General features: G+C 43.1%; 3 protein-coding genes and 1 long non-coding RNA gene across 10 annotated transcripts; 3 read left to right on the top strand and 1 right to left on the bottom strand.

Moving 5' to 3' along the window:
- Positions 1 to 18490: 18490 nt before the first annotated feature.
- Positions 18491 to 38919, top strand: PPP2CA (protein phosphatase 2 catalytic subunit alpha). The gene is made up of 7 exons (XM_084838912.1): positions 18491 to 18904; positions 32727 to 32936; positions 33524 to 33697; positions 33874 to 33963; positions 35553 to 35714; positions 36897 to 37015; positions 38173 to 38919. Exons 1-7 carry the CDS (start codon positions 18803 to 18805, stop codon positions 38243 to 38245), a joined length of 930 nt encoding a protein of 309 aa, XP_084695038.1. The 5' UTR covers positions 18491 to 18802; the 3' UTR covers positions 38246 to 38919.
- Positions 38920 to 52514: 13595 nt separating this feature from the next.
- On the top strand, positions 52515 to 73265 carry SKP1 (S-phase kinase associated protein 1). The gene is made up of 6 exons (XM_084838910.1): positions 52515 to 52598; positions 56530 to 56626; positions 64074 to 64147; positions 65958 to 66101; positions 68564 to 68704; positions 72155 to 73265. The coding sequence occupies exons 2-6, from the start codon at positions 56530 to 56532 to the stop codon at positions 72188 to 72190; spliced, it is 492 nt and encodes a 163-aa protein (XP_084695036.1). The 5' UTR covers positions 52515 to 52598; the 3' UTR covers positions 72191 to 73265.
- A 6290-nt stretch (positions 73266 to 79555) lies between these two features.
- TCF7 (transcription factor 7) lies at positions 79556 to 244182 on the bottom strand. 7 transcript variants are annotated; one of them, XM_084838903.1, is made up of 13 exons: positions 240847 to 244182; positions 240607 to 240673; positions 239578 to 239684; positions 133768 to 133900; positions 127687 to 127777; positions 111864 to 111950; positions 108874 to 108984; positions 107773 to 107935; positions 105438 to 105545; positions 96852 to 96944; positions 92075 to 92123; positions 86212 to 86284; positions 79863 to 80394 (listed from the first exon to the last, which is right to left on the bottom strand). In XM_084838903.1, the coding sequence occupies exons 1-13, from the start codon at positions 241588 to 241590 to the stop codon at positions 80076 to 80078; spliced, it is 2145 nt and encodes a 714-aa protein (XP_084695029.1). In that variant the 5' UTR covers positions 241591 to 244182; the 3' UTR covers positions 79863 to 80075. The 7 variants fall into 7 exon arrangements, with proteins under 7 accessions (XP_084695035.1, XP_084695031.1, XP_084695033.1 ...); XM_084838909.1 differs by lacking the exon at positions 86212 to 86284 and having other exon boundaries at positions 79556 to 80417; positions 240847 to 241601; XM_084838905.1 differs by lacking the exon at positions 86212 to 86284 and having other exon boundaries at positions 79857 to 80394.
- On the top strand, positions 240799 to 247972 carry LOC146354445 (uncharacterized). Its single transcript, XR_014788392.1, has 3 exons — positions 240799 to 241436; positions 244503 to 244650; positions 246490 to 247972. It is a non-coding gene; the product is annotated as an uncharacterized LOC146354445 (long non-coding RNA).
- Positions 247973 to 280946: the final 32974 nt, after the last annotated feature.

Below are 280946 nucleotides of genomic sequence, written 5' to 3'. Positions count from 1 at the left end.
TGACAACCCACCCACCGGAATAAGCCACACATCATGGGTTGTCGTCAAAGCAACCCACCGTGAGCCCGACAGACTATTGGGCTTATTCTATCGTGGCTTGTTCTCCCTCTCCTTCCCCCTCGGTCCTCCAGTCAACTCTGCCCGGTATCCCAAGACACTTTGCAGCAGAATCCATCTTTGCTGCCGCCAAGTCTCCTGTCCCCGCTCCGATCACAAATCCGGTCATGGTTGGAACTTTTAAAAAATGTGTCCTTTCTTTTATTTGTGCAAAATGGGGTTGAAATAATTTTTATTAAAAGTTTTAATTAATTTACTATGGTTACTGTGGCTGGGAGATAAAAAAGGGGTGGTGATGTAGATCTCCCTCAAAAACATTTGCTGGGGACTCAGGCAAATGGAGATTCGGAGCAGGGCACCCCCAAGGTTCAGGGAAACCCTTTCAACCCTGGGGATAATGTTGCTAAGGGGGTGATCCACACCCTGTTTCCCCATCTGTCAACGGCTGTCAAACCAGCCTATTTACAGTTTAGTCTTGCCAGTTACCTTGCATGTTTGACAGCTCAAACATACAAGGCTCCAGACAAGACAAGGCAAGGCTGCATATTTCTGACAGTTGGAGTTGTGGATGTGTGCAACTCCAATAACACAGTAGAAAAACACATTTTTTTAAAGGGGACATTTGTGCACATTCTCCAGAGCTGGGAAAATATTGTTTTAAAAATAATTTTGGCCCCATTTTGTGCAAATAAAATAAAGAACAAATAATATTAAGAAGATCTGACCATGACTGTGGTCATGATCGAAGCGTGGACTGGGGACTTGGTGGGAGCCAGGGGGAGCCAGTGACAGCCTTTCCAAAGTGCCCTGAGGACTTCCAAGGTGAAGTCCTCATTAGTGAGCACACTAGCATGTGTTGAACAGTCACTTGGTATTGATTTTATTTATTATTATATTCATATCCTCCTTTTCTTCCATCATGGAACTCAAGGATTCCCAGGTGGTCTCCCCTCCAAACACTAACCAGTCCCAGACCTGTTTAGCTTCAGCAAGGTGGCTGCCTCATGTACCTTCAGATTATGTCCTGGGACCACAGAACCTGTTTTATTAGAAGTCGTTCCTGCCCCAGGATTACAGTAGTCTATACACTTAAAAAAAAAAAGAAATGCTGGCATAGTAATTGTTCAATATGACATGTGCATACTTAATCTCTCCTAATTGTATCTCCTTGTCTTTTTTTGTTTTTCTGTGGTTGTCATTTTTCAAAGTACTATGCTATTTAAAATCCATACCCCAAAACTTTATTTAACATGGAAGAGTACCTGGAGGACTGGTTTGCTTTTCTCTTCTCCCTGCCTGATCTGGATGCTCACAGTGAAATTCTCATGCCACACTTCATACAATTTATCGTACATGGAAATGGTCTCTGTGTAGGAAAACATAAAATAGTTCTCAGGGGTATCAAACTACTAGGTTGGATCTAGGCACACAGTGCATAAACTATGGAATTTGCTACCACAAGATGTAGTGATGGCTACCATTTTGGATGGCTTTAAAAGAGGGTTAGACAAATTCATGGAGGAGGAGGCTATCAATGGGTACTAGTCCTGATGGTTATACACTACCTCCATTATTTGGGGCAGTTCGCCTATGACAGCTGCTGGGGAACATGGGCAGGAGGGTGCTGTTGCACTCATGTCCTGCTTGTGGGTTCCCTGTAGGCAGCTGGTTGACCACTGTACGAACAGAATGCTGGACTAGATGGACCTTTGGTCTGATCCAGCAAGGCTCTTCTTATGTTCTTAGTCATACTTAGAGTAGACCACTAAAATAAGTCCCATTGATTTCAATAGGTCTAATTTAAGTATGACTAAGTCTGGATCCAACCCCCAAAATACTAGATTTAGGGCCCAAACAGGTGTGATGATTTCCATGATGTTCCATGATGGGATCTCCTTTAAAAAAAAAAAGCTTTTTTAGAACTTGAGAGCAGCTGTGTGGGACCACAAATTGAACTGGAACAGTGGTGTGGGGGGAAGGAGGTGTTTAATCCATTCTCCCCCATCATTTTCTTGATTGAAATGGCTCCCCCACTTGCATTTAGCCCCAGTCATAATAGGGCCCCTGTATCTGTTAATCCACGTTTTATGAAACTTGCTTGCTCCTACTAAAGCAGGAAAGGTATATTCACAATCTATTCTATGGTAACCAAACAGTGATGTATAAATAATTTCAGGTTGCCACAGCACAACATTCCATTCCTCCCTTTTAATAGAGGCTCTGAGTTGGAACAGTTTGTTATGTAAGGATGCAAACTATATTCAGACCCACAGTAATTAGCCTAATTGTATCACCACCTATTTATAACACTGAAGGCATCAGGCGATGAAGTTTGATATCGCAATGTCCAAAGAACAAAGACAAGGGGTGGGGGGGAATCTTCATCCAAATTGAAATATGATTTAACAATGGCTTTGAACAGAGTTTCTTCATTATAATTACAAGTGCAGATAAAAAATGTCTTGTTGGTACTCAGTAGACTCTACTGTATCAACATTGAGCTCTAACAATACTTTTCTAGTGTTACACTTACTCAAATGATAAAAGGTCGGAAGCATACAGATTCTTTAGTCAGAATATCAGCATAAGTAGTCTAGCTTTCTGCCCAAAATATCATAACTGATATTGTCAAGGACTAATGTTAGGCTTTACATAGAGTGTTTATGATGACGGAGAAGCCCAAGTCCTCCTCTCTCCAGTCACGTCACATGGCAGTGGTAAAAGCATGTGCTCACAGTTTTTCAGCAGGAAGCCTGTGATCTGATAATCAGTTGGGCTGAAAGGCAATGTTTAGCATTATTTTTGGAGCATTTAGTCACACGGGAAGACAGTGTAAATTTGTCACTCTCTTGAAGGGCAACATTCCATGTGGTCCTGCCCCAGAGCCTGGGTGAAATCTCTCCAAAGCAATATATATCATGTCTGCACAATAATAAAGTCGCTGGAATGAAAACTAAGAGCAACTGAATCTGTTACTTTGTATTTTATTTTTTCCTTTTTTGGGGGATGGGGGTGGGATTCAGGACCTTGTTTCTTGAGCTGCATGGTGCTAGATGTTTTTCAGAAACACCATACAATTCTCCCATTGGGGAATCCTTTGCCATTTCCCTCAAGGAATCTCGCGTTTGTCATGCATCTCTCTTTTTGAAGAACATCCCAGATTTAGCAAAGCTCCACCTGAGGTAATATAATCAAGGGAGACTTGGGAGAGCCAATATGAACAAACAAGGGCATTTAAAAAACAGAATCCAAAGAGGGATTGTCCCTCATCGTAAAGGATGTATTTTGTCCCCATGTCATATACAGAAAAAGGCTGTGCTTGTCTCTTCCCAGATTTTCTGTTTGCGCAGAAGCAAGTGGCTGCTGACTGACATGTTAATGAGATATTTATTTATATTATATATGTTGCATTTGTATTCTGCATTTTCTCCTGGGTTCTATGGAAACAGGCAAGCTGGCAACTTACACAGAATCCTCAGGAGAGAGGGGAAATCCCAGATGAAAGTTGCGCAATTCTAAATGCATTCTTTGGGACAAAATGCATTCTGGGGAAATGCAAAGAAGATTAGCAAATGAGAGATTACTCATTTCCTAGAGGAAACCTTTTTTACATCAAAAAGTGCAGTGAGCAACAGTGAGGAACTTAAGTGCATCCCTTGCGGCTGTTGGTTTTGAAATCGACTTTGATCCACTTTAACCTCAACATATGCCTAGACCAGTCCATGCAGCAGGTGCATTTACTGAACGCTACTGTGGAACGACATTATGGACATCATGTCAGAACACTACTGGCCATCTATAGCTCCCAGCTAATGCCACCCCAACATATAAATTATCTGCAGCCCATCCTGACCAGGGATACTTCCCCCTCACAGGCCTTGGGTCGTAGTTCTGTCCTTGAAGTCTCCTAACATAAAACAGCTACTCCTCAGCAACAACAGACCACATATTAAACATACAAATACAGAGAGCTAAATTTGCAACAAACCCAGATGCCAGCTCTGTCCGCATATCTACTCAGACAACACAATTACCTTAATAAATGTCAACTACAACATCAAGGGTTTATTTACCTGCTCCTTTTCCAGTGAGATGTATGCTACCAGCTGCCAGCAATGCTCTTCTGCATTCTACATTGTGAAACTACAATTTACTAGGAAATTCAATTCTACCACCTGTGGTTTGAATCGAGACAACACAGTGTGGAGAAAGTGGATAGGGAGACATTTTCTCCCCTCTCTCATAATACTAGAACCCGGGACCATCCTGTGAAGTTGACTGGTGGGAGATTCAGGACAGATAAAAGGAAGGACTTCTTCACACAGCACACAGTTAAACTATGGAATTCGCTTCCACAAGATGTAGTGATGGCCATTAATTTGGATGGCTTTCAAAGGGGGTGGACAAATCCCTGGAGGAGAAGGCTATCAATGGCTACTAGTCCTGATGGCTATATGTTGCCTCCAGTATCAGAGGCAGTGAGCCCATGTACACAGTTGCTGGGGAACATGTCGTACTTGTGGGCTTCCCAGTGAGGCGCTGGTTGGCCACTGTGTGAACGGAATGCTGGACTGGATGGGCCCTTGGCCTGATCCAGCAGGGCTCCTCTTAGGTTTTCATCCCAGTAGCAATGGTGTCGTGGAGCCAGGACTCCCAGAGACGCAGTGCCAACACTGTTTTTTAAGCAGAGGTGCTGATGTCATCTGCCACCCACACTTCCCTGTGCCCCGTAAGCTTAGCTGCATTTGTCACAGAAGTGGGATTGGGGAAGAATGAATATCTTAGCATCAACATATTGTCCCCTGTTGTGATGCAAAGTATTTTGGCGTGGCTTGATCTTGAATGGATAATTAAGACCCATTAGCTTTACAAAAGACCTTCTCCTGGTGGAGATGAAAACTGCTGGAACAGCTTTGTTGACATGGGCCAAGACAGCTGCCTGCATTTTTGGCCTCTCCTTGGGGGTGTGGCTAAGGGGACTGTCATGATGACCCCACACTTCCTTGGGGGTGTGGCTAAGGGGACTGTCATGATGAGTGCCTGCACTTCAAATTTTTTTGCTATACCACTGCCCACAACAGGTATTCATTAGCTTACCAATGCAAGCAAGTTTATCATCAACACTGCTTTGTGACCCATCACTCATTATTTTTACATTTGAGCTTTGACCCAGTTAGCACAGTCTGTTTTTTGAATTTCTCTCTCTGCACCAGGGATGGGCAAGACAATGCTTGCATGTGCTGCCCTCCCATGCCCTGAATTTTTTAAAAATAATAAACATAAATATAATCTACACCCATGTGTACCTGTCAACTCCGGATAATATTCAATGTATCTGCTGAAGTGTACTCTGATCCATGAAAAGCTTATGCCATAATAAATGTGTTACTCTTTCTGGTGCCACAATATTATTTGTTGTTCCTGAATAGACTCTGCTTTGCAAAAACCTTGCTAGCTACAGGTGTCCAGTGTCACATCTCCAATTTTCTTGTTTCCCAGCAGTTGTTTTCAATGGCTGAAATTGCTTTACTGTGTTAGACTGCAAGCAAAGCACCACTCTGCCTGGCCTACTGCCTCAACTAAGCCTCAGAGCATAGTATATTTTATTTCACATCCTGAAAGCCTGACTAATTATTCCATACTTTAAAAAGAACATAATTAATCATCATTTTAATACGCGGCATGGGGCATCTCCCATATTTAACAACCCAGATGCTAAGGTCATAATTTGAGGCCCTCCTCCAAGTTTATTTATATGGGTAAGGGCCCCATCAGAGTTGTTTTTTTTTCCTGGGGTCTTGATTTCCTTCCCAGGTACTTGCATCCCTCAAAGCCAGAACAAGCGATCAGCCCCTCCTGTGTAGGTAGAAAGAGCAGGGATAGATTCCCTGTGTCACACAGGAGGGGAAAAACACTGTAGGATTTTATGTCTGCTTGAGCCATGTATGGTATGCAAGATACATGCAATTTCAATTTGGAACACAAAGCGCCAGCATATTATCTCTATGGCAACTCCTTGTTTATCCCCCACAATCCGTTCCAAGAGCTCCTGTAAATGAACGATCAGAGACCAAGAAAATATGCCTCAGGTTATGCGGTATGTCAATCAGGGAGGGTTGGAGCCAGGAGACTTTTGACACAGATTAGCAATGCACTTGAACAGAGTCTCTCCACATTTAAGCAGTGCGGGCTTACACTTAGAATCATAGAATCATAGAATAGTAGGGTTGGAAGGGGCCTACAAGGCCATCGAGTCCAACCCCCTGCTCAATGCAGGAATCCAAGTCAGAGCATCCCTGACAAATGGCTGTCCAGCCTCGTCTTGAAGGCCTCCAGTGTGGGAGAGCCCACCACCTCCCCACGTAATTGGTTCCATTGTTGTATTGCTCTTATAGTCAGGAAGTTTTTCCTGATGTTCAGCCGGAATCTGGTTTCCTGTAACTTGAGCCCATTATTCCGTGTCCTGCACTCTGGGATGATCAAGAAGAGATCCTGGCCTTCTTCTCTGTGACAACCTTTCAAGTACTTGAAGAGTGCTATCATCTCTCCCCTCAGTCTTCTCTTCTCAAGGCTAAACATGCCCAGTTCTTTCAGTCTCTCTTCATAGGGCTTTGTTTCCAGTCCCCTGATCATCTTTGTTGCCCTCCTCTGAACCCTCTCCAGTGTGTCTGCATCCTTCTTAAAGTGTGGTGCCCAGAACTGGACACAGTACTCCAGATGAGGCCTAACCAGTGCTGAGTAGAGGGGAACTAGTACTTCCCGGGATTTGGAAGCGATGCTTCTATGAATGCAGACCAAAAGAGCATTGGCCTTTTTTGCAGCCATATCACATTGTTGGCTCATATTCAGCTTGTGATCGACAACAATTCCAAGATCCTTCTCGCTTGTAGTGTGGTTGAGCCACGTATCCCCCATCTTGTAACTGTGCATTTGGTTTCTTTTTCCTAGATGCAGAACTTGGCATTTGTCCCTATGAAATGTCATTCTGTTGTTTTCTGCCCAGAGCTCCAGTCTATCCAGATCACTTTGAATTTTGTTTCTGTCTTCCAAAGTATTAGCTATCCCTCCCAATTTTGTGTCATCTGCAAATTTGATCAGCGTTCCCTGCACCTCCTCCTCCAAGTCATTAATAAAAATGTGGAAGAGCACTGGGCCCAGGACTGAGCCCTGTGGTACCCCGCTCGTTACCTCTCCCCAGTTTGAGAAGGTCCCATTGATAAGCACTCTTTGAGTCCGATTCTGTAGCCAACTGTGGATCCACTGGATTGTTGTTTCATCTAGCCCACTTTGAGCTAGTTTGCTCATCAGGATATCATGGGGCACTTTGTCGAAAGCTTTGCTGAAGTTGAGGTATATGATGTCTACAGCATTGTAGCAGGACTCATTAGGGGTCCACCCTGGCATTTGTTTTTTCTTTTATTAATTTTCCAGATACAAAGACAGACAAACATACAAACACAAATGCATCTGGTTTAAGTCTAGTTATTGACAGAGGGTAGTACATTTACTTTTCTTTTCGTTTACATGCCAAAGTATGGGCAGGATTCCAAATCAGAAGATCTCATTACCAGCAGAGCCAGGGCTCCCAGGGTCAAAGTGCCAAGATGTTTTGATTAGCAGGGACAAGGACACCATCTGCCCCCTGCCTCCCCTGTTCCTTCTGAGCTTAGCTGCTGCCCTCAAAGTAGATGCATTGGAGGTGCACTCCCAGGAGCAATATGTTGTTGGAGCTATTCCTGTTGTAGTTTGAGGGTGGCTTTGTCTTAAATAGGTAATGAAGACCCATTAATTTTATGAACGAGCTGCTCCTGGTAGAGATGAAAATTGCTACAACTGGGCCCCATCTATATGGCACTGCTTTCACCGCCCCACCCTGTCGCAACTGCACAGCAACGCAGCTTTGAATCAGCATGCCCTGCGATACACTCACAACGTACTGCGCGCTTCCCTAACAGACTCGCCGTGCACTTTCTTTTTTTGCCATTATACTGCAATGTGCAGCTGTGCAGTCCCGTGAGTGTGGGGGCACAACACTTCAGTGGCTGTTTTGTATTTGAGGGGCTCTGCTGTGTCTTCCCATCCCTTTTTAGGTAAAAAGTGGGTGTTTTGTGCTCCTTCATTTCCATGCCATCTATTTGTTAGTTCCCCAGCCTGAGACTCTCACGACGGTTCGTACTCACAAGCATGAGCAGTATGTGCCTACCCATTGCTCCAAAATGGTGGCTGGAGCGATGTTGGTCCTCCCCCAAGACTGCCTCCCCGGCCCTTGGGCACTGAGTCCAAAAGCAACCATTGTGAAGATATGAAGCTGCAAAAAAGTGTGAAAGTGTGATTAAATAGATGAAAACACCCCTCTGAGCCTCTGTAACTGCACAGCTGCAAAGGAATGGGGGAAGTAAAGGGGCGTCACAGAGTGACGCAGGCACTATGCACGCCTACGACATGCCCACTGCAAAATGCGAAGTCAGTTTGGGGAAGGGACAGAAGGCTCACAAGTATGGGGAATCCCGTAGCAAACGAAAAACATCGCAGCAAAACAACTCCTTGGAACTCTGCATTTTCCGGGCAAAAACCACAGATGGCTGTGAAGTTGCGACTGCGTCATCTATCACAAGGGACCTCGACTCACACCCGCCCTGGAGTAAGAGCCAGGTGTAGAAGGGCGCCTGGGTGGTTGATATGGGTCAACAAATTTTTGGACTCTCCTTGGCTCTGAGGACTATCATGATGAGCACCTGCACTTCAAAATTTACCACAACACAACTGATTTCCAGATTTGACCACTGGCATTTGTTGAAATTAAGCACTGGTGATTTGCTAGCAGCACATGAGACCAGCTTTGAGTGCTTGTATGATGCAATACTTATCCAGGTGCTCCAGTTGATATGCATCACCACCATTCACAAGTTATACTTTCTCCACTGTAAATGCCACACACACACATACACACAAACTCCAGCTGGTGTGGGAGAAGACACTTAGCTGCCCGCCTAACCTAGATGCTGGTCCAAATGTGAACCACTATGCAAAAAGTGTTGCTGGATGACTTCAAGATGTGCTCCAGACAGAAAGCATCTGTTCACTGATCACAGGAGAGAAAACATGCAGGATGGTTAAAATGCAATTCCTTCTTGCTTGACCATCAACTGATTTCAAAAACTGATGCAAGCACATTTAAAACTGACATTCTGTCTTACATTCATGCACACCAGCAGCAGGGAACTCAATAGCACTGTAATGTGCAATCTGCCTAAATTTGTGGAAATTGGTTGCAGTTGCTCAGTGAAAGGCACTTTGTACATGTGCCTTTGCTCAAGTGTTTGTTTATTCAGAGATGTATAAATTGCCTTTGTGGGCACATTGCCCTGCCAAAGTGCTGTACAAAATAATGACACATATTATTTAGCATTCTTTAAACTGAAATTAAATAAAACGATACAAATGAATTGCTCTTTAAAGAAGGGGCATGGCCATGGACAACGGATGAAAGGGGATTTTCTAAGTGGGCGTAGGGGTGGGGGGGCTACATGACCCAGACCAACACTACTTGCAAGAATGTCTTTTTCTTATGTACATAATGGCCAATTCTCTTCTCTCATTCAAAATGATTTGACACTGTGGAATCTGCTCCTGGAGAGAGTCTGGCTGCGTGGCCTCACCAAACCTTCCCAGCCCAGTGCCCTCCAGATCTGTTGGAGTGCAACTCCTGACTTTCCCTGCCACCACGGTCAATGCTGGCTGGGAATTATGAGGAAAGGAATGGTTAGGACTAGACCTTGATACCATCACAGGAGAGGAAGTTCCCGCCATGTGTGGAGGCTGGTAGCTCTGATTTCGGTGGGGCTGTGAATCCACTCTGGGTTTCCGTCAGAACTGTAAATGAGCTAGCCAAGGTGCTGAACCTATTTTGGGGGGTTGTGTTCAGCACTTTGGATAGCTCCTTTCGAGTTCTGGCTGAAACCCAGAATGGATTCAAAGCCCCACCAAAATCAGAGCCGCCAGCCTCCACTGCACGTGGTTTAATTCTTCCCCAGTTAAAACGAAGGAACTGAAAAGCATGTCTGCCACTGAATGGAGGCAGGAACCTGTGGCACTGGATGCAGGATTCACGTTCATGAATGCATGCAATGGTCACTATGAAAGGTCACAGACAGTTCTAGCGTGCATGTATTATTAATAGGCAGGATATTTCAGTCCTATCCAAGGCCAGCTTCAGCTCATTCATTGGCAAGAGATTGTCTGTTCCTACACAGTATCACTCTAGCCCTGCTTTTACACAAGGACACCATGTCCATTTTAATATATAGGTACCATACCTTTGAGTCAGCAGTACAGTGCTATGATGTGTTACACTTTCTGTGCTGTAATGCTGCTGGGAGAGCCACTTTCAGCTGGTGGATCAAGCAGAGACATGCATGATGGCATCCCACAGATGAAGGCACGTGTTCTGAATGTGCATACACTTCAGCCTGTCTATGGAGAGCGAGGGAGAGAAAGGGAGGGAGTGCGCATGAGAGAGAGAGAGATGGATGGAACAGGGATGGAAAGATTAACACGGGAGGTGGAGCTCATTAGATGATATCCTGCCTTTGAATGATATCACCTGTCTTTTTATTTTTATAAAACTCCTTAGATCACCCAGAGATTCTCAGGCAAGTTACTGAAGGCTACCAGATAGTTTTCGATGCCTGATGAGACTCAAGATTGTGTAGGAATTGGTTTTAGTCATGTCATTGGGGCCACGATCAGAGACACTTAACATATACAGGCCCTGCTTGAGATGAGCCCTACAAATGCCACCCCGCGGGCAAATCCTGGTCCATGCTTAGCCACCTGTTCTAAGGATCGAACTCAGCCACTGAACCAAACACACACTCACTACTTGTTGCATTTTATAATTTTTACTAACAGAAAGCACTGCAAGCGCTACAAATCAATACATGAATTAAGGCACCATGGTACTAATTGATAGAATATATAAAGCAAACAAAACTTATTAACAAAGTTTAGAACATGACATGAGACCATGACATACAAGTTTACAAGAACACAGCTTACACATTACCAATTACAGTGCTGAGCTTCTTTCAGCCCGGGGTTGAACTTCTTTCAGTCCGAGGACCAAATTCAATTTCAGAGAAGCTCTCGGGGGCTGCATTCCAGTGGTGGGTGCAGCTGAAAGCAAAAGGGGTCAGACTGGGACCCCAGGTGAGCCAGGCTTGGCCACAGGCCTGAAGTTCAATATCCCTCCATTACAACGGTTGAGTAGCATTCTACACTCCCAGGCGGAAGTGGCCCACTCTTCCCCTTTCATGCCTTATTATCCTCCTGCCCCAAATGCCATTTGGTTATGTTGTCCATTTCAGTCACTGATTGGTCCCTAACCCTGTTATGTCCCTGCCTGTCCTCAACTGTTTGTACCACCTCTCCCACGTCACTTGCTCATCCCTGTCTCTTAGGAACAGTTGCACGTTCTACCCAAAACCCCAACTTCCTCATTTGTTATATTCTTGTACTTTTGTCCCAAAACATCCTGTGTACCCTCCTGAGTTCCTCTTTTATAACTTTCCAGACCATTCTGCATGCATGATAACCTAAGCTTCACTATTGCGTTGTAGGTCTTTATTTGCAGGCCGTTATCTCCTCTGACCTATGTCTACGCCAATTCCATGCCACCACCTCATGATCAGTAAACATGTATGTGTAACATATGCATAGGTTCTACATCTCTTTTAATTCCTACAGTTCAGTTGGGTGAAACGTAATATGATGATGACACCTAACACCAAAGAAGCAATTGAAACCCTTGAACGTAATGGGCTGGATGAGGGTGAACAAGCTGAGGTTAAACCCAGACAAGATTGTGTTGTTGTTCAGTAGAAACCCTGACTCAGGGATTGGGATTCAACCCATTCTGGAATGGGTTGTGCTCCCCCTGAAGAATCCAGTTCATAGCTTGGGAGTGCTCCTTGACCCTATGCTGTCCCTGGCGGCAGTGGCAAGGAGTACATTTGCACAATTATCCTTCCTGAATCGGGTTGACTTGGCAACAGTTATCCATGCCTTGGTCACATCATATTTAGACTACTGCAATGCGCTCTACATAGGGCTACCCTGAAGAGTGATTGGAAGCTTCAATTGGTACAAGATGCAGCAGCTAGGCTGCTAACTGGTACACAGTGTTGGGACCATATTGCACCCATCCTTAAAGACCTGCACCGGTTGCCAATTCAAGGTGTTGGTTTTAGCTTTTAAATCTCTAACAGCTTGGGACCTAGCTATGTAAGGGACCACCTGTCTTACTCTAAACCTTCCCAAATATTAAGAATTGCAGGAGAGGCCCTTCTAAGGGAGTCATTACCTGTAGAGGCCCATTTGTCAGGCATGCAAGAAAGGGCTTTCTCCTGTGTTGCCCCCAAACTATAGAATGCACTTCTTCAAGAACTACGATTAGCCCCAGTCTCTTGGCTTTTAGAAAGGGTATAAAGACTCATCTTTTCAATATGACTTTTCAAAATGTGTCATTTTAATATTTTTACTGTTCTTGCTTTTATTGTTTTAAGGTTTTATTGTTTTAAATAGTTGTATACTGCCTAGATGGCTATTTAGCAGATAAGGTGGTATATAAATGTTGAAAATAAATAAATATAATATAATATGGATGTAAAATATATATAGGTTTAAGACTTAAATTGCAAGTGAAAAAGGAACAGAGAATAGTTGCTAGACTATAGAAAACTAATCCAGTCTGATCTGACCTAGCAGTGGAACAGAACAGATATATCTGAGAAACTACTATTACCTTGCTCCAGCAAAAAGCCTAATGTGAAACATGTGTTCCCTGTGAAACACAGAACAACCCGTCCATCTGGAAGTTTTCTATGTGTACTCCAGCCATTGGGTGTATATTTTTGCTCTGCTCAAAGTATGAGAAACGTCTGTATTATAGGCATGCATATTTGGATCTGACTTTGAATGGCATTACGAACTATTATAATTTTAAAACAGGATGAAAGTTGGCATAAACTTTGACATCCAGGCAGCATCAACCATTGCTTCAGCTTTAGAAGGACAGGGCACAATAGGAGTGCATGAAGAGAAATGCAGGGACATGTAGCAGCTCCTATGTATGTTTATATTTAGAAGTAAGTTCTGTTGAGTTCCATGGAGCTTTCTTTCAAGTAACTGCATATAGCATTATGAATGTGCAGCCTGATCCTATGCAGAATTAGGTGCAAGAAAGTCCAATTGTACTCAGCATGCCTAAATCTGTACAGAAACAAGCTATTAGGGCTACCCCAATTCTCACAAAGAACAGATGAGTCTTGATGGAGTGTTCCCTCACAAAATATTGTTGTTGTTGTTGTTCAGTCGTTCAGTCGTGTCCGACTCTTCGTGACCCCATGGACCATAGCACGCCAGGCCTTCCTGTCCTGCGCTCTCTCCCGGAGCGTGCTCAAGTTCATATTCATTGCATCCGTGATGCTATCTAGCCATCTCATCCTCTGCCGTCCCCTTCTCCTTTTGCCTTCAGTCTTTCCCAGCATCAGGGTCTTTTCCAGGGAGTTTTCTCTTCGCATTAGGTGGCCAAAATATTGGAGCTTCAGCTTCATTATCTGTCCTTCCAATGAGCACTCAGGGTTGATTTCCTTTAGGATGGACTGATTTGACCTCCTTGCAGTCCAGGGGACTCGTAAGAGTCTTCTCCAGCACCACAGTTCGAAAGCATCAATTCTTCGGCGCTCAGCCTTCCTTATAGTCCAGCTCTCACAGCCATACATTACTACTGGGAAAACCATAGCTTTGATTAGACGGACCTTTGTCGGCAAGGTGATGTCTCTGCTTCTTACTATGCTGTCTAGGTTGGCCATTATTTTCCTCCCAAGGAGCAAGCGTCTTTTAATTTCATGGCTACAGTCACCGTCTGCAGTGATCTTGGAGCCCAAGAAAGTAAAATCTGTCACTGCTTCCATTTCTTCCCCTTCTATATGCCAGGAAGTGATGGGGCCAGATGCCATGATCTTAGTTTTTTTAATGTTGAGTTTCAAACCAGCTTTTGCACTCTCCTCTTTCACCCTCAACAAGAGGCTCTTGAGATCCTCTTCGCTTTCTGCCATTAGGGTGGTACTTAGCCTAGAAACCAGCATGTCAGGGAGAACACTAGTTTAGAACACTTCTCCCTGACATGCTAGTTTTCCATGGGTACAAATCTGTTTTTGAAGAGGGACATGCCATCATATGAGCGCTCATCTGCAGTTTGAGGGCCAAACTGCATATTATGCACGGATATCTGTGGTTGATCTTCTTGAAGCGGTATAGTCCTGACACAGGTTTGCCACTTCATTTGCTGTTTGTGAGAACTAGATCTTAAGACAGCTAACTTGATCCCATTTATTTCAGTGGGGCTTGGCAGTAAATAACTTTTCCTGTATTGTATTCACAGTATTTAAGTAGCTACGGAGTGCATGCTCTGAAGATAAAGCAGTAAGCAACTGAAATTCATAGGTAAGATGTTAAGAATCTGAAAGGGCAAGTAAGTTGTATGCTTTTCCCACACAGTTTTAATTTATATTGATTCAAGTATAATGTGCTACAGAGTTTAACAGGTAAATTATATTGTGAATCACATCTTTAGTACATCTACAGATATCAGTACATCTCTATTGACAATCATTATGGCTTCAATGCTCCACCCAGTTACTCACATATGTCTCACTGAAAGCAGTGGAACCTAAATATGTAACTTATGGCAAGATTGCACACTATATATATTCTAAACGAGCAGTTTTGAGATTATCTGTTTGTTTATGCCTTTTCTTTTTCTGGCTTATGTCTCACTGTCACCAAGAGTGTTTTCTGAACATGCCATCGTTTTAAAATGTTGCTTTGGCCATTTTGTGCAATTTCTCATTTATCTATAGTTTCTGATTAATATAGAGAGTTAAAAATAACTTCCATAACTAGACCAAGCCTTCTCCCACAGCAGATACAAGAATGTACTAGAATCTGCATCAATTCTAGGATCAGTCATTCTGCTCTGATCCTCCTCCTCAACCATGATTCATTTTGTATAATCTCATTCTTCAGTGTATGCACCTGCATTAATTTGAATGAACTGTAATTAACTTTAAACTACCACTTGCCATTTGTAAGAAAAAGAGAAATATGTAGAATAAGACTGTGATCAGTTGACATCAATGGCACAAAACCCATTGACTTTCATAAAGACAAATTTCATTTCATTTCAGGCTTCACCTGATTCTTTCCTAGAGGCCAATTCCATGAGATGCTGCATTGGCACATCCACTCATAATTTATTATTTAAACAGTTGTATAAAATAGTCTTAGCTAAAATATACTTGTCCAAAATATAATCTTGCCTGAATGCAACCCCCTACAGCAAGTAATATAGGTAGGCTGTGTACATTGCAGATTCCTAATGCCTTTTGGAAGAAGCTTCTGCCAGTTCAAAATCCAACTTGTCCCAAAATTTGTGACCCTTAAATAGTGCTCCATATCTGCTACCTATGGAAGGATTTTCAGATGACTATCCTAGGAGAAGAGATTAAGAGTGATGCCTGTACAAAAGCATGATCAAGTTAGGACTCCAATTCAGTTGAAGTACTTTTCCCTCTCTAAAAATCACTGCAAAGTACACCGTTATCTTCCAATAACCAAACTGAAAATGATTCCTCAATGAAAAAGTGAGGAATAGTCTCTTTAGATACAGTCTCTATGAACAGCACACAAGAGGCATCCTCTTGAATTACCTCAAGTGCTGTAGCACCCATCACTGCTATCCTTTCTTATAAGCACTATGAAGCTCACTCACATAGTTTGTAAAGACTCCTGCCAAAGAAAAGCCTTCCTTCTCACCTCTGCACTAATTTCATTTCTAATTCAAGTCAAAATGACAAAGAATTTTATGGCACTCAGGAGCCACAAGGCACATGGGGTTCTTTTCCATAAAAGGTTACTTTACAACTACCCGTTTGTAATTCAAGTCACAAGCCCTTCATAAACACAGTACTGAAAATACTCGTATTACCTAAAACCTGTTATGTGGTACTCTAAAACTACCAGACACACACACAGCCACAAACACACACACTTTACAAACAGTTGTTCATATCAAGATTCTTAATACAATTATGCTGAAATACTATACATACTTACCAAGTAATAACTCCCATTGAAGTCAGAGGGACTTACTTCTGAGTAGACATGCATAGGGGTTTATGGTGCCATCGCCCTGCCTTATCCACAGAATTTTATGGGGACTCCAGTTGTCCTTGTCTTTCCTGTGTTTTCCCGCCACTTCTTCTGTCTTTTCTCTTACTACAGAAGAATCATTTAAGAAAGAAAAGACAGAATAGCTGCATAATGCCTTCTCACTGGTAGTGCTAAGAGTGCAACATCTGGAAGTACTGTTTTTGAACTGATTTTTCTTTTCCAGAAAAAGCCCCCCTCTCCCCAGTTTGGATACTGTATTGTGCCCTTTTGAGGAATCCCAGTTAGACTAGGTATCTTTTTCTAAACTGTCACACCAACTTTTATTTATTACATTTCTATACCGCCCATTAGCCAAAGCTCTCTCAGCGGTTTATAAGACAAAGCTTAAAACCGTCAAATACAATAACATAGTAAAACATGATATAAAATCATAGGTTTAAATGGAATAAAACCAAAGTAGTAACCAGAATAAAAGCCAATAGCCGTGCAAAGATCTAAAAACGTGCTAACACAATTTTTAATACTGAAGACTAAAAAGCCTGGGAAAATAAAAAGATGTTCACCTGGCTCCCAAAACACCACAGTGCAGGTGCCAGGCACGCCTCTCTGGGGAGGTCATTCCACAGCCACGGTGCTACCACTGAAAAGGCCATCTTCTTAGTAGCTGCCCACCTACATATTGGCCAGTCCCCATTATCAATCTCGCTGCTCTATTTTGGACCAGCTGAAGTTTCCGGATCATTTTCGAAGGTAACCCCACAAAGGTAACCCCACTGCGGTAATCTAAACAGGAGGTTACCAGAGTGTGGATAACTGTAGCTAGGCTATCTCTGTCCAGATAGGCTTGCAGCTGGTATATCAGCGTAAGCCTAAGTGCTCCATGCCACCCAGGCCACCTGTGCCTCCAATGACAGTACTGGATTTAAGAGCACCCCCAAACTACAAACCTTATCTTTTAGGGAGAATACAACCACCTCCTGAACATCCAGGCAGAAGAACCACCCACTAACAGTACCTCCATCTTATCCGGATTGAGTCTCAGTTTACTGGCCCTCATCCAGTACATTACCACACCTTGGCACTAGTTCAGAACACCCAATGCCTCTCCTGGATTTGATGAAAAGGAGAGAGCGAGCTGGGTGTTATCACACATTTCTTGCAGCCTCTATCTCAGGAGATAAAACACAGGGCTTCTTTTTAAAAGTTGAGGCCAGAGTCAGTAATTCTTTCAGTGTAGTTACTACCAATTAAGTAAATCCAGTTTGGCAAATTAGTTTAGGGCGCAATCCTATGCATGTTTAGACAGAAAATAGTCTTACAACTGCCAGCATTCCCCAGCCAGCATGGCTGACTGGGGAATGCTGGGAGTTGTAGGACTTTTTTTCCTGGCATAAACCTTCACAAACTGCACCCTTAGAAAATTACAACAATTTTCTCCAGATTCTCTCATCTATCCAGCCTACGAGGCAGGCTTCCCTGATCTGGTGACCTCCAGATGTTTTGGACTTCAACTCCCATCAGCCCCAATCAGGATAGCCAATGGCCAGGAATGCTGTGAGTTGTAGTTCAAAGCACTGGAAGACACCAGGATGAGAAAGGCGGAAAGAGGAAATTGCTGTGAGGCAGGGGTACATGGCGGTAGCGGGAAAGAGAAGCATCAGATGGCATCTTGCCAAGGGCCTCCCAAAACAAGTCAAAATAATAATTCTGAGTTTCCGTTTCTAAGTTCCAGAATCCATATTGTGCAATAACTGAAAGTTATTATGCCAACTGAAAGTTCTCAAAAAAGCTGCAAACTTTTTGTGACCTTCTGAGCTGGCTTAATAAAGGTATCACTACACTATATTGATTTCGGGATTTTTCTTATGGGCAACACGGCTGCTTCTGATGTTTCTAGGCTGTGATTCCCATAGATTTTATCTTTTAGCCATGATCTCTCTTCCCTTATGGGCGCAGCCTTCCTCACACATACGCTTTCGCAGAATCTCGTGAGTTTCTCCGAGGAAGGCGCAAGACGCTGCTTCAGAACGGTGGCTATGTAGCCGCGTCCGCAGCTTCTGCGCATGCGCCGACTTTCTCGCCGCGGTGCCCCCCTCTCGCTAGTCTGACCTGTAAGGGCCCCCCTGGCGCATGCGTAACATTCCTTTTGGGAAATGGGTCTGAGCAGGCGCGAAACTCCCTTCGCTGGGCCGAGGGGGGTGGACACCGAGTGGGTGACGTCAAGGCGCGGCAGCCATTACACGGAGCGGGCAGAACTGGCGAGCGCAGGAGCCGTCGCCGCTTACCGCGACCGAGCGACGCGTCCCGCCGGTTCTGCCTCTCCTCCCCTTCCGCACATCGCTTTTTTTCTGGCGAGCGGCAGTTCCCCAATTCAGTCTCTGTAAGGGGAAGGGCGAAGGTGGACGGGGGTTGGGACGGGGCGGTGGGTGCCGGCGAGGGAGGGAAGAAGGAAGGAAGGAAAGAAAGAAAGAAAGAAAGAGCGGCGGCGGCGGCGGCGGGGTGAGCTGCAAGGATGGAGGAGAAGGTCTTCACTAAGGAGCTCGACCAGTGGGTGGAGCAGCTGAACGAGTGCAAGCAGCTTTCTGAGGGGCAGGTGAAGAGCCTCTGTGAGAAGGTGGGTAATGAATGTGGGAGGCTGGGAGAGGACGGGGGAGGCGGCGGCGGCGGCTGGCGGCGCGGGGAAGAAGACCCTCTGCGGGCAGCCGGGGGTAGGACCTGAGGGAGGCTGCTCGGGAACGTTTCCCGGGGGAAGGCGCTCAGATGAAGGCGGAGGGAGGGAGCGGTGGGCGATGAAAGCGGGCTTGGGAGCGACGGGGAGGCGGACCCCGGTTCGGAAAGGCGGCGGCGGCGGCCCAGGGCGAGGAGGGTGAGGTTTTGCTTAGGCGGCCTTGCCAGGTGAGACTGAGAGGAGGGAGGGAGGGAGGGAGGGCAGGGGAGCTCGCTGGGGGGGGCGCCGGGGGACCCTTGGGAGAGCGGAGTTCAGGGTGTGCACCAAAGCGACCATCACAGCGGCGGCCCATTAGGACGAGAGGGCTGGCAAGGCCCAAGATGGAAGCGGCTGGCGGCGGCGGCAAAGGAAGGATAGCGGCTTTTGCCTTGAGCCGGTCCTGGAGACCGGATTCTGTGGAAGGGGATAGGAAGGGCGCTTCGATAGCGGGGTGTGTCCCATTGGCAGGTGCACGTTTCCGCGGTGGGGGGATTCTCACCTGCCAGGCTACCCTAATCCCCCCCCTCCTCCCCGGACCTTGAGGTGTTTTTTTACCCTATCGAGTAGCCGGTCTTGGCTAAGGGAATCTCTTTCCCCCGGCTACCCTGCGCCCCCTATCGCATCGCCCGCTTCTCCTGTTCCTGCGCTCCTCCTTTTCTCACTGCCTCCTAAAATGGCGTCTTTTGCTGAAAATACACTGGTAGAAAAATCCCTTGTGCTCGGCGGGCGGGTTTTCTCTTCATATGTGGGGGGTGGTGTGGGTAGGATCCTGGTGAGAAGGAAATCTGAGAAGACTTCAGTGTACTTAAAATATACACATCACACATGCATGCACACATGTCCCGCCCAAACCTTCGTCCGCTGCTTTGCATCAGGGAAGGGAAGATATGGTTACTTCAGTGCACAATTTAGTGGTTAAGCATTAATGAGTAGCGGTTGAGAATATTGTGGCTTGAGTTAAGGTAATGTCATGATGGTTTCTGGCCTTGGTTGGAGAAGGGGCAAAGCAGTTCACCGTTGTGTGTGAACCTGTTGTACTGCAGTTGCGTGTAGTGATGCGGTAAATCTACTAGACTAGGCTGTAAGAATTATTCTCGAATTCTTTCTTCTCAGAATATAATTTACAAAAAAAGTTTAATTTGTGTTTGAACTCAATTCATGAAATGGCTTTATATTTAAATGATTGTTATGGGGAAAGGAATTGGCAACCTTTTCTTAACATCAAATGTGCCAAATTCTAAATAATGTATTCCAGGTACTTGGCATGTGAAAGTTATGGAGGTTGAGTTTTCTAATGCTCATTTCTGGCAATTTTTATTTTGCTGATGTGATGGCCTGGTAAGTTTTCATTAGACTACTTAGAATCTGTTTCTCATCCTATTCTGTGGTGCCGCAGCTAGGGCTTTTAGGAAGACACTTAACTGCTTGCAAGTTTTGCTGGAATCCATAGAGAGCATTTTAAATGCATCTCCTCAGAACTGAGGTATAAATCTAGAAAGTGGCTGTGTAGATCTGCCCTGTGTATGTGGGGTGGGGTGGGGAGTATGGAACATTGTTGGACTAATTAGCAACCTGTCATGCATGTGCAATGTGTGGCTCTAACCAGTTGGGACTGTAATGCATGTATTATTTCTCCACTATTTTGCTACAGTGGTAGCATACCATGGGCCAGTGTAAAGTTGACATCAATTATACAGAACTCTAGCACTATCTGGAACACTAAATGGAAATTGTGGTAAGAATTTAGTAGCTTTTTGAACTATATTTGTTTGGGGCGGGGGAGATCTCCTTTTGGTTTGGCATGGTACTAAGGCATGAGAGGAAAAATCCTCTCTGGATCTGTAACTTGGTGCCTGTTGACTGAATGAATTCATCCTTGTGCCCTCTGTTGCTGTTTACTGTGTGTGTCTATTCATCCTGTGCAAAATATCCAATGGAGCCTAATGTGTGTCTGGGCTATTATGGTGTGTGTGTGTATGCTAGTTTCTAGAGTCATATTATTTCAGTAGTGTGGGAAAATATAAATATATCCAGTCTTGTTAAAAGGCTGGTCCTCAGTATGGCAGGCAAACTCTGCTTTTGTGTTACCATTGCAATCCTGGAAGGCAGTGTAGGTACTGGAGCAGGAGAGGAAGGTCAAAAGAATATAAGCAATAAGGCAAAACTGCCAGAATGAAGTGTTGTAACTTATGGAGTAGCTAACATGGTTATAACTTGTGGATTGTAAATTCCTTCACTTTAGTTGCAACTTCTTCCTGCTGTTGACGGTCTTATGTGATGGATCTAAAACTAGGAAGCTTTTCCAACTGGGCAGTAGCACACAGATGTATGTTTATAATGTATGTATGGGAGTCCCACAGGTAGATTTTAATTCATCAAATGGCTTTATTGCCAGTATAACATATGAGTATAAATTGGAAGAGTTGAATTGACATTGTGCATCCAGTGCAGCCTTCTCCAATCTCATATCCTCCAGATGTTTTGGTCTACAACTCCCAGCATTCCTAACCATTGGCTGGCCTGGCTGGGGCTGATGGCCACTGAAATCCAAAACATCTGGAGGGTACCATGTTGGGGAAGGCAGATCTAGCATTGGCTATTTGGAGTGCCTTTAAATTAAAGTTGAGAAGTTTGTTAAAGAAGGTACTAGGAAAATGCCTACAACTTCTTGATGCTAACATATTTCACCGTCCAGGTGACAAGTCTATGGGGACAGAAGTAGCTGCCAACTTTTTATCTTTACAGAAGTTCAGAAATGATATCTTTTACTCATGAAATATGTTTTCGTAGGTATAAAAATGGGTTGCTTACCCTGTTTTTCCCAATCACGTAGGAATGCAAAGTGATAAATACAAGTGGGACCTGCAACAAAATGTCAGCATCTTCACCTCCTAATAGAAGGTGTTCAGAATAGTGTTCAGAGTTTCAGCCAGCCATTTCACCCCCCCCTTTTTTTCTTTTCCAACTTTACATACTGTGGCTACTGTGCATGGTTAGTCCTCATGTACTTTTGCAAAACTTGCTGTTTCTCCAAGTATCCTCTTGTTTCTTAGTGGCCTTTTTGATTCCAGGCCTGTTGGTGCTTGCCACTTGAGTTCACTTTTAGTGGGGATGATTCCTACTTTGTAGTGAAATGTGTATAATCACAACTCTTAAGAAATGTGGTTTGGTGATGACAAATTGTGAAAGGAGGAAACAATGCCATTGGTCAGGAAGGGAGGCTTCTCAAGAAAAACAGGTTGGTTGGGACAGTAGGAGGAAAACTAACATACAGAGAGTGTTTAATGCCTTATTTGTTATGGCGCTGATCGTTATAGAAATACTTTTTCTACTATTAGTAGATGAGAGTGTACTCAGAACATTTTTCATTCTGCAGAGAGAAGAGAAGGGATCGCTTTCAGTATAAGCAGCATATCTTGTTCAGTCAAGGCAAGGACTAACAGATGGGTGTAGGAGGAATCACCTTTAGTATAAAGAAAAGTCAGACATTTAAGGCAACATATTTAAGAGGTGAGTCTAGATAAATAACAGGAATCGTTTGAGGTAAGGAGATTAAACTTGCCTTTGAATCTGATCGTCTTGTTGGAATCTCACAGAAGTGACAGTGGGAAATATGGCAGCACTCTTCACTGGATCATAGACTGCTGCTTTCTTAATGCTATGATTTTATTTAGATATGAAGACAACAAGTAGCTGCTGTCTTAGCTAGACTACCTCAATCAGGAACTAGACCTGAAATTCAAAATTAGATTAGATGCTAATGGAAACCTGCTGGAAATAGAGTTCATAATAGTCCAAGCTTCTCATAAAAATTAATGAAGCTTTTCGATGCTGTTCATGAGGAAAGCATTTTAAGCTAGTGATTAAAACCTGGCCACATCAGTTCTACATACCATACAAAAGCCAAAGGATCTAAGAGCTTTGGCTATGGGGCGGTATAGAAATGTAATAAATAAAGAAGATACTTTTGTGCCTAGTACTAAGGAGTGTGGACTTCAGTCTAACACTAGATGTGTTTCGATGGTGGTGCTTTCGGTGACAGTACTGCATATCCCCTAGGATAACATCTTAAGGTAAAAGTTCGATTTGAAGAATCAAGCTGTATTCCATTCAATTTATCTTTTATATACTGACCTTCAATGGATTGGTTCCTAGGGTAGTTCACATACAATACAAAATCAGAATAAAAACAGCCAATAAAAACCAATAAGGCTAGCAATTAAAAGCAGCAGACTGCCTAAAGCTTAGAAGGCCTGGGAGAACAAAAACATCTTTCCTTCAGGTACCCAGGTCTCAAGCCTTAATGGTCAACACCAGAATTTCCAGTTGTATTCAGACAGAGTGAAAACCAATAAAGCAGTGGTGTAATGTCATCTCAATGCCTGGTCCCAGTTAACAGTCGGTTCAGGATGTCATACTGTTTCTGGACAGTCTTCAAAGCTGGCCCTGTGTATTGTGCATTACAAAAATCAATATTGGGTGTTACCAGAGCATAGGTAACCATAGCCAGCCTAATTCTGTCTAACACAGGCTGCAGTATGCACATCAGCCTTGGCTGGTGAATGGCAGTCTGTGCTACAGAAGCTACTTAGGCCTCTAGTGACAAAGTTGGATCTAGGAGCACCCCAAGACACCAGACCTGATATTTAGGGGAAGAATAATCCTATCTAAACTTACTGAATATCCTTTCCTGATCATACAGATGAATCCTCAACCCATAGCACCTTTATCTTGTTAGGAGTAAGTTTCAGTTTATTTGCATCAACCCCATCACCAACTCCAGACACTGGTTCTGTACTTACATTGCTTCACCTGATTTAAATGAAAATGATGAGTTGGCTTTCATCCTCTACTGGTGACACTCTGCTCTAAATCCTCAGATGACCTCTACCAGCAATTTCCTATAGATGTTGGAGGCAAGATGGAACTTTGCAGGACGCTATAGCATAAATGCCACATGGCTAGGCAGTAGTTGCCCAAAAAGAAAACAGTTGTAGGAAGAACACTACAGGCAAAAAAGACAGCTGAACAGATGGATGTGGTTCCCAAATTGTTTTTGGAAACGTGAGAGTTTTTGCAAAGACAAATACAGAATTCTACGTTCAAAGAGGTAATTTTACTTTGATAAAGAGTTTCCTGTAAATATGTTGGGAATACTATCTGTCTATGCAATTGTCTCCTTTTGGTCTGAGCAGTAGCCCCCGCCATCACCTTTTGGAATTAGTCTTCCAAGTACAGCAGAACTGCCATCATTATGCTTCCACCTTTGAGAGGCTAACCAGAAGGGTACCATTGTCAATGGTATCTCAAGCTGCTGAGAGATCAAGGAGAATTAGCAGGATCACACTCCACCTGTCCGTCTCTTGTCATAAGTTATCCTTTAGGGCAACCAGGGCAGTTTCTCTGACAAAACCAGGCCCTGAAGCCAGGCCCTGAGAGAGATCTAGATAATTGGTTGGTAGTACCCATAAATGCCTGGAGTTGCCCAGCGACTACCAACTCAAGTACCTAGCCAAAAAGGGAGTGTTCATAATTGGCCAATTGTTAAGATCTTCATAGTTGAGGGAAGACTTTAGGTGCAGTCTCACAAACTCCTCTTGAGGGATGGCCTGGACTGCCCCCAGTACAAGGGTTCAGTGGACATGTGGTAGGTCTGTCCGTGTCCTCAGACTGCAACAGCTGAAAGCTGTCCTGAAACACCGGATCTTACAGTGCTCTGGGCTCACTTACTTGAACTGGAGAACTCTTGGAATCCAGGTTGAGGTAGATGTGAGCAATCTTCCCCGCAAAGCGTTGGAACCAACTTACAGCAAGCATTTGAGTGCTCTACCACATCTCTCCATGAACTGAACTGTAGCAAGCCCTGAATGACATGGAAAAGCTCACTTGGAGACCTCTCTGGGGGTGCAGTGGAAGTGAAGTAATGTTGTTTGCTGCCGTCACTACCAGAGTAGGCACAATAGTGTGCTTTTATTTGCGTTTTGTCATTTGCGCATCGGGTTTTCTGCTACCTATGTTCAGGCAATTTCCCAGCTTACTCTAGAAGTCTTGTTCAAGTACAGTTGAAAACTGCGCAGCTGTTCTAGGACTACTCTGCAATTAGCAGGTTGTAGTGTGCAGTGAGAATAAAGGGATCAGATGATGTATAATGACCAGTAATCATAAATGGCGGTTTACTACTGTGCATAAGGCACATTTCAAGCCTTAACCTGACATTTGAGAAATAGTTGGATCCACCCAGTGATGTGGGGTGGAGATTTTTCCAGTGCTTTATTTTTCTGCTGAAAATGTTTCGCAAGTTCACTACTAACAGTAAATAGATGCCAAATGCAAGTACAACCTAAGGTGAGCGTGGCAGTTTCAAAGTTGTAATTAATGTTTTTCAGATTATTATCCCTAGCAAGTATGTGAAAGAATATGTATATGTAATTGTAATAGTATATGTCTCTGTGTGAAATTGAATAAGTAGTGACAATGAAATTGAAGGTGCCCCAACAATCTCAGTGGAAGAGAGCTGAACTCTGTTGAAATAGATGAGTGGTTATCAGCATATCATGCATAGTTGTTTGAGTTGCTAAAAGTAATTAGTGTGTCAACAGTTTTCAATATTTCTGTTTTTTATTAAATTTAAACAGTGTAAGGGAAGTACGTGCTAGTGACTTCAAGTTTGTACAAATATTCAGGTAAAAATGTCGAAATCATATTAAGTTTGTTTTAGTTTTTTTCCCTCTCAAATACTTGTGGTATATTGGAACAAAAATTCAATGGAATACTTTTAAAGTTTTGTTTACTAAATACAAATAAAATAAACATGCAAAATTAGATCATTTTCTAGGGCATCAGAAAATTTTCCAATGCAAACTGATATTTTTCTGATGGAAATGAACATATGTAAATTAGTCTAATTTGCATAGAAAATTGTTCCAATTGAAAAATTTCTGGAAAACCCACTTCACTTTCTACTCACTCATTCTTATTCTGGCATCCAACTTCTCTATATTCCTGAATATGTGTGCTCTGATCAGAATAAATTATGTAGTGAAATAGTTGTCTAAATTGTGTAATGTTGCTCCCAAGAGTCAGATTTTCAAAAGATCTTGCATATTTGGCAAAGGGTGGAGAAATGGAAGGAAGTATAGGGCAATTGAGAATATTTGACTGGCAGTTGTTTTAGACACTAGGCCCAGTATAGTGGTAGTTAAGTGACAGGTAGCAGTGTAGGATTCTATGACTCCACTTCACTGCCAACTGGAAGCGGTTAGTAGCCCTTCCCCTCCCTTTAAAAAAAAAAAACCCCACCAGTGTCTAGGTAGCTTGAAACCCTTTTAACAAAATGAGGCTCTTGGGTTGGGTACAAAATCCCATCCTGAGCAAAATGGCATCTGTAGCACTGGTTACAGCCTAAGTACATTATAAACTTGACCTTTTTTTTGCGTAAGGTTTCAAATGTGAAACATGTTCATAGTAGCTGGTAAAGATTGTGGCTGCATTTGGATGCCATGATAGCCCATGATGGGTTAACAAGCTACTCACAGTAGCTTATTTGTGAATTAGTCCACAATCCCTCACCACATGAACTGACTAATAAATTAGTGTGAGTAGCTTTTTAAGCTACTGTGCGTAATCTGACTCCCCCCCCCCCCCCAGCAGTGTTGCTGTTTCTCATCTACAGTCCCTAATGTTTGCAGGCCAGAGGCATGGATCCAACAGCCAAACCCAGCGCAATCACTCACCCACCAGCAAAGTTCCCAAGTGCTCAAAAAAAGGGGTTTGTGGCAATAAAAGCTAGGGTGGAGATTGCGGGATTGGGAGAAAACTTCATACACAGCCTCCCCCACTGAGGAGGCACCTGATCCACCAGCCAGATCCTGCTTAATCACTCACCCAGAAGTGGAGATCCCAAGTGCACAAAAAAGGGGGTGGTGGCTGTAAAACCTTGGGTGTTTGAAAGATTGCTCATTCGGTAAAGCGATGTAGTGCTTTCCCACAAAAGTGGAAAAGATAAAAGGGGGGGGGAGGAACAGAGGCAACTGTGGGAAATGGGGGGGTCGGGGCAAAACATGCTCACTTTTTGCCCCATCACAGCAAACTATCAGGGAGTTTCCATTAAACAGAACTCCCATGAAAAACAGAGCGAGGGCAGCGAGCTGAGCCGCTCTTGCCATGAGACTCTTTGGGTGAGCAAAATAACTCACGGTGCCTGACAAACAACACGATAACCCATGGCCTGCAGTAGAGGTTATTTAATCCACTGAAGGTTATCAGCATGGGTTATTTTGGGAAAATAAGCCATCATGGGTCAAAAAAATTCCCGATGGATGACACAATAACCCACAATGGGTTAAATAATCCATCATGGGGTAATTAACCTATTGTGGGTTATTGTGTTGTTCGAACCCAGTCTGTGTCTGTATTACTTACTGTTTAAGGCTATGGATTCCTAACCATGTAGTTAATATTGCTCTTGAATTACTGCTGCTTGATAGTGGCAGAATTCGTGTTGGTGGAACAAAATGCTTATTCTCTATAGAAGAAAATACTTTGCTGTTTTAAAACATAACTTTAAAATGGGAAATGTCTCTGAACTATAAAAAGAGATAAAGTAGTTCTTGTATAAGAATTCAGGAGAACACAGCGCTATAGTTATGGTTCAGTAGCTACCAAGCACAGTGAATAGTGAGAGTGCACTTGATCCTGTATTAGTTTTTTTTAACCTAAGATGTAGATCTGATCAGTGCTTAGAATTGGACCCCCATATAAGCTGACTTAATCTTTCCAAGGGATATAAGCATGAGATATGAGCATAATATGTATATTTTTCCAATACAGCATATTGCTGATTCCGGGATGAGTTACCAGTTTTGTGACTGGTTGCATATATATTCCACATGCATGCTCATACCCTGAATAAGCAGAACTACCTTGCCACAGGCCATAAACATTTTTGTGGAAACTGTATCTGTACCCTATCCTGCTGTGAACAAGAATCTGTTATCTGCAGACATTGAGCAAGGTATTTTCTATTCCGATAGCTTACTTGCTTTCTCCTACTAGTGTTATTCTTTGTCAAAGCCTTCTATACTTAAATCTTTCCTTTTAAACACATAGATGTCTACATGGGGTTGTTGGTAATTCCCATTCAGATATGGTTCAGACCCTCATCTGCTTAGCTTCAATAATGGCGGAGCATTGGGTGCAGTCAAATCATTTATCGGGCCCATGACATGCTTTTTTGACTATCTATGCCAATATTGCTAAATGGTCAAGACATCTAGTGCTGGCAGCGATGTAGGGTGGATAATTTTCCACTGGTATATTTTTCTGCATTTTTAAAAACGTTTCATTTTTAGAATGCATTAATAAAACTAATAACCTTATGAATAAATACATTAACCAAATTGGGCACATGGATAACACCAGTCAAATCTAAAATTGAAGTTGTAATTGATTTTTTTCATGTGACTGTCCAGGGAAGTACACATAACTTGGGTATACAACTGTTTAGGCATGCTAACATTAGTCTGTTAGCAGTTTTAAGTGCCTTAATGTTTTCTTAAAATTGAAATACTATAACAAGTATATGTTATTGAGTTATCATGTGTTACAAAATGGAAAAGCATTCCAATAAAACTGATTTCCAAGTAAAACGAATTGTTTGAAATATAATGTTTAAACCATTGTTCATGTGCGCTCTCCTCCCCCTGCCCCATCAAATACCTCAGTTCATCTGCTCTTGGGATATTCATACAGCACGTAAAATCAACCTATACTTTATTATATTTACTAAATATAAGTAAAGTAAACATGTTAAATTAGATCTCAGTTGGTTTAGGGAAGCGGATTTTGGGGGTGGGGGGGATTTCCAACTCAAAACCTTCCAGAAAGCTCACATCATCCAAATGTTGGATAACACAGTAAACACTGCATGAAGCTTGGAAGTCAATTAATTAGGTCTGTAAGAATTCCAAGTCCCAGTTCATTGTAGTAATTGAATATCTGCTGCTAATGCTTAAGAATATTTGCTTCCTTTTTCTGCTCCAGCTTCATTCTTTTGGTCCTGGCCTAACACATATACTTAAGAGTAGCTGCACTTTCATATTTTCATGGCTCTATCACCTGCAGTGGTATGGAAGAAATGGAATATTCCCTTCAAATAAAGTGCAACTTTATTTACCCAGCACAAGTAGGAGAAAAGCAGTAATAGGGTTCCCTACGATGGGTGGGCTTAATATCCATAAAGCTCTTGATGATCCAGCACCTCTGCAGCTCCCAAAATCACTTGGAAAAACTGTATTGCAGTACTAGACAAAAAATGGAAAGAGAGAACAGCTGGCACTCATGCCAGCCATGTTGTGAGAGGGTAATTATGTAATAGTTACATTCATACGTTAAAACAAACCTTGATTTGTAACAAACCACAGCATTCCATTTCATCTAAAGATGGGAAACTATTGTTTGTACAAATGGTTATTAATAGACCAGAATATCAAACCAGGTTCTGATATTCTGGTTTGTTAATTAAATAACTATGGCTTGTACAAGCTAATGTTTCCTATATTCAAATAAAATGAGGATCTATCACTTGTCTCCAACTATGAATGAAAGCTTTTAATTTTGCCTGAACGAGGGGGCGTGTGTGAGCCCAAGGCTTGCTGTGGTATATTCTCATATTGGCATACCATGGTTTTTATACCTGAATGTATCAGTAGGACTGAGCATGTGTAAATGGGATGGCTAACTTTTTGTAACCCCCTGCAACCCTTTCCCAGTAATCCATAACAGAGTATAGGAAGTGATAGCATGGCAACTGAATTGCCTTGGCTGTTGCTTCTAAAGCTTATCAGCAGTACCTTTACATAGCATTTTCTGCACTTTAGATTTATGGTTTAATGTAAAAGCAATACAATGTCTGTCTCTCTCCCCTTGTTCAGAGTAAGTGGGAGTAAAGCATAAGATAACCAGGATGACTTTCATCTGCAGAAACTGCTGGGTTGCTTGTGTGAAGGAGAGAAGGAACAGTAGAGAGGAGTAGTGCTGGCTTTAGTGGCAGTACTCAACCCAAGGTTTGTTTTGTGGTGGGTCCTACTAAGTATTGATACAAAAAACATAGTAGAACCATTGTGTATGTGGGGAAGGTTAGCCTGCAGACCTTAGTATTTGTGGACGTGAAAAGAGAGAAGACTGGTGTTAAATATTTTCTACTTGGTAGTCTCATTGAGTCTGCTTATTTCCCCCTTCAGCTCCCTTTCTGAAGAATAGGGTGTGAACTAAAGTAGGAGTCCCCAACCTTTTTGGATTAGTGAGCACATGTATACATTTTGAGAGTGTTGTGGGCACTCTAACAAAATGGCAGCCATGGAGGGGGCTTACCCATTGATAAAATGGCTACTATTTGGGCGGCCACAAAACACTCATTTCCCAGAAGGCAAACTGGTGAGATTAAAATAAAAGTAAAAAGAACCCAAATATAAGGCAGAAGTGGTCTCTGAGCTCCAAAACACAAAGCCACTCTTTGGAGCCCAAATAAAGGAGGTACTGAAGAACAGCACTTGGCTTTGCAGCGTGCCAGCCTCCTAGGTTTTTTTTAATTTAAAAAATCTTTAAAAATAAATGAGAGGGAGCCTAGTGGGCCTCAAGAGAGTTGGCCTTGGGTACACTGAAATCCCCAGGACTAAACAAACATGTGTAAGTCATTTCTGTAACATAATTTTGATGATGTTAAGCTGCCTTAAACTTTTAGGAAAGGTGAGGTAAAAATATTTTAATAGGGAATTGTGTAACTGAAAGGCTGTGTATTTTAACTTCTCCGGTTATACAAGACAGCCTTATCTTTTTAGCAGTAGGACTTGCATATCTGCTTTTCCTGGGTGGTATATACTTCACATGGAGACTATACTATTTCAGTCTTACAAAGGCATTGTCTGAAATAGTAACTTGCGTGATTGAGCATGCTAGAGAAAATGTTATAGTAAAGAATCTAAATTGAGGTAATTAAGGGAACAATCCTATGTGGATCGACGGTTGCCTCCGAGCCCAGGGGTGACCACTTATCTAGTGCAGGGCGGGAGGAGTGGTGAGGAGCGGATCTCCTCCTCGCTCCCCCTGCTCTGCTTTCGCAACTAGACAGCCAGTTTCGGCTGTCTAGCCGTGGGACCATGGGGCATGGGAAACGGCAGCTGGACGACACATAGGATGTGTTGTACCAGCATTTCTGACCTCCCTGTCCCTGGGAGCTCCCCGTTTTCGCTGCTCTGCATTGCTCTTATGAGGATGGAGTGCAGGCCAATCCGCGCTGCCTATGGGGCGGCGCGGGAGGGGGAGGGGGTGGTTCTCCAGGAACCGACCTTGGAGCACGGGCTCTGAGGTCAGTTCCCAGGAACTGACCTATCCTATGGCCATCTAGCTGCTGACTAGCAGCTTTAGGATTGTGCCCTAAGTTAAAATATAAGTTAATATGTGCTGAAGTATAAAAAAGAACATCAGTAGGTTGCTTCAGTTTAGGAATCTGGTAAGGTGTTAAACATATATTCTACCATAGGGCATAAGGGCACAATCCTATGGATATGAGACAAAAAGGTCCTACAGCTCCTAGCATTCCGTAGATGGTATGGCTTGCTGGAGAATGCTGGGAGTTGTAGGACCTTTTTTCTGTCTAAGCATGCATAGGATTGTGCCCTACGGTAGTCTCTTAGAGCCCCCGTTTCTACAGAAGTGAAGGTAACCAATGAAGGTATTGAAACCTTTCACTGTTGGATTGAGACTTTTCTTCAACTTAACGACTGGAAGTTAAATTGTTCTGAAATGAAAATTTGGGATTCCAACAAGTTTGCTCACTGCTGAGTTAGGGCGAAGCAGCAATTTGTTCTGGGCACAGTGTATGCGTGGAGCTCCCCCATCTGGGACAGTTTCCTCATTCATTTCAAAAGAGATTGCTGACCTGGATACAATTCTGTTAAACTTGATATGCATGGCTTTTAGAATTGGGTAAACCGTTGTTAATGGAGTCCCCGTCTTGAAGTCTTTGTCTGTTTACAGAAAACAAAAAAGCATTTTAGCTGTAAAAATAATTGTTTGTTAGACCCGCTTATTTTCATGGTGCAGATCTTGAAATAGCTCTGAGAAATATGTAAACTAAATCTTAATTTGTCAAGCTGCTAATTTTACAGTGTTATGTCTAAACTTGGGAATTGTGGCATGACACTAGAAACAAGTATTATCTGCAAAAGGTGCTCTTTCTAGTATGATAGGCATATTGTTAAATAATAAAGTTGAACAGTATTGAGGTGTGTGTGTGTGTACACACACACACACACACACACACACCCCCCGCACACAAATAAAAATGTTAAACTGCACTAGTGTGCATGAGAATGGTTTCCATTTTGGTGAACCTTGACACTAGATAGAAATGACCACCCAGATGAAGCAACTACAAGTAGAACTCCCTCCCCCACTTCCCCTGGAGTTTTCTTTGTGGATTTGGATGAGAGACTCATTGCATTGCATGTTTACACATTGATGAAAATCTAAGCATTTCATTCCTAAAGTCAAGTCATTTGAATTTACTGGAAATTAATAAACATATTTACTTGGAAGCATTTCAGATGTGTTCTCTGGCATTTATTGTTGAAACTGAAGATGGAAGAATGTGGAGATGGAATTCATTGAAAGGGATGACTGATAAAAACTGAGCTGCTTCATGTAAAACTAACACTTTGTTCTCTTGCAGGCTAAAGAAATCTTGACAAAAGAATCCAATGTGCAAGAAGTGCGATGTCCAGTAACAGTTTGTGGAGATGTCCACGGACAATTTCATGATCTTATGGAACTTTTCAGAATTGGAGGCAAATCACCAGACACAAATTACTTGTTTATGGGAGATTATGTTGACAGAGGATATTACTCTGTTGAAACAGTAACACTTCTGGTAGCTCTTAAGGTAATAATGATACTTTAAAATGAATTTTGGTATTGAAAAGAATGTGACAGCTGTATAATCTGAATTACTGCAAAATTATTGTACTAATGAACATCATAATGGCTTGGTGTCTCTTGTACAAGACTCTGATTCACTGAGGTTGGACATCTTACGCTAATACAAAAACTATACTGGAAGCAGCATAATTGTGTATTTCAAAAAGACATCTATATACTAAATGAGGTGCTTTAAAAATAAAACTTCCTGGGGTTTGTATCTCCATCTGTAGGGGATAGAGAAAGTAGTTCCAGGTCTAAAGGAACACTTACACCTGAATTTAACTTTGTGATTTCTCAAACATATGCTACAGCTGTACCACATAATTAAACATGTTTGAGAGATTCTAAAGTAGTATACTGTTTCACCCAATTTTCCAGAGGCTAGTAAATGACACACACACACACCCTGCCCCCCAAACCACTTGTGGGTATAGGTATGGTTATGCTGAAGGAAGGCATATGTTAATAGAAGTGACAGGCCACCTCAGTGAACATAGTAGTGACATAATATGTACTTGGTTAAGTCACACTAGCCATCTTGTTTTGTAGGTCCGTTATCGTGAACGTATCACTATTCTCAGAGGGAACCATGAAAGCAGACAGATCACACAAGTATATGGCTTCTATGATGAATGTTTAAGGAAATATGGAAATGCAAATGTCTGGAAATACTTCACAGACCTTTTTGACTATCTTCCTCTAACTGCATTGGTGGATGGACAGGTATGTTGAAAACTGCTTGCTTAGCAATTGCTTAGCAATGGTAGCAGAGATGCAGGTGCAGTGGATGTTCTGATAGCTTTTTAATCAGATTTTATTCCTATAAAAACTACCTATAACTTATGGTACTTGAAGCAAATTTAAGACATGGTGTTCTAACAGTTGCATAACTCCTGCAGATTTTCTGTCTACATGGAGGTCTCTCTCCATCTATAGATACACTGGATCATATCAGAGCACTTGATCGTCTGCAAGAAGTTCCACATGAGGTAACAATGTCATTTGTGCACAATTTTTGTGTTGTGATTGTGTGTGGAACCATACTAATATCTGATGGTCCTTTTGCAAACTGTTATTGAGCTGGAGTTGCAATTATTCCCTTAATTTTTCCACATTACCTCTAACTCTTGGCTATTACCTTAAAAGATTTGTGCTGCTTGTCCAGTTCCTTATTAAACAGTAAAACCAAATAGAAACAGCATTTGATCGCATTTTCAGTCAAAAGCAGTAGCTAATTCTTCAACCTTACAATAGGTAAATTTGGTGTCCACATAGTTTCCAATACTATGAGAACAAACAGTCTTTGGTACTGAAGCACCTGTCTGGATGGCCAATTCTGTGCTCAGAAAACATCTGTGTAGCATAATCTTGTCTCCATAATTTAGAATTCAAAGATGAACACAGTTCGAAGTCTTCTATACTAGTGGATCTTCTGAAGTGGCAGTGTCCTGGCTCTGGTCCAAAGTTCACCATACTTCATCAGTTCTGTGTGTAGGTTGTTAGCATGTTAAAGGGAAAACAGAAATTTCTGATTAAGCTTTCTGCTTTTGCCAATATTGGTAGCTACCAGTATTGCTTAATAAGGATTTTATGACCCTGAGCCCTAAGATGACTTGGTTCACATGTACCGACAACCCAGAATATGGGTTGAATCCTGGGTGTTATGTGTGAAGCCGGAACTGTGGGTTAACTGTGGGTTGTTAACCACGAACAACCCAGGAAGAGAAACCATTTGTTGTTGGTTTGTGAACTGTGGATTGTTTTACTTATGGGTTGTCATTACACATACAAACCCAGAACCAAAGGTTGTTTCAGGCTACAGCAGCAGCTGAAAAGAGCAGTAAATAACCTCCCGGCCACTCTGCATGCCAGTACTACAGTGCTGTAAAGGCATTTAGGTTATAGGGAATGAGCGGGTGAAGGAGGAAGAAATCAAAACAACCCAGGAATTGCGTTTTGTGCAATGGTTTGGCAGACAAATCATAGCTAAACTCTGGGTTATTGTTACATGTGAACCAGGTCAGTCTTTGCTATCTGATCCCTAGCAACACATGTGCTGACTTAGGGCACAATCCTATGCATGTTTAGACAGGAAAAACGTCTTACAACTCGCAGCTTTCCCCAGCCAGCCATGTTGGCTGGGGAATGCTGAGAGTTGTAGGACTTTTTCCTTGGGAGGTGTATTGAAATTGTGTCCCTTTGCTGATGGATCTTTTGATCCAAAGGAGGTATCTATCAGCTGAATGGGAAGGAAGATGATTTTGGGTGATTCCCACTCCCACCCTCCAAATCTGTTCTGGGAAATGGTGCTGGGCAATGGGAAAGTCACAAAAAAAATTTTTTTTGCTTCATGTTTTGCTGATGCATCCTCCAGTGCACCAAAGAACCTTCAATCAGCTGAGGTTCACCACTTAGATAGCACTCGTATCCATAGTGTCTTAATGCTGAAGACTGAGGAGCTTCCATAAGAGCAGAACAAAATGGATTCTGAATCCTATTGTGCTAATTCTCGTGAGTGTGTGTGTATGAAATCTTCAATTTCATAAGGCTAAATAGTGGTGCTGAAATGTTTTCCTAGGGTCCAATGTGTGATTTGCTATGGTCAGACCCTGATGATCGTGGTGGTTGGGGCATTTCTCCTCGAGGAGCTGGTTACACTTTTGGGCAAGATATTTCAGAAACTTTCAACCATGCTAATGGACTTACACTGGTTTCAAGAGCTCATCAATTGGTAATGGAGGTAAGTATGTGTTCAGTTGCTGGGCTACTACTGTTGTTCCCTTCTACAAACCGTGTCCAGATGTCTTTTTGTATACTAATACACCCATGTTAAATCTGCAGTGGTACAGTACGTTATGCTTAGTCTTTCAAACATGAGCTTCTTAGACAGGCTTAAAGGTATAATTGATTGCTGTAGGAATGGCTTGTGATTCTTACCGTCAATTGTAGTCACTCCTGCCAGATAGGCCTATATAGAGAACCAGTGTGGTGTAGTGGCTAGAGTGTTGGGACTGCGAGCCGGGAGATCCGGGTTCTAGTCCCCACTCAACCATGGAAGCTCACTGGGTGACTTTGGGCCAGTCATAGACTCTCAGCCCAACCTACCTCACAGGGTTGTTGTTGTGCGGCTAAAATGGAAGGAGGATTATGTACGCCGCCTTGGGTTCCTTAAAAGAGGGGAAAAGGCAGGATATAAATGTAATAAATAATAAATATTGTGTTCTTCCATGGTCAGTTATTGCACTATAATTATATTGATCTTATTGTCACATGAAATAGAAAATATTAAATATTTTGTGGGGGTGGGATAACTAGTTCCACAGTCTAGAGATCAGTTGACTGTTTGCAGAAAACGGTATATGGAAGTCTTAATTCTGATTTCTCCCAATACTATTAAAGGGAATAAAATGCAATAATGTATCGATTACTCATTTTTCAGATTTCTCATTTGCAAAGAAAAATTAACACAATGGCCTTTTTTACTTCCAGTGCTTTTAGTGCTGTACAGTCTTCATCTTCATGACCCTGTATATTAGGACTCTGTAACTCTACTTTACAAATGGACAGCTAAGGCTGATAGTGATCAATCTGTTAGGAAGAAGCCATAGCTCATTAGTAGAGCCATTGCATGCAGATAGTCTTAGGTTCTATCCTTGCTAAAAGGGTCTTGGGCTAGAATGGTTGGGAAAGCATCTGCTTGAGAACCTGCAGAGAAGCTACCTCTCAAAGTAGATAGGTCTGGGTCTGATGAGCCTGTGATGTGATCTGGTATAAAGTAGTTCCATATGTTGCCACGTGTCATGTGAGTGGCTAAAATAGTGTCAGAATAATTGATTGTTCTATCAAACTGATGTTTGCTATACTGTGTTACCTTTCCTGCAGAGATTCTTGTATTAGACTGACATGTGTGATCATTTTTCAGGGATACAATTGGTGCCATGATCGGAATGTAGTAACAATTTTCAGTGCTCCAAATTATTGTTACCGTTGTGGTAACCAAGCTGCAATCATGGAACTTGACGATACTCTAAAGTATTCATTGTAAGTGTTTAAAGATTTTCCTATGAAAACTGACAAAGCACGTTATAAGTAGTTAGAATGCGCTGCACAAAAAATATCTTGTGCTGCTGGTAAGAGATTAATAAAGTCAAATCTGGTTCTGGTCTTATCAGATATTTCAAAAGGGGTGGTGTTCACAGAATATCAGTTTCATGAACTTACCCTTTAAAATGATAAGTGCACTTGAATGAATTCTGTGACTTAAAGTAATCCTATGCACCCTTATCTGGGAATAAGCACAATTGATAACAGTGGAACAGACTTAAGGCACAATCCCATGCATGTTTAGACAGAAAAAAACAGTGCTGTTTAATTTAGCATGCTGGCCAGGGAATGCTGGGAGTTGTAGGACTTTTTTTGTCTAAACTTGCATAGGATCATGCCTTTAGTCTTGCAGCACAAACCTATCCATGATTACTCAGAAGTAAGTCCTATCTTAGGTGATAAAACGTGTATTGGGCAGTTGATGGCATTTATTAATGATGCAGGAAATTACTTCAGGAGTTTATTAGTAGCCTTTATTGAAACTGCTCTTGTTGGTTTTCAGTTGTTGAGGATCTAAAGTGAAATTCCCCAATCAAAGATAGTATTTAAAGAAATGTTTGCTTCTGTTCTTTCCAACAGTATGGATTAAGAAATATTTTAGTCTCTAAGGTACCACAAAATTCTTTGTTTCTGGAGAAAAAGGACATTATTGTCATCTACCCTCAGCCATAGGCCAGGGTGGGCTATAGATCTATTTTTTTTTTACTTCAAATGGAACTCCTAAAAGAAAAACAGGCTCTTTCTACATAATCTGGTCTTTCTGCAACCTTTTTACCAGGGCTTGGTTCTGGGAATTGCACTCTTCCTTAATTAAAGAATACATCTTAGTACTACATGAGAGTTTTACTCTGATCCTTCGTTAATTTGAACTGATCTAAAAGCAGGAGCTTAGTAGAACATAAACTACAAGTGAACGCTGACAGATATTAAACACATTCTAGAAATGACTGATCTCTAGCTCTAGGACAGGTGTAAAGTGTGTAAAATAACCACAATCTTGAGATCTCCAAGGGTATGGGAGTAAAGGAGAATATTTAAAAGCATTGTCACAGATCAGAGACACCTCGATTTAAAAATGTACTCTTGTCTTCCAGTTTGCAGTTTGATCCAGCACCACGCAGAGGTGAACCACATGTTACTCGTCGTACCCCAGACTACTTCCTGTAATGAGATTTTACACTTGTACAGTATTGCCATGAACCATGTGTTGACCTAAAGGATATGGGAAGAGCAACAGTAACTCCAAAGTGTCAGAAAACATTTAACATTGAAACCTGTTTTCACATGGACCAAAAGATGTGCCATATTGAAATACAAAGCCTCTTGTCTGTCAGCGACTGTGACCACTTTAGAATGAACCAGTTCATTGCATGCTGAAGCAACATTGTTGGTCAAGAAACCAGTTTCTGGCATAGCTCTACTTGTAGTTACTTTTGCTTTCTCTGAGAGACTGCAAATATTAAGATGTAGACATTTAACACTTCGTGAATACAATTAACTTTCCATTTAGCTATAGCTTTCCAGCATGACTGTAGATAAGAATAGCAAACTATCATTGAAGCTTAACGAACATTTTAAATAAGTACCAAGACAGACTTTTCTTATTTGTGTTCTGAAACTGTTTTTGTTTTTTTAGGGAAAACTGTTTAATTTAATTGTATTATTGTTTTGTCTGAACTCTATTTCCCCACATTCCTCCCTCACACTTTCCCTCTACACAGTGTCCCATGTACTTGTTCATCATAGTGAGTTATTTTGAACAGAACAGTTTTTTTTTCTGTAAGACGTTGCTGCAGGAGAGTGTTGCAGCATTTTTTCATAATAAACTTGTGAACTAAGTATGGAAGATTGTCGACTTTTAAATGTATTGCAAACCCATATCATGTTGTGCTGAATAAAAACTACCTTCTTTGTCTTTTAAGCCTATGAAGAATCCAGATTATACTGAATGCAGTTATTTGCAGTGTATTGAGAGCTACTTTCCAGCTCATGAGTCCACATGTTTGTTTAGAAAACAAATGTTTGTGAAAGAAGAGTATTGTATGTGTTTTTAGAGCCCCATTTTGAGACAATATGGTAGTTGGTAGCTATTCACCTTTTAGCATCTCCCCCCCCACAAATTATGGGTTGGTTCCAGATTTAGTCATGATTGTCTCATTGATTGTAATGGGTCTACTCTATGATTCAATCTGGAGCCAACCCAATATAACTAGGAAGGTAGTAATTTTGAGAAAACAACAGTCTAACATTTCATTGTAGCCCTTCAAAGGGGGTTGGGCTCAATGGCCTTGTGGGCCCCTTCCAACCCTACTATTCTATGATTCAAAGTGGGAGAGGCTTCTGCAATTACCTAATCACATTTAAGCCTAGCTTCAATGTGTACAGTGTCATACATTCCTAATATTCTTGTTGAAATCTACCATTTACTACTGTTGGAAGCAGAACTGTTTCTCTGTCAATGAGAGAGGAAGACGGAAAATGAAGCTTAGGTAGAGTTCGTAGCTCAGTCTTAGTGTAATGTGATGAACTCTCAGTAGTTGGAGGAGATACAGCACAGGTGCCTCATTCAGTATAGCTCCCAGATGCTCTTGTCTGTACATAGCTACACACTGACACTATGCATTGTTATATTGCTTTGAGGTAGAGGTGAGGAGAAAGCAAAACAAGTTAATTAACTGAATAAGAATCCAAATACTGTGAGATGCCAATGTATTAAGCTGTATCCTAGTCACAGAACCTGGGATCTTTTATAGTAGTGTTCCATATAGTACAGTGGAAAAATGTGTCCATTCTTTATGATGGAAGTTTAATTCTTGTACATTGTTGTTAGTGCATATTTGTTGAGAATGATGGTAAAACTTCTTGAGAGACTGTCTTCCGGTATAACACAATGGGGAGTGAGCAATCCCAATGTTGCATTTACAAAGCATTTCTAATTGGCTTCTTTCTATAGCACTTTCTTGGTACCTTTGGCATCTCTCAAATGTGAACACCAAAGCATATTTAACAGTGCTTTCTTTCCCAGTTGTGTAACCTCTGCATTTCTATTTATCAGTCAATAAAATTGCAACAGAATAACTGAAGACTTGCAAAAAAAGAAAAGAAAAAAGAGGCTGGTATGCAACAGGCAAGTCAAAGGCATTGGGCATTCTCTGTGGGTTTTAAAACATTTTCATTAAACAGAGTCCTATATCCTTTCACAAACTGCTTTTAAATGTCCTGTCAGTTTCAAGTGGTTGACTTCAAGATGGGGAGTTGTTATTCAAGATTAAGGCAAGGGAGACTACATTCTATTGTGGATTTTGGCCAATGCATTTTTAAGTATACATTGTGCTGTTGAACCATTAAATGGCTAAAATCCCCAGTGTTGTGTATTGGGAGGGGGTTCTGCTCCCAGCAGAACTTAACCCCTGAACAGTCTCCTTGTTTAGTGGTTCCTTTGAGCAACACCCTGTGAGGCAAGAGGGCTTTTCACTCGAAAGAAAGACCCCCTCCCCCCTGGTGTGAGAGTGGAAGTGCTTTTCCTGCTTATGCTCAGGACAGGATGGAATCCTAGCCATGGCATTCCATAGGAGGGGAAAGCAAATTCAGCAACAATCCTTGGAGGCAGGTAACAAGGTAACAATGGCTGGCTTCCAGTATATTTGACAGGAGAGATTTGGGGAGCTTACTGCTTTTAAACAAAATATAGGTGTCTTAACTTCAAATGTCTATTCTTGCACTTCTCATTTTTAGGGCTTTTACGATAGTGAGGTTAGTAGATAGTTAAGGAAGGATTAGAGACCCTTGACTTCAGTGCATGGTTTGTGCGAATAGACTTTCTCATGAATGCCTGTTAAGAGTGTCTTCCTTAATGCATTTCTAAGTGATTCATGAATGCTGTGTTTGTGGTTTCTGAAACACTTCTTTGATTTCCTTGTCCAGCTGGCCGCTTTTAAGACACTCCTGAGCAAGACAAGTTGTTCAGTCCCAGGCTAAGCAGTGTCTCTGCTTGGCATATAAAAAGGAGGAAAAGCTGAGTTTTTTTGTTTTCCTTTTGAAAGGAAGCAGCCTGAGCTACAAGTGCAGGGAGTCTTGAAGTAAGCATGATGTAGAAGTGCTGTTATTTAAAATGCATTTAACTCCTGAACTGGTGTGTTCTATACAGCATCTAGATGGGAAATGTTTATGGCTGTTTTATACACATGCCAAGACCCCACTCCGTGATGTACATATAAAATCTATAACATGTATATAGGCGGCTATGTTGAAATAATTCTGTGAAGGAACACTTGAGTTCATAATACTATGAAAATAGCATGTTAATTTTTGCCTTGATGCTTTCCATCACAAAAGACTAGCTACTTTCCTAGATAAAGCAAATGTGGTTGGATTCATCATTTTTTTTTCTAGTTTAATAGAGTTGCAACCAAATTTGTACCTCACCTGGGAAACCATATTTTCAGGGTTCTTGTGGAGATTCTTCTGCATCTCAGAGCAATGTGGCTGCGCTCCTATCACACTGCTGAAGAGTAATGGACACATGTCTAGCTGTAGGGCAATGCGGTGTTAGTCAAAAATTTCCATATTTGTCAGGAGAGAAAGTCTTCCAACATGGTAGAGAGGAGCTGTCATAGTTCTGTGGCAGGACATGTTTTGCATGTTGGAGGGTCTAACTTCAGTGCCTAGCGTTAAAGCATTTTTGGGCACCGGGATTAGGGATATGAATGGCCAGAGAGCAGTTGCCATTTAGAATAGGCAATACTGAGCTAGATGGACCAATGATGTGACAATGGAAGGAAGCATAATTCAGCACATATAAACCTACTTGTACTAGTCTAGGTTCATACCACATTGAGGCTGTGGTGCATAATTGTGCAAATCCACTGTTCTTCCATGATAGGAAAATGGAGACAGCTGGCTGCATATAACCTGCATTTCTAAGATTTAAGTCAAATGTGTGCTTTTAATTTATATGGCTTTAACCATATTTGTATTGGTCTCCTTAAACCTTACCAAATTAAAACACCTTAGGCGTTTCCACACATTACACTAAAATTTAGTGACAGAAATCTACCTTTTGAGTCTCTTTCATGTATGCGAATGTTATTAATGGGGAGAGCAATCCTATGAGGGGAGACGGCCGCCTCCGAACTCGGAGGTGACCACCTATCCACTGCAGGGTGGGAGGAGCGGTGAAGAGTGCATCTCCACGCTCTACCTGCCCTGCAGTTGCAGGACCTTGGCGAAGCCAGACGACACATAGGAAGTGTTGTACTGCACTGCCCCCTGCTCCCCCGCCCCCAGGAACGCCCCGTTTCCCCCGCTCTGTGCCGCTGCCTACGAGGTGGTGCAGGAGCGGGTGGAGGGTGGTTCTCCAGGAACTGACCAGTCCTATGGCCATCTAGCTGGTGCCTAGCAGCCATAGGACTGCGTCCTAAATTTATATACCACCCAGCTGGCAGGTGTCCTCCGGGACGTGTACAATAATGAAAAAGCACCCCAAACGATAAAATAATTGAAACAAATACAACAATGAAAATATTAAAATGTTATATGAAAAAGCCAATTTAATCAGAGCATCAGATTAGAAATTGGATGTCTGCTGGAAGAGGAAAGTCTTAACGTGGCATATGCTGTCTAGATGCCAGGTGGATCTCCCTGGGAAGGGTATTCCATGGATGGGGGCCCACTACAGAGAAGGCTCTTATCCTAAAGAGTTTGTATTCCTGAGGAGGACCTGAGCTTGGCTTGCAGGGGTTAGGACCAGACTCTCAGACAACATTCCATATTGCTTCAGCAGTCTCCTAGAGACATGGCACGGTATTGCGTTTTCCTAGATATTTCTACAATTCAGACTGCAAACTTATTCTACACTTAGATATAGAATTCCTGCAATCTCAGATGAAACTTTGGTCAAAGAAGAGGGGAGGAAAGTATTGCAAGCTGATTTGGGCTATTTCTTCCTCTAAGGAACTCAGGGTAGTGCACAGCATCTTCTTTCATTTTATCCTTACAGCAACCCTGTGAGGTGGGCTCTTAAGCTGAGAGATAGTGGCTGATCCAAGGTTTTCCTAGTGACCTTTATGATGGAGCAAGATTTAAACCTGGACATCCATAGTGTTAATCTTACATGTTATAGTGAAGATGAAAATGGTATATATGGTATTTAAATAATGTCAATTTTCTTCTAAGGTTGTGTTCAAAATTTTGGTCGCATTCCAACACAAAATGTAGGTATGTTAAATTCACTGGGTTATGTCCACTTTGTGTTGGATTAACCATAGTCTTAGTTCAACGCTGTAACAGCACTTACTTTAAAATGTCATTCCCTAGGAGCACATCTTCAGGGAAATTTCCGATATACCTTCAGGACTAGATCTAAAGTGTAGCAACCAACCACATTTTTATTTTATTTATCACTGTGAATTCTGTTCTACAGACTGAAATAGCCTACAGTGGTTGGATGGGCTCCCAGCTGAAGGCCTAGTATGTGTGGATTATGGACTCAGGTGCATCACATGGGTGTGTCTGAATCCCACAGAAAAGGCTGCTGCATGCACACTGTAGCTGTAGCCATGTTTTTTTTCTACCATTCATTTGTGACTTCTATGAGTCTCCAGCTTGTAGATTCTCATAAAATCATGCAAGAGATGTCTTGTTTGGAGGCAAGGGGGACACTTATTTGTAACTTTTAAAACTACTTCATCATTGCATACTAATAGTCACAGAAAACACCAACTGCAAAATGATAATGGGAATTAATAAGTCATATATCTTTGCTATGATACTTTTGGCTGGATAGATTAAAAAGCAACATAGGTTACAGCAGCAGTAGCACATTTAGTAATTCTGGCTTCTTACCACTGACTACTCTGCTTCTGTAAATTGTGTAGCATGTAGAATTGGTGAGCACTACAACATGATGTCCAAGTGGTATTGTAGGTGAGATGTGACTGAGCTTTCTTCAGGACAATTTGAATTCATCGACTTGCCATCTAGTTCCTCTCAAAGTTGCTGTATGTTTATGTAAACCGTACATATTTGTACATGTCTATCATTACTCTGGCTCTATTTTCTGTAGGATTGATCAGTGGATTCAGATTGTTTCAATGTGAAAATTATCATAGCTGTTTTAAGGATCTCTGTATGCATGTGGATGCATGCAAACATATGAAAGACAGTGTTAATTGTTTTACAGAAATGAAGCCTAAGAGTACCTTGAATTGCTCTAAAGGCATACACAATAAGCGGAGTAATATTTTTTCTACCTTCTGTAAAACTATTCACAAAACAGCCTAGGGAAACATTACTTAAGTGGGCTTAGAAGCAAATCAACTGAACTTCCACATTGGCATACTGAAAATTAGGCTCTCATAAAGCTCAGCATACTTGGATTGCTATAACAGCATAACAACAGCTGTGGTTCCTTTAGCACATCTTAAGAAAATAGTTTGTATATTTTAAAACTTGTCATATTTAAGACTTTATTAAAACTAGACCTAGGACGCAATCCTATGCATGTTTAGACAGAGAAAAGGCCTACAACTCCTAGCTGGCTGGGGAATGCTGGAAGTTGTAGGCCTTTTCTCTGTCTAAATATGCATAGGATTGTGCCCTAATTTACTGTTAATCTTACCCCAGAGCTCTGAGCTGAATTATTAACGAGTGTTGACTTCATTTTCTGAACCACGAGCAATGAAATTCCATGAAAAATCCATCTGTTCATTCATTTCAGGCACTTCCATCTGTGCTGTCATCCTTCACTATTGTCTAAGGCCTCAAGACATTTTGCAATGAGCTATGCTTATGTATTATGGGGTTTGAATGCAAAGGGGTCCCAGCCAATGTTTTCAAGGTGACCAGGTGGCCTAGTTTAGAGAGGACAGTCCTCTATTTGGAGGTGTCCTCTATTTGATGGGCTGCCCAGCCTAAGTCTGGTTTAGAGTCAAAAGACCCACAAGAAGGTAGAGCAGTGGCCTTGCACATCAGGGGTTAGCACCTGGACAGCGAACTGAGCAGGTACACAAGACACCTACCTGGTAGTCTAACTATGGTAAGATTATTGTATTTCTATTTAAAATGTAGTGATTATTTCTAAGTGTGCAGTTATATATAATTAGCATGTGCAAATCATAGAATCATAGAATAGTAGGGTTGGAAGGGGCCTACAAGGCCAATGAGTCCAACCCCCTGCTCAGTGCAGGAATCCAAGTCAGAGCATCCCTGACAGATGGCTGTCCAGCCTCGTCTTGAACGCCTCCAGTGTGGGAGAGCCCACTACCTCCCTAGGTCATAGGTTCCATTGTCGTATTGCTCTAAGAGTCAGGAAGTTTTTCCTGATGTTCAGCCAGAATCTGGCTTTCTGTAACTAGAGCCCATGATTCCGTGTCCTGCACTCTGGGATGATCAAGAAGAGATCCTGTCCTTCCTCCCTGTGACAACCTTTCAAGTACTTGAAGAGTGCTATCATATCTCCCCTCAGTCTTCTCTTCTCAAGGCTAAACAGGCCCAGTTCTTTCAGTCTCTCTTCATAGGGCTTTGTTTCCAGTCCCCTGATCATCTTTGTTGCCCTCCTCTGAACCCTCTCCAGTTTGTCTGCATCCTTCTTAAAGTGTGGTGCCCAGAACTGGACACAGTACTCCAGATGAGGCCTAACCAGTGCTGAGTAAAGGGGAACTAGTACTTCCTGGGATTTGGAAGCTATGCTTCTATTAATGCAGCTGAAAAGAGCATTGGCCTTTTTTGCAGCCACATCACATTGTTGGCTCATATTCAGCTTGTGATCGAGAACAATTCCAAGATCCTTCTCGCTTGTAGTGTGGTTGAGCCACGTATCCCCCATCTTGTAACTGCATTTGGTTTCTTTTTCCTAGGTGCGGAACTTGGCATTTATCCCTATGAAATGTCATTCTGTTGTTTTCTGCCCAGTGCTCCAGTCTGTCCAGATCACTTTGAATTTTGTTTCTGTCTTCCAAAGTATTAGCTATCCCGCCCAATTTTGTGTCATCTGCAGATTTGATCACCCTTCCCTGCACCTCCTCCTCCAAGTCATTAATCAAAATGTGGAAGAGCACTGGGCCCAGGACTGAGCCCTGCGGTACCCCACTCGTTACCTCTCCCCTGTTTGAGAAGGTCCCACTGATAAGCACTCTTTGTGTTTGATTCTGTAGCCAACTGTGGATCCACCAGATCGTTGTTTCATCTAGCCCACTTTGTGCTAGTTTGCTCATCAGGATATCATGGGGCACTTTGTCGAAAGCTTTACTGAAGTTGAGGTATATTATGTCTACAGCATTCCCACGGTCCACAAGGGAGGTGACTTGATAAAAAAATGAGATCAGAATCGTCTGGCAGGACTTGTTCTTGACAAATCCATGTTGGCTTCGAGTCATCACTGCATTGTTTTCAAGGTGCTTCCAGATGGATTGCTTTATCATCTGCTTCAGAATTTTCCCAGGGATTGATGTCAGACTGACTGGTCTGTAGTTCTCAGGTTCCTCCTTTTTACCCTTTTTGAAGATAGGGACAACATTAGCCCTCCTCCAGTCATCTGGCAGTTCACCCGTCCTCCATGATTTCTCAAAGAGAATAGACAGTGGCTCTGAGAGTTCTTCTGCCAGTTCCTTTATTACTCTAGGATGCAGTTCATCTGGCCCTGGAGATTTGAACTCATTCAAAGTAATTAGGTGTTCCTTGACCATATGCCTATCGATCTCAAGCTGCAATCCTTCCCCTTCAGCCTGTACTTCACCTTTGCCAGGGGGGTCATAGACCTTCTTTTGGGAGAAGACTGAGCCAAAGTAGGAATTGAGCACCTCTGCCTTTTCTTTGTCATCTGTTATCGTTTTGCCATCCTTATTTAATAGCTGAACAACCATTTCTTTCCTCTGCCTTTTACTATGATTGTAGCTGAAGAAAGCCTTTTTGTTGTTTTTAGCATCCCTCGCTAACCTCAGCTCGTTCTCAGCTTTAGCTTTCCTGACGCCATCCCTGCAATTCTGTGCTACCTGCCTGTACTCTTCCTTTGTTACTACTTTCCACTTCCTATATGTGTCCTTTTTTGTTTTCAGGTCATCTCTAAGCTTTTTGTGAAGCCACATTCGCTTCTTCTGTTGTCTTCCACCTTTTCTTCTTGTTGGAATTGTTTGTAATTGTGCCGTGAGAATTTCCTTTTTTAAAAGCTCCCACCCATCTTGGACTCCTTTTCTCGTTAGCGTCGCTTGCCATGGGACCTTACTGATCATTGTTCTGAGTTTATTAAAATAAGCTTTCCTAAAATCCAGGGTACGTGTTTGACTACACTCGGCTTTTGCTTCCCTTAGAACCAAGAACTCAAGTACAACATGGTCGCATTCCCCCAGAGTTCCTGTAACTGCTACTTTATCCACTAAGTCATCTCTGTTGGTTAGGAGCAAGTCAAGGATAACAGATCCTCTAGTTCCTTCCTCTACTTTCTGTAGGAGGAAGTTATCCGCCACACAAGTCAGGAATTTCCTGGAGGGGCCATGTTTTGCAGAATTTGTCTCCCAACAAATATCGGGGAAATTGAAGTCCCCCATTACTACTACTACCCTTCATGGATCACTGCCTTGTTGTGGCGAAGGGGCTTGCGTAACTCAGTGAAGCCATAAGCTATGCCGTGCAGGGCCACCTAAGACGGACAGGTCATGGCAGAGAGTTCTGACAAAATGTGGTCCACTGGAGAAGGAAATGGCAACCCACTCCAGTATTCTTGCCAAGAAAACCCCATGGAACGTATCACAAGGCTAAAAGAGATGACGCCGGAAGATGAGCCCCTCAGGTCGGAAGGTGTCCAATATGCTACTGGGGAAGAGCAGAGGGTATTTCCAAGTAGCGCCAGAAAGAGTGAAGCGGCTGAGCCAAAGCCGAAAGGACACTCAGCTGTGGATGTGTCTGGTGGTGAAAAGAAAATCCGATGCTGTAAAGAACAATATTGTTTAGGAACCTGGAATGTCAGATCAATGAATCAAGGTAAGCTGGAGGTGGTCAAACATGAGATGGCAAGATTGAACATCGACATCTTGGGAATCAGCGAACTCAAATGGACAGGCATGGGCGAATTTAATTCAGGTGACCATCATATCTACTATTGTGGCCAAGAATCCCTTAGAAGAAATGGAGTAGCACTCATAGTCAACAAAAGGGTGGGAAAAGCAGTACTGGGGTACAATCTTAAAAATGATAGAATGATCTCAGTACGAATCCAAGGCAAACCATTCAACATCACAGTAATTCAAGTCTATGCCCCAACCACTGAGGCCGAAGAAGCTGAGGTTGATCGGTTCTATGAAGACCTACAACACCTTCTAGAACTAACACCAAAAAAAGATGTCCTCTTCATTATAGGGGATTGGAATGCTAAAGCAGGAAGTCAAGAAATCACCGGGATAACAGGCAGGCATGGCCTTGGTGTACAAAATGAAGCAGGACAAAAGCTAATAGAGTTTTGCCAAGAGAACATGCTGATCATAGCAAACACTCTTTTCCAACAGCACAAGAGGCGACTCTACACATGGACGTCACCAGATGGTCAATATCGAAATCAGATTGATTATGTCCTTTGCAGCCAAAGATGGAGAAGCTCCATACAGTCAGTAAAAACAAGACCTGGAGCTGACTGTGGCTCAGATCATGAGCTGCTTCTTGCAAAATTTCGGCTGAAATTGAAGAACGTCGGGAAAACCACTAAACCGTTCAGGTATGACCTAAATCATATCCCTGATGAATATACAGTGGAGGTGAGGAATAGATTTCAGGGATTAGACCTGATGGACAGAGTGCCTGAGGAACTATGGACGGAGGTCCGTAACATTGTTCAGGAAGCAGCAACGAAATCCATCCCAAAGAAAAAGAAATGCAAGAAAGCAAAGTGGCTGTCTGATGAGGCTTTACAAGTAGCTCACGAAAGAAGGGAAGCGAAAAGCAAGGGAGAAAGGGGAAGATATACCCAACTGAATGCAGAGTTCCAGAGAATAGCAAGGAGAGACAAGAAGGCCTTCTTAAATGAACAATGCAAAGAAATTGAGGAAAACAACAATGGGAAAGACTAGAGATCTCTTCAAGAAAATTGGAGATCTCAAGGGAACGTTTTGTGCAAAGACGGGCATGATCAAGGACAAAGAAGGCAGGGACCTAACAGAAGCAGATGAGATTAAGAAGAGGTGGCAAGAATACACAGAAGAACTATACAGGAAAGATCTAAATGTCCCTGATAGCCATAATAGTGCGGTCACTGAACTTGAGCCGGACATCCTCGAGAGTGAAGTCAAGTGGGCCTTAGGAAGCATTAGTAACAACAAAGCTAGCGGAGATGACGGTATTCCAGCCGAGCTATTTAAAATCCTAAAAGATGATGCTGTTAAAGTGCTGCATTCAATATGCCAACAAATCTGGAACACTCAACAGTGGCCACAAGACTGGAAAAGGTCAGTTTACATTCCAATTCCAAAGAAGGGCAACGCCAAAGAGTGTTCAAACTACCGCACAATTGCGCTCATTTCACATGCCAGCAAGGTGATGCTCAAAATCCTACAAGCTAGGCTTCAGCAGTATGCGAACCGAGAACTACCGGAAGTACAAGCTGGGTTTCGAAGAGGCAGAGGAACTAGAGATCAAATCGCCAACATTCGCTGCATCATGGAGAAAGCAAGAGAATTCCAGAAAAACGTCTATTTCTGCTTCATTGACTATGCTAAAGCCTTTGATTGTGTGGATCACAACAAACTGTGGCAAATTCTTAAAGTGATGGGAGTACCAGACCACCTTACCTGTCTCCTGAGAAACCTGTACGAGGATCAAGAAGCAACAGTAAGAACCAGACATGGAACAACCGATTGGTTCAAAATTGGGAAAGGAGTACGACAAGGCTGCATATTGTCACCCTGCTTATTTAACGTATATGCGGAGTACATCATGAGAAATGCCGGGTTGGATGAATCAGAGGTCGGAATTAAGATTGCTGGGAGAATTATCAACAACCTCCGATATGCAGACGATACCACCCTAATGGCAGAAAGCGAAGAGGATCTCAAGAGCCTCTTGTTGAGGGTGAAAGAGGAGAGTGCAAAAGCTGGTTTGAAACTCAACATTAAAAAAACGAAGATCATGGCATCTGGCCCCATCACTTCCTGGCATATAGAAGGGGAAGAAATGGAAGCAGTGACAGATTTTACTTTCTTGGGCTCCAAGATCACCGCAGACGGTGACTGTAGCCATGAAATTAAAAGACGCTTGCTCCTTGGGAGGAAAGCTATGGCAAACCTAGACAGCATAGTAAGAAGCAGAGACATCACCTTGCCGACAAAGGTCCGTCTAATCAAAGCTATGGTTTTCCCAGTAGTAATGTATGGCTGTGAGAGCTGGACTGTAAGGAAGGCTGAGCGCCGAAGAATTGATGCTTTCGAACTGTGGTGCTGGAGAAGACTCTTACGAGTCCCCTGGACTGCAAGGAGGTCAAATCAGTCCATCCTAAAGGAAATCAACCCTGAGTGCTCATTGGAAGGACAGATAATGAAGCTGAAGCTGAAATATTTTGGCCACCTAATGCGAAGAGAAAACTCCCTGGAAAAGACCCTGATGCTGGGAAAGACTGAAGGCAAAAGGAGAAGGGGACGGCAGAGGATGAGATGGCTAGATAGCATCACGGATGCAATGAATATGAACTTGAGCACGCTCCGGGAGAGAGCGCAGGACAGGAAGGCCTGGCGTGCTATGGTCCATGGGGTCACGAAGAGTCGGACACGACTGAACGACTGAACAACAACAACAACAAAGGGTACAAGCAATAAAACATACTAAAATAATACAGCATTGGCTCCAAGCAGCTGATATTTTCATTTCAAGAGAAGCTTCCCTTGAAATACAGATGGCTTCAAAGAGGGTTTTTTTCTGCACTGTGGCAAGGAAAGTGTAACCTCTCCCTTTTCACCCATCATGGCCCAGAGGCTGATTTTTTCGTAAGAAAAATTGTGTGTGTAAATTGCATTCATGCAATTTATGCTGTGTCTAGTTTGCAGCTTTTTAAAGTGTGTTTAAACTGGGCACTTTTATTCTAAAGAAAAAGCAGCCGCAATTCAAAGTGAATGTTTGGAACAAAAGTAGCACAGGTCCCAGTATAGAGCACATTCTGGATTGGACCCCTACAGCTGACTTCATAATAAAAGTAGCCAGTTGAAGCACATTTTTTTAAACAGCATGAATAAGGTAAAATGTGGTTTGGCCCTCATTTGTAGGTACCAGTGCTATTCAAGTTGGAGACTGAGAAAATAATGATAAAGGAATACAATCCTAAACCTAGTGGCTGTAGTAGAGTAGTATTTTGGAACTTTAATATAATTCAGTGCCCTGGTCCAAATTAATTTAGGCTGCCCAGAAAGGAAAAGGGATTACTCTTGTATGTTATTTTTATTGCTATATCTTATGCATACTTACTTGGGGGTAAGTCCTATTGATTTCAGCAGATTTGTAGTAAACTTCCAAGTAAAACATACTGCCTATGCAGAACAATCCTAAGCATGTTTACACAGACATCCTATTTTAGTGGATTTGTGTAGGGTCGATTTGTGTAGGGTTTGTGTGGTCGATTTGTGTAGGGTTACAGATTTACAGGGGCAATTTTATACATGTCTACTCAGAAGTCTGAGTTCAAGGAAACCCCTCGACGTGCGGCTCACTGAGAAGTGCATTTACAGCATAGCAGCACAATCCTATACATGGCTACTGCTCAGAAGCAAGTCCCTTTGAGTCCACTGGGATTTACTCCCAGGTAAGTGCGTATAGGATTGGAGGCGTAACGTATACAGCACCTGTAATGGGTCAACGGCTGTAAAATTCTTGCTGCTTCTGCTCTCAGGACAATGTTTGCGCACGCGCATTGCGATCGGGTTCATATTTTTAAAATGAGCTGTCTCTTTGTTTTTGCGGTCGGAGGGTCCAAGACCAGATTTCTGAGAATGCCGGGAGCGCAATCCCGAGCATAAGAATGACAAAGGGGAAATGTATATGAGGCGCCAGCAGAGCGCATGAGCGTCGGCAACAGCAGTCTGCGTGTAGGTGCCGGCGTTACGTTCCTTACGTACGCCGTTGTCGCCACCATTGTGAGGCAGCTGTTGCCATGAGAGTGGTGTTCCTACGGAGGCGGTCTTAGATTCTGCCTGAAGGACCCCGGGGCGGTTAGGTACATGAGTTAACTATATCCCTCCCTCCTATACACACATTTCAGTTTGCTCCTTCCTTTCTTTCCCCCACTCAATAGACTATACGCGCAGGTCGTAAGGAAGGGGCGTGCACCCCCTCCGCACCACTCCTTTACCCCAGGCGCTAGGAAGACACCCGCGTTTCGTGAGAAGAAGGAGGCGGAGTCAGCTGCTGGCCCTCGCCTCGATTACGCTCCTCCCCGCAACTCTATAAGAAGCGGCGGCTGCGCTCCGGCCTCAGCGCTCTCTGCTGAATTTACTGTGGTGGTCGTGGTGCTGCTGCGTAGGGAGGGGCCGCGAGCCGCCGCCGTTGCTGCCTCACGGTGAGCGTGGTCGAGGCCTGGTCTGGGTCGAGGCCTCCTGCCTTAGTTTGGGCGGGAGGGGTTGGGGGTGGGGAGAAGAAGCTGGGGGAAGAGAGAAAAGTTAGCAGGAGGAATTGAAAGGCCGCAGCGGAGTGGAAAGACGAGGGCTGAGAGGCCATTTGCGGGTGGTTGCTAAGGGAGCGGCCTCCTCCTCCTCCTCCTCGTCGTCAAAGAGTGCAGATGGACGCAAGTCAAGTGCCTCCTCCGCCACCTCTTCTGGCTCCGGGGCTAGTCCTGTGGAGGAAGGGAAAGATGGAAGGAAGGAAGGGAAGGTGACTAATTTCTCCGGGGAGTTTCCCGTCCTCCGTCGCTGCTTATGCACCTCTTACGTTCTACCGAGCCAAGGAATCGGCCTCTTCTTTCCTACCTTTTTCTCTCCCCCATCCCCCCGTTTTATATTAAGGAAAATAGCGTTGTAAGATGGCTAAAGCGGGTGGTTTCGTTTTTTGATGTGCACTGTATTTCCTCGATAGGGTAATGTTTTTGGTTTGCCCTGGAGGGTACAGACCTCTAAGCAGATCCTCTTCACTGTATGTGGCCACGGAGATGCAAGGGCAATTGAGGGAAGAGTAGGAATGTATTGTCGATGACAGTGCGCTTTCCTTGGTTCTCTTTAAAAGTAGAGGTTAAGCCTATTAGCCATTTAATCTAAAACCTTTTACAATTCTTTTTTTTATTGTGGTCATGAGCTTAAATGCACAGTTTAAAACTAATGAATAAAAAAGACAAGGGGTTGGATCCAGATTTAGTAGCATTTGGAGTAGACCCCTTGAAATGGGATTTGAGCTAGTCATGACTAAGCCTGGATCCAACCTTCTGTTAAAGCAGACTGCTCCATTGACTAGCATTATCTGAGCACTGCACAATTAAATGTTTACGACTTCTTAAATCCGAGTTTTTAAAAAGTGTATTGAATTTATTAAGTCCAGAACCAAAACACTAGTGTATAAGGAGAGGCTTGTAACGTTTTATTTGTCAAAGTTAGTTTGTGAAAAAGACTATGGGAAGCATTTACTGTTGTTGCTTTAGTAACTCAGCAGAAACTACTACCGTAGGGGCTAAAAGTAGGTATGCTCCAACATTTTGTGCATAAACTCCATTGTGCTACTCTCAATGGAGCTTTCAGTAAGCTTCAAAAGTTCTAGGTATCACATAAGATATGTAAACAACAGACATGCAATTACTAGATGTGCAAATCTGTAAAAACTGTGTAAAGGAATGGTTCTCAGTGGGAAGCTGGTTGTGGTGTATTTTGAATAGCTCTGAAGGGAGATAATTAATTCTAAATATGACTGTATAGTTTCAGGCACCGTACTCTGCTGCCATAACTCTTTGTAATTTTTTGTATGTGTTTGCATGTGGTGTGAAATGGGGATGGGGGAGAAACTATTCAAAAGTATGGTAGCTTTTGTCTCTCATTAAAGCTCACCCATCATTCTAAAATACATCATAACAATTCTCAAAACTGTTAAATTGGAATAGTTAATGACATAATGCTTATTTGCCCCAAACTATTCACTGTTATGTGGTATCTTTTAAGGATAAAAGTTTTTGTGTATTGCATTTAGAATACAATTTCTAGCTAAAGAGCTATGCAAAATACTATCAGAGCAAAAAACTTCTATTTCCAATAAACTGGAACTCCTAAAAGAACACTTCAGAAAATTGAGTTGGTGATAGTAGCAGAACCTGTTCACAATACAGCTTCCTGTAGAATTACTCAGTTTAGAGCTTGTTACAACCCCTCTGTACATATGCATACATAATGAAACTCATAAACCTAGGGTACAGTCCTATGACAGAAAAAGTCCTACAGCTTCCAGCATGTCTAAACTTGCATAGGATTGTGCCCTGAGTGTGTTCTTAGAACATATTGCTAGGGTTCATCTTTTAAAATATCTATTTGCTAGTTTTCTTCAGACTGTTAAGTATTTCAGATGGGTGTACCTCAGTTTTGTCTTACTATATTACATACTGGTTTTGCATGTAGTGCAGTTGCTTTTAAAAATACTTATTCTGATGTGTGCTAGTCTTGGAACTTGAAACATCTTCTGTTGAAGGTATGTTAATCTGTTAATTTCAGTAAGGTAAGTATATGTACATTGAGAAGGTTGTGCTCCTTCGAGATTTGAGCTTATGATGCACTCAGCTTGAACTTGATGTTATGCAGTGGCTGAGCTGATTGTTGCCAAGATCAGTGATACAGAAAATGGGTCATTGGTGTTGGAGGGAGGAGATCTTAGGCCTATGAGCTGCTAGTCCTTGTCAAGGAAACTACATAGCACTAAAATGTATAAGATAATGGCATTTTTCAAAGCTCATATCTAAAACTGGACAGACTTGATATATCAGTATGCTTGAGTTAGCTTTGTGTGAGAGCTTTTACAAGAATCAGCTAGGAAAAAGGCCGTTGCACCTGAGAGGTCTTGTAAGAAAAAAGTGCTTAACTAAGGGTGCAAGCCTATTGAGATAGATGGTCCCCTCTGACTTTCTCTGAATGTAGGACGGCTAAAGCACGGAAGAGAAGATTCCTTTCTGCTCTGCCTACCCTGCAGTTTTCCTTAGATGCCTGATTTTGGGCATCTATATGCGGCTTCAGGGAGGGGTGGGAACAGGGCTGGAGACTGCATAGGAAGCTGTCAAAAACAGCTTCTGTGGTCTCCTCCCCACCCCTGGGAATGCCACACTTTTTGCTGTGTCCGTGCTCTGTATTATGAGCATGGACAGGCACTGAGGGGCAGCCGCTGTGATTCTTTCTGCCCTGGCCACGAGGGGGAGGGGGCAGGGAGCATGGTTTCCTGGCTATGAGCTCATAGCACTGTCTATGAGCTTGGAGCTGGGAAACTGAAAAATCCTATCACCCCCAGATACTGTCCAGGGGATATAGGATTGCTCTCTAAATCACTTTCGTAGCTGGTAAGCTATAATATCTTTCAGGTCTGCACTGCTATAATTTGGGAATATAACATATTTGCAGTTACTTGCCAGCATAATCCTGTTGGAATATTTCTGCCTCTGTACTATAGTTTAGGGGGTTTGTATTTCAGAATCTAATTTGAAAATCAAGTAAGGCAACAAGATATTTTAACAAGTACTAGTGTTCAAGAATTTCATCTATCTTTCAACTTGCCTAGTTGCTTCCTTAATACACAAATTACCCTTTTCCACTGGTACTAAGAAGAAAGACGCATTAGGTAGTTTGAAAGTGCAGTATCATATGTTGGAAGCTTGCCTGTTCAAATGACTGGAGTCAGGGCATTGCCAAGAATCAAGACTGAAATATCCAAGTATTTCTCTTCATTTTGTGACATGAATGTGTATTTATTTGAAGGAAGATAATACTGTGGGTAAGTAATAGGCTGTTTAAAGTGGTGCACAAACAGATCAGGTTCAAGGAAAGCAGTCTCATACTTCTTTCATATTGACCTTTTATTCAAACTTAAAAGGAGATCCTGGAATAAGCTGTATATATGTGTATATTTGATCAATATACCTGCTTTACCCTTGAACAATCTGGCAACTGATAGTAAACAGCAATTTTTTAAAAGGTCCATGTAGAGCTAGTGCATGGGCACAAAGTGAGCTGTAATGTCTCTTCAGATCACTTCTTAATTAACTTAGGTATTTTAGGCAAGGCATTCTGTCAGCTCTCAACTTGCAATTTGGGGACAGTATTGACCTGCCTTCAGTGGCATAAGGATTACTATACATGAAGTATTTTGAACACTCTGAAGTGCTATGTAAATACAAAATAGTAACTTTATTGGGAAATCTCCATAACTGCTATTCCATAAATGTATGTGACATATAATCTTCTTTACTAGGAGATGCACCGTGTAACAGAGCTGTACTATAAATGTAACTAAGAACATTAACTATTTTCCTATTATAGATGCCTTCAATTAAACTGCAGAGTTCTGATGGAGAAATATTTGAGGTTGATGTTGAAATTGCAAAGCAGTCTGTAACAATCAAGACAATGTTGGAAGGTAAGAACAGCATGAAAATACTAGATAAAGTACATTGCAGTGAATGGATCTGAAGAAGAGTGCTTCACAAATGGAAGAGATTACATTCTTGGGCTAATATGAAGTAACTATGGGAATCATACCAGGAAAGCTTGGGATATATGTGGTCTGTAGGTAATCTATTTAGGGTACAATCCTATGCACGTTTCTGCAAAAGATTTTGCAACTCCTAGCATGTCCTAGCCAGCCATACTGGCTGGGGAATACTGGGAGTTGTAAGACTTTCTGTGTAAACATGCATAGGATTGTGCCCTTAGTCTACGTAAGTAGCTATTTTAACTACACATTTGAGTGTTGCATAGAAATATCAGACTGTACAGCTTGCCATTCATGGCCTTTTGGTCCTATTAACAGTTTTCACTGTGTAAGTAAAAAAAAAAAAAGTCCATGAAAGCTGACATCACAGAGTGTTGTAATCTTTCTGGTGCTACATCTCCTTTTTATGCTTAGTGTAAGTATGTAGCTCCCAAGTAAATGAGTGGCTATGAATATAATCTGCTTCTGGAGTTAAGTTTTCTGCTTCTGTATGACTTGCTAATGTAAACAACAATCATTTAAGGTATAAACAAGAAATTAGAAAACTGAGAAGTACACTTTAGTTTATGGTACATTCCTCTTGCCCTTTGTGTGTGCAACCTACCCAACTATGCATTATTTATATTCAAAACTGGATTTTGTATACCCAAATGGGGTCTGCAGGGGCCATGACCATCCAGGAAAGAGCTTGAGTTTTGAAGAATAGTTCATTGAAAACCTCAGTTATATGTGCAGTGGCACTTAATGTTAGAATTTATTAAAGCAATTGAAAATAAAATGGTAAGTATTATAAATCTATGGCACAGCCGTATTTCAAACACAGTGTTCAAATCTGTACATAGCATGTAGGCTTTCACATTTCTGCTTGCCAGGGTGAGCATGTTGCTGCACGCTGTATGTGACAAGGCCAGGCTTCCTCATGACGTCGTAGCTGCAGAAGTGGGTGGGGATCATCCAGGCGGTTGGCGATTCCTGCTCTTTCCTCAGCTTTGAGGTTGGGAGGAAGGCTGCGTGTTGTTTGACAGTGGTGTGGCCAAGCTGCCCATGCAGGGCCAATCCATCAAGCTTCTGCCAAACTTTCCCACTTTAGATCAGAAAAGGCAGGTGAAGGACTTCCTTTGCTGTTGTGTGGCTGAGATGCCTGGGGCACCGGTGTGTCTGGAGCACCATCTTCTGCAGGAAAGGGAGATGGGAGGCAGTGAAGTAGGTTTTCCGTAACGTTTTGTATTGGAAAATTTCCAGTTTGTTTTGGAAATTTTTTTGATGCCCTAAAGAGATTGAATTTAGCATATTTATTTTACTTGTATTTAGTAAATAAAGCTAAAGTACCCCAAGATTGTTTATTATTAATACATTTATATCATGCCTTTTTCCCTCTTGCAAGGAACCCCTGGTGGCTCACATAGTCTTCTTCCTCTCCTTTTTATCTTCACAACAACCCTGTGAGGTAGGTTAGGCTGAGAGTCAGTGACTGGCTGAGAGTCACCCAATGAGCTTCATGGCTGAGTGCGGACTAGAACCCGCATCTCCTGAATCCTAGTCCAGCACTTTACTACACTGGCTCTCCCACACTGGAGGCGTTCAAGACGAGGCTGGACAGCCCTCTGTCAGGGATGCTCTGACTTGGATTCCTGCATTGAGCAGGGGGTTGGACTCGATGGCCTTCTAGGCCCCTTCCAACCCTACTGTTCTATGATCTATGATTCTATGTACTTCCCTTACACTTTTTAATTAAAGAAAAAAAAAAGCCAAAGGTCCTGAAAACTGTTGAACTTAGTTTTATCAGCCCAAAGAATTGCATGATATGCTGACAACCACTCCTCTCTTTTAACAGAGTTCAACATTTTTTCCACTGAGGTTGTTGGGCACCTTCAGTTTCACTGTCTCCTTATTAGATCTGTTTCACTTTGAGACACATATCCATTTCAGTGACATTCATGTATTCTCTCTCATACTTACTAGGGATAATTAATTGAAAAACAGTAATTACAGCCTTGAATTTATTTATTTATTTATTTCATTTCTATACCGCCCAATAGTCGAAGCTCTCTTTGGCTATTGGGCGGTATAGAAACTGCCATGGTTGCTTAATATTGTATTTGCTATTGGCATATATTCATTTTTACTAATGAACCTATGCAATGGAGAATCTTCCGTTGAAAGATAAAGTACTGGGGAAAAGATTCTGTGGAAAATTTTCCACCCCACAGCACTGATAGGAGGCTTCCTTGGTCAATGCGTGGTTGATAGACCTTCTGTGTATTGGAGGGGCAGAGGTCTGGCTGCAATTTTTGCTTTGACTACGAAGGCAAGCCAAACATTCCAGATCCCTGACCTATCTCAAAGTATATTGGATCTGGAAAGGATTCAGAAAAGGAAAACTAAAATGATAAAGGAGTTGGAATGTTTTTTTTCCTGAAGCAAAAAGCCCTAAAATTTTTAGCCTTTTCTTTGAGGGTGTGTGATATGATAGAAGTTTATAGAATTAAGAATGGTATCAGAAAATGTACAGTTATCTATACTAGAATTTGGGGTCATCACCCAATGAAATTTATTGGCAGAAGTACTAATTCACACAACACAACTTGTGAAACACATTGCCACAGGATGTGGTGATAGCCATTAGCGTAGATGCTTTAAAAAAGGATTGAACAAATTAATGGAAGGTATTGTGCCTGCAAACAGCTGTATTAGTACAACTGCTTTTGTCACGGTTATCATTATGCAGTCACTTTACTGCATCACCTTTAGAATGATGGGAACAAATACAGCCGTTCAGTTTAGACTCTACATCTAATGAATGGAGTGCAATGCAATGTAAAATGAAGCATAAAGGAATTCATTTGAATGATCAGTATGTCTAATTAGACTGGTTAAACTAAAGACCAGTTGCATGAAGATGGAATAGAAGAATATTCATAGACAATGCAGGCTTCTAAAACTGGATGCCATGTATCACAGAACTAGAGGAGGATAATGAAAACATTCTGGATTTAGCTGGAACTGGAAAAGTACATACATGTTTTTGGGAGTATATTGTGGAGGTATTTCACAGTTAAAGCAAGGCAGAGTTTTCAACACTTGAGCTTTTATTTAGGATATAATAGTGGGTGCTCACCAAACGTGCTCCAGTTATGGTTGAGCCTTTGTATAGTAATAGCATGTAGGAGAATTTGAGTGGATTGCTAGAATTGCAAGTCCCTGGAAGCAATGAAATTTTGCAGAATAAAAACTTAATTCTGATTGCCAGCAAATTAAAAAAAGGCTGTGGAACCTAACCAGATGGTCTGCATTGAAAACGAATTGTTTATAATCCTTGGAAACATAAGGATTTCTCAAGGAAATGTAAATAATGCCTTTATGGATGGCTTCCCAGTGTTTTCTGTTGGCTCTGTATTTTAGCTCTGGGTTTGCATTGTGAAATGTTAGATATGGAATTGTATTTTTATATTTTGTGTTAATGGTTGTAAGCTGGCTTGGGGCTCATTTAAGTGAAAGGTAGGGCATAAAGGACAATACATAAATGAAAGAAATAATTAAGGTGAGGTTAATGTGTTTTTTGCTAGAATTGGATTATTTGAATTCACTGCTTTGTTAATTTTGTACGTGCAACACATGCTCTCGTTAAAGTTTACAAATGTACACTTTCAGTCAAGCATAATGAAGTTTGCTTGCCCTAGTGATGCTAAGTGTGAGTAGCCTGTAGCAGGGATTTACAACCTTATTGGGCCCATGGGCACATTAAGAAAACTGAGATATTGTGATGGGGCCCTATCACAAACATGGCTGCCATAGGAGTCATAGAAAGATAACTTCCTTAAGAAATTGAGTACAAAGCAGAGGTTGGGTTTGATCACCAAACACCACATATTTGACCCCACATAGGACAACAAAATACTTATTTCACACAACAAAACCTGAGAATGCCAATTGCTGAGGTTCAGAGATGAATCAGTCACCCAAAAAACTTGAGTTCAAGGTAGAGAATGGTTCTGAGCCCAAAATGCTAAACCACATATTTGTACAGCAAAATACCAATTTCACAGAAGAGAACCTGCCACTGCTATGAGAACTCTTCCCCACCAACAAACCCCAGAGAAGCAAAACTGCCCCCCTAACCTATGTAAACCCACAAAACACCTAACTACTTCCACTCCCCAAACATGCACTTTCATGTGCATAAACACACACTGCTCCACTTGTCCCCAAAACATGCATGCATAAGAACCCAGGCCAAACACAACCCCAGTCATTGGTCCCTGAAGGTTACCATGTAATAGTGTTATTTTTTCTTTAAAGCTCCGTTTAGCCTAGCTGGCTAGGCATGCTGGAAAGCAGAGCTCCAGCTGTCATGACTGCCTCCTTTTCTCTCTGATGAATGCTTCTGGGCTCACCTGGGGCTTAGAGGCATGTGGGGGAAGGAAGGAGACAGAAGAGGGTGGGGCAGATGAAAGTTGGAGATCTGGTTTCCAGCCACTCGAGGTAAATAATGTTTAAAGATTTAAGAATAACTTTTTTTTTTTAAATTGGAAGGGGAAGAGGAGTATCTAGGGGTGTTTGTGGGTGGTCCCTGGGGTGCTAACCCCAGGCCTGTGATAAAGGTACACATCAACAACTCCAGATGCTGGTAAGACCTTATGGCTGTAGGCTTCAAGAAAAGCATGACATGGTTTGATTAACATTAAGGGGGAAAGGGCTACCTAAAGGAACCTCCTGAATTGGTGTTGCTCTTCTGCTTCTCCTGGGGTGTGGCTGTGTTGACACTACTCAGTGAACCTTTTGTTCTGGGCAAAACATCTTGTTTCTTTCCTGCTATTTTAGGGCAGTGGACAGTTGCTGCAAAACAAATCCATCGAGTAATGGTGTAACTTACTGTAAATACCTTTCAGTAATCAGCATTCTACATAGATCTATTACTACTTAAGCTTTTAATCTAGCCAAATGCACATGATTTCTATCTGAAGTCACCACAAAATAGAACAGTCTCTGTACAAAGTCATCTTAATAGGATTACCTTCTAGAATAAATAAATAATAAATAGACCAGTCTGTGTTTAGATTGCATTACTCATAATTGGGAGGTTGTGGCAGCACTTTCTGCATGAGCTCAGAAATGTTTGGTTTAATAGGTCTTTTTTAATAATGCAACATATAGCCATGTTCGGGTGAGCTCTGAGGCCTGTTTCGATAATTGCAAACAGCTTGGCAAGCTTTAAAGAAATGATTTTTATTTACCTCCTGGCAGTATCTGTTCAGTATCTGTTGGGATCTGATATGGCTATTAAACTTTGGTAAAAGTACTTAATGAATTGAATAGTAGCTCTGAAGTTGCAGGAGGGCACATAGTATTTCTTGTAGTTGGCACTTTTTAACAGAGGTCATATTTTGAATTTAGTTATTCTGAATGAAATACTGACTTCACTCAGACTAAAAGCTTAAGAGGCACTCCTACATTAGGTGATGCATTCTTCCTTTGTTAGAAGCTTTTAAGCAGAGGCTGGATGGCCACTTGTCAGGGATGCTGTAGTAGTAGATTCATGCATCACCAGGAGGTTGGGTTAGATGACTTTTGAGGTCACTTCTAACTCTTTGATTCTGTGAAATGGCACTTGAACACTCTGTTATCAGCAACAGAGGCTTGGTTAAAGTGCTCCCCTTGTGCATATCATCTTATGTTTCTCTGAGGTATGAAAGGGGAGTCTTTCGATGAAGCCTCTGTTACTGTTTGTGTGAAGGAAGGACTTAAAGAGACTTTTGCATGTGTTTTGGCTTGCCTGGAAAAAAATTACTTGTTTCGGTGATGGTGGTTTGGAGTGCTTAGGATCAAAGACTTGTGATGTGAGTCAGAGTGACTATATATCGTGGGTTGTATTACCCTTGTAGTGAATTCTTGCATACACACCGTATATGTCAGCTCATGGTTTGGTTGTGGAAGGAGAGACAGATAAGTGGAGAGAAATGGAGGCTTGTTTGCAGTCTGATCCTGTACGTGTTTTTTTTGTAAGTAAGTTCTAGTGGAGTTTACTTCTATGTACAGGATGGTGACTTTGTGTATAGGATAGTGACATACATATACACACAGGTGCTTTCTGAGAGGGAAATAAGCAGAAGCTGAGATTGTTCCCCAGTCAGTCTGTCACTCTTGATTGCTGAGGACTATAGTTAAAAAGAAAAGGTTTGTGGAGGCAGCAACATCTCTCAGTTTGGCTGCTGCTGGAGCTGCAGATAAATGGCTTATCTACAAAGATAGCCACATCGGTTGAGGACTAGACAGATGGATGTGTGAGGGGTGAGGTATTATTTATTTATTTAATTTATTGCATTTATATCCCGCCTTTTTTCCTCTTGCAAAGAACCCAAGGCGGCTTACATTATCCTCCTCCTCCACTCCATTTTATCCTCACAACAACAACCCTGTGAGGTAGGTTAGGCTGAGAGTCTGTGACTGGCCCAAAGTCACCCAGTGACCTTCCATGGCCGAGTGGGGACAGCAACAGGTTCCCCTTTCTCTCCCAGATAAAACAAATAGCACGGTTTGCACAATCACTGCGGCTTAAACAAGCCGCAGTGTGTGCTGGGCGCCATTTGCCTAATTACCCACCCATGCACAGCTTATCGTGTTGTCTGAACCCAAGTGGCAAGCCGCACCATTTCACAAGCTGTGCCTGGGTGGGTAATTAGGCAAATGGCTTAAACAAACCACTGTGGCTTGTTTAAGCTGTGGTGATTGTGAGAACCAGATCAGTGAGGTGGTAAAGGTAAACAGACTGTGATCCTATGCGCATCTGCATGAGAATAAGTCCAATTGAACTCCAATACTTCGAAGTAAATATGCATATGGTCAAGCTGATTAGGTATGCATAGGGGAATTTACTGGCTAGACTTTGGTTGCAGGTTTCTCATGTTAGTCAAGCAATTCACTACTTGTATAAGCTGTCTAGGGAGATTGTGCAAATTCTTGAAGAAAAGATGGGATGGGCATCTGTTTGATAAATAAGCTCAACAGCATGCTGAACCTTGGGCAGGTGGAAGACAAATTATTGCATCCCTTCTAACACCATCAGTCTTAGATAAATGGCTGGAACAAACATGCTAGTACTTCTCATTGTGTACTTGTAGTATTTTGCATAAACCTTTATACTGAAAGAGTAAATGTCTTTGGAAAAATGGCACTTAGCAGACTTATTTCACTACTACTAAAATATGAAGCAGTATAAATTCTGGCTGGGGAATGCTGGGAGTTGTAGGACTTTTTTTCTGTCTAAACATGCATAGGATTGCGCCTTAAGTGTAGTAGAACATGACTGTTGTTAAATATAATTAAATAAAGTGCTGATTTTATATATATATATTGCTTGTTCTTCGGTTCTCAGATTTGGGGATGGATGATGAAGGGGACGACGATCCTGTCCCTCTTCCAAATGTTAATGCAGCTATATTAAAAAAGGTAATATGTTGAACAGTTATTCTGTTTTGGTGACATATACAGTATGAACATCTACTGGCCATGTTTAGCCTTGAGAGGAGAAGACTGAGGGGAGATACGATAGCGCTCTTCAAGTACTTGAAAGGTTGTCACAGAGAAGAAGGCCAGCATCTCTTCTTGATCATCCCAGAATGCAGGACACGGAATCATGGGCTCAAGTTACAGGAAGCCAGATTCCGGCTGAACATCAGGAAAAACTTCCTGTTAGAGCAAAACAACAATGGAACCAGTGACCTAGGGAGATGGTTGGTGCGCTCTCCCACACTGGAGGCATTCAAGACGAGGCTGGACAGCCATCTGTCAGGGATGCTTTGACTTGGATTCCTGCATTGAGCAGGGGGTTGGACTTGATGGTCTTATAGGCCCCTTCCAACCCTATGATTCTGTGAACATTCGAACTGTTAATTTGGTAGTACAGCACAGACATGTCCCAACATGTTTCTTTTATTGAGAGGAAGTATATCTGGTGCTTGGAAAATGCCGTTATGTTGTATCTAAGAACCTATTCGTTATTTATGTGGCATTGTTAGAGGAAAATAAGCAAATCTACTACTACTACTGCATTTCTATGATGTTGTGGAGGTGGCTGTGCACTTCCCTACCCCATGCAGTCCAGCGCTGGCATGGTAATCTAGCCATTATTATTATTATTATTATTATTATTATTATTATTAGCGGTAGAGCTATCTCTGCTATATTTGATTTCCTTACTGACTGTGCCTTCCCTGTATTGACTGTGCCTTCCCTGTTAGTGCTTTGTACACATTGAGCCTGCTTAGTTGTGGTTCTACTCACATTTTGTTTATTTTCCCAAAGCAGAATATTATATGCATGCACGCACGCACAGACGAACTAGAGAGTGAAAAGTTCAATGCAATGGGAATACAAAATTGTGTTAATTGTGCTGGAAGGAGCAATTGCAAAATGTAACTGGCAGATGGCTTCATAATTGTACAAAAAGGTTTAAAGAGAAGTGGTCCAGGCATCCCTAGCAGCACAAGACTCCTAATTTAAGGTGGCAAGAATTGGCGAAAATAGATGGTCACACAAGTCACCTATTCATTCATATTTTCGTAGCATTCTAGTCACTAAGCCTGGTTATTAGGGCCATATCCATGTTTCCTATTGAAATGGTTAAAAACTCTATACTTCCAACTCAGCTAGCATTCTGCTGGGAAAACGAACATGTTATTCATAAACAAATATTCCTTCATTGGCAAGTATTTGGTTTTGTGCTACTCTACACAGCATAGAACATCTGCGTTATTTCTAGTCTCCCTCCCATATCTAGGAATGTATTAATGTTCTAGCATTTAGTTTTATCGAAGTCCACATTTCTATCAACTATTCTTCCTGTCATTTTTTTCAGTACCAATTGATCTTTTATGTTACAATACATGATCCTTTATGTTCGGGTCTATCAATTAAAAGTACTCAAAGGCATCACAAGATTGGAATTGAGAAAACAGTTGAATAGTAAGAGCATAAAATCTGGTTCACAGGATCTGCAAGTTAGGTGCTTTCAGATTATGCTGTTGTTAGCTTCCCCTCTGAGAGGTTAGTACTGAAAGAATTATGAGAATTTTTTAAAAGAGTAAAATGTGCTTAAGAGATTGAGAAGAATGATTAATAACTGTGCAGTATCATGCTAAGTAGTGATTGTGCAAAAAGGTCTCTGAATACTGGAATACTAACCAAAATGAATCTGCTTGCAGTTGTAGGAACAAATTTAGGCTAAATACGAAACCCATTTTACTCTTAATTTGTCAAGGTGATTCAGTGGTGCACCCATCATAAAGATGACCCACCTCCCCCTGAAGATGATGAGAACAAAGAAAAACGAACAGATGATATCCCTGTGTGGGACCAGGAATTTCTTAAAGTAGATCAAGGAACTCTCTTTGAACTTATCCTGGTAAGTTGGTTTTGTATATCTTGCTTAGACGCCACATATACCAGATATTAAACTTTATTATTATTCATTATATTTTTATTTGCAGAACAGTGTAGAACTTGGTAGAATAATGTAATATTATGTGATGTAAAACAGGTTGCAGAATTTCCAGTGTATATATTTAATGTAGTAATTTTATTGCAGTAGCGTTTCATTCTAGGTTCTGTTAAGCAAAATATCCATATAGATGTAAAATGTCAATTTTCAGAGACTAGCTTCAGTACTCTAAAAGATGCAGAAATTGCGCATATAATGCAAGCAATTTATTTCACTAAGCAACCATTGTTTTCACATGCATAATTGACCTAGGAAAAAAAGCAAATGCACAGTTACACGATGGGGGATACGTGGCTCAACAACACTACAAGCGAGAAGGATCTTGGAATTGTAGATCACAAGCTGAATATGAGCCAACAATGTGATGGGGCTGCAAAAAAGGTTAATGCTCTTTTGGGCTGCATTAATAGAAGCATAGCTTCCAAATCCCAGGAAGTACTAGTTCCCCTCTACTCAGCACTGGTTAGGCCTCATCGGGAGTACTGTGTCCAGTTCTGGGCACCACACTTTAAGAAGGATGCAGACAAGCTGGAGAGGGTTGAGAGGAGGGCAACAAAGATGATCAGGGGACTGGAAACAAAGCCCTATGAAGAGAGACTGAAAGAACTGGGCATGTTTACCCTTGAGAAGAGAAGACTGAGAAGAGATAGGATAGCGCTCTTCAAGTACTTGAAAGGTTGTCACAGAGAGGAAGGCCAGGATCTCTTCTTGATCATCCCAGAGTGCAGGACACGGAATAATGGGCTCAAGTTACAGGAAGCCAGATTCTGGCTGAACATCAGGAAAAATGTCCTGACTGTTAGAGCAATGCGACAATGGAACCAATTACCTAGGGACGTGGTGGGCTCTCCCACACTGGAAGCATTCAAGATGAAGCTGGACAGCCATCTGTCAGGGATGCTCTGACTTGGATTCCTGCATTGAGCAGGGGGTTGGACTCGATGGTCTGGTAGGCCCCGTCCAACCCTACTATTCTATGAATACTGCAAGTCTGCAACTTGAGGACAAAAGGTCAGATTTTGCCACCTGAATCCAAGAGTGAAATGTAGTGGCATCTGTGACAAGAGATGTACTGGCAGGCTTCTTTGATTTGTGCCTTTTTTGTGACACTGTTTAGGTTCTGGAGGGAGCAATCCTATGGCCACTAAGCAGCTAGACGGCCATAACATATATCAGTTTCCGGGAACCGACCTTGGAGCCTGCGCTCTGAGGTCAGTTCCCTGAGAACCGACCGTTCCCCCCCTCCTGCGCTGCCTCGTAGGCAGAGCAGAATGGCCCCATGCTCTGCACTCGGAAGAGCAGCGCAGAGCGATGTAAAAGGGGCGTTCCCGGGGATGGGGCGGGGAAGGTGGAAATGCCAGTACGACACATCCTATGTGTTGTCTGGCCACCCCCGCTCCAACTTACCGCGGCTAGACAGCCAAAATTGGCTGTCTAACTGCAAATGTGGAGCAGGAGAAGTGCGGAAGAGGCGATCCCCTTCGTGCTTCTCCTGCCCTTCATAGGCGGTCGCCTCCGAGTTTGGAGGAGGCCACCTATCCCCATAGGATTGCGTCCTTAGGGAACCACCTCCTATAGAAATAGATGGGCTCCTCTGACCTCCCCTGAAGTTGGAGGCAACCACCTATCCAATGCAGGGCAGAAGCAGCATGGAGGAGAGGATTCCCTCCATGCTGCAGCCGCCCTGCACTTTGTGCACGTGTAAATGCGGCTTCAGAGAGGGGGCAGGAACAGGGCTGGAGACTACATAGGAAGCTGTCTAAAACAGCTTCCGTGGTCTCCTTCCACCCTGCCCCCAGGAACGCCCCATTTACACCCTTCCGTGCTCCGTGTTACAAGCATGGAGGCAGCAGTGGTGTGGTTCTTTCCCCAAGGGGATTGGGGAGGGGGTGGGGAGCGCGGATTCCTGGCTACGAGCTCGTAGCACTGTCTACAAGCTTGGTGCTGGGAAACTGAGCTAGGAAACCGAGAAATCCTGTCTCCCCCAGATGCTGTGTAGGGGACATAGGATTGCTCTCTTAAAGTGGTGACACTATGACATAAACTTTCAGGTTTTATATATTGTAGATTACATATTCCATAATTGAATAATGCTAACTTCTTCAAAGAAAAAGCCCTTAATACATGGTTCTTATAAACTCTCTACACTAAAGAAAAGCTGTGGTATTTGGTATTTAATGGTATTTAGATTTTTATTAGTTTTATTTAGACATTTTATTCCAAGAGCCTGCAAGTAAGTCATTGAAATGAAAAATGGATATATATGTTATTGGCTGCTGTTGTATATAATAATAATAATCTACTCAATAATAATGAATACTGAGAGCAAGACTTCAGATCTGTCTTCTCTTCCCCCCTCCACAAAGGCTGCAAACTACTTAGACATCAAAGGCTTACTTGATGTGACATGCAAGACTGTTGCAAACATGATTAAGGGAAAAACACCAGAAGAAATTCGCAAGACTTTCAATATCAAGAATGACTTTACTGAAGAAGAAGAAGCCCAGGTATGCCAAGTTGCTTTGCTTCAGACCCAATCTGTAGTACCCACGTTGGTTAGTCCTCCCATATACGTAGTCTAATCCGCTGAGTAACAAATCAGTTGCTTTACATAACATTCCAGCCACAATTATTTTATGCTCTGTAGGTGTTCTTGAACTTGTTTAAAATCTTCCCCAAGATAAAATAACTGCTCAAAGCTTGGGACTGTGTAACTAAGACATGCCATGTATGCCACTATGGGGTGTGTGTATATCAGCCTTACTGAATCTGGTGCCCTCTAGATGTTTTAGACATCAACTCCCATCACCCCAGCCAGCATGTCCAGTAGTTGGGAATGCTGGGAGTTGTCCAAAACATCTGCAGGACACTGGGTTGGGGAAGGCTGGTGTTACAGATTATTTAGTATAATATATATTTGTTAAATAATAAAATACCAAACCAAAATGTTATATGGACATTTGGTAGATAAAAGTATTTATTTATTACATTTATATCCCACCTTTTTTCCTCTTGCAAGGAACCCAAGGTGGCTTACGTGGTCCTCCTCCTCTCCATTTTATCCTCACAACAACCCTGTGAGGTGGGGTAGGCTGAGAGTCAGTAACTGGCCCAAAGTCACTCAGTGGGCTTCATGGCCAAGTGGGGACTAGAACTCGGATCTCTTGAGTCCCAGTCCACGAGTCTAACCACTACACCTCACTGGCTCTCTATTAAACATTACCCCTGAATTTACTCATTTCATAATTAAATCTATTGCCTTTGATGATTGCAACTTGTAACTAAAATGCTGTTCACTATTCTGCTATAAGCTAGCAAATACAGTTTTGGAGCGCAGTCATATGCATGTTTAGACAGCAAAAAGTCCTACAACTCTCAGCATTCTCCATCCAGCCAGCAAGACGTCCTGCAACTCTCAGCATTCTGCTGAGAGTTTTAGGACTTCTTGCTGTCAAAACGTGTATAGGATTGCACCCTTAAGCTGGGACAACTGACTTTTCCTAGGGTAGAGTAAAAACTGCCTTTGGACCAATTCCGCAGCTTCTCTTGGACGAAGACCACGTAGCCGTGGGGACCTTAGAGCAGTGATACAGTTAAGAAGCAGAGGTCTTCCTATTGTCAGTCCAGTGCTCTGGTATCACAGCATGTAGAGCACACAGCTTGTTGTACAGCAACAACAGAACGCGTTAAGGATTCCTGTCTTTAATCAAGACAATATGAGTAAACAAGAGTTTATGCCACCTCTGCCAGTTCATTGTTTTATGTTGACAAAGCATAAATTAGTTTGTTTGTAGAGGTGGCCTTAAGATGACCCACTGGAATGATAATTTGGAATGGTCATATGATTGGACTAGCATGAAGAGGAGAACGGGGCTGTGTTCATTGGCCCTTCCCCATCCCGCGTGTACCCATCACATAGCCCTACTGTCTTTCACACACTGGAGGAGGGGGTCTGAAGCAGGAAGCCTGCTGTATGTATGTAGGATCATGACACAGTTTAGGATCTGCATGGTGAGGGTTCTGAATTGTATTGGGAACCTCTGTGCCTTCAGCAACACTCCCCTCCCCACACACACTTCAGACCTTCTCTAACACATGCAGAGCAATGGGGTTGTCACTGATGGGGTAGGGCTAACCAGTGTGGCCCTGTTCTCCTCCTCACACAATTCTAACTGCATGAAGATTGAACACCTGATGAATAAGGCTTTAGTTATGCCTAAATACATGGACAGATCCCTTCCCTTCCCCTGAGTACAATGACTTGCCAAAATATAGCTGCTATAGTTCTGTCATGGGCTGTGGTAACTTGTCTGACATAGGATAGTAGTTTAAGTCCAATTAGACGCCAAGTGAGAAGGCTTGGGTTCAAATGTCTGTTTTAGCTGTGGAGCCATGTGCAAATAATTCTTTAGAATAATCGTTACCTTCCGTATGAAGATAAACTGTTTTTCCTGATTTTATATATAAGGTGGGGTTGGGGGTTGACACTGGCAGAATGATTTGCCTAATGCTACCTAGAATGTCCATCACTGTGTTTGAGTTCAAAGTGAAGGCTTTCAGGCCAAGCTGTACCATCTGTCCATTTGATCCCAGTGGCTCACTTAGTTTATTAAAACTGCTAGTGGCCTGCAGCTAGCATTCTAGCTGCTACATAATCTCCCCCCACCCCCAAATGCCTACTTGCATGTATACTTGGAAGTCAACATTCCCTCTATTTCTGCCATTCAAGCATGAATGCTGTTGCTTACATAGCCGAAATGGCATTACATATGCACAAAAGGGAGGTGTCAACAGGTTCAGCGGATCCCCAAAGTATGGAGAAGTACAAAAAATGTTTAGGAAAAGAACCCTAATGGGGGTAACCTCCAAACATCCCAGTGAGTACTACATGTTACTAGCTGTTGTGGGGGTGGGGAATGGAGTATCCTGGAAGAAGATATGGCTGGCTGACTAGAGCACTATACAGGAGTACTCCACACTGCAATATTTTGTTGCAAGTTCCACTTGTGTGAGTTCCTTAGGGCTTAATTCCATATAAGTGTGTATAGAATTGCATCTTAAATGTACTCTCACTGCTGCCTTGTGCAATGTCTGCTAGGAAAAGGAGAAAGCGCTGCTGCTGCTTCTGTCACCAGTCAGTCATGCCTATTCAATAACTGTGACTGTCTGTGCAAAGAAGCCAGTTGCTTGACCTGGCAGCCATCACCTGAGGGAAGTTGCTGCAGGGCAATCCTAAGATGGCCCAAACTGCTGAGGGATAGACAGATGGGAGTGCATAAATAGGACACCAGGGGTAGTCCCTGTTCTTTTTCCATCCTGGAGCATGGACGTGGTAAATGAAGATCACAGTCCTATGCCACATGGAAGTGTATCGCACCAAACCCAATGGTACTCATTTCTGTGGCTCTCCGCTCTCAGGGTGACTTTTGCTGTTCATGACAAGACTTCATTGCCACAAGTACAATTCAGTGTGAGAGTAAACTATTCTGAGGACAACTGATTGGCAGAGGACATTTTCTTGGGGTGTTGTGCAATTCTGTGTAGATATGATATTGTGGGTAGCCTACAGCTGAAAGTTTCAGACATCTTTTCTGGAGCTTGAGTCTCCTTAGGTTTATCTTTCTGGGAGCATCAGTTAATGGTAACAAAGTAGAGCTCACTCATCTCTTGGGTAATTATAGCAGCCTCTCAATGCCAATATTAGAACGGGATGTGATGCTATTTCACACACTGTTCTTAAGCATTACTAGAACTCATTTATAAGAAATCTGTAGTGGGAAGTAGCTTACAGTATAAACTGTTTAAATCACAAGTGTCTTCACAGTGATTTCCCCCTTTACCTCAGAAAGATAATGTTATAGGAGAGGAGTTTATTTTGGGCGACTTTGCTTTTTGCTCTAGGTTTCAGAAATACTGAGCACAGTAAATGTAATCACCGAAGTTGTTTTGATTTTTAGGTACGCAAAGAGAACCAGTGGTGCGAAGAGAAGTGAAGTCTTGTGCCTGACACATTAACAACACTGTAAGGATCGTTCCAAATGCCAGTTGCACTGCTCTGTTTATAATTGTTAATATTAGACAAATGCAGCAGCAAATGAAGTTGTACTAGTAGGGTGTTGTTCTCTTTGCATGTGTAATGTTTGAATATAGATTTAAATCCTATGGTTGAGTTTTTATCAGTGTAATCTGATGTCCTTCCTCTTCCTCTGCTCTGAATAAAAGAAAACTTAAGTGTGGACTCTGTATGGCAATTAGCACTTCAAGCTAGCCTTTCCATGCTTTTAAATGTGTCACTGTAACATTAAAATACATAGGATGTCAGAAATTCAGAAACCTCTGGCATTGTAAATAAAACCACTTGCAAAAATTTTCTGAAACAGAATGAAGCCTATTTTCATTTACAGACTAATGGCTTCTTACAGGATGTCTTGGAAAGCCAGTTGGAAGAATTGTTTGGGTTTCTTCCATTCCGCATCTTTCGTGTTGGTGACAACTGCCAACAAACCCTGTCAGCTTTGCTTGTTAATGGCCAATTCTGGTGGCATAATGTAGGTTTTACACAGGCAATGAGAGCCGGGCAGTTAAACCCCTCTTATGGCCAGGTAACAAAGATTATGCTCCTTGATGGAAATTGCAGTTACATGCTTATTCCCCCAACCCAACAAATTAAACCCTGCTATGTGATAAAAAACAAACAACCAAAGTTGACATTTTTTAGACAGTGAAAGTTAGTGCCTGCCATTAGGCAAGCTACAGTATTTTCCTATAGCTTTTTGATATGTTTTATAGTTCTGTGAGTCTTAGCCTACAATGCTGAACATAAAGTCAGGTTGCAGTGATTTGTCTAGTGTGTGATACTAATGTGCCATCTGATGGTTGTCTAGGAAAAAAAAACACTTGCAAATAGCTGATTTAACTTTTTTCAGTTTTTAGAATTCCCTTGTAGGAATTACATATCATTAGGGGGATGATATGCAGTAAGTAGTGAAATGTTCCCTTAGCTTATAATACATTCCATTTTCTGTATGCACAAAGTAGAATAAAACCTTAATAAATATTCACTTCAAAGATCAGTGGTGACCTTTGAGCATTTAATATGGAATTCGATACCTTGAGTCAATCAAATATGGCAATTACCTTAGAATTGAAATATACATAGCAACTGATGTGCGTATTGCTGGGCAACTTCACAAGCTGTTAACCTGCAAGACTATTTGTGTATATAATTACTGTCAGCTATCTTCAGAAGTAATAAGCACAGTCTTTTTTTAAAACGCTGCCAAAAAAGATGAGCTTCAGACACCAGTAAATGAATATTTGAATATTCTTCAAAATCAGTCTAGGCTTATTTAAACCCTACCCCAGTGGTTTAAAATGTTTCCATTTCCACCCTTCCACTAGTCCTATACCTCAATGCCCTAAAATGTTTGAGTTGCATGTTGGTACTTCTAATTTTCTAGGATCCTGTTTTCAATAACACCTGCTCACGCACTGAGCCTCGCATGGGATTGCATGAAAATGTTCCCTATTCCTCTGGTTCTAGTAATTGGGATTTGCCTTTCGTTGGTGGCAGATGTTTCCTGTGGAAGTCTCTGTGAAAGAAGGAAGGAGCTTAGATAGCCCCATAAGTTATAGGTGATTGGTGATCGCTGGAGTCTTGACTGAGGTTAACCAGGCTATTATGAGCATGGCAAGGGAGAAAACGAGGTGGAGAGTGATGTAGGGAAGGGTACATAGGAAGCCACTTTATACTGAGTCAGACCATTGGTCCATCAAACCCAGTATTGTCAGCACTGACTGGCAGTGGCTCTCCAGGGTTTCGGGCCTGAACCTTTCCAGCCCTACCTGGAGATGCTGGGGATAGCATGCAGAAGGTCCCGGGTTCAAAGCATGTGCTCTGTTACTCAGCAATGGCCCTTCACAAGGGTGTAGCACTTCCCCTTGTTTGGAGGTTCTGGTGAAGTCAGTGCTCTGTCAGACAGATAGTTTGGGATAGGGAGGAGATCTTAGAGCTTGGACGTGTAGGAACTGAGCAGCTCTCTAGTCAGAATTCCCTTTGAAGGTTTCAAGGACACACCCTTCATCACACACCCTTTACCTTGTCTTGGCAGCAGGAAATCGCTTCCACAATTCCCACACTTATGCAGTCACCCTTTGCAATCAGAGGCTGTTGCTACGCAGGTAGTGTGTCCTTGAAGTTCTGCCATAGTATGCACTGCAGCAAGTATTTCCTATCCCTTCCCTGTTTCATTGTATGTAAAGTACTGAGTTGCTTATCTGCATTGCAGTGGGTTTGGGATTATCTAAGAGCCTAGCCATCCGACATTCTTTAGGATGTTTATGAAGCAAACTGAGGAAGGCTCTTTGTGCTCTTTTAAGCAGAAAAACATTGGTTGCTATAGGCTAAGTAGGATCTAATCAGTATGCTGGCTGCTGAAAACACTGAGGCTCGGTAGGGCACAATTCTCAGTATGAAGGATAGTATGGGCTTTGGTATAAGTTTGTGTGAGAGAACGAGTGCTTCAAAAAAAATAATGTCAAAGTTGCATTAAAATAGTTGCAGCAACAGCTTCCAGCCACCCCGTTCTGCAGGCAGATACCTGGATCCAAACCCATTGATGCATGGACATGCGTGCCTATGTAGCTTTTAACATACACTGCTTTTAAAGAGTTTAACCTTACATGTTTTAAATAACGTTCTCTATTACTACCATTCCCCCTTCCCCCAAAATGGTAGTGGACTTTGGGTTTGCCTCATTTAATAAACTCAAATTGTTATTTCTGGTCCAGAAGTAGGTTTTCTTTACTCATAGCCTGCATCCTGTATCTAGATGATGGTGGTACATCTGTAATGGGGTGCAAAAGGTATGCAAATAAGGGAGCATATAACAGTTCATTTTATAGGATTATAGTCCCCAGTTGCCCATTTTTGAATGAACAATCTGGTAGATTACTTTATTTATAAAGCCATAAACAAAATTTGAACATAAAAGCCCAAAAATACAAGCTCAAAGTAAAAAAAAAAAAATACAACAGATGATAGTTGTTATAGTTGTTGAACAAATAAAAGACACTTCCCTGCTACATACATACATACATACAGAGGTTTTATGTGACTTATTAAAGTGGTATTTCCATGACTTGTACATTCAAACAGGCTTCAGGAAATCAAATACGTAATTAAAGAACTGCAATGTATGAATTAAACTCTTGAGTAAAACATGAAGGGCAAAGCTTTCATTTTACAAAAAAACACACACAACAGATAATGTATTGATACAAAAGACTTCATATAGCATTTCTAAAGATCTACTTTTTGGCATTTAAGTGATATTTGTGTTTTTCGATCTGTTAATTGTTCTATAGAATATCAAAGTTTCTTGCTGTAATTCATAATTTCTTGTAAATGGGTGCCAAAGTCTAACTTTAAAAAGTTATAGTTTCTCTTCCTAGATACAAAAATGTTTATCAGTCACACCTATTAATAGGGAGGTTGCCTAATCCAGCTCCATTTTTGCACAACTAGCTATGTACACTAATGGGCCCTGGGTGTGAATGTATATCCAGATGCAAATCTGCACCTTTGTGGGCTATACTTGGGCTGGCTTCAGGCAAAAGGATTTTACAGAATTTTTCTAGAAGGCAGAAGTTCAGTGGCACTTGAAAGCAGAGTTTCAAGATAGTGTTACTCTAGTGCAGGTTCTTTTGCACAGGCATTAAATTACTGAGTTCTGAAGTTCTGAGGTCCAGTTTTGCTTTTATCCTTTCAGTTCTCAAGTTACCTGAATGAAAGCAGTCCAAGAGAACAGGAAATCCAATCTCCCCATTCTCACCTCAGTATAGTTTTTAGGCCATTATTGTTCTACCTGCTATTTCTACCCAACTTGGGACCTGATAACTTGCATTAAACCAATTTATAGACACATAACATTTGCATGCTGTCATCACAATGCATGTGAGCTTTCCCTTGCACATATGCTGAAAACCTGAAATAGGCATGCGGGTGGTTAATTGCCATCAATGTGTAAACACTGAGGTGATCAGTCTATTTCCACATGTGTACACCCCTTTAATCCATGCCGAACCAGGCCTAAAACTGAAGTATGTTACTTTGTTGAAGGATTTCTTTATATTGTGTCAAATTCTTGGCTGGCCTTTCACATATTTCTTCTCTACCTCGTTCCTGTCATTTCTTATTGGGCAAATTTGTAAACAACTGCAGAGAGCTTACCCCAGGGTGGAATTGAAATGGGTTAGTTGTCTCAGAAAAGAATTGCATTGACTCTAAATGTAAACTTTCCTGCTCAATGCTTCCTATAATTTTTCTCTGTTTTGTATTGGTAGAAGACCATCTATCCATGCACCTCAACATTTGTTTGCAAAGCTAAATTTGGACACATATTTCCCCAAGATGGAGAAGCTAGAATTAGCATGATACCATTGGAAGGATCCCATTGGGTGATTTGCAATGTCTGCCCTAATAAGAGATCTTAAGTTTCCAGTAGGTACTTGTTCGACATTGTCTTGCAAATCTTGAAGGAAAGCCTGTTCAGCTTTTTCACTGATGAAATGCTGTAGTAACACAGATGCCTGATTCCACAGATTTTCCCCTTACCAGATAAATGGGAGAATGGGACACTGTTTCCTCCCCTTACTAGGTGGGAAGAGGGGCAGGGGGCCAATGCCTGGGTTGTGGATTCTTCTACACTGTAAGCTGTGTTGGCAGGGATTTTGTGCCTCTGCTGCAGCACCTTGGACATTTTATAGGAGCAGGGTATCTTTTTTCCTATTTAAACTCAACTCTGTCTTTCTCTAGATATAGCCTGTCCTAATTTTCATTTCTTTAGGCTTAAAACTGCACAGTTCTCCTGTGAAGAAGATAGAGAAATGAGCCCACTGGTCCAGAATGTTAGTTGCACATTACATTCCTTATCTAAAATTTCTTCCTAAACCTCATGTTTTCAAGTATTTTTTGTTCAAGTAAGAAACTGGATGTAAATGCAGCTGTTACCTAGACTTTGGCTTACAGTTTCCCCCTTGGTAATTAAGTTGAAATATATTTCAGCTTTTAACTGGTGATAGCGTTAGCCTATACTGTACATGTCCACATGTATGTGTATAGGAGGGAAGGCACTGTCAGTGTAGAGAAGAGAGCAAAGGTGTTCTAGCTTTCACAGGTTTGTGTTCTGTTTTGATTTTTTTTAAAGTAACAGAGGAAAGCCTTTAAAGGCTATTTTTAAATAAGAAAAAAAAGCATGGGTATATAAATATTTAACCAGAAAATATACAGACTCAAAAATATACATGCTCCATTCATCTCTGAAAAACAGATTGAAATTACTTAGGGTGGGGGCAAATCTAGACTATTTCAGTTGTATGTGGTAGTCAGGATATGCTCATTCTATAGTCTTAATCAGAGGCTCACATTGGCTTTTTAGTGCTATTGTGCTTGCATGGTAACAATCAACTATGCAACTTTTATAGATTATCTAGGAATATATTTTAGAATACTGCTTGAAATAAAGAGGGGGATATACTAGTGCAAACAAGCTTTAAGTTGAAAGAGCTTTTATTCCAAATAGCTTAGGCCTTTGTGCATGTGCCTTAAACTACAAAAATAGTTCAGATTTTAAAGAAGGTGCTTTCAGATTCCTTTTACAACCCTGCATTAATTATGATACAGTGCTTGGCATGTATTTTGTGTTCAAAATGATATGTGTACAGTGGAAGGTAATCCTAAAATTTCCTACTTTGTTGGCTGCTTTGCATTCAGCACATAACATACGTTTTTTCCTAAACAGGGAAAAGACACAATTTCTAAAATCTGGAACAACTGAGTATTTTCATGAAATTAACATTTAAGTATGACCAATCTGGCCTTCTTAGGGTTTTTAAGGCTGATATCCTATCTATCTGGGAGCAAGTATTTGAACTCAGTGGGACTTACTGTTGAGTAGACATGCATAGGACTGCACTGTTAATTGATTTTCAATTCAAAATAAAATCTGAAATAGATGGAATTAGATTTGATAGTTGGAAAGATTGGGGAAGGACCTTATCTATAAATATGCTCATAATTTCTGGAAATGGTGTATTATCACTAGTAATCTGCCATGTTTGGCTTCAGTTCTGGCAAATGGAAACATTGAGGAGTTTTACTACTGTCAGTGTGTCAAGCTATTAAAGGAGGAATGTCACAGAAGGAAGGAAAGGTGAAATTAAGCAGTATATTAGTATGCTAGCCAATTGCACACAACCCCTCACACATTTTCAGCTTCATTTAGTGCTTATGGAATGGAGGGGTTGTTCTGTGATTTAGCTTTATGTTCACACACTGGAGTCTGTGCTTGTAAGCTCAGGTTCATATTCTTTGACTTCTGTGACAGAGTCCTTGGTTCTCACTGAGGTCTACTGAGAACCACGGTGAAGGAAGCAGAACTCTGCTTTTGATCACTGAAAAATTACAGTTTGGCTGTTCTACGGTATGCATTCCCCCACTCTTTCTCCCATAGCTCAGTGTTCCCATCTATACTATTCCAGTACATGGGTAGGGAGCAGGGGCATCCTCTGGGAAAAACAGTGCCAGCTCTAATAAACACAACAGAAAAGCAACTTCTATGGTGCTTATGGGCATTAGGGTTCAAAAGCAATCAACTTCAGGGTGAACTGAGGCGGCGTTGCGGGAGCGTGTGGCCTTCAAATAACTTTTTTTTAAATGTACAAAGGGCATGAGGAGACTGAACCATTAATGGAATGTGGCTAGGCTTGGGTGTCAGAAATTGTGTCACATACTCTTTCTAACGGGCAGAGCTGTGCACATTCTATCATTCTACATCACACAGCCTACTGAGTTTGTTCTTAGCAACGTCAGGATCTGAGCTTGGTTTTTTTAGTCCTTAGGGCTGCCACAATAGGCTTGAAAAAGTGTGTGGTGTATAAGTCCAGGTAAACTTTCAGAAATCAGAAAGGGTGCTATTTAAGATTCCTAGTGATTCTTAATGTTTTGTATATAACTCGCTTCACACATACCCCTGACTAGCACAAACATAATAAATCATGCAAAATAAGCACTTGTGGATTTTGCATACTTAAGACAGATTGCAGCATCCAGCTTTTCTTAGCAGAAAATTTGGATTTTTGTGTGTATGTGGAATGCACACAATTCTCCCAGTGAGTGTCTGTGATGTTTTTGTATAACCCAAATTAATACTTGGCAGAAATTCAAGGAGCCAAAGCATGCTTCCTTTATCATCTGATAAGTTCCTATTTTCAGATTGCTGGTATCTCCAGTTCCTGTTACATATGTAAAGAAACCTGTTACCTCAAATCAAACCTGTTACAACAAATCAACCAAAGATGAGGTGTAATAATGTATTCCAGATTTCTTATAAACCATTTTTGCATTTTCTCCCTTAGGCATTTCGGCTTGTAAAAAACATAGTGCTCTTTCAGCTGTTTGGGCATCCTTGTGTAATATCTACTGTGACTGAAACTCAAATCTCTGGATGTAAGAAACAAATGTTTGTCTTAACATTTATAGCACCTCTCAGCTATTAAAAATTTGTGTGCTGTATTTTGCTTTTAGCTGGTTTGGTAGATGAAGCGATATAATTCAGCTACTGACAAGAATTAAGTTTTATTTTTTCATTTCTGCTTTTTAAAGAGAGACTTTTGCTGTGCTTACCTAGAGAAAAAGCACTTTCAGTGCTCCAGTGTTTTCCGATTACTGGCTCAGTTTTCACCTGACTTTTGAGACTGCCATTTGATGGCATGGTGGAAAGGCTGGGGTTGTCTTTGGGCAGCTTCCATAGGCAGCGAAACCACTCATCAAAGCGCCTGATGAATTTGTGAGCCTTGCTGATCGTTGCTGCTTTAGTACTATGTTCCTATTGATACCACGCTGTACCCTGAGGATTCACTGGGTGCTACAGGTATGTGAGGCACCACTAAACATTTAGAAGTGAGTTCTGCTGTGCTTGTAGCAGTTTTGTTATGCGCAGATACAGGGAAAAGATTGGCTTGGTTTTGGTGTGTGAAATCAGCAGGGGCAGCAAGCTTGTCTGAAGTGGAAGCAGAGGATGTGCACTGGAGCACATCCAAAGGGGAGGGAGGGGAATCTATAGCACTTCCATCGGAAGAAACTGGGCTGGCACAGCGTCCTTCTCCTTGTAGGTACCGAATGCACTTCTTTTTCCTCCTAAGAACAGTGAAGAGAGTTATCTGTAAATAAAGGGTGAATTTACAGGGTCATATTCTTAAAATGAAAACATTACAGCATTCATTACAGTTATATCTGTGGAGCACAACAGGCACTTAGCAGGAAAAAAATCCCCATGTGTTCACTCTCATCATCTCTTCTGCACACTACTTGTCTGAAGAAGCATTTCTTTAAAATCACTTGACAACTTGCATTTTTTTAACCACTGGGTGGCAGTATAACAACAGCATTGCAGCCCAAGGTAAATATAGAATCAGGTGGATTTTTATGTGGCATTAAAGCACCTGTAAAGGGAGATCTGCAGGTTGTAAGCATTTTTATTTACTAGTTGTAAAGAAATGGAAAATCTACAGGTAAAGATAGCTAGGCTTGATGCTTCCCCTTTGTAGTGATAATCTAATTGTGTATGCATGAGGCTTGTGAAGTGTGGTGTATTTTCATTGTCTCACAGGTAAATAAGTGGGGAAGTGCTATGTTCATCAGCTTCTTAAGGCGCAATCCTATGCATGTTTTAGACAGAAAAAGTCCTAAAACTCCCAGCATTGTAGGATATTTTTATCTCTAAACATGCATAGGATTGCGTCTTTGTAGCAAAATAAAATCCTGTACTGCACTCTTAGAAATGATTGTGTAAATAGTTATATGAGGATCATTCCTGTGTAGCAAAAAAGATACATGTGATGTGTGATCTGTAAACTGCCTAGAGAGCTTTGGCTATGGGGCAGTATAGAAATAAAATAATAATGTGTAGCACTCAAAGGTATAGTTAGAACTGAATTGGGGAGGCAGAAAGTTAAGAAAATAACAGTCAGCAACCTATGCTATTGAAAATAAACATGATTATTCTCTTCCATAAGCAAGAGGTGGCCTACATATTTGTTCTTACCATTCCCAGAAATGGTTAATAAAGATCCTGTAGCAGTAATTGAAATAATTTCTCCTTAAGATATTTTGCACATGTGAGTTTTTTGTTTTGGTGTACTCATTTATCACAGCTGAGACCTATTGGCCGCTTAGTATCAGTATGCGTTGCTGTTTTTGTGCAGTAACCCAGTTCTACAGATGCAGCGAATTGCAGCCTCTGCATATGCACAGCTAGGAATCACGCGTTTCAAGGTAGATGTGTATTTTGCAAAAGCAAGGTTGAGGAGAAGGTTGAGGGGCATTTTTGAAAGTAACCAGAAGAACCTTGTGACAAGCTGTAGCCTTCATTTTTGAGAGAACTTGGCACAGAAGGGCTTGTGATTCTCAATGGAGTGGACATGTATATTACACGGCACATTTTAAAGTGTGGCTGATAAATATTTTGAAGGAATGCACCTTTTTGGGTGGGGGGGCGGAGAGATGCTCCACAACACTGTTGGCAGTCTGTTGGAGAATTTGATGGAAGAGCCAGAAACCCTCAGACTCGTGGCCTGGAGCACCTTGTATGTCCCCATATAGTGATATCACTTTATTGTTGAGTGACTCAATAACTTATTCTCTGTGATAATAAAAAGGGTTTGCCTGGTGCTGAAAAGGTATTAACGTTGGTGCCAGGCAGGTCTCTCTGGGGAGGGCATTCAGCAAACAAGAGCCCACTTGCTGAGAAGACCCTTCCTTGTGTGGCCACCCAGCATACTTGTGCTGATGGGGGCACTCAAAAGAAGGGCCTCTGTTGATGACGTCATGGTATGCAGAGATCGGAAGAGGCAATCCTTCAGATACTGTGCCCCCCAAGCCCATGAAGGGCTTTAAAATCAGAACCTGAGCTGGGCCCAGAAATGGATTGGGTGCCATTGAAGATCTTCAATTGTAGCACCTACTGTTCCTGCGGCCTTGAAGGAGTGTGTAGAATGTGCATGGAGCTGAATGCAGGGACTGAAAATGTGAACTGCCACGAAAGGATCCAGCAGGGTGGGGATGGGTTTCCTCTTTGTTCAGGGTATAAAAAAGTTTTAAGTCACTTCTGTTACACCTCCTAAGTAACCCATTATTTCAAATTACAAATGTACGCAATCACAACCCCCATAAGCTCATTCTGCATTGACTCGGCTGCAGTCCCCTTGTCCCCGTTACCATCTTGAGAGAGAACTTTTTTCACTCTCTCTTTAGCCACAGCAGACATGAGCTTGATCTGGTTAAGTTTCATTTGTTTAGTGACTTAACACCACAGTGTGTTTTGCCTGTATGTTAATTGACTCAAAAGATATTAAAGATTTTGAAGTTTGATAGCTATGCCAATACAGCATTACAGCCTGTGCTATTGCACTGGTGCACCACTGCGGGAGTTGCAGTGTTACAATGGCAATGAGCATTGGCATTGCACAACACAACTGCAGGGCATGCAACTGTCTGGTGATCAGACCTGGCAGGGATGAGGCTAGGGCTGGTTTGCTCATATGGCAAGCTGAAAGATGTAGTGCAGCGAGAGCCTCTCCAGATGTTATGAACTACAACTTCCACAATCCTTGGTCATGCTGGCTGGGGTTAATGTGAGTTGAAGGCCAAAACATCTGGAAGGTACCAGACTGCCTACCCTTGCTGGTGTATTGGATACTATTCTATGTGCCTCATATTGGGAGGTAACTTGGTAATGGGGTAGCAACTGACAAGCAGCATAGTGGGATGGACTTGCCCCACTTGACTTACATAGGCGACCACTGTAGCTACACAGCCATGAACTACTCTGTTCACTGTTGTAGTTGTGCATATCTCTAGGGTGGGATCTCCAGTTACACAATGGAGCAATGTATTTACAAAAACTGAAATATGCTCATTTTGGCACAATACAAGTGAAAAAGGCGATGGTGATGTGGTAAAAGGAGTGTGTCTTATCTTTTTTTTAAAGAAGAGCATACCAATTATTCTATACATTGTTTGTGCAACACTTTTAAAATAACAAGTGGGATTGGAGCTAGTCTGTTGCAAGTGCAGTAACTGTGCACACAGCCATTTCCCTGCTCCCTCTGCCTACAGGCCCTCAAGTGCAGTTCCATTTGAGGGAATGGGATAGGGGTGTCAACGTATGCATCCCATATTCCCATCCTGCCCACCTTCTCATCTACCTTCAAGTTGCTCCTATACTGATGCATGAGTAAAAGAGAAACTTACACTGAGAAAAAGAGGGCGGGTGGCTAGGAATATGAGAAGGGCACATATATATCCCATTCACCCTGATGGGTCTCTCCTGCTGCCTATGCATGCATAGACAGGTGCAGGGGAAGGAACAGGGCTCTGTTGAACTCATAGGAACCCATATGGATATGGACAGTGCACCTACAATAGACTGGTATGATAGCTGTAGTCTAGGTGGCTGAAGTTTGTAAGACACCTATATAGACATTTATGAACTGTGGGTTCTAGTCTCCTGAATAATACGGGGAGGTAAAGACTTGGTTCTCTTACAAAGTTTCATTTTTTTAATTGGGCCTGAGAATGGCGAATGTGCCAAAGATTGGATACAGCATGTGGCATCTGTTCATTTTTCAGAATGGAAAGATTTGGGGCAGATATTCTTGGCAAGGGCAGAGCCCACTCAAACCAAACCAGTGTATGACTCTAAAGCTGGCATGCTAGTAGCAGGACTAGTAGAGCACCTACTATTATGCAGGATTTGTGGAGGAAAGCTAGCAAGCAATCAGGCATCCACCTTAAGTTCTAAGGAGCACCCCAGCTACTTTGGTTAGTCCAAGAGCAATGCTGGCCAAAAGCAACGTGTGTGCTAGTTCTTTAGTCAGTGTAAATTGGACATCTGGAAAACAAAGCTGCTGAAACTACCAGTGCTTACACATCTTGCTGGGTGGGGGTCAGTCTTGCATTTTGGCCTCACATTGCTTTGCCCAAGTCTACCTGTTCAGCCTATTCCCTCATAAAAGAAGACAAGCCATTAAATAGCCAATGAAGATAACCAGACTCCCACTTTTTCTTTCATCACAATGAATCCACACAACCAGTTTCCCCACGAGTGTTATGCCCTGCAGGGTGGTGGGAAATACGTCACACTAAGCAGTCTGAAGAAGTCAGGTGCACAAGTCCACTGTACATCGAACCTTTTCAGACAACTGAGTTCCTCTTTATTCCCAGAATATTCCCAGACTATAGAATTTCACACATAATGGGAGAAAATAGATAGTTTGAATCCACCTTGATTAGGGTAGAGTCATGATGGGGCACAAAAGCAAATGGCAAGAGGTAGACAGCAGGTCTACATGTCTACGATCCTCAAACTTAAGAGACAATGGCTTGGATCTTAACTTCTGTGAGTGGAGTTCTCCTCACACACATACCCAAACTATTCCTGAGGGCTGGGAGACTTCAAATTGGCATCTGATGGGTGGGTGAGTGGATGAGTCACAATTGGAAAAAGAAACTGAAGGTCAGGAACGCACACCCCTTGTGCATGAGCAGAAGTGCCTTTCTTGCACAATGGCCCTTTGAATGCAAGCCAAAGTAATATCAAAGTGGGAACTTCCCCCTCAATGAAAGTAGATCCCCCCCATGCACTTACACAGCCACAGATGTGTGCATCTTATCCTTTGTGGGATACTCTTGCAATTCCTGATACAGGGACAATATCTAGTCCCACACAACAAATGGGAAGGTAACATCTCAACAGGAAACAGTCCTAGGCTAGCCTGGGCCCCACGTTCCACCATCACCCTCCATCTTTGCAGGTTGCTTGCTTTTCCTTTTCTGTTCTAGAGTGAAGCCATAACAGCAGCACTTCCTTCCACAGGCCATCTCATTGCTTATCACCATTTACATCACAAACACGAGTCAATAGGTGTGTACAGTACTTGTACACATCTATTGTATACACTTGTACACATTCTGCTCACCAATCCTAATAATATCTGAGAAACCTGCAATGTCCATAGCATGTTAGTGCAGTTTTGAGTGCTGAAAATCAATGTGATTCTCCCATAAGGAAGTACAAGCTTGAGGGAAGACATATGGACCCTGTGCTGCAAAGGAGAAATGAATGCCCCCCCTTTTTTTGGCACCCCCTCCCCATTATTGTGTACAAACACTCTGAGAAATCAGTTTGTGCTAAAAGAGAAAATGAGGACACTTCCACTATATTCAACCACAGGCTGATTCAGTTGTGAGCACAGTAAGAAATTAAGAAGACTCGTTGCAAAGGGTGCTCAAACCATTTTGGGTCTAAACCAGCTCCCAGGATTAAAAATAAGCTTCATAGCTTACATAGGTAATACCTTGAGAGGTCAAGCAAATCATTTTTCTGAAAAGCCACTGAGAAGGGAAGCAGCCTTTTGAGAACACCATTCCCAAAGTCCTACTTCCAAAGAAGTCACAGTCAACACCCCTCTCTTGCCTCCCTGGATTCTCAATTGGGAAGGGTGTATAGCACCTTTTAGAAGGCCAGATTTGTTTGTCCCAGGGCCCCATGAACGCTGATCCATTGGAAAAGGGGTCGGATAGTTTGCATTTTGAGACTTTGAATTGCAACTGGTAGATATTACAGTGTTTTTATCATTGCCAGTGTTCTACAGGTTTGGCTAGAAAGTAAGAATCTTAAGAACTTTTCTCTCACTGTCTGTACATTTAGAACATGGTATTTTATAAAGAGTACCCCTTTCACTTTTCCATCTCAGACATAGCATCTAGAGGCAACTCAGGTGAAACCCGTGGAAAACCTAGGCAGGTCATAAAGAGCAAGCCTAAGGCGTGCCATTAGTAGTGTTAAGCGCAAGGGCAGCTGTAGAAATGGTGCACGAAAAATAAAACCACACAGAGAAGAACAACCCGTATGCTGAAGAACAAGCCTGGAAAGCAACGGTTTCTGATACACACCTGCATGGGCCGCACCAGTCCATTTGTTGGTTGAGGCCAAAGCGAGCTCTGCATTTCTTAGGAGAGGCAGGATCTGAACAAGGAGCATGCGTGGCGGAGAATGGGCAAGGCAGAGGCATAAACAGCAAGAGCAGGAGGAAGAAGAAAAGATGCAACATCAATTTAGCTGCTGGAGACAAAACTAAACAGGCCACATAGACTCAGTTCTTCAACAAGTTTCTGCTGCCAGCATCTCCTAGAACAAAGTGTGTATTAGGCAAATACCAAAATGTTCTCATGCAACAGGCCAGGAATGCAGTAATTGGGATGCAGATCTCAGGCAGCTACTAGTACTTTAGATTTTTAATATTTCCTTCTAATTACTTTTCCCTCGTAGACTTCTGAGAAAATGCTCAACAAGCCACTGGCAATGTTAATTGCATTTTAAAGACATGCCCTGGCTCTGGTTGTGTTTGAAATGCTGCTGAACCAAAGAATGTCATTGCTTTGTGTGTTTTTATCCTGCTGTGATCTCTGCCTGCACAGAAGTGGCTTGAGGGCCCCCACAAGAGCCAGTCTCCTTATTACTAAAACAAGTAAAACTAAAATAATAATAATAATACATGTTCTTCATGGTCTCTGTGCATGATATGTATGGGCTCTGTGCAGAGCTCCGTTCGAGAAATGTCTGTAGCTGAGGAATTTTGGCGGGAGTCCTCCACCGTCCCAGCACATGCGTCCCTAGTGGGTTCCCACCTATTCCCTCAGTTCTCTTTTGACTGCCACTGCAGTAGCCTCGTTGGGAACTTCTCTCATTGTTTGCTGTTCACAGTACGACTGCTGAGGTGTTTCCTTCTTAAAACATTGTCTTTCTGTCCTCGGGAGTTTTTCCCGTTCTCTTACTGCTTTGGATTTTATTTGTTTCTTTTGTGTTCGCGATCTTCATGATCACCTGTGGGTGTATGGCTGTGAGGGCCCCATTTCAGGAGCGTATTTATTGTGGCAGTCAACTGCCTCCTACCGACGGGCACTCCCTGTGTCTGGGAGAAGGGCACAAAGTGGAAGCCTGTGATCATGATCAAGCCTTTACAAAACAGGTGAGACAGTACTGCTCTGATAGGCTGTGGGCTGTTTTGTGGAGGAAAGCCCCTGAAACAGTGGAACTGTCGGTGGATCAGCCTGCTATGGCACAGGTGTCAAAGGACCCCCCCCCCCCTTTGGGGTGTCAGAGACCCTTTCATGAGCCTTTGGAGGCTTCAGAGACTGCTTCCTCCCCTGCTCAAGCCCTGACCCACTGACACCTGGCAGGATTCTGTACAGATCGCATCTACACTGGAAAGCAAGATTAGGGAGACATAGCTGGTTCTGGCACCAATTCGCAGGCCAACTGATAACCAGGGCAGATCTCCCTGTCACCACGGTCATCGATATCCCAATCAGAGAGGATCCCTGGATTCCATGTTCTTGGGCTACTGCTCAAGTCAGAGAGATCATACCTCTAGATTATATGAGCATCCCAGATACAGACCCCAGTCACTGCTTTCACATTGGGATAGGTGTTCAAGCTGGCATCTACCCCCTCAAAGCAGCTACTACTGGAACGAGCTGCAATCTGGGTATGGAGGGCAGACACTGGATGAATGTTACCAAAATCATCCTCACTATCCAAGTCCCATCTCCCCTGATTGGTACCAACAGGCTTCTGGTCCTGATTCTGTGGCTGATACATACTATGGCATCACCAACATCAGTCTCATGGGCGATAACGTCTGTCATGCAATTAGCCCATGCTGTCATTACAGCAGATGCAGACTTGTGGTGTCGTCCATTCCATCGCTATCCATGTTACTCCAGAGCTCGTGCTTGGCCACTACTCTGACCACCTCCTCAGTTCAGATGCCTAAGGCGTCGATACAATCTACCAACATACATTCCAGGTCGCATACAGGGGTGTCCCCACAGTCAGGGAAAGATGATTATCAATCAGACTCGATGCCCTTGTCTTCCCTGGAGCCTTCCGCTTCATCACCAGATGTGGAACTGGGCAATCTGGACCCGGCTTCCCTTTCAGAGGGTATGAGTGCTCCAGAATTGGTTCATCTGGGTGTTCAGCCCCCTCTGGGACACCTGTCGCACCCTTCCTGGGGTAGCCTGGGAAGTGGTGAACACTCTGGTATGGTGGACGGGTGCTTCCAACCTGGGTTTGGGACTCCCGTTTCTCCAGTCTTTCCTATCTTGGATCCTTACCACAAATGCATCCCTGTTGGAGTGGGGAGCTCACTGTGGTCCCCTGGAGATGCAAGGGGTGTGGACCAAGGCAGAATCCACATGTCACATCAGTTTCTTGGAGTTGCTGGCAGTCAAGAAGGCCCTGCAGGCTTTCAAGACTGATCTCAGAGGTAGCTTGGATCAGGTAGTCTTGGACAATTGGGGGTTGGACTCGATGGTCTTATAGGCCTCTTCCAACCCTACTATTCTATGATTCTACTATTCTATGAATGCCACCACCATTTACTTCTTCAACAGGCAAGGGGGTACGAAATCTCTCCTTCTGGGCAACCTAACCCTTGGGATCTTCGACTGGTGCATCTCTTGTCTGATTGGTCTGGCTGCAGTCCACAACGCTGTTTGCCCAACATTCTTCAGTAGTGCGAGAGTGGACAAGAAGTCCATGGGGGATGCCTTTGGCTTCCAGCGGACGGGAATGCTCTTTTGTCTTTTCCTACCCTCCCTGCTCATAACAAAAGTGCTAGCAGAGGTAAGGGCAGAAGGGATGGACTGTATCCTGATCACACCATGGTGGCCAAGGCATCCTTGGTTTGCCTCTTTATTTCAACTCTCCTACAGCAAGTGTTGCCAGCTTCCATCGATACCCAACCTGTTAATACAGGATGGAGGCAAGATATGGCACCAGACCTCAACATGCTATGACCGACAGCATAGAGAATCTGTTGCCCTCTTCTGCCCCGCTGGTCCCTGACATGGTACAATGAATTCTGGACGCTGCTCATAAGCCATCTATGAGACATTCCTGTGCCTATGAGTGGGCACCCTTTTGCTCCTTTGCTGCCATTCATGACTTTGACCCCATTTGGTGCCACCTGCACAGATCGTTGCAGTTTATCTTTTCTCTTTACAATAAAGGTTTAACACTTTCTTCCCTGAGAGTATATTTGTCAGCTGTCTCTGCCTCTCATGCTCTGGTGAATGGTTTCTCTGTTTTTTTGCACCCACGTACTAGACAGTTTCTTTGGGGTGTACGGAACCCCATTCCTCCAATCCTGCTCTCAGTATTGACTTGGAGTCTGTCGGCTGCCTTAAAGGCCTTGACTTCCAAGCCATCTGAACCGCTTGCAATGGCAGATTTCCATCTTCAGTCTTGGAAAACTGCCTTTCTAGGGGCTTACACCAGCCTGCTGATCCAGTGAACGGTGAGCACTGTGCATAGACCCATCTTATAGAACTTTCCATCGTGATGCGTTTGCGCTCCTTCCTGACGTCATGTTCCTGCCCAATGTGGTGTCTGCGTTCCACTTAAACCAGGTCATTATACTCCCATCTTTCTTTTGGTTTCCTTCTACTCTGATTGAATTTACTTGTGGACATTTGAAGGGTGTTGGCTGTCCATAATTTGAGGACTGAGTCCTTTCATCAGTCCCTTTGCTTATTTGTGTGCTATGGTGACAAGCGGCAAGGACTACCGGTGTCATTGCAGGGGCAACTGTCCTGGGTAGTCCACGCTATCAAGCTGGTGTAGGAATTGACTGGCCTCGGCCTTTCCGGTCCAATTCGAACTCACTTGACTCATGCCGTGGCTACGTCAGTGGCATTTGGGAAAGGAGTGTCCATTCCTGAGCTCCGCAGAGCAGCCACCTGGTCGAAACTGTCAAACTCCATCAGCCATTATGGACTTGATGCGTGAACCAAGTGGTCTGCTCCTTTGGATGCAGAGTTTTGTCTGCCTTCTTACAGTAGGACAGTTACCCGCCACCGTTAAGTCAGCTTGCCACTCTGTGATACACGGAGACCATGAAGAAGAAAGACGGGCTGCTTATCTGTAATTGGTTCTTCAAGTGGTCATCTGTGCATTCACACAACCCACTCACCATTCCCCACTTCGGTGCTGATGGCAATATCGATATTGGTACTGAAGCTCTGCTTGGTTCCGAGGCTGCAATGGGCGGTCTCAAGGAACTGAGGTAATAGGTGGGAAGCTACTAGGGACATGCGCACTGGGACAGCGGGAGAGGGTTCCCACCAAAAATTCCTTAGCTACAGAGGATTCCTGCACAGGCACAGATCCCATCTGTATGAATGCACAGATGACCACTGGAAGAACTACAGTTAAAGGCAAGCAACTTGTCTTTTTTAAACAAATGGCTTACAAGTTAACAATGAGCATCTGCAGCTCAGTAGGTAGCCCGTAGCCAAGATCCTGTCCACTGAGCTTTTCCTAAGGTAGCGGTAGGGAAAGTGTGGCCCTCTAGATATTGCTGGACTGCAACTCCCATCAGCCCTAGCCAGCAGAGTCAATGGTGAGGGATTATGGGAGTTGCAGTCCGGCAACATCTGGAGGGTCACACGTTTCCTATCCCTGTTCTAAGGGTTGGTAACGCCCCTGCTGCTGCTGCTGCTCTCTCTACGTTCTCTCTTGACAACCCACCTGTGCCTACTGGTGGCCACTGTGTTTCCAATCACCACTGGCTTCCCAGTTCTGACCACCACCTTTCTCAAATTATCCTTCTCAAATGCATGCATGCGTAGTTTTAAAAAAATTGCTGCTACATATAGGGAAAGATGAAGTATCATAAAGAAGCAGAGTGCCAGGAGGAGGCAAACCTCTGGCCAGCAACAGCAACAAGTGCAGCAGGGTGCTGATGGCACCAAGGACGGCAGTGGATCAGGAGTGGGTCCCCAGAGTGCAAACAGTGCAAAGGGCAAAACGATGAGACTGGGCCTGCGATCCTACATGCACTTGCTTGGGAACAAGCCCCACTGATTCCTGCAAGGCTGCAGTCCTATGCAAATTTCCTTGGAACGGAGTGGGACTTAACTGCTGAGTCAAGCTGCATGTGGCTTGAGGACTGCAGCTGAAAGGGGAAATTTCTAGGTACATCTGCCACTTGAATTTCATTGAAGGTTCCAAGTGTTTTTGCTACTTTGATGATGAAAAATAAATCCCAGAGTTCTAACTAATGTAACATCTGAGTCCTGCACAATACTTTGACAAAAATACGATTTAAGTATGAATTGGTGGGTTAGTATTCTGGCTGTTTTAGAAGTCTAGCTTATGGCAAAACATAAATAAAAATGAAAACAGTCCCTATTGGGACGATAGGCAGTAGTCAATAAGTGAAGTGTGTCTGTACTTGCTGGGGTAGGGGGGATGTTGGACGAGAAGTATTCTAGAGGCCTTTAAACCTTTGCATTCTGCTTAAATAACTAGGTGATCAGGAAACTGAAACAGCTGTAAAGGCAAGAAAAGTTTAAGACTAGAAGAAGGAACTTGGTTGATATGTCAAAATGCGACAAGGTATGAACTGAATAGTACTCTTTGCCTCTTAACGGATCAGTTGATAACGTCACAAAAGAGCAGACAGAAGATACAATGGCAGATAGTGGCAAAGCTGGAGGAAAGAGCTGTTACGTCTCATGTGACATGAAACACAGATTAGAGTTCATAGCACAGATAGTGACCCATCAATAGAGGAAACAGAGGTAGTATTAGCATAGATATGGATTACCCCAGTCATATTAAGCCATGGATGCAAATCCTGGAGAAAGATTATAGCTATGGTTTGGCTGCCTCAAGTAATCCCCACCCAATATAAACAAAGTGACAGTTACCAGATAATGTGCTGGATTTTTGCACCAGTGGATTTACCTGAATTGGAATCTTGCTGCTTTTCTCTCGTTCGTCTTTTCTTTTTTCCCTAGGATTAAAAGGAGAGTGGGGGGCGGGGGGGGGGAGGAGAGAGAACAAAAATCATAAGATGAATAAAAGCAACTCATTTTGCCAGAGGACTGCTTCAAGGAGGGAATAAGAAGTGAGGGGCCAAATCTCCCACTCTCCACCTCCCAAATGGCCTGCTCCAAGCCTAATCGCAATGGATTCTGGTAATCCAGACTCTCTGTTTGCCTTGCTATTGAAAACTGGAGGGTCAGATGGCATCTTTCCCCTAAGGGTCCAAACTGGGCCCACAGGCTGTCAGTCACTGACCCCTAGCCTAAAGATACATCAGTTTACAGCAGTGATTCTCAACACATTACTAAAAGGAACCAAGTGGGTGGACCCACCTGTTGCTTCCAAGTCTTGATCTAGAAATAACCCCTCCTTTAGCCCTTACTGCAGCATTCTTTCCAGCTCTCAGTACCACCAGCCTGGTGTCCAGCCCACAAGACCTCGTGACCAACTGGTGGGCTAAGACCTAATACTGGGAAGCAATGGTTTGGGTACTCTCAGAGTCAAGACCCTGGAATCTCGATGTAAACGGAGGAGCAGCTACCATTTCAGCAGAAGGCAAGAAACAACTGTGAGTTGTGAGGACTGTATCTGCCCACCTTGCCACCTCTGTTATGGGCACAGGGGGATTTTTTTTTTTACAAGAGATATAGGAGACCTGTTAGCTATTAATTGATGTTCCCCTGCCACATCACCAATTCATGTGCTTTATGCTATGGTTGAAATTAAACAAGTACAGACTGCAACTATCAACAGAGAATAAGAGGTCTCTGCAGCGTAGATGGAAAAACAGGCAGCTACTGACCTCTGCATCTACGCCAGACCAATCAGGTCTGCCCCTGTCTGCGTTCATCTCCCTGGTTGTGTTCGACAGGGCAGGCCTGTGAACATGGCTGTTCTACCACAGTGGTGGTTGAGAGTAGCACTGCGCAGCACTGCATGTGCAGCTGCTGTGCCTCTGTCTGCTACTCTAAAAAGTCCTTTATTATCCGAAATATCCACCCTACATATTCACTCACAGCCTCTAAGAAAAGACACATTCAGTATTAGGGTCCTTGCCCAGGCGAGGATCAGTTGCACATAGATTGACTTGTTCTTTGCGATACAGGACAGACTTCTGCCCTTTTTCACCCCGTCTAAAGCCACACAAACACTCACCCTGGAGAGGGCGGTGGTGCCCACCGGCCTTGCTGGTTCTGGCCTCCACACATGTGGTCAAAGGTCTGAAATCAGCTCACAGCTGTGACTTGGAAGGTGTGGAAAGGGGCTGAGGACTTTCCAGTACCGCAAAAATGGTCAGAGAAAGACCCATGGCTTTGTCACATGGTCATCGTTTTGTGCAGTAAGTATCCCAGAGCGGCCCATGGGGAGAGGTGCATGGTGTGCGGTGAGCTGGGTTGAGGAAAGAACCCAGCTTGCTCCGTATATACACTCTTCACATGCAGAAAGGCGAGTTGCCATTTGTGCATGCATGAAGTTTTTCTTTCTAGCTAAAGTGCGGAAGTTCTTGAGCTGCTGCAGAATGCAAAAGGCGGTTGTGTGTAGATGAAGTCAATTATGTCTCCTTCCAGGTCATGCTGAAGCACTGGGGGTCTGCAGCCTGCACACAACCCCTCGCAGAACTGAACTGAATGTTAGATTTATTAAAAATGTACCTTAAAAAAAAATTCAGGGAGGAGGGGGAGATAATGGGACGGAGAGAAAGTTGGCCAAATTTCAGGAACAGGACATGGAACAGAATATCATGATTAAAAACAACTTTTGGCAAGATGTAAGCTTAAAAAAAATATGCCCCTTGAATAAAGTATAATGCCAAATCAGCTGTTACAAATAGGCACATGCACCAAATCTAAGGCCTGTTTTGCTTTGTTTTTACCATGCACATCTCTCACACCAGCATTTGCAATGTCTTCATTATATTAACTTCATAATTATATTGGATATAAAAATTATGATCACTGGTAGCTTGAAAAATGCATACTATTTGCAGGTTTGGGCAGCCCACTCTGCATATTTTACTCACAAGTAAGTCTCATTGAGTTCAACTTACTCAACAGTAAATGTGTTTAGGATGGCAGCCTTTGTTTAACTTCCAGAGATGTGACTGTAAACTTGGAAGAAAACAAAGGCTGTTCCATTTTAAGTTCAAACAATATTTAAATATGTTTATCATTAGCAAGGCAGTAAAACCGCTTCCCTGATGAAAGCAGGCAAAATCAAACCAGATTGTCTTCCCCTATACTCCTCTCCATATAGTACTGATTTTGCTTGCATTGGGAGGCCTAGTACTACACAGCTGCCCACTACCACAATTAAAACACAATGGGTTGGATGCAGGATCTGCTTTCAATTGACAGAAGGACTCCACTCAAAGAAGGTGCCTCCACCAGATTTTTGAGGATTTCCCCCTCCCCTCCCCCTCACAGCTCACCCCATTCAGCAGGGTCCCCTGACCCTCTATGTAGCAATTTCAGGGGGCTGGAGGGGTTGTTGCAGGCAGGACACAGTGGGGAAGTCTTCCGCCAGCCTGCTTGTACATGCCGAAATCTGGATCCAACCCAAAGTTGGTGGTTATTGTTCACTTACAAGCACTGTGCCTGCATTGTGACATGAAGTTACATCTCAGTTGTAAGACGGAAGTATGTTCTACATGCACATTGGAACATTCCTACTGCAAATGAGTCTGCAACATGTTTTGGTTTTGGAAAATAGTTCCATGGTGGTCCATCGCTGTGAGTGTGAGACAAGTCACTGCCTACAGCTTTTGGGATGCCTCTCACTCCAAGACTGAAAAACCAGTTCAGACATTCAGAAAGAGCATATGTGTTAGTATTCTGCACATGCCACATCAGAATGGTAGTGGGCGTTTGCTTGTTTGGATGCTTCCCTACATCAAAAATTCTGGCATGTGGAAAGATAGCACATCAAGGACTGAGGTTCTAGCTATGCCTTCTAATGTGAGGTGTTCACTTTCCACACACACGGAGTTTCTGATATGCTTCCCACTTGCCTCTGGTTCTAAGGATAGCACAACGCATTCCGCTTCAACCATCTGTCATTAAAACCCAGCTGCTGCTTCTCCTGTACACATCGGGGACAAGAAGGCACAATTTGCAGCAGAGAAGCTTTGGGCAGGAGGAAGGCACAAATCTTTCCCTCCTTGCTAATTTCTCTCTCCAACTCCCCCTTACCAACTGCTTTTTCTCAATCTCAGGTAGATTGGTGCAGTGGAAACACTAGTCTGGAAACTGGGCTGAGGGCAAAACAGCTGATCATGGGCATTGAAGTGGGAACCTGGAAGATGATGCAAAAGCTCAGTTAAGCTTTCTTCTCAAAACTGTTGCAAATCATGCCATTTCAGCCATGCTTTGCACAGGAGGCACAGTGGCCAGTTTGAATGATGGAAAACGGAGGTGGAGCTTGCTGTCAGAGGCTTAAGGGGGCCTTGACTGTCAGCATCAGTCAAAGGAGAAGACACCCCAAGCCTCCTATTTCCTACCCACCACTGCTTTCCTAAGGAACATTCAGGTCCGCCTGCCACCAGTCAGTCCACCAGCCCAGGAAGAGTTGTAATCACAGTCGCTTCCACAAACGGGCATCAACTGTTGGTAAATGAGAAAGCTGGCCAACACCAGCCTCCCCTGTTGGATTAGTGTAACAACTGTCATCAGATCCTTATGTTTGCTGCTGTTGTTCTCTCTGGGGACAGGATGGGCTACAAATATGTGAAAGCGTGAATGGATAAATAACTGTTGGGAAGCAGGGGTGGGAGGACAACGGAACCATGCATGTGCTTCTAATGCCAGGCGTTTTGAAGAGCCTCTTGTGGCTTTCCCCCTTTCTGTCTGTTGGAGGCAAAAAGCCATGGAGGCTTTGGCCATCACATACCTGAAATGTGGGACTGGGGGAGGTGGAATTCAGTAAGAAGGACAGGTGCCTAAAACGCACCAGCTGCCGCTGTAGATCACGACACACCAAAGCAGTTGAGCCTACAGTTTCTTGCATTAGGAAAACATGCTTTCTGTCAGCAGCTTACTAGCAAAAGCCATGTGCAGACAAAAAATCTGGCATATATCATAGTAGCAATTTTAAAAGACTAAAAGAGAGGGGGAGAGGTAGTGAGAGAGAGAGAGAGAGAGAGAGAGAGAGATACACATACACACACACACACACACACACACACAAACATTCATATCCCATGATCATTACCAGATGCTGGGGACAAGCAATAGGGGATGGCCATCAGCTTCCTGCTCTGCTTGTGGGCTTCCTGGAAGCATTTGTCTAGCCACTGTTGAAAACAGGGTGCTCAGCTAGATGGACCCCCTGGTCTGATCCAGCAGAGCAATGCTTATGTTATTAAAAATCTTAGTGCAATGACACACCAAATCAGAAGAACCTATAGTTCCTTGTGCATCTTCTTGACCTATTTGACTACAAAGGAAAGTGCTGGCAGGGAGCACCCACCCTCTTCCACTGACGCACGAGCTAGCCACTGAAAAAACCACACATAGCCTATTGATTGTCCCCTCCAAATCGACAAATTCCATAGCCAATGAGCAATTCTACGGCCATGGAAAAGCTCAGGGCTCCTGGAATTCTGCAGCCAACGCTGGGTTAGGTGGATGCATGAGTGGCAGATGGTTACAGACTCTCACTGCCGTAATGCAGAATGACATTCGCTGCAGAATTCTCTTACCCTTGCTGCAGAAACCGGCCCCGAAGTGCTGCTGAATTCCAGGGGCCCTGAGTTAAACTTTGTGTGATCACGGGACGAAGAGCCTGAAGAAGACTGAAGAGCAAGGGGTAAAGCGTTAAAATAGCAGCTGCGATCAGCACTGAAAAAATGCACCAAATAACTACACGAGCACATCAAGATGTATGCAGAAAAACCCTAGCAGAGAGTGAATTAATTGCATTTCACAGTTAACTGAGTCATTAAAACAAGTCACTCATGCAGCTGAAAAGAAACCTTGGCAGCGTAACTCACTCGAGTCACAAAATGATAGATGAAGGGTTGGATCCAAGATGTGCCTTCTGTGGATGGAAGGGTTCTGCTCATGGAAAGTGCCCTTGCCTGATTTTAGGAGTTCCCCCCCCTTTCGCACATCTCACTGCATTCAGCAGGGTCCCCCAACTATGTGTGCAGCATTTTCAGGGGGTTGGAAGGCCTCCTGTGGGGAGGAGGGGGCAGGGAAGTTTGCTTCTGCCTAAATCTGGATCCAACCTGAACTTTGAAAAAGTGGGCTCTGGAGAAGGGAAGCAAACTTAACAGTTTTCCTTTTTACCATTGGGCATTCTCCTCTGGCCTGGAAGAAAGCCATGTCTAGCATGTGAATGCTGCACGTGAGAAAGGCAGTGTACGGGTTAAAAAACCTTTAAATTCCTGCACTGAGCAGGGGGTTGGACTTGATGGTCTGGCAGGCCCCTTCCAACCCTGCTATTCTATGATTCTGTGAGGACTGGACTGTGTGTAAAATCAGGCATGGGTAAGTTCTTTTTGTGAGCCCTGCATCTTATCTAAATTGATCCTTGACTTGGAGCAGAAATGTGGCTTGGTGGCTATGAACTTCAGTATTTTCTGAAGATTTAATATTAAACAAAACAAAAAATAAAGATATAGGCGAAAATTCTTAAGGATCAAACAAATGTCTTGGCCACCTAAATCAAAAGTTCAATTGCATCTGGATCTCTGCATATCTGCTGTAGGCTGACAGCACTTTACCTATATGTTAAGGTAACATATGTTTAATGGAGTAGGCTACCGAAATGAAAAGACATTCAAAAACTGAATTGCTTTTGACTTCAAAGAATTCACAATTTGACTTTTGGCTAAAAATCGAAGTCATGTCTTCACAGGGCCAATCAACTTGTTTCATCTATGTGGACACAGAAATAAATGCATGTAAATATTCTGCATTTGGGAACAGAGGCCACTAGTTATCAGACAGCACTTTTCACTTTCTAAAATCCATCTTCCTAGGATAAACTTTTTTTTTTTTAAAGGTAGAACACGCTGAAACTGTAGCACGTATTGCACAGTTTTTCCACTTCCGAAGAAAAACCATTCTTTAAAAACAAGGCAGCTTCTACAGAATAACTATTGCATCTACAAGAATGTAGAAAATGAGCCACTAAATTCCATATTCACTGGCTACAAAATGGTATTGCACTGCTCCTTAAAGTTTTTTTTTTTTTTAAATCACAATGGCTTGGCTCCTAATATAAATTAACTTAAAGAAGTTCATGGAAGGAAAGCTTCGCATCTGCTCTTCCCCCCACCATCACCTGTGACGCTCTAAAATCCTGTCTGGAATAATTGTGAACAATGCACAATCCAGATTAGCACAGCTGGGATAAACACATGTTCTGTCGGGTTGTTTTATCTTCAAAGAATGCCACTAAAATTCCTCTATTGCCCAACCCTTCTGTTGAGCATCGCCTTTTAGTATCCTAAAATAAATGTGTAAAAAAAGTACTTGGCACTTATACCTTTGCATGTGTTCCTGAAAAAACTCCACTTATTTGGGGACTTTAATAACGTTTTACTTTAAAAAAAACCTTTATGGCAGCAATCTATCAACCCTGAAAGGTCATCAGAAAGATGCCCAGCGAGATGTAACTGGCCATGGAGAGCTGTTAGAAAAGTATCTAAGAAAAGTGGCCATGGCAACATGAGAGCAAAGGACTATGCATTAATGAATGACGGCTTTCTGCAAATTCTGTTAAAACATCTAAACTGGCATTTCAGCATTTCTCTCCCCCACCCACCCCTTTTTCTGGATACTGCTCTCATTCTGCTGTGTTCCTCAGCCCTTAATAAACATATTTCAGTCCTTTCATTGCTTAAACTCACAGAATATCTAATAACTTCCTTTGTCCTCTAATGAGCTCCAATGAGCTCCAACAAGCTTCTTCAGCAAAACTGGCCCGGGCTGTCAGGGCTGCATTCATGGTGTTTCTGACCTGCAAGCTCTTAAATGTAACTCCTTGTAGTACGAGCAAAGGTAGAAAGCGCCTGACTGTGGGAGTGGATTTCATGCCCTGCCTGACAAGTCATGTGACAGCAAGCTGACCTAAATTCCTCCTCGCCCCTCCTTTCAGTGACAGAGCTCAGCATTCACCATGGGCGGGGTGGCTGCTTCCTGGCTTTCAGTACATCGCAATAAAAGTGTCTGGGCCTGGGCGCAGGTACAGCCTGCTTCTGAGCATTTCCATGGCCTGTCTTTCTACCAGAGAAAGGAACGCGCAGTGGACATAGATCAGGCGGTCTGGGCTGTGCCGAGATGTTCAGAATCTGACTGGACCAGCAGCTGAACCTTACTTCAAAACTGGTGATGGGACAACATCTCCACTGTACCTGATTAGAGAGTGCAACACAGGCTAACTTAGGGGACTCAGGGGGAGTGGTTGGAGGCTGCTGCCATCTTGGCATCTGCTGCCTGAGGCAGCCCCCTCACTCTGCCTCATAGGAGGGCCGGCCCTGCAAGCAGCCACTACAATGACCTATCTTATACTGTGCCAGTCCATACCATCGGCCTAGTTGCTCTGAGACAGGGGTCCGTCTTTCCCAGCCCGACCACCTGAAATACTTTAACCGGAAATTGTGAGGACTGAACCCAGGCCCTTCTACATCCAGAGCATATCCTCTACCGTTGAACTGTGTGCCATCACCTGTACTAGGAGTTAACATTTATGTATGGGCAACGATGTAGCAGGGCTCTACACAAAACTTGTCACCGTATAAAGCTGTTCTTACAGTGGGCCGGACCACTGCTCTGTCTAGTCCCATATGCCTACCCTGGCTAGCAGCAGCTCTCCGAGGTCTCAGTCAGAGCCAACCCTGATAGCTGAACCCTTTCACTGGACATGCTAGGGATTGAACCCGCAACCCCTTGCATGCAAAATGTGAGGCCAGCTATTGAGCTATGGCCCCTCCCCTCTTATTACTCCTGGAATCAGAACGCAAGGCCCAAGCACGAGACCATTACTTCACAGATTATGGACTGGATCCAGGATTGGCTTTCTGTGAGAGGAAGAGCTCCACCCACGGAAGGTCCCTCTGCCCAAATTCTGGGGATCCCCCTCCCCCCAGCCCACGGCATGGTCAGTATTATTTTCAGGGGGCTGGAGGGGAATTCCACTTCCACCAGTGCAGCGTATATCCGGATCCAACCCTACATTTTTAAAGTGTACACCTACGATACTGTACATGTGTATCTAAAGACGTAACTTGTGGGCCAAACTATACGTTACATAGCAAATGTGTTAACAGTCTCCACAAAGGTTTTTAAAAATAAAGGCAGCCGGCTGAGTCTGAGAGTCTGAGCAGCGGGCCATGTGCTAGTGCAGGTGTGCTGCTCTTCCAGTCAAAACTGTCCTCCAGCTGCTTTCTGTCTAAGTGGGAGAAAAGATATGGGTGGAAAAGCAGCTGGAGGAGCAATTTGGAATGAAAAAATGACTGCAGAGGAATGGGTTTAGCAGCCTCCACCCACCTGCTCTACCCCTGCCCACACTACCTCTTTCTACTGCTTTTCATTTTAAAAAGTTATCTAGGCATGCATCTGTTGAACAAAGCCTGGTTTGACACTTAGGGCCAAAACAGACATTATGTGTGCAGCAGCTACATCTTTTTTTCATTTTCCCTCTAAAGTAGGTGCAGGGCCCCCAGTCCAGATCTCAAAAGCAGTCCTACACAGCCTCCCCCCAACCCCATGCTAGGCTCCTGACCTGATTGGGGGCCTTGTGCCTGCTCTAGAGTAAAAATGGGGGAGGGGGGCAGAGCTGCTAGACATGGATTTAAAGTAATGTCGTGTTTGGACAAACACATGTTTACAAACACAGGTATCATACAGGTATACTTGTCCGCAAGCTGGAATTGGCTGCATCTCCTTGCTGAGCATACACTCTCTGGCTAATTTCAGTTTGCTATCTGTATTCTGTGTGAAACAGCAGCCCCTGTCAAAGTGGGCCACTTGAGCTCAACCTCTGCCCAAGGGGCGTGACAGCTGGAGTGTGGAGGACAAAATCCACTCTACTCTGCTTTCTTCTGGCACTTCAGGTACCTGACAGCAGGCTCCCACTGATGGCAGAAAGTAGTGGTGGCAGATAAAAGAACAGAACAGAATGCTGCTGGCTCTGCCCAAGGAATCCTGAGAGAAGGGCCAGCCCTGCCATTTGGTAGAGGGAAGCAGCTACCTCAGGCAGCTTATTTGGGGTGTCATAAAAAGCCAGTAAATTGTTAGTTATTCAATTTATTGTTTGTGTCTTTTTATGACCAAGGAGAAGTATTTGGGGGATTATCTGCCTCAGGTACCAAAATAATTTGGCCAGCCTTGAGTACTATGCATTTTGACTTTGAGTGAGGGCAGCAGGGAAGGAAGATGCCATGTGCTACTCCATATCAGGCAGCAAAATGTCTTGGGCCAGCCCTGCCTGGGAAGCCAAGTTGCCCAGATACTCACTTCCTCTCTGAAGCGAGAGTGGACCTTGTAAATCAGGGCTGGGGAATATGGGACCCTCCAAATGCTCTTGGATCGCAACTCCCATCAGTCCTAGCAAGCATAGTGAGGGATGATGGGAGTTGCAGTCCAACAGAATCTGGAGGGCCACACATTTCCCATCCCTGTTGTGAATGAATGAATACATAAAGACCAATGAAGAAGTTAAAGGAAAGATCCCAGAATAAATGCTTATCATTAAACAGCCTGGAGAGATAATGGGCAGAACCCTCCTTTCACACTGAGCCAGAGGATCCACACTGAAGCTAGCGGCACATCTTTAAGGATGCCAACAAGGAGAACAAATAAACTATCAAGTTTAAAGAGGCTAGTGCAGTCCAACTACCAGTCTGTGGCCAGGTCTGAAAAGCTCCATTAAATTTGTGGGCCTTTGTTGTTCCTTCTGAGCGTACGGCAGGAGTGGAGAGGAAGGGCTCCCTTGCAGATTCAATGGGCTGGCTGGTACTGCTTCGTTCAGGCAGCCTCCTAAATGCCCACGGTCCAAGATCTTTTGCAAAAATTCGAGAAGGGATGAGGAAAGGCACCATCGAATGTAAGAAGGCCGGGTGCAGCTTGGCTATCAGTGGATGTTTGGGCTGTATCTGATTTGTTAATTTTTTGTCTTTGCCACCTTCCATGGACAAGGTCAAGAGCGGCAAGCTGAGTCATGTAATGTGACCCTGGCCACAAGCAAATGCAAGATGTAGAATCAGCACAAATGAAAGGCAAATATGACACAGTACAACATTCTGAGCTGGGAATAAGCTAGATCTAATAATATCAATCTGGCTGGGCAAGGATAGGATCATCAGAAATAAGTGAGATATGACAAATCATATGATCCAGTCAGAATGCTTCTAACATGTTAATTTACATAATTAAGAGTTCTAACACAAATACAGGCGTGGTAGTTGTTATTATTATTGTTAGCCGTGAGGATAACAATAATGACCCATCAGCAAAGCTTCCACCCGCTCCACATTTTAATTCCTCTTGAGGGCCTTATTTCTGATGACCATAAATCTAGTTCAAGCTCATATAAATTAAAAAGAAACCAGTCCACCTATTATCTGTCTGTTTTTCTTTCTATTTTACATTGTGAGCACCTGGAGGGAGAAACTGTTTCTTAATGATAGGAAAGGGGATATTACCCTAAGCAAATAAATAGGGAGTTCAAACCCTTAAACTATAATGCCTCTACAGTGTAAACAGGTAAATTAATAGTCACAACTCTGATCTGTAATACATTAAATTGTGAGCCAACGAGATGTTGTGTATTGTGAAGCAGCCCTCATAGCAGTTGTCGCATTTTTATTCCTAAAGCCAACTCCAGAGAGCGGCATGATCGGGCATTTGCCAGCGATCTAAGTCCAGCAGCAGGCCAGAACTTGAACAGCACTATCATTCGCATTTTGCAGGGTACCCAAGAAGATAATGCAGCTTCCAGGTTAAGGGGCGCCTATGGGGGTGGCATGCCCAAGCACCTTCAAAATCCTGGTACAATGCTAATCATGCTGCTGCTAATAATAATACTAATAACACTAATAATACTAATAATTCTTTATGTATTGTTACTACTACTATTTATAAAGCACCCCAAAGACTAGGCACTCCACAATAATTCTGTTCCAAAGAACAAACCCTGCCTACAGGCTTACTAAAGAAGGGCAAGATGAATATTAAAAGGGAAGGAACACAGAAGGATGGGGAATGAAAAGGAATGGCAAAGATCAGAGGTTAAAGGCTGAGCAGAAGGAATAAATTTTCAGATACCGTGTAAAAATGTACACATGCAAGGAGGGAGAGGTACAGATTTTGAGAGGCTCTGAAGGCCGAACTGAACATTTGTCTGATCACACATAGCTCTGATTATTTACTTTAGTTTTTTCGACCCCCCCTCATGGGCGGGGGATGCAATTTTGGGATGAAAATGGGAGGGGGGAAAGCTTACATCCGAATTGGGGCTCCACATGCTTACACTAAATTAAATAATCCCATCATGCATAGCTCTGCTATGTGTGATTGGATGAACATTTAGTTTGTACCCGAGTTCCAGAGAAAGGGGACAGCAAGAGAGAAAGGACAGAAGCATGAAATAGAAGCGGTAACTGAAGGCTGACACAAGAAAAGAGTAGGCAGAGTGGAATCAACAAGAAGGCAAATAAAGAGACTTAAGGAGAAGCCAAAGAATGAAGAGATTTACAAAACAAAAATGAGTAATATAAAATTGGATCTGTTCAGGAATAGGAGGCCATGAGACATAGAGGTAAAATGGACAACAGCATTAAAAGCAGGAAAGAGAGGATGAAGCTGAGAAAGAGTCAAACCAGAAAGAAGCGAATGACAGCAATCAATCTGGGAAAAAACGAGACAATAAGCTAATACCTTTACAGTGAAGTAAGATGGAAAATAATTGATTTTATCAATATTTAGAAGCTGGAAATGGCAAGTTGTTGGAATAGCTTGTATGAAAGAAGAACAAAACAGAAAAGAGTCAAAGAGGACGCCAAAGTTTTGCACTTGGAGAAAAGGATGAATAAAAAATTACCCAGAGTGCAAGAAAATGAAGAAAGTACAGATGCAGAAGGGGAACAGATGAACAGCTCAGTCTTAGATAAGTTAAGGTAGCCAGTTAGAAATGGCAACAAGCCATGCCAAAATATTAAAAAGATAAAACTGAGATAGGTAAGAGAAGAAAAAGTAGAACTGTAGGTCATCTGTACAGAAGTGATAATGAATATTGAAAGACTAAAAAAAAGGACCAAGAGCAATTGGATAAAGAGAAGGCCTAAGACAGATCTTTGAGGAACTGTAGCTGGAACTGGAAAAGAAGATGAGAAGAATAAAAATCAGTCTGAAAGGGACTGAACAGGGCATTAGAAGAAAATTGAGATACTTATTAATGACAAGGCATTCAAGCACTTTCAAAGTGAAATTTGAGAGACAAGGAGGACAACAATTAGTAAAGGAAAGAAGGGTCAAGACAAGGTTTCTTCAGGATGGGATAAATAATGCCAGAATCAAAGCAACAATCAAACAAACAAGGGCAAGTATCAGACGAGAGGTATGCAACAGGAAAGATCAGTAGGAGCAAGAGATTTTAATAAAGAGGGTGGAAGAGGATTAAGGAGAAAAAACAAAGAGCAAGAAGTAGTAGCAAAGAAACAGAAGTGAAGAAAATGGGGGAGGAAGAGGATTGACCTGGAAAGTGACAAGAAGTCACAAAGGAAAGAGAAGAAAAAGAAGCATGAATTTATCCACATAAAATGAAAATTAGTTCTCAAAACTTTTTGTTTAGTGAATCAGAACACCACATTGAACCACTGTCTTCTTAAAATTTCCCTCTTCTAATATTTCATCCTGTGGCTCACCCAAAACAGCCATGATCAAACACAGACACCGACTATCCCTGTAAACATAGATATTAATATCAGCTATGCCTAACTTTCTCGGGATTGTACCCAATATAATTTTACAATACTTGGGACTCCTGCTATCACTGTGCTAAAATGAGCTGTTGAATGGCAGCCTCAGCAATGCAATGTTGAATGGCTGTCTGACATTCTGCACATAATATTCTTGTGACTTGCCTCACCTAGCCCTTTGGAAAGCACTCCTCTATAGTCTCCCACTGAATTTGCATTGTCTGCAAACTATGGGTGTAACAAGTCATTGAAAACCATTATTGTCAAAAGATGAAGAATTAGACTTGAGATCGTTTCAAAGGCAAACATTAAAAAAAATCCCTAGACATGTTATCCAAATTCTGCCACCAGAATACTCACATAGTTGTCTCTCGCAGACCAGCCTGGGTAAAGTTGCATGTGAAGCTGCCTTTCCTTGCGGGCCAGTTCATAATACTTGGCTTGCTCCTCCCGTGACAGTGCATGCCACTGCAATGGCAACCAGAGAAAACTGTGAGGCAACAAGGCATATTTCAGTGCTATCACTCTGATCAGAAAAGAGCAAGGCCCAGATTGGATCACCTATCTTGGGGTGGGGAACCTGTGGCCCTCCAGGTGTTGCTGCACTATAACTGCCATCAGCCACAACCAGCATGGCCAATGGTTTGGGCCTATATGGAATCACTGCTGATACAACTCCAACCATTTTGACGGAAGCAGAAAAAATCGAGATTGCATATTTCCAGAAATGTTTGAAGGCATGGAAATAATACCTTGCCACCCTGCTTTTTTGTGTGGTTGGGGTGGGGTGGGGAGGAGGAGGAGGAACAGACAATTGGGAGGAAATTTTAAAATAATTGATTATCTGCTTGACTTGCAAATACCAAAATTAACCATACTCTTAATGCTTACAAATAATGTGTCAAATACATCTGATCTGCAGAAAGAAACAAAACAAATTCATGTTTATATAGGAAAAGTTGGAAAAATAGTTATCGGGGTTTTAGAAGAAACATTTCATGTAATAGGGTATCTCTCCCCTTCACCCCCTTTACCTAGAGTTTTTCTTTTTTAATCTAAGGAATAAAAAGATACAGAAATAGCCATTTTCTTTTAGAGTTTCTGGATTTCCCACATTCCTAAACTTATATACTACTCTTCAGTCACTGCCATCTATTTGCACATAGTTTTCCCCCCAATATAAATTGTCATGGGTAGGGAGCAGCAGCCCTTTTACTTTTTAAACAAAATGCAATTGTTGCTTATTCTAGACATGAACCTGGAAGCATATACATCTCTCAAGTAAAACGAAACTGTCTTGGCATAAGGAAGAAGCCATCACTGAACTAAACCAACATTTGTTTTGGTGTGTGTGTTTTTGGCTTTTACAGAAGAAACACAAGTACATACAAACTAGGTCTTTACTGTCTAAATCTAAAATCAGAGTCATAATGCAGAGTTCTTGGGATTAAATTTAAATCTGTGTGGCTAAGTGGCTTGTGCCCACAAGAGGAAGAGAACACTGTATGCCTAAAAGAGTCCTGTGAGCCCATCAATCTTGGACCTGAGAAATCCAGGGTCAAATCCTTGTGCAAACAGAATAAATTCATGGAGCAGCCCTTAACCTTCCCACCTATATAGTGGAAATTATCGGTACCCGCCTCACTTAATTGTGGGGACAGGGGATTCGTGAAACATAAAGCTATTTACACGTTAAAAGAGATCTGGAAACGATTGCTGGGTGTTTGCAAAAAAAAATCCCTGCTCTCATTTGAATTTCCTGGCAATGTACCATCTTTTGAAAATCCCAGATAATAAAAGTTATTATTGGATGACATGAGGGATGACATGCAATCCACCACAGGTGGAAGGCTAGAAAAGGGAGGGTGGAGGAAAAGGTTTAAAAAAGATCTTCTTGGCTGTTCCTCCTGCAGCAAGAAAAAAATTCTCAAGATGACTTATGAAATTGATTATAGTAGACCTCAGAAGCCCAAAGCAATACACTGAGACAGACCCAGAGAATATTTAGTCTAAATAGGCAGAACGTGGTGCAAAAGCACAGAGGCCCTGGTTCTGTATGGGTCTGTTGAAGCATTTAGATTCCACTGCAAGATCTATGACTAAAACAGTGGTTTCAAAACCTTTTCTTCAGGAGATCCACTAATGTAATATTCTGTGTGGCCACAGCTGCCAGTCCCAGCTTCACTGGCATAGTCTCTCTCTCTCTCTCTCTCCCTCCTTCCCTCTCTCTCCCTCTCTCTCTCCCTCCCTCTCTCTCTCACACACACCCTTGTTAAGCATGATTTCCCTAACAGCAGTATATTAACCCACCACCCATTAAACTTCTATGTGAACCTCTAGAACAGGGGTGGGGAACTTGTGGCCCTCCAGATGTTTTGGCCTACAGCTCCCATCAGCCTAGTCAGCATAGCCACTGGTAAGGGATTTGGGGACTTGTGGGCCAGAGCATCTGGAGGGCCATAAGTCACCCTAAAGTCTAGAGTACAACAAATTCAACTCCAAACTGATTGTTTGGGAATCTACACCATCCAACATACAAGGCCAGCCATGTTCCTTCCCAACCCAATGGAGCTTGATGAAGCCATTTGATTCTAAAAGTCCACTGTCTCTGGAAGTGTTGAAGAACTTATTCATCAGAGAGCAGCCATAACCCCTACCCTGTGATCAGAATATCACCCTCTTTTTGTGCTCTTACCCGCCTTCCTAAAATCTGGTTGATGGCAGCACTTTCTTTCAAGGTGCACTCGGCAATGACTTTTGCCCGCATTTCTTTCATATATAACATAAAAGCATTCAAGGGCTTTTTGATAGTGGGCTTCTTGGCTTCTTTCTCTCTCTTTGGTTCTGGTTGTGATTTCCTTGCGGGAAACAGAAAAGAAACGGTTGATAAAATAAGGCACTCACAATCAGAAATGTTGATTGCTGGGAAAAAGACTAAAATCTATCAGTCAAAGCTGAGATTTAAAAGTTTTTTTAAAACTTAAACTGTGGAATACAGTCTCCAATAATGGCCACCTCCAATGGCTACTGTTAGAGAACACAATGTGGACCCTCCCTTGATCTGATTCAGCACAGGCACACCTCACTTGTGATTTATTAAATGTCGAGGCAAGAACCCATCCCATCGACTGCTCTAATTTGCACCAATGTAGATGGTCCCTGGGCCAAACTAAGCATTCGTTAAACCTTTCCCTTCTCTCTAAGTGCATGCAGGCATGATTTGGAGCAGGACCGTGGCACTCCTTGAGAGAAGGATTTAAGCTTCCCACCCACTTTTGCGGGGAGGGGTTTGTGAAATTTCACCTCACAGCCCTGTGTGTATTGGCGGCGGCGGCGGGGGCGGGGTTAAAAAAAGAAGAAAAAAAGCCTCAATTGACTCCAATGGAGACAATTTTCTTTTTTTAACCCACCCAAGGGGATGGTGAAATTTCATTAAAAATGCTGCGAGGGAAGCATAAATCCTCCTCTCCCAGAGCACCATAGTCCTGGCCCAAATCAAGGTCACATGCTCTTATAGAAGAGTAGAGAAATCTAGCATGCATAGCTCCACTATGCATGCTTTAAGAAGCGTTTAGTTTGGCCCTATGTTAATTCTCAAAACAGGTATTGGGGGTGTGGGAAATTATAGGTGGTGAATAGTGAAGTGCCAACCTCCTACCCACCATTTTCCAGCTGGAAATGCCCCTCCCCACCTCTGCTTTGCAAATGAGAAGCAGTGACCACTCTTTGAAGACATAAACTGGGAGCGGAGCACGCTGACCCACCCTTTACTTTATCCCAATCCCTGGCCACTTACATGCTTCGGTCATAATGATCAATTTCTTGTTTCCCAGAGGGAGATGTGATCCCCGGGTGTGGGATTCCTGCTGTATGCATTCCAGAGCCAAGCACCAAGGGGTGTGTGATCCTATAACATAAAGCATGTTTGTGACTGTCAGGATTTGAAACATATTACATTTACACAACAGCAGAAATACGGGGGCTGAATTTCTAAAGGCTAATGGAACAGAAAAAGTCTGTAACATGGCTCCTCAGATATATTCTGTAGCACTGCCACATTCTGGAAAAGGTTGTTTTATTAAGAGAGACCATATTGGGACATTTGCCAATGGCAACCCTTGCAGATCTGCTCTGCCTAAAGAGTTGCTCTTTGAACATTTGAGAGACAAGCGTTGGCCCACTAGGTGGCACTCTTGGAGTTGTTTTCCCCGCCGTCTTCATAGTTGTAACAAGCAAGTGTGAATCCTTAATTCAACATACATTACATGCAAAATGACCCTCTCACATCCACTTGCATTATCTTAGGTCATTCTGACATTCTAAAAGCAAAGCATTCCTCCTGAACTAATAACACCCAAGAAGCTTATGGCAATGCTGAGTCAGGCAACACAAACCTGACTTGGGATTTTCTCCTTACCAGTGGCCCTAGTTAAATAAAGGCTACAAGACTTAATCTGGTGTTTGATTAAAATTAAAGAGCTTAATGTACTTAACAATTCTCTGCATGCACATCAGTTTTCAGTTCCAATGAAAACAAACGGGGCGGGGGACGTTTTGTACTGGCTTTCTGGCACATGCTCTTTAAAAATTGGGGGGTTGGAGGGTGGACTCTGCATATTGCTCTTATCAAGTAACCTATGCCCCTAATGACATTGTTAAGGGTGGCTAAACTCATTTCAGATTTAGGCCTGGACAATTTTTTTTTATACCAATGGCACTGCAGAACAAGCTAACTTCAATTTGAGCTAGCACCCCATGTCAGATGGTCAGATCTCATATGCTGACACTGTATTGTTAGTGCTGTAACAAAAACAGAATGGCCTTCACCCTCTCTCGAGTGATTCTGAGCACAATGGGACCTCAGAGGGCAGAGCCACCACTGTCATCGCAATCATAAATCAGATCCTGAAGAGTAATCATTTATACACCCTTCATCTGCTCTGAAAAAAAATATACTTCCAGCACTGAGAAACGATGCTGTCAATTTAACAAGCTTGATGACTGAGTTTGAAACAGCAGATTTACCCATGGGAGACAGCCAACTGTTCATTAGCTTTGTTGGCACAGAAAGAAGTGATGCTTGATTTTAATCTACTGGCATGGCTTGAAACTTGATCATTATCTGCTGAGGTGTGCGTTCTTGTCTGCAAAACCTGCCTCGTTCTCCTCTGGAAGTGGGAATGCCGGTATGGTGAAGCATGAAACCATCAGGCAACCAAGGAGGTATGTAGAATCGTTTATCTTAAATATTTAGATGCTTAGATGGGAGTTGGTGCCTCAGGCAGACCGAACATTAAGGTACCAACAATAATAATATAATACTAATAATAACAACCGCAATAATTATGATGATGTGTTTTTTTCCTACTACTGTTCCAAGACCAAATCCCACAATACCTTCATCAAGAGACTTGTTCAGCACTCTTATTAGGACAACACATAGCCAAAGCCAGAGATGCAACAAGTGGCGCATATAGATAGCTAGATAGATATATTACATTAAACACCAACCCAGTTGGACAGGAGAAATGGGAAAAAGGAAGTTGGGGTCAGATCACTCTAATGAACTCTTCACAGTTTACAACCAGCATTTGGACTGGTGGGATAAGTCCATGCTAACTGGCCAAATTCTGTTGTGCAGAAGAGAAAAAGCCAAGGAGGAATGTGTGATCACCTGTGAAGGCAGGTTGAAGTTTTAATTTTATTTTTTTTTTGCATTAGGTACTGAAGCATGCAGTCCTCCAGGAGTGGCCTAGAGAATATAAATATTGTAGGTATTTGGCTTGTATCATGGGGTAGTATCCAATGTTAGTCCTACTTAAGAGAAGACCCATTGAAAAGAATGGCCTTAAGTTAGCCTATCCCACTGGATACAATCCATGATGCACTTAAACTTGCACTACAATCCTCAGCTGTTGCAAACTGCTGTCCACTTCCGCAGAGGACAAGCCAGCGATTTTATGCTAGCTGATCTACTCCTACTAGGTGCCATCAAGGAATTAATTGAGCAAGGAGAACATTGTAAGGCATCTTCCTCAGACTTGAATATAGCACGGTGCACTGAGAGAAGATGACAGTGGGATCAAGCAATCCCGTGGGCAAGGACAAGAACCGAATCATTTGAATTTACCAGAAATTTTAAATACAAGATTTCTACTCTTGTTAGTTGAAGATCACCATTATAGCAGTCCTCAGTACTGTGAAGGGACATTTTATTCTGGAAGCACACAAGAGTGTTCTTCTAGAGAGCTGAAAGCAGTATGAAAGAGGGATCATTGCTCATGGTATGTATGCTCATCCTTTCTTATGGCCTTGGTCAAAAGCTTTTGCAAGCTTTTGCATTGTTTCAAAAACCTGGAGAGAAGAAAAAGTTTAACCAGAGGCAAAAATGGGACAAAAGAAATGTGAAACCTCTCATCAAAGCACTTTTAGTTCTCTTAAAAACTATTTTCCGGTTTCAGCTGTACGAAAATAAGAGACATATGGAGGTTTTAGGCTGCAGTTGTGGTGCTCACAAGAAGACTGACTTTATGGCATCTTCGTGAGGGTTCTCTCTCTCCACCCCACTACTATGGTTGACCAAAGCCAAAATTGTGTTTCTCCTCTCTGGGAGTTCATTAAGTTTGCGATTTTTTTAAAAGCCATCTGTCTAAAAAAGCAGAATTCTTTCCCAATTGCTGCCACCCGGAAGCCTGAGAACCTCTCCCTGGATGTTGCAAGCTTGTACAGCATGAACTGCGGAAGAAGCAGAGCAATTATGTCCTGGCTTAGGCAGCTCATACTTACCTAGAGAAAGTAGCCCCAGCAGAGAGCGCCGACGTATAGGGCTGTCTAAATCCACATGACTGGAAAGGACAGACAGGCTGGCTCTGCCTGGGATCAGGAAGAAAGAGTCCATCAAGAATCTACATCCATGTGACTTTCCCTGCATACCTTTTCCCAATTGGACTCATTGCTGGCAAAAGCCATGGACTTGTATTTTGGGGAAAGGAGAAGCTTCTATTATACCTTGGCTTCTGTCCCAAAATAGGATGTGAGCTTTAATTAGAGATGGGTCTGAATTTTTTTTCAAAATTCCACTAACCACACTTAAAACCCTACCTGTGTTCATTATGCTGTTACCTCTAAAACATGGCTGGAGGACTAGGCTTTCAGTTGAGGTTGAGCTGCACACAAGTCAGAGACCCTTGATGCAACCCTCCCACCATCTACATCAAAAGAAGCAACCAGTCAATGAATTGGGGCACAAACGAGCAACCTAATGTAGGTACATCTGCAAATCCAGATGAACATCTGCATCATCTATGCGCACATCTCCATTGCTGTATTAGGATGTTGGCCAATTGACCTAAAGGGTAAAATCTCAAATCCCATTTGATAAAATTCCAAAGGTTTTGTCTGAGCTGTAACTGCACCATGACCGTCTTGGTTCATGGTGGTCAGTCAGAATGATGCTGGTCACATCACTTGCTCTCTTATGTACCTTAGCATCTAGATTATGGTTGTAAAGTAATGGAAGTTGTTTAGTTTTGCACATGCTGACTTTAAAACAAAAAAGGTATTTCTGATCTCTTGAGCATTATTGTATGGCAAAAAAAGAAGATATTATTCAAAAGCACTCACATCCCTACAGTGCCATTATAAAAATTATTAACAAATATATCTATATCTATAGTTATTATGAAAGACTTGTGTGGGATGGCATTATGTCAGCAGTGATGACAAAAATAGCTTGGTGTTACATCACATGGAAACCTAAAGTGGCAAATGATGAGATGATTAGACTGGGAATATTTCTTCGAAATTCAACTGATTCTGGAGTTGTAGTCGATCACAAGCTGAATATGCGTCAGCAGTGTGATGTGGCTGCAAAAAAGGCAAGTGCGATGTTATGTTGCATCAACAGAAATATAGTTTCAAAATCACAGGAAGTGATAGTTCCACTCTACTCTGCGCTGGTCAGACCTCACCTGGAATACTGTGTCCAGTTCTGGACACCATACTTTAAGAAGGAATCAGATAAATTGGAATGACTTCAAAAAAGGAAAACAAAAAGACCAAGGGATTAGAAACTAAGTCCTATGAGGGAAGGTTGAAGAAATGGAGTATGTTTAGCCTTGAGAAGACAAAACCAAGGGGGGATATGATAGCACTTTTCAAGTACTTAAAGGGTAGTCACACAGAAGAGGGCCACAACCTGTTCTCTATCATCCAAGACTGTAGGACATGAAATAACAGGCTTAAATTACAGGAAGACAGATCTCGGTGGAAAATCAGGAAAAACTTCCTGACAGTCAGAGCAGTAGACAATGGAACCAACTGCCTAGGTAGGTGGTGGGCTCTCTGTCGCTGGAGGCATTCAAGCAAAGACTGGACAGCTATCCCTCAGGGATGCTTAAACTAGATTCCTGCACTGAGCATGGGGTTGGACTCAATGACCTAAAGGGCCCCTTCCAACTCTATGATTCTAGCACAGTGCAAGATATTCTCATTTATCTAAGCCTCTGGTATCAAAATGTAAGTGGATGAGGTTAATTGTCCCTTCCTTCTAGCTTTACAGGTAGGGTCATGTAATAATCCACAGTGAGTAGAGATGAGTGGTTATTCCAATGGCTGGTCATAGGAGTCTGCTTTATACTGAGTCAGACAATTGATCCATCTAGCCCAGTATTGTTGACACTGACTGGCAGTGACTCTCCAAGGGTTTCAGGCAGGATTTTATGCCTAGCCCTACCTGGAGATGCCAGGGATCGAACCTGGGACCTTCTGCATGCAAAGCAGGGGCTCTGCCACTGAGCTACACCCCTCCCTCAACTACAGCCCCTCCCTCAGATGGTCAGATGGCCAAGTCCTGAGTAATACTCAGTGGTCATCCCACTGCAAGGCTGGTTGACCTTGAGGGATCCTGGAACTGACCAGCACTGCAGCAGCTCCTGTGGCAGGTTGCTTTGTCTCCCTCCTCTATGGAGATGGCAGTCACAGGAACCAAGGAGGCTTTTTGGCTACCCACTTAGTCTTAGTCTAACATGCCCTAGGTCCAAAACACAGTCTATGAAACTTGCACTGCGCAGCTCATGGTGATGACGATGATGCTTCGGGAGCATGTGGTACCTGTCCTGCTAAGAATCAAGGCTCCAGCTGTAGAAGATACCAATCAATTGGCCTTAATCCTGAATAACAGCCCAATGTGATTTTAGGGCTGCTTGGCTGGGAAGATAAACTCTACATACGTGTCCCTGTATGCCTTTCTTTATTTGCTATGTCTGAGATATAATGAAAACAAGGGCACTTTGGAGAAAAATCAGGGAGGTAGTCAAAAGGAGGAAAAGTATTATGCTAATAGATGACTTCAACTACCGTCACAATTACTGGGCAACTGTAAATTCAGGTCAAGACAAAGGGACAAAATGTCTAGATCCAACAAATGATTGCGCCTTGGAACAATTAGTAATGGAGTTGACTAGAGGAGTGGTGATGCCTTATTTAATACAAAGCAGTACTCAAAGTCTAGTGTGACAGCCAAACTAGATCCTCCTTTGTAACATTGTTTGCCCTTGCATAGCTGATTTTTAAAGCTGGTGTGTGGAGGAGAAAGCCACTCCAGGACTGTGACATAGGGGAAGGGTGCCTTTGCCCTTGTTGCAGTCCTGGAGTCTCTCCCTTGCCCCCTTTTATTTGCAACGGGAGGAAAACACAGAAATAATTAAAACCACTGTTAAAGAAATTCAAATAAAATGTATATCCCAGGTTAGGGAGGGTACAGATGATGCCAGTGTGGTTACATTCCAGAGCCAATGAAGCTATAAAACTGAAGAAGGCTTCCTTTAAAATGTAGAAGTCTTGCCAACATGAAGAAAATTTTAAAAGAGCACAAGCTCTGCAAAACAAATGTAAGTTGATAAGGCAAGCAAAGAAGGAATGAGAAGAGATAATTTGATGGAAAGCATGACGGAAGCTAAAATTCTTAAACATATCAAAGAACAAGCTTTGGTTATGAAGAACTGGCATGGATTCTGCAAAGGAAAATCCTTGGCTACCTTGAGAATTATTTGAAAGTGTCAACAAATTTGCAGATGGGGTGATCTGGTCAACATTATATGGTTGGGTTTCCAAAGATCTTTTGACCAAGTCCCTCACCAAAGGCTCTTGATTAAACTTGGTAGTCATGGAACAAGATTAGTAACAAATTAAAGAACAGGAAACAGGACAAGAAGAAATTGACAGTTGTAACAATGGAAGAAAGTAAGCAATTGAGGTCCTTAAGGATGTATATTAAGAGGGTGTTTAACTAGAGCTGTTTAAACTTACTCACAATGGTCTAGAAGCAGAGGTGGGGTTGACATCAGATGCTTCAGGATTGGGAAAACCAAAGCAGACTGCAAAGAGCTCCAAAAGGATCTCTCCAAAATGAGAGAGTGGGCAACATTAACTGAAAATGAGGTTCAACGTAACCAACTCTAAAATGATGTACACTGGGGCAAAAAATCCACACCTATATATTGATGGAGTTTGAACTGAAAAGAAATCTTGGGGCTGCAATGGACAACCACTAAAAATGCTAACTCAGTGGGCAGTGACAATGAAAAGGGAAAACTCAATTGTACGATTTTTCAAGAAATGATTGAAAAGAAAATGGACAATAATATAATGCATTTGTAAAATATAAATTTATGGTGCAGCCACATTTGGAATACTGTAGATCATAGCACTAAAAACTATATGGCTAAATGGCTAAAGTGTTTTATTTGGGGTTTTTAGTTTAGAAACAAATATAACAAGAGAAGCCTATCATAAGACATGTATACAATATGAGTCTCAGGGAAGGTGCACAGGGATTTTTTCTTCCACTCTCATATTATTAGAGCTCAGGCTCATCCAATGAAATTGATCAACAGCAGAGTCAGAATGGATACAAAGTTATTTTTCACACAATACACTGATGGAATCAGGGGTGCATAAACGTTTCGGCCCTGAGGGCTACATCAAGTGTCAGGGGGATGCACCTGTGCACATACACACATGCTCGTTCACATGCAATTCACGCACTCACTCACACGGTGCTTGTCTTGTATACATTCTAATATTTTTAAAACTTCAGTTTAAATCAGGGTGGGCAACTTGTACTGCATTCGCTTGTGGGTAATCTCAGGGGCTGGGGTCCCCCTATGCCTTCCTCACGCACAAACTATCCCGGCTCACATCCATATCCACTCACTTCTCCCCTCATTCATTCATTTGCTTGCTATCCCGGCTCACATCCATATCCACTCACTTCTCCCCTCATTCATTCATTCATTCATTCGCTCGCTCGCTCGCTCGCTCACTCACTCACTCACAGTCACTTCCACTCACTCACTCACTCACTCACTCACTCACACATCTACTCGCTCATAGCTTTAACCCTTCCCTTCCCTCCACTACTGATGAAAAAAGAAAAAAATATCTAGGAACAGGCTGTATGGTTCCTGTCATAGAAACCTCATTCCTCAAGTATCCCAAGAGCATCTTAGGAAGTAGGCAGGAAGCTTCAAGTATGGCTTTTAAGGATGCTCTAGGAATGAGGCTTCTATGCCAGGAACCACAGAACCTGTTCCTAGAGCATTTCCTCTACCCCCCTCTATTTTTTTTGTTAGTGGCAGCAGATACTGACTTGGGGGGCAGTGGGGGCAGGCCCCAGACAATGCTGGGAGCAGCCCACCTGTGGCATGCACATTATGCATCTCTTCTTATATAATTTAGATGGTTTAGATAGCTTTAAAATCTACAAGAAGGCTATGGGTTAGACAAATTAAACAGAGGACAAGTCTATCAGTGGCAATTAGCCCTGGTAATAAGCTGAACATCCCAATCCAGGCCAGGGGCAGTATATCTCTGAATACGAGATGGTGGGGGACAAAAAGAGCAGAAGTCTATGGCTTTTGTGCCCTGCTTGGAAGTTTCTGAAAGAAATCTGACTGGCCAGAGTGGGAAACAGGAGGCAGGAGTAGATGGACCCTTGATCTGATCTAGCATGACACATCTTACATTCTTATAGGTGTCAGATATGTGGATATGCAGAAATTATATGAGCACTATATGACCATTATGTCCCCATGCTGATTGCTGATAGGCAAGATGGCAGACTGCAGATGAGCAAGAGCAGCTGTGAGTGGCACGGATGGAAGACCAGCTGTAGTGCTCCCACATTCCTTGGTACCTCCTCCTTGAGCGACTCCCCACCTCCACTGTTTCTGCATCAACATTAATAGACTTATTACATGGGTGTAGTGCAGTGGTTAAGACCATGAGTTCTGAGTCAGAAAAGCACTGGGTCAAATCATACCTCAGCCATGAACTCACTGGGAGACCTTAGGCAACCCTGTTCTTTTAATCCCAGATTTTCATCTAGAAAGACAGGTTGCTACCTGTAATGTAGTTCTTCGAGTGGTGATCTGTCCATTCATACATATGGACAGATCACTCAATTTGGGAAACTTCTATAGCTGAGGAATTATGGTGGGAACCCTTCCCCCACCATCCCAATGTGCATGTCCCTAGAGGGTTCCTGCTTATTCCCTCAATTCTCTTTCAGCTGCCATTGCCTGCACCTCATTAGGGAGACTTCTCTTTCTTACAGACATCTGAAAGTGGTTTTCTTTTCCACGATTGCTGAGGTTTTATTCTATCTTTTTCTTCTACGGTTTTTCTTCACTCTTGTTAATAATATTATCTTTTTTGTTTTGTTTATTTTTGCGACTACTGCGATTGCCCTCATGGGCATATGACCCTCCAGGTGCAGGGCCCATATGTGTGATGTACAGAGACCATGAGGAAGAACAGCCCCAATCTGGCACCCTCTAGATTTGTTGGACTACAACTCCCATAATCTGGCTGGTGGGTTATGGGAATTGCAGTCCAACACATCTGCAGGGTGCTGGGTTGGGAAAGGCTGATATGGAATATAGTAATTAGGCCTACCTTACGGGGTTGTTGTAAGGATGACTGAAATATTGTATTGGAAACATTTTGACCCCCCTAAAACACTAGGAAAGCATGATTATTGCCTGCAAGACAGACAACATTGCTGAGAACTTGAGTGCATATACACATGCCAAGTGCTACAATTTATCAAGAAACCTAGACAGGCTTAGAAATTTAGTATTCAGGCCTGAGGGGTGAGAAAACAGTCAAAACTAATCCCAAAGTGACATTCATTACTCCATAGGCCAAGATACCCCAATAATAAAAAAGAGGCTCATAGTAATCAAGTTTTTCACCAAAATGAATCTGGCATGAAAATTAAATCAATTGCAAAATCAATCCCCGATTGCCTAGTATTCAGAATGAAACTGTGTGTGTGTGTGTGTGTGTGTGTGTGTGAGAGAGAGAGAGAGAGAGTATTTTATTACCCCACGAAGGCAGATTTTTTTTTAAACCCGACATAGTTACAGGAAGAAAAGAAAAGGGGGAAAAAGGATGAGACACCACCTAAGCTGTTGCCTAGTTCCTATTGTGCAAATGACACTATTTACAAGGCTTTTCGGGGAAGGTGTGTTTGTTGCTAAGCTTCAGTGATCAAGCTCACTGGACTGGACTGGAAGTCATTTTTTATATATTTCTCAACTGTCATTCCACCTAATTAAAGGGAGACTCATTGGAGTGCCTCTTCTCCAAAATACTTGGCCGATCCAGAGGCCTTTCCTGCTGAACTCTTTCTTGCCGAGGAAAAGCTGCTTCCTGTATTAAGATTGCTTTGTGTTTGAAGTCAGCCTCATTCCAGAACAGTGAACCTTAAGAGCTAGTCACATACCACAGTGCTTGTTATTGGCAGATGGGGGCTCTGAAGTCCTCCTCCTACATAATTAATTTCGATGCTGTTAAAGCTGCCAAACTTCTGCAAAGCAGGACACGGTGAGACAAAAAAAAAAAAAATCTCTTTGGGTTTATTATTTGAGGGCATCAGTTATATTTGCTTGTGGACAACCCTAGTGTGTATGAAAGGCAGACTATTGAATATAGGCTGGGGAATGCTTTTCAACACAAATGCAGGCAACCCAGATAGGGGGAAATCCTCCTGAGAACAATGGAACAAAGGTTTAACTGCAAGCCAGAGATCCACTTGCATGCATCTTTGTAGAGTTAAGATTAGAAATCTCATGGAGGATTAGGCTATCAATGGCTACTAGCCATGATGGCTATATATTACCTCCAGTATCAGAGGCAGTGAGCCTCTGTATACTTGTTGCTGGGGAACACGGGCAGGAGGGTTCTATTGCACTCATGCCCTTCTTGTGGCCTTGCCACTCGGACAGCTGGCGGGCCACCGTGTGAACAGAATGCTGCACTAGGTGGAGCCTTGGTCTGATCCAGCACAGCATTTCTTATGTTCTTATGTTAAAATGCACTTATGTACAAGAATTTGAAGCAAACCCACATGCAGATCGCACTGTGCAATCATTATACCTGTAGGGTTTTCACTGCATGTTGATGCGCTGGAAAGTTATGGCCAAGTACGGTGTTCCAGCATGCCCTGAATGTGCTATCATCACATTATCTTATGATCTCCGTATGGGTTTCCTGAAGATTCTTACAAGTATCTGAATTGTTGATAGGAACTTCCTTTTGCATAGGAATGTCAGAAGGATTAAGCAGCACAGAGTCACAGCCGAATCAGAGCTTCCCAATGTGCATTTAAGGATGCAGTTGCTTCTCATTTTACTGGTCTGCTGTGAGAAACACAGCTTTAACTCTGGTGGTGTAACACTAGCCAACACAATGACTATTGGGGGTTGGACTTGATGGCCTTGTAGGCCCCTTCCAACCCTACTATTCTATGATTCTATGACTACAGAAAGTGTGAAATTGCTCTGACTAGAATGTGCAATAGGGACATCTTATGTAAGTGTTTCTAAGGAATCTAGTTAAGCACAGCCAACAGACATTTTAGTTATTATTTGCTTCTATGTCTATGTCTATATTATAATGTAATTCGGTCAGAGGCTGGCTTGCCTATTAATTCTCTCTTGGAGACCAGTTGTTATTATTATACTTAATCTGTCCATCTCTGTTCACAGGGCACATATACCTCTGCCATCTCTGTGCATCTGTTATGATAGATTGTGCTAAATAGGTGTCAATCTAAGGGGTCAGTCTATATAGTATGTCTTCATTTCTGTCTCTCTTTTCTTTTAAACCCAACATCCCTAGGGGGCCCAATCAGGATAGGGACTGTATCTCGTAGAGGAGGGAGGGATAGCCCTTGCTGCTTATGCCACAGGCCTGAAAAAAAACCAGCCCTCTGAAGGTGCTATTTGCCCAGAGAGGAATGCTGATCTTGCTGCCAATAGCAGCTTTCCTCTTGACTCAAGCAGCAGATGGGGAGGGGTCAGCATTGATTTTTGTTGGGGCTGCAACAGGGGGAAAGGGTTAACCCCCCTTCCTATGTGCTACGATCCCAAGTCTTATCAGGCCCTGTCTACTATTTTTTAAAGCAAGCAAGAAAGATGAAAACGAAGACATCCATTTAATGCAGTCTGTAGCTTCAGCCTCTGTTTAACAGATTGGAAGTCATTTTATAAACACTTAGGGTTAGATTGAGATTTAGTCATACTTACAGCAGACCTATTAAAATCAGTGTCATTTGAGTTAGTGATGACTAACTTAAATCCTAATGATTTTAATGGGTCTTATCTCTGATTTCCATGGGTCTAGTCAGGCTTGCATCCTGATCCTGGTCCTAGCCTTGCTGAAATAAAAATGGGGCTCACCTAGGTGCAATTGTCTGAGGGCAACAACCACGGAATTAAAAATGGAGAAATACTGTGTTGGCTATTGGGAGGTGTCTATCCTCTGATCCATGATCTAAGGCAGCCTCCCCCAAACTGGTACCTTCCAAAGGTGTTGGACTACAACTCCCACCATCCCTCTGCCAGCCAATGGGCATGCTGGCTGGTGATAGTGAGAGTTGTAGTCCAAGAGGACACCAGGTTGGGGAAGGCTGCTCTAAGACTTCCATTTGGTTTGGTATTTGATTTTATCTCTTTCATTATTGCCTAATCAAGCAACAAATCAAAAGTGTCTGAAAACAGATTGCTCCCCCACCGCCCCTTATTTGCATTTGGCAACTACCTATATTTCCCCAGCTATTTCTAGCCGCAGTGCCTCCTCTCTTTTCTAAATGACTATCTTCCATGGTATGAGTAGTTCATAATCATACAAAACGTAGCAAATCTAGGACAGGCACACTTTTTTTTTAAAGAGAGAAAAAAAAAATCTAAACAATCTTACCAGCCATAAAACCTGAAACCTCAGGCACCTCTTCTTTGTGAATAAATATATGTAACATCTTTTGGTAATCATCCTTTGGTGAGATATGCAATGTCCTTTGGTATCTCACTGCTTTGCTTTGTGGTGTGTTCTATGGCATCGCCCTTAGGAGACGCACTTAATAAGTCTGTGGTTGCTCCCAGACAGAGGGCCCCTAGTGCTAACAATCAAAAGGCACTGTGCAGCTATTCTATCTTTTCTTCCTTAACAGAGGTTTTTTTTTTTTTTTTTGGTAAGAAAAAAAGAGGGAAGAAGCACAGGAGGGCTATAAATGGAAGACAACCATGTGTGAACCCCCTGTAAAATTCTGTGAGTGAGGCAGTGCGACTGTACAATAAAAGCATCATTTGGAAGCACCCTGAGTCATAGTTTTGCCAGTTATGAAAGAAATTCCTACTTGCACACTACAATCAGTTGATATGAGGGGTCATTACTCTCTGATCTTAAGTGCATTGTTTTAAGATGTGCTTGCACAACTTGCGGCTTGAGAAGTGGGACACAGCTCACTGGCCACATACGGCAGCCCATCACGGACTCTATACACATTTCCTGCTCTTTCTCCTTGCCTCAGACTGCAAAAACAAGAGAGTGGTCAAGTATCTGGCAGGCCAAAAAATATGACCAGTGGGCTGCAGATTGGCTTGGTGAGACGCAAGATGTGCAGGCCAGTTTTAAGACCTGCAAAGACTGACCAGCTGAGCAGAGCAGAGCAGAGCAAGCTGCTCCAGCTGGTCCAGGGACTACAGAAGCAGGCAAGCTCCCAGAGAGCGAGCGAACAGAGCGAGCGGACAGGGGGAGCAAACAGGAGTTGGCCAGGGGAGTTCGGCAGGGGAGGTCAAGGGGGAGGCCCCTAACATTTTTTTTTAACTAACTTTTTCCCATTTATTTGTCTTGTAACACACACTTCCACACCAGTGGGACTCTGCTTTTAACCTCTACTGAGTAGAGGAGCAGGCACAGGCTAGTCTAGAACAATCACAAAGCTAGACACAAAAAGGGAAAAGGGGCTATGGAAGGACAAGACTCTCCAGTGGTGGTGACCTGCAAGGTGTGTGCAATGTTTGTTTTCTTGCCTGAGAACAACATGGCCTACACCTGCAACAAGTGCAAGTTGATCACGCTGCTGGAGGAAAAAGTAAGTGGGCTGGAGCGGCGACTGTCAACCCTCCGGGGAATAAGAGAACACAAAGAGTTCTTGGACAGAATGGGGGAACTACAGCAGCAAAGGGCAGACCAGAAGCTTGAAGAGCAACAGCAAGATGAGGCAGAAGTGGGAAATGCTGAGGAGAAGAAAAATGGAGTAGAGGATACTCCTTGGAAAACGGTGACAGTTAGGAGAAGAAGAACTAGACGCCACTCTGCACCAGTGGAAGCGGTGGAGCTGTGGAACCGATTCCAGGTACTTGCAGATGAGACTGGAGGACAGCCTGCAGAGGAAGAATCACAGGGGAACCTGCATGAGAGTGAGCAAGAGGCTAAAGGTCAGTCAAACAGAGGCGATGAAACCCAGGCCTACAAGAAGAAGAAGAGAAGAGTGGTAGTAGTGGGAGACTCCTTGCTGTGTGGGATCGAGACCCAAGTATGTCGCGAAGACCCGTGGACTCGCCAGGTATGTTGTCTCCCGGGAGGACAGATTAGAGACGTGACTGAAAGGTTGCCTGCACTCATAAAGCCCACTGACAGGTATCCCTTTCTTCTCATCCATGTGGGAACAAATGATACCGCCAAGCGGAGCTACGAAGAGATCACGTCAGACTTTGAAGCTTTGGGAAGGAAACTCAAGAACTTTGGGGCCCAGATAGTTTTCTCATCCATACTTCCAGTAGTTAGAAGAGGGATAGAAAGGGAACGAAAAATACTCCGGGTGAATGACTGGCTACGAAGGTGGTGCCGACGAGAGAGATTTGGATTCTGGGACCACGGGCTATACTTCCTGGAAGATGGGCTGTTGGCTAGGGATGGGTTGCACCTCACAAAGGCTGGGAAGAATGTGTTTGGCCACAGCATGAAGAACTTCATCAGGAGGGCTTTAAACTGAATCCTACGGGGAAGGGAGATGTAATGTTGGGGGTAACAATGGACGTAGGCGCATGCACTGCAATGGAGAGAACAGCGCTGATAGCGCCCAATAATAGTCTTCAGACACATGTAGGAAGAAAGCCAGACTATGAAGCACATGGTCTTCGATGTCTATATACTAATGCCCAGAGTATGGGAAACAAACAGAATGAACTTGAACTCTTAATACAGGAGGGAAATTATGACTTGATAGGTATAACTGAGACTTGGTGGGATGACTCTCATGACTGGAATACAGCAGTTGAAGGATATAACTTGTTCAAAAAGAACAGGAGGAACAGAAAGGGAGGCGGGGTTGCACTGTATGTGAAAAATACATATCTCTGCACAGAAATACAGGAGGAGGAGCTTGGTAGCCCCATCGAGAGCATCTGGGTTGAAATAAATGGAGCAAAGAAGAAAAGGAACCTGGTGGTCGGAGTCTACTACCGGCCACCCAATCAAGGAGAAGCCAAGGATGAAACTTTTGAAAAGCAAATAGCCAATGTTTTAAGGAAGCATGATGTAGTAGTAATGGGGGACTTCAATTTCCCCGATATTTGTTGGGAGACAAATTCTGCAAAACATGGCCCCTCCAGGAAATTCCTGACTTGTGTGGCGGATAACTTCCTCCTACAGAAAGTAGAGGAAGGAACTAGAGGATCGGCTATCCTTGACTTGATCCTAACCAACAGAGATGACTTAGTGGATAAAGTAGCAGTTACAGGAACTCTGGGGGAAAGCGACCATGTTGTACTTGAGTTCTTGGTTCTAAGGGAAGCAAAAGCCGAGTGTACTCAAACGCGTACCCTGGATTTTAGGAAAGCTGATTTTAATAAACTCAGAACAATGATCAGTAAGGTCCCATGGCAAACAATGCTAGCGAGAAAAGGAGTCCAAGATGGGTGGGAACTTTTAAAAAAGGAAATTCTCAAGGCACAATCACAAACAATTCCAACAAGAAGAAAAGGTGGAAGACAACAGAAGAAGCCAATGTGGCTTCACAAAAAGCTTAGGGATGACCTGAAAACAAAAAAGGACACATATAAGAAGTGGAAAGAAGGCCAAGTAACAAAGGAAGAGTACAGGCAGGTAGCACAGAATTGCAGGGATGGCGTCAGGAAGGCTAAAGCGGAGAACGAGGTGAGGTTAGCGAGGGATGCTAAAAACAACAAAAAGGCTTTCTTCAGCTACGTGCATAGTAAAAGGCAGAGGAAAGAAATGGTTGTTCAGCTATTAAATAAGGATGGCAAAATGATAACAGATGACAAAGAAAAGGCAGAAGTGCTCAATTCCTACTTTGGCTCAGTCTTCTCCCAAAAGAGGGTCTATGACCCCCCTGGCAAAGGCGAAGTACAGGCTGAAGGGGCAGGATTGCAGCTTGAGATCGACAGGCATATGGTCAAGGAACACCTCATTACTTTGAATGAGTTCAAATCTCCAGGGCCAGATGAACTGCATCCTAGAGTAATAAAGGAACTGGCAGAAGAACTCTCAGAACCGCTGTCTATTCTCTTTGAGAAATCATGGAGGACCGGGGAAGTGCCAGATGACTGGAGGAGGGCTAACGTTGTCCCTATCTTCAAAAAGGGTAAAAAGGAGGAACCTGGGAACTACAGACCAGTCAGTCTGACATCAATCCCTGGGAAAATTCTGGAGCAGATCATAAAGCAATCCATCTGGAAGCACCTTGACAACAATGCCGTGATTACTCGAAGCCAACATGGATTTGTCAAAAACAAGTCCTGCCAGACAAATCTGATCTCATTTTTTGATCAAGTCACCTCCCTTGTAGACCGTGGGAATGCTGTAGACATCATATACCTCGACTTCAGCAAAGCTTTCGACAAAGTGCCCCATGATATCCTGATGAGCAAACTTGCTCGAAGTGGGCTAGATGAAACAACGATCATGTAGATCCACAGTTGGCTACAGAATCAGACTCAAAGAGTGCTTATCAATGGGACCTTCTCAAGCTGGGGAGAGGTAACGAGTGGGGTACCGCAGGGCTCAGTCCTGGGCCCAGTGCTCTTCAACATTTTTATTAATGACTTGGAGGAGGAGGTGCAGGGAATGCTGATCAAATTTGCAGATGACACAAAATTGGGAGGGATAGCTAATACTTTGGAAGACAGAAACAAAATTCAAAGTGATCTGGATAGACTGGAGTGCTGGGCAGAAAACAACAGAATGGCATTTAATAGGGACAAATGCCAAGTTCTGCACCTAGGAAAAAGAAACCAAATGCACAGTTACAAGATGGGGGATACGTGGCTCAACCACACTACGAGCGAGAAGGATCTTGGAATTGTCGTCGATCACAAGCTGAATATGAGCCAACAATGTGATGTGGCTGCAAAAAAGGCAAATGCTATTTTGGGCTGCATTCATAGAAGCATCGCTTCCAAATCCCGGGAAGTACTAGTTCCCCTCTACTCAGCACTGGTTAGGCCTCATCTGGAGTACTGTGTCCAGTTCTGGGCACCACACTTTAAGAAGGATGCAGACAAGCTGGAGAGGGTTCAAAGGAGGGCAACAAAGATGATCAGGGGACTGGAAACAAAGCCCTATGAAGAGAGACTGAAAGAACTGGGCATGTTTAGCCTTGAGAAGAGAAGACTGAGGGGAGATATGATAGCACTCTTCAAGTACTTGAAAGGTTGTCACAGAGAAGAAGGCCAGGATCTCTTCTTGATCATCCCAGAGTGCAGGACACGGAATAATGGGCTCAAGTTACAGGAAGCCAGATTCCGGCTGAACATCAGGAAAAACTTCCTGAGTGTCAGAGCAATACGGCAATGGAACCAATTACCTGGGGAGGTGGTGGGCTCTCCCACACTGGAGGCCTTTAAGACGAGGCTGGACAGCCATTTGTCAGGGATGCTCTGACTTGGATTCCTGCATTGAGCAGGGGGTTGGACTCGATGGCCTTGTAGGCCCCTTCCAACCCTACTATTCTATGATTCTATGACTCATATTCACAGCTACATTCAGCAGGCAGTAAGAAAACACACAAACATGCCCGCACACACATATGATTTTAACCATTCTTAATCATATGAAAAGCAGTCAACCAACCAATTTGGAGTAGTGTTCAATAAAGTACTCCAGTGTAAACAATTTGTGGGTTATTTTCTTTTACCATCAAAGGAATTTTTTTTTTAATTTACCTATGGTATTTAACTTAAGGTAGCCATAAGTCTTCCACGCCTAAGTGGTCATATCCCTTCATAATTTGTGATAGTTCTGGATTTATATAGCTGAGTTTTCATTTCCTGCAGTTAAGAGCTGATTCATACAACTGTTACAGGGGAGATGAAGGATAAGTGATCACCAAGATCCCATTCCCTTCAATATTGATGAGGTAAAACAAGTGTTCTGAAAGTACAATGACAAGTTACTACACCATTAACCAAAAAATGCTAGAAAGCAAGCCTTTTCCTGGACTTGATCTTGCCATATAGGGGTGCTTTCACAAGGAGATTTTACCTTAGAAATATTGAGGGGAAGAGTAATATTCTGGTGAGTCCTCCAGCTTGGAAATGACAGCATGAATCAGCTCCAAGAATCAACATGGCATTACACAGTTCTACAAACAACAGCAAACTGCCACATCACATAGGTGAGAATAAGCTGGTGGTATGGATCAAGCACAGCAAAAAGAAGTCTGCTTATAGCTGAATGTGTGCATACACTGCCTTGATTCATCTCTTTAGTCTGCACATACAACCACAAAGTGGAGAAAATGCCAATGATCTTTTAAAATGCTCTGTAGAAAAACAGTGGTATCTTCTGTCTGTCTAGAACTTCTCTCTTGCATGTATAGCAAGACTTAGGCAGAACCACATGTTTTAGGGACAGAATTTCATAAAGAGATGCTTAGATGACTCAGGTATACACATGCTCTTGCCTCAGCGAGAAGAATTTAAGTTCTATGACTGACCATGTTCTTCCTGATTATTCACATTTCAGAATGGCAGCATAGGGCTCAATAAGTGATTCTATGCCAAGTTCCAACACAACAGTCCCTGATCAATGTAGGAGAGCAGGAGAGAGAACCAATATCTCACTCAACAGTGGAATTTTTCCCCACCTAGACCAGTGTAGAGAGGTCATCATAGTATCTAAAATGAATACATGTACAGTTTCAAATTTGTGGAGGGAGGTGGGTGTTGCTCAGTTAACCCAATTTAGACAAGTCCACTAGCTTTTCCACTTTCCTCAGTTATAGGCCTTGAATACTTACCATCCCATAGAAGGTGTTATCTGTCCAACTCCACTAGGAGGGAGGGAATAGAACCCAGAAATATCCGATGTTTGAGAAGGACGGTGCACACCTGAGCGAGATTCAAAACATTAGGCCAAGCAATTCCTAGCTTTCTTTTAAGATGTATTAACATGGATAAAATGACACCTTTCAAAAGGTCCAGCAGCTGTTAGCATTCAATAAGCAGTATCAGTTCACCCACTTTCTCCCCCTCCCCTCTGTTTATGACCCAAATAAATCTTCTCAGGCTTTCCTATCTGTGAATATTCTCTTCAAAGAAGACTGCAGGCAGACAGTCATGGTACGGCATCAGTAGGGGTGAGGAGTACAGGAAGTGAGTGGGATAAAAGTATCCGGAGTACAGAGAAGATAAAGATGCTACAGCATCGTCAGTCAGGATAGGGCACTGAAGGGGTGGCAAGTACAGGAAGTGTGTGGGACAAAAGTATCCGGAGAAGAGAAAATATATAGTTGCTGTAGTATATTAGCTAAGAATGTGTGTTGGGAAGTCCCTGGTTCAAATCTCACCTCTGCCACAAACTCATTAGATGGCTTTGGGCCAGCCTTCTTAGCTTCAGCCCCCTATCTGCAATATAAGGATAATAACACTGGTCTTTTTCATAAAAACATCGTAAGGACTACAGAGATAATGTATGTGAAGTGCTTTGAGCATATTATATAGATGACGAAGATGATGATTGTACGAAGAAATACCATTAAATTAAGCAACTGATTTTCATACATGGGGTTGGGAGGTTAATTTGCCCCAGGTCAGATTGGATGATCATATGAAGATGCGTGAGTGTGAATGGAGAGAAAGGAATTTACCTATTTCTGTTTCCCAATCCACCCCTCTCCTCAGTGTGCCCCAGTTTTCTAAGATAAACTACCTGTGTTAGTCTGGCTTAATTCTTCCACATCCTTCCGTATTTAGGAAAAGTGTTCAGTTGCTGCTGTTTATGCTTAGTGCACAGGAACCTCAATGGTACTAACATCTTAGAGGTGTTTTGGGTATGGATGTTCCTGACTCAAAACTGAACGGCTTTCCAATACCTTCCATCACTACACTGTTTAGTTTAAAATAACTTACATTCATCATTACCCAATAAGAGACAGAACCTTAATTAAAATAAGCGCTGTGCTGGGATTTTGTTTCAAAATGGTGGTTGTATTAGGCTGTATTCTCATTGGGCTTGGAAAAAATGTGTGTCTCTGGTGCTGTCTGATTGCAGGTTGAGCTTAGGGCTGATAACACACTTGCCAGCTGAACATGTGAATGGCCTTCACTGAAAAATCTTGTTCAAGGTGATAGAAAGCCCTGCCATAGGTACTTGATCTGTGACAGTGGTTTCACATATGCAAGTCATCACTTGGTGTCACACTCATTGTATATGTGAAGTTGGTTTCAAGATGGAAATAGATGCCTGCTAATTATGCAGAGCCATTTGGTGGCTGTAACCTTCTGAGAGATGTCCCACTGTAGCCCCCAGCTAGTGTTTCAATGTTCCCATAACTGCTTTGAAATCCAAAAAGGAGCATTGGATGTGGTAACACTAATTCAGAAGAGGCTAACAAACTAGTCTCCTGTTTCCACGGTCCATCTGAAGAGATGAGGTGTGACCATCTGGCCACACGTTCAGGTATATTTCAGATCTGTGCTTTGCACTCAGAGTTAATTGTGGCATCCAGTTATGGGAGTTATTCCCACTGGCATCTCACAAGAATAACATAATAATGTCAGAAGCAGATGATAAGCCTGTCCAAAATTCCCACATGGCAATTTTAGTCGCTGACAGGAGTGAGCAGGATTACCCCAACCCAAGGCCTTAATTTTCAGTCTGTGAAAATGAATTAAGAAGGCTCCCTTCTCTTACACAAGAAGCCTTGTCATAAAGGATGCTGAAGACTTATTATGGTACATGTCCAATCCATGAGACTCCAAAGCCCCTGGTAGAGAATCATATTGGAGGACTGTCAATGACTTCAGCTATGATCTTAACGGCAGTGAGCGCAAGCAGCAGGGGAGCTGTCAGTCCTCAGGGCAGACTTCTTTTATGGCTTTACATTCTAGGAATAGGCCTCTGAGGTGAGACCACAGAGACTTTCAAAGACCTTAAAGAGTCATGGGATTCTTTTCTGTGTGTATGTTCATGGACAGTTGAATATAAGGTGCTTTGTGCTTTATTCCCTGAAGAACCAAGCAGGATTTGAACTATCCCCACTTACCACTTCCTGACAGACTTGAATATTTGAGCTTCATGTAGTTTATAATTTGTTAACTCTTTGTATTATTTTTCTGTTGGGTTTAATTTACTCTGAAATCTGGTGGACAATTTAAGATACAAAAGACAGGCATGCTGAGAGTGTTTTCGGTTCGTGGAGAGCAGGCAAATGCTCTCAGAATTTGCATTGGTGTAATTTATACCAGGATAATACTATGAGGGGCTTCAGCTGTTGACATATTTTCATTTTCACGCCCACTTCTCAATAGTGCCAATGTTTGGCAACATGCTTAACCACAGAAGGTGTGTTGCTTTGCCGCTGCTTAGGAACTGTGAAATTACACACACGCACACACAATATATATATATTACACACACACACAGATATATATATATATAGATAGATAGATAGATATATGATATATATATATATATATATATATATAGAGAGAGAGAGAGAGAGAGAGAGAGAGAGAGAGAGACTCCAGAAAGGCATAAGGAGAAATGCTATGAGCAGAACATCTTTTACACCTCTCAAGGCAAGTTTGCTCAGGAATGTCACAATGAAAGTGGATGCAAATGTCCAGGACGGTCAAGTGGAACATGGGCTTTGTATTTTCCCAGAATGAATGTGAAGAATCACTTCTTTGGAAGTATGCTCATGTCAAAGGCTTGGAGCCAAAGCACCCTGAGCAGTAGCAGAAAGTGTATTAGTGCTGTTCTAGGAACTTTTGTGCAGGGTCTAGCAGAAGACTTCTCTGAGAGCAGAACCACAATGTATTGGGGAGTTGTGTTACAGTGTAAGGAACATGGTGAATAAGCAAGACACAGGCTGCAGCATATAAACTCTAGGGGACCATAAAAAGGTCTTGAGAAACAGCCCTGTGCAAAGAGAAGAACCTTTGATTCAGGGTGTTACTTTTCTCACACAGTGTTGTTCCACTCAGTTGGAAACTGCCTTCTGTAAGTGGAAGAGGACTTTTGGATCCAAGCTAACATGACAGGAAGAGGAGCCTATTGTGTGTTTTGCCATGTACATCCCCAGTTGGAACAAACTGGTGGGGACTGCACCACTTGCCCTTAATGTCTGAATTAGTTTGAAGGTTAGAAATGTGAGTAATTCAGAGTTGAGATCAACAGACATGCAGGCCATAAAGCAACCTCAGATGTAAGTGAAACCTGTGCCTCAGTGATTCCCACTGGCTCATGAATCTGAGTTCTGGATAAATTCTGGATTATTAATGAAACAGGTTCATCATTGTTATCATCGTCACCACCACTATTGCCTCTTCTTCTCCAACAAAGAAATTAGATAGATTTTTGCTTGTGTGTATATATCTCCAGTTATATAAATAAGAGCATCTATTATTAAATCCAGGAAAAAGCAACATTATTAGAGAGTTAAGGTGAAAGTAGTCCTCAAAAGCACATGCTATAATAGGGTTGTATCCAACCCTGACTGTCTACTAATGGAACAGAAACTGCTAACTGAATGTTTTTCCCCTCCCTGCTACAGCCCCCTACGTACTCCCCAAATCTACTCTGGAGTGTTGGGGGACCTTCCTGAGCAGAATTGGAAGGTGCACCAGGGGTGGAGGGTGCAGGGGAGCAGGAGAGAAAGGGGAATCTGCTGGTGCAATGTTGGATTGAAGCCGTGACATGTTAAACCCTGCCAACCCTAACAGTTCCGAACAGTTACTCTACTTTGGCTCTAAACTGTGACAACGAAGTTTAGGTATAAAAAAAGAAATGGAACAACCAAAATAGCCTCACAGTATAAATCATGTGCTGTCTGTTCAGAAGTAAGCCTCAGTGAACTGAGTGGTGCTTACTCCCAGGTAAGTGAGTACAGGATTCCAGCCTTTGTTGTTTGTTTCATATGGATATAAGGTACCTATCAATTTTGTCTGGCTACTTCTTTTAATCCAATTATTTCTGTATTAATACAGAAATGCTACAAACTCTTCTTAGTTTATATGCTCAATCCCTCACCTGACACTGCATCCATCACAATATGAGGTAGGCAAAATTCAAACCAGAAAACAAAATCATACTGGAAATGTTAAGGCTTTTATTATGTCACTGTAATTATTCAACTAGATGAAGATCATTCCTGGACTGTGACACATTTCTTATTTATTTAAATGGGCTATGAAGAGATGCCCTATGAAGAGGCTTCACTTTGAAACGAAGAGAAAATAATGTTTGCCCTGTGTCTAGATAGACAGCTGAGGTGCACATCTTAACATCATGTGGTGTATGCAAAACATAAAATTCCTAACTGGTAAAGTGAACGTGTGACCAAGACCAACAATTGCAGTGGAACCCACACGAATTGCACTATCAGTCAGGCCCAAGCTAGAAAAGAAGCAGGAGACCCATGGTTGGGATCTCCCATGTTTTTATTTTAATTTAAAAAAAAATAATAATTAGCAACTCTATAGGGCTCCTCTGAAGATCAAGGAAGTGCTGCTTTGTGACACTTTCTTTTCTTGCCCTTTTCCTGATTTAAATGTCCTTCTGCAGCTCAGCTAGGTATGGTCTGTTCGACGCCAGGAGAAGACCTTTTTATTCTCCCATGCATTTAAAGAACTGCACTGTTTTATTTTTTGCTGGTGGTTTTATTCTGTGGTGCACTGTTTTTACCCCTTGCTGCTTATTTATATATCATGTTTTTAATTCAATTTTCCAGCCACTGGCCAGAGAACCTCCGTTACGAGCAATCTAAAAGTATTAAAAATACATAAATAATTACCTCTGGGGTTGGGGAAGACAGATACAGTATCTGTATCTGGTTTCTCCCCCCCCCCGCCCCCCACAAAACAGAGCTAATGACAGGTTGCTTGTGTGTGTGTGGGGAAGCAGCAGGGGGACTAGATGAGAACGGGGATGAAAAGATTAGACACCCTTTCCCCGAACACCACACTTTCCCAAACTTCAATGCAACCACATGGGGTTGCTAGTTAGTAAAAACAATCCCCAAACACTGAGACACCCCAGTTACTGTAGTCCGTAAAACACAATTGTTGGCTTTGTGGTGATGCAATAAATGCAGGCTGAGTTTTTATGGTATCGCAATCACACAAGCACTTTACCATGAAGGCAATACGGCCCAGGTATGCTTGGCTAAGAATTTCATCACACTTGTTTATGCATGTGAAATGGCTCTTCCACTGAAGCACTTGGGGTTTACAGTGTGTGTGCGTGCATGGTGTGTGTGTGTAGAGCCTATGTGTTACATTTTTTAAATAAATAAAAGAAAAACAGCTTCAGGAGGGAGGAAATCTGCAGCAGAGAAGAGTAGCAGGGGAGGGGGTACTTAACCCTTTCCCCACCTGCAGCTTCTTCGTTCCTCACCAGCCCATAATCTGCTTCCGCCCTTTATGGCCTCAAATCACATTTGCCTTTTAAAACATTCTTTTTTAACTCACCAGGCAAGGAAGCAGCAAATTGGGAGTAATTTGGAGTGGAAAATGGCCAGCAGGGACAGGGTTAAGCACCCCTCCTGCTGCTTCTCTGCTCATAATGGCTCCTCCCAAAGGTGCTGCTCTTAAAACACACACATACACCAGCAGTTTGGGGTTCCTTATAAGTGTATTTACACAAAACATGTAGTTAGATTTTCAGGGAGGCCCACTAAAGTGCTATGTAAAATGGGTAGAGTTGGTTCTGAAATACAGTTGGAAGAGGGTGTTTTTAGCAGACATTCCAACCTTCACTGATATGGGTAGGAAGTGCTAATGAGCTCACAAGCCCATCCTCAGTATACAGTTTCAACCCACACCTTCTCCAAAATTACTTTCAGACTCTGAAGTATCACAAAGAGGTGGACCGTTACCTTGTTTCTGGCTGATGTCAGCTGGCAGGTGTGGTGAATGGGAGCCATGGCTGAAATGTTCATTGCTATACGGGATAAGAGGGGTGAGTGGATGGACACCATGGGATGGCTGTACCACAGGAACCTTGTTGGACTGAAAAATACAAGCCAGAGAAGAGAGGTGTGAGCAACTGTAGCCTTTGAGCGTTACAATCCAGGAGGAAAAAGTATCAAAGTGTTAGGCATCCTAACATGACTTCCTCAGTGGAAGTATTAACCTTCAAAGCCTTAAACAGCTTGGGTCCAGGTTATCTGAAGGTTTGTCTCCTCCCATATGTATCTGCCCAGACCCTAAGATCATCTTCAGGGGTCCTTCTCCAGGAGCCCCTGCCAAAGGAAGTGAGGTGGGTGGCTACCAGGAAGAGGGCCTTTTCTGCTGTGGCACCCCGGCTGTGGCATGAGTTCCCAGAGAAGTTTGACTGGGGCTTACGTTGTGTTCTTTCCAGCGCCAGGTGAAGACCTTTTTATTTTCCCAGCATTTTAGCTTTTTTGCATCCTTTTTAGATTTGCTGCTTTAAATCTGTTGCTGTATTTTAAATCTCTGCATTACTGCTAGGTTTTATTCTGGTTGTATTTTTATACTATAGTTTTAAGCTTTAATATTTTATATTGTTTTTATGCTGTACTCTATGGTTTTAATTTTTGTGACCCACCCAGAGAACTTCGGCTATTGTGTGGTATAGAAATGTAATAAATAAATAAATGGCTAAGCAAGTTTAAAAGTGGCTGGCTATGTGCAGAGGAGGGCAATTAAAATGATCAAGGGAATGGAGCAACTCCCCTATGAGGGAAGGTGACAACAGCTGGGATTGTTTAGCTTGGAAAAAAGGCGAGTAAGGGGAGACATGATAGAGGTGTACAAAATTATGCATGGTGTGGAGAAAGTGGATAGGGAGAAATTTTTCTCTCTCTCTCAAAATACTAGAACCTGGGGTCATCCCATGAAGCTGATTGGTGGGAGATTTGGGAGAGATATACAGAAATACATCTTCATACAGCACATGGTTAACCTATGGAATTTGCTACTACAGGACATAGTGATAGCCACCAATTTGGATGGCTTTGAAGGGGGGTTGGACAAATTCATGGAGGAGAGGGATGTCAGTGGCTACTGGTCCTGATGGCTATATACTACTTCCAGTACCAAAGGCAGTGAGCCTATGTACACCGGTTGCTGGGGAACATGGGTGGGGGGTGCTGTTGCACTTGTGTCCTGCTTGTGGGTTCCCAGTAAAGAGCTGTTCTGTGTGAACAGAATGCTGGACTAGATGGACCCTTGGCCTGATCCAGCAGGGCTCTTCTTATGTTCTTATGTCAGGACAATGCAAAGGCTATTCAACAGACATCACAGAAGCCTTACAGCAGTGGTGCTGAATCTCTTTTTGCCCAACAACCAAATTCTATTTTAGAGAAGATCTTAAGGGTAGTGGGTGGAAGGAGTGGGGCCAAATTACAAAAAAACCCAAACCCACATATTTTAGCTTAAATCTCTGACTGCCAGCAACGAAGCCCTAGGAGAGGCATTTCAAACTTCTAGAGTGGGGAAAAAATTCAGGAAAGCTGGGAACCAACCAAAAGATAGGTGGTTGGGGAAAGGGGGAAGGAGCATGGCTATCAGGGGAACCATGGAGGGCCAGACCCCAGCCTGAATTTCTGCACCCCTGCCTTAAAGACAAATACGTGATAGCAAACAGTTCAGCCTATATGTGGCGGTAAGACTGAATCCATGTCTGGCTCTGCCTTTGTGAACGAGATGGTTGGAATTACTTTTCCCCCACTTGCCTGTTACTTTCTCGAACTGTCTACGTTTTAATAGGGACGGACTAGCAAGGATAGGCTAGCTGATCAGTTCTCTCCTGGACTGAGGAACTGTCAACACCTATAAATGCAAGATTCGTCCCTGTAAATGACATTTCTCTAATTCTCTTCTTGCCCAACCGGGTGCCTCCTAGATACAAATGGCATTCTTTTGTGTTGAAAAGAAAAAAAGGGGGGGAAGAGAAGAGTAGCCCATGAACCATTGACCCTTTCCTACCACAGCAAACACAGAGGAACTTGTCTGAAAAGAAGAAGAAAAGAAGCAGTTGTGCTATTAGGGAAACGCACACACACACACACACCTTCCTGACTGCCTCAAGCATTCCTGCCATTTCATACTTGCCCAGTTTCGCCCACAGTTGCCTTTAAATTGACACCGACTTCACCAAAATAAAAAAATTAAAAATAATAATCAAAGTTTGTCACTCTGAAACACAGAAGGCACTCATAAGAGAACTCCACGAGGAACAATAAGGGTTGTATCAGGCAGAAATCGCACCGACTGTGAAAGTGAGGTCTTACAAGTTGCTTCATGCATTACACATCTTATACTGAAAAAGACTTCCAAAGAGGGAGGGAGGGAGGGAGGGAGGAAAGAAAGAAAGAAAGAAAGAAAGATAGAAAGAAAGAACCCTAATTGATATTGTCTCCTGTGTGACTTTCTCATATTCATATGTTTTCTGGAGTGTACACTTGATATGTATATATACTACGAAGTTGGAGTTAACTGCTTCTGAGGACCTAACTACATGTTACGGGGGCTGTGGAGGTGCCACCCATCAGTCCACATAACCCCCATATCTTTCAAGTAAAGTTTCATAAATGAAATATGTAGGGTAACCTCACTGTGTTTAGCTTGCTCCTGCTATCTGCAAATAGCAGCCTATGAATTAGAGTGGAGGCAGGGAAATGCTGAAGAGAATGACATCAGCTGTGTACATGCGGCAACACATACACATATGCTATCATCATTAGGGTCCCCAACTTCTGGAATACACACACACACACACACACGTAGGGTAGTACTTGGGCAAAGCTCAGAGGTTAGGAGATGGAGTCCACAGAAAATGCTTGGTTCATTGTAAGGTATACAACTATTGCACGTGCTGCCACCAAGTAATATCATCCACACACGATTATCAGGTGGCCACAAATCACATCCCGGTGCAACTGTGCCACAATAAAAAAAGGCAGGAAACAGGTTATGGGTTATTTGCCGGTGTATATGTAGAGCAGACAATTCAAGCAAGTAAGCCAAGCCGTAGACCATAGGCAAACTCACATATATGCAAGCAATTAAGCATGTAGGAAACATAAATCTATTTGACAAATTGGGAATACTGAGAGATGATTTAACCAAGGCCGCTTGATGAACTCTATAACTACGGGAAAATTTAAACCTAGGCCTCTAGCATCTAAGACCTCTGCCCCAAAGTGTACCTTTGGTTTTACTGTATCAGGACTTTGTCCAGGAAAATTCCTAGCAGAGAGCACAAACGCACAACCTACCCATACAGCCAGCCACAGGAAGAGAGGGAGAGCACACACAGAAAGGTTGTCCACCCTGCTGAAGCTAAGCAGGTCTGGTTCAGGTCAGCTCTGGTGTAGCAGTAAATTTTGAAGTGCAGACACTCATCATGTCAGTCCCCATAGCCACACCACCAAGGAGAGGCCAAAAATGTGGGCAGCTGTGCTGACTGGTATAAAAAAACCTGTCCTAGCTGATATCTTCCATTTGCTAGGAGCAGGTCTTTTGTAAAACCCTTTCAAGACCAAGCCACCCCAAAGTACTTTGCTTTACAACAGAGAACAATATATTGTTGCTGGGAAAATCTGCCCCTCCATTCCCCCACCCCCGAGCTACTGTGAGGATTGCAGCTAAGCTCAGAGGGAACAGGGAATGCTGAGGGGGGTGGCAGATGACGTCAGCATCCCCGCTAATGAAACAGTGCTGGTGCTGTGTCCCTGCACGCCCTGGCCCCACTACGCCACTGCAGGTCAGTGTCTGGATGAGAGGGTGACTGGGATTCCTTGTTCGCTGCCTTGAATTCCATCATGGAAGCAAGGCATGCTATAAATATAAAAATGACCAAGGCCATGAATTAGGGCCCCTGGAAACGTTAAAGTATTCACAGCGGGGGATGGCCACCAATCAGCAGCAGCTTTAAAAACACTCCACCGTGCACAAGTGCTGTGCTGGACCAGCCTCAGGGCTTATTCTGTTGAAACAGGGGAGTCATATCAGCACAGCCTTCTACTGCAGAATGAATCCCAGCTATGCATCAAACCTTTTTGTTGAAGGCATATCGTCGATTCATCCCCAAGCAAATCAATGGTGAGGCTACGCCACATGGCACAGGGTTTACAGTAATTGTAGCTGTGTCCCTCCCAGGCCCCGCTTTTATTCTTGACAAGCCTGCCTCAAAGCACTAGGGTCCCCTCCTGCTCCCCCCTTCTCTTGGTAGATTCAGCAGTTCCTCCATTTGCTATGGATATGATCCACGGAGAGTTTTCCTATAGATTTCAATGTAACTTCAAGCTGGCACTCAGAGCTTTCAGGCGGCCTCTTGGAGGTTAACTGCTCGATGAACTACTTGGCACCTTCCCAAACGTCCTGTGGACACACACCTGCAATCTCATTTCTGTTATTTACCAGAGACATCCTTTCTTTCTTTCTTTCTTTCTTTTTTCCTTTCTTTTCTCTTTCTTTTTCAAGAGATAAGCAGTTACTACCACAGTCAATCAAAAATACACCCATCCTAACCACAGAGTTCAAGTGACATAGCAGACATTAGGCATTTGACTTCTGTGGTGAACCTCTATCTTAGCAGGGTCTGCAAAGGGGTGCGCGTAGGGAAAGACAGCTGCAACTCTGAGAAATGTGAGTTTGCAGACTTTGGGTTCAGGCTCCCAAGAAATGTGTGTTGTTGTTTTTTAAAGGCATATAAGCAGCACCTCTCTCAAGGAGGAGATAAGTATATAGGGGGAAACAGTTTTATGATCATTTGATCAGAAAAGATTTGAGTCTGTATCCCCTGCATACCATATGTATGGTAGGGGAGGGGCTGTAGCTCAGTGGTGGAGCACCTGCTTTGCATGTAGAAAGTCACAGGTTCGATCCCCGGCAGCTCCCCAGGTAGGGCTGGGAAAATGCCTGCCTGAAACCCTGGAGAGCTGCTGCCAGTCGGTGTTGACCACACTGGGCTAGATGGACCAAGGGTCTCATTCAGTATAAGGGCAGTTTCCTATGTTCCTATGGTCGTATTTTGTATAATCATATTATTTTGATACTTTTGTTGTTTTGTTGTTGTCGTCATTTTGTTGTGTTGTTTGGTTTCATGATTGCAAACTGCCCCAGGTGCATTTGCCCTTTTGGGCAGTATACAAAAACAAACAAACAAACAAACATGCAATTATGCCATGCTGGTTCTACATCCTGATATTGGAGCAGTTTTACATGGTACAGATAATAACAAGGGCATAAAAATATACTGCTTTTTCACAGTTTTGTGTTGGATGTATCCAAGAGTGAACTCTTGGTCCTTGCTGAATCTTGTCCCCACCACTGAAGTCTAAAATGGTGTACACACACACAGGTTTAGTTGCCTCTATAATTTTGTCATAATTTTATAATTTTGAGGGCCGCGGTGGCTTAGTGGTTAAGACGCTGAACTGCAGACTGGAAGGTTGGCAGGACAGCAGTTCGAGACCCAAGTGCTGCGTGACGGAGTGAGCTCCCGTCTTCAGCTCCTGCCAACCTAGCAGTTCGAAAGCAAGAAATTGCAAGTAGATAAATAGGTACCGCCTCGGCGGGAAAGGTAACAGCGTTCCGTGCACCTCGGTGTTCAGTCATGCCGGCCACATGACCACGGAAGCGTCTTCGGACAGCGCTGGCTCTTCGGCTTAGAAACGGGGATGAGACCCGCACCCTAGAGTCGGACACGACTGGTTGGGGACACCTTTACCTTTTTTTTAACCTTTATAATTTTGTCAAGTTTGTCTATATAGAATGGTTACAGTCTGCAGTATGGGGCTTCACATGATTTTTTTAAATGCATGCTCTTTCTGGAGCATCCATCCATCCATCCATCCATCTATTTATTACATGTATATCCCATCTTGCCTCCATGGAAACCAAGGCAGCATACACATAGTCCTCCTCTTTACTTTGTCCTCCCAACAATCCTGTGAAATAGGTTAGGCGGAGAGTCAGCAACTGGCCCAAAGTCACCCAGTGAGCTTCCTGGCTCTCTGGAGATAGCTTCTGTGGAGCTAGTGGGCCACATCTACAGCTGATAAGATCTCTATTCTGAATTCCTGCTAAAGAAAGAGGTCCAACTCTAGAAGCAAGCATTTATAAATACATACATACAGTTTCTGAATGCTTCAAAACGTCAATGGCTGGGTTCGGACCATCAGTGGGGAAAAGAAGCCACAGGGAGTTCTTTTCCCTGCCTCACACATGCCTCTCGCATGCCCATTTCCCTAATTACCCTCGCCGTGGCATGGGTTGCTGTGTTATCCAAACCCAGTGATGTGTGCAATGGGGGTGGCTTCCAAACCACCCCACACCCCATGGCTTGTTGTAGGGGTTACGGGGTGGTTTGGAAGCCACCCCCACCATGCACCTTGCCAGGTTCAGATGACATGGCAACCCACGCTGCAGATAAAGCAATTAGGGAAATGGCAGGCACAGGGTGGGGAAAAGAAGCCACTGATTCCTCAGCTGATTGCCTGAACCTGACCAATGTAACCAGCAAAAATGCTTACATTGCAAAAAATGCAAACAAACAAACAAATAAATAAATAAATGACATAGCACTTAGGGAATATTCTTGACAATGTTATGCTTTAGGACCGCCTACTAAGTAATTTGGCCGGGGGGGGGGGAGGGGGAGCCCTATTTCCTTCTTTGCTTGGAATGCTACTTAAGAATCTTACCCAACATGTTGTTGAACTACTTACAATATTTAAGTCTGATCTGGGCTTTTAATCCATATATGTCTGCTGTTATATTTTTAGTTAAGAACAATTATTTTTATAGTTACATGCCAAGCCCCCAAAGATTCTCAAAGCTATTAAAACCATACAAAAACAATTTAAAACAATAGTTAAAATCATAAAATCTACAGCATAATTAATCAAGTCAGCAAGTTAAAGGACAAAAAATAGTAATCAGTAACCCAGCAAATCTCATGCTTTCCTAAAAATAGAAAGAAAGATCTTGGTTAATCTCCTGAAACTTGCCAGGGAGTTAGTTTGTGGTCTAATGTGTGTTTATCATATTTTAGATATTGTACGATCACTCTTGACACTCACTTCCAGTGGAATACCTCCAATTTCCTCTTTAAAAAATCTTCTCCATAGACAGAACCCAGACAGACCTTCTAACCTGATTACCCAAACACCCTGTTCTAAATTGCACATTATCTTGATGTTGTAACAAATATGATATACTATTATTTTCTACACAGGTTTATAGTCTAGCTCAGGGGGTAGGCAGCCTAGTACTCTCCAGATGTTTTGGACTACAACTCCCATAACCTGCTACCATTGGCCATGCTGGCAGGGGCTGATAGGAGTTCAAAATGTCTGGAAAGCACTAGGTTGTCTACCCTGGTCTAATTGGCTTTTGCAACTCATGTATCTTGGTTTGACTTTTTAGATCATCTCAGTAGCCAGAGTGCTGCTTTATGCCTCTACAAAGGGCTACAGCATATTATGGAGCAGCATGTTGTGAACATGCCATCCCATACAAAGGGTCTCCGCAAAGTGGGACAGCAGCCTTCCTCGACCTGGTGCTCTCCAGGTGTTTGGGACTACAACTCCCAGCATTCCTGGCCATTAGCTATGTAGGCTGGGGCTGATGGGAGTTGAAGTCAAAAACATCTGGATGGCACCAGGTTGTGGAAGGCCATGCTACAGCATATTACAGAGTAGCATGTTCTGATCCCACACTCCTGGACAGAAAGTGGTACTATGCTGATTACTATGACAGCTCTAAGGATTGCCATAACCCCATGACATCCAATATCCCAAAGGCAAATGTTGAGAAGAAAGTAGCATGCACATTATGTTGACTGTCTTTGAATCTAACCACTAAGTGTCTATACAACACAAGTTGAAGAGCTTGGCAAGTCTGGTTCTTGGACAATCTGCTGGAGCTAATTAACACCATCGTTCAGTTCATGCCCAGCTACTTCTTCCTCCCCCAGCATGGATTGCAATGTGCATGTGATGAGTAAGGTCCTTGAATTCTTATCTTATCCCAAGCACAAGCTGCAGTTGGGCACACCACTACAAAACCCACATTATGGAGATTTTCAATGGCATTCAAAAATTGTGGCTTGTGTTTGTGACGAACAGATGGTGTGTTAGTTTGCCACATGTGCAGCACAACCTGGGCTGAGAAAATTACATGTAGCAAAAGGCTCTATGAATCAGATCTTAGGGAAGATCCCACACATTACATGGCATGTGCATATTTGGTGTACGGATACATGAGGAAATCAATCTTAATGGATTCTGAGATTAACTGACCTGATCCCACAATTCCTGGACTAATGTGTGGATCAGAACTTACTTATCTGAAGACTTTCACACTTTCCAAAATTTCCAACATTATTCTCAGCTCAAAAACTGAATCAAAATACACTGTGTTTTGAAAGAAAGTATGTTAAGAAATATGTGTTTCAAACGTATCTTCTTTCAAAATATGCACTTAAATGTGTGTTTTTTGGGGTGCTGATTAAAAATAAATTTGCAGATTAATGCAGAAACAGCATGAAATGAACTTACACACACCCACACGTGTGCGTGTGTGTAAGTGTGAAAAGGATTCTCTAGCTGGCTACTGTTGGAAAGGAAACAGGACATGGGACTAGATGGGTCCTTGACCTGATGCAGCAAGGCTCTGCTTACATTTTCATGGGGAGATGTGCAACTGATTCTGTGTTTTGTGCAATAGTGCACGCATTTACAAACATCCACCTGTGCTTTATATTTTACAGCATTTACTGCTGCAGTCAACAGAGCACATGCAGCAGACATGCCAAGAATGAAAAACTGGCCCTTAGTCCTTCCATTAGAAAACATCCTTATTCGAGCCACTGACATACTTAACAATCTGATATTTAGCTTATGTTGCTTCTAAAATAGGACAAATTGCTCTAGTTCTGCTTTGCTATTTTATGTTATTCATTTGTGGTTTGTTTTCTTTAGATCCATGGACATACTGCGAGAAAGGGGTTTGTTATGCTGTGGTCTATGGGACTGCCACCTTTTCAGACCTAAAGAATGCAGAGAACTGTTGACCACAAACAGCATCTACAGTGGGTGCCTCTTTCATGAGTCTGTGTCTTACATTTAATGATGGTGATGACAGCAAGGCAATAATTCTTCAGAACTTGCTCAGTTAATGTACTTCAGTGTCATTTTCATTAGCACAGGTGATATTTATCCCCATATTTCAAACTAAAGACAGGCATCTCTACACCAGCCTAAAATCTGTGAAGGAGCAATCTCAATTGCAGGATAAAAGCTCCACATGAAGGAGCCCCAAGACAAATATCCCTGTATAAGAGTAAAGTAATCCATGTACTCTTAGCCATCTCTTGGTCATATAATCTCAGTGGCTAAGCGGAAAACCATGTAACAGAACTAACAATAAACCGATTCCTAAACTTCTTTGGACGCTTGGTGGAGCATGTTGTTCCATGTCTTGATAACAACTGGACAAGTTGTTTTGGAGGGAATGGACAGCTCATTTGTTTTGCCACCTCATTAAAAAAAATAATTTATGGAAGGAAGAAAAAAAAAGTGGATCTGGCCACAGTAGTCCATGCTTCTATCACCTCATGTCTAGATTACTATAACACACTCTACTTGGGGCTGCCCTTGAAGGGTGTTAGGAAACTATACCTAGTGCAAAATGTGCCAGCCAGACTGTTGTCTGCTGTGTGTTATACAGACCACATAACATCGACCTTGAAATAGCTTCACTGGCTTCCTCTTTGTTTCTGAGCTCAATTCAAGGGATTGGTTCTTACCTGTAAAGCCCTAAATGGCTTGGAGCCAGGGTATCTGACTGACGGCTTCCTCTTGTATGAACATGCCCAGAGCCTGCCTTCATCACCTGAGGCCCTGTTACATATCCCACTTCCTAGAGAGGTGAGGTGGGTGGGGATTTGAGACAGGGCCTTTTGTGTAACAGCTCCCCAATTGCGGAACTCCCTTCCCAGGGAGGTTAGGTTGGCTCCTCATTATTGTCGTTAGCCAGCCAGCAAAAACTGTATTTCTTTCAGTTATTAATGCCACCCTTGATTTTAGAGGGCTCTCCTATTTTATTGTGATGTATGTATTTTATCAGTTTTGTGCACAGGTTTTTTTTTTTAAAGTTTGTATTTTTATTATTTTTACGGTTTTACTCTAAATCATCTCAAGCACTCACTGAGTGGAGGGACAATTCAAAAATATATTGAAGCCACAATCCTATGTATATTTAGACAGAAAAAAGTCCTGCAGCTCCCAGCATGCTCCAGCCAGGGGAGTTGTAGGACTTTTTTCTGTTTAAACATGCATAGGATTGCACCCTAAATAAATAAGCAAATAAGTAAAATCTATTAGCGGCAGATCCCTTCCCCAACCAGGTAATTTAATGCAGAAGTTACCTTGAAGCAGCAGAAGTCACTGGACTAGCGCAGTTATAATTAAGAATTGACTAAGATGATACTATACAATGGGGTGATGCGGACACCATTTCCTTGTCAAATGGATGAAATAGAGACAGGTGTTCCTCATAAGATAAAGAGTGCTCAGTCCAACAATCTCTGGGAGCATTGATGAATACCAGGGAGTTAACTATGATCGCTCTCACACAGCAAAGACTTTAGCATAACGCCTGCACACAGAAAACTAGCTATCAGGAAGAAGGCTAGGCAGTATCCCTTCTCCACAACATCTGGTTTTCTATCTGAAGGAAACATTTCTGAATGGAAGAGCATTGACTGATGTGATCCCCCATCTGCAGTCTGAACTAATACAGCCCGGGCACAGCTTTACTGCCTCAGGGAGAGCAGAAAGCCTGTAGGTTCCCTGCTCACAGAATTTGTATTTTCCTAATGCAGTAATGGAGACCTTTTAATCTTAACTATTCAGCCTTCTGCTTTCACATGTTTGGATTAAACAAGTGTTTACTGCAGGGGTGGGCCACACACAGGCTGCAGGCTACATGTCACCTGCTCTGGGTGCCCTGCCACCTTGGCTCCCCCCCCCCATGCATGCTGCCCCCCTGCTACACAGGTTATGTGAGGACAGCCTTCCTCACGTGCCCTAAGTAGCAGCAAAAATAAGACTCCTGTCAGCGCCCCTCTCAGACTTATGGTCAAAAAGGCCTCCAAGGTGGCTTACAACAGTTAACACAAATTCAAAATTCGACCAATACAATAAAAGGCAGCTTACAAATTTAAAGCAGCAATATTTCAACAGCATATTTAAAACTAAATCCTCCCTCATGCCTAAAAGCAAAAACCAGACTCACAAAATGCCAAAAGAGCTGGAAGAACTGTAGACCCTGGAACTTAGTGTAGGACAAGGTTAGGCAACCCGGTGCGCTCCAGATTATGGGGGATTACAACCCCCATAATCCCTGACCATTGGCCATGGTGACTGGGGCTGATGGGAGTTGTAGTCCAAAACATCTGGAGGGCACCAGATTGCCTACCCCCTGTTATAAGGTTTCCTTGGAAGGGGTGATGGGGCGAAGCGGATGGAAAAGCTCACCCTTCCTGTGAACAACAGCCTTTCTGCTGCAAAACCTGATAATTTGTGCAAGTATCTATTTGCCAGTGCCATATGGGTATGGGGCAGGGAGAGTTTTCTCTCATCTTGAAAGGCAAAATGTTTATTTACTCCTCTCATTTACATTCATGGCAGAAGGCTAAATGGATTGCCTGTGCTCCCACAACAAGATGTTGACAGAAGACCAACCCAGAAGGATACCTTAGTTAGCAGACATCATCCCTCCTATTAGAAAAGAAGGCTGGCCTGTATTGTTTTCGACACTGGTTATTTTTGTAGCCCCACTGAAGCCCTCAGCAAGCTCACAGAAGCAATCTTTGGTCACTAGTGAGGCCACTGTGGGAACACCCCAGCAGGTTTTGATATGACGAATTCTGCACTATTACCAACCAAACACTGCACAGAATGTTGCTGCTGCTGCTGAGTGAATTAGCGTTGTGGTTGTTAGTACTCAGGCGAGTAACCCCAAGCAGTGGTAAACTAGATTAGTCATTTCACCTTCAAAACTTTCCCAGTTTGCCAGCCCCCCAAACAGCTATTTAAAAAAAGAAAAGGAGGGTGGCCATGTCTATCAGCTCAAATTCATGTGCAAGAAGGGAAAGTTTTTGACTGCAGTAACACCAGCTCTGTGACCGCATACTTAAGCTGAAGATGCAAGCGCTTACTTGCAGGGCCGGCTCTACTATTTGGAAGAGTGAGGCAGTTGTCCCAGGCAGCAGATGCTGGGTGATGCGGAAGGGGCAGCAGTGGCAGCCCCCTGGCTGTTCTGCTGTATTGGAAGACAGAGTTGTGTGCTCCAGGCAACCTGCCCTGCTCTCCTTAAGCTAGCCTGCTGTCCTCAGGTGAGGTGGAGGATGCGTCCCATCAGCAGTGTCGAAGTAAGATCTGGGTCCCAGTTCAGTTGGCTTCTGCAAGTGGAATGGGGGTGGGCATCTTTGCCTCAGGTAGCAAAATGTCTTTCGACAGCCCTGCGTACTTGTATGTTTGCTGGGAGCCACTGGATTCTGGAGACAGTCTGGAAGCGTTGGAAAATTCAGAAAGGAAAGAACCAGGGATCAGATCAGGTACTTTTGAGACTGAGAAGGGAAGAATAATGGTAAGGCAAGTGAGTAAGGAAAGACCCATCACAACACTGGGTAGGACACCTGGTCACAGGTTTCTTGAGACGCAACTAAGGATTTGCAGTTAAGACGAGAAAATAGAATTTTGAAAGCGTTGTGGGATACAGCAGCAACCACATTTTGTTATTGCACCAGACTCATGGGAACATAAGGCTGACTTAGCACAGCAGCCAATCAAGTCAATGTACATCACGAGGAGTTTCAGGGGCAGAGGGTTTGCAACACTGGGACTACAAGGCAGTGATTTGCCCATGACGATCTATGGTAACTGATGGTTACGGCCACCTGCACTTAAATCCCTGGACTACATTTGCTCACCAAGGTTCACTGAGAACGGTCACACTCGAAGAGCTTAGAACTTTCATATCAGCTTATGAAATGTTGCTTCATGCGCATCTCACAGAATATGGCAACAGCAATGTAAAACACACACACACACACACACACACACACACCCTTCTTTCAACCTCCTATCAGGATGTGATCAACATCTAGTCATTTCAGAGTTTGGTGGACTGTTTCTGTTTTCTCACTTTTGCTACAGTCAGTTTGCTTCAGCCCACCGCCATAATAAAAAGGAAATAAGGGAAAGTTAATACCACCTACGCTTGGGGTTTTATTATCGCTGGCTCCTTCCTACACTGTACCTGCCGTGAGATCTGAATTTAGGAGAAGTATATCTTTGATTCTATTTGCGTCTGACCACACTGCAGCAGTAGACGTAGGCTTTTCACTGACAACGGGTACAATGATTAGCGTGATAAGACCTATGCTACGCAACCGAACCCTAAATTGACGCATGGAATGAGACTGTGAGTTGCTGGGTCAGCAAATACAGAGTTAGCATATAACGGTTGCATCCACATTAAAATGTCACCACTGATGCCATCGTGTCTACATGACAATTCGATGCACGATGCGGAGGCGGCCAGCAGGCAGCACAGCATCGAAAGCTATGGCACAACAAAGGACAGAGTGGGCGAGCGATGGCAGGGTGAAGGACGTGTGGGAGCTCTTTTGTTAAGGCATTGATACCTTGGTGCCATTTTAATGCTTGATGCATTGTGGTGAAAAATTATTGAGACATCTGCTGCTGTCGGGGAACAATAGTAGCCTGAAACTTGCATAGAAACTTGCCTATATACTTATAGCAAGTAAGACCATTGATCCATCTAGTTTGGTACTGTCATTATTATTATTACTACTACTACTACTACATTTGTATACCGCCCAATAGCCAACATTCTCTGTGCAGTTCTACACTGACTGGCACAGCTCTCTAGGCTCTCAGACAGGAGTCTTTTCTAGCCCTCTGTGGAGATGCCAGGGACTGAACCAGGACTTCTATAATCAGTTTTAGGTAACATTCAGTGATCTAAAGAATTGGATTCAAAGAAATATGAGTGGCTGAAATACAGCTACTAGTGCAGTTCTGCAAACGCTTCCACAAGAATTTGTGCAAGAGCTCACTCATGGCTATAAGACAAGGTGGAGAATCTCCCCTCGCCCCCGCATCTGCATTCCTTTGAGGGAAAGTGTATGGGGTCCACAAACTAGAAGTGGATCAATTCCTAAAGTGGGTGGGGCCAAAACATGCACATCCCCAGAACTGGGTTCTAGCACCTTTTCTTCTATTATTTATATTTATACACACGCGCACACATGTGCACACACACATATATGGTATTTGTCCACTATTTTAATGCTCTTTGTTACAATTTAATTGCCAACTACTCCCAAGGAAGTGTAATCCAATCCAAAGTTGTGGTAACTTTTTCTCAAGAAAAAAAGGACCGTGTGAATGTACATGTGCAGACAGACAGACCTTGGTCCATTTCCATGCTGTGCACTGAGAACAGGAGTCCCCCGCTCTTTTCAGAATACAACAAGAAAACAAACTGAGCTGCCCATAGAAGTAGGCATGGCTCTTTTCCTCCATGGACAGCTTGTTTTTCCTCCCTGTTGCATACTGAAGAAGAGGCTCCCTTTCTCAGTGCACAGTAGGGAAACAAACCTTGCCTGCCTGCCTCCCCATTAGCAAATCTTTCTTGCTCATCCCCCTGAGTGAGAGAGAGATGTTGGCCGGGAGGCAGGCAGACAGATACAGGAAAGCTGTGTCAAAGTGTTATAAGTGGTTGTTGGTGGGGTGGCCTGGGGAGACCACCACGGTCTGGATCCTGAGACTTCAAGTTCTGGATCTAGAGATTCCCCACCCCTGCTATATCAGGTTAATCCCATCATAGTTCTCATGTTTCTGCTTGTGCAAAAAGTTGCACAAGCTCTTGCTGAACTCTTTGTGCAAAGAGAAGGGCATCTTTGGGCTTTACTTTCACTTTTTTCATGTAGTCCTTCAGCACAAGGTGTAAAACAGCTTCTTCCATACACAGAAGGCTCCTTCTGCATGCAGAAGAGTGCTTTTGGATCCGCTACATCAGTGATATTGTGGCAAATCTGGTGGTCATTAAAATCCCCACATTCCAGATATACAGTGAACTGGGCAACCATCTCGGATGCAGAAATACTTGATTTGCAGACATTAATCTCTTCATGCAAGTGGCAGTAAGTTTCGTTTTTTAAGGATGGGTTTTTGTTTTTTGCTTTTTCAACTGTGCAGGGAAGAACTGACTGGCTCATTATGCTTGCTTTTTTTCTTTCTTTTTTTTGCTTCACAAGCATTTCCCTTCAGAGAGGAAGATGTAGGTGGTTCAGGAGGGAAAAAATAGTGTGGATGTGGAAAAATAAAGGTCAAAAGGTTCGTCAGAGGCTATTTGTGTTGCTCCAACAGTCGAATGAGATAAAAAATTGAAGCGATTAAGTCTCTTATGGGGGCAAAGAAGCCCAGCCAAATGAACTTTCGACCGCCACTGCCAAATATGATTTTGCAGTTGCATTTAGAAGAAAAACGACCTCCCTCTGACCAGTGTCTTAACCATGTAGAAACTGCTATTGCTCTCTAATGGGTATTTGTTTGTAATCACTCTTCTGCTTTGCTGTTTGCCAAAAGCATCATATTGATTGAAGTTCAGTGTTGAACAGTACATTATTAAACTTTCCCACAAGGGCTGTGCTAAAGACCAGAAATGGTCAGAATAGAAGTGATCTTTCATTACACCAAATTGTCATTTGTTCAAAACTTTGTAATCCCCTTCCCCTAAGGTGCCAGTAAGCCAAATAATATTTACAACAGACAATCCTATCTCTTTAACCTTGGTGATATATATTATAACATGTGCCACCCATTCTTTTGGTAAAAAGATGTCCAGGCTGCTTAGTGGAGAGGGTGGATGAGTGGGAAGAGAAGCCTTTTAACTTTTTTTTTTTTAGTATTTAGTTTGTTTTGCTTTTAAAGCTGTTCTGTGAATTTACAAATCTGGAAAATATCTCAGAATACAATGCATACAAACTACAGTCAAAAAGAAGAATAAATATAATTTCAACAAAGAACCACATACCTTGCTTAAGAAAGCATTATTTATATTAAAAAATTACATCCAGAGATGGGAAGGTTTCTGAAAAAATTTCCAAATGAGGTTTCAGGAATAGTTCCTAAATCTCAAATTAGATTTTCTGGATTATATCCCCCAGTGATGAAAGGCGCTTTGAACTTTCAGAGGCTTCCTTTAGTGAAACGGGAAATGGAGAGGATTTTTGGGAATTCCCCTGAAAGTCCCCACACAGCCTCCCACACTGTTCCAAAGGGGTCCCCAATCCTACAGAGCAGATTTGTGGGGGTGCAGGGGGTTACACTGGGGAGGGGGAAATCGCCAAAAATTACCTCCTTCCACATTCCATGGATAAAAGCCCCCAATGATTCAAACAGCCATCCATCAGCAAAGGGACACCAACTGGAGACAACACATTGTTTGCCTGAATCAACTGGAACCTCCAAAAAGGAACATGCTAATGTAACCCTAGAAAAAAGGAGCTCTTTTCCCACCTGCCCCCAGACAACAGACAGTCTGATTATTTTGGATGCCCTGGCCCATTTGCATAGAAAAGCACATTTGATGGGAAAGAAGAAGAGGAAACCATGAGATATCATTAAAGAGAGTTCAGTTTTCACTGAAATCTTATTTCTTTGCTCATAACTGGCTCTGACACCTCCTTAATTGCACTAATTCCACCTCGTTATAAACAAATACATAACACTGAAAGTATGGAAGGGAAATAAGAAATATCTGATGTGATTCATGGGGGTTTCGATTCTTCCAACATCAGAGGGGGTGAAACTTGATTGCTTCACACTTGATTGCTTGAGTTCCTCTCCATCTGATGCTTGTGCGTGACATTGTGCCTCCCTAATGCAAATGCCAAAGACAGCGGGGGGTGGGGGAGGGAGGCAGGCATGGAAGGAGTCAAATGGGAATCACCAAACACTGTCTGGTCTGTTACAGAAATCCAAGGGCAAACGTCAGCTCAGCCTACTGGATACCTTTGCTTTGTTCCCTGGTTATTGCAGGCCTCCAGAAATCTGCAGAGGAATCTCACACGCCTGCACAAAACACACACACAGTTTCGTTTCAGGCCTGGCTTCCACCTCTAGATATGATATACAAAACCAGAATAACATTCCTCAGAAGTGTTGCAACAAAACTGAAGCAAGCTTTTATTCCCACTTTTTGTATTCTACGGTTTATACTAGAGGTGTGCACTGAACTCCAGATTTGACTTGGACCCTGATTTGGTACTTCAGAAAATGGCCCAAGACTGCTCGGACCAATCCAGAGGCTGCCCGCTTCGACTTCAGTACCAAACCTGAGCCAAGATTCAGAAATCCAGGGCTTTATGATTCCTATTGACTGTCATGGGAAATGTAAAAAATGGCAGTAACTTTTTGCCTTTTTGTCAGAATTGGATGATATCTGCATGCATAGTAGCCCCTGAGGAGGGGATTACGCTTGCCAATTACCAGGAAATAAAAGCAGATTTTTTTTTCCATCCCAAAGCGGATGTGCTTATCCCCCTATGTTCATTGTGGACAATTTTTCTGAAAATGACAGACAGCCTAGAGGTGTCTCGAAGTAAAAAAAAAACACCCTTCAGCATGTCAGAAAGACAGTTACAGCAGTTCACGTGGAAGGGTTGGAAGGGGGTTTGGGATGGGGCGAGACAGTGATTTGGTTCCCCTTCCCTTCCCCTTGTTTTTGGACAATGTATATGAAAATGCAGAGTACATCATGAGAAACGCTGGGTTGGATGAATCACATGTCGGAATTAAGATTGCCGGGAGAATTATCAACAACCTCAGATACGCAGACGATACCACCCTAATGGCAGAAAGCGAAGAGGATCTAAAGAGCCTCTTGTTGAGGGTGACAGTGGAGAGTGCAAAATCTGGTTTGAAAATCAACATTAAAAAGACTAAGATCATGGCATCTGGCCCCATCACTTCCTGGCATATAGAAGGGGAAGAAATGGAAGCAGTGACAGATTTCATTTTCTTGGGCTCCAAGATCACCGCAGACGGGGACTGCAGCCATGAAATTAAAAGACGCTTGCTCCTTGGGAGGAAAGCTATGGCAAACCTAGATAGCATAGTAAGAAGCAGAGACATCACCTTGCCGACAAAGGTTCGTATAATCAAAGCTATGGTTTTCCCAGTAGTAATGTATGGCTGTGAGAGCTGGACTATACGGAAGGCTGAGCACCGAAGAATTGATGCTTTCGAACTGTGGTGCTGGAGAAGACTCTTACGAGTCCCCTGGACTGCAAGGAGGTCAAATCAGTCCATCCTAAAGGAAATCAACCCTGACTGCTCATTGGAAGGACAGATACTGAAGCTGCAGCTCAAATATTTTGGCCACCTAATGTGGAGAGAAAACTCACTGGAAAAGTCCCTGATGCTGGGAAAGATTGAAGGAAAAAGGAGAAGGGGACGGCAGAGGTTGAGATGGCTAGATAGCATCACCGATGTGATGAATATGAACTTGAGCACACTCCGGGAGAGAGCAGAGGACAGGAAGGCCTGGCGTGCTATGGTCCATGGGGTCACGAAGAGTCGGACACGACTTAACGACTGAACAACAACAACAACATATGAAAATGCCAGACATCATAGAAGTGACTGCAGGCAAGAAACCTGCAAAGCGTCAGAAGGATAGGTTCAGGGGCTAGGAGTTATGATTGAAAACCAGTTTAAGGCTTTGTCATGGTGAACCCTAGTTACTGAAAGAATGGCCATCTCATGGTCCCATCCTTGCCTTTTCCCCAAAGCATAGTGATTGTGGCCCCTGGTAAAATGTGCCCTCGGATTAGAAAGTGGTCCTGTCAGTCACTCAGCCACACTCCTCCCTTCTCCCCTCTACTGCTCATTAGTGTTTTAGAGTAACAAAACCAAAAGATGCTGCTTGGAGAGGAGACAGAATGTCTACATCTCCAAGGATGAACTGGTAACAAAGTCCTATTCCACCCCAGCTTTGGTTCTGGTGGTTTTGGAGGGAAACCCACCTTGCCTCGGGATGCCCAGAAACATTCCAAAGGAGCCCAATTCTGCTTGGGTGTCATCCAGATCCAATGCACACCCCTAATCCACACACAAACAAGGTCACAACCTGGAGATGCTGCATCGGTACTTTTAAAAGAGTCAAAGAACTGGGAGACAATGAAGCTATGACTTCCCCTTTGGAGTTCTCCTTTGGTCTCTTCTCTGTCTGTACCCCTCCTGCTTGCTACAGCAAGTGCGGAAGGAGGGTGGACAAAGAGTCTGATGGAGGAACAGCAGAAAAACTTGCTGCTGCCACACCTGCCACTTTTTTAAAGTACAGGCATCTGTAGGAGGCATGATCTCTGGGTTGTGATGGGTTAAAGCAATTATGCAACCACTTTTCCATGCAAACAAATTTAACCCATATCCCCCTGAAACCACCTTGCACCTTCCAGGGTCATGCGAACTGGACTACAGAAGACTTCAAAAAGTGGTTGACATGTGAACTCAATATATGCTGGGCCATTTTAGAATACCAGTTCTGCAACTACAGCATGGTTGACCAAAAAGGTCAATATAGGTTAAACCAGAAGTGGAAATGCCTATATGAGTCTATTCTGTATTTGCATACATCAGTTTAAATGTTGTGGTGAGAAGTTGGAACTGGCATGCATGATACAACCCCTACTCCTATTTCTGAACATCACAAATTTAACAAATAAATTGCATTTGAATTTGGGGAAATCATTGTGTCCTTAATCTTGAATCATTTCAGCTGTAATCCTTTCTATAAAGACCATGACTGATTATGCTCAACCCCAAAAAGTTTTATTAATTATGTAAAAAATCCCCAGACAGCCATGAGAATCTCCCTTCTTCAAGACCTCATTCCTGCACTGGCCGATTATTTTTTCAGTTGTTGTCACTGTAAGTTCCTTTGTACTTATTTTGTTTCCATCAAATTAATCAGAGGTGACAATGAACAAACTTAAGAAGTATTAATAAAAAATGAAACGTGCTTTCTCTTTCAAATCAGGTAAGGACTTCTAGTTATACATAACACAGTTTGATACGTGTGATACATTTTGCACTGCATAGGATGAAAAAATAATTTCTTGACCATGTGTTTGATAAACAAATGTTCTGTAATGTTCATACCATAGTAGCAAATTGCTCTGGCCCTTGCTTGTTTGCTAACAAATGACTTCTTATGAATTATGGATTAGCCCAATGCAGTCAGGTTAATTAGAACACTTTAAAGGTCCTTAAAATGTGTAACTGGCAAGCAGAAAAGACAGACAGTTAGTACAGGAGAATAACGTAACACAGCGACCGGATCCACCGCTGACTAAAATGAACACGATTTCTTTTAACTCCAGTAGATGCCCCTTTACATTTGCTTACATAAGATGTAAACTTAGCTGTACTGCTCCCATTCATGCTGCAGTTCCATTTACTTTTATATTTTGATGTGGTTGCATGCTCAAAAATTTAAGCTTGCAGCATATAGTAAAACAAACAATTAACAAAATTGGGTCAGTCTGGGATCATCTGATTCACATGATGGGTGCAACGATTTCTTTGCACAAGCCCCACTTCAAATGAACTGAAATGAATGGCCAAAGCCTGCTGCCATTCAGCTCATGGCCTTGCCCAGAAGAAGATCCTTTTAAGCTGGCTGTCATCCCCAAGACACTTGGGAGTAGCAGTCCCACTGTCAACCAAATATCACCTATGAAAAATGCAGAGCACTGGGACTACCTGACTCTTCAGCAAGTTGTGTATATACACTTCCTGAAGAGTAAATCAAGAGGAGTTTAACTTCCCATAATACATAGTGGTATGATTTTTGGACAGAATACCTTATATACATTAATGTCAAAGGGAGCTAAACACCGATGGTAAATGGCTGGGTGTACAGTAGTAGTATGTGACAGATGGAAAGGAAAGGTTCCTCCTGTGCAAGCACCGGGTCATTACTGACCCCTAGAGGAACGCCGCTTACACTGGCGTTTTCATGGCAGACTGTAGCGGGGTGGTTTTGCCATTGCCTTCCCCAGTCGTGGCTACCTTTCCCCCAGCAAGCTGGGTACTCATTTCACCGACCTCGGAAGGATGGAAGGCTGAGTCGACCTGAGCCGGCTACCCGAGACCCAGCTTCCGCTGGGATCGAACTTGGGTCGTGGGGAGAGTTTCGGTTGCAATACTGCCACCTACCACTAAATGGTGTGCTGTGCGTCCCACCCCCACTGCCAGTGCATGCGAGTGTCTGCATGCATGCACAGGGCCGAAGTCAAAGGTAGGCATGGTTGGGCACCTACTAAGGGCCCACACCCCAGCAGGGGGCCACTGAAAAGAGCCCCACCGACTTGCTGCTGCTGCTGCTTCCTCCTCCTCCTCCTCACATTCCAACCTCCTTTTTCACTAGCCTCTAGCTCTGGCCCAGACAATGGCAGTGATGAGAAGTGGGAGCAGTGGGGGCCACTGCCTGGTTGCTCACTGGCTCTTTGCCTGTCAAATAAGCAAGTGGTAGCAATGATGAAAAAAGGATCAGGAGCAAGAGCAGCTGGTGACATTGGTAGTGAGAAGGGAGACTCACTACAGAGGGGCTCACTAAACGTTTCTTGCGCAAGGGCCCTCCAAAACCTGAAGCCTGCACTATGTGCTCCTCTGCCTCCAGCTTCCTCTTCTTTAAGGGTGGTATAGTCCTTCCTCCTCCTCCCTGCACATGCTGACAGAGCTGAATTGAGCCTGCCACAAAATGTGGCTCATACGCTGTCCTCTTAATTTCCCCTCTATAGGCCCTATTGAGCCAGGTGTGTGTGTGTGTGGGGGGGGGGACTGGCCAGGATGGGAGGGGCTGCAGCCATGTCCCAAGCTCCATCTGAGGCTCAGTTAATAGCTTTGCTATGCTGTGCATGGTTTCATTTGCTGCTCTTTCTTCCTCCCCTTTCCTCCATCTGAGCAGACAAAAAAGCACAGCTAGATATCCTTTTGTCTGATTTGGGTTCCTCTCTAATTTTTAAAAACAGTTTTATCTACTTCTCTGAAACTCAGGGTCCCTCCATGCCTGCTGATACCTCACCTCTTGTGTGAGGCTGGTGCTGTACTTAAGGATTGGCACCCCCCCCCCCGATCATCTCAAACAGCAGAACCATTACCTTAGGTCATGAAAAAAGTCTCTTACGCACGAGCAGAGCTACTTCTGCTGCCAACAACAACTTTGGTATTCTGTTGGTGGATACACTAGAGATGTACAATTGGGACAATACATGCAATGGAAAAACACAACGGGTATATTAGATATAAAACTGTGCCATCGCGCTCATTTGAAGACCTCTCCCAGTTCTGCAACATCCCAGTTTACAGCTCAGGCATGCTGCAGAATCTGTGTGCCCTTGGCCACCTCATTTAGAATCACATGTACAAGTATTTTAAATATGCACAAAGCACCTGAAACCCAACGTACTGAAACTATACAAAGATCATACAGCTAGAAGGACAGAATGATGGGTACTATGTCAGAAATAAGAATTATTTGCAGTGTTTACAGTGTTTTGAATGCAGCATTTGTCCTAGCCCTGCCAATAATATAATACTAATCTGTGCTAACCCCCTTTTCCTCAGCTTCTGTAATAAACTCTCTCTCTCTCTCTGGTACAGAAGAAGGGATAATCCCCTTTAGAGCAAAATGAATCTTCTACTGACACCCTGCAGCAGGGAAAATGATAGGCTCTCTCCTTGTTCCTCACTTTCAAGGATGACATGTTGACAAAGAATGCCACCGTTGCTAATCCCTGATGATGCCATAGGTCTTCCTGGAAGAAATTGTCTTTTTCTGGAGATGCAGAATTAGTTCCTTTCAATATCTAATGCCCTCCCCCACCCTTCATTCCCATTGAAAGCAAGCTTTATTGTGCAGAGCCAAACAAATGCTTTTAATTAAAATGTGAAATGTCTCTTGCTGCCGAATTCTTTTGAAAGCCCCCACCACCTCCAAAATGATAAGTCCTATTTGTCCCCCTATTCTGCACCTCTTTCTCTGATCCCCTGATGAGAGGGCTGAATTAAAACCTGTGCTCTGTGGATTTGCATAAAATTAGACAACCAGGGAAATTAAGAGGAAATTGAATGAATTCTGCCTCTCTGATATGTGATGCCTTTTTCAGATTAAGGAAAAGAGATTTGGATTTCTTTTTTAAAAAAAGCATATTCAGCATCACTTAACCTAGCTGTCAGGACAGCAGCAGGATAGAATGAAACATAAACTTATGCCTATGTTAATAAAGGATTCCTGTAGCGAAAAGCAAATGCCAATATTATATGGATTAGACAAGGTCCCTAGTTAATCCACTCTCAGTACTTGACTTTTTGAATGTTCTTAAATGTTACCTTATTTTGGAGGCCTGCTTGCTTGCTAATCTCCCTTCAGGTCCTTCTTATGGGGCAGGATGCCCTGGCGCTAATGCCAATGCCTTGTAGTAGAGAGCGGCCTTTTTCTTGCATACTGCCAAGTCAAGCAAGTATGTTGTGTAACACAGGGGGTCTTCCCTTTAGGTCTTGCAAAAGGCTGAACACTCCACCAAAGATACTAGAGAAAGCGAGATGGTCAGGACCAAGAACTGGGAATTTGCCTAGCCATTGAATGAAAGGGACAGCAAGGGTGGGGCAGCCTATTCCCCATGTGTCTGACCCCATATGATTATCAGGAGCACCTATATTTCTGGTCAGCCCATAGGTTCTGGTTCAAAAGGCCAATACAAGAAAATACAAACTATGGTTTAGCCCAGGGGTGGACAAAAGGTAGATCTCCAGATATTTTGGACTTCCGCTTCCAAAAGCCCCTGTAAACATGGCCAATGGTCAGGAATGCTGGGAGTTGAAGTCCAAAACGTCTGGAGATCTACTTTCTGCCCACCCCTTTGTGTCCAAACCTCAGGTTTGGGTGCCCCCCCTCCTTTCTCCCCCAACTATATGACCTTCTGTGCAGTGGGGATCACACGTTCAATATCACCAGGCAACAAACATTGTTGTAAATAAACTGGGCTCTGAAAACTGTCATCGCTGCTCTGTTGCCATCTTTGGTAGTGCAAGTCCTCTTCCTATGCGCTGTGGCTTTTGCCACTACTTTTGGTAGCTACTGTTGAGCTTGTCCATGTAGCCACACCTCAAAGGAGTTAACTACACTGGTTGCTACACATAAAGCATCTTTAGTAAACTGGCTGAATTCATGATGAAAAGCAAGAGGCACCAGCCAGGAAATAAAAGTTAAATGGCCGTCTTCTGTGAATTGTGAGGAAACAGATTTTACAATTAGTTTAGCTGGAGAAAAAACGAAACCCAAACTCTGACAACATTGAAATAATTGATTTGAGGATTGTAGGCATTCCACTTGCAATACAACTGGCTTTGTTCCCAATTGATTTGGCCTATGGACAACTATGACCATTTCAGCAGCTGTGGTTATCGGAAAAGTGGACAGATTTATTTATCTTTTTAAGGGGATAATTTGGGTTACTGAATACACATCAACACAGTGAGTGTTGCGAAAGAAGATTTTCTCTTCTAATGAGATGCAGGATCGATATGCGAATACATATTCTTTTCCTCGGTTTGCAGGCAAAACACATTTCTCTCAAGACAGCTCCAGATACATACATTGTATAGCACATATAGATGCATATAATCTAGTTTGTGCACAATAATGATGCTACCGTATAGGATAATGCATGCTTGTGTGTAGGTGGTCAGAGTGTGAGCTGGGAAATCCCCTGAAAAAACCTCATCTTGGCTAATAAGACAACCTTATATAGACAACCTTATTGTCACTAAACCACATGAAATCACTAGGTAGCCTTCCCCAAGCCACTCTTTTTTTTTGGCCTCAATCCTGCCCCCCCCCCCATGTACAATATGGAAAAAATGGTAGAAGCCTATCATACTGAGAAATGTGCTTTGATAATTGGACATAATTGCTTTCACCCCTCATTCAGTTTGGACGTTCAGTCCTGACGCTACACACATTTTACCCTGCAACTTTCAGTTGAGGAGTAGAATTGTGCAGGGAAGAATTGGAGGGGTGGTCAGAATCAGGTTCAGGTCGGTCCTATAGAGGAACACAGGAATATAGGAAGTTGCCTCATTCTGAGTCAGACCATGAATCCATCTAGCCCAGTATTGTCGACACTGACTGGCAGCAGCTCTCCAGAATTTCAGGCAGGGATTCTTTTCCAGCCCTACCTAGAGATGCCAGGGATTGAACCTGGGACCCTCTGCATGCAAACCATGAGCTCTACCACTGAGTTACAGCCACTGCTGAGTGTATTTCTCACAGAAGAGCCATTTCAATAGACTGCACACATACCTGCAGGCCACGAACAGGTCAATATTTTCAGGAACGGAGGCAATCTCAAATTTAAGGGCCAGTAGGCAGTGGGGTTTAGTATACAGCAGAACTGGGAATCTAGATTCTCAGATCTGTTTAGGAAGAGGTGTATATCAGATTTTACTCTACACATTAGTTGTCCAGTCCTGTGGTCTAATAACTGCAGATACCCAAGAGTGATTGGACCATGTTATAAGAGAGATAACTGAGTCCTGGACTTCGAGAAATAAGGACAACAGATACTAGGGTTAAACTACTCCTGTGCTAAGTCTTCCTGGAATTTGAATGCAATATATAATTGGGGAAAATCATGTGGCTATTTCTGCTCTAACAGCCCCTCTGACAGCCTTAAGGTGTTGCAAAATGCCCTCCGATTTCAGTAAAAGTATGCATTATCTTTGGTACATAGCATACTGCTATGTCTGTTCTTTTTCTTTACTCAAAAGAGTAACAGAGGACTCCATTTTGGGCCTAGCTGCTGTCTGCGGGAGGCTCATCCTGTTTGGGGAACTGCATAATTCTTCTTGGATTTGGACTTGCCTGAAGTGATCTTGGTGATTCTGTTGCCCAGTGAGTACATTTGGGTTCAAACTGAAGTCCTGGGTATGTCAGGTTAGGCTGGATTAAACTGGTGGGGGAAGAGAGCTCACATCTCAAGCATCCATCTTGTTTGATGGTGTAGCTACACCAGTCTCTTTCATTTTTTTAATTGTACAATAAATATCCTGTACAACTTCAATGGCCTGCTTTATATCAGTGTTTAGTGTCATCACCCTCTTTTGTCACTTAGCAAATTAAAAAGCAAACAAACACGTTGATAAAATGGAATCTTAGGAACACAATATGCACAAGCAATATGGATGCTGTTACCCCCTCCCAAGATTTCTCACCTTTTGTACAGTTAAGAGTGCGCTGTGCACAGGATCCAGTGAACAGTCAAAGAGCATCAGAGCCTACAGCACTGCTAAAACTAAGATGTGGACCTGATCAGTACCTTGGATGTAAGACAAATGGGAGTCCCAAATACGATTAGAGGATTGATAGATATAGATGATATAGATACAGATAGATAGGCTGTGTCATGAACCTCATGGGAGTATTATAAGTTTATAGTTCTCAGTTTTTGAAGATAAATGCTTATTTTAGGTAGTTTGGTGCATAATAAGCCCATTCCACTGAGAAAGCAATCAACATTTATTTAGGCAAGCACCCTACTAAAATGGTAATGGCTTACTGCTGACAGGGTCACAGCCAACATGGACCTAAATGCTGAACCTAACCTGGACTATCCTTCTCCTTTTATTAAAGTGGTTGACTGGAGAAATGCTGAGCAATGAAACTGAGCTCATATAAAGCATCAATTACGCACAACAGATGTACCCACTCCACCCATCTCCACTTCATTTCCAGACTCCTTCATTTGGAATCCTTGCCAACACATACCTTTTAAAGGTCTACATATTTCACAGCAAGTTCTATGGAGACTTAGCACTGGTTACATCAATTCTCAGGAATCTCTTTCAGTGGGAATAAAAGAGCAATATACATATCATTATTTCTGATAACATACATATTCGGATGTAGTAACAGTGACGGAATACTTATCATCAGTCAATTATATGGTACTTTTTAATGAGCAAACATCTTTTGTTTGGGGTGTCCTCACAATAATCCTATGGCTAATAATATTATTCTCATTTTCAGAAGGGGAACTGAAGGTAAGCGATTGTAAGTGCGTGTCCAAGGGCACCAATTGATTTATTTTTTGCTATTAATGTTACTGCTTGTAACAAGAGTATCTTTGACATGGCTAACTGGGTAGAGAAACAGATGACAGCAAAGAGGGATTTAGGTACAAACAGATGTGACCAATTTCTTTTTGAAGGGAAAAGTGTTGGAGAGTTGAGGTGTCTTTGTAGTAGTGCATATTTACAAATGTACAGGTAAGAGTAGGTATCACAGGGGAACAAGGGCAGGAATTCATGGGCAGGCAGCTTTGGATTTACAGCAACACCTGTACCAAAGCAACAGTAGCATCCTAGAAAGCCAAAAATGATTTTTCTCCAGAAATCTTGACTCCACTTCTAAACTAAAAAACAACAGCGGTCTTTTCACCAGCTCTCCTTGCCTCCCCCACCCTGCAATTCAGAGTGGGCAATGTAATTCCTCAGTCACCTAACACTCTTCAGGGTTGTGCAAGCTGGCTGTCCAAGGTGATCTGCTCCACTGACTACCCGTTAATTAGTGACCAAGTTACAGCAAAGCTTAAGGAAGGCTTTGAATAACAGGACAGCATGGCTCATAATAATCTAGCAAATTGTAATAACGAATCATCCATACACAGAAAAGCCAAGCTCAACTACCCTCATGTGTTAGCTCTAATATCTGGAGCAATATAGCATATTGCGGCATAGCAACAGAAAAGAATTTACTTCTCGCATTGTCACAGGCAAGCTTATCATAATAAACCCTTCCACACCCCCACTATTTGTTTGCTAACAGAGGTAAGAATACCTTATTTACATCTTAAAGAGTTAATGGACACATTTAGAATGATCATATGGTACAGCCCTAGTGGGACCACTTCAGACTGGAGGTGAAAGCAGTGCATGTTTAAATGGTCCCTATCTGACATGTCCCTCAATTAATGGCTGGTTCGTTCACAACAACACCACTGACCATACCAGTAAATCTAATAAAGTCACCATTTCCCACACCAGACAGATGACTGGTGGGAAGGGAAAGGCAAGTGCTCTGAGCTCATTGCTCTACATGAGAATTGCACAAGCTCAGCAGTGGTCCTGTAGTCTGCTGCCATGTTTGTGGATCTCTTGACTAGGATCAGAACCGTTTATGAAATAACCTCTTGCTTATGTAGTGGGGATAGTCCATACGCAGAACACCTTTTCTCTGGGTGTAGTACCTTTCACAGGATTGAGTTATTATTTTGCAAAATGTGAATCCACAGATGCAAGGAAATAACAAACCTTTCCAGTAAATATCACCTGTATGATGACAGTCCTGTATGTTACACATATCACGATGGGTTATGACTGCTGCCATTGCTTGGACAACCTGAACTGAAGTTGCTTTGCAAATAATATAGATTTGTTTAATGCAGGGGTGGGCAACTTGTGGTCCTCCAGATGTTTGGGCCTACAAGTCCCATCATCCCTCACAATTGGTTATGCTGGCTAGGGCTCATGGGAGTTGTAGGCCAAAACATCTGGAGAGCAACACATTGTTTAATATTACAGCATGACCTCATTACACTATGGAGGTTTAAACACACACACATGTACGACCCCGGCAGATTGATTTAGAGATGTTCCAATGTTGACTGGGACCGACGATATTATAAAACAAGAAAGATGCGTAATCTTCATTCAAAAATATTGCATTCAACCAAGCTACTGGTGTTCTCAAACACTGGAAAGCCTTTGCCAAGAGAAATAAATACTGTATTCTCCATCCTCCTTGCTCCTATCCTAGTAACGTGGAGGAGATTTTTACGACTGGCTTCAATCTAACGGTGAGCAATGGCTTCTCTTCAGCATAAGAAGGACAATGGCAAAAGACTGAACTCTAAAAGTGATCTGGATCAATTTCAAATATACACACACACTCCTTTTATCAAGTCTATCAAGTTTAGGAAAAGTAATCCTCTCAAGTGTTGCAACGTCTCTAAAGAACTTAAGAGAATTGTTCCAGCACGGTAGGAATTATATTGGATTTCCAGTTTCCTGTAAAGCATGCATGGTTTGCGGGTGGGGGTGGCGGTTGGATGAGAATAATGATCTAAGAAGCTGCAAGAAAGGCTCAACTAGCAAGATATTTGAAGGAATACATTCTTATTTATTTATTTATGATGATGATAGTACTTATAATATAAAATATGACTTTATAATAATATAATGTTACTTCTGATAGATCTAACACAGAGACTATTCTGGTTAACATGAGTCCATGAACTAACCACCCAAACCTTGGTTTTCATGGTCTTTGGATTTCTGCTAAGAAAAATAGGTAGCAAGTACTTGGCAAAGCCTGGGTTTTAGCTCTGACAGTTTTTCTAGTGAACTAGAAGAAAAACTGACAAACCATTTTGATCAACCCTTCTTGCTTTTTATTGGAGGTATTCTAGAGTAACCAGGGCGTGTAGTTCAATTGATGCCATTATCTGTGGAAAGATGACTGCCTGGAGAACTCACCTTCCTGCCTATTACACCACCCCAGGCTTCCCCGACTTGGTCCCCTCCAGATGTGTTGGACTACAACTCCCAGCATTCCTGACCATCGGCCATGCTGGCTGGAGCTGATGCGAATTGAACTGCAAAACACCTGGAGGGCCACATATCACCATCCCCGCACTACCCCTTTGATCAACGAATGCAAGTCTAAAAGTGCATATAGCTATGGAAAGTGGAGACACGAGGTGCACCCTGCATATCAGGGCTGGCGTCAGCACCTGGTGTCATTGGGTAGCTGCTGTGGCCCCAACAACCTGACAGGACCCACTTACATTTTTTTTCTGGCCCAGTGCTCCAAGCAGCACCAGGCAGCTGTGTCCAGCTGCCATTTGAACTTCCCACAGGGTCCTCAAATATAGCATCACTCTGGGGCTTTGTGGGAAATTAAAATGGCACCCCCTCAGCAACTTGGCCAGCCACCACTGCCACGTAAGCCGCCAGGGCCCACCCAAAGAAAAGGGGCTCCACCAGAAGGCATTTTGCCCAGTGCTCCCTCAAAACTAAAGCCAACCGTGCTTCTTATTCTCCAACTTTCAAAAAATACTTTAGAGGAGCTCTGGGGGAATCAGACCAAAGGTCCATTGAGCAGTATCCTGTTTCCCTCAGTGGCTGACCAAATGGTTCTGGAAAGCCCACAAGTAGGATAGGAGGACAATAGCCTTCTCCTGCTCTTGTTCCCCAGCAACTGGTATTCAGGACACCACAAAACATTGTGTCAGAAACAACAATTACTTCTGTTTCGTGCATTTAGAAGATATGGGCCATGTTCCCATGTCATGATAATCCTGACTTGTTACCCCACAATGTGCACAAGATGCATCTTGCCACACATGGTCCATTCACAAACTAGACACGGATAGTTTAGCATTACATCAGGATCCAGGATTATGATTTACTGCAAGTAAGGAGTGTAAGAAAGCTTTGAACCAGGTTTTGTTGTTGTTTTTATGAATCCTGGCTTGTTTGGCCAGAATAAACCATGCCTGGTTTGTTTAGCTATTCACACAAATTGGAGGAGTGACGCAGGAGCAAATGGATTGCATGCACTAGGAACACAGGGAAGCACTGACTGGCAGCAGCTCTCCAGAGTTTCATGCAGTTGTTTTTCCAACCCTACCTAGAGATACCGGGGATTGAACCTGGGGCGTCCTGCATGCATAGCATGTACTCTGCCACTGAGTTACAGCCCCTCCCAAACTAGCACACAACTCATGCATATTATGGTTTCATAAGCCAGGATTCCTGGCTTATTGTTGTGTGTGAGCATGGCCGTGGTGTACACATTTCTCTCGAGACGCATGGTGTAGGCCAGGGGTGGGCAACATGTGACCTGAGGCCTACATGCAGTCCCATCCTCTTCTATGACCCCCCCAGCCCCTGTGGCTGCCACTGAATTTGGTGGAGTAGCAGCAAAAAAGATTGGTGCTACATTGGTTTTCAACATAAATTTGGCCTTTCTAAGGCTGTGTGGTGGTTTGACACTAAACTTTGGCAGCAAAGCACCAGGGTTTTTTGCCACTGCTACGCCACTGAATTCAGCAGGTTGGCAGCAGCAGGAGTCCAGCATACAGGAGAGGAGTCTGGGGGGAGAAGTGGCCTCCGGACTCTCTGAAGTCCCTGATCTAGGCAGAGTAATAAAAATGTGCATTCCTGTAAGGGTAGTGTGTGTAGAAACGCTGGAGGAATCTGCAATGGATTCAAATTAGTTTGAATTTCTAGGAATCCAACCTGTGCATTCTGCAGTGGACTGGTGTTTTCTGCATCATGTGAATGCTGTGGACTTCTGGATCAGTTTTTTTACTTTGGGGGGGATTTGCGCAAATTCACACTTGTGCTAATGAGCATTAGCATTAATGTGTACTTGGGCTAATGCATACTATTGCTAATGCGCATTGATGCAAGTGGAACACAAATCTCCGATTCCATCAATGAGCAGATGATGGAATGAAAGGCACCTGACAATCTGTGAAACACAGACAGAATGGATTTAACTAAGTATACTCACCCCATTCCTCCCCAGAAGTGGAACTCCACTTCTGATACACACAAACCTTGCCTTTATAGCAGAATCCCTAAACTTTAATTTAAAAAAAGGTTTATTGTTTTATCTTTTTGTGAGTTAAACATAATCATCCAAGTATAACTTGTTTATATAATGATTAACAAAGATCTGAATGTTACAGTCTTCAGTACTTAAACCCCTGTTCTAATCACTTAATACAGATTTCTTTTACATTGTTTGGTAAGAACTTTCCTGTTGGTTGATTAACCCAAATTTGGAAGTCAGAAAGATGTATACATAGTAAATACTTGTAATTTTGGAAAGCAAGATATTGCTTCAAAATTAGTTCAGACTTGGCAGATACATTATATAGTCTGGATTTTCATTAAATATGTATGAAATATACTATAATGCTAGATCTGATAGCAGGGATTTTAATTATGATGTATGAGTCATCACATGTTCCATGAAAAATAGATAACTCTTTTGTTTTAGCACTCTCAACTCTTATACAACCTAGCTAATTTTTAAGCTGGATCCTCCAAAGCTTCTGAAGGAACGTCTCTTTTGTTTGAAATGTATTTTTATAGAGGGCTCAGTCCCCCAGGAGCCGAGGCTGTGCATCCACCACTCATTTCAATGTGGTTTGCACAGCAATCTCTTGCATGCCCATTGAAATGAGGATGGGAATAGCAACACTTGGCAGAGTGCTCAGATTCATTGCCTGTGATAGACTGGCTAACACTTGAACATTTCTACCTTCCTTCTCAACTTGTATCTCCCATAATGCACTGCTGTCAGTGATATCAGACTGCATGGCTACATGGCTCTCCCAACTATTTCTATCCATTAACGTTTGGATGACATAAAAATGCATAGACTTAAAAACAATTTGTCAACAAGCTAAAATCTCTTTAAAGGTGATATTTAGCACACATGAGCATGAGAAAGCCAGGCCATGTTCACATAACAAATTACTTATTTTAATGGACTATTAAGTAGGAGTGTTCACATGTTACTCCCTTGTTACAACAGGTTCACTGGCGACCGGTCTGTTTCTAGGCAGAATTCAAACTGCTGGTTATCACCTATAAAGCCCTATATAGCTTGGGACCCGGCTACCTGAACGACTGCCTTCTCCCAAATGAGCCTGCCTAAGTCTTTAAGATCTTTGGGAGAGGCCCTTCTTTCTACACTGCTTCCTTCAGAAGCATGTTTGGTGGCAACGTGAGACAAGGACTTCTTGGTGGCTGCTCCCAGGCAGTGTAATCCCCTACCACAGGAGGGAGGTTCACTCCCTCTCTGCTGTCTTTCTGCTGGCAGGCAAAGACTGCTTTATTCAAGAAGGCCTTTGGTGTGCAAGCAGGTCTGTTAGGTTGGATTCTGTTTTTATTCTGTCATTGCTATATTTTTATTGGATTTAATGTATTGTTTTAGTATTGTTTTAATCAAGTTTTATTTATGATTGTAACCTGCCTTGAGTGCCATTTTTTCTTGGTAGAAAAGCAGGGCACAAATCAAATCAAGTAAATAAGAATGTGTTACATTTATGTCTCCCCACCCCCCAACCTGCTTGCATCCTGAGCTTTATAGAGTCCCATTTAAGCATTTCAAAATAAACATTAAAAATAGGTTAAATGGAGGCAGACAGCCTGCACAACATATTCCCACCTCAGGCAGCAGCTCAGATTAAAGTTAATTATATTATCTTCATCCTGGATCTGGATGCTTCACCATTTAATGCCCTAGGAATTAGGAGGCATTCAGAAGAGATGTATTAACAGATTCCATGGGTGTATGTCATGATGTGTGGCTCTACATCCATAGCTACCAACCACAAGCCCAAGTAATCAAGCCAGCATTGCTCAGCCCACACCTCCAAGCGGTTCTACAAATGATGCCGAACACAGTCAGACTGTGGTAATGGAGACAGGTTTATCTTCTTCATCAGTGGTGCAAAATCCTTTGCAGTATGAAGGGCCTTTTAGGCCACTTGCCAAGTGCCTGTGGCTTCAGCTACTTTAAATATAAATTTAAAGATTCTCCTAATAAGCATAAATACCTATTTCTTTATTGATAGGTGGCAGCGTGCCAAAATAAATAATGTTGTAATAGAAGGGGCATCACTGGAAACATCACGCCCCGAGTTTCTAAAGGCATCTTCTTGCATTGTGGATATTTTGCTGTGGTGGAAAACAGATCTACAGCTGGGGTAGGCAACCTGGTGCCCTCAAGATATTTTGAACTAAGACTCCCATCAGTCCCAACTAGCATGACCAGTTATAAGGGATTATGGGAATTGCAGTCCAAAACATCTGGAAGGCCCAAGGTTGCCTTTGCCTGATCTATAGGATTGACACATTGAGCTAAAGGTCTGAAGGAGTATCATCACACATTCAGGTGAACGAGCTTGGAATCCTCCACACAATCAGGAACACTGCAGGGGGATGAGGACATTGGGGGCAGAGCTAATGTGGACAGCCCCGCTCCATGAGAATGCTCGAAAGCAAATGCTTAAGCATTAAGAGACTATCTTTCTTCAAACAGCTCCTGAAATCCATCTTTTAATCTTTGGCTTAAACTCTTACAGTTCCATCTTATACACATTTAAGAGGTAACTCCAGCTGCATTCATGCAACATAGTCCCAAGCGTTTGATCTTCCTCCTCCCTTCTTTTAAGGGGAGGGTCTGTAGCTCTGTGGGTAGAGCAGCTGCTTTGCATGCAGAAGGTCCCAGGTTGGATCCCCGACATCTCCAGGTAGGGCTGGAAAAAAATTCCTGCCGGAAACCCCGGGGAGCTGCTGCCAGCCAGTGTTGACAGTATTGGGCTAGATGGAACAAGGGTCTGACTAAGCAGAAGGGCAATTTCCTATGTTCTTATGTGAAATGACTTCGTAACATTTTAGATGGTCGTGAAAAAAAAGAGTATTATACAACTTTTACTTTTGGATATTTTCCCTTCTCTAATGGGCCAGTCCAGCTACTGGCAATTAAAGCATAAGGTAAGCATAACTTCATTTACTTACATCAACCCCCTGTAAATTTGGCCTCTCTCATTCTTTCCTCCTATTTTGTGGGGGGGGGGTCTCCACTGTCACAAGTTAGAACAGTACAACACTGGAAAAACCAATTGCCTAAAGGGGTAGTTAATTACCTGCCTTGCTGGAGGTATTCAAGCAAAGCACGGACAGCCTTCTACTGGGGATGCTCCAGATCTTGATCTCCTGCATCAAGTAGATGGCCTACAAGGCCCCCTCCAACTCTATGATTCTATGATGATAAGCTCCACTGGGGCCAGGATCTGACCATTTGCTTACAAAACTTTCTAAAATGTCACACATATTAACAGCACAATCCTATAATGTCTACTCAAAAGTTAGTTCCATTGCATTCAGTGGGGCTTACTCCTAGGTAAGTGGGTATAGGATCGAAGCCTTAATATACTATATAAAAATCATACAACAATAGATAAGACACACATATTTTGTGAATAATCCCAGTAAGCTTAAAAATGGAAAAAATAAACATGTCATCTGCTTTTATTACAAAAGAAGAGAGCTTTTGCTTGGAATGTGGCCTAGTAGTTTAGGCACACAAGCATTCGATTCTTGAGATGGATAATCAACTTATGTTTTGATCTTCTGTGCCATACAAGAACAATGTGCCATTTTTAATGTGTTGGCATATCAGTCATGTTCTCTTATTTTGTCCTGACAAAAAAACAACTTTCCTTCTGGGGAAATTAGCAGTAGTCACTCAAAATTTTTCTTTTGCTATCCTGTTGAGACTCAGAAGAGTAAAGCAGATCTACCCTATTTGCTTTAGATTTGATCAAGGAAATCCACATATCTCAGATCACTGCAGTGACGGCTAAGGTGTATTATGAAATGCTTGCTGTTATTACCCAGATGGCTAGCGTGGTCTGTTGCTGCAACATAAAAGAACACTGGATTGTCCTTTGTAACCAACAAGGCAGACATCTTGCTGTTTGCTATGGAGATCACAATAGACGAGTTCTACAGTGCAGTGGCAACAAATTGACGTAGGTGTATATACCAGTTGTGCCTTGGGTTGAACTGAAGCCAGACTCACTGCAACAGGAACTTTGAAGTCCCTCAAGTGTAATTGCAGCTGATCTGGTATGACAGACAGTTCCTAAAGCACTAAGGCTTTGAAGTCTTTACCTAGTAGATGGAAGTTCATACATTTAAAATATATCCAAAATTATGCATCTCTCTCTAGTGACACAAAATCCATATTGTACACCCTAAAAATCTTTATTTGTTGTTGGCTCAAGTTACATTATGTAATGTTGCTTAATTTACATCATGTAGTCAACCCACAGGATGTTAGTATACTGCTAACTAATTCCAGAATAAATACATTGCAGAATTCTGTGCATCTGCTGGAGAGAAGTGAGGCCAGATTAGGCCAGGGCAATAAAGTCATCCATTTGAGACAAGCAGTCTCCAGAATTTTTGCAGTGCAAGAAAAATATAATAATCTCACCTATGATGTGGCTGAATATCCAATCCCAATGAGGTGAAAGCCATTATGTCCATTTGTGAACCGCCCAGAGAGCTTCGGCGATTGGGCGGTATAGAAATGAAATGAATAAATAAATAAATATGTCCGATTAGTACAGCTGCTAGTGAAAGCTATGGGGTGAGTATGTGTGTGTACGCAAGACAGGAAGAGATGCACTCTCTGAGCAAATTTCACTTCAAATGAAGATTACTGTGTGGAAAAACCTGCAGCCTTTTCTTGAATTAGATATATACTCCGAGTTCTCTTAATGTGAGGTGGGCCTTTCTAAACAAACAAAAATGCCACCAGCAGTGTGTATATAATTCTTATGCTTTCATATTGTAAAAGGAACCCATTTTGGGTGCAACAGTGAATTATGCCTCCAATTTTAATTCAGAAAAATGTATGCCTCACCTATCCGTTGATTGGAAAACATGCTACAAACTCATTTTGCGGCAGCCAACCCTTGCTAATGATGTCTGTTCCCATGTCTGGGACGTGAGTGAGCATTTCTGGCTAATTACATCATTATCTTGCCTAAGCTCAAAACCTCTGTTTCTCAGAAATGGGGGAGCTTGTTATGACATACTTTGAGAACCCCAATAATAAAATTTGATGAACTCCCAATGTACCATTGGAGTCCTGGGATTTGTGTGTGTTGGTTACTCCCAGACCCAAGTAAAGTAAGAAATTCACAGGTTTGCCTCTGATAGAATTTGGCATAATTACATTACCGCAAAGCAGAAATCTTCAATCTCCTTGAGCCCTCTCTGAACCTGTAGTGGCCTTGAGTTCTGACAGCTAGCACAGGTAGCCCACTTCTAATCTTGGGCTTGCCCTTTCCTCCTGGTAAAGCGAGAGAGCACCACCGCTTCATCCTCACAGCAGCCCGTCACTTTGCGGAGAAAACAAGCAAGTTTCCTCTGTTCTATTCCTGTTCACTCCGGCAATGGCTGCTTTCCTGGTTCTTCATCCTCCCAAATTCTAGCAAGAGCAGCTGATGCCAGAGAGAATGAGGAAGGAAAACAACTGGTGTGGCAATCTCCTTGTTTTCTCTAACATGCAAAATCAAGGAGCTTCTGTGAGGTTAAGGTAGCAGCTCCCATCTTGCCAAGAATACATGCCACAACCAAGTCTGGAAGGCAACTTTCCAGCTGTGGTCACCTGCAAGGGTTGTTGGAAAAGGAGCCTGCTACATGCCCTCTCTCATTAAGACAAGAATATGTGAGGTGGTCCAATGTTGAGAAAACTGCTTGAACTTCCTCAGATGTAACTGTGGCAAAACCAAGACAGAGGGCCTGGCAACACGCACTTATTTCAGTCTGGGAATCAACAGCCAGTTCATTCTCAGCACAAACTTTAACGAAGGGGTGGAGCACAGATTGTTTGAATGCACCGATTAATACAGGGTGCAGTTAGGGTGACTCCGTATTCTGGCTCCCTCAAAACATCCCCCGGAAATGCAAATGTGATGTCCCTCCATCTTTGCATTCTCAGGGATGTCTTGAGTGAGCCAGAATGCAGAGTTAACCCCCTATCAGCTTGCCTCTTTTTAAAACTAGCCAACAGCGGTGGCTCGGAGATTAGTGTGTGTGTGCGTGTGCTCACGCACATTACAATGCTTAGTCGCCACCACCATGGGGCAGCTAAGATGGAGAGGACATATGTACATGCTTCCTGTTCATGCTGGGGAGGAGGAGCAGCAGCAGCAGCAGCAGCAGCAATCTGTGCAGTGCCAATGCAGCTTGTGCAGGTTGAGGACACCAGTTGTTGCTAACATTTTGAATATGGCCCATCATTAACCAGATCACTGTTTTGGATAATTGGCTTGTAGTTATACAGACAAACCACACTACCAATTTATTGTTCAATATAAGGGATTGAGGAAATCATATGCATTGTTTGTTGAATTTACAGTTATGTCAAAATACAAAGTTATGACTGTTTTGACCTCTGGTTTTTTTTTTTATTGGAAACTCATCTCTCTCTCTCCCCCTCTTTGGCACTGAGAGATCACAAATTTTACTGGGCATTTGGAGAGAGACTGAAAGATCAAGCTGTAGCTATTTTTGCATGCAAGCTAATTATATAGGGAATGGCTTTGAATAAATTTAGACTGAGATTTTTATAGTTAGGATATGTTGATCTAGTAAGGGTGATCCATACATAGAAGCTTGTTTTTGCATACAGGTTGGCATTCCAAATGTGGTACCATGTATTCCAATTAGGGATGTATGGATTGTACAAAATCCGTTCCATCTGTATTTCACATGTTGTCAGGCACCTATTGGTGGAATTGGATTTTTTTAGTTTCCAAGTTCGTGTAAATTTGGATTTGCCTAAATGTGAATTTGTGCAAACTCACACATGCAAAAATGCACACATTCCCACAAAACGCACAAATCCCCCCCAAATGCACATTTTCTCGCTTTAACCTATGGCAGAAATGGTGCATTTTTGGATAGGTTTTTTAATTCTACGACAAAATATGCACAAAATTCCTGAAGGTTAAAAAAAATGGTCCACAAGTCTGCAGAATCTGCCTGACAGGGGGAAAGCCGGTTGGATTCATAAAAATCTTAACTCATTTGGTTCTGTTGTGGAGTTCTCCAAAATCCACAGTTCCAGTAGATATTGTGTGGGAAAAACACACACACCATTCAGTACTATATACCAGGGGTCCCCATCCTTTTTGAGTCAATGGGCACATTTGGAATTTTGAAAGAGTCTTGTGGACATTTTCACAAAAAGGCTGCCATGGGGGCATTTTGCCCATTCCTAAAACGGCTGCCATGGTGGGCATGGTTGCACTCATTGCCCAGAAGGCAAAGTGGTGAGACTAAAAGAAGGGAAACTTCCCCCAAGAACCCAAGTACAAAGTCTGATCTCTAAAACACAAAATGACTCTTTTGAACCCAAATAAAGATGGCACTGGATGGCAGCCCTTCACTTTGGAGCATGCCAACCTTCCAGTTTTTTAAAAAAGTAATTAAAACAACCTTAAAAGATACAATAAAAATTGGAGGGGGAAGGAGCCTGGTGGATGTCCATGGGTACGTTGGTAGTGCACTGCTTAATCACCTGAAAGGCAAAGCACCTTTAACAGCACTAACCTCCTACTGGATAATGGAGGAACTGATTCCAGCCACACCAAGTCCCCACCCAGCTGGTGATCAGTGCTAGTAGAACTGACAGCACCAACCATTTGTTTAGCTCCTAAGACATGCATAGCTGAGCACATGGTCCTCTGGTTGGGGCCCTTTCTCGCAGTGTTCTTATGTGAACTTGAAAGTAATTTATCAAAAGCAATTTTTAACACTTAAAAATGTGTGTGTGTGCGTGCGCGCGCGTATGTGTGTGTGTGTGTGTGTATATCTGCACAGTTACATAAAGTGGTGCAAAATTATTCAATAAATTACTTTGTTGATTGATGCTGCTGCACAAGCACTAGCAGGAGCTTTATCATGAAAACTATTTTTTAATGATCAGATCCTAATTTCCTTCCCCAAACTCCCTTCCCTTCCTCATAGTCTGGACTCCAGAGCACAAACAATTTGGCTTTTCCAGTAGGCGAGTTCTTTAAACTTTAAAGTTTGGGGGAAAAGTGGAAAAGTTTGTCCTTTTTAATAGAGAACAAAGGTTGATTCACATAGCTATTAATTTTTTTTTTTTACTGTTTATCAAAGATATTTCCAATAGTAGTATATTCTCACATATTTTATAACTACATCATTAATCGCATTAGATTATACACAACATGTCACCATATTACATTTATTTTAGACAGAAAAGCATCCATAAGGAGATGAGTGTTTTTCAGGATACAGCGACTTGATACAGGGCTTCTACAAAACCTTTCAGTTATAGGAGAAATGAGGCTGAAAGTAGAAAAACAAAGAACAACAAAATGACTGTATGAATCAACCCTAAACCAGCAGTAGTGGAGGCAAGGAAATAAAAAACATGATCATTGGAATGGGCTGCTACTCTGCTTATAATAATGTTGCACCACTTAATCACGCTCACCTACATTCTTTGCAGGTAAAGTAATCCTCATATAAAAAGATGTTTCTAGCTGTCTCTGCATCATCATTAGTTTGCTAATACAAATGACTATACATTGCCATAAGCCATGAGAGGTAGGCAAGCCTGATTTATTAAAACTATCTGCATCATCTGGGTTATTCTTTTATTATAATGCTTTTTTAAAAAGATTTCTATTTTCATGGACGAGATTAGTTTTCAAGAAGTTACTTAAACCATATTATAGTCTCAGTCTCATCTCCCAAACAAGTTCTTGGAGAAACAGAACTTCATCCTAACTGGCCTTATCCAGTGGTATGGAGGCAGGGAAGGTACCAGGGGGAGAACAGAGTCTACCAAAACTACTTTTGTGTTATACTGAATACAAGCAATCCGACAAAATACACACCAAAGTACTGTATCCAACTGGCATCACTCCACTGATGCAATGCTCTTTGATCCTGTGGAGGCTTCCATCAGTGGAACAGGGAGGGAGGTGATTTTAGGCAATTTCCTCTCCCCATCACCCCCACATTAGAAATCTGCTCAAATCTGCTCAGAGGGTTGGGGGATCCTTTGGAACAGTGTGGGAGGTGGTGCAGGTGGGAGATAGCTCTGTGGGGGTGGTGAGGGTGAGTGGAGCAACACCAGATGAATACAACCCTCAGTTGCAATGAAATGCCATAGAAATCCATGGAATTCAAGATAGTTGTGAATAAGGTTGCAATTCTGTACACACTGTTTTGGAACTAAGGCCCATTGAACTCAGTGGAACTTACATCTGAGTAAAAGATGCACAAGACTGGGCTGCTTGTCTCTTTCCATTGCTTTCAACAGGTCTTAGTTGCAACAAATCTTTGCTAAATTGTGCCCAATCAATAAATGTATTGCCATGAGTTTGTAGAGGAACATTAATATTCTGGTACAACATACAGTAAAATACCTGCAGTAACTTATCAGCTTCATTGAAACAGAAAATTAAAAATGAGTTAGGATATGCAGCCTGGCAGTTAATACACATATATATGAAACGTAAGTATATCAGACAATAGGAACAGAGGAATTTGTATGATGTGAATGCTAATAAATCATTACATAGCATACACACCAATATTTTATGTTATCATCTTTGCAATTATGTATCAACCATACAATTATGAGTGGAGAAAGAATGAATGATGGGATAGATAAAAGAGAATAACCATGGGCCAGGGTCCGATTTATAGGACCAAACTGGTAGGTTGAAGGTGAGGACTGAATGGGCAGGTAAAATTAAGTAATTAAGGCTGCAATCCTATACAGTGTATTTGATTTAAAACAGCCTTTTTTTTGCTGTCGCTGCAAACACACTACTGGAATTTGACAGCAAAGCACTTTTTTTCTTTTAAAAGGGCCTTTTCCGCCCTTGCCACCAAACTGCCCAGTTCTGGCAGTGCAGCAGGGCACATGGGCGCTGCAAAAAAAAAAGGCCAGGGAGCACATCCCTGATATATAGATAGTTGTTGATATATATGAATGCAGTGGAGCCTGGTGGCTCCAATGTCAGTGGGCGGTGAATCCATTCCGGGTTTCAATTAGAACCAGTCAGAACTCTAAAAGGAGCTCTCCAAGGTGCTCCACATCTTGGATAGCTCCTTTAGAGTTCTGACTGGTTCTGACTGAAACCCGGATGGATTCACCGCCCCACTGGCATTGGAGCCACTAGCCAACACTGTATGAATGATTAGCTCACGAGGATTCTCTGTCTGTGTAACAAGCTACAAGTAAGTTGCTTGCCCAGGCTTTGCTTCAATGCTGCTGCCTGCCTTTTTGCTTGTCCGCTCTTGCTGAGATTCCTTGATCCTCCCTGCTTACCTCACTAACTAACTGACACCCCAGCCTTCGCTCATCCTTCTTATTCCCTGATTCTGCCTGGGTGCTTAAAACTTCATGATGCTCCCATACCTTCTGCTTTTACTTCTCATGGAGAAAGTTGCTTTCCAGGATTCAGCCACTGTCTACATGTTGGAGTAACAGCTTGTCCTTCCTAGTAAGCATTGCTTTCAGTTTTAATCCAGGCAAGACTGTATTTTCACAGATTTGGAAAAGACCTATCTTTAGTCTGCTGATCCGGGCCTGGCCAAAGCCATCAATATTATGGCTTCCTGACACTCAGTCAACAAGAAGAGATGCTAAAGGGTAGCTGAGTTCCATGGGTGCTACTGTTGTTAGTGGCATTCATTTTCCAATTATGTAAATTAGGGATAGGGAACAAGGTTGTTGAACTGCAAGTCCCATCGTCTCTCATCACAGACTATGCTGGCTAGGGCTGATGGGAGTTACATCCCAAGAACATCAGGAGGCCCACATGCTCCCCACTCCAATGTAAATGCAAGTAACCCATGAAATAGTGCAGATATTGAATGAAATCCAATGGTGTCCCGTCACCAATGGAACAGACGCCACTGGTAGAATGAATTTCCGCATCCTCCTGCAGCCCCCTCTGCACACTCTCAATCTGCTCCAAAGGGTTGGGGAATCCTCTGGAACAGATTTGGAATTTTGCAGGGTGTGGAGGGGTGCTGGGGGGAGCAGAGGAAGGGGTTATCCGGTTGCCCAAACAGAAGTAGACTTGTACGAGGTTGCATGGAACTGATTTCTGTTACAATTGTAAATAGTCCCGTGATCCTGACAAAATCTGGATCTGGGTATGTATAACAATATTTTAATATCATCTCCACAAAACCTTTCCTGCCATTCTTGCTCAAGGTGATGTTACAGCCAGTTCATCCAACCCAACTGCTATGTTGGGGATGTATGTTTAGTTACTGCAAGGCTCTGTGATTGCTTCACCACACAGCTCCCATATATTGTCTCATTGCAAAATTTGTGTGTAGTGCAGGCCCAGTTGTGGTACAGGAAATTTGGGGCAAGTGCCAAACAGGCTTCATGGGATGCAGTCATTACAACCATTTCACTAAAGGCCAAACTCTGCATGGATTGAACTCAACTAAAGCTGAAATGAGATTTTGTATTTTGAATTTGTATTTTGAATATGAAGTTTCGTATTTCAATATAGACTTAAAAAAAATAAATCTTTTTTAAGGTAAAAACGTTCAAACAAAAATTACTTTAAAATCTAAGTGCTTTACAGTGCAATACAGGTCTATTTAAAAGTAAACCTCACTGAGTTCAGTGGGACTTACTCCCAGATAAATGTGTATAGGATTGCAGAGGTACATTTGTTGTTCTTTCTTCATTTGTGTTTGTTTTTGGCAGGTGTCCACCACTCCCTGCAATTGTGTGTTAGTTATCAAATATTATCAAACATCATTGCGTGAAGTCTATCAAATGATGTCGGGTGTCAAATACTGAAATAAACTATCATTAGATGTCAGGTGATTTTGAATATTTGGTAAATACTCAATATTCAGAGACTATCCTGTGAATATTCCACATCAACATTTCGAAGAAAGTCACAGTGCAATCCTATACATTGGGATGACTGGGGCATTTTTGCCCCCTGGACCATCCTCGATGGGCCACAGTTGTGCCCCCCCCCCCAACCTAGGAAATAATCTGTGGTTTGCTGCCAAAATTCAGCAGCATAGCACACCACAGCACTAAAAGGGGTAAATCTGGCTTGTTCTCAGACTTAAATTGACCCTTTTAGCACTCTGTAACAGCTATGGAGCTCTAACAGAGTGAAATTTAACTTCAGGACACACTAAATTTGACCCTTTTAGTACTCTGTAGAGCTAAAAGCCCTTCTTTTGCCACTGCCGAATTCAGCAGCATAGTGGTGCTGCACTGGGATATGCCTTCTAAGCATGCCTACTCAGACATAAGCCCCAGTGAGTTCAATGGGACCTCTCCCAACTATCCCAGAATATTCAGATATTTAGCAGAACACTACTCACTCTCGTTTTTTTTATTGTTGTTTGTTTGGATCTTTCCACCGTGTGTGTGTGTGTGTGTGTGTGTGTTGAATACATATACGTTGAATACACACACACACAATGGAAAGATCCAAACAATTAAAAAAAACTTCAGAGTGTGTAGTGTTCTGCTGAATATTTGAATGACTTGCAGAATTTCTAAAAACTGGTCAGTAACTCAGATTCATGGAGGATCTTTTACAAAGGCTACCTGTGGCTACTGGAAGAGGCATGTTGAAGGAAAACTCCAGTTCACCCATATTTAGTGAGGTTCAAATACTGTGCCAAAAGAATACGACTGTGCCAAAAGAATATGCGGCGACCAGGAAAACCTCACAGTATGGGGTACTGTGTTGTGGCAATTTGAAATAATTTGTAAGTGTCCACACAAGCCCAAAGTGAGCATTTGTAATGCTTTGTGGCAACAGCCATCTGTGTTACCAGATAACCATAAACATGCATGTGGTTCAACCAAACTCAGAACCCACTGTTCCAAGAAAACAAAAATGAATGAATCAGATGGCACAAAGCTGAAGCTTTTATAGAGAATACCTGAATATCCATTACTCTCAGGCCTAGATCTCAGTGACAGGCAAACCTCTGTCTGGGCAGCATCTCTTTAGAATGCAGATGGAGGTTGACAGAATTGAAGGTCCTTCATATGAAAAAAAATAAATCCATGCACAAAGAAAACTTCCCTCAGGTAGAAAGCCTAGTTTGCTTTCTTCCCAGCATGCTAGTTTTCTATGTGTAGGACTTAGGAATGTGTTTTCTTAGGGGAACATGCCTTCATAAGAGTCCACATCTGTGGTATGAAACGCTACAGCCCAGATACAATTTTACCACTTCAAAGGGGACTATTTATTTATGTATTTATTTGTGATATTTATATACTGCGAAATATAATAAAATCCCGCCTTCATGGATCACTGCCTTGTTGTGACGAAGGGCCTTGCATAACTCAGTGAAGCCATAAGCTATGCCGTGCAGGGCCACCCAAGACGGACAGGTCATGGTGGAGAATTCTGACAAAATGTGGTCCACTGGAGAAGGAAATGGCAACCCACTCCAGGATTCTTGCCAAGAAAATCCCATGGAACGTATCACAAGGCTAAAAGATATGACGCCGGAAGATGAGCCCCTCAGGTCGGAAGGTGTCCAGTATACTACTGGGGAAGAGAAGAAGGAATTTCCAAGTAGCACCAGAAAGAGTGAAGCGGCTGGGCCAAAGCCGAAAGGACACTCAGCTGTGGTTGTGTCTGGTGGTGAAAAGAAAATCCGATGCTGTAAAGAACAATAATGTTTAGGAACCTGGAATGTAAGATCAATGAATCAAGGTAAGCTGGAGGTGGTCAAACATGAGATGGCAAGATTGAACATCAACATCTTGGGAAGCAGCGAACTACAATGGACAAGCATGGGCGAATTTAATTCAGGTAACCATCATATCTACTACTGTGGGCAAGAATCCCTTAGAAGAAATAGAGTAGCACTCATAGTCAACAAAAGGGTGGGAAAAGCAGTACTGGGGCACAATCTCAAAAATAACAGAATGATCTCAGTACGAATCCAAGGCAAATCATTCAACATCACAGTAATTCAAGTCTATGCCCCAACCACTAAGGCCGAAGAAGCTGAGGGTGATCGATTCTATGAAGACCTATAACACCTTCTAGAACTAACACCAAAAAAAGATGTCCTCTTCATCATAGGGGATTGGAATGCCAAAGTAGGAAGTCAAGAAATCACCGGGATAACAGGCAAGCATGGCCTTGGTGTACAAAATGAAGCAGGACAAAGGCTAATAGAGTTTTGCCAAGAGAACACGCTGTTCATAGCAAACACTCTTTTCCAACAGCACAAGAGGCGACTCTACACATGGACATCACTGGATGGTCAATATCGAAATCAGATTGATTATGTACTTTGCAGCCAAAGATGGAGAAGCTCTATACAGTCAGTCAAAACAAGACCTGGAGCTGACTGTGGCTCAGATCATGAGCTTCTTGTTGCAAAATTTCGGCTTAAATTGAAGAACGTAGGAAAAACCACTAAACCATTCAGGTATGACCTAAATCATATCCCTTATGAATATACAGTGGAGGTGACAAATAGATTTAAGGGATTAGACCTGATAGACAGAGTGCCTGAGGAACTATGGATGGAGGTCCGTAACATTGTTCAGGAGGCAGCAACGAAATCCATCCCAAAGAAAAAGAAATGCAAGAAAGCCAAGTGGCTGTCTGATGAGGCTTTTCAAGTAGCTGAGGAAAGAAGGGAAGTGAAAAACAAGGGAGAAAGGGGAAGATATATCCAACTGAATGCAGAGTTCCAGAGAACAGCAAGGAGAGACAAGAAGGCCTTCTTAAATGAACAATGCAAAGAAATCGAGGAAAACAATAGAATGGGAAAGACTAGAGATCTTTTCAAGAAAATTGGAGATATCAAGGAAAAGTTTTGTGCAAAGACGAGCATGATAAAGGACAAAGAAGGCAGGGACCTAACAGAAGCAGATGAGATTAAGAAGAGGTGGAAAGAATACACAGAAGAACTATACAGGAAAGATCTGAATGTCCCTGATAGCCATGATAGTGCACTCACTGAACTTGAGCCGGACATCCTTGAGAGTTAAGTCAAGTGGGCCTTAGGAAGCATTAGTAACAACAAAGCTAGCGGAGATGACAGTATTCCAGCTGAGCTATTTAAAATCCTAAAAGATGATGCTGTTAAAGTGCTGCACTCAATATGCCAACACATTTGGAACATTCAACAGTGGCCACAAGACTGGAAAAGGTGAGTTTACATTCCAATTCCAAAGAAGGGCAATGCCAAAGAGTGTTCAAAAAAGGTAAAGGTGTCCCCAACCAGTCGTGTCCGACTCTAGGGTGCGGTGCTCATCCCCGTTTCTAAGCCGAAGAGCCAGCGCTGTCCGAAGACGCTTCCATGGTCATGTGGCCGGCATGACTGAACACCGAGGTTCACGGAACGCTGTTACCCTTCCCGCCGAGGCGGTACCTATTTATCTACTTGCAATTTCTTGCTTTCGAACTGCTAGGTTGGCAGGAGCTGGGACTGAAGACGGGAGCTCACTCCGTCACACAGCACTCGGGTCTCGAACTGCTGTCCTGCCAACCTTCCAGTCTGCAGTTCAGCGTCTTAACCACTAAGCCACCGCGGTCCCTTCAAACTACTGTACAATTGCGCTCATTTCACATGCCAGCAAGGTTATGCTCAAAATCCTACAAGCTAGGCTTCAGCAGTATGTGAACCAAGAACTACCAGAAGTACGAGCGGGGTTTCAAAGAGGCAGAGGAACTAGAGATCAAATCGCCAACATTCGCTGGATTATGGAGAAAGCAAGAGAATTCCAGAAAAACGTCTATTTCTGCTTCATTGACTACGCTAAAGCCTTTGATTGTGTGAATCACAACAAACTCTGGCAAATTCTTAAAGAATTTAAGAATTTAAATTCCAAAAATTTAAATTTTTAAAATGGGAGTACCAGACCACCTTACCTGCCTCCTGAGAAACCTGTACGAGGGACAAGAAGCAACAGTAAGAACCGGACATGGAACAACTGATTGGTTCAAAATTGGGAAAGGAGTACGACAAGGCTGTATATTGTCACCCTGCTTATTTAATTTATATGCAGAGTACATCATGAGAAACGCCGGGTTGCATGAATCACAGCTCGGAATTAAGATTGCCGGGAGAATTATCAACAACCTCAGATACGCAGATGATACCACCCTAATGGCAGAAAGCGAAGAGGATCTAAAGAGCCTGTTGTTGAGAGTGAAAGTAGAGAGTGCAAAAGCTGGTTTGAAACTCAACATTAAAAACACTAAGATCATGGCATCTGGCCCCATCGCTTCCTGGCATATAGAAGGGGAAGAAATGGAAGCAGTGACAGATTTTACTTTCTTGGGCTCCAAGATCACCGCAGACGGTGACTGTAGCCATGAAATTAAAAGACGCTTGCTCCTTGGGAGGAAAGCTGTGGCACACCTAGACAGCACAGTAAGAAGCAGAGACATCACCTTGCCAACAAAGGTTCGTATAATCAAAGCTATGGTTTTCCCAGTAGTAATGTACGGCTGTGAGAGCTGGACTATAAGGAAGGCTGAGCGCCGAAGAATTTATGCATTCGAACTGTGGTGCTGGAGAAGACTCTTATGAGTCCCCTGGACTGCAAGGAGGTCAAATCAGTCAGTCCTAAAGGAAATCAACCCTGACTGCTCATTGGAAGGACAGATACTGAAGCTGCAGCTCCAATATTTTGGCCACCTAATGCGAAGAGAAAACTCCCTGGAAAAGACCCTGATGCTGGGAAAGATTGAAGGCAAAAGGAGAATGGGGCAGCAGAGGATGAGATGGCTAGATAGCATCACCGATGCAATGAATATGAACTTGAGCACACTCAGGGAGAGAGCGCAGGACAGGAAGGCCTGGCGTGATATGGTCCATGGGGTCAAGAAGAGTCGGACACGACTTAACAACTGAACAACAACAACAACATAATAAAATCCCTAAGCTGTTCACATATAAATATTAAAATCATAATAATTAATCACATTTTTTTAAGACTAGGCCTTAATTCCCAAGATTTGGAGTAGGCTTTGCCTTCTGATTCAGTATGGAGCATGCAACATGTTTTTCAAGATACCAGGCCTATATTTAGGGGAGAAAATGTGGTGATTTATGGTTGGCAGATAATGAGATTAAATTAGTGACGCTTGTCATGCAACAATCTTCTCCCAGAGCATCTTAATTACGAGTAAGCAAAACAGACTGCTCCATTGACTATCAGTGCTCATTGTCTTTTAGGCATTCAGTATAGGACATTCACATGTTTTGTGTAAGTAGCTACCTTGTCGGTTTCATTTCCTTGACTTTGTATACAGGCATAATGGTATATAGATGATAGGTATTTTTCCCATGCTATGATGTAAAGCCAGTTCCTACTCTGGCATTTGTGACACATAGCTAAGTTAACATGTGCATAACATGCAAGTTGCCATGCTTTGAATAACCAATTCTAGCGCTCATCTACAGTGTTTCTGGCCCTCCATAAGGCACAGGCTAACTGGTTTCAACACCTATTTAATATCATTTTAGGAAATTCTCTACTTAACTTGAAACACACACATGCAAAGCTTGAGCAATCCCTTTAACAGAGTGCAAGCTTGCTTGCAGCAGCCAATCCTGGCAGGCTCTAGCCATCCATTACCTGATGTTGCCTAATTTTAAAGTTATGGTTCGAAGTGAGAATAGCACCCACAATCAGCTCACAGGTGTGACTGAGACAAAGCCATATTGTGTTTAAAAGCTTCATGAACATTTCTCCCAAAGATACATCCAACCAAGAATGCCTTTCGCCAGCAAGCCAATGGCAACACACAGTGGTGTGGTTTAAGGGAAGTTTGAATGATAGTGACCATTCCCATTATGACTGCTGCTACATTATGACTTCCAATGAGGTTGGAAAGTTGGTAGTGCCCAAAGAATGTGATGCTCAGTTACTGGATTCCAGAAAACAGCCACCTAAGTAGGCTAAATAGCCAGAACTAAGAGTCAACAGAGGGAGATAATGTTGTGGTTCAAGAGATTACTTCTCAGGTGCCCTCTTAACATTACAGTAGTACAGCAGGAGTCATTTTCCATGGAAACATCCCACTGCACTACAACATTTAAAAGCCCAGAACCAAATATGTAGAGCCAATCATGGGGGGCCTACCATGAAGTCGTCACCCAACTGGGGCAACAATTTCATAGCAATGACCCATGCCATTGGCACAGCCCATGTACCTGTTGACCTTTAAACATCATTGTAATGCCATGGGGTGAGCCCATGGAAACACTGCTCTCTTTAATGCTTAAAGGACATCTGCTGAACCATGACATTCTCTGTTGGGTCTGGGTCTTGGCTGTTTGGGCTACTAGGGTCTTCTTCTGATATTTGGTTATTTAGTGTCCCATTTCTTGGGCACTGTCAACTTTGGCTGAATGTGTAGAAACCTATCAGGGTGGTGAATATCCAGAAATACACATAGGCAATTAACCTACATGGAAGCTCAAGGAAGAACAAATTTCATACAAATTGACAACAGTCCCTGCTCAAAAAGGCCAGATCAGGGAGGAGGGAACCATGGCAACTACAGCGGCAGAGACTTCTTCCAGATCTTGGAGGATGCTGTAGGGCAGCATGTTCACATGTTTTTAGTATGTCTGAAATTACAGCCCAAGAACAACAACAAAGGCAACAAGGGATGAGTCAAATCAAGGCTTGCCATTTCAGCTGGTGCTGGGCCATGCAAGATTGGATGCAGCAGTGCTCGGCTTCAAAGAGCATACTGTCATGCCTCTTCTCAAGTGAATTTAAATGCAGCAAAGCAGGGCTGTGCATCCCTGAATCCCAAAAGGCCAACCCCCTGGACAGTCAAGTGACAAACTGCCACTCTTTCCTTGAAGTGAACTGACTCCAGAAGAGGTGAACAATGTGCCATTTTACCTGCTGTGCTGCCATGTCTCTTCTCATGTACATTTACACAAAAGGAAGCATGGCAGTGTGCTGCTTGGGATGGAACAAACATCCTTTGCCATGTCTGTAACACACATGAGGCACTGCTAGTCACACAACATCAGATCAGTGGATCTAAGAGGAGAAGCAATAACCAGCAAGAAAACAGTTGGATGGTCTGACAGTTGCCATTCAGCAGCAGGGAAATGGGGGATTTTATACATAGTAATATTTAAATGTCATGACTAATACATCTTCATCATGATGATAATAAAACATTGCACTTCACAGTTCCATGACAGAGAACCATTAGCCTACATGGGTAAATGATGCACTGCAGTTACTGAGCAAAGGGTGAGATTAGGGTCATTCCCTAAAATGATCATACAGAGGTGGGGACAATAAGCTATTGCACACCGGAGTGCTCAGTCCTTTAACTCAACGTATAAGATTGCATCCACTCCTACCAAAAGGATTGCTTCATAATGGGAAAAGGCAACGACCCGGTTCACACGATCAAAACAAGCTACCATGGCTTAAATAACTCATGGCCTGTTGTTGGGTTATTTGTTTTCCCCTCAAACAAGCCACACTACCCGCGTTTGGACAACATGACAAGCTGCACCTGGCACATGCCGGGGATTAAAACAAGCCACTGTGGCTTACTTAAACCATGGTGGCTTGTTTGATCATGCAAACTGCATTTCTCCATTGGCCAGCCTGTTTGTGAGAGAAGGAAACTGCCATATTCCATCAACGGACTGGGATGATAGAGCAATAAAATATACCGAAGTAAGACTTACATTTCTATTTAATACTTTAGTATCTACATCTTTTAAGGAGGATAACTGCATGTGTGCGTGATCCCACACACACACATGCACATGTGTGCACACACACACATGCACATGTGTGCACACACACACACACACTTTAATCCTGCTGATGCAGCATTTCCCAAAGAATCTCCTATATTCTCAGAACTAGGCTGTAGGACCAAGTTCGTTTTAAGAAAATTGTTTCTAGCCTCCTGGCTGTCAAGGTTATTACTTATACAGGGTAGTCAATCAAGCTGCCAATCAGTCAAGACATCACTGCCCTGGCTGCTGCCAAGGCACAATAAAGGTCTTGCTTTGAAGACTCAAATGAGTAGTTGGAAAGAAGCAACTGTCACAAGCCAACAGAGCAGAATCTGGTCAGTGAGGGCTATTATAATTGCAACTGTGCCTCCTCCTTCTAAAACTTTCCTTGACCACCCCTAGATCTCTCCTATGCTGTTCCTACAGTTGTTGACTTTCCACTTTAAAAACTTCTCTGCATTTTTGTTTTCTACAGCAAAGGATGACATGCGAAAAAATAGATTGTGTTGGATCCAGCCTTAGTCATGCTTAGAGTAGAGCCACTGAAATCAATGAGGCCCACTTTAGCCATGACTAGCTCAGGCTCCACTGATTTTAATGGGTCTACTCTAAGTGTGACTAGGGCTAGATCCAACCCATGGAATGCCAGCCTATTACAGGCTTCATTTCTAAGAAGGATATGTTGACTCAGGGCCTATATACACCATAGATATACAGCCCAATCCTAAAAAAGGGTTTACTTAAAGGTCTTAATGCATTTGACAGGGCTTATTCCCAGGCAAACGTGCATGGTTTTGGAGTTTTAAACTGGATTAAGAATGGTTATTCCTTCAACCCAGAGAACTCTAGGAGCTGTAGTTATGTGAAGAGGGATGAAGGGCTAGGGATCACTAACATAATTTTTTTCTCCAAAATCCAATTTCCAGGATTCATTGGGGGAAGCCATGACACTTAAAACTAGTATAACACCACTATATATTTGAAGCAGTTTACAATAATAAAAATATATGAAGACCACAATTTTAAAAAACAGATAAACAACACTTCACTAGAGATCCAGTTATTTTTCAAAGCGGCAGAATATAGATGATGCACAATTCAGGGAGCAAAAGCCTTCCTAAGAAAGGAAGTGTTTAAGTGTCCTAAAAGCAAATAGAAGCTTGAAAATACCAGCCAGGGCTCCCCTGAAAATGTGATGTGGCTGCAAAAAAGCCAAATGCTCTTTTGGGCTGCCTTATTAGAAGCATACCTTCCAAATCCCGGGATGTACTAATTCCCCTCTACTCAGCACTGGTTAGGCCACATCTGGAGTACTGTGCCCAGTTCTAGGCACCACACTTTAAGAAGGATGCAGACACACTGGAGAGAGTTGAGAGGAGGGCAACAAAGATGATCAGAGGACTGGAAACAAAGCCCTGTGAAGAGAGATTGAAAGAACTGGGCATGTTTAGCCTTGAGAAGAGAAGACTGAGGGGAGATATGATAGCACTCTTCAAGTACTTGAAAGGTTGTCACAGACGGGAAGGCCAGGATCTCTTCTCCATCATTCCAGAGTGCAGGACACAGAACAATGGGCTCAAGCTGCAGGAAGGCAGATTCCGGCTGAACATCAGGAAAAGCTTCCTGACTGTTAGAGCAATGTGACAATGGAACCAATGACCTAGGGAGGTGGTGGGCTCTCCCACACTGGCAGCATTCAAGACGAGGCTGGACAGCCATCTGTCAGGGACCCTCTGGCTTGGATTCCTGCATTGAGCAGGGGGTGGGACTTGATGGCCTTGTAGGACCCTTCCAACCCTACTACTCTATGATTCTACTATTCTATGATTCTATGAAAAGGCCCTTCATTGAGTAAGCACACACCACACTTCTGAGGGCCTCTCCCGCAGAACTTAAAGACTCACAAGTGTGTGCGCAATAGAGTATTAGCATGAACAGCTTAAATATATAATAATTCACAGTACATTCTTAAGCATGTTTACTCAGAAGTCAGACCCATTTTGCAAAAGCAGTTTTACAAAATTCAACAATAAATCCCATTAAAAAACCATCCAGCAATAAGAGCAGTCTACAACCATATCATCATCTAAAACCAGAGAAGGAAAGAATAAAAAACAGTAACTGCCCTCACCCACAAAAAGCCTTGAAGAATAAAAGAGCCTTGACCTGTTGTCTCCATGATTCACACATTAGTTCCAGGCACACCTATCTTAGGAGAACCTGGGACACCACCACTGAAAAGGCCCTCTCCTTCGTTGCCACCTGGTATGCCTAACCTCCGAAACAAGGGCACACAGAGGACGATGTTGCTGGAATGCTTGCCGAGCATTATTTCATGAGAATGGCCAATAAACAGTGTCAGATCCAGATTTCGGGTTCCCTTGGAGAAAATGCCCTCAGCAGACCCCTCTGCTTCCTTGAGTGGGCCTATCTCCTTGCCACTGCCTATTTACTTCCCTTTCCCTCTGGACCCAATCTGCACCACTGCCTACAGGGAGACGGCAAGACCAGTGGGGGTTGCAGCTCCTTCTTGCTCTCATCCCTGCTCATCCTTGGAGAGGATAGGTGAACAGGCAGCGACAGCAAGGAGGAGGAGGAGGAGGAGGAGGTGTGGTTCACCAGGGAACCCTGGGAGTCAGCAGTGGGCCCCCTGGCAGGTGCCTGACAATGCTCTAACTTGGCGCCATCTTACCAACTCAAATGCACAATGCTGTTCTATATAGAATGGTCACCCTCCTCCTTGAACATCATATGAACATGGCTCAAATCTGCAAAATGTTTTTTGGGTAAGGGAACCTGCTCTGAGAACTGCTAGTATTTTCCTTCCAATCAAGTGTTTTAATTGCAAAGGCAACAATGACCTGCTTCGCATGTCACTATAGCCCACTGCGGCTTATTAGCCACGGTGGGTAGCAGTGCCTGTGGGTACCAAGTTGTCATTCCAAGCCCCCACCAACATGACTTCTTGTTATGTGAGAACCCACTGAGGGAGGGATGTTGGGGTGCTTAACAAGCCACCCAGGAGATATGAAGGCCTGGAAAAAACCCCAGAAAAAATGGGGGGGGGGTCCAAGTGCCATTTTTAATTTTTTTCCTCAAATATTTGGAAAAATTGAGCAGCTCTGGATTATGAAATATTTTCTTTTAGAATTTAAGACAAAGTATTTATATATTGTTACCCAGTCTTTACTTCTCCCCCAAATGAGTTCTAAAAACTATGTAATAAGTACACTTTTATAGAAAGACTAGAGATGTAAAATGTCTGGAAATAATGAAGCCATGGGGAAAAATATTATTTGAATCCTCTCTGTGATTCCTGGCATAGTTAGTTCTTTCATTCCTTATTAAAATTATTGATCCAAAATATATTTTACTGATATTTATGCTCAGTTTCCCAATGTGAGAGTAGAGACACCTTTGTGCATTCTTGACAGTAAATGTGCATTCTTGACAGCTTGGGTTTTGTTCTATAGAGTCCTGTGTTTCTGATGGTGTAGCATTCATTTAATGTCTTTCTAATCTCTTCAGACAATAATTAGAAATTTACTAACTGAATTTACTTTTAAACGTTTTAAAATATAATGATAATTTTATGAGCAAACTAAGTCATACATAAAATAACTTTAGAAATAGAAAGGCTGCTTTCTGTTCCCAAAGCAGCCCTCCCCAACCTGGTTCCCTTCAGGTATTTTGGGCTCCAGTGCCCAGCATTCCTGACCATTGGCCATGCTGCCTGAGGCTGATGGGAGCTGAAGTCCAAAATATCTGGAGGGCACCAGATTGGGGTAGGCTGCCTTAAAGCAACAAAGTGACTTTAGATCTGTAAAGAGTGCCAAGAAAGTATTGGTTATTTTTCCATTTTTCTTCCCCCCGCCCTTTGGGAAAAAAACACATTTTTTTCCCCACGGCCTCAAGATTTCTGGAAATTTTACTTCTCTACCCAGAACCCATGGGCTCTTTTAGGTTTGCTGGTGACTTGTCAACCATCTCAACAACCGATCCTTGCTGGGTTCGCATATAACCGCAAGCTATGGCACTGCCCCCCATGCCCCAATATTCAAAATGGTGGTCACTGTTGCAGCAAGAAGCCCCACAGGGAAATTCTCCTATGGTGGCTTCTCGTTATGTGCAAACCAGGCCGACATGGCTTTAAATGCCAATATAGGTAACTGAGTAATGTCACCATGATGCTTTTGCAAAAACATTTTTAACAGACACTTCAACTAATATGCTTTTTATTTGTCACTGATGACTCCAATGAAACACACTGAGGTTAGATGGGAGATGAAAAGCAGTCAACAACATGCAGAAAAAATCTGCAAGGTTAAAAGCTCGGAGAAGTAGTTTTAATAAGCAGCACGTATTAATTTCTTGCAATCTGAATGAAGGCTCTCCATCCTAAACTGTAACATCGAAGTGGTTACTGAGGATTTATAGCACAGAGAAGCAGCAAGTTGACTAATACGTGGGAAGATGACAGTTTAAAACCTTAACTGTGCATTTCCTGTCCATAATTTAGAGAGAGAACAACATCTTTAATGCATACTTTAATTCAAATGATAGTCTACAAGCACTTTATGATGAGAACTAACTTTTCCATACCCTTATAACTGGCTGGTTGGAGTCAGATTACAGATTAGCACCGAAAGAAAGAAAGAAAGAAAGAAAGAAAGAACAGAACACAGCAAGTTATGAAAACTGATGAGCAGCAATTACAGTTCTTAATGTGGGAAAGGGCCACTGTTAACACCCAGTTTCAAGTTCTTCACCCAAAATATATTCTGACTTTAAGGGCTTTTCCAAAACAGTTCCACAAGTGCGCTTTAATCTTTGGTTGATACTTCCGCAACAGACTTTTCAGTAACAGCAGAGAACATATATTTCTTTGTAATTTATTTTTTAAAAAATGTTAGCCCACTTTTCAGCAGCTGGTCCAAAAGCAGTGTATAATAAAATACAGTAACACAGCAAAACACACACACACACACACACACACAAATCCATAAAAGAAGTGGTGGCAGGCACAAATAATGCCCGAACAACAGGACACAAAAGGTTTGGGAAACACACATTATCCCAAATTGAAAGGCCACCTAGTTAGGGTCTTCACTGGCCTTTGGAAAGCAAAAAGGGAAGGATCTAGCAGGGCTTCCTAGGGGAGAGAGTTCCAAACCTGGGTGTCCACAGACAAAAATCCCTTTCCTGTGTAATCATCAACCATACTTCAGATGGTGGTGGAACATAGATCAAGGCTTCCCTGCCAGATCTCAACAGGTGAGCAGGATCACGCGGAAGTAGGTGGTCCTTTAGTAATCCTGAACACAAACCACTGAGGGCTGTATTTAAAGGTAATAACCAGCACTTTGAACTGAGCCTGGAAGCACATCACTCACCTGCAATAGCTAAGGTACATGTGAATTGCTTTGTTCCTATTTGTTCCCTTTAAAAATATCTAGCTATATGAGCTCTCTTAGCGAGTCACAGGGCTTATCGACACAAGGAATTTATAGTGCGCTCGTCATTCCTTACTCACGGGTTGTTTACGGGTTCTTTAGACAGCGTTGTGATCCTCCAGTTTCGCTTCTGTTTTTAAAGAACTCTTTCCTGGTTTTTTTTTAGGGCAGAGAAAATATAGTATTATTTCTGAATGTGAAAGAAAATGTATTTTCCTACTTGTGGTAATAGCACTATTCCGCTACAGCACAGCACCACCTAGAAGTTATATAGCAGAAAACAAGAAAGGAAAAGCTTTGTGTAGAGCTTGGATCTCAATTCTGCAATGAAACCAAAAGAAAATAGAGTGATTAACAGCCTCACATAGAAAAGCTCATAGGCTGCAACGCACACAGCTTCCAAGTAATATCAGTATCTAAACTAGGCCTGTTCAACCTGTGTTCTACCAAGGTGAGTACAGTCTGCTGCTTGCCAGGAATAGGGGAAAAGGGGAGGGGGTTACTGAGCATACAACAGGCCACAGAGTCATATTCAGCTTACTGGATCACAAGTAGTGCAGGCCTCTGACAGCAACTCAGGGTTTGATGGCTTCAGCACTATGCAGTAGTTTAAGAACAGCTATGGTTGTGAAAGAACCATTCTCAAATGCTATGTGGCCACAGTGGATCTGCCATTGATATGCTAATACCATACAGAGATGAGCCAATCATGTGAGAAGTACATTTGAATATCACAGGGCACATGTGGTATGTTTACATGGGTAATGCTTATCTGTGGCTCACATCCCTTCTGTTTTGGCCCAAACTCCTGCTTATTAAAGGTGCTGTTGGGCTACAGTACTGGGCTTCCATGCATTTGAGAGGTACATCTGAATTCCTTGATGCCAACTTTAGGCAGGCTTTAAAAACAATTTTATTCCAGTGGGGTTTTTTCTAGACTTAGCACCTTTATAATATACTTTTATTCTTAATGCCACTTCTAATTAGATTGGTTCTTTAGTTCTGTCTAGGGCCAGCCCTACCACTAGGCAAAGCGAGGCAGTCACCTCAAGCGGCAGATGCTGGGAGGCGGCAGCAAGGTATTGAAGGAGAAAGCTGTGGGCCACACAGTATACCTCACACCTGCTAAGGTAGCCTGCTGCATTCTGGTGTGGTTGAGGATGCTGTCCCATTGCCAGTTGTTGAAGAAAGGTTCAACTGCCAGTCCAGTCAACATTTGTACATGGAATGGGAGGGGCGTGCAATCCTGTCCTTTTCCTCTGGCACCAAAATGTCTTGGGCCAGCCCTGGTTCTGTTTTTGTGCCATTTTTGTTGTGCATGGTTTTTGGGGAGTAAGCTACCCTGACTATATTTTGATATTGAAGGGCAGGATATACATTATAGAAATTAAAAAACAAAACAAAATGGCATGGACATTGCTATGGAGGGTGTGTGTATAGAAGCAGAGGGAGGAAAAGGGAATCATTAATCGACACTTTTTAAAAAACCCTCATTAGATGTGCACTCCTATATAGGAGATGAGCAATGCTGGAAGTATGCAGCCTACAAAGAATGTTAGAAAATGAAAAAAGAAAGCCTAAAACAAAATATTAAGAAAATGATGCAACCGTGGAAGATGGGAAATTGCATTGCTCATCACAAGTTACATCACATACAATACTCAATAGCGCTATGACTTTTGACCAGCCTCCATATTATAGTTGCAGTAGCGACAGGCATGCTGTAACATCCATTCTACTTATACTGCAAACTTTAGTTGGTCCTGCCAGTGGTTGGTGAGGTGGGGTGGAAAGCGCTAAAATGGCCAGCACTGCCGAGCACTGACCGAGATCCTTATCCATGTCCTTACCAGTGGGCAACTGCTAGAGGCAGTCAAGGCAAACAGGAACTTGCCCAGAACCATGCATGGTCAGCCATGTCGATAAGGGCTGATGAGGTCCTCAGACCATACCTGAATGGGGGCACTGCTGGCCATTCACCAGCAGCTTTGTGGGTCTGTGCAAGCCGTCCACTCTCATCTACCTCTATCTGGTAAGGATGTAGGCTTCCCCTCTCTCTTGGCCACTGCTGAGTAGCTGCTTCCTCCTCCACCTCACCAGCTATTGCTGATGGGCTCTAATATTAAGGGCCAATCTAATCTTAACCTCTCTGGGAAAAATGTAAACATTCTGTCAAATACTGTATACCTCTGCTTTAAGCATTTCAAAAATATGATAGCCCCCAAATAAAAGAGGAGACCATGAGCAACAAATAGGAGAGGTGTACATTTATTGCCTCCCCCGTCCCCCCTGCAAAAAAGTGATCACTGAGAATGGTCCTAAATCATTGCAGTTACAACCTTCTATCTATTTTTCTAGGCATTTCCAGTGTGCTTATTTTTATACTATTCCAAACATCACACACATTTTTCTTTTTTAAATAGCACTAATGGTGGAAACCCCAAACACAGTGGACATGATCCAGCCCAAGTTAAGTTTAACTCTCTCCTACCAAATCCTTGGTAGGCCCTTGAAGTGCGTCATTTTGGCTAGATCATACGAATGACTTCAAGGTGACCTGGAGTCCATGACCTGGTTTGCACATAATGCTAACCCATGGTTTATTTAACCCATGGGTTGATTAATTCAGGTGGCTGTGATCTGCAAATCCAGCTGCAGTAATAAACCATGGTTTGTTAACCAAAAATAACCCAGAAAGAGAACCCGTGATTTGTTTGTGTGCTGGTTTGCACATACGACCATGTGTCATTATGTGCAAACAAGCAAGAGCAAGTGAGTGTGATGCCTTCGGCATGCTCCTCACTTCTGCTTTCAGTTAACAACCTACGATTTCCCCATTCATAGGTTGTTAGCATGACATCTGAACCCAGATGGAGTTAAGGGGATAAACAACCGAGAGTTAACCCAACAACAAATCATAGGTTAGACATCATGCTAACAACCTATGAATGAAGCAATCGTAGGTTGTTAATTGAAAGCAGAAGTCAGGAGTGTGCCGGAGGCAGCATGCTTGCTTACTCTTGCTCACCCCACCAATTTGTCAGTTAAATAACCCATGAATTGGCATTACATGGGAACTGGGATGTTGGCTTCTGAACTATAGGTTGTTTAGACCATGGGTCATTGTTGTAGATTAACCCAGAACTGTGCATCATTCATGGGTTGTTTCACCAGGCTACAGAGGCAGCAGGCAAGAGCAGTAAAAAAAACAACTTCCAGGTGCTCTTCATGCCAGTGCTACAGCACAACAAAGGCTTTTTGGGATACAGGGAGGGAGAAGGTGAAGGCGGAAGGAAACAAACAACCCAGGGATTGGGAAAACAAACCATGGTTTGTTTGATTGTCTGCCAGAAAAACCGTGGGTAGGGCAACAAACCATAGATTAACCATAAGTTAAATAAACCATGAAATAGTATTATGTGTGAACCAGGTCAGTCAAGCCAGAGATTCCTAAATGTAGGGCTGAGTCATACATCTGCTGTAAGTGAGTGCAAGTGAAGATCTGGCACAAAGAAGTGGCTGTAACTCTCAGGCCAAGAAGTTGGGGCTAATTGGTGAAGCCTCAATGAAAGGAGTTGGTGGTTCTAGTCAGCAAAAAATGTCTTGGAGTAGCATATTTCTATAAAACAATCACCACTATTGGGCTCTGTGAATTGGGCAAGGTGGATAACCATCTCGATGAGGCTACAAGTAGACTCCAATGCTGCAATCCTATACCCATTTATCTGGGAGAAAGTCCCAATGAACTCAGTGGTACTTATTTTTTTAGTAGACATGTACAGCATTGCACTGTAATCCTATTTATACCAGGTACCTCTGCAGCCACTCCATTCATACCATAATACTCTTACATAGCCCTAGTAGCTCACCAAATGCACCAACAGCACAGAGATCTGCGGGATTCTGGTTCTAGCCTAGGCACCTCCAGCACATGAGCCCCGCAGAGGAAGGGTCAGACACAAACGGGGAAAAATACATGTGAAGTCTCCCCTCTGGGCCGGTGATCACATTCTCACTTCAAAGAGTGCCAAGGGCTCAATCCAGTCGACTGCAGGCACAGCACCTGTCTGCGGAGGGATCCCCATAGAGCAGAGTGGTTCCCAATCTTCAGTCCCCAGATGTTGTTGGAATACAACTCCCATAATCTCTGCCCATTGGTCATGCTGGTTGGGAATGCTGAGACTTGAAGTCCAGTGCCATCCGGGGACCACCACCACTGGGTATAATCAAGCTGGCTTTCCACCCCCCCGCTCACCCGGGTATGTGTACACTGGCTCTCAGCAGGCCAGATGGATGGATGCCTCCCCTATCCCTGCCCAGTCCGTCAATCTCCACTCAGCCAGGGTACAGGAACTGTGAGCTTGCATTCAGTGCTGGCTCCAGGATTTTGAGGGCCCTTGGGCCAAACACCCTCAATGGGCTTCTTTCCTTGGTGAGTCTATCTTCTCACCGCCATTGTCGCCAGCTGTTGTTGCTCCTCCTCCTCCTCCTCCTCCTCCTTCTCTTCATTGCTACCACTTGCTTGCTTGGCAGGCAGAGAGCAAGGGAGCAAGTAGGCCATGGCATCTCTTCCTCCTCCTCCTCCTCAACAGAGTGAGAGGCAGGTAAACAAGAAGGTTGCAACGGGGAAGAGGAGGAGCAACTCCTGGGGGGGGGGCTGTTGTTAGTAACCCCTGTTGGGGTGTGGGCCTTTGGCAGGTGCCCAACCATGCCCAGCCTTGATGCCAGCCCCACTTGCATTCCTTGACTGAGCAGAAGGGGCAGCCTTAACAGGAATATGAGATGCACATACAGCTCTCTCATTCTTCCTAATGGCCCAGTGTGCTGACTGACCACAAATGCACTGCAAAGGAAAAGGAGAGAAACTGAGCTCTTTTATGCTTTATAAAGATCCTTTCACACTTGGGGCACTATGCCCACAGTGGGCTGAATTAGGTCCATAATGTTCTCTGGAATCTTAGAGTCTCTTTCCTAAAGGACCCAGACCCCTGATCTACATTGCAAACTTATATTGGTTTTACACCAGTGATCCTTTTCACTGTCATAGGTCCCTGTGTGACAAGATGCTCAGAATTATCTCCTGGAAATACCAAGCCTGCCACAACTCACTGATCTATAGTTTCCAAAATTCCCTGGGAAGAAGGATTGACTGTTAAGCCAGTTTAAGCCTGTAGTGTGGACATGCCCTTTTGGCTGGTTTCCTACAGCAACACACACACAGAACTATGCCTTGGAATTTGTTACTTAGAAAAACAAACACACAACTGTTTACATTGCTGAGCTTGTCTAGTTAGTTAGAAGCCGTTAAACATCGCCTGTCGTCCTCAGGCTTGCTGTAACCTCACATCCTATGTTAACAGTTTGCAGGCTTTTTTTTTCTTCTTCTGGGGCATACCAGGTGTGACTGTGGTTACCACTGTTATATGACAGTTTACCTCAACCTGCTTTTTGCACGCTGTTGTCCCTGACTGTATCTCTCTCTAGATACACATATTTGTGTTTTTTTAAGAATCAGATAATGGATACCTTGGTCAGAGCAAGTACAAGGTCTGCACGCTCGAATCACACATGCCTTAAAGGACGTGGTTCCCATAAAATATTCTTAGCAAACTACATGTACAGGATGGTGCCATCAAGCAGAGCTTCTCTTTCTTTTTCTTGCTGAAGTAAATTACAGTGAATTTTATTCTGTCCTCATAAAGGCAATACACAGCTGATTTGGGGGAAGGAAAATACCAACTTTCATAAACGGTCGCTATTAGCACACGCGCAGCATTCTGCAGCTTTGATCTTACTGTAGCTGAATGCTTACTTCCTGTGACTTTTGGGTGGCTAAACAAGAGCCCGATGCATGTACAGATAGATCTGATGAACAATTGAAGTCATATTTGTTAGCCAAAACATCACAGTGTGAAGACTCTCATACAGAGGAGGTCTGCTGTAAAAATACACTGTGCATAGTTTCCCAAAAATCTACCGGAAGCAATGAGGTGTTTTGCTACAAAACGGAAGGGTGGCACAATGTATTCAACAACACACTCTTTGATATTGAGAACAAATATGAATTAAAGCATGCGCTGTACTATGTGTGTGTGTGTGTGCGCACGTGTGTGTGTGTATGCGCGCGTGCGCGCAACAGAACTGTGCATCTTCCATTGTTTTTAAAGCAGGGGGAAAATGTACCTTAGCTGCTGTACTACGCAACTGTGTAAAGATCTCCTGGAAGCAACTTGCTATGTATAGCAGCCAAGCTGCCTATCTCCATTATCACCTTACCTAGTATTTGTGCCTTTTGTACAGCTTTTTTAGAGCCGACTCATGCAAACATCTCACTGACAGGCAGCCACAGCTGGCTGGCTGGTTCCCCAACCTTACGGCAAGAAGTTAAGCAAATAGTCCCCCCACCCCAGTCCTCTGACACTAGCACTATAAAGGGATGGTGGCCCATAGAACATCACTGAAGCAAGGCCATCTGCTGCAGCAAAGCATTCTTTCCTTTCCCTTCTATATTCCCTGGGCACTAGTGTCATTGCTGAGCGTCCTCTTTTTATAACATAAAATAACATAAATAAAATACAGTGGGAGAATTGTGCAAAGAACAAAATGTGGCTGAAGGATCCATCATGTTTTATTTATTGGATTTATATCCCACCTTTTTTCCTCTTGCAAGGAACCCAAGGCGGCTTACAATATCCTCCTCCTCTCCCTTTTATCCTCACAACAACAACCCTGTGAGGTAGGTTGGGCTGAGAGTCTGTGACTGGCCCTAAGTCACCCAGTCAGCTTCTATGGCCAACTGGGGACTAGAACCCGGATCTCCCGACTCCCAGTCTGTCACAACAACTACTGGAAATGCTCTTCTGCTGGGTCAAATGCCAAGATTATGGTGTCTATACTTGGCTTGGCCAATAGAGATTGCTTTTATTGCACTGTTAAGATACCCTGTTCTTTGCTGGGTTTTGATGGCCTATGCAACTGTAAACCAAGATGGTTCACCAGGATGGGTGTCAGACTCGGCACAAGAAGGTGGCTGGTTTTGTCCTCAGAGAACAACTACTGGAAATGCTCTTCTGTTGACCAAGGATGGGTCAAATGCCAAGATTATCTCAGGCGCAGGGGCCAAATAGCCCTCCAGTGTTCACCAAGTTTCCTCCGACCACCAATTGTTTGGTGGTTTCCTGGGGGCCATCTACACAGCACCGCTTTCAACATTCACTCTGTCATAACTATGCAGCGTTGCAGCTGAGAATTAGCTTCTGCTGTGGTATACTCGCAATTTACTGCAGACTTCTCCAATGGAAAAATCCGCTATGCCCTGACACATGGTCGTTAAAGTGACATAAACTGCGGCAGTTGCACTGCTCTTTTTTTTGGTACCATTATATTTAAATGTACAGCTGCTCAGCCACGTGAGAGTGGGGGTGCAACACTTCGGGTTTCGGTGGCTGTTTTGCATTTTAGGGGTTCTTTTGTGTCTGTCCATTCCTCTTTGGTAAGATGTGGGTAGTCTGCTCCTTCATTACCATGCCAGCTGTTTGTACACAATCCCAGCGGCAGTCCTCCAGCCCCACACTCTCATGATGATTCGCACATGCGAAGGGGCATGTCCATGTGAGAGGTACGTGCCTACCCATCATTCCAAAATGGATACCTCTCTGTTACTGCGCAGCTGCAAAGGAACAGGGAGGAATGGGGAGGAGTGAAAAGGCGTCACAGAATGACGCAATCACTAAGCACACCTACCCCATGCCCACCACAAACTGCAAAGTCAGTTTGAGGAAGGGACAGACAGCTCAGCAACCACAGTAAACCCACAGCAAGATAAGAAATTGCAGGAAAACACCTCTGCGGAAATCTGCATTTTTCCTGTGAAAACCATGGTTTGGCCGTGAAGTGGCAACTGCATTGTATGTCCCAAAGGTCCTCGGATCGCACCAGCGTTGGAGTAAAATGGCTCATGTAGATGGGGCCCTGACTTCTGTGCAGTTTTTTCCCCATTCTAAAAGGTTGAGATGCCTCTCCTGAGGCACAGTTACTGGCATTAAGACCTTGAAGCTACAGTATTTTGTATTTTTTGTATTTTGGGCCCCACCCCTTTTGCCTTTGGCCCCACCCACTACTGGGGCAAAGCCTGAGAGCTTCTTTGAAATTGAATTAAGCCCTTAAACTGAAAGAGATTCCCTAACCCGCAAGCAGTTCCCAATCCCTGGTTCCCTAACCCTCAAACGGTTCCCTAACTCTGCCTTATAGAAATAATCTTCAAGCTGCAAAGCTGAAACAAGTCACTGTTAAAGTGGTTGATTTTTTTTATTTAAAAAACCAATATTTTAGCTCTTGCTTTGTTGTTGTTGTTGTTGTTGTTGTTAAATATATATTTCAGTCACCTCAAGGCAGAATGGGTTTCGGAAGGATGATGTCAGGAGCGCCCTAGCGGCCTCTTTCAGTACACTCCAATAGCCAACTCAAGACACAGACAAAAGGATTCTTTTCAAGGCTTTCATCCTTTTACAACTTAATGACTCTTTCAGATGCTAATCACCAGCGACTACGCAACAGCAGAGTAGCCTATGCTCCGAGTAGGCAGTTGATCTCTGTTCGAAGGAGAATCACTTGAAGACCCTGAACTTATGGGCTAGGGAGAGATCCTCCCTCTTTCTCTTGGGTCCATGGGAGGCGGCCGTTGCTTGTGCGCCAAACGGGCACTACGCCTCCTTTCCGCGCCCTCCATCACTCGTCGCTCCCTGCATCTGCGCTGAGCGTCCAGCAAGCCCCCCTCCCCTGCTCTCTCGCTGTCAGGGTCACTATCTATCCCAGGAATGCTGGCAGGAGGAATCTCTGCCAGCTGCTGTGCCTATAAGGGATGAGCTGGCTCCTCTCCCATGCATTGCTGATCCTCCTCAGAATCAGAACTGCTCTGGGGTTCTATCGGCTCAGTTTCCACCCTGACAGATGAGCTGGAAATATCGATATATGGTAAGTGAAATAAGGATGACTCTTGAGAAGAAGTCTGACGAAGGGGAAAATAAAGAAATCATGGGAGATTATTATCCCCTTCAGTACAAATGCCAACACGGCATTAAAGATGGCCTAGCAGCAATGATGAATGTCTAAACTGAACCCCGCCCATAGATCCATGTCCAATGTTTTAATTTGCCAATTGCTATCACAGGCAAGTGAGCTGGCAGTAGTGTATTTGTAATTAAAATCCAAAACTGGCAAAGCACTTGCAAACTTGGCAAAATAACTCCCCTGCCACCCATGAACATGAGGTTAAAAAGAGTTTAAGTATTTGCTAATTACCAATGTACTTCATTTGGAAAGATTAATACAACTATACCTCAGTATGGTTCACTGATGAAACCTATGGGCTTTTTCAGAAGAGAAACTAGGGGCGCAATCCTATGGGGCTGGAGGCAGCTGACTATCCAATGCAGGGCAGGTGGAGCGTGGAGGGGTCTTCTCCTCTGTGCTCCAGCAGTCCTGCATTTGCAGCTAGATGGCCAATTTTGGTTGTCAGACTGAGGCAGCCGGCGGGGGGGGGGGGGATAGGAAGTGTCATAATGGCACTTCTGCTGCCTCCTCCCCGTCCCCAGGAACATCCCCTTTTCGGCTGCTCCGCACTGCTCTTCTGAGCGAGGAGCTGGGGACAAACCGTGGCTCCTACGAGGCAGCGGGGAAGGGGGCGGGGAGTCAGATTTCTGGAAACCACCCTCAGAGTTAAAAACCTAAAAAATCCCATGGCCATCTAGATGCTGTCTAGTGGCCGTAGGATTGTGCCCCGAGAAGGCTTTCTTCAGACATCAGACATCTGGATCTGATGAAGCAGCCTGTAGTCCGCAGAAGCTTAGGCCATAATAAATGTGTTAGTCTTTAAGGTACCACAAGACTCTTTGTCATCTGCAAAAGTTATTAACAAGGACCATGCCAAATGTAATGTATATAACAGGGAACACAAATGTGGGAATTGGAAATGCAACATTTAGTGATCCTTCTGAAAATAGGTTAACAACCTGATCCTATGCATGCATAGCTAGAAGTAAGACCCACTGAGTTCTATGGGACTTACTCTCAATTAAGTGGACAAACAATTGCACTTTAACAATCATATACATGCCTATTCAGAACTAAGTCCCATCATTTTCAATGGAGTTTACTGCCAGGTACACATGCATAGGACTGCAACCTAATACCTGAACAAAATTCAGTCTTGCAGTGTTATCTATACTCATTGTATACTTGAGTTGCCATCTAATAAATGGTGAGGGATTTTGGCAGAATGCCTATGCCATGAGATTGCCAACTCCGCTGCGTGTTTCAGCATGGGGAATGGTTAAACTTTTTGCCAGTCCTAAGTAGACAGGCAGGAATGCCTCCCTGAGGAAAAACAGTGAAAATAATGGGATATGGGAGTGAGCCATTGGCTCATACCCAAGGTTATAATGGCAGCTGTGAATAGCATGTTTCCCAATGGCTTTGGTTCACACAGGCCTTTTTACCAAATCAGCATCAGGTATAATGGATATGAAAGCATTTACACCTGTTTTTCCAAATCCATTCTTTTTTGGTCAGTATCTGTCTGACACTAAGGAGCAGTTCCAAGCAGTACACCAGATGCTTTCTTCCTCTGTGCAATTCCTCCTGACTGTTACCATGTATGGAATCATACGAAGAAACACAATGTATGAATTACAAGGGGTTGGTTCACAAATGCATGGCCTTGCTTGATGACTGCATCAACCACCGTTGGCTAAAAGGAGTGCTCTTCGCCTGAGGACAAGTGCTTCCAAGATCAAGGACTCCATTAATGTACCATACCAGGAAGGATAGGATTACAAAGCCTCCTATAAAAATCCCAGGTTGCTGGTTGCACCTACCCTGCCTAGCTCCTTATCTAAGCTACCTTGTAGACATCCCCCACCTGCTGTGTTAGCAACTGTGTCATAAACCAGGGGTGGGCAGAAAGTAAATCACCAGATGTTTTGGATGTCAATTCCCAGCATTCTTGACCATTGGCCATGCTGACAGGGGCTTCTGGGAGTTGAAGTCCCAAACATCTGGAGATCTACTTTCTGCCCTCCCCTGTCCTAGGCCCTTGCTCCAGAACTACCCTTGCCTCCTAGCTGAACAGTTCCCCCATCTCTCTTGCGAACTCATGATTCCAGGACCCTGAACTCCTACACTGGTGGAAATCGGCAGAGTCTTACAGAAGAACATTTATATTTATATCCCAGTTCTGAACATGCACACACCACACGAAGACACACACCCAAGCAGCATATGAGCCATTTTCCCCATGGGTGTGCCCTTGGGGAGTGGAATAAAGATGCCAGCTCAGAAACTTATTGGGCTGGCAAGAATCTTCACAGGGGTAACATCTCATATGATGTGGGGCTTCCACATCAAGTCAGATTATGCAGACTCCTGATTTGTACAACATTTTTTATTTGAGGAAGAGAAACATGGCATGTATTGGGTGTCTCTGCAACTGAGCATGCCCATGTAATGCACACATCATGTGTGACATTACCTGTATCACACATGATGTGTGGCAGTACCTGTGTGGTAGTGGAGAGGAACTGCACCAACTCCATCACATCATGGATTTTGCTGGTCCTGTAAATATCTGAGCCAGGCCAGAGTATGTCACAGTGACTTTGGCATGCGGTTCCCCCACCTAACTGGCACTTTTTTCTCCCAGTGGGCACTGATCTGGTGGGAAAACCCCATACTCAAACACACCGCAGGAGTGTGAGGAAACAGTTCCCATGTGGCTGCAAGAGTGTGGGATGGGGTCTATGGACCATAGGTACTAGTGGGTCATATTTTAAGATTTAAGATACACAGGTTCCAGGCTATCAGCATTTAAATTACTGGAAGGGGGATTTGTGGCGGGATAAAAATTGTGCAGAAGCAATGACCCTACTTTAACATGACAGGTTTATTTTTCCATGTTGGCAAATCCAAGTTGTGTAACATGATTGAAATTAAAGGTAAAAGGTAAAGGTGTCCCCAGCCAGTCATGTCCGACTCTAGGGGGTGGTGCTCATCTCCATTTCTAAGCCAAAGAGCCAGCGCTGTCCAAAGAAGCTTCCGTGGTCATGTGGCCGGCATGACTGTACACCAAGGTGCGTGGAATGCTGTTACCTTTCCCGCCGAAGCGGCACCTATTTATCTACTTGCAATTTCTTGCTTTCGGACTGCTAGATTGGCAGGAGCTGGGACTGAAGACGGGAACTCATTCCATCACGCGGCACTCGGGACTCGAACTGCTGTCCTGCCAACCTTCCGGTCTGCAGTTCAGCATCTTAACCACTTAGCAGCTTCATTAATGGAAGTCTATGGTATATTTGAGGGAGAAAGTTCAATCTCAATGGGGATAATTAGAGTTCAATAAACACACTGTTGAGAGGAGCAAAGTCTCAAAAGTGAGGGGAAGGAAAATGTGGTTTGAAACTTTCTACATCAATATAGCACACACTTGAATGTACGTATCTGTGTTTTCCTCTAAAATAAATGCCAGCTGTGAGACAGATACTACAAACAGAAACTGCAGCTCTAAAATTCTGCATGGTCATTTGTATGGTTACATGTCACATGTAACGCTCAGAGAATTTTGATGGAGCAGCATTCATTCTGCCACTGTTCAGGAGAAGTACAGACAGCACACACTCGTACAGACAAATTATCTCCTCAGAGTAATCTACAAACCAGTTTAAGAAAAGCTGACTGCCTTTGCTTCCACACAATTAGTTCTGTCTCCAAGCCCAGCTCCTGGCAGCAAGATAATGAGCCAGCTCTTCCCCTCCCATGGCAGAGCTCTTAAAGCACCACAGAGATCAACTCCCAGAGTTACCACCCTGTTTTTGGTTTGGGAAGACAGGAAAAGAGTGGGATGGCAGCTGAAGAAGGGGTTGTTCATGCTCCTTGGAAGCTAAAGATCTGTGGGAAAACCTGGCTCAGACATGCAGCTCTTGAGGGCATGTGGATGGAACGGGGTACCAAACCCTCTGAGTTTCTGTCTGAGTTTGCTTCTTTCAGGCATGATGGCTAATTCAGCAATGCACTACCATGACTGATTTCTCATTATCCACACACCAAAGACAACGTGGAATGGAAAACAATGCTACTAGGGCTAGCAGTGCTCCTATGTCTTTAATCTTTGCAGTCAGCTGGATTTCTGCTTGTGATACAGCTTTAAAGACAGGAGCCCTGCTGGAAAAGAGCTGGCCACCCTAGGAACAGCTCCTCTCCCATATTTTCCTTAAATTGCTAGGGCAGGATATAATTTCTGTAGGAAACTACTTCTCCCACCCCCACTCTCATTCCTATATGACAAAATATAGCAAATCCACCACTTGCACCGCTCCTCCTTCCCGTAAATTCTGGGCCTTCTCTGCTGCCTCCCCTCACAGCAACTGGCTTAATGTAAACAGTAATTTGAGGGTATAATTGCATCCAGGATGTTCTGAAATGTTACTCAAAGACAGAGACAGAGAGAGAAAGAGAAAGAGAGAAACCAACGAGTGAGATGGCAGAGGTTAGTTCCCAATGGAAAATAACGGTTACGCTTTTATTTAGAAGTGAAACAAATCTCTGCCACTGGCATTTAGGCCAGCCTGTGTGGCATTAGAGACAAGAGCTAAAAAAGGACAATAAACAAAGGCAAGCTTCGCTGCTTGGCTTCTATAGGCCCGGGAGAGGGATTAACATGAGTCTGAGGACATGAGAGCTGTCAAGCCATGCGCAGTTTGTGAGAACTAACATGTGTAGCTTTGGTACTCGCATGCCCACACCCGGTGCCCTCTGTTTACAGAGTGAAGACTTGAAAGCCAAAACACATGCATGACTGACAGCTCTGATATTTTATAAATGGATGTGCTAACAAGGAGCCCTATCACAGCCAAATAGTTCCCAGTTTCTTCATGTCTTCAGAATCTAGCTTCTTGCGGATAGGAAGCTGCTAACAACACTGCCGTTAAACCTTTCAGTGCCATGTGCACTTGGAACAGTCCCTTGAAAGAATTTCCTTGCTTGCTTCTGATTTTCCCCCTCAAACTAGACTGCCTGCTAGCTATTGTTAACAAACCGTTTCCCAGACAGAGATTACTGCTTTAACTTGAAATAAAAGGTTCCAAGGTAAACACATCTCTTCTGTACAAGGGATTTGAATGACACAACGAGAGGTTTAGTACATGTGTCCAACAACAACAAAAAAGATAATCCAGTCCTCAAGTGTCTTCCCTTTCCAGCAATTTATGGACTTGGTAATAAGCAACAAAAGTTTGTTGTAAGACTGGATGTTTGCTGTCAGACCAAAACGAGTGACGATGTGGCATGTATATTGTACAAACATTTCTGGCATAGTATGTTAGCAGTCTTCAAATCCAATTCCTGTCATTTTTTAAGATGTTCTAATTTATGTGAGAAATGAAATGTGATCCAGTGAGGTACAATCCAACACAAAGGGGAGAAGGCAGAAGGATGCAAGATTGCAAGGGGGCAAGGGAAAGGAAAAGATTTCTTTTCATCTCTTTTGCAGTTATTTCATTTCAAATGAACTTTCTCTGGAGAAGAAATTCCTAGTATTGCCATATTTTCTGATGACACAGACTTGGTGCCTCTGAATGCTGGGTGCCAGGCAAGGAATGAGTTAGGCACACTGTTCCCTGGCACCCATGCTCAAAAAGTAGGCATCAAACTTCTGCCTGTCCTGCAACTGTTTAAAGGTGCAGATCCTCTTAATTAAGAAAGTGATATCACTAATTAAGATGACATCACTAATTGAACTCAGTTACATCCACATTTTTGAAAAAAGTGTTTCTACCTCTAAAATTACAGATATACATGCACGTCTCCCTTCCTCTCGCACACACACTAATACTATACCCACAACTAGGTAGAATACATGTGGATTCATTTACGCATCCTGATTTTCCCAGAACTCTCCCATTTCAAGATGACAATAGAATGGAATGGTGAATGGATTCTGCAAAGGAATGTAATCTACGCAGTTCCTTTTCCCCTGGCTGGAGAGTTATGTAGAACATTTATATCCCACCTTTCAAGCCCAAAGTAGCTTACTGTATTATTTAAAAGCAAAACTTTGTAAAAGTAAAGGATATTAAAAGCACCAGTGAACTAGAGGGCATTCAAAGCCTTAGAAAGTAAAAAGGTTTTACTTGGCACCTAAGAGAGGATAGGTGGGAAGGAGTTCCACAGGTGAGGTGTCATCACTGAAATGTCCCTGTCAGTGGAAGCCTCCTACCTCATCTCTGAAGTTAGGGGCATCCAGAACTGACTGAGCAGTTTCTTACTGGAGAAGACATTCCTTCAGATACCTGTATGGTCTTAACCTTTAGGTCTTTAAAGGTTAAAGTAGCTCTATGAATTGTGCCCAGAATCAAACTGGCAAAGCATGCTCCCTTTTAGGTGTTCCACTTAATACCCCTGTTGCTGAATTCTGAGCCAGCTGACATTTCAAAACAATCTTCAAAAGCAACACCACATAGGGTGGATGACAGTAATCTAAACTGTTAGAATGGCATGGATAAGTGTGGTTAGGTCATATTTTTCTAGAAAGAGCAACAGCTGGTGTAGCTACCTAATTAGTTCAAGGCCCTTGAAGTCACAGATGACTTCTAACGTCCCTCTACAAGGCTGGATCCAACAGTACCTCCAAGCTGCAGGCCTAATTTGTTAGGGGAAGCATACTCCTGTCTAGAACAGCCCATTTCTAGGTCAGCTAAAACTCCAACCAGCAGTATCCTGGTCTTATCTGAACTGAAATTCAGTTTAGGAGTCTCCATGCAGCTCATTACTGACTTCATGCACCTTTTCATGAGATAGCCTTGCTTCAGTGATGTTGCTATGGGCCACCATCCCTTCACAGCACTATCATCAGAAGACAGGGGACTGTTTGCTTAATTTCTTGCCCTAAAGCCAGGGTGGGGAACCAGTTGCCCAACTGTGGCTGTCTGTCACAGGTACAGCTGGAACAAACCCTGCCTGAAATGCTGGAGAGCCACTCCTGTCCGTGTCTAGATGGATCAAAGGTCTGACTCAAGATAAGGGCAGCTTCCTTCGTTACTGTGTCAGAATAGGGACATGAAAATCCATAAACCATGGACTGGAGTTCTGGTTCTCATCCTTCTTTCCTTCATCTTTGGGAGCTCTGTTATCTCTCACTGATGAGGGATAGGCTAGTGGCTTGACAGATACTGCGGGGAAGGGAAGGTTCACCTACCTACTGGGATAGCTCTGAGTAGCAAAACCACTCTACCACTGGCCAAGGCAGCAAAACATTTGCGGAGGGCACTGTGAGGCAGGATCAGGCAACTCAGGACTGCACAGCAGCATGGCATCCATACCAAAAGTTCCTCTATTGATAACAGCTTCCCTGCAGAACAGAGAGCACAGAAATCCTTCCTCCAATGCATCTTTTTAACATCAACATGGAGCCACTTGGAGAGGCCACCCGGAGTTTCAGGGGTGAGTCACATCAGCATGCTAAGTATACCCAGCTCGATCTCAAATGGTGCCAAGGAGGCTGTGGAAGCCCTGAACTGTTGTCTTGCTGCAGCGAGGGACTGAATGTGGGTGAATAAACAGAGGCTGCATCCAGGTAAGACTGAGTTCCTGCTGGTCAGTAGAAAGACCAACCTGGGTCTGGGAGTACAACCAGCTCTAGATGGGGTTACAGGCCCTCTGAAGGATCAGGGACACAGCTTGGGGGAGCTCTTGGATCCAGCATTGCTCCTGGATGATGAGGCAGCAGTGGTGGGCAAGAGTGCTTCTGCCCAGCTTCAGCTAGTGCACCAGCTGTGTCCCTCGCTGGGTAAGGTAGATCTGGCCACAGCGCTCCATGCCTTAATCACCTTGCATTTAGATCACTATAAAATGCTCTACATGAGGCTGCCTCTGAAAAGTGTTCAGAAACTACAGGTAGTGCAAAAACAGGGTGGCCAGACTGTTGTCTCGTGTGCGTTCTATAGACTACAAAATGCCAGTCTGGACACAGCTTCACTAGCTTCCTATTTGTTCCAGAGCCCAATTCAAGCTGCTGGTTCTTACCTATGAAAGCCTAAATGGCTTGGAGCCAGGTTATTTGAGAAACAGTCCCCTCCCATATAACCTGCCTGGAGCTTATATTCTTCAGCTGAGGCCCTGTTATGTGTCCCACCTCCCGGAGAGGTTGGTGGGGACCTGAGGCAGGGCATTCTGTGCAGCAGTACCTCAGTTGTGGAACTCCCTTTCCAGGGAGGTTAAGCTGGCTCCCTTGTTATTGGCTGGTAAAAACTATACTGTTCTGCTGAGCTTTTACTGGTTAAGGCTGCTCTTTGATTTGGTTTCCCTGTTTTAATGTTACGTATTTTATCAGTTTTGTTTTAGTTTTGTTTGGAATTGTATTTTATTGTGTTCATGGTTTTATTGTCAGTTGCCTCAAGCACTTCTTGAGTGGAGAGGCAATTCAGAAATATTTTAAATAAATAAAGAGAAACCACCAATGAAGACCTGCTGGAATAGTTCTGTGTGGTATACATGAACCCATCTGAACACATCCATAGATTAATTCACGTCAGTAATAACAGCCATAGCTCTCCAATGAGGATCGACCTTTGAAACCTTCCTGGTTGAATTTACAAAATGAATGATCTGAACAGGTCATATGATCGTTTCATATGGTTTGATTTTCCTCCGTTCCCTTGTGGAGCTTATGAAAAGCAACAGTGAACACATTGCTATGAGGTCATTTTATGGCAGTCAATATTTCAGCATTATTGAGCGCCAGTAAGAATTCAGCAGCTTGATTGAAATGTTAGAGGAGAATGGTGCCACTTATAAAGGAGTTGAACATGCAGCAAAAATGTAAATTAAAACACAAACTTGGAAAAGGGATAAAAACAGCCACAGCGAATCACTTAATGGTACATTTCCCAAAGACATTGTGCACTACAGCTACATCTGAATTGAATGAAACTCTGGATTTAATGGTTTTTATGCCCACTCTTAAAATATGATATAGTTTTCTTTGGGAATCCTATTATTTCATTAGAAGTCTGCCAAGTTTTCTTTCTACTGCCATCATCCCAGAAGCAGATTTATTTTTTATGGAAATAAGGTATTTTAATTTAAAATACATGGCTCATGCCCTTAATTTTAAAGATGTAATACATTTCATACATATTGATAGCAGGAGTTGTTTGGATTTTTGGCTGGCTTGGGTTTGGTTAAGCATTTCACGTCCACTTAAAAAATAAAAGTAACTTACTGAGCAGCATATACATTTCCAAAGCAAACACACAAAAAGTAAAAACAGAACTTAGAATAAATTGTCAACTTTTTTTTTTAAATGCCAGGATAAGTCTGCAAGAATATAACACAACTTTGTGCCTGAAGGATATAAAACCTAGTTAGATGACATACATGAACCAATATGGTTGCGTGTGGCCTATAGCCTGTTTGGGCCTTTCCAGATGATCAGTTTATATAGTGCAATGAAAGTGCGGTTGTGACTCATTTGTCATAGGTGATCCAGGCATCAATCTTCAAAGAAGTACGTCTATTGCACGGAAATCGCCTTTTGCCAACACCAGTTGCAACTGTTAAATGCTATCTGGGATGAGGTTGCAAGAGTGTCACAAACAGCTATTGGACAGTGTCCGTTGCATCGCCAGTGATATATGAACATAACTCCCCTGGCCTGCCTGTAGCATTTTGAGAACCTCAAAAATGAGGTTCATTTTAATAATATGTTATTGAGGCTGAGCGGGGCCTGTGTCAGGGGTTGGAATTGTGAGATGCTTGCCAAAGCCCGTATCACAGCAATGGGGCTACTACTGGCCCCTAGAGGCCCCTGCCCTCTTCCCCCCGTCCTCCTCCTCCTCACTGTTGCTGCCTGTTGGACTGCCCTCTCCAAGCTTATGAGCAGTGGTAAGCAGTAGTGTAGCCACAAATTCAGAAGTGCAGGTCCCCTTCATGATAGTCACAGCCATGCCTGGATAGGATTGCACCCTAAGCCATTTCAAGCAGACTGTGAATGTTTGTAACATATGTTGTAGCTCACATAAAACTAGTTAACCACAGAAAACATCATGGCACTGGATCTTCAAGTGTTCAGAGAGATGGAAGGGTAACCTGGCAATGTTTTTATTGGCTGTGCTGTTCTAGACTACATCTAAAACAGCTGTCTCACCTTGGTTTGTATGTTTCTCATAAAACCCTACATTATTGTGGGTATCTTCTCTGTTTCCAACCTGAGACACTGCATGGTAGGAACAAGCTGGGGCACACTGTAGGTCACGGGGGTACCCAAACTTTTGGGGTGAGTGGGAACATGTGGAATTTTGAGTGTGTGTTATGGGCACTCTCACAAAATGGCTGCAATGGGGTGCTGTCCATTCATAAAATCATTGCCATAGTGGGTATGGCCGGTCACAAAACACTCATTTCCCTGAAGGCAAACTGGTGAAACGAAAAGAAAAGTAACTTGCCCAAGAACCAAGGCAGGGGTGGAATCTGAGAACCCAATAAAAATGGCACTGGAGGGCAGCACTTCACTTTGCAGCATGCCTGCTCTCCAGTTTTAAAAATTTAGTTTAAAAATCTGAAGAAGGTGTGTGAGAAAGGACTGAAGTTTGGATTTTGGATTGTGCAACATTGTACAGAAACTTGTAGGATACACAGTATATAGAAACTTGGTGGTATGGATGTACAATTTGGGGTAGTTCAAAGGCTATTTTGGAGTGCAGTATCCCATGCACTTATTTGGAATTGCAGGGTTAATGTGACTGAACTGGGAACTAACTTCAGCCATATGACTTTGAGCATGCTCAAAGTGCCTTTTCCTCCCCACCTTTTCCCAGCAGGGAAAGAGCTTTTAGTTCAGACAGGTTCACTTCCTGGGACATATGAGTTCCTGTATCTCTCATTTTAGAAAATTAAAACCCGCAAGAGTAGCTGGAGAAATTCAAGGTGCAGCCAAGTGAACTCAAATGCTGATCGTGGCGCCTACATATCTGAATTATTTTCCCCACAACTAGCCAGTTATAACCTTAAATAAATGAATATATTGAAGTAATGTTTGTTCCGCCTTAATGTCCCCCTCCTCCCCCAAATAAACACACCCATTCTGCTACACCTGGACTGAATTCTCCTGCTCTTCTTACATTTCATTTTATCTCTCTGTCCTCTGCTGCACAATGGAGAAAGAAACAAACACAACCCACAAGATTACCAGTCCCCTTTAATCTCCCCATGGCAGACAGAAGGAGCCAATCAGTGCGGTTTATTTCCAGAACCTCCCACTCACATTTCTTCTTACTCCGAGGTAGGGAATGGGCAAATTGGTTTGCAGTGATAACAGCTAGACTTCCAAGTAGTTCTGCATGTGGGAGTGGAGGAAGAATAGGACAGCGGGGTGAGGGCAGGGCTTTAAGCCCCCAGAGCTCAGCTCCAGCACCTCTTATTTCCAGCACCAAGCATGTGAAGGAAGAGGGGGCAATAGGCTCCCAACACAAAAACCTCATGCGCCGGAGGGTAGGGGTCAAGGGGGCTGCCAAGCTCAGTGGGTGGGTCTTTCAGGAACCATTCATTCCCTTAAAAAACAGAAGGATCGTAGCTCTGGGTCTCCATAAAGAGATGGGGTCATTAGAACATGCACCAGGGGTCGCTTGCCCACCCTTGCGAGGTGACAGGAACTTTACCACAAAGGGGGAACCGCCTTGCCTTTCCCTCCCTTGTGGGAAATCCCCTGGCGCCCTCCACTCTTTTTGCTCCTTCCCCACTCCAAGTTTACTTGCCAAGTGCTGGGGAGGCGCCCTTGCTGTCTTGCCACACTAGCCGCTGTCACTGTTGAGGTGTTGAGTAAAATAGGCAGCGAGTGAGCCGGCTCAGAGGCAAGCCGCTGGTGGCGCCAGGTTATGGGTCAGCTGGGGGATAAGAGTGACCCTCAACGCGTAGGCACTCTCCAACAACTTCTGCCACCACCACCACGTGACTTTGGTGGTCCCTTCCTATGATGCGGGATTCCTTTGTCCCTGTGACCAGGCTGGGACCTGGCTCCAAAGAAAATACAGGGATGACGACCCGGTGAGACCCGCCACGACTACACTGCTGGTGGCAAGAGTAAGGAGAAGGAGGGGCAGCGTCCACTTGGTTTGCCCTCTCCTTCTGGACAACAGTGCAGACTGGATATAGAGGGAGAGGAGAAAGTGCAAACAGTCCTTGGTGGCAGTGGCAAAGAGGTGGGCTGACTCCAGGCATCTTGCCCTAACGCCCTCCAAAATTTGGAGCCAGCACTGTCTGAGCCTTAGCACTCCACTGTGTAGTACTCAAGCATGCGAGCACTTAAGGAAGGGTTTACAAATCATAACACACTGGCAAGGCTTTGCCTTCACTTGCAGCAACGCTTCACCATCCACTTGCTGCAACACTTTACCACTCATCTTTTTTTTTTAATGTTGTTCTTCAAAAGCTATGATCTCAAGCATGCATGCATTTGTATAGCCCTTTCAAAATAAAACATATCACCTGAAGTTGGGTTTTACTATTTAAATTATTAACAGCTGCTATAGGCCCTGCCTCATTTTTTCAGCAAACCTGGTCTGCAGGGAAGGGGTTAATCCTCCCCGCCCACACACACACCATGATCCTGACATGTACTTGGGAGAATATTGAAAGATCACTCCACTGTGGGTGGAGAACTGGACATCTGTGGGAGACAACCACAGCCAAATTTTTACCATGTGAAATGGGCAACCAATGAGACATGAGGAACAGTCACCACATCTCCAGATGTTAAATGACTGGCTTCCTACATGGTTGCATGCACCTCAGAGTGAATTTACAAGTAGCCCCCACATGAGAAATGGACTTTTGTCTCCACTTTATGTATCACCTTTACTTCCTCTTTGGGACATGTGCTGAAAATTAGTTTTGTCACTTCCAAATGTCAAGATGGCAAACGCAATTTTTTGCCACCTTGGCAAAGTGGGAATATTTTATAAATTGCTCAAGGAGAGAAAACAAAGAAGAAATGCTTTTGAGAAAGGAATGAAGAAAATACAAATTAGAGAGAAATCAATACAATACATTTTAAAGCCCTGGTTGGCAGTGATGTTTCCCCCCGAGAAATAGCACCCCAACAGTTTTAGCATTTCCCTGTTAAAATTACTCAGATCAAGGAAATAAAATCAGGAGTAGGGAGGGATGCACGAGCAGATCAAGGTCTTTATGAGATGGGTAGCATGAAAAAAAATGCAAAAAACTACTGTTACTGGGTATATTCAACATATAGAATTATTGGTTGGTGAATGGATGTCTACACAGCTATTTCATGATCACAGAAAGTACAACCAACTTGCATACTCTCTGAATGGCTATTTTTAGGACCTGGCCTTTCATGTGGTAGAATGATGTGGATTTTACAAGAGCATTTATAATGTGTTTCATATGGCGCGGAGTCCGGGTGAAATTGCAGCATATGAGAGAAAGCTAAACAAAAAGGGCGCCCCTTTTCTCTCTTTTCCTTTTCCCCTTTAGGTTATTAGATCCTGTTTAGAGTTAAATACTTCTTAATTGTGGTTTTCTTCAGGTTGCCTTTCATCAAACTAAGAACAACATGATGTGGGCTCTGAAAACGTTTCTGGAAACTCCTAACTCTCCTGGCAAGGGACAGGATTCTTCGCTTAAAAATGTCAGTTCATTTTATCAGTCTCCTCTTCATAGATCTTGACATGTCATCCTCTTGGCATGAAAAATGTGTGCAAGCAACAATCCAGCTGAAGTTAAGCACTTTCCAGCTGAAATCATTGGGATATAAGGGGCTTACAGCACAATCCTTGGCATCTCTACTCAGCAGTAAGTCCCACTGAGTTCAATGAGACATTGTCAGATAAGGCTGCAATCCTATACATAATTAAGCACATGCTTAACTTTCCCATTGAAAACAATGGAAATTGTGCTTGACTTGTGGCTTGACATCCCTTGGCTTTGTGTCTTATATTTGCAGAACCATTGTTGGCATATTCAGTTGTCAGCCTCTGATTCTCCACTCAGTTCTGGCAATCTCACATTAAGGAGAAAGTTATACATTCTTTCCTTACACTAATTAAGTCCTATTCAGATATTATGCCTGAATCGGGCAGACTAATATGAGTATCAGGGTGCATGCATGCCAGCCCCACCCCAATGTCCACACATACACCAACCCTGTCCCCTCCATTCCCAACCACCCTGTATTGAACAGGAAAATCCACCGGTGGCTTTTCCTTGCAATCAGCTGAATGCAAGTAGAACCCTTTGGGGTTCATTACATGGAGCTTTTATCCTGCTAATGAGATGGCTCTGTCACAGAAGTTTGTGGGCTCTTCAGATGACACCGTTACCCTCCAGGGTGTCTCCCACAATTCCCCCCCAGTCTATCCCATGTTTTCCCCAAACGCAATAAATGTGGTATTTTTTCCAGCCCACAGAACAGGAGTGTTATGATCTCCTCATGAAATTCTCCAATAGCAGGAGAAACCACTCTGCCTGCCTGCTGTGGGCATTTGTTTTCAGTTGCTGGGGATGCGCATGGTCAGTATGAGGAAGGCACTGAGGATGGTAGCAGGGTGTGCAAGAGCAGATTTGACAAGCGCGAGGGCAAGAATCGCCCGCCAATTGCAACTCCTGCCTCCGCTCAAGTCTTGCTGAGGGAGGACTTTCCTCAATTCCCAGGTGTCTGCCATGTAAACGCTTGAGCGCATTTCTGAGTTGGAGGGAGAAGAGGGTAAAATGCCTCCCTGCAACGGAGACACATCTGATCTCCCACCCCACCAAGCTCAGAAGCAACATCCTCTGTTGATTCAGAGCACCCCATTAAGTTAAGTGGGGCTTACTCTCAAGTAAGTGTGCCAAGGGTCGCAGACTTACAGGGCGATCTTGTGTCTACTTAGAAGTAAGTACTGAGTTCAATGGGGTTTATTCCCACATAAGTGTGCCGAAGGCTGCAGACTTACAGCACAATCTTACATTTTATGTCTACTCAGAAGTAAGTCAGAGGTTTCCTGGGGGCTGCGAGCTATGAAAACAAGACTCCCCCCCACTCCTTTGCACACATGCCAGGGAGGGAGGAAGGCACTCCCTCAGTTCAAACCACGTATCTGCTGTGTAAAGGAGCCCTTCCTAATCCTGCAAGGAAACCAAAAGCAGGAAGCTCCAGAAAGGATATGGAATTTGCGGGGGGGTTGCTTAATGTAGAAGCACCCTTTGTGTGATTAGGAAGCCTGATAAAGGAGAATTCCAAGTCGTGTAGAGGCTTCTACTTGCATTCAAGTGAACGTAAGGAGAGGCCCGGTACAGGCATTCAGATTCAACATAGGGAGGTAGAGGACCGAATGGGGAGGGCTGGTGTGCACAGCCCCATCCTTCATAACAATTTTAGTGTACCCTATTCAGGCATACTGCCTGACCAGGCCTTTTATGACATTCCAAGGAGGGAACCACCATAGAAAAACATTAGTATAAGAAACTCTGCTTGACTTACTATTAACATAAAAATTACTTATTTTGTTCTTACCATGGCTTCTGTGCGTCTTTTTATATTTTTGAAGCGGTAAACTGTAATTTCCTCAGACTAAAGTTGAGGAAGTTGCTACCAGTTTCAAAGCTGGAGCTGGTAGAGATCATCAAGTTCTCCACTATCTTGATTAGTTTTGTATGCCAAGCCAATTTACACATTACCTTGGCTACACTGTGTGAGTCAGTCTACAGGATAATTTTGGAAGACAAAACTCACAGAACATCTCAAGTCAGCTTCCATGAGAAAGCGAGAGAGAAAATCTGAAATCTTAAACTGGAAATTTCTGCTCTTAGATGTTGATCTGTGATGTTCCATAAGTTTGTTCCTCCAGTGTAAAGAACATTACATTGTTCGTGCTGTAGGACTACTCATCTGAGCAGTTATCTGATGAGTCAACAAATGTAATGTATAAATCTGCTCATATAATGGAGCAGGCTGCAGTAAGTGACCAGAAAGAGAAGTAGGAAGAGAGGAGATTTATTGAGATGAATGTGACTACAAAGAAATAGACAAACATTTTGACTAATCCATGAAGTTTTCATTCCTTTGCGTAGTTACTTGTGATTAAATCTCATTGAAAGCAGCAGGACTTAGTCCTGAGTAAACATGCACATGATCAAGCTACACAGAAGGTGTCCCAAACTATTATTCATCCAAGTCAAAGGGCATTTATAAAACAGGTAAACAGTTAATAAACATCTCAAGATATCAATGGCATAGCTGTGGCATGTGGGACAGGAGAAGGATCTTTTGCCACTTTGCCTCTGGATGCTAATGAGGCATTTGAATTAGTGTTTTGGTTTATTTATTTCAACAATGGAAAGATTTGGAATTTGTAAGGAATTTACTGAGTTAAAACAGATCCATTATATAAAATTAAACTAAATTGTATTAATTCACCTTCCCCGCCAACACCACTGAATGCAATGAAGTATCTTGGCAAGATATATTACCACCACCATTATGGATCAATATTGCTTTGAAGCCACTAGCAAGTGCAGTTACTGACATTCAAAGAATTACTATTGAGAGAGGTAAGTATAACCTTTCATGTATGCAGACGATACAGTAGCATTAATATCAGTAGGCACAAGTCAATTCTTGCTTTGCCTAAAAATAGTAGCAAAACTGCAACAGGATTTTTGGGTCCAAGATAAATTTATTTATTTATTTATTTCATTTCTATACCGCCCAATAGCCGAAGCTTTCTGGGCGGTTCACAAAAACTAAAACCAAACAACACACAATAAACAATTTAAAATATATAGAACATTAAAACCACAAATTGGAATTAATGGGAAATTTGGAGAATTAATAAATGGGCTCAAGGATAACTTTTTACACAGCAACTTTTTAAATGGCAAAATGGATTCTATGGATGGATGACTTGTCCTCTCTGGCCCTCCACATTGGCAATGTACTGTAGGGAACAAAAACTAGAAGACTGTCATTTGGAAAACATGTATCAGAGATGGGCAACTTGTGGCCTTCCAGATGCTTATGGTACAGGTTAAGTCAGTTCCTCTAGCAGATACTTCACTTGTGGGACACTGGAATAGGCTGGTGCTACCCTCAAACCTTCCTTTCTCAGTTTCCCTAATTCCCCCTCCATCTTTCTTTTACCTTAGTGTTCATAAATACACAAAGATACCCATGTTGTTGTGTAATTATTGGCTTTATTTTATTTTATAACTACAAAACATAACCAAACAACTCAATGAAATAATTAAAATAGCAGAATACACCGATATTAACCTGATGAGAGGTTAATTAAGTTTAATGAAATATAAGTCCAGTGTTGCATAAGAGTAGCTTAGACTTGGAAAGATGGAAACAATTATCTTTGCATTTATGGGATTAAATGAATACAATTAAAATGAATATGCTTTGGAGACACTATGACTGCACCCCTATGTACACTTACTGAATCTTGTTGAACTTAATGGGACTTACTTTTGAGTAGACTTGTACAGAATTGCACTATGAATATACTTTTCCATATTCACATTCCTGTTCAATATTTCAATAAAATGATTAAAACGTTTAGATTAAAACGTCTCCCGTGGGGAGAAGAACATCTGACATTTCCAGTTCTTATATGCAATTGAGTAAAAGTGCGTACAAGAGAAAATGCTTATTTTGCAGGTTTATCAAGTACTTTGTTTGGAACAGGTAAGATTTTGGAAACAAAGCTGGCTGCCATCATATATACATGCTTATCTGGGAGTACACCCCACTGAAATCACTGAGGCTTGCTTCTGAGTAAACATGCATGGGATCAGATTGTAAGTTTCCAGAAAGCCCACTACAGCCAACATAATTCATAAATTTAACAGCCACCTAGAATGTTTTTACTGCCAACTCTAGCTATAGCTTCTAAGTATATTAGAGAGCACATTGTAGAAATCCTAACTATTTTAGCTACCTGGAAATGGATTGGTTTGAAATGACATTTTGATGCCCATTTTCTCATACAGCACCTCAATCCCATTTCTACCTGGCCAGAGGAGCATCATGGCTCCAATGCTTCACTGATATGTAGAGATTTATATGTTCCCCATTAAAAAGGACCAATACAGATTTCACAGCTAGCAAAGGAGACACGTAAACAATCACAAGAAATATGCCTGTAGTCATTGCTGAGTTGCCTTTCATGTCAGTGTTGCTCTAACAATAAAATTACTAGATAATCAGAGTCAGGGTGGATTAAGCTTTTGAGCTAATAATTATAGAAAGTAGCCAGCTAGAGATCCTCTAAAGCATTTCAATATTCAGCAATGCATGTGAAATTTGTCATTTTATTTGCAGTACATCAGGGAAGTTATAATAGGCACCTATTCAGCCTTCCTTCCTTGAATCTAGGCATTTTCTAGGCATTTTCCCCCAATGACTTTTTAAAAAACATCTGAGCTTGATCTTCCAGGATCCTCCTTCTTATCAGCTTCACTGATACAAGAACATCTTACTGAGCAACGAACTTGTGATAACAGAAGTAACCTCTGAAGTCCATTTGCCTATCTTAAGCCAAGATTCGTACCAAACTTCCAGTTACCATATTATCCTAGCAACTCCCTGGGGCTACTCTGTCATTGCTGAGTAAAATCATGATAGCTGATAAGTTTTTCTGATCAGTAATTCTAAGCCCTGAAACAAATATAAAGGTCATGTTCTTTGACAGGAAATAGCAATTAGCAATTAGAAAGCCATTAATATATTAAGAGGTCAAAGTGGCTAGGCTCCACTGTTGTCTGCCTTTTCTGTAGGAGTACTGGGTCAGTACTAACATGACAGCTGTAACAAGTGGGGTGGGGTTAAAAAGATTTTTTAGCTTCAGTTGTGCTGGATTCAATTACCCTTTCAATGTGGTGGAACATCATTTGCTGGTGGGTATGAACATACCATCTTTACTGAAATTGATTTTAAGAAGACTGCACCACATATCAATTGCCAGTCAGTGTAAAGCTTCACCACGCACAAAAGAGTTATGAACTGTCCTTCAGAAGAAGGAAAGCCAGTAAAATGTGGTCCTACTCCTTCGCATCTTTGAAGCCAGCACAAATGATGGGTTGGGTCCAATGTGATCTTTCTGCTGATGACAGAAGTTCCATCAGCAAAAGTGGGAAGCAATTTCTCTTCCCATCTGCAGACCCCTGCTTGCCCTCCAAATCTGCTCTGGAGGGCTGGGAATGCTCTGAGCAGATTTTCAGGTGGCATAAAGGGCTGCAAGGGGGAGGAGACAAAGAAAGTTCCATCATGAAAGTGGACTTCTGCTAGTGCAACACTAACCCAATAATGATAATTTTTAAAAAATCAACACTGAAAAATGGAGGGTGGGGGGAGGGAGATGACAGAACAAGAACTGGCCAACTTGTAAAAGACAAGTCTCTGATCATTCTAGAGCGATATAGACAATTTTAACACTCAAACCAGCTTTGCTCCAATATCAAAGCTGCCTACTTAATTCTTACAAGTTTGATTCCATTTTTAAAAATCCATTTTTAAAACAAGAGCATTCCTTGGCCTCAAGAAGCATCCTTTCTCCCAACCACTGAGACCTCACTTTTGACTGAGCCATCTGTTTCCTGCAGTCATCTTCAACCTGGTTGCCCTCCCGATGTGGGGGGCTACAACTCCCATCACCCCAGCCATCACACTCAATTGACTGGGGATGATGGGAGTTGCAGTCCAACACATCAGGAGGGCACCAGGTTGAGGAAGGCTTCACGAAAGCCTGAGTGCTTAACAGGCCAATTCCAAGACATTCCTATTTGAGCAGGTGAACATTATTCTTCAGTGGTAAGCTTTTGTGTTGTTATAACTTATTCTCTCCATTGAGATGAAGCAGTGAGGATACGGATTTGACTACAACTATACAGTTCCTAGGGCTTCACATAAAGTTTGTTTCCAATCAATATCCCAGCTGATTACACAAACATACCTTTTCATTCAGTGCACTTGGTCCTAATTGTCTGGACATCCTCTGGGACTTTTTGGGGAGGATGTGACTAAGAATGAAGTCAGAAGGTATGACTAAATAGGAACTACAAAGACTTTAGTGCAATGTACATGAACACTCTATCAAAAACAACATTATTCACCTTCCCCATGAAACCACATTTATGCAATTAATTTTAAACCAGGAAAGCTAAGAGAGGGCATGTTAACTTGTGTATTCTTCTGATTTCTCAAAGCCATGAGTGGAATTTTTAGTACAAAAAGACATGCTGAGCAGTGGAAGAAAAACATTCCATACTGCTGGGTCGTGTGCTTATAATCAAAGAATAGCCAGTAGAACTGATCAGACATACCAAGAGAAGGGAGCTTAATAATTTCCCTACAGGTTGTTTTCTCTCTCTCTCTCTCTCTCTCTCTCACACGCACGCACGCACGCACGCACACACATACACACACACTTACTTCAAATCCTCAGAGGAACTTGCCCAGTGGTTTGATGTAGATACATCTTTTTAATTTAGTCTTTTAATTTATATTGTTTTATTGTTGTTTTAAATGGTTGTACACTGCCTTGATGGCTTTTTAGGAAATAAGGTAAGTGACCCAAGCGCAGGGGAGACCCCTTCAGAGGAGAAGGAAACTGATTCCCCAGTGCCACCCTCACCTACAGTAGGCCTGGGGGAACCTGAGGGATCTTGGGGCAGGGATATCTTGTCTGAGGTCCCCAAGAACCCCTTTAACCATGTTCTAAGCCCACCCATGGCCCAAGACTCTCCCCCCTGCCCCCATGGATCATCAGAGTATAGGCGGCGATGGACCAAGTGGGATGTTGGTTGAGCCATGAATGAATTTAGCTATACTGGTTGGAGAATTAACTTTAGTCACATAAATGCATGTGTGGTTATTTCACTGAGAGAAGCATCTGCCTAAAGTTTTTTGCATGTACATATGGAGCTGGCAAGGCATTCTGAATGGAACTACTTGTTACAAGAGATACCTGTCTCCCTTTCCCTCTTAATGTCCAACAGAATATCATGCATGATTTGAAGTCACTGCACTCTGTGGGTGATGGGCAAAATGCATAGCTTAACCATATCACATCGCATACCAACTTCCATAAGGCATTAAAGGGAAGGGGTGGCGGGGAGGACACAGAGTGGCAGCAGTTTGTGTCTCTTGTAGCATCTAGTTCTGCCCTCATTTGGAGCACAAAAATTGAGAACTGCCTATAAAAGTCAGCTTACAAAAAACAAAACACCACCACCACATCAATTCCCACATAAAATGCAACAAGTAAAAGAACTCCAGCTAGGAGCAACATTATTTTAAAGAACTTTCTTTTCTCCCTGCCTTTAAAATACCTTTTCAAGTTAGGGCCGTTAAGCTGAACAAAAATGTTGCCATTTCCCAAATACACTGTGTACTCATTTAGTTCAGAAATCACTTTGTTCTTCAAAGTGAAAGTTTCTAGGATGTTAATCTGTAACATGGATAAGCCTTGTGGGTTTTGGTTTTGTTTCTTTCTTTTTTTAAGAAGAAAATCTCAACTCCAAGCAGCTGATTTTGTGCCATTTCAACAAACAACCTCAACAACATTCAGAAACTTGCATGGGTAGTGATTCACACAGGTTATCATAATGGTCACAAAAACTGATAAAACACAATCGTGGGTGCAATATTTTGCAGAGGAAATATTATGAAGGATAAGCAAGATGTATACAGACTTTCATACACACTTTCACTTATTTTCATATTGCATAGGTTGTATTCCATTATAAAGAAATAAATTATTTCTATAAGTAGTATTTTGTTAAGAGTGTGCTTCTACAACCCAGGGCAATGGATTAGAGGACCTATGAGTTTCCACCCCTCAATTCTGATATTCCAATATTCAGAGTTTCTTCCTAAGCTATGCCTTTCCAGCACATATGTATTAATGAAACACATGTTGGGACAAAACATATCAGGCTGGATTTAGATTAGGACTCAGTAGAGTTCCACTCATGCTGGAGGAAAGGGATAGTGAGGTAATCTTTGTGATTTCTCCTTCAGCCCTGTGTCTCCTGAAAAGCTGTTCTGAAGGGCTTGGAGACCCCTCTGAGCAGCATGCGAGGGGATGCAGCAGGCTGCAAGGGGAAATTGGCGAAGATAACTTCCCCGCCCCTTCCTTGTGTGGGGAGCATCCGCTAGATCCCAGTGCCTTCTGTGAACGGAAGAAACCATCACGGCATGTATGCATAGAACTGATGGATCAATAGGACTATATAAAATTAATATGTCTCTTTTTCACTTCACACCATTTATTTATTTTACTTACTACATTTCTATACCACCCAATAGTCAACGCTCTCTGGATGGTTCACAAAAGTTAAAATAATAAAAAAACTTGATAAAATAGCGGGGGGGGGGGAGTGCATGAGCCTGAGGCTTGCTGCAGCTTGTGCACCATGGTTTAGTGCAGGGGTGGGCAACTTCAGAGGGCCCAGGGGCCAATTTCCCACCCCCAGATCCCCGTGCAGCCTGCAGTCCCTGCTGCCAAAATCACCATCACCAAATTGCTGTCAAAAGCAGCTTTTTTGCAACCACTATGCTACAGAAATTTGGTGGTGGTGACTTGGGGGCAGCAGGGGCTGCCAAAGAAGCCTGGGGGGGGGGGATGCAGCCCATGGTTGATGTGTTGTCCACCCCAGGTTTAGCGTGATGTATGAATGTGGCTTGACTGAAATAAATCAGGTTCCATTGGCTGTGATATTCAGAATGAAGACCAGTCTCGTATAATACTGAATGCTTCTTAAAGTAAGGAGCATTTAGCAAGACAACATGATATAATGGACAGAGTATCATACTTAGGCTGAGGAGAGCTGGATCTAGATCTCCACTCTCTATGGAGCCTTGGGCAAGTCATTGCCTCTCAGCCTAACCTACCTCACAGAGTTTTCACAAGGGTAAAATGGAGTAACCCCATCTCTCTCATTCCACACTCCTCAGAAAAATGGTGGGATATGCGTGTGTGCATGTGCACATGGTTAACAAATCAACTCCTCTTCAGGGCAAAAAACAGGGAAATGCACAATGTTGCATCATAAAAGAACTTGAATGAAGACATAAGATTAGGCTCTGCTTTGCATGATTTGCTTAATTGACCAAGAATAACAGAAATATTATGAATCATGCCTGTAGTACTCTATATGCAAAATGCTTTATAGTCCTTATCGCATCCATCTGCACAGCAGCATCCTACAAGTTCTTTTTATCAGTACTGTTCTTATTTTACAGACAGGGAATTGAGGATGAGAGAAGGTAACTTGCTTGAGGACAGTCACTGAGCTGAGATGCTTCAAAAAAAAAATTCAATAAGAACACATAAAGTACCCAGACTTTAATTATCCAATGCTCACTGTAATCCACATTCATTTTGTATCATCCATAGATCCATGTCACTGTAACTCTTGTAAAGATAATTATATCTAATTTTCCCATTAAATAAATGTTTTAAATATTCCACAGGGCATCTGGATATATGGGCTTGCACTGTAACAAAGGGTACAATACCAGTTTGCGTGCAAAAGCAAGGTGTGTTTATTAATGAGAGTAATATTCCCGAATTGCCAAACAAATAGGAAACAAACAAAAATTGTACATTTTTGTACAATTGATCTTTAGAATTCAATACGATAGGATTCCATAAAGACTAGCAATACTGATGGGTGTAAAAGGCACGCAACAAATCCAGGGTCCTGATCTTAATTTATTTGGTAAGTAAGTTCCATTGTTTTTAAAGACATTTACTTCAAAATAAACATGCTTACCATGGTCACTGCCTTGGGGTGGGCACCTCAGAATGTTAGGTTGGTGGAAACTGTAAGTGTCAAAGCATGCAGAACTGGCAGTCAGGGTTGGACTAGACACACATTAATTGTGTGAATGCAGTTAATGTGCATGGTTTTTTTTTGCTATGCAAATAGTAAATACACCATCAAGACTGCACAGGGCCAGAAGACAGAGTTTAATCCTTCCTCCCCCCCGCCCCCACCGCCATGGCCCATATGAAAATGTCCCCCTCCCCAAAAGTGCCAACTGCATTGGGAGGGAAGCCTCTATTGGTGCAATGGAAGCTTCCCTTCCAATGCAAATAGCAGTTTAGGATGTGTGTGTGTGCGCGCGCGCGCCTTTTGTTGGGAACACACAGAAAGGCAGAAAGGGTCAAACTCCCCCTTCTACCAGTGGTCTGGATGCTGCTCAGATTTCCCCATGGCTGCTAGTATTTAACAACAACAACAACAACAACATGTATTACATTTCTATACCGCCCCATAGCTGAAGTTCTCTGGGGAGTTTATAAAGATTAAAAACCATTAAAAATACACTATACAAAGTTTAAAAATCATTTACATAAAAACACACAAACAGACAGTGTACACAGAGACAACATATACCTACAAACAACTTTGAACAATCAACCTTAATAACCATAAGACAAATCCAGAACCTGATTAAAACCTTGTCATCTGTTGCCAAATGCCTGAGAAAAGAGAAAGATCTTAACCTGGCCCCGAAAAGATAACAATGCTGACACCAAGCAGGCCTTGACAGGGAGATAATTCCATAATTGTGGGGGAACCACCGAAAAGGCCCCCTCCCTTGCTGCTGCCTTCCGAACCTCCTTTGGAGGATGCACCCTGCGAGGACCTAAGATGCTGAGAGTAGTGCATGGGGTAAGCTCATGCTGGGAGAGGTGCCCCATCAGGTACCGCGGACCCAAGCCATGTAAGGCTTTATAGGTTAAAACCAGTACCTTGAATCAGGCTCAGAAACATGCAGGCAGCCAGTGCAAGCGGGCCAGAGCCGGTCTTATATGTTTGACCTTCCAGTCCCTGTCATCAATCTGGCTGCCGCATTTTGCACGAGCTGCAGCCTCTGACCCATCTTCAAAGGCAGCCCCGCGTAGACCTATCTACTTTTTTTTTTTTTTAAGTGCACATTAACTGCATTCATGCAATTAACATGTCTGCTTTGGCCCTCAAAGACTAACTACTCATTGGAATAAATGGACAACTGTTCTTCTGACACAGTAAAGGATACTTCACATATTGCAATATAAATGGACGTGTGTTGAAAATGTGGCATGTATCCTCTTGTACTCCATGACGCCTGCAGAACCTTGCACCACTTTTTCTGTGTCTACATACTATTTAGGGATGACACTATAGGACATGGGGTGGAGAACCTTGTTCAGCCTGAGGGCCAAATTTAATTTTGGAGAAGGTCTTGGGGGGCTGCATTCCAGTGGTGGCTGGAGCCAAAAGCAAGAGGATGAGGCTGAAGGCAAAAGGGAAGGGGCAAAAGCACCAAACGTACCAGAATAGTGTAGCATAAAGCTCCTCTTGCCAGTAACTAGTCCTTAGGAGGGGCATTTCACTCATTTCAAATGAGGGAAGAAAACTGCACAAAAGCTGTTACACCACCAAATGATCTGCACAAAAGCCAGGAAAGAGTGTGGGACCAGGGGAAGAGGGTGTGGCCCTCAGGGGACACCCCAGAGGGCTGGATTCAGCCCCTGGCCTGAGGTTCCCCTGCCCTGCTATAGGCCAGGTACACATGGTGAAAAAGAGGCACATACTTCACATATCAAAAGGGGGGTGGGGAAGGTAGGACACATTACCTGTTTTACATGAGAAGTGGCTCTTTTGTATGGGTGGGGGAAGCTTTTGACTTGGAATTAAGGAAGGTATAAGCTTTGCTTTGGCTTAATACACAAATCCAAAGAATCCAAGTTGACTTACACAGAGCCAGAATCCACCCTTGCATCATAAATGTTTATTTTAAACCCATAATACTGTATGTATCAGACCTCAGCCTGTTGAAGCGAAAGGGAGTCCTTGTGTTTACCAAGGTTGGGCGAGACTGGCCTACAAATACCTATGGGAAACCCCAGTTCATTTCTGTAGCTCACACACCCAGTTCCAAAATTAAGAAATGTAGAAGTGCTTCTTTAAGCCTTTTGCCTACTGTATATTACCAACCTGCTACAAGATGCAACAATGTTCAGAAAACTCCCTCAGGTCTCAACTTAATTATATTACCATAGCAAGGAGAACAGTTTAATCTGATGAAAGTTTCAACATGTCTGACCTTTAAGGTTTGTAACCACCTAAAAGGCATGACCGACCTACTCAAGATATACTTCAATTTGGTTTTAAAGTCATTTGTACCATTTAAAAAAGGATATACTTTTAAGATTGTAGATCATGGGGGGAGGGAATTAGCTTCTGAAGATGCCATATTTCACTCGGGTTTGCAACAGGGATCTCTCTCTCATATCTATCTATCTATCTATCTATCTATCTATCTATCTATCTATCTATCTAAGTAGAGGTCCTTGCAAAGATAGACAGAGCTTTCAAAGAGAAAAGTGTGCAGGATGAAACCCATCACATATACACAAAGCAGCTAGGAGTGAAAGTCACACAATGTTTTGATAGAGTGGCCCTACATAAAGCAACCCAGGCACTTAGCACTATAGTGGGCAAGAAACAGGCTTCAAAATAAAACATGGCCACTGGCTTGGCGTGGGCAACTTCAATGCAGTGCGTCATCACCTCCTAACAAGAGTGCTCCTTTCAGAGTTCAGTCAGCCATGCCCTCCTCCAGGATACTGTAAGCAGCAAGGGCTCAAGCAGGCCAATTCATACCCCCACCTAGGGCCGGCCCAAGGATAAGTTGCACCCTGGGAAAGGAGCACCTTTGGAGCACCCCCTTCCCCATAGTCAGTTTTGCAGGGCCACCCAGAAGATTTATGAGGCGTGGTGCAGGTGTAATGTCCGTCGAGAATGACACTGTTCAAAACTTTGGTCTCTTAGCCACTGTGCTACACTTTGCGCAAGCCAAAGTTCAAAAAGCCACATTCGGAGCAGTGGCAGAGCACTACACAACACAGCAGAGCTATCACAAGTTTTACTCATAATATGATTTGTTTTGCAGCAGTTCCTATCTTTTGGTAAGCATTCTTTATTTTAGAATATCCATTATTTGTATCTTTAAAAATAATAAAGTTATAAATAAAAACAGTATCCAGCTGACCTCTTACAGCTTAGGGCTTTATTTTATTATTATTTATATAGTGCTTATAGTGTCTACAGTATTTGAAGCGGTAAGTGCTCAGTAATGTTGCCTCAAAGTAAAGCTGTGTTCCACTGATTTTTACCTAGTGCAAATGACATTGAAGTGGAAATTGAAAAAGAAACATATGTTAAACCTAATTGAAGGAAGATCATGTTCATAGTTAGTCCCCAAACAACTTGTAGAACCTTGAAAGAAAGGTTACAGACACTTGCTTTTTGCCACCCTAGCTCACTGCAGACAGTACATTCAAAAAGCAGAGCCACTGAGCTCAGCTCGGCACCCTGGGTGACCACACAGCTCACCCACCCCTAAGGCCAGCCCTGTTCCCACCTCTTTTACAACAGACACTCAACACTCTGTGATGTCTGGAAGCCACTGAGCATGCTCATTCCACATTGGGATTTTTTGGGGGGTGTGCGTGTGTGTCACCTTTTGGGTTTAAAAATGTTTTGTACAGCTGCATGCCTCAGAGTTCACCTGACTCTAGAGCATGCCAACACCTCGCTCTTGTTTCTCAGTGGCCACATTTTGGCTCCAGTCCTGCTGCCACTCAACAGCCTGAGTCTGCTATTAGACGACATGGTTATAACTACATTAGGAGAGGAGACGTATCTGGTCCAACCACAACATGATAAAGTAAAACCATTTGTCACCTTTTCCCTGAAGACAATGAGGAAAATAATATGTTGCAGATTTCATTCCTATAAGCTAAAATGCTGCACTGTTTGAAAATCCATTGTTCAGGAAAAAGATGTGCACATACAACACCTGTGTACATTATTTTTTCAGCCAATATTTAAATATGTAGCCCAGTGCCATTGATCAAAGTGGCCACAGGGCACTCAAACCTTTCTATTAAACCAAGGTACTTCTTAGAAAGGGGCATATTTGCCTAGTTTTCAGGGGATCTATTTTGGCTACAGGGGAGAACACTATAGCAGAAGACATGGGATTACAGAGAACCAGAATTTGAGTAATAGGATTTGTACTGTATGTGAAATTAATTCATGTTTCTGGAGAACTGGGAAGCTCTCTTTGTCATTCCAGCTACACAGTTATCACCCAGTTCTTAGAAAATGGTGCCACAATCAAAGCAAAGACAGAAAGAAAATGGCACCATGATAGTCACAACAGCTGAGAAACACAGACTTGCTGCCAGATGCAATTCACAACATAAAAGAGAAGATTAAAAGGTACTTGAATAAAAGTCAATGGAAAAAGAGAAGGAATGGAGAAGGAATTCCTCTCATTTTGCAAATATATTTAAGATATTTAGGCTGCTCTTCACCCTCATGGATACCATCCTTTTTTCATTTTCAAATAGAAGCAAGCTAATCTCAAAAACAACATCCCAACTCAATGGCAAGTATTTTCCTCACAGCCTAGATGCTGTAGAACTCCTAGTGTCATTTATCTGGATGTAAAGTTTGGCTTCATATAATACGGCTGCCATGTGGAGTTTTCTTGAAATGGCTCTATATACTGGGCCATTTCATGTGTACCATCTCACCACATGGATACACACACACACACATACAAGACAGTTTGTTACATGGAGCAGTCACCATGCGGTGTATACGATGGATAATCTAGCTAATGTTTACCATTTTTCTTCATTTTAAAGGGCTAACAAGAGCTCAATTGCTAAAGCAGTGCAGCTTTCTGTATGTGTGTGTGCGCATGCATGTTCAGTGCCCAGCCTCAAAAGTACTATTAATTATAAAGGGTATAAAATTATGATAAAGTGAGAAATCATCAGTGATGTCAAATCAAATTCATGGACAAATTCATGGAGGATAAAGCTATCAATGGCTACTAGTCCTGATGGCTTTTTGCCACCTCCACTATCAGACAGTATGCCTGTGTTCACCAGTTGCTGGGGAACATGGGTGGAAGTGTGCTGTTGCACTCATGTCCTGCTTGTGGGTTCAAGCAGCTGGTTGGCCCTGTGGGAAGCTGGTTGGCCACTGTGTGAATGGAATGCTGAACCCTTGGTCTGATGCAGCATGGCTCTTATGTTCTTAAGTCCCCAGTTTGAATCTTGCCTCTGCCATAAATTCACTAGGTGACCTTAGGCAAACCACTCTCTCTCAGCCTCAGTCCCCCATTGGGGAAACATAAAACTGGCTTACCTTATTGCATTGTTTTAAGGGTTACTATTAGAAGTTCTTTGAACAGATGAAAGCTCTTGAAATATTATTAAATATTATTGTGGGGCTTGTGTCACACAATGATACAAGTTACAGTGCCACCCTTAGTGCACCATTTTGCCCAGAGCAACAGGGGAATATTCCTTGGGTCCCCTCAATAATGCATCACAGTGGTGAATTATTATAAATAATTTTAAAAGCCTATATTCCAGGTATGCATGCCAAAGGAAAAATCACTTTGCTTCAAAAAGAAGAAGTCACTATTTAACCTTGATAGCATTGCTATCAAGGGGGGAAAAGAGAAAACAATCACAAGAAATGCTCTTCGGTTCCACTGGTTTATGTGATTTTTTTTTTTTTTTACACAGTTTAATATCAGATATCCCAAGAGAAGGCCTTAACCTGGCTTAAAATATTGGCCCCTCCCTGTTAAATATCTCTGTCCCCTGAAATCCTAAAGGCTATTCCACCATCCTAGTTGAGGAAATAATATAATTCTCCCAGTGATTTAAAATATGATGCCATTTTAATGCTGGGAAAAATGTAGTACCCCTGGAAGATGTTTGGATCTCCGTTAACAACTGACCAATATTTGTTGCTTAATAAATGAATAATCTGGTAAGACCCCAACAAAGCTTACTTCTTAGTAAGGGAGCTTATTCTAACATTCTAACATTTAAGTTGCAATCCTAAATGCATTTACCAGAGAGAAAGACCTGTAGAACGCAACATAACTTACACCTGAGTAAACCTACTGTGGACTGTGTCAGTCTCTTTAACTTGAATGTCCTTGACCCTAACAAGAACACTATTATAACTGAAGTATTCTTTTGTGGTTTAGTAGAATAGGAGCCATGACAGTTTGAAAAATCACTCCATGGGGGATGGGATATAATGGGGAGCAGAGAGGAAGGATTACAAAATTAATTTCAGCCTATTACATATGTTTACAGGAAACCCCGACAACAAAGAATAAGCTTTTTGCTAACGTGCAGATTCACTACAATAATGCATAGTAATCTCATTTCAGAAGAAGGGAAGGTGAGAATCCACTTAGATGTTTAATTCAACACTAGTACCACGGCTAGAAAATTAACAAATAAAACCCAGGGGAAAAGAGAGAGTGGTATTTTGTGTGTATGTGTTGTGAGCACAGGGGAGCGGGGAACAGTGTACACAGGAAGGCAATGCTATTGATCAGCAAGCTATTCCAGACCCCATTTTACTTGCTGACTTCACTCCTTCGGATAGCTTGAGGATGCTCCCATTGGACTCCACAAAGCTTCTCAGCCAATAGTGCCAGAACCCTTCTCTCATCAGGCTGCCTTCTACAGCTTCTGCAGGAGAGCTGGGCAGGCTTCACATAACTGAAAAAGGCCAGTGTCTTGCCAGCAATCAAATGATTGGCTGGACAGGTCAATCCCTTTCTATGATTCCTGAATGAGGACTACCAAATTGCACGCAGGCATACACACCAAGCTGGATGCTAAGGCACTTGTCAAGGTTGAATCACCCTAGCCATTACTTATCAACCAGCCTTGTGTCCTGCCTATGTTTCCTCTTCCTGCTCCTACAGATCACCTGTACTGTAGGGCCGATAGTGGATCAGGTAGAGTGCTTTCTCCTTTGACCACTGTTTTGAAGGGCTTTCCTCATGTGTTTCTGCTCAACAAATCCTGGCTGGGCATCAGCTTCTGTGTCCTCTCTACACAACTCACATCCCAATTATCACCTCAGTTGCCCCTTCCTTCCATCTTGGAACTCTTCAGGTTTGATTCAGCTGGGCATGTTCTGAGTTCACACATGCTTATTCAATAAACTAAAACCAAAGGTGGGGCAATCACGAAGAGAGAACCTTTGGTCTTTCTAGAGATAATGAGAACATGTTTGGACTTAAAAGCTTATTCCTCTACACAGCTACAGGGTGTGCAGGGTCATTTAAGCTCTGAACCAAATCTATCCACTCTGGTTAAGTATCTTAACATAAAGTCGACACACAAAACTAGCCAGTTTGAAAAAAGGATATAGGAAATAAGACATTGGCAGTAAAAATGCGGAAGGTGTGATGTCACAAGCAGATACACCACCATAGCTGCTGAGTATCAATAAGCCAATTGGTTCAAACTCTTGTATAGTATTCATATGACTGTATGGTGTCATCGTACCATCTATAATATTTTATTCATTCTTAAACTGATATTCCGTCTTTCCTCCAAGCAGCTCAAGGAAGCATATGTGGTTGTTTCCCCTCAGCCTCCAGGTGCCTAATATTCTCATAACACCCTTGTGAGGCAGGTTAGGTTGGGAGGTAGTGATTCGCCCAAGGGTTGAGCTTCCTGGCTGAGTAGGGATTTGAATCTGGATCACTCCAATCCTAGTCTGACACTTGAACCACACTGGCTTCACAATATAGCTAGCCAAAATTCAATTTGTATAATGGTCTGCATGACCCTCTCTGGTTGTGCTTATTTTGAGGCCATCATCTGAACTGAATGGGGTTGTGTTACTCTTGTAAGTGGCTTGGTAACAAGCTTGCAAGGCCCTCTGTAATGAAGAATCTCATGTAGGTAACCCCTCGGCTGTTCCTGGTGCAGCTAATCCAAGATCCATAGGCACATATGGGCTAAATGAAAGGGTGCTGGGCTGTATTTATGGTATAGAATTTTGAAGGATGCTTTGCAGGTACAGATTGCTTGCACAGTTTTGATCCCTTGTGCCAGGAAGAGATATACTGCACTTGATGCCTATAAATGATCAAGCATGGTACATCCTATACGGTAGGATAAGATCTGCAATATCTTCAGTGTCATGGAAATACTGAATAGCTTAGGCAGCATCTGAATCACTGGTGTGAAAGTGCAAGTGTTTGTGTATGGCGTTTGCAAAAAAAAAAAAAAAACAGATTAAAAAATCAAAATCAAAGCCAGATTAACATCAATACAACTAACTCAGAAGCTCATGATCAAAAACCCATGTACAAGCTACATGTTACCTAACAACTGTACTTCTCATCCTTTAGATAGCTGTAATGAAGATTCCAGCTGACGGAACAGAGAAATTGATTTTAATTCTGATGACTACAGTTTAGATGATTCCCTAACTGGTAACCCATTTCCCACTTGGAAACTTGTAATAAGGACAAATCAATACATGCATTTTCTTGTTGTTGTTCAGTCGTTCAGTCGTGTCCGACTCTTTGTGACCCCGTGGACCATAGCACGCCAGGCCTTCCTGTCCTCCGCTCTCTCCCAGAGTGTGCTCAAGTTCATATTCATTGCATGCATTTTCTAGTGCATGTTAAATCACCAATTTCCTTTTTATTACATTTTCGTTTGTCAACCTGTTGTTTATTTATGTAAAACACAAGCAAGTCATTGTTTCTCTTACAGCTCAGTCCTATACCTGTAGACTCAGAAGTAAGTGTTATTGAGTTCAATGGGACTTACTCCTGAGAAGATGTGTAGAATTAAGAATGTAAGAAGAGCCATGCTAGAACAGACCAAGGGTTCATCTAGTCCAGTATTCTGTTCATACAGTGGCCATCCAGCTGCCCACGGGAAACCCACAAGCAGGACATGAGTGCAATAGCACCCTCCTGACCATGTTTCCCAGCAAATGTTATACCTAGGCATACTGCCTCTGGTACTGGAGGTAGCACATAGCCATCAGGACTAGTAGCCATTGCACTATAGGATTACACTGTTAGGCTGCAATCCTAAACACATTCTGAGTAAACATACACGACATTATGCTCTTAGTCGGCAGTTCTAAAAAGCTGTTAAATATGTTCTATTTCCAATTATCATTAAAACAAATTTAAGAAACAGAGAAATGTGACCAGTTCAATATAGTCATATATATTTGTATGCTCAAATCAATAAAGACTTTAACTAGCCTACACTTTTTCTGTTTATACATTGTACTATAAGCCTCAGTTACTTCACGAAAGCCATTAATACATATCTGCCACTTACTCTTGTTCATCTACATAGAACTAAATTTATATATAGATATATGAAAAACAATGTTATTGGTAAGATCCAGGACAGTGTAGTGGTTAGAATATTGGACTGGGAATCGGGAGTTCTGGGTTCTAGTCCCAACTCGGCCATGAATCTGACTGGGTGACTTTGGCCCAATCACTGACTCTCAGCCTCATCTACCTTACAGGGTTGTGAGAATAAACTGGAGAAGTGGAGGACCATGTAAGCTGCCTTGGGTTCCTTGCAAGAGGAAAAAAGACAGGATATAAAAATCTATTCTTATTACTAACAATAATAAGAATATAAACAAATAAACAAGCAAACATGTAATAAAAAATTTAATGACCTAGTCATTTTTCTGCAGCTAGCACAAACATGAAATAGCATCATGGTTTAACTTGGTAGGTAATGGGCTTAAATCCTGTTCAGGCACAGCTCTCAAAAGGAACCAGTCTCTGCTCTGATCACTGCTGCTGATGAGACAGATCTTAGGACAGTTAGCAACTTTTAAAGACTGACTTCAGCTTTACGTGGAAGTGGTGAAATAGGAAGTACAGTTGATGTTTCCACATAACATGCAAAGCTGTCCCAAGAAAACTCCTCTGCATTTTTCAGTTACAGTATGCATTTGTGTAGCCGTGCCTATGCTTCCATAAATCAGAACAAGGTTTTTTTTTCTGATTTATCAGTACAAATTTGAATTTTGTTCTATTAAGTAAGTTTACTATGTTTTATTTAAAGGTAAGATTTCCCCCAGTAGTTTCTCACTCCCCCCGCCCTTTATACTGCCTTTATACCAGGTGTAAACCAAGGCAATGCCCCTATATTTTTAATAGCTGTGCAAGAAGGGGGATTTTAGGAGGTATAGCTTCTTGCTCAAGTTACTATGCTGGTTTTCATTTTCTCATAAAATAAATTCCTATGGATTTACATACACTTACAGCCCAATCCTAAGCACTTTACTTGGCAGCAACTCCCAGTGTATTTAATGGGGCTTGCTCTTTGTTTAGGACTGCAGCCTTATTTTCTCTGTTTTTTTAATCATTACTAGTATGCCAAGACAATTTCTTATTAGGTTCCTGTAGAACGATGGTTCAGTGGTAGTGCACATGCTCTGCATGCAGAAGGTCTCAGGTTCAATCCCCGGCATCTCGAGTAGTGCAGGAAAAATTCCTGCCCCAAACCCTCGAGAGCCGCTGCCAGCCAGCGTCAACAATACTAGGCTAGATGGACCAAGGGTCTGACTCAGGCTAAGGCAGTTCCTATGTTCCTCTCACCTTTCCCCGTGTGTTGGACTACAAATCCCATCAGCCCCAGCCAGCACATCCACTGTACCAAGTTGGGAAAGCCTGTTGTAGCTCATAATGTTGTTGGTTTTCGTAGTGCTTATTTTCAAGCTTACCAGGAGATTGTATCATCCAGTATTTTCATTGTGTGAATTTTGGCCTGGTGTTAAAGAGACCTGCAGGAGGCTGGCAGCTGTAATGCCAGTGAATTCAGAGTCAGAACTCTAAAGGAGCTATTCAAGGCGTACCTTGGAAAGTTCCTTTAGAGTTCTGACTGGTTCTGCCTGAAACTTGGAGTGGATTCACTGCCCCACTGACATCGGTGCCACCAGCCTCCACAGCCTGTAAACCATTCAGTAATGGACAAAGAAGCAAGGGGCCAATCCTGACACACACTCCTTCTTGTTAAAAGGGCTCCTACAAAGGATCAGATAAAACAATATTGAACGTAAGGGCTGGCAGCTGAATAAGCTATACAAAGTTTTAGCAGTCTTCCATTTTCAAGTTAGCTTTCTTCTGCAGTTTTCATCTCACAATTGAATCAATACCCTGATATCAATGAAACTATCAATTACATTATATTCATTGCATTTTTTCTTAATCCAAATAACTGAACACAAAACAACCAAGACACAAGTCACGTTATCTGTAACCAGCTTGTTCAGGGCTGAGGAGCGAGCGAGCCTCCAGACATTGTTGGACTGCAACCCCCATCAGCACCAGCCAGTATGGCCAATGGTCAGGGATTATGGGGGTTGTTGTCTAGCAACATCTGGATGCCCACAGGCTCCCCAGCCCTGAGCGTGTTCCTTTCCAAAAATGACATCTTCATTTATGTGCCGGCGACTTCACCGGTGTGACAGAAAACTCAGTCTAGCAAAGGCCATAAAGCTCAGTATCTCCCCTTTTTCTGTTTTTTGAACTGGTCCTATATTTTCCCTCTGATTACTAGAAAATATGGAGGGGGGACGACTCTTCAAAACCAGAAACAATTTTTTAAAGAGTGATAAAACAAACACCTGCAGCTTTGTCTACATACAATTAATCACCCTGGTGCAGAGAACCTGATCTAAGTAAGGATCAGCTCCACTGTAAATGCAAAAGGTTTCTGAGCAGGGGGGAAACTGTACAATCCAGCGCCAATCACTGCATGAGCAGTACTCCTGTACCATCTAATGGTCATTTCTATCAGCTGCACAGGTGCCAATCATTTCTTAAATCGGGTGGGGGAGGAGGGAAAAGCAGGTGTTGGTGTCAGTCTAAATGCTACTGCCCAGTTAACAGGTGAGAATCAGCATTGATAGCTTGGACAGCACTGTTCACACCTTAGGCACATTTGTACACATATGCATGCATCTCCGCATGGCAGCAGAACAACAATGCAGTTGCCTGGATCAGGCCCAGTATCTTTATGAGCTGAGCTATTTGATCTTGCTTCCATTTCACATGGACCCACAATTGCGAATTCTATTTCAGGTTCCATTTTGTTTCCAACTGCCATTATTAAATTATTCTTGGGGGATGGGGAGGGATCTTACCCTCTCTGATAGCGTTAAATTGTCTAGTTATTTTCGCCTCAGCCTGCTAGAAATGTAGGCTGTTATTTTCATTCACAGACATCCCCCATTGTTCTTATAACTCACACCGGTAATTTTCTTTCTTTGTCTGAATAAGTTTCTTTATTAATAACAGCATTTAGTTACTTTCACAGTGAAACTTACTTTGATCCTTGTTGGAAAGGAACTGTCTGAAATCTTTCTTCTTATTATGATCTTTTTTTAAAGTTTATCATTTTGTTTATTTACAGTGCCATTTCAAAAATGATATCATATAGCCGGGAAAAGAGCAGAAAAAGACAACCAAAATGATAACATAAGAAGAGTCCTGCTGGATCAGACCAAAGGCCTCTCTAGTCCAGCATTCTGTTCCCACAGTGGCCAACCAGATGCCCATGGGAAGCCCACAAGCAGGACATGACTGCAACAGCACCCTCCCGCCTGTGTTCCCCAGCAACTGGCATACATGAAAGGGCTGGAGCACATTCCCTATGAAGAAAGGCTAGTGTGTTTTGAGTTTCTTAGATGCGCGGAGTGAAGATGACTGGGGAGCATTATACAGGATGTGCATGGTGTAGAGAAATAGGATAGAGATAAATGTTCTCCTCTTTCATAACATTAGAACTCAGAATTTGCTGCCGCAAGATGAAGTGGTGGCTACTGAAATGGCTTTAAATGAAAATAAAGGTGTGATAAGGTATATCAACAGGCATTAGCCATGAGCAAAAAGGATCCTCCACTTTCCCAGGCAGTATTCTTCTGGGCAGTGGGGGGTGGGGAGGTGGAGTAGGATTGCTGTGGGAACAAACAAGGTCCTTCATATCCTGTTTCTGGGCTTCCTGGAGGCCTCAAGAAACAAGATGCTGGACTAGATTGACCTTGGGTCTGATCCAGAAGGGTCTTATCTTCAGCCTGAGATGCAACATGGCTTCCCTCTGTTCATTCTCCCTTCCTATGGGAGTCCACCTTAGATACATTTGCTACCACCCATGTCTTGTACCATTGCCTTGAAACCTCCTAAAACCCTACCGCTTATTTCTTGCTTCATACCTTTCAAAGTGTTGTCCTATTTCAAACATTGCTAAGCAGATAGACACCTCTCCCTGACATAAGATGTCCAAGAAATTAGCTGTCTGTTTATAACTTCAAGATCAGGCAGTGTTGACTGTATACTCAACTGAACCCAAACAAATATACAGACCTAATGGAAAGCCATTGTTTTCTGACTTGCATATCTCCACATCTGCTGTAAGACAAGAGCATGCAGTATTGTAGCTAAATGGCTAGACTTCTTTTGGCAGCTGCCCTTTGGGCCCTGCACACAGGCTCCTTAAATAGGATCCAGAAGGGTAGGGAGCAAAACAGCAACTCAATCCAATGCCTACTCTCACCCCAAGTGCAATCAAATTATATTTCAAGGACGCAAAACTGTGCTGAGCAGTGCAATCTTATACGTAATTACTTGGAAGCAAGCCCCACCAGGCTCAACAGGGCTTACTCCCAAGTAAATGAGGCTGTAATTCCAAACGCACTTACCTGGAAGTAAGCTCTACTGAACACAATGGGATTTACTTCCAAGTAAACATACATAGGATTGCACTGCACATCACAGTTTAAAATTTAGTACTAGTATCCCAATCTTAAATATAAAAAATGGAAGTAAGCTTCATCACGATCAGTGAACATAAAGGGAACTACCGTCCAATTGTTACATGAGGAGCGTATAAGGAGTAAAATAATAAAAGGCAGAAAAGCAGATGTTTTATTAAACTGATCTTTCCCTTTATTACAGAAAAAGTGAAACTCAAAAACTAACTGCAAGCACCTTCATGTAGTATAGATATTCAAGACACACTAACCCCAAACAAATCTACCCAGAATCAAGTCCCTTTGATGTTTACAGACCCTACTTTCAAGTGAGTGGGCATGTGTCCACAGACTGATGCCGGCAGTATTACAATAATTTGAGGGGATGCACACAAACACAAATTGTTGCCATGTGCTAGGATTGTTTCATAGCACACGCAAAGTATCACCATTTTTAAAGTAACTGGCTTATTTTCTATATACACATTTTTGCAATTCCTACATCTTAATAGAAAAACATTAATTTTCAGATCTGTTTTAGGTGAATACTAAAGAGAACAAGACAAGTTTTAAATGCAAGGACTCTGTTGTAACCATTCAGTCATCCCTATCTATAGTAGAGTTCCAAAACACAATTATAGATAATATATCAGGAATTTAATAGGGCAGGTCTTCCCTACATTTGTACCAGCATCAGTCTGGTTCAAGGCTTTTGATGGTTAGCTACTGTGGATTCCCCACCTTGCCAGTACGAGGAAAACATAGCTTTTATAATCGTTTTCTTTAAAACAAATTTGTTACAGAGTATGCATAGTACTAAAATAAAGTATTCCTACTGTGCGCCTGTGCGAAGAGAAAACTCCCTGGAAAAGACCCTGATTCTGGGAAAGATCGAAGGCAAAAGGAGAAGGGGACGGCAGAGGATGAGATGGCTAGATAGCATCACCAGTGCAATGAATATGGACTTGAGCACACTCCGGGAGAGAGCGCAGGACAGGAAGGCCTGGCGTGCTGTGGTCCATGGGGTCACGAAGAGTCCGACACAACTTAACGACAGAACAACAACTGTGTGCCTGTATTCAGTAATCTTACTTTGCAAAGACGACTACAAGAACATTTCTAGCCTGTCAATGGACCCTTGCATGAACAAATTAGGTCCATCAGTACGAAAATCCCTTTCCAACAAAATGTTTGCCTTTTTGAAATAATCTGAAAACCAGTGTTATTGTTCAAAGGGAATGGAGGAAAGAAAAATGAAGAGGAAGGCTGCAATCCTAAACACACGTACAAGGGAGTATGTCCCATCAAATTCAATGGGATTTACTTCCAAATAAACATGCTTAAGAATTATACTGTAAAGCCCTTGAATTTACGTCACTCCAGCCTCTCTACCCATGCATGCCTGAATGAAAACAAATCTTTAAAATTCCAAGTAAGCAAGTCCCACTAACTCCATGACACTCACTTCTAGTCTCAATAGAAAGAAAAAGCCTGAACCTGCCAAATGAAACTAAAATGGATATATTCAAGAAACAAATAATCATTCTCAATTAGGCCACTCTAGCTGTTGCTTTTTAACATCTTTTTATCCTTTTCTATTTTTCTTTAACAAGTAATTTTTGGGAGATTCCCCTAAGGTCCTGCAGCCCCTTATGCCTCCCAAAATCTACTCTGGAAGGGCGGGGGACTCTCCAGAACAGTGTGTGAGGTGATGCTGTGGGCTGCAGGGGAAAGGAGGAAACAGCCAAAAATCGCCACCCCTCTCCCTCCCTCTGCTAGGTCCCAGGTCCCTCTGGCCATGGAAGGAGGCTTTCCACTTGCAGAAGATCAATTCTGGATCCAACCCATAATCTTAAAAATATGGGAACTAAGACAGAGACGCGTATGTATTAGGATGACTACTATTGTAGTCTAATACAAGTACGACAATTAGAAACATTAAAAAATGCTATGAAACAAAGTAGGGCAAACTCACCAGAGGTGACATAGATCCATTTGGCAGGTAAGGGTCAGACAGCATGAGGAACGGGTATCCAGAGTAAGCAGATCCTTTGTACATCCCTGGGTCCTGATGTTTTAAACCTGTTAAAAGAAAAGTTGTCTATTAGGGTCTTCTGTTTTGCAGCCCTTTGCATTCATACTTGGTTTACAGGAGGGCACATTGCTTTATCCTTATAGAGTCGTACATTTAAAATGACAATACTGTTTGGTTATGTGCATCTTTTTTGCCAGATCACTCCTCCATATGAAACTAATTTCCCTGTCACTAGCGCACATCAATTCAAAGTCCCAACTTGTCTGGTGGTAACAAAGGAGCCACAAATTATGTAAATAGAAGGAACGCGGTTTGGTATCAAAGTTGTGTGTGTTGTTTTTTTTACCCTTCCACCTTTCTTGATATGGCACTACAGCGGTCTGTTTCTTCGAGCTCTTTGAGCTCTCGGTTAAGGAGGAAGAGGTGTGTGCAGTCCACAATCTGTCATGGAGTGCAGCTCCAGGTATTTGTACCCAGCCTGCCCCTCCTCCTGTGGTTCCCAGATGGGTCTCCCATCCAGGTACTCCAGGCCCAGACCAGATCAACTTCAGAGACAGAACTGCATCAGGGGCGGCCAGAACAACCTCTGCCTCCCGCAGCAGTCTCTCTTGCATTTTCTGCATCCTGGTGCAAAACATTCTATTAATCACCTTTCGAAGTATGAAGCATTGGGGGGGGGGGGCGGAGAAGGGAGGAGATTGTTTATACTTAGTGGGTTTCGCCTGGGCTGACCTAGCTCAGCAGAGAAAGGTTTCCACTAGCAAATCAAAGTCCCTCTTCCTTGGTGTGTGTGTGTGTGTGTTGCCTGCTTTGATTTAGCAGAAAGACACTGAAGTTTTCTCCACGACTACCACGGCTGTCAACCTCAACCTCCCCTACCACCCCCAGCAATCCTCTCTCCAGTTTAGCATGAAAAAAGGGTGGGAAGTGAGTGGGGGGGGGGGAGAATGAATGGATTCCGAAACTGACCATCCTCCATGTGATCCGGGAGTTTCTCTTGATAGACCCTTTGAGGATCTTGCAGGCGCCGGATTGCCTGTGTGGAAGGCGAAAAAGAGAGAGAGGGATCAGGATTACATTTTTTCGAAGTTTTCACTCATCATCGCCATAGCCAAGGGAAATGGACTAGAGGAGGCGGAGGCAGGGGTGCGCGAGCCCTTTGTAGAGTGAGTGTGTGTGTGGAGGGGGCGGCGGCTCGGGCTCTCTCACCTCGGAATGGGCTCCGGCTCCTGCCACTGTCGCCGCCGCGTTAGGAGTCTGGTCGCCGCCGCCGTTAGCGGTGCTTTCGGACTCGTTCACCAGGGATGACTTGAGGTCAGCCAGATCTCCCTCGGTGAAGACGTTGGCCTGGATCTTCTCCTCTTGCTCGCCTTCGTCCTTAAAGGCGATCATTTCGTCGTTGGCTCCCAAGTCGTCGCCTCCGCCGCTGTTGAGCTGGGGCATTTTCTTCCCGGAGCCACGCGAGGAGCGAGCGAAGTTCTGCGTTGGCGCGAGGAAGGAGAGCCGGGATTTAAAAGGAAAAAAGGAGGAGGGAAAAAAAGGAGGAGGAATCGCGGGGGGGGGGGGAGAGGAGGAGGGAAATGCTGGGGATCTCGCGACCGGTCTCTCCGCACCACGAGGAGAGCGACCCACTTTTGGCGTTAACTTCGGAAGGGAGAAGGACTCTGCTTGCCACCCAAGGGGAGAAAAAGACAATCGGAGGGATCGAGGCAGCAATGCGCCCCCTCCCTCCCCCACGACGTCTTGTTTGCCTGTCCCTCCCTCCCAGCCCCAGGAAAGTTTGACTAAGTAGCAGCCAAGTAAGTAAGTAGTAGTAAGGCGGCGGCGGCGGCGGCGGCAGCAGCGCCAGAAGGTTCTGCCGGGAAAGGCACGGAGCGCCCGAGTGAGCGAGCGCCTGGGAGGGCGCGAGCCAGGGAACAGCAGCAGAGAGCCCCAGCCAAAGGCTGTCGACATCAAAGCAGCCGCCGGCTGAGTGACAGCGGCGGGGTGGGGTTGGAGGCCTCTTTTTTTCGTCTTCTCCGCAACGCGCTCCTTCCTTAAAGAGACAGCGCTCGTCTCCTCCTGCCCATTGCAGGCAATTAGAAGCCTGAGCTCTTCCCTGGGCCGGCGGGCCGCGGGACAAGATGGGCCGGGGAAAGGAAACCATTCCGCAGATTTTACAGAAAAACACTAGAGAGGGGTTAGACTTTTTTCTTCCCCCTGAAGAAATGAAGCACCACAATATCTGTATCTAGCTGGGAGGGGCTGTGGCTCAGTGGTAGAACCCATGCTTGGCATGCAAAAGGCCCCAGGTTTGATCCCCGGCATCTCCAGGTAGGGCTGGAAAAACTCCTGCCTGAACTCTGTAGAGCCGCTGCCAGTCTGTGCCGACAATACTGGGTTCGATGGACCCATGCTCTGGTTCGGTATAAGGCAGCTTCCTATGTTCCCAGGTAGCCTTCCCCAATCTGGCGCCCTTCGGATATTTTGGACTACAACTCCCATCAGCCCCAGCCAGCTGATGGGACCTGGAGTCCCATTGCACCCAGTGGTCAGGAATCTTGGGAGTTGTAGTTCAAAGCATCTGGAGGGGACCAGGTTGGGCGAAGCTGCTACACACACATCAGGCATGCACGTGTGGGTGCCCGCGCTTAATATACAGAAGCTGCAATCCTATACACAATGATTACTGTGAAGATTAAGGCCCGTTGAACTCCTGCATAAACATGCATAGAATGAAATCCTCACTGAGACCCTGTATAGATCAAACGAAGGCAGGATGGACCTGCCCGATTTCTCATTAATTGCCCTAAATCAGAAGAAAATGACTGATCCTTCGAGTACAATAGTATTCAGAGAAATTGCCTCATGCAAGCTGGTTATGATGGTGATTATTATTAAGAGCCCTGAAAGATAAAGCTGGTTCCCCCCGCTCTCATGATCACGTCGGAATTCCTCTCAAACCCCTGTAATGCCCCATTATCCCAACCTCTCATGTCTAAGACTACAGTCCTAAATACACACGAGGGAGTATGCCCCAATGAATACCGTGCGATTTCCTTCTCAGTAAACGCGTGTAGGACTGCTTCTCAAAGCTGTGGTCCCATGCACACTTATTTGGAAATACCCTCCATTAAACTTCCATTAAACTTGACTTACTTCCAAGTAAACGCTCACAGATTCGATCTGTCAGTCTTTCTGTTTGACAGTTTTAGGGGACCATGTACTAAAATAGCAACTTTTTTTTTTTAAGTAGAGTCACTAAAATGCCCCCCTCCACTTGTTCGTTGCTGCTGTTGTACTTGAGACCACACCTGTCTTGCAGACAGATCCTAAACTTCGAAGTCAAATTAATTCCAGTGGCACCAGCTTTCAAATCAGTGTGATTGCACTGATGTGGTCGCAGCTTTAATTGCCTTTATTGTATTTTATTTTCTTTAATGAATAGGCAGAACTATTTTTTTGTAATTACGTATGGGTTTTAGACTAAACCCAAACTGGTCAAACGACATGAAGAAACATCAACATTGGCTTTGGATTAATAAAGGGCGACTTTCCAGTTACGCCTGGAATTCTACGCTCATGTCCTCCCACATTGAACTGAGGTGGGACTTACTTCCGAGTAAGCCATGCACAGGCTCGGACTGCATGTCAGTAATGGATCTCTTTTCTCTCTCCCCCCCCCCCCCCCGCCTTTCTTAGTTGGCGACTGATTTCAACAGAACTCTCAGAATCTGGGCCCGTTGGGCACCGGTTGAAATGTCTGTTTTGCGTTGTGACTGTGGGAGGGCATTTCTCTGTCTGTCAGTCTCGCAGTGTTCAAAGCAAATGCAGATGTATTTGGGGCTTCACTGGTCCAGAAGTTCCACCGGCACGTGGACGCATCTCTCTGGTGCAATATTGCCAATACCCTTTTTGGATTTCCAAAAAGATTCTCTCTCTCTCTCTCTCTCTCTCCCCTTCCTCCTCCTCTCCTCCCCCTTTCTAGAATTTGGTTTCCTAAAGCCGCTGGTGTCTCGCGATCCCTTCAGGAACCCAGATCTGGATTTCTGGAAATTATCACTTTCCCTAACTGGCCTGGAGGGTCAGGAAACGTGATAATAACCTCTTCTCCGCCAGTTTCCAAAGCACTTCACACCCCAACGTGGTGTGATTTGGGGATGTGCGAAGGGGACGGAATTTCTGATCGTTCTCATGGTCCCCGCTTCTTCTACTCACTTCGGGTAGAGATCAGAAGTCCGTGTGCTCAGGAGGGATTGAAAGGAACAGTAGCTCCGGTGTGCAGCTCTCCGCTCCCCGCCCCCCGGCGCTGCGCTTTGCAGATCTTCCGTCTAGGGTTTGAATGACTCCACGTAAATGGGTCTTCGTAACAGTCAGCCCAGCACGTAATTGTCACTTTCGGCACCTCAATTACCTCCCGCACCTCCGCTCTGTTAAAAGGTCGTGTTTTGCTGCGGAAAATATTTATTTTTCTGGCAGTTCAGAAACAAACCAATCTACCGAAACTCTTCTGAAAAAAGAAAGAAAGAAGTATTTTCACCGGATTCATGACTTCTCAGGACACTCACTACCAAATAAAAAAAAAAAATCGGCGAGGCAAGGATGGGGGATGTGGCAACCCTACTTCTTCGAGGCAGCTCAAGCCGTTGCCGCCCTCTTGATCTTCCAGCAACAGAAAATGTAGCTGCGGTGTTAGATTTGCTTGGACTTCTGGAGAGGTTGTCTGAAACAAACACATTGGTCGATTAAACAGGGCGATCCGTATCCCGTTCTTGCTGTTTGCCCAGTTTTGCTTGCAATCAAAGTGAAATGGGGAGGGGAAGGGAAAGAATTAAAACAATTTGCTCCTTCCAGTTTTTCTTTTTCTTTCTCCCTCTCGTTTACAGATGATTCTCTTACTTTGCATGTGAAGAAAAAGAGGTCGTCTGAGATTTACAGCCCGCCCAAATGGAGATAAAACCTTGGCAATGAGTTGGAAACCTGTTGTAATCTGTGATCCAGGAAACAAAGAGGCTCATTAATGCAGAGTCTTTGGTGAGCCTTTGATGTTAGCTAGCATAGCATTCACTCTCAGTTCCATTTGCATTTAAACATTCATAAACATCATCTCTGCTTCCTTTGCCTTAAGCAATTTAGGAGTAAAGTATAGCTTCTATTTAAAGAAACCCACTGTGGTGAGGCTTAGAATACAAATATCACATAATCTTCCAACAGAGCAAATTTTTTATCCTGCATCACTAGTGGACATAGATCTAATAGACTGAAGACCCCAGTAATGGAGATGAAGCCAACTTATATTCAGACTGAGACAAAGGAGAAAGGAGCCTGAGTAATCCATTTAAAAAATCAAAACTTTATAGGAATTTTGGAAGACTTAAAACATTTGTAGCAGTCTATACTATATATGGCACTTTAAAGCTGGGTCCCTTGTAGGTGAGCACCCATCATTCATCTAAAGTCCTCCCATTAACCCTTTGTGGAGTAGATCTTGTATTACAAAATGTTTATGCTGACTCAAGACCCAAGAAAAGAGATGTATTGGCAAGCCAAAATGGAAAACCAAACCAAACCCAGGTATCTGAATGGGCTTTAATTCCCAAACCACTTAGGTTCAACACGAGGGTTGAGCATGGCAGCCTGTGTTTGGTGATAACAAACATAAATCATGGAAGCTGGCTGAAAGTTTTGTGAAAACTAAAACAGGACTACTTCATCCTTTGGGCAGTTGGGATATTTGTCCCAGGTTGCTTGGCACCAAAGAACCAATTGATGGGAATCAAAAGGGTGGTGTGGGGGGAAGGGAAGGAGAGACTCTGTGTAGGTCAACCTTCTATAACCTGTTTCCCTCCAGATGTATTGGACTGCAACTCCCATAATTCCCAGCTAACAGGGCCAATGGTCAGGTATGTTGGGTAGTGCAAAACATTTGGAGGATAGCAGGTTAAGAAAGGCTAATGTAGATCCAAGGAGGAAGATGATTAAGTCAAGAGGAGAAGGGGTCACTGCTGGAGACCCAGCACTGGGTTCCTACACAAGATGTCCAAATGCTTACAGTGACTCTGCAACTTACACTGCAGTCCCAAACTTGTTTACTCGGAAGCAGGTCCCACTGAAATCAGGGGATACTCTTACATAAGTGTGTATAGGATTCCAGCTTTAGGCACAACACAGTCCATCTTACTTCAGAGTAAATATGCATAGGATTGTGCTGCCTGTCAGTTTTACTTCTATTTGTATGGTGTAGCTAGCCTGCTGTAACAAGATGGCATCTGGCAAGGCTGGAAATGAAGAAACAAGAGCAATTAAGGTTGCCCACTTTATTAGTTTGGAACTTGAATGCTATGTGCCAGGTTGAACAAATGCAGTATCATCCTTGAGAGCTGCTTCTGTTAATGAATTAATTACACCGGAGTGCTCCTGTAAGCCACTCATGTGTTAAAAAAATAAAGGAAAGAAAAGAAGTAAGGTGGGAAGGCTATGTAACACTAGATGTTTTGGAGCAGAAGAGATGTAGCATTATCTGAACTAGTAATGTTACATTTCTAGAAACATTACATTGGAACATGCGTTTGAGCAATGAGAGGGATTTTGCAATTTCTATAAACTATCATATTCATAACATTCTGTTAATCTAATGGTACTTTATAAAGACTTGTTGACTTCAGCAAAGCTATTCTGAAGCAATGGATTTGTGGATTACCACATGATCAAAATTGCCTTAAGATCCAGATATGGAAGAGCATGACTATGGGGTTTAAATCACTTTATTAGAATAATTATTTTAGACACCAAAGTCACATTTGTGATATGATTAATGTGTAACATACACAGTCCAAGAGAAAAATGGTTACACTTTATTTTATTTTTTTTAAGGAAAACAACCCTTGGATATCTTATTGGAGCAACATCAAAGTAAAACAAGGAGCTTGGCGCATTTGTCAGATCATATCTGAATGGAACGTCACAGGCTGATTTGTATGATTTGCATGGAAAAAGTCTCAAAGAACTAGTTTGACACTCCTTATCTTCATTACGTTGTTTGACTTACAAAGGTGATTTAAATAAATCTAGCTTTTTCACTTAAATAATGCCAAAAAGATGCAGCCAAGCCAATAATGCATTAAGAAACCATTTTCGATGCCTTTATCTTTGACATGTTGAATCTCCTTTTTCTTTCTCAGATGTTAAAAAGATGCCATGATAAAGTTGCCTGGCTGCTTCCATAGTAGGATTTTTTTATTTATGTATTTATTATAAAATAATCAAAAAGTGGGTTACAACCAATAAAATGCAATAAGATTACACAACATAGAACAAGACAAATGAACAGGGGAGAACATTAACTCAGACAAATAACAGTTTACTTGAAGCAGTAAAACCACTTCAATCAAAAGCCTGGGTGAACAGTTAGGTGTTTAGTTGGCACCCAAAACATGTAAGATTGTATAAGGCAGGCTTTCCTAACCTGATGCCCTCTAAACATGTTGGACACATGTCCAACACATCTAGTATATCTGGAGGGCACCAGGTTGGGGAACGCTTACATAAAGTGTCCAGAGAAACAAAACAGGAAAGACAAGGTTTTTGTAAAAAAAAAAAAAAAAATCTGAATAATCCTGCTAATTTTGGGACACAGTCTTTTGGGAGGTGCAATGTTTTGCCTTGTTAAGTGAAGAAAATCTGAGATTACAAAGATGACATCTGTTATTGGATAGATGATCTCAACTACTGCTTTCTCCATGCTAGAGGAGAGGAGATTATTATTAAAGCAAATAATTCTAAGGAGAATTTAGCAATAATATTTGAGCAAATCTTCATTGAAGTAAATATTTTCTTATCTGTTTCATTTTTTGTTACTTCATTACAAAGGAGAAAATCTTTGGTCCTAAACCAAATAGACATACTCTATTGCTATATTCACATTAAGACATTTTTTTCGGGGGTGGGGGGAGAAATAATTGACTTGCAGTTGCTTGCAAACATTACTCGTTGTTTAAAAAAACAGATAAAAAACAAGTCCCCAAAATGTAGTGATGGCCACCAATTGGATGACTTTAAAGGAGGATTAGACAAATTCATAGGGGATAAGTCTATCAATGGCTGCTTGTCATGATGGTTGGAGCACCTCCAGTATTGGAGGCAGTATGCTCTTGATACCAGTATGAACATGACTTCAAATTGTTTGTTTTATTTGATTGACTGTAAGTAGTGAAAATTTTGATTAGTAGTTTATTTAATGTGTAATTATTGACTTTGCTTATATTATTGTATTGTATGCTTGGGGGTTAATTGGAATGCGCTCTGGTACAGAATATAACAACAACAACAATAATAAATATCTTGCTAGTGGGCTTTCCATAGGCATCTCATTGGCCACGTGGGAACAGAATGATGGACTAGATAGGCCTTTGGTCTGATCCAGCAGAGCTCTTATGTTCTTATGACACCCTTCTGTTGGTGCAAAAGAAATATTTGCTAGAGAGGACATGCTGTGTCAGGGAGGACATGCAAGCATTGGGAAATCCAAGGTATACTTTGAAGCTTGAGTAGAACAAGAGTTGTATCTGGTCATGGGAGGACTGAAGTAGTTAAGTGGCAGGAAGATGTAATGGCATCAGTATAATGTAATGGGTTCCAGATCATGTCCTATGTTTTATAATATTTGGCAGAAAAAAGCACATACTGTTGTTTTATTTTATGTGAAACAGGGAACACAGGACAGCACCTTATACCAGATCAGGGGATGCATCCAGATTTATTCATACTTGAAGGAGACCCATTGAAAATAATGGGATGTAACTTAGTCACAACTAGCTTAAGTTCCAGTGATTCAGTGGGTCTACTCTAAATATGGAGCTGCCAGGGATTGAATTGGGGACCTTCTGTAGGCAAAGCAGATGCTCTACTGCTGAGCTATGGTCTCTCCTCTCTCAGGAGGATTAGTACAGCAGTGTAAATGATCATCTCCAACTGCAAAGTGGAAACGAGCATTTCCATGTGCAGTTTCTGCAGGGCTTGGGAGCATATTCTGCCAAAGATATGTTCAAATATTAACTCATTCCTGTATGGACCCATACATTCATGCCAGAATGGGTTAAAACTGAAGCAAATATACAGTGTTTTTCTGTATATATGTACAGATGTCCCCAGTTGGCTGGAGGACTATGGGAATTGTAGTCCAACATGTCAGGAGGGTGCCAGGTTGGGGAGGGCTGGCTCATTAGCTTTCTGCCTGTCAAGAAAGCAAGTGGTGGCATTGATGAGACAGAGAATGGGGTGCAATAGCAGCTAGGGACAATGGCGGTGGGAATGTAGACTCACTGGTCTGGTTCACACATAATGAGAAGCCAGTCATTGTGGAGGTGGTGCCGTTTTGAATATTCAGGGTGCTGCAGGGGCACACCATAGTTTCTCAATATGTGCAGATACGGCAAGGGTGGTTTGCTGGAAGCCACCCACAATCCTAAAGCAGCCCATGGATTCTGGCTGGCTTGTCATCTATCCCAGCAGCCCACCGTCACTGGGTTCGCATGTAATGACAAGCAATGGCACACCCCTGCTGCATCTTGAATATTCAAAATGGTGGCTGCTACTGCAATGAGAACCCCTGTGGGGAAATTCACTTATGGTGGCTTTTCCTTATGTGCGAACCAGGCCACTGAAGGAAGGGCCCATTGAGGGTGTCTTGCCCTAGGGTCTTTAAAAACCTGGAGCTGGCCCTGGCCCTGCTCATCAGAATTTCCCCCAGTGGATCTCAGTAGCATCATCTCTATGCTGCCATCTGCCATGACAAACAAAACTAACAAAAAGCAGGTAACCTTCCGAGATGGTCTTCTGAATAAAATCCCAAATGGCTCCTACTTGATATATGTCTTCCCTACCTCAGGAAGACATCTTACGGTGGACAAGAAGTCATTCACTTTCCTAGAATCTTCACAGTATTCATTTGCAAATCAAAACCCAGGTTCCCCACAAGGGAGGCATTCACAAATCTGTGGCTGGCCCCTTTTGAGTTCTTTGGGAGATGGGCCTTCGCTGCAGAGACCGCTTGCCCCCAAAGAGGCCAAGTTCTGCCTGTGTCACACAAACAGGCACACTTGTTTTGTGGTGAGCAAACAAGCTGCTCCCTAGTGGATTGGGCAACTGTGGCTCTTTTTCTCCTGTTCCCAGCAGAGACCCTTTGAAGTGCAAACTTTGAAATATTCCGTTTCCAGCAAAGGAATAAACAATTTTCAGCATTCACTCAGGGTGTTTGTCCTGGACATTATTCCTGCAGGTCGTATTCCACTGCTCCTTCCAGTTGCAATCTAAATGCTAATCTACAACAGAAGCAGGACAGAGTGTACAAAGGTTTGGGGAAGAGAAGTAGAAAAGGGTGGGAAGTAGCATGGCTACATCTATGAAAAAGAGAAAGGGATGCAGCTAGGCCTGGATGGAAGAGGAAATGGGTGGTAGAATAATCCCATTGATCTCAGTGGGTCCACTCTACGCATGACTATGTCTGGATCCAACCCACAGACTGGGGAAGGGGCAGCCCTGCCAGGATGGCCCATCAATCTAGGGCCAGCTTTGTTTGTGTGTAGTCTGACTGACGCTACTACTTAGCATGGAGTGTTTCTCATACGTTATCTCAATCGTCCTTCACAACATCCTTGTAAGATAGGTCAGTACTGTTATCCCCAGATGCGGAGAGAAGCTGGCAGAAATGATTTGCCTGGGGCCAAGTGTTGACCTTGTAAGAAGGAAGATTTGAACCGGGGACTTCTAGGGTCATAGCTCAGTTCTTTAGCTACTATGGTCATTACTAAGTAAGTACTAGGCTCATTAGTAAGTCTGATACAGGAAAGGGATCAAAAGTGTTCCTATTGGGTGACGCTATCACAACAGAATGGGGAAAGGGATCAAAAGTGTTCCTATTGGGTGACGCTATCACAACAGAATGGGGAAAGGGACTGCTTGATAGAAGAAAATAACTTGAACTTGGGTCTCTCCATATATCTATGCATATAGCGGGGCAAAGACTTCTAACCCGGGGAAAGTGTGAATCAACATTTCCAGAAGAGTCTGTGATGCAAAATGCCTTAGGATTGTTTGTTTATCTGATATGCCCAGAGTAGATACACTTAACTAGGGTGTGCCTGTGCTCACAGTCACTTATGAAAAGGCAAAATGGATTTTAAAGAAACTGAAGGATGGAAGCTATAAAATCCACACATGTATATATCCCTGATGCTGGGAAAGACTGAAGGCAAAAGGAGAAGGGGACGGCAGAGGATGAGATGGCTAGATAGCATCACCGATGCAATGAATATGAACTTGAGCACGCTCCGGGAGAGAGCGCAGGACAGGAAGGCCTGGCGTGCTATGGCCCATGGGGTCACGAAGAGTCGGACACGACTGAACGACTGAACAACAACAACAATATATCCTTGAGACACTGGTCATGAAAGTAATTGTTTTGAGGCAGAAAGAAGGAAAGCTTTAAGACCTACATGTTTCAGTAGTATGTTGTTTCCAAAAGTGTTGTATATGTGCAGACATCTGTTGCTGGCAAGTGTGCAAGACCAGGGATGCTTGCCAGATCCCCCTTTTTCTGAAGTGGCGGGGGGGGAGGTTGCAGTGTTAAATACATGTGTCATCACCAGACTCCTTCCCACCCCTATAATTTAAATTGTCCTCTTGTGCAACCCTATTAAAATCGGGTTAATTTATTTTGGGAGGCAAACTCTATCTAGTCAAGTAACTGTATCTGAAGTTGACTTCCAAGTCTGTAATGTAGGTCTGTATGAACTCACATACAAACACAACCAAATATTGCTTATGGCAACGGTACCGGACGTCTACTAACACTGCTACTGGCACGCATCATAACTTGTGCAGGCGCTCATCATGACAGTCTCCATAGTCATACCCCGAAGGAGAATCCAAACATTCAGGCAGCTCTGGTGATACGTATCAACAAACCAGTTCTAGCTGTTTTCCCCTCCATCAGGAGCAGGTCTTTTGTAAGGCTAACAGATCTTAATTTCTCATTCAAGACTAGGCCTCCCCAAAAAACTTTGCTTTACAACAGGGAACAGTATATTGCTGCTGGGGAAATCCATTCCCTCTCCCCTAGTTACTATGAGGATTTCAGGTCAGCTCAGAAGGAACAGGGAAGTCTGAGGTGGGTGGGGTGGGGGTCATATGATGTCAGTGTCCCTGCCAGTCCTGGCTCCACTACATCACTGCTTGTGTAGCAAGTGACAAAAGGGGATTTAGGAATTACCTGGAACAAACATCAGATGGATGCATTGGATGTTGTGTTGCATTCGCCAGTCCTGAATTGGAGAGAGGCTGAATTATGCCAGCCAGTTCCAGCGTGGAGATAGAAATAGGTTTCAAAATATGTTCCGACATAGGATGGGATACCCGTATGATTTAATTTAGTAATGTATGCAGAAGCTCCCTCCTAAGGAGAATACAGTAATGCACAAAAAAAGAACAGCTATGGCCTTAAATCATGAACAGTGAGTGGATGTCAAAAGGTTGCTAGCCCTGTTGTTCTTGCTCCTCACTGGATGGGATACCAGCCTGAGTAATTCTTACAGTTGTTGTTGGTTTTTTTTAAATCATGCATGCCCTTCCATGTACCTTGCTCTACACTTTCGGATTATTTAGCAGTCAGATTGCTGTTGGGTGCCGACAGAATCACTGCACTGGCTTCACCTCTCAGATGGCCCTGAAGACGATGTGTATGCAGTTGTTGTCGCCCCTCACCCTGCCAGTGATCCAGTTTGGGATATAATACTGGGGTAAGGAACCTGATGCCCCCAGATGTTTTATGCTACAATTCTGATAAACCCCAGCCAGCATGGCCAATGGACTGGGATTACGGGAGTTGTAGTCCAAGACATCGGGGGGGGGGGAGGTTGCCTGTCCCTGTGAAACTAAATAACAGTCTAGCCCTTGGCATTACTCCATTTAATGTGTAGTTTGAGCCTTGCATAGCGAGCAGAAAGAAGAGGTCTGTCCTTTAATGATGAGGGTCGATAACTCAGTGGCATAGCCATGCTTTTCATAGACAAGGTCCCAGATTCAATTAACATTCCAGTGAAAGAATGTTGGGTAGCTGGGCAGAGAGTGAGAGACGTTAGAGAACTCCAGTCATAGCAGACAGCACTGGGAAAGTGGACCTTTAATCTGATCTACTATAAGACAACTTCCTATGTTCACAAGTGCCATGAGTAGCTATTTAAATCAACTTCTTCACAGTAGCCATAAGGTATGTACCAGCCTGTACTTCAATCGAATTGGTTGGATCTAAGCTTAGAGTAGACTCATTCAAAATTAATGGGAGTTTTGTTACTCTGGATCCAATGACTGCATTTGCACAAAATGATACACCAGAATTCTGGAGACTCAAGAGCTCACATTAACTAATGATCAGAACGTCAGCAGCAATGGTAATGGTTTGCCTACTCTCACCAAACCCTTCTAGGTCCCCTTTCAGTCCCCACCATTGAGTATGCTGACTAGGGCTGATGGGAGTTATAGGCCATAACATCTGGAGAACCACAAATTACTAATCCCTGCCTTAAACACAGACAGGGTTCACACAAAACGATAAGCCAGAATTCTGGAAAGTTCTGGTTTATCGTTCACAAACTAGGGTGCTGGTTCACATTGCCTGATCACTACTGCTTGGCTCCTCTTGCCAGCGGGAGCAGCATTAGTAATCAGGAACTAGTCAACAAGAAAAAAATTTAGAGTGACATCCAACCCCAATCCTGGCTTGTCACTCCCAAGCAAGCAAGGAATCGTAAGCCAACGTCCAACCCTGGCTTCAGACTTTGTCTTGTTAGGGAAGTGAAAAACCAGGAGCCCCAGTTTGGATGTAAGCCTTTTCCTCCTGGTGAGTTCCTGATTACTGAAGCCACTCCCGAGTCCCATTTGTGAGAGGAGTCAATTGGGAACAATCAGGCAGCATGCCCCATCATTCTGTTCATCAATGTTAAGCTAGGACTCTCTGGAATTTTTTGTGTGGACATTGTCAATGTGTTTAAGGGTGGGATGAAAGTTGGCAAAGTGATACTTTTCATTGCTACTGGTGTTCTGTTAATTAATGCAATTAGTTCAGTGGAGCTATTGCCGGCTGAAGAAGAGTCGTGAAAACTTGCTTTCACCAACAGAAGATGGCTTGATAAAAATTAAAAACTCTGTCTGCTTTGCATCTCTTTTTATCAAGCTGTCAATGCAAATTCGAGGCTATAATCCTGCATCCAGATTTATGAAGACCTAAATCCCATTAATTTCGCTGCGACTTAACGGGGAATAACAAGTCTCCCAAGGCTGCAGCTTTAGTATCTGCACATAAAATATATAATAGGAAGAACTGCATTCCTAATGGAAATAAAAGGCGGAGGATAATCAGTTGTAAGAGAGATGTTAATGGCTGATCAATCATAGATTTGACAAAAACATCGGTAAAAAGAACGACACAGTGACAAAAGAAATGTATCAGGTCTGATCACCCATTCATTTATAGAGGTATCTTTAGAGATGATAAAAACTAAACATAAATTATGTGTTGAAAGTCTTTCATCTTTGCAAAGCTTAGCATTCCTTAGCTTTTTATATTTGTATATAAATATTTTTTCCTTGAAGCACAAGTCAGCTTAATTGGAGGTAAAAGCTATTCCATTTCATTTATTGGAATGCTCTAATATGATTTCCCCTAGTCAATCACGTCTATTCCTAAATATAAGCTTCCTTTTTCTTTTCTTTCAAGTCACTTTAAAATGAAAGGGCCTGCATCACTCTTTGACCTTCTGTTATATATCAGACCCTTGAAAAGCAGCATTTCCTAAAAGCAGCAGATGGATTTAGTAAATTACAGCCTGCAGACGAAATGGCACTGGGGGCTGAGTTAGGGCAGAGTATGGGGTTAAATGACACAGGGAGACTTTCTAAACTGCATTCTTCATCTTGCTGGAGAATGCTGAGCATTCACTTCCTGTGGCAAACACAGGAGAACCCTCATTATCAGCTTCAGTTATCTGAACTTCTGAAGTGTGCATTTCCCTCAACATGTTTCTTTTTGATAATTTATCTCTGATGGATGGACCTGATGGTTCTCCTGAGGGTAGGACACTTGCACTCCACTGTTATAGCCCCAACTATAATAATAACAGAGGATGAGTGTTGGTCCTTCTGTCTGTCTGTCAGCTCCATAGTGTCAAGACCGTGAAACCTAGACAGTGGAAACTTGGCGTGTGTACTAAGGGGGCCCTAGGGTTGCACATCTCAGCATTATTTTGTTTTTAAAATGCATTCATTAATTTTAATTTATTTAAATCTGTTGGTGTGGTTGAAGCCTGCAATAACATCTTCAGCCACTAAGGGCAGACTTCCCTTACAAGCACATAGCTTTTCACTTCATACAGTTTGAAGCCAGGGAAGAATAGTAGGTCAAGGGACACAGTTATACACCTGCACTTCCCACATGTTGTGGGGCAGCCCCTCCCTCAGAGGAATGAAGTGGGCAGACCCCTCCCTTAAGGGGCTACACTTGGCAGGTGTTGTGCCTAGGGTTGCCAGCAGCCATCGCTTTACTCAGACAGGACGGTCACAATATGTCCAACACTGACAGCTCTGTATGTTTGCTTGCAGCCTTTGTTGTATCGATGTAACGGCTATTCCCGCCTGTGTGAAGCTGGGTCTGTTGTTTAGCTGTAAAGAAGCCCACGAAAGCTACAGGGCTGCAAAAAAAAAAAAAATTCTAGTCTGCTGTGGGCTGGCAGATGGAGAGCTGGATTCATCTCGTGCTGGGCACGGAGGAGGAGGGCTTCCTTCCTCTAGAAGTCTACTTAGTTTCTATGCTGTGCACAGAGGAGGGACAAAGCACTCCATCTTTCTGCAGCCAGCCCACTCACTTGCCTGCCTGCAATTCCTGGTCGCCTATAATTATCAGGCTAGTGCTTATATACAAGGGTGGCCTGATCTGTTTCTTTATTTGGCTTCCGGTCCACCTTCATGTGCTCAAGGCCTGTGATCCTGGAGCATGAGTTTGTCAGAAATGGAAGGATCTATACTTGTGTAAAGCAAGGATTCCCAAAGTGTGTGCTGGGGCACAGAGAATATACCAGGAGATGTTTGCTAGCATGTTGCCATCTATCCATCTGCCATTAAATTAAATTGTTAAAAGAAAGCCCAAAGTGCCACCTGCAGGGGAGGCTGATTGCTGGTCGTATGTGTGACTTTACTGCTCTGGCAGTCTTGCCTCCTTCCACTGGCATTGGATATGATGGGATCATTCAGTCACTCTGGATGCAACATGCTTATCTCCCCTCAGAGGAAGATGACCCAGAACAGTGACTTGTGCAGAAACGTGAGATGTGGAAAGGTGGGCTCCTCTGAGGGCAAGTAGTTCTTACTCTTTATATGCTTTAAATGTAAACCTGGGGGGGGGGGCATAAGAGTGAATTTTGCCTCCAGGGTTGGATCCAGAACTGTTGTTCCGCCAGTTAAAGGATACCACTTGCAGAATGGGATTTCCCCATCCTCTCCTCCCCTCTGCAGGTTACCATACACCCTCCAAATCTGCTCCAGAGAGTTGGGGGACCCAGAATTCAGAGGTGGTGGCAGTGGCGGGGAAGAGTGTGTCTCAGCTATCAGATGTTAGGAAAAGTTAGGCATAGGGTCAGTGTTGTTCTCTTCCTTTTCATAGGCAGCACTGAGAAACCAGTTCACTTGGGAGTCTGCTAAAAGCATTGTCTAGTTTTATATCCAAGAATAGGGCTGCTCACTTTTCCTCCCTGAGAAAATCTCTGTTCCCTCAACTGTTGAATGACAGCCAACTCTTCATTTTCTTTCCGTTATATAGCCAAGCAGTACACAAAGGGCACTACTGAGAGGAAACTATGAGCTGCCTGTAGAAATTATGATGGGCTGAGGCCTTTCCTAAGGTAAGTAGACCCCCAGTTGTTTATGGCTTTATAGGTCAAAATGAGCACCTTGAATTGCGCTGCAAAATGATAATGAAGGAAGGAACATGCTTTGGGGTACTTTCTCACTAAGTGAGTTTTACACCCCTAGAATTTGATAGCTATTGAAATTTGTTCCCCTCCCTGTGAGGGACATCCAGCATCTGCTTCAAGTTTCAAAGTTTCACTTATTCAAGTTAGCACTGCAAACTTCGGTTTGCACAAACATTCCTTGCCAGAACCTGAGGGCCTTCCAGTGTATATGGGCTTGGATCCTATGTCCCCATGAACATCTTGCTCATAGGATGCTTTTGTTGGTGGTAGGAGAGCAGGAGAGGTGATTTTGCTTATTCTCCCTACCCCCTGTACCTTTCTAAACTGCTTCAAAGGGTCGGGGGACTCTCTTGGACAAAATGGTAGGGGCTCAGAAGGTGCTCTAATACTACTTCTGATTGGCATTAGTAAATCCCACAAGATCTGGACAAAAGGTACGTATATATATATATATATATATAGAGAGAGAGAGAGAGAGAGAATAAGTTTTCATAAATACCCTAAACCATGATCTATTAGCCTAATCCCACCTGTACTTCCTGTAATCAGACTGTATTCTGGGCTGCCCCTCGAGATCTCTGGACCCCAGTAAAGTATACTCTTTCCCTTTTCCCCATGCTTGGGCTCTGTGAATACTATGGTCTTCTTGTATGTTCCTATATCCTTTGGTTGTCTTTTGGTCCTGACTCTGGCTTACTCCTTGAACCTACCCACTGGATTGCCCTTTGGTCCTGACTCTGGCTTGCTCCACAGTCTTGCTGCCTCCTGGTTTTTCCTTTGGTTCTGACTTCAAGCTTGTTGCCTGCTCTGGACTTGTCCTTTGGTCCTGACTTGCTCTTCTGGCCTGCTCCTCTGTTGTGCCCCCTGATTTGCCTTTCTGTCCTGTCTTGCTCCTTACTCCTGACTTTTGGCTTGTTCCTTGATCCTGCCTCCTGGTTTGTCCTTTGGTCTGAACCGGCTCTTTGGCACTGAATACTGGCTCCATTCCATGGTTCCTGGCTCCTAACTCACCTCAGGCCACTGCCCTTGGCCCAGGCCTGACACCCTTGGGGGTACTATTAGATGGGGAAGTAAGGCTGGGAGTCAGCTTGATTTGCTCAAGCCAAGCAATTTGTCAATGCCACACCTCACAGATCTACTCCAACTCTATCCACTGCACCACTGGTAGAAAAAAAAAGTACTTAGTATCACAGGTAAATAAAAAGACATATCTGTTCACAAGATGCGTCTGCTCACATAAGTATAATACAAGGGTGATGAATACTAAATGACAGAAAAGTGAATTTGATCAAAACCCTCTTCCCGCTCCATTAGCCCTAACTTCTCTTTGTAATATACTAGAGCTATGCAGGTGGTCACCTGAAACATGGTTGCACTCAAATTGGGGATAGGATGTGTGTGAGCACAAATGCCTGCCCCCGAGCATCCCTGCATGCCCAGCTACCTCAGAGACTGCCTTTTGCGAGGTGCAAAGGTCTGCCTAGGGGCTTATAAACACAATCTGTTGAACACGCTGACACAGGTCCTGCAATTCTGAACTCTGCCCTTTCAGGGTTCCTGACTGTGGGAGCTGGGTAAGGGTGTTTGGACAAATGTGCTTACAAGCTCCTATGCAGCCTTCCCCCTCTGTGTGCCATTTCTGATGTAGCTGGCCATGTGGGGACACTTGGGTGTGAGGTGTGCATGCTCGCACATGTACTGTCCCCCCCTTTGGCCCTGTGCATGATGCAGGTGAAAGCTACATATAGGGTGTTTTTGTTGTTCAGTCGTTCAGTCGTTCCAACTCCTCGTGACCCCATGGACCATAGCACACCAGGCCTTCCTGTCCTGCACTTTCTCCCGGAGTGTGCTCAAGTCCATATTCATTGCATCAGTGATGCTGTCTAGCCATCTCATCCTCTGTCATCCCCTTCTCCTTTTCCCTTCGATCTTTCCCAGCATCAGGGTCTTTTCCAGGGAGTTTTCTCTTCGCATTAGGTGGCCAAAATATTTCAGCTTCAGCTTCAGTATCTGTCCTTCCAATGAGCACTCAGGGTTGATTTCCTTTAGGATGGACTGATTTGACCTCCTTGCAGTCCAGGGGACTCATAAGAGTCTTCTCCAGCACCACAGTTCGAAAGCATTGATCCTTCGGTGCTCAGCCTTCCTTATAGTCCAGCTCTCACAGCCATACGTTGCTACTGGGAAAACCATAGCTTTGATTATATGAACCTTTGTCAGCAAGGTGATGTCTCTGCTTCTTACTATGCTGTCTAGGTTTGCCATAGCTTTCCTCCCAAGGAGCAAGCGTCTTTTAATTTCATGGCTACAGTCACCGTCTGCGGTGATCTTGGAGCCCAAGAAAATGAAATCTGTCAGTGCTTCCATTTCTTCCCCTTCTATATGCCAGGAAGTGATGGGGCCAGATGCCATGATCTTAGTTTTTTTAATGTTGATTTTCAAACCAGCTTTTGCACTCTCCACTTTCACCCTCCACAAGAGGCTCTTTAGATGCTCTTCGCTTTCTGCCATTAGGGTGGTATCGTCTTCGTATCTGAGGTTGCTGATAATTCTCCTGGCTGTAATCTTAATTCCGAGCTGTAATTCATCCAACCTGGCATTTCTCATGATGTACTCTGCATATAAATTAAATAAGGAGGGCGACAATATGCAGCCTTGTCGTACTCCTTCCCCAATTTGGAACCAATTGGTTGTTCCATGTCTGGTTCTTACTGTTGCTTCTTGGCCCTCGTACAGGTTTCTCAGGAGACAGGTAAGGTGGTCTGGTACTCCCATCTCTTTAAGGATTTGCCACAGTTTGTTGTGATCCACACAATCAAAGGCTTTAGCATAGTCAATGAAGCAGAAATAGACATTTTTCTGGAATTCTCTTGCTTTCTCCATGATCCAGCGAATGTTGGTGATTTGATCTCTAGTTCTTCTGTGTCAAGGGCTCCTTGGAGGTCTCTCTCAGTCTAATCCAGTAGCCAAGTCCAGACACAGACAAATGGATTCTTTTCAAAGCTTTATTTCCTCTTTTACAACTTAACAACTCTACTGTTAGCAACTAGATATGAGCAGCAGAGTACCTATGCCCTACGTTGGAACAGTTGGTCCCCGTTTGAAAGGAAATTACTGGTAGACCCCTGAACTTAAGGACTAGGGAGAGTCCCTCCCCTTTTCCCTTGGATCCTTTGGGCGCAGCCGTTGTTTGCGCGCCAACCGGGCACTACGCCTCCTTTCTGCGCCCTCCATTTGGCGCCGCTCCCTGCGGTGGCGTCGCGCGTCCATCAAGTCTGCTTCCCACGCTCTGTCACTCCCAGGACTGCTATCTAAGCTAGGAATGCTGGTGGGAGGAATCTCCGTCAGCTGTTGGCCCTGGGAAAGAGTAGCACGCTCCTCTCCCAGGAGTGTCTCCTCTTCCTCAGAATCAGACCTACTCTGGGATTCTATGGGCTCAGTGTCCACCCTGACACTCTGCCTCTTCGAAACTCTGCTTGTAATTCCGGTAGTTCTTGGTTCACATGCTGCTGAAGCCTAGCTTGTAGGATTTTAAGCATAACCTTGCTGGCATGTGAAATGAGTGCAATTGTACAGTAGTTTGAACACTCTTTGGAGCCACAGTCAGCTCCAGGTCTTGTTTTTACTGACTGTATAGAGCTTCTGCATCTGTGGCTGCAAAGTACATAATCAATCTGGTTTTGATATTGACCATCCGGTGATGTCCATGTGTAGAGTCGCCTCTTGTGCTGTTGGAAAAGAGTGTTTGCTATGATCAGCGTGTTCTCTTGGCAAAACTCTATTAGCCTTTGTCCTGCTTCATTTTGTACACCAAAGCCATGCTTGCCTGTTATCCCGGTGATTTCATGACTTCCTACTTTAGCATTCCAATCCCCTATGATGAAGAGGACATCTTTTTTTGGTGTTAGTTCTAGAAGGTGTTGTAGGTCTTCATAGAACCGATCAACCTCAGCTTCTTCGGCCTCAGTGGTTGGGGCATAGACTTGAATTACTGTGATGTTGAATGGTTTGCCTTGGATTCGTACTGAGATCATTCTATCATTTTTAAGATTGTACCCCAGTACTGCTTTTCCCACCCTTTTGTTGACTATGAGTGCTACTCCATTTCTTCTCAGGGATTCTTGCCCACAATAGTAGATATAATGGTCACCTGAATTAAATTCACCCATGCTTGTCCATTTTAGTTCGCTGATTCCCAAGATGTCGATGTTCAATCTTGCCATCTCATGTTTGACCACCTCCAGCTTACCTTGATTCATTGATCTGACATTCCAGGTTCCTAAACAATATTGTTCTTTACAGCATCGGATTTTCTTCTCATCACCAGACACATGCACAGCTGAGTGTCCTTTCGGCTTTGGCCCAGCCGCTTCACTTTTTCTGGCACTACTTGGAAATTCCCTCTGCTCTTCCCCACTAGTATATTGGACACCTTCCGACCTGAGGGGCTCATCTTCTGGCGTCATATCTTTTAGCCTTGTGATACGTTTCATGGGGTTTTCTTGGCAAGAATCCTGGAGTGGGTTGCTATTTCCTTCTCCAGTGGACCACATTTTGTCAGAACTCTCCACCGTGATCTGTCCGTCTTGGGTGGCCCTGCACAGCATAGCTTATGGCTTCACTGAGTTACGCAAGCCCCTTTGCCACAACAAGGCAGTGATCCATGAAGGGGACATATAGGGTAGCATGATGTTTATCACATTATGATTCTCTGTTTCTCAGATCCAGGCCCATCCCTTCATTTTCTTCTCCATTACGTATTTTTTATTGAATTTATTGGATTGGTTATATGATAAAGGGCTGAGGAATATCCATTAACTCCTTGATGTTTCCTTGATGTTTTAGGTGTTGCTCAAAAGTAAGATGAGTAGAAACAGTGAAGAGCTGCCACTGTGATAAAACAGATACTCCTAGGAGGATAAATAAATTAACCAAGGTAAGTGGCACATTTTCACTGATTCTGATTTTTTTTCTTAATTCAAGTTATGCCATTTTAAATATTTTCTTTTTTTATCTGACCTTTTCAGAAAGTTGGAGTATTCATGCAGGTTTTTTCATTAGTGCTTTCCCACTCTGTTATTACTTTTTTTGTTACAACATGAAGTACTCAGGTATATAAAGATTAGTCACAAAAATAAATGCTTGTCCACTACTACTTTCAATGGGATATCTCCCATAATATTCTCTCTCTCTCTCTCTCTGATGCTGAACTGCAAACAATTGGGTCACTGGAGTATAGTTCACAATCATGTGACAGATCTTGGTGGACATGGTTGCATGAACAAGGATGATTCATGAGATCGGTTGGTATACAGAATTAGGCTTGTTGGAGATACCTCACCAACCACAGTAAACCAGCTTCTGCCAAAAGGAGATTCTGATGCTCTTCCAGGCATGCCCCAACAAACTGTATTCATTTGCTGAGCAGTGCTTGCTCAGTTTAGGAGCCCTTCTAGTTCTTTCAACAATAGTATGGTTGTCAACTCCTCCCCAGTTTTGCAATAATGTTGAAAAGGTGCTGGTTTTCATGGGTTGCCTCCATTCCAAGCATTCAATAATATCTGGCCTCACAGAACAAATCTTCCCCCCTCAGGATCTGTAAAAGGTGGATGTAGTGACACAGACCTATCCTGAGTGCCTGCAACATCTGGCCTTTAGTGAATTAGTACTGTTAGCCTTACATGATCTTCATACAGCTAATATAATGTCTCCTGAGCAAGTTTATATGACCATGAATTAGGCACTCCTAGGGAACCCTGAGAAGCCCGCCTGATAGTCAGGAAGGGAGTAGGAAAGGCAAATGGCTGTCAAGACAAGGCTTTAAAGCAGAGACAATGCACTCAGTTTGAAGGGCTTTCATTTACATACATGCTGAGGACCTATCTACAACCTTGAAGAGGTTTTACATCACTATCATGGCTTCCCCCAAAGAATGCTGGGAACAGTAGATTGGTGAGCACTTTCTCTAGCCCTGGTAAGGCATTCCTCAAAGGTTCAAGGAAACACACGTGGGGATGCCCTGTGTAGCCCTGCCCCCTGTGTAGCCCTGCCCCCATGCGCATGACGTTGCCCCCTAGGAGTCTGCACCTACACCAGGAGCATCTGGAGGAAGGGTGCTTTCACACACACAACTGTACATGTGTAGTCTCCACATGAATTCCAACTCCCACGGAGGCCTGTGCATGTACAGCAGTATATGTAGGCCCCTTCTCTCCAGACACTCATGTTGTGCTTGGGAGTCGCGGGCCTTTTCTCTGTCTGAACATGCATAGGATTATGTGCCCTTAGGTAAGACAAACAGGAACAGGTAGTTTGCACGTAAACAGTAGTGCATGGTATGGATCAGGCCAAATTTGCTGTTGCATCAGGAGAGTGGGAAGAGGATGTTTTAAAGCTAGGGAGTGAGGGAGAAACATTTCAGTTTTGTAGCTGGATGAAAGTTTTAGGGAAAGCACTATTTTATTTATTATTATTGCATTTATATCCCGCCTTTTTTCCTCTTGCAAGGAACCCAAGGCGGCTTATATTTTCCTCCTCCTCTCCATTTTGTCCTCACAACAACAACCCTGTGAGGTAGGCTGGGCTGAGAGTCTGTGACTGGCCCAAAGTCACCCAGTGAGCTTCCATGGCTGAGTGGGGACTAGAACCCGGATCTCCCAGCTCCCAGTCCAACACTCAAACTGCTACACCACACTGGCTCTTGAATTATATGAATATGCTTAATATTATTAATTGTTCATAAGAAGCATTTCAAGAAACTGATGGGATAAATAGCCAGATAGTTTCATGCAGCTGGTTGTGCAGGACTGTAGAAGTAGCTCAGCCCACACATACATACCTTGGAGTAACTGCCATTGAATTCAGTGGGGCTTCTTAGTAAACATTCATAAAACCAGATGGCATGTATAACATCAAACACATTACAGTGAAACAAACTGTACCATAAGCAGTTTTGCTGATAAAAATACATTATCCCTGGTAACTTCAGTGCTATATTACCAATTTCATCAGAGTGGTGAAACTAACCATCATATGTGAAAGCTGGAAACTTGGTGATAAGGAACAATTTTAATTATCTTCATGTTAAGAGAGTAAATGTCACCTAGAGGCATGGTGTGGAGATAAAGCTCATAGGCATCATAAGCTGTTTGCTTCCTGGAATATCTAGTTCTGAAACCCACACACGGAGAGGGAGCCCTTCATTTAGTGGGACGTGCAGCACAGTAATTGGTCCAAGCTGTAAGATGTAGCATGATTGCTGGGGAATAACATAATCAAATGCAACATCGTTGGAAGGGAGTCTTCAACATCCATGTAAGGAGAAAGTGCTCCCCAAAGAACCACCACATTAACTTTAACTTATAATAATCAAGCTCCATAAAAATGATGACATTAGGTAAAAATAGGGGGACGCAAAGAAAAATGCCTGCAGTATAAGAATGCACAACCACAGTGGAGCACATTCTGAAAAAACAGCAGCGTCATCTCTCTCTCTCAAGGTATCGGGGCATTGTTGGCTGCAGTGTATCATCAGTTCATCAGGCAGATTAATCAATGTAGGCTGTTTTAATACAAGTACACAAAACTGAAGATGGGAAGCACCTTCTTAAAAGAGGCATTCTCTCTTTTCTCTCACTAAACAGGGAATGCCTCTTCTAAGAGGATGCCTGCAAAGACATATGTGTGCATCATCTTCCATTATGGAACTTCCATGCTTTGTTCACTCAATTATTGTGGGGCATCTACTACATGACACTGTCATCAACTTTCCTGAGTTTTTTTCCCCTTAGTTTCATCCGTTTTTTCCACCAAACCACATAAGATCTGACTTTTGAAAGAATGGCACAGTTGTGCAATCTCCACAGCTCATCCCGGTGCTACTTTTCCATCTTTTTTAGAGGCATGGTTTTAATGATCCCATCACCACACACCTACCCTCAAGCATACAGCTGGAATGTATTACTCATCTGATTCTTTCATTGGCACTTTTGGAGGCCGGGGGTGGGGGCAGGGGAGGGTGGACAAGTGAAGGTTTGCCTCATCTTTGGGGTGAGGGCCGATAACTAGTAATTTTGGTGGTAGTGTTACCATTAAGGCAAGGCAGGAGTGGATAAAACTTCTCTCCCTCCCTCTCTTAAAAGAACAAACTTTGCCTCTGCTTCAAGCGATGGAGCTGCAGTGAGCAGTCCGGCCCATACTTCAGTCCTATAAGATATCCCAGTGGGAACAACACAATATCATAGTGTCATGTTGTTCCCAGGGGCATTGTAGGAAAAAAAGGCAGATACCCCCAGTGGCCCTGAGGAGAGGGGAAATATTCAGCCCAGCAATCTGTCCTGGGGTGACTTATTCATCTGTATCATCCTATCAAGTCGCAAGGGAATTTTACCACACACCAACTGCCAGTGTATGGTAGAATCTGTGGTACAATGACAATCTGTATGAAATTCAATGTTTTGTGGCAACCCCCCTGGTGATTATACCATAAACAAGATTCTGATCCCAAATTCTCTTTTTCATGTTTATGTCATTGTGCTAGTTCAATACATCAGTGCTCTTGGCAGATGTTGCCCTTTCTTTAGAAGAAATGGTTAAAGAAACATCTGCTCTTCTTTAACAAATAGGTGTGTGTGTGTGTGTGTGTGTGTCCGTCCATAAAGCTTGGATACCAGAAAGCTCCCTAGACTTAAAAGGCTGCAATTCCACAAATCTCTTCATTTTTAGTAAGTCGTTTCAGGAAGGAAGCCGATGTTAACATTTTCAGCTAATTATCCATCAAGAGTTTTAATATGTGTGTTTGGGAAACTCCAATGCCACTGTTTGAACTATTACCCAAGGTACTTAGGGCAGGCAGTGGCTTTGGGAATGTTGAAATTTCATGTTCAAATCAAATGGCTTGGTTTACCCAAGGTTTATTTCATGGATATATAAGAAATTTTGAAACCAGGACCAGGTTACCTGAAGGTTATCTCCCCCCCTCCCTCCCTCCCCCCCTCCCTCCCTCCTTTTTGTTCAGATAGTTGTGATAGTTTGCTTCACTCTGTTGCTGGTAGTATCTTAGCTGACACATTTTAGCTCCCACTCATCCTGACACCTCATGGCTGAATTGTTTGTGAAGAAGCTCAGCTTGTTAAGTGATGGGCTTCTTTCTAGTCTTACCACAGAATCATAATGATAAGGCTTGAAGGGACAATGAAGGTCATCTAGTCCAATTCCTTGCTCAATGCAGGGTTTTGAACAGGGCAGCTCATGAACAGGGCTGGCTCTACCATTAGCCAGAGTGAATGGTTGCCTCAGGTGGCAGAAAATGGGAGGCAACATCAAGGTGCTGGAGGACAGCATTGTCAGCCATGCGGCCTGCTCTGCACCCCCTAAGTTAGCATGCAGCCTTCAGGGGCATTGGAGGATACTGTCTCATGATCTGTATTGAAGACAGATCCATCTGCCGGTCGACTTGGTTTTTGTACATGGAATGGGAGTGTGCGCCATCTTGTTCTTCACTGCAGGCAGCAAAAGATCTTGGGCTGCCACTGACAATGCAGAAAGCAACTACAGCAGTCCTCGCAGATAGCCATCCAACCTATGCTCAAATATCTTCAGTGAAGGTATCTGACTGCCACCCAAGGCAATTTGCTCCACTGCTGAACAGCTCTCACTTTTAGAAAGCTGCACCTGATGTTTAGCTGAAATCTGCCTCCTTGCCATTTCCACCCATCGGTTCTAGTCCTGTTCTCTGGAGCAACAGAGAACAAGTCTGGTCCATCTTCTGCGAGGTAGCCCTCCAGATATTTGAAGATTGCTGTCATGTCTCCCCTTAATCTTCTCTTCTCCAGGCTAAACATGCCCAGGCCTTTCAACCATTCCTCACAGTTGGCATTCATTAATGGTCTGTCACAAATGCTGTATTAGATGGAAAGGACTCCCAATATTTCTTGGGGCCAATCTACATTGTGCTCGCCATCACAACGAATTCGGTGTCCTGTCGGATTAAATGCTCTCGCATTAAAACATGATTATCCACGCTCAGTCGTATTCCCCATTGTGGTGCTTCATCGAATGCGCGAGCTCGGTTCACACTCAATTCAGCTTTACATCTTCGAATCTTCAAATCTTCAAAGATCATGCCTGAATTTTTAAAAAAAATTCGCGGAGAAGCCACAATTCTTCAAAGATAAAACCTTAATTAAAAAAAACAAAAGCTGAAGTGGGGGATAGAAGGGGGTAAAACTTAGTCTCATTTGAGGGGATAGAACAACCCCCTGCTCAATGCAGGAAGCCTGATTCTCACACAGTCACCCATCCAACTACTGACCAGGGCCGACCCTGCTTAGCTTCCGAGACCAGACAAGCACGTGCACATCCAGCCCTTTGCTTGTTGCTGAGGAAACAATGAGTGCTGAGGAAGCTATGCAATCAGTAGCCAGAAGACGACATGGGGCCGTCGAGAGCTGTGACTGGACAGGAGGGAAATACAAACACCGCCGCATATGGACAGGCAGGGGAGGGGACTACGAACAGATATGGTAGCGAAGGTGGAAAATCAGAGCACATTAAGGGGAAATACTGGGATATCAGGGTATTGAAAGCGGGGGCACGGAGGCAGGAAATTCCAGTTCCAATTTGAGGCAGGTACTGTGTAGTGTGAAAGATGGGCAATGAAATCTCATTGGAAGCGAAAAAACCCATAAGTGTAGATCGGCCCTTGGACTGGACACTCTATCAAGACCTTTCCTTAGCTGTACTCTCTTTAATCTCCTTTTCCCCATTTTGTTTCATGCCCCTTTTCATTTATTCATTTGTTCCTTTTTGCACACTTGCAATTCAGTTATGGAAACACTGGCACAAGAATTTTAAAAAGGAGCATGAGAAACATGCGGCTGGGGAGCAGGGGAGGGCTTTCTTATGAGGAGATCTGTTGGGATGGAAGGGCTTTATCCTCTTGACTGATAAGGCAGGCTAGGGTACATTCTCATGAGCATATTTGCTGATAGGAAAGCACTCCAGCTTTCTGCTTGGAAGAGTGGACTAGAGGCTTATTCAGAAGCAGATCTTGCAAGTAGGTGCACTGGCCTCTGTTCCAAGCGACAGACTTGTAGGGCCAATGTTCTCTAATGTCTGTTCAGATGTTATGAGCACTGCAGGAATCTGGAGATCCTACTCCTGTCCTCACATTAAGGTGAATGCAAGGAGCTGTTATCACTCCATGTCTTCCTCCTCCTATGTAAACATAACTCACAGCTTAACATTATTGCTGTATGTGTTGTGCCACCTCTCCCTCACATAGTTGACTGTTGGGGTGGGGAACATCAGAAGAGCTGTGCTGAATAAGACCCAAGGGCTCTTCAGCCATCTGTTTACACAGAGATCAACTAGCAGCCTGAGGAAAGCCCACAAGTAAGACATGATGCCCCCTTCATGGATCATTGCCTTGTTGTGGCGAAGGGGCTTGCGTAACTCAGTGAAGCCATAAGCTATGCCGTGCAGGGCCACCCAAGACGGACAGGTCATGGCAGAGAGTTCTGACAAAATGTGGTCCACTGGAGAAGGAAATGGCAACCCACTCCAGGATTCTTGCCAAGAAAACCCCATGAAACGTATCACAAGGCTAAAAGATATGACGCCGGAAGATGAGCCCCTCAGGTCGGAAGGTGTCCAATATGCTACTGGGGAAGAGCAGAGGGTATTTCCAAGTAGCGCCAGAAAGAGTGAAGCGGCTGGACCAAACCCGAAAGGACACTCAGCTGTGGATGTGTCTGGCGGTGAAAAGAAAATCCGATGCTGTAAAGAACAATATTGTTTAGGAACCTGGAATGTCAGATCAATGAATCAAGGTAAGCTGGAGGTGGTCAAACATGAGATGGCAAGATTGAACATCGACATCTTGGGAATCAGCGAACTAAAATGGACAAGCATGGGCGAATTTAATTCAGGTGACCATCATATCTACTATTGTGGCCAAGAATCCCTGAGAAGAAATGGAGTAGCACTCATAGTCAACAAAAGGGTGGGAAAAGCAGTACTGGGGTACAATCTTAAAAATGATAGAATGATCTCAGTACGAATCCAAGGCAAACCATTCAACATCACAGTAATTCAAGTCTATGCCCCAACCACTGAGGCCAAAGAAGCTGAGGTTGATCGGTTCTATGAAGACCTACAACACCTTCTAGAACTAACACCAAAAAAAGATGTCCTCTTCATCATAGGGGATTGGAATGCTAAAGTAGGAAGTCAAGAAATCACTGGGATAACAGGCAGGCATGGCCTTGGTGTACAAAATGAAGCAGGACAAAAGCTAATAGAGTTTTGCCAAGAGAACATGCTGATCATAGCAAACACTCTTTTCCAACAGCACAAGAGGCGACTCTACACATGGACGTCACCAGATGGTCAATATCGAAATCAGATTGATTATGTCCTTTGGAGCCAAAGATGGAGAAGCTCCATACAGTCAGTAAAAACAAGAACTGGAGCTGACTGTGGCTCAGATCATGAGCTGCTTCTTGCAAAATTTTGGCTTAAATTGAAGAACGTCGGGAAAACCACTAAACCGTTCAGGTATGACCTAAATCATATCCCTGATGAATATACAGTGGAAGTGAGGAATAGATTTCAGGGATTAGACCTGATAGACAGAGTGCCTGAGGAACTATGGACGGAGGTCCGTAACATTGTTCAGGAGGCAGCAACGAAATCCGTCCCAAAGAAAAATAAATGCAAGAAAGCCAAGTGGCTGTCTGATGAAGCTTTACAAGTAGCTCACGAAAGAAGGGAAGCGAAAAGCAAGGGAGAAAGGGGAAGATATACCCAACTGAATGCAGAGTTCCAGAGAATAGCAAGGAGAGACAAGAAGGCCTTCTTAAATGAACAATGCAAAGAAATCGAGGAAAACAACAGACTGGGAAAGACTAGAGATCTCTTCAAGAAAATCACAGATATCAAGGGAACGTTTTGTGCAAAGACGGGCATGATAAAGGACAAAGAAGGCCGGGACCTAACAGAAGCAGATGAGATTAAGAAGAGGTGGCAAGAATACACAGAAGAACTATACAGGAAAGATCTGAATGTCCCTGATAGCCATGATAGTGCGCTCACTGAACTTGAGCCGGACATCCTCGAGAGTGAAGTCAAGTGGGCCTTAGGAAGCATTAGTAACAACAAAGCTAGCGGAGATGACAGTATTCCAGCCGAGCTATTTAAAATCCTAAAAGATGATGCTGTTAAAGTGCTGCATTCAATATGCCAACAAATCTGGAACACTCAACAGTGGCCACAAGACTGGAAAAGGTCAGTTTACATTCCAATTCCAAAGAAGGGCAACGCCAAAGAGTGTTCAAACTACCGCACAATTGCGCTCATTTCACATGCCAGCAAGGTGATGCTCAAAATCCTACAAGCTAGGCTTCAGCAGTATGCGAACCGAGAACTACCGGAAGTACAAGCTGGGTTTAGAAGAGGCAGAGGAACTAGAGATCAAATCGCCAACATTCGCTGCATCATGGAGAAAGCAAGAGAATTCCAGAAAAACGTCTATTTCTGCTTCATTGACTATGCTAAAGCCTTTGATTGTGTGGATCACAACAAACTGTGGCAAATTCTTAAAGTGATGGGAGTACCAGACCACCTTACCTGTCTCCTGAGAAACCTGTACGAGGGTCAAGAAGCAACAGTAAGAACCACACATGGAACAACCGATTGGTTCAAAATTGGGAAAGGAGTACGACAAGGCTGCATATTGTCACCCTGCTTATTTAACTTATATGCAGAGTACATCATGAGAAATGCCGGGTTGGATGAATCAGAGGTCGGAATTAAGATTGCTGGGAGAATTATCAACAACCTCCGATATGCAGACGATACCACCCTAATGGCAGAAAGCGAAGAGGATCTCAAGAGCCTCTTGTTGAGGGTGAAAGAGGAGAGTGCAAAAGCTGGTTTGAAACTCAACATTAAAAAAACTAAGATCATGTCATCTGGCCCTATCACTTCCTGGCATATAGAAGGGGAAGAAATGGAAGCAGTGACAGATTTCATTTTCTTGGGCTCCATGATCACCGCAGACGGTGACTGTAGCCATGAAATTAAAAGACGCTTGCTCCTTGGGAGGAAAGCTATGGCAAACCTAGACAGCATAGTAAGAGGCAGAGACATCACCTTGCCGACAAAGGTCCGTCTAATCAAAGCTATGGTTTTCCCAGTAGTAATGTATGGCTGTGAGAGCTGGACTATAAGGAAGGCTGAGCGCCGAATAATTGATGCTTTCGAACTGTGGTGCTGGAGAAGACTCTTACGAGTCCCCTGGACTGCAAGGAGGTCAAATCAGTGCATCCTAAAGGAAATCAACCCTGACTGCTCATTGGAAGGACAGATCCTGAAGCTGAAGCTCCAATATTTTGGCCACCTAATGCGAAGAGAAAACTCCCTGGAAAAGACCCTGATGCTGGGAAAGACTGAAGGCAAAAGGAGAAGGGGACGGCAGAGGATGAGATGGCTAGATAGCATCACGGATGCAATGAATATGAACTTGAGCACGCTCCGGGAGAGAGCGCAGGACAGGAAGGCCTGGCATGCTATGGTCCATGGGGTCACGAAGAGTCGGACACGACTGAACGACTGAACAACAAGACATGATGCAACAGCACTCACCTGCTCGTGTTCCCCAGCAACTGACATACAGAGGCATACTGACCCCTGCATACTGGGGTGCAGGGACGGGAACGCACAGCTTAATGATGTCACATCATGTTCTGTGTCTCTCCTCACATTTAGTCAAGTGTTGCTCAACTGTGAAATGGGAATTTGAACACAGGTCCAGAGATCTATACCCTGGATTATATTCGATCTCACTGGCTTGTAATTGATGAAGAAATGCAGGTTATTTTTAACCAATTCTAATCTCTAATGGTAAAGATGTGATCCAAATTTCAGGTTTTCCAGGTCATGGTGAACCTTGAAGCCAGACTTTATGCGGGGTTCATGGTATTGATTTGAATTTGGACTCTCAAAATCCTGAAGATCAGGTGATCTTCTAATCTGAATGCTAATTTGCATTGTTTTAATTTGAGGAAGGACACAGGTAGAACAAAAACATGAAAGCCCAGTATTACCACCCATTTTCCACCAGTGCATGGCCAGGAGCGGGACCACCAGTTGCAACCTCATCTGGCAACCTTCTCAGGTGCAAGTGGCTCCTCACTCACCAGGCTGAGAGAAAGCTGCCATCGCCATTATGCAGGAATCCCCAACCATGTGAGAGACAATGCGCAGCAATGCAGAATCAATACAGTCTAATACAGAATGTTCAGCTAGCCCCAAAAGACAACCAACACATGTAAAAAAGACCTTGGTCCTTTGCATCTTATTGCTAAATTTGCTTCACATAGTTCATGTAAATCTAAGAATACTACAAGTTAAGACATCATGGTGTGAGATACAGAACAATTAAGCCTTTATTATATTGCACCTTACTTTAAACCATTACAGATGCTACCTGTGCTATTTTAAGGGAGCAATCCTATGGCCACTAGACACTGTCTAGAGGGCCATAGGATATGCTCTTTCCTCCCCCCACGTCTGTGCTGCCTTGGAGGCAGCGCAGAGAAGCCCCATCCTCCACACTCAGAAGAGGAGCGCAGAGCGACTGAAAAGGGGTGGGGCTGGGGGAGTTCCAGGGTGGGGATTGTGGAGCTGTGTGTACAACGCATCCTATGTGTCGTACACACAGCCTCCTCTCCTGGTCAGCCCCCCACGGCTAGACAGCCGAATATGGCTGTCTAGCGGAAAATAGCAAGGCAGGAGAGGCGCAGAGGGAACGATCCCCCCGTGCCACTCCTGCCTTGCTTTGGATAGGCGGTCGCCTCCGAGTTCAGAGGCGGCCGCCTGTCTTGATAGGATTGTGCCCTAAATTACATTGTCTTTATTCCCTTTCAGTCATTACAAAGCATACACTGTGAACAAGTATATTAAGACTCCAGCCTAAGGGGAAACAAGGAAAAAGGCTGCTACATGTCATGGCTGAGTTGTGAGCTGAGGAAGTCTGTGGGTCAACCCTCACTTCAGCCATCAACTCACTAGGTGGCCTTGGCAAGGCTCTATGCTCGCAGCCACAACCTCCCCATCCCCAGCAATACAGAGTAGTAATGGTACTGGTCAGCCTTGCAGGGCTGTTTTATGTTTTACTCATATATATTGTATGTGACCCCTTCAGCATCACTGCCTTGTTGTGGCGAAGGGGCTTGCGTAACTCAGTGAAGCCATAAGCTATGCCGTGCAGGGCCACCCAAGACGGACAGGTCATGGCGGAGAGTTCTGACAAAATGTGGTCCAGTGGAGAAGGAAATGGCAACCCACTCCAGGATTCTTGCCAAGAAAACCCCATGGAACGTATCACAAGGCTAAAAGATATGACACCGGAAGATGAGCCCCTCAGGTCAGACGGTGTCCACTATACTACTGGGGAAGAGCAGAGGGTATTTCCAAGTAGTGCCAGAAAGAGTGAAGCAGCTGGGCCAAAGCCGAAAGGACACTCAGCTGTGGATGTGTCTGGTAAGCTGGAGGTGGTCAAACATGAGATGGCAAGATTGAACATCGACATTTTGGGAATCAGCAAACTAAAATGGACAAGCATGGGCGAATTTAATTCAGGTGACCATTATATCTACTACTGTGGGCAAGAATCCCGTAGAAGAAATGGAGTAGCACTCATAGTCAACAAAAGGGTGGGAAAAGCAGTACTGGGGCACAATCTGAAAAACGATAGAATGATCTCAGTACGAATCCAAGGCAAACCATTCAACATCACAGTAATTCAAGTCTATGCCCCAACCACTGAGGCCAAAGAAGCTGAGGTTGATCGGTTCTATGAAGACCTACAACACCTTCTAGAACTAACACCAAAAAAAGATGTCCTCTTCATCATAGGGGATTGGAATGCTAAAGTAGGAAGTCAAGAAATCACCGGGATAACAGGCAGGCATGGCCTTGGTGTACAAAATGAAGCAGGACAAAAGCTAATAGAGTTTTGCCAAGAGAACACGCTGATCATAGCAAACACTATTTTCCAACAGCACAAGAGGCGACTCTTCACATGGACATCACAGATGGTCAATATCGAAAATAGAATTGATTATGTACTTTACAGCCACAGATGCAGAAGCTCTATACAGTCAGTAAAAACAAGACCTGAAGCTGACTGTGGCTCAGATCATGAGCTTCTTATTGCAAAATTTTGGCTTAAATTGAAGAACGTAGGGAAAACCACTAAACCATTCAGGTATGACCTAAATCATATCCCTTATGAATATACAGTGGAGGTGAGGAATAGATTTAAAGGATTAGACCTGATAGACAGAGTGCCTGAGGAACTATGGATGGAGGTCCGTAACATTGTTCAGGAGGCAGCAACTCAATCTATCCCAAAGAAAAAGAAATGCAAGAAAGCCAAGTGGCTGTCTGATGAGGCTTTACAAGTAGCTGAGGAAAGGGAAGTGAAAAGCAAGGGAGAAAGGGGAAGATATATCCAACTGAATGCAGAGTTCCAGAGAATAGCAAGGAGAGACAAGAAGGCCTTCTTAAATGAACAATGCAAAGAAATCGAGGAAAACAATAGAATGGGAAAGACTAGAGCTATCAAGGGAACATTTTGTGCAAAGACGGGCATGATAAAGGACAAAGAAGGCCGGGACCTAACAGAAGCAGATGAGATTAAGAAGAGGTGGCAAGAATACACAGAAGAACTATACAGGAAAGATCTGAATGTCCCTGATAGCCATGATAGTGCGCTCACTGAACTTGAGCCGGACATCCTAGAGAGTGAAGTCAAGTGGGTCTTAGGAAGCATTACTAACAAAAAGCTAGTGGAGATGACAGTATTCCAGCTAAGCTATTTAAAATCCTAAAAGATGATGCTGTTAAAGTGCTGCACTCAATATGCCAACAAATTTGGAACACTCAACAGTGGCCACAAGACTGGAAAAGGTCAGTTTACATTCCACTTCCAAAGAAGGGCAACGCCAAAGAGTGTTCAAACTACCGTACAGTTGTGCTCATTTCACATGCCAGCAAGGTGATGCTCAAAATCCTACAAGCTAGGCTTCAGCAGTATGTGAACCGAGAATTACCGGAAGTACAAGCTGGGTTCTGAAGAGGCAGAGGAACTAGAGATCAAATCGCCAACATTCGCTGGATCATGGAGAAAGCAAGAGAATTCCAGAAAAACATCTATTTCTGCTTCATTGACTACGCTAAAGCCTTTGATTGTGTGGATCACAACAAACTGTGGCAAATTCTTAAAGAGATGGGAGTACCAGACTACCTTACCTGTCTCCTGAGAAACCTGTACGAAGCAACATTAAGAACTGGACATGGAACAACCGATTGGTTCAAAATTGGGAACGGAGTATGACAAGGCTGCATATTGTCGCCCTGCTTATTTAACTTATATGCAGAGTACATCATGAGAAACGCTGGGTTGGATGAATCACAGCTCGGAATTAAGATTGCCGGGAGAATTATCAACAACCTCAGATACGCAGACGATACCACCCTAATGGCAGGAAGCGAAGAGCATCTAAAGAGCCTCTTGTGGAGGGTGAAAGTGGAGAGTGCAAAAGCTGGTTTGAAAATCAACATTAAAAAAACTAAGATCATGGCATCTGGCCCCATCACTTCCTGGCATATAGAAGGGGAAGAAATGGAAGCAGTGACAGATTTCATTTTCTTGGGCTCCAAGATCACCGCAGATGGTGACTGTAGCCATGAAATTAAAAGACGCTTGCTCCTTGGGAGGAAAGCTATGGCAAACCTAGACAGCATAGTAAGAAGCAGAGACATCACCTTGCCGACAAAGGTTCGTATAATCAAAGCTATGGTTTTCCCAGTAGCAACATATGGCTGTGAGAGCTGGACTATAAGGAAGGCTGAACACCGAAGAATTGATGCTTTCGAACTGTGGTGCTGGAGAAGACTCTTACGAGTCCCCTGGACTGCAAGGAGGTCAAATCAGTCCATCCTAAAGGAAATCAACCCTGAGTGATCATTGGAGGGACAGATACTGAAGCTGAAGCTCAAATACTTTGGCCACCTAATGCGAAGAGAAACTCCCTGGAAAAGACCCTGATGCTGGGAAAGATTTAAGGCAAAAGGAGAAGGGGACAGCAGAGGATGAGATGGCTAGATAGCATCACCGGTGCAATGAATATGAACTTGAGCACACTCGGGGAGAGAGCGGAGGACAGGAAGGCCTGGCATGCTATGGTCCATGGAGTCACGAAGAGTCGGACACGACTTAACGACTGAACAACAACAACAATTGTATGTGAAGCACTTTGAATATGAAGAGCTAATTATGATGATGACCAAATGCGCCACTTGTCAATGCATCAATATTTAAGTTTAAAATTCAATACATGCCAACCATATTTTAGATTTCAATATATATTTTTAAATGTTTCCATTGACTTTGATAAAGGTTAATTCTTTCCCTCCCTTCCTTGGATCTAACAACATTTATCCACTTAGGCATGTTTATTGATAAGCTGAAACCTGATATCAATGTAAAGGATGAAACAAGCCATGATGTTTATTAATGCGGCTTGATTGGTGTTGTACACAGGTGCTGATTTTTAATCCATGTTCCCTCACTGAGGTTTGGGCTGTTCCTAATTGGTTTGGGCTCAGCTTATAAGTGGTATTGTAGCATATTATTTCTGACTGGTGTTTTATACTGAAACATTTCACATTTTAAAATCTGTATATAAGTATAAACTTTAAATTTATTTTTTTTAAATATATAAATTTATAAACTGGATGCACTACTGGTGGTCTCTTGTTTTGTTCTGGAGAACTTAGGCATATGTAACAAAGTCCAAACTCTTCAGAGCCACCCCTCCTTTAGGACAGGGTAGGCAGAAGGTAGGCTGCTCCATTGGTGGACTGCTGGCCAATTTCTGGTAGACCACTTAGTTTTAGGATGTAGATGGACCTTGGCCTACTCCAATGAACAAGCCACTTTTTATGCAAGAGAGTATATCCAGAAACACGAAATACAGATGAGGTGAACCTTAACTTTTCAGAAAACTGCTTGAGTATGCATTTTAGCCTTGTAAACTAAACCCAAGAGGTCATGCGGATTCCAGTGTTTTTATTCTTTTAGCTTTGTAATCCACCTGGAGAACTTTTGTTACTGGCCCAATTAAAAAATATAATTAATTAATAAATAGAGGGTTTTTTTTAAAAGATGATGAAAACAGTAGACCATGCAAGACTGAAAACCACCCTTGTTCTAGAATAATGTCAATCTTTATCCAGTTACGTGCATTTTCTACTCTTGCAGTCCTTGTCCCATTGGAAAACAATGCTCTCTGCCTTTAACAATGCCTTTGATATGCAACTCAGCAATAATAATTATACCAGTGAATCTAATGGGAGAGTGCATCTATTAATCTCTTAATTAGCTCTGGTCTTCATGAAACAAGTAGTTTGTCCTAGGATTGTTCATTGGGCTTATGTTAAGATGCAAAGCAGGCAAAATCAGGTGCTTTGCTTGGGGTCTAATTGCTAAGACTGGAGACCTGTGCTCAAGGTTTATTTATTTATTGCATTTATATCCTACCTTTTTTCCTCCAAGGAACCCAAGGTGGCCTACATAATCCTCCTCCTCCTCTCCATTTTAGCCTCACAACAACAACCCAGTGAGGTGGGTTGGGCTGAGAGGCTGTGACTGGCCCAAAGTCGCCCAGTGACCTTCCATGGCTGAGTGGGGACTAGAACCGGGATCTCCTGGCTCCCGGCCCAACACTCTCACCACTACACCACACCGGCTCTCTTAGAGATAGATTTGTTCCATTTGTTGGCCCTTTCCCCCTGATCCTTTCGTGTTCGATTGCACACTACATCCGTTTTCATGAATGCATATGTTAAAATCACAACATTGGGGGCGATGGTGTGGGCTGGCTATCTTATCAGGAGGTGCTGGGCAGCAGGGATTTGGGTTCTTAATATTCATATTGTGTTTCAGAGGGCTCCAGCGGCTGTTGCAGAAGAGCAGGGGTGCTTTGAGATTCTTACACCAGCAGCACGAGCAGAACGCAGTGTAAGAGCCAGCGGATAGGAGGTGGTGCTGGCTTTCCTGCGCCCCCTTGTGGATGGCTATGGAATGGCCAAGGAGTTTGACTTCACACAACAAGCTCCTGCAAACACTTGTTTCGCTGAGTAAGTCGTTTCATAACTAGCACAGGCATCGTCTCTGTGCAGAAAAATTAAAGGGTATTTGTACACAGGCACCACATTGCTTATGAGCAAGACCGTATCTGAAATAACTGCAGTGCAATCGCGTTGCAATCACATTACTTACGCTTGCCTCAAGTATGGAAGTGATACGGATACAGACCGTAAGAGCTCATTTATATGATGCTGTTCTTCTCCTTCGTGCTAATATCCATTCATGGCACAAATGTCAGTGTTATGAGAAGACCCCTGCCACCCTATGTGTCTCAAAGATATTAGTAGCTCTCCCGAAAGCAGGCAAGAAAGCTTCTATATCACCTCCATTCACACCACAGATAAACAGAGAAGTCACTAGTTGTATTCTGTTCTATGATTCTATATTCATTTGAAGAGAGGATGTTGCCAACAGCCATTCACTCAATCAATAGAGGACCTGTATTCTGAACACTCATTGGTGATCTGTGAAATCATGTTAGATGGATCATTCAAAAATGAATATGGACCATGAATTTACCATGAATGTATCTATCCATTTGTGTTTTCCTTTCAGTATCCAGATAAAGTCTGTTAATTTAGTGAGTGATGCTGTTGGCCTCCAGTTATATGTGATGGCCATAAACTCCACATTACATTTTTCGATTATCTCATTCACGTTCCTAACAATACAGCCACAGCACCATATGGACTATCTAGAGTCATTACCGGATATCTTAATTAGAGCTGTGCGCAAATGACCTCTTGAAATTCTCCACCTTATTTGTGGGCAGAGAAACTTGGGCGGCGGGGGGGGGGGGACGACAATTTCCCCAAATTTCCCCAATGGGAAGAGAAATTCTCTGACAGTTTCTCACAGGTAGGGCTCACCACTGGCAGGGGTTGTAGCACAGCTTCTTTCTTTTTTCCTAAGGATTGGGCAGCGGGGGCGGACGGGGGGGCTAGCACTGCCGTTACAAGTGGCAACAGCAGCAACTGTGTTGGCAGCATGGCCCCCATTTTGCATTGTCCACAGTACCCCATACTTCACATCGTTCCAGGGCATTATGGAGGAGGGGGAAGGCAAAACTCAACAGAAATGGGGAAGAAATTTGGGGAAATTCTGCAAAGTGGCCTTTTATTTCTAGGGGGTAAGAAAAGAAACATCTCAGGACTTTTCTGAGAAAAATGTCTCCTGAGAAATGTTCGTTCAGCTCTAGTTGTCATTCTTTAGGGTTCCGCACCTTCCCCAGGATCTTCCAAATGTTACATTTCTGCGGGCGAATTGTGGAGAGATCTTGTCTCTAATGCAGGTGCAGAGAGATTATTGTTCAAGGAACGACAGGATCCTCATGCACACTGCTTGGCTGCCTCACATGTAAAGTAAACACAAGGACCCTATACCCAGCCCATGAGAATTTCTCTGAAATTTCTTGTCTTTTCAATTCCTTTTCAAAATCAATTTGTTTTCTCTCAAACTGAATAAGAATGGTCGAAAATACCATGGGAGAAATTTTCGGCACAGCACTAATCTTAATACAACTGGACAGAGCCTGTTCATTATGTTTCTAAGGGCACAATCCTAGGCATGTTTAGACAGAAAAAAACTCCTACAATTCCTAGCATTCTGGGAATTCCCAGAATGCTGGGAGTTGTAGGACTTTTTTTTGGTCTAGACAAGCAGAGGATTGCACCCTAAAAGCATAATTATGTTGTTTATGCTTAATTAACATAATTAATTAACCCTTACTTTATCTTATGGATCATAATTGATATTGCATTTTAAAACACCTTTCTTTCAACTCCTGTGCTAAGGTATACAATCCAAAATCTGGATCTAGGATTCCTCTGGTATCTAACTTTTTGAATCTTTCTTCTGTTAAAAAAAAGCATGACCAATTAGCTCTTAATTCATTTTTGCCAAAAAAATGTATTTTTCTTACCAAATAAATCCTGCGTCCTCCTGAAATCAAATTATGAAGATGATCAGTTCCTTAGAGATACTATCTTAAATTCTCTGCCCCAGGCAAAAAAGACAGGAGTACTCTGAAACCTGCAATTTGTGGGTTTCTTTTAAAAAGGCCATTAGGAATATTTACCATAAGGGAGGGAGCTTAAGTGAGCAACCTAAGAAGGGAAGCAGATATTATTTATACTGCAGCCAATATTGCTGTCCACTGATGATATGTTGCATTTTTAAACCAACAACTATAATAATTTGCAGCATGAAGCCACCCAGAGTCAGACTTTGGAGTACAAGTGAAGAAATTAGCCTTTTAAAAGTTGTAAGATTGACATCATGTGTGCAAAATATGCCTTAATGGTCAGCTAACAATGCAGTCTTTTGTTCCTCATGTCTCTAGGGTCACTCCATGTTGCTAAAGGCATTGGGCCAGTTTGCATGATCACCGCAGCCCACCGTGGCCACTGTCAGTTGCAGCATGTGCCAGTGGCCATTTTGAATACTCAGTCCTCGGTGGGGGATTGCCATGGTTTGTTCTATCATCCAAACCCAGGCGGCAGGGGTTGTTGTAGGGTTATTTGAGGATTCGTTAACCCTCAAACAATTCCTGCCACCCAGGTTTGAACAACTTGACAAACTATGGAAACCCACCGCCAGGCCTCCAATACGTGCCACAAGTAACAGTGGCTTAAATACCCCATGGTGAGCTGCAGTGATTGTGTGAACCCACTCATTGACGGCTTCTCTACATTAAGCAAAAATCCTGCAGTTTACGGGGCTTCGTCTTCTGGAGTCTTGGCGGGTTTATGCTTGGCACAATACACGCTCCCGCCCTTGGTTTTTGCCAGTTCCTTCCTATATGTATCATTTATAACACCAGCAGATGGTGCTACTATATTGCGCAATTTAGATTTATTATATTACCGCATTTGCAGTGATTTATAAAATGGCAGATTCCCGCTTGAAAACAATGGGAGAGGCATCAGAGGTTGATCACATTGTGAAAAGACCCCGCAAATTTGCATGAGTGAACAATCATGAGTGCATGATAAATGCCTCATGTAGAAACAGCCTGAGTCATGCTTGTTTTGCTTCATTTTACAACACAAAATGCAGCAGTTCAGGGTTTCAGCCACCACCATACATTCAAA

The sequence above is a fragment of the Heloderma suspectum genome, chromosome 2 (genome assembly GCF_057233095.1).
Source record: "Heloderma suspectum isolate Gila_16-S chromosome 2, 16-S_ref, whole genome shotgun sequence".
NCBI lineage: Eukaryota > Metazoa > Chordata > Lepidosauria > Squamata > Helodermatidae > Heloderma > Heloderma suspectum.
Note: the sequence above shows the minus strand (reverse complement) of the source record. Positions and strands in the feature narration are given on the sequence as shown.

Excerpts from the sequence above, each read along its gene's own strand:
- TCF7 (XM_084838903.1), bottom strand. The coding sequence starts at position 241,590 with ATGTCGACAGCCTTTGGCTGGGGCTCTCTGCTGCTGTTCCCTGGCTCG. Across the intron at positions 239,685-240,606 it reads CCCGGATCACATGGAGGATG|GTTTAAAACATCAGGACCCA; the intron begins GTCAGTTTCGGA and ends TTCTTTTAACAG. Across the intron at positions 96,945-105,437 it reads GGTCTGCGAGAGACAACTAT|TCTTCTTCAGGCTCTTCGTC; the intron begins GTGAGTATTCTG and ends CTTGCTCTTCAG.
- PPP2CA (XM_084838912.1), top strand. The coding sequence starts at position 18,803 with ATGGAGGAGAAGGTCTTCACTAAGGAGCTCGACCAGTGGGTGGAGCAG. Across the intron at positions 18,905-32,726 it reads TGAAGAGCCTCTGTGAGAAG|GCTAAAGAAATCTTGACAAA; the intron begins GTGGGTAATGAA and ends GTTCTCTTGCAG. Across the intron at positions 33,964-35,552 it reads TGCAAGAAGTTCCACATGAG|GGTCCAATGTGTGATTTGCT; the intron begins GTAACAATGTCA and ends ATGTTTTCCTAG.
- SKP1 (XM_084838910.1), top strand. The coding sequence starts at position 56,530 with ATGCCTTCAATTAAACTGCAGAGTTCTGATGGAGAAATATTTGAGGTT. Across the intron at positions 56,627-64,073 it reads AATCAAGACAATGTTGGAAG|ATTTGGGGATGGATGATGAA; the intron begins GTAAGAACAGCA and ends TTCGGTTCTCAG. Across the intron at positions 66,102-68,563 it reads CTCTCTTTGAACTTATCCTG|GCTGCAAACTACTTAGACAT; the intron begins GTAAGTTGGTTT and ends CCCTCCACAAAG.